The 245,050-nt window shown below is 48.9% G+C and overlaps 5 protein-coding genes and 1 non-coding gene across 16 annotated transcripts; 2 read left to right on the top strand and 4 right to left on the bottom strand.

The window, feature by feature from the left end:
• Positions 1 to 2,055: 2,055 nt before the first annotated feature.
• LOC113192736 (uncharacterized) lies at positions 2,056 to 35,651 on the bottom strand. Of its 6 annotated transcripts, none has more exons than XM_077796082.1 (5): positions 35,019 to 35,173; positions 34,440 to 34,557; positions 22,500 to 22,609; positions 4,566 to 4,631; positions 2,056 to 4,458 (listed from the first exon to the last, which is right to left on the bottom strand). In XM_077796082.1, exon 5 carries the CDS (start codon positions 3,888 to 3,890, stop codon positions 3,105 to 3,107), a length of 786 nt encoding a protein of 261 aa, XP_077652208.1. In that variant the 5' UTR covers positions 3,891 to 4,458; positions 4,566 to 4,631; positions 22,500 to 22,609; positions 34,440 to 34,557; positions 35,019 to 35,173; the 3' UTR covers positions 2,056 to 3,104. The 6 variants fall into 6 exon arrangements, with proteins under 6 accessions (XP_077652208.1, XP_077652206.1, XP_077652210.1 ...); XM_077796080.1 differs by having other exon boundaries at positions 4,566 to 4,732; XM_077796084.1 differs by lacking the exons at positions 34,440 to 34,557; positions 35,019 to 35,173 and adding an exon at positions 35,464 to 35,610 and having other exon boundaries at positions 4,566 to 4,732; positions 22,500 to 22,612.
• Ccdc92 (coiled-coil domain containing 92) lies at positions 35,647 to 63,544 on the top strand. 6 transcript variants are annotated; one of them, XM_026402942.2, is made up of 6 exons: positions 35,678 to 35,749; positions 46,344 to 46,418; positions 47,520 to 47,852; positions 58,255 to 58,401; positions 58,847 to 58,888; positions 62,177 to 63,544. In XM_026402942.2, the coding sequence occupies exons 4-6, from the start codon at positions 58,272 to 58,274 to the stop codon at positions 62,950 to 62,952; spliced, it is 948 nt and encodes a 315-aa protein (XP_026258727.1). In that variant the 5' UTR covers positions 35,678 to 35,749; positions 46,344 to 46,418; positions 47,520 to 47,852; positions 58,255 to 58,271; the 3' UTR covers positions 62,953 to 63,544. The 6 variants fall into 6 exon arrangements, with proteins under 6 accessions (XP_026258729.1, XP_026258727.1, XP_026258731.1 ...); XM_026402941.2 differs by lacking the exon at positions 35,678 to 35,749 and adding an exon at positions 36,154 to 36,230; XM_026402943.2 differs by lacking the exons at positions 35,678 to 35,749; positions 47,520 to 47,852 and adding an exon at positions 36,154 to 36,230.
• Positions 63,545 to 64,421: 877 nt separating this feature from the next.
• Dnah10 (dynein axonemal heavy chain 10) lies at positions 64,422 to 178,450 on the bottom strand. The gene is made up of 79 exons (XM_077796086.1): positions 178,109 to 178,450; positions 175,222 to 175,293; positions 172,555 to 172,637; positions 171,467 to 171,575; positions 170,519 to 170,634; positions 166,621 to 166,831; positions 163,967 to 164,124; positions 163,059 to 163,289; positions 161,499 to 161,689; positions 159,893 to 160,091; positions 157,212 to 157,406; positions 155,375 to 155,545; positions 153,672 to 153,848; positions 152,554 to 152,679; positions 151,594 to 151,766; positions 150,302 to 150,453; positions 148,159 to 148,323; positions 147,392 to 147,599; positions 144,159 to 144,315; positions 139,742 to 140,218; positions 139,467 to 139,625; positions 135,854 to 135,970; positions 135,665 to 135,767; positions 134,537 to 134,715; positions 133,005 to 133,216; positions 130,903 to 131,056; positions 129,809 to 130,042; positions 127,968 to 128,090; positions 125,929 to 126,162; positions 124,072 to 124,295; positions 123,121 to 123,390; positions 122,837 to 123,020; positions 121,456 to 121,590; positions 120,732 to 120,884; positions 118,755 to 118,943; positions 116,804 to 116,950; positions 115,312 to 115,503; positions 113,446 to 113,564; positions 112,038 to 112,196; positions 110,985 to 111,120; positions 108,618 to 108,740; positions 107,390 to 107,524; positions 106,888 to 107,104; positions 105,704 to 105,823; positions 104,592 to 104,737; positions 102,052 to 102,204; positions 100,460 to 100,720; positions 99,346 to 99,518; positions 98,574 to 98,667; positions 98,007 to 98,174; positions 97,492 to 97,680; positions 94,955 to 95,126; positions 92,095 to 92,298; positions 91,412 to 91,492; positions 89,027 to 89,224; positions 88,611 to 88,772; positions 87,430 to 87,604; positions 82,182 to 82,363; positions 81,057 to 81,193; positions 79,946 to 80,163; positions 78,384 to 78,605; positions 78,049 to 78,196; positions 76,860 to 77,139; positions 76,303 to 76,532; positions 75,371 to 75,644; positions 74,271 to 74,375; positions 73,860 to 74,014; positions 72,993 to 73,147; positions 71,374 to 71,557; positions 70,216 to 70,416; positions 69,463 to 69,672; positions 69,242 to 69,337; positions 68,437 to 68,608; positions 67,896 to 68,027; positions 67,508 to 67,719; positions 67,251 to 67,418; positions 66,000 to 66,180; positions 64,906 to 65,051; positions 64,422 to 64,568 (listed from the first exon to the last, which is right to left on the bottom strand). The coding sequence occupies exons 1-79, from the start codon at positions 178,320 to 178,322 to the stop codon at positions 64,422 to 64,424; spliced, it is 13,734 nt and encodes a 4,577-aa protein (XP_077652212.1). The 5' UTR covers positions 178,323 to 178,450.
• Positions 178,451 to 178,817: 367 nt separating this feature from the next.
• Positions 178,818 to 212,460, bottom strand: Atp6v0a2 (ATPase H+ transporting V0 subunit a2). The gene is made up of 20 exons (XM_026402953.2): positions 212,169 to 212,460; positions 208,244 to 208,322; positions 205,568 to 205,665; positions 203,841 to 203,978; positions 203,160 to 203,248; positions 201,492 to 201,618; positions 199,696 to 199,778; positions 197,700 to 197,793; positions 196,786 to 196,998; positions 195,275 to 195,425; positions 194,900 to 195,036; positions 194,465 to 194,652; positions 194,276 to 194,366; positions 191,680 to 191,798; positions 190,480 to 190,690; positions 187,936 to 188,055; positions 186,542 to 186,661; positions 184,667 to 184,784; positions 183,039 to 183,210; positions 178,818 to 182,047 (listed from the first exon to the last, which is right to left on the bottom strand). Exons 1-20 carry the CDS (start codon positions 212,283 to 212,285, stop codon positions 181,942 to 181,944), a joined length of 2,571 nt encoding a protein of 856 aa, XP_026258738.1. The 5' UTR covers positions 212,286 to 212,460; the 3' UTR covers positions 178,818 to 181,941.
• Positions 212,461 to 215,820: 3,360 nt separating this feature from the next.
• Tctn2 (tectonic family member 2) lies at positions 215,821 to 241,416 on the bottom strand. The gene is made up of 18 exons (XM_026402983.2): positions 241,269 to 241,416; positions 241,019 to 241,126; positions 240,620 to 240,696; positions 239,395 to 239,590; positions 235,793 to 235,893; positions 232,923 to 233,119; positions 232,220 to 232,346; positions 230,908 to 231,049; positions 229,805 to 229,870; positions 227,716 to 227,850; positions 227,380 to 227,457; positions 224,314 to 224,394; positions 223,740 to 223,851; positions 221,164 to 221,270; positions 218,111 to 218,267; positions 216,450 to 216,575; positions 216,221 to 216,309; positions 215,821 to 215,976 (listed from the first exon to the last, which is right to left on the bottom strand). Exons 1-18 carry the CDS (start codon positions 241,345 to 241,347, stop codon positions 215,858 to 215,860), a joined length of 2,097 nt encoding a protein of 698 aa, XP_026258768.2. The 5' UTR covers positions 241,348 to 241,416; the 3' UTR covers positions 215,821 to 215,857.
• Positions 222,066 to 222,138, top strand: Trnaa-ggc (transfer RNA alanine (anticodon GGC)). The gene has a single exon. It is a non-coding gene; the product is annotated as a tRNA-Ala (tRNA).
• Positions 241,417 to 245,050: the final 3,634 nt, after the last annotated feature.

Raw genomic sequence — 245,050 nt, forward strand, 5'->3', positions numbered from 1 at the left:
TTTTATGACTGGGCGTTTTTTCCCCTGCTTCGGATACATGCTCTCTATTCATATCTTCTTTGCCCAAATCTCTGAGAGTAACAGCAAATTGCACAATGCTTAATACAGCTTAAAATTCTTTAGAAGAGCACCAAGAGTTAGAAGGTCCCTTAGCTTCATGGCCATGCTGATGTGACACAAAGGAACTCCGGCAATTTCTGCTGCCTATTCCCTGAAGGCAGACCATCTGAAGGTGAGGCTCTTCGATGGATCTCTGCCCACCTTAGATGTGAGAAGCTGCAGAGTCACTCAGGATCCCTCTCCTACCCAAATCTTAGCAGAACCTCTCCTTCCTGCTCCCCTGAGAAGGCTATGACCATGTCAGCTGAGACCAGAACACAGACTTCATTCTGGCAGCTGGTGGCTTCCAGACTATGGTCAGCAAGCATGGTCCACACTTCACCACGAGCGAGTCACAGTCAGAAGGGATAAAAGCAGGGCTCAGGGGGCAAGGCAGGCCCACCTGCACCAGGCAGGTAACAGAAATGACAGGACAGATCAGAGAACGAGTCTGTTGCCAACACTTTAAGCTGGTTGAATTAGATGTGAAATCCAGGGTACAATGTACACACCAACCCACACTCCAGCCCCATGATGACCACTGAGTCCACACAACTACACGTCAAGCACAGAACCCTGTTATAAAGTGATTTTATTAAATTGATTTGGACATACTGTAGGTCAAATAATATTTTCTGAAGATAACAATTATGGACTTTAAAGCTTGACATAAAATTAGTAGCTTCAAAAGTGTTAGTCATATTCCCCAGCAACAGCATGATAAAATAATTCAACTATGTAGAAATATAGAACTCTAGGACTAGCTGGAAACTCGGAAATCATTTAGCCTAATATCCTCATTTTGTGAGAAAACTAGACTCAAAGATCAAGCGATCTGCCCAAGCTCACATACCTAATAGTAATAAAACTAGAAATCAAACCAATTTTTCCTAAAAACTAAAATTCTATCAATGATATTTCAACTGGCTCTCTATCAACTAAAAGTCTAGGCTTTTCTCTAATGCTCCACGCTACTGTGACATGAAGAGTGATAAGACACTACAGTAAACCGCAGTTGTGACTTCAGGCCTGGAAGGGGCTTCAGCAGATAACTAAACCAGCCCTCTTCTTCGCAAAAAGGAGGAAATACCTGTGAAGCAACTCAGCAAACTCTCAACAGAGGCATCCGGACTAAATTTATCTCCAAGTCCCACCTCTCACCTCATGGCCCATCCACTGAATCCTTTGCTCCTTTTAAATCTCCTTTATGCATGGAGGTTTTAGTTATGCAAAAACCCCTTCCAGCCAAACAGAAGAAACGAATTCAAACATGGAGGGAAAACCAAGCTCAGATACAGTATTTCCACGACTATCTTGAATTCATTTTCCAACTTAGACAGTTGACAGACACCACCAACCCATTTCAGAGCTTCAAAGATCCTAGTTTCCCCAAGACTTCCTGAGCAAAAGGCCTGCCTGTGGGAAATCAACGACAGGAATGAGAAATGAGGAAAACATAGGTTGCTTTTTGTTCTTGTCATTGGGGACTTTTGGTCTTCTAAACATTCCTTGAGTTCCTCCACATGAGTTTTTAATATCTAGCAAAACAAACAAAACGTAACAGGCCTACAAAGTCTGGACACTGAGAGCTCAGCATCCCTCCCCCTCCCGCCGCCGCCGCCACCTCCGGCGCCTGCCTTTTGTCCGCCAGGGCAGGCAGCACCCAGCGGCACCTGCGTGGTCCCACTGGTGTGCCACCTCTGTGCCTGCCCAGTCCCAGCTGCCCTCAGCAAGGCTCCCCGACCCTAGCTAATGCCCCCCACCCCCCACCACTCTACATCACCACCCTAGTTTATTTTCTTCATAGCACTTAACCACTACCTCAGACTACATTTTTAATGTTCACTTGCTTATCATCTGTCTCCACCAGAAGTACACTCCACGAGAGCAGGGACCTCGTCTGTCGGATTCAGTGGCATTCCCAGCACCCAGCAGGTGTTCAATAAACTCTTGTCCAATGCACGAAGAATGAAAAGATGATGGACTGACAACAGACATCCATGCCTAGCAAGAGCTGGCACCTGACCCCCAATGGCTCCTACACAGTACTGCCCAAGGTGACAGAAACAGACACACATCCTTAGTGACCTCTCCCACCATCCCTTTCCTAAGGGCTCCCTGGCTTAGAGGGGCTCCCCACAGGGCATAAGGGAGCCTGCGGGTGCCTCTGGAGGGAAGACAAGCTCATACCTTGCTTTGCTTCTTTGTCCCTGCTATTTACATTCAGCTATTAAAACAAAAAATTCAAGTTAAAAAATGTGATGCAGCTACTAAGAAAATAAGTCTAACATATAGACACAGTGATTAGCAGAATCCACAACTAAAGAAAAGTCCCAGGGCATGTGTGTCTGCCAGTGATTTCTCTGAGGCCGAGTGAATGGATATTATGAGTTGCCTAAAATCTAAAATGAAATTTAATGCCACCTAGGAAGGGGTGGAGAATTATGGGTACTGTGAGGATGTGAGGTAAAGTGGGTTCAGAAGTCACGGGATATATGGAAAGCTACGTAGGGCTGTAATGTGGCAAGCTCAGAAATGCCAGAACACGATCTTAGCGGGAGCTGTCCATTTTCAAATGCATTGACCAGAAGGCTTGAGAGGAAGGAAGGAGAAAGAGCTCCTGAGAGGGAGCATCTGGGATCACTTCTAAGCACAGCACAGACACAAGGTGACTTGGAGGCTGGCAATGCTCAGGAGTTCTGAGCAGTACTTCAATTACTGAGGCATCGTGGAGTTCCAGGATACAAAATCCACACCTGGGATGCAAGACAGCCCACCCGTCTTGGGCACATGCTCAGAAGGACTCCATATTCAAAGTCAAGCTGTGGGACACACCTGGGTATGAATCAATGGATCAAAACCTCAACCTCACCTATGCCTCCTCAAAAAGAACATTCTGCTAGGGACTGCCGTGAATACTCCTTGGGTCAATGTAGGTACATACAGGGTTTCCTTCCTAGTGGCACTTACGGGTTTTAAGATTTTTTAATTCTTAGCAAAACATTTTATATAACTGATATTTTGAGATGGTTTCTCTCCTTGGTGTGGACTCTCTGATGGATGCAGAGGCTGGTACTCTGACTAAAGGCCTTCCCACACTCATCACATTTAAAAGGTTTCTCTCCTGTGTGTACCCTCTGGTGGATGCAGAGGCTGGAGCTCTGACTGAAGGCCTTCCCACACCCACAACACCTATAAGGTTTCTCTCCAGTGTGGACTCTCTGGTGGATGCAGAGGCTGGAGCTCTGACTGAAGGCCTTCCCACACTCATAACATTTATAAGGTTTCTCCCCGGTGTGGACTCTTTGATGCATGCAGAGGCTGGAGGTGTGCCTGAAGGCCTTCCCACACTCTTCACATTTGAAGGGCTTCTCTCCGGTGTGGACTCTCTGGTGCATGCAAAGGTTTGAACTGTTACTGAAGCCCCTTCCACACTCACTACAGACATAGGGTTTCTCGCCTGTGTGAACTCTCATATGAATTTGAAGATGGGAGCTCCAATTGAAGGCTTTGCCACACTCATAACATTTATAGGGCTTCTCCACTGTGTGGATTTTCTTATGTCTATTAAGTTTTGTTGTAGTGCTAAAATCCTTACCACAATCATCACATTTATAGACCTTCTCTCCCGTGTGGTCTCGCCAATGAATGTGAAGTTCTGATATGTGAAAGAAACCCTTATCACACTTGTCACATTTGTGGGGCTTCTCGGCCGTGTGGATTTTCTGATGCATAAAGAGATCTGCTCTCTCAGAGAAAAATTCCCTACACATGGGGCACTTGTAGATCATTTTTCCTATTTGGTATCGTGATTTAGAGGAGAAAATTTCCTTACAACTACTACAGTTACAGGACTGCTACTTCATAGAGTCTCTTATTTGGCCATTCTGGCAGCCTATCTCAGGCTTAAGCTGCTGGGCAAGTTTAAGGTCGGCCTAAGCTTTTCCCTGCCTGTCTTTCTAAGGAAGGTTTCTTCCTGCATAGTGTTCCTTACTCAGTGTTATTACCGATTATAAAGTGACATTTACTTCCACATGAATTCCATACTCTAACACAGAATTTCCTTTAGATCCTGAGTCGTCAACATTCCAAGGGGTGGCCAAGGTGCACGTGTCTTTAAGCCCCTGGAGCCTTCCTCTCATAGAGTAATCTTGTACTTCTCACGTCTAGAAAAGGACCGCACAGTGTGCACCCAGTTTTGGAGGGTGAGAGAGCACTGATGGTCATGAGCATCCACAGCCTCCCTTGAGACGGTCAGTACATCCTTCTGCTCCTGCACAGCTGCATAGCCTTTACAGTGAGCTCAGGTGTGGCGAGTCTTGCTCCTGGGAATTCCTACACAGGTAGCACACCAGTCTTCTGCAACAGAAACATAAATAAATACATTGAAAATGCCTCTTCTGTCCAGAAAACTGTTATTGATTCCATAATTATCTTTACATAAATGTGATAGCAATAACACAGACCTTTTTTAATCCTGAGGACGCAGTTCTCTTCTCTTCCAGAGGGATGTGTCTCTTGGATTTGCAGGTCTGAAGAAGAGAATTTGTAGATATCATGCTCCGTTCTAAATCAAGTTCATCATCCGTTACAACTGCTCACTGTAACTATCTGCATAGCACCAAGGGAAATACTACGGAAAGAGAAAATAAAGCAGAAGAAGAACATCTGCCCTGCACAAAGGAACAAGGAGAAATATAACCTCCACTCTAAACTTCAGAAGGATTAATACTGCTGCTTTTGGAGATCAATACCTCATATGTGAGCTGCCTCCTAATCTATGGAAAGAAAAAGTACATATACATCGAATATCCAACATCATCCCCCTGCTTAATTGTCCTTGATGGTTTCCTGATGTATTCAAAATGAAATCCAAATCCTTACCCTAAAAACAAGGCTCTGCAGGACCTGGTCTTTGCTCTTTTCTACCTCAGCCACTGCTTTCTGACACTGATTTCTTCTGATTCTCACATACCCCAAGCTCTTCCTACCCCAGGGAATTTGTGCCTGTCACCAGTGCTGGAACTGCTCTCTCCCATTGTGTGTCAGCTGCCCCACTCCTGGCTTGACTCTGAATCTCATTTGATACTTTCAAAGCACATACAACTAGTAATAGTCTTCTCTGTTCCCTGGTTTTAGATCCATCTTCTGTACAAGGATGTAAGTGCTACAAGGGAAAAGTTGTGTGTGTTGTTCACTATTATGTTCTGGCAGAAGGAGAAATTCAATTAATATGTGCTGAGTTTATCCAGGGTCCTTGAGAACACCCTTGCACCCGATACAACCTGCTCCACTCAGGGAGAGCAGTAAAGATACACTTTCCAGTGCCTTTTTTTAGTCTTTTGATAACCTAAGGGGACAAAATACACAAAATAAAACATAGAGGAGATCAAAGAAGAAAATCAATCCCCAAATCCTCAACCTTAAATCTTCTGAGGGTTAAAATAATGCCAACATCTTTCAATCCCTCGTATTTTACACAGTGATATTTTGATAAACTAAATGAAATCAATAGACCTTCTTAAAATGAATTTCAATGAGGTACTGCACACAGGAAACTGAAGAGACTTCTTTAAAATTAAGATGGCAAAATAAACCAGACTGCTTCTAGATATGTTAGGACTGTGATATTCAACTAGATACTCAGAATTTCCTAAAAACAGGAAATGATGGAGGAGCAGGATTCCTTGGACAGTACCTGTCACAGCAAAACTGCTGGCAACTCAAGGCCCATGCACAGGTGCCTACCTGAATCAATTCCAGCACTTCCTTCCAATGAAATGCTGCTTAGTCATTAAAAACATGGTGTGTGTGCACGCGTGCGAGTGTGTATTGTGTGTGAACCAAGGTAATACCACTATGTGAAAATTGCAAGGCCCAGAAGACCATGTTTCCTTTTGTGCAATAAAAGGAATATGAATGTATCATATCTGTCTAAATGTACAAAAATAAAAAAATGGTAAAGGGTAACCTTTATTTAATGACTACCTACCAGGGAGGAAGAAAGAGAAGTGAGATTTATCTAAATAAACCTTGTTTTGTAGTTTTGTTAACGTTAGAAAACAGAGATGTTTATATATTCAAGAAATAGAAGGAAATAGAAAAATTCCTTAAAACTAAAAAAAAGAGAGACTGACCCTCAACTCTCATGTTGGTGACATATCTACAAATGATGTCTGAACAGTGTACCAGCTACCCCAGAAGAGCATATTCTATTGATAAAGCTGCAAAGAAAAAAACTTAATTCAGCAGCTTAACTGGTGTTTTTGCAGAGCAGGATAATGAAAAGTAATTTATAATATCGTTGTTAGGAACCAATATTCGAAGAAAGAAAAATAAGACAAACACAAAATCTAAGTTAAAAAAGAATCCTGCAACATAAAAGTTAATGTAGTAAATCTAAGTTTAAATTCTTTTTTTCTTTAAAGCTGTCACTAAAATGGTCTGGAAGGAGTTGGAACAGGCAACAAGGAGCACACCCACAGCCCGTTCCCTCTTCCCACCAAGAGGCAAAGGGATCCTGGGCGGAATAGCTGGTTCACCACTATAGGCACCACTTACAAAACAACCTTGGAACATCTTGTCATGACAGAAAGCCTCAGAACATCAAAAGGAGTAAGAAATGCAATAGACAGAAACACATTAAATATGCAAAACGGAACAGGCAGGGAGAAAGAGGAGGCAGAGAGCGGAGGGGAGAACCGGGTGCTGGACAAAATGGAAGCAACAAAGGCACCAAGAGCAAACTCTGGCAATTGAGAGGGAAAGAATACAGCACCTGCTCCTCCATGAACTTTCTCCCAAACCACCAAACAACCTAGCTAGTGAATATGGACCCCAGTAAGCCCCTGATGCAGGCAGGACGGGCACAGGTGAAAACAAGCTGCCAAATCAGGCAGTCATCACCTGAAGCCACAAAGCAATCTCAGCATGACTCAAAAAAAAAAAAAAAAAAATGGAGCAAACAGAACAGGTATCTCCTGTGGAGCTGCTGTGGGGCCAGCTCACTGCCATAGGCTGTGTAGAACCTGAGGGGGCCTCTTGAGGAACTGAGGACAGCACTGCCAGGAAGCCAGCAGAACACCAGCGAGAGGTTAACCACCCTTCAGGTCAGCTGCCCCATTTTGGGAAACAAGGTATGAAGGATGAGAAATCTAGATGAAAGAGGCGGAAACTCTCAGATGTAATAGGAGACCCTTCTTGGGAATCTGCTGTACATAAACCAGCAGCTGAAAGAAGAGGATATGTGACCAGAGACATGGTGTCAGATGTCACAGGGCATGGCTAACTACGGGAGAAGCCACTGCATTATGTAAGCCAAGTCTACAGTCTGGAAGGTATACCCTCAAGTGTCCAGGAGTGAGAGGACGTGATGTCTGAGATGCACCTGAAAACAATTCAGCAAAGAAAGAGACAAAAGGGAAAGCAGCAAAGGGCAGATCCAGCACATGTGGTAAACTCATCCTAATCACTGAATCTATGTGATAAACAGATGAGTACAGTACTCTACCTATGTGTGCTGTCAAAGTTTCTCATTATTTAAAAAAATAATAAAAATAAAAAACACCCAACAGTTAACAACTGAGAAGACCTTATTCTGTTCTTCTTCAACAGCAGTATGCACACCACAGAGGTAAAACTGGGAACTAGACAAATGCACTCCCCAGAGGCCCCATCTCCCCAGTCTTGCCCGAGCACCGGCGAACACACTACAGGGTCTCTGGAGAGCAAGGGAAGGCAGTGGCTTGTGGCAAAGACAGCTGAGGACCAAGGAATGAGGGGTGCTGGGCTCCTCCCTGACAAGCCTTCCCACATGTGCAGGCCTTCATCCAAGGTAGCCTAGGGCAAGCTCCTGCAGAACTCCTATTGAGAAGGAATTGGGCAGTGCCACAAAGCCTCACTGCATGGCAAGGTGGGGGTAGGAGAGATAATCTACACTGTTTAGGAAAAAAGAAATAATAATAAATAAATAAATAAAAATATATTCCAGCAAATGTGTCATGTGACCAAAGACCAGAAAGGCAAACAAATAACAAAAAGGCTCACCCCTGTGGGCCTTCCAGAGAGACACTGCCCAAATGAGCCACACAGGTAAAGGAGATGCAAATCCAGGGGTGGAGACAAGCTACAGAACCCCACAGGTAGCAAATGAACAACTCACTCCATGATTTCTCATTCAAGATTCACCCACATGCCTCATATTCAACATCCTACAAGAAAGGCAGTCAAATGGGTGCACACATGTGACCCCAGAGACTCAGGAAGCTGAGGCAGGAGGACCACAAGTTGTAGGCCAGCCTCAACAACTTAGTGAGACCCTGTCTCAAAATTTAAAATAAATAAATAAATAAGGCTAGGGATATAGCTTAGTGTTAAGAGTGCCCCCTAGGTTCTCAGTATCACTCATACACAAACAAAAAAAAAGTTGGTTCAGGTAACAAGCCCACACAGGCAAGACCATCTCTGTGACCTAAGGAAGAAGGCAGCCCCCCACTGCCGTGGCCTGACTGCTAAGAGAAACATGCAGACTCCACACCTACAACCTCAGGGTATACCCAACCTACACCTCAGGAGGACTACTCCTTAAGTTATTGGGAGCCAAAGTCAACATACAGTCGCATGCCTCATGCTCCACCTCCACAGAAGGTCTTCCCTCTCTCCCTGCCCCTGCCACAGGGAGGCTTGAGTCTGTGATGCCCAAAAAGGTCTGTGCCAGTGCTAACCTCTCAGCATAGGTAAAACCAATGGGCTAGCTAATAAGTAACTGATGCTAAGATACCAGGAGTAAACAACTAGTCTTAAATACCAGAAGAACAACTCTAGGCTGGGGCATGGAAGGGACCACGGGAGCCAGGGATGCAGCACAGCTGGCTGAGAGATGGAACCTGCTCCTCTGGAGGGCTGCTCGGCCACATACTCCTATACTTCTGGAGCCAGAAGTACCAAGCTGTGGTACTCAGGAGGCAGCGCCCAGGCTGAGCGGCAGGCTCTGTACTGGCAAGAGCCTACTGGAGCAGAACCTGTTCCAGTCACACCTCCCAGGGCAAAGATCTCAAACTGCAGCTCAAGTCTGTGGCAGAACTTGAAGGTAACAGCCTCTCTGCCTGGGAAAAGACTCAAGGTACTTGGCTGGGGAGGACTGAATGTGGACTCTGAAGTCATCTGTGTAACACATTTATATCTTACACACCTGGCCAAAAAATAAAATTTTGTTGAGAAAAAAAAAGAGAGAGGTGGGAATCCCTAATTTTTTCTCAATACAATGAATCTGTGGTTGCAGCAGAGGGCACCAGTCTCCATAGGGCAGGTGCTAGTGAGGACAGTGCACAGAAGGGCAATGTCTGGCAGGCCCCTGGCACAGGGCAACTGACCACATCAGAGGAATGCCAACTATCCACAGCATAGAGGTGGAGGCCAGTAAGCTGCAACCCACGTTCTAGAGAGCAGAGGCTGATGCAGACGACACTCAGTACAGGCTGGATACGACTCAAGACAGTATCTGGATTCAGCAGGAGAGGAAAACCCCGTTACAGCCCTAAGCAAACACCAGTCACAGAGCTCACCACACTCACTGCACACACGCGCAGCAGCTCCTGCTGAGTAGACAGGATGACAGCTCACCAGTGCTATTTCACATGAGGCCATGACCTTGACACAGGACCACAGCAGAGTCCTGAAGCTGCTGCCATGGCTAGAGAGGAGGAACTACCTCCTACATTGTATTGAGAAAAAACTACAGCAACTACCATCACCATGCCAGATGGAGGAAGTGAGGCTTGCAGAAGGGCACACTGGGAGAAGAACACTGGCGGGGAGATGCAGGCCAACGACTGGCTGGCACCAGAGGCAGAGCACTGAGGTCTGATGGGGAGACAGATGCTTAGGGCATGGGGAGAGAAGACAGAGGTGCTTTTCCAAAGAATGGGGAACTGAATGATGCTTAGCCCAAAAGGTAGACTAGGGAGAAGGGGATTTAAAAATGATCCTGGCTTAGGCTTAGAACTTCAGGCAAACATATAACCTAACCTTCTTTTTCAATTATAAATTGAGATAATGCAGACATCCTGGCCTGTCACAAAAACATGTTTTAAATAGTATTAATAAGTCAAAATGCTAAGAAGCAAGCTTTGGACACTAAAGAGAGACAAAGAAATGCTGTATTTATTTCCTGTTTGAAAATAGTGATTTCATGTGTGCTATGTTGTGGCCGATGAGACCAATATGTGACCCACAGTCTTTCACAAACCCCAACTTAGGAAATAAATGGCCTCCTCATGTAACAGCAATAAGAATAGCAAAAACCTGAACCCAGCTCTTCAGTCCCTGTGGTGATGGGCCCAAAGGATACATTTGTTATTTTCTCTACTTGAGTTTATTTTTAAATTTCATTAAAAAAAAAAAAACCAGCCTTTGCTCACAAGATTGCTGGAATAAAGGAATCTTAAGCCACAAGAACAATACACAACAGCATTCTAAATTACAGATCTGAATAAACTCTGCCAATGACACCAACAACCCACATCAATCCAATCACATCATAACATAGGACAGCAGTCAGGCTAAAGGGAGGTCTGCTGGCCCTCTGTCCACAACCAGTGGAACTGCGCTTGACCACACCCCACCTCCCCACTGAGGCAGCCACTACCCTGATGGAATAACTATGCTCCAGTCTGACCTCTGTAATCCTGCTTTCCTTCCTTCCTGCTTCCCATTCCAGCTCAGTTTCTGCAGCCTCTCCCTGCTCCCTCCCTGTCCCCTCCACCACCTATGGCTGCACCCTGGCTCTGCCCTCAGCAGTAACTGTGCTGCCTACCAAACCCGTGCTAAGCAACCCATCTGGGGCCAGCTTGTGCTGCCCCAGGGTTCCACTGCCTGGCACTGGCTTCCTGTGCCCAGTCACACTTCTCCAGAGCCCCACAAGGACTCCAACTCTGCCATCACTGTTCACTCTCCACTGTCCCAATTTTACTGAAACCCAACCCTTCACCTGTCTACACGGCACCAGGCAGCTGGACAGCACCAAGAATTACTTCGTGCAAGATCACAATCTCCAGTGGACACTTGAACGCCTGTGCCCCCAATTATCTAGTCTTGAATGTACACACTTTCCCAGTATTTTACACTGCCACTTCATACTGCTGCTTTCTTCTCTGCCTCCCTCACCCTGCAGCTGAAAGGAACTCTAAGATAATTTACTAACACAAAAGTAGGACTGTGCACCTGCTGCACCTCCACCTCCACTCCTGGGGGAACTCCTGGCTCCTCGGAGGGGCTGCCTTCCATGGCAACCAGGTCTGCATTTCCTCAGTCTGTTCAGAATCAAATCCTGCATCTAACTGTTTCCTTTCTGCCATTATCAAGTTCACCCTGTCTTGGATCCACTCTATACTAACACATTCTTGTTTCCCCCTTGAGATAAACTTCTCTGGATCCCTCAGCCCCACCCAGTTATCAGCCAAAACATCCATTCCCCCGTCATAAAAAACTTCCTTGCAGAGCTCTATACCACTACGCTGCCCCGCAGCCCCCCGCCCCCAGACCAGTGAAAACAACCCTCTCCAGCCTGGGAGACCACACGTCTGTTGGAAACACCTTTCCTCACTCACCAAGCAGCCCTCTAGTCTTACTGCCACCCCTCATTTCCTCTTCCGCTGCCTCCGACTCTTCCAGGGGTATCAACCTAGGACCCCTTCTTTTCTGAGTCTATACCTTCTCTCCAGCAATCTCATCCAGTCACGCAGCCCAACATACCATTGTGATGTTGGCTCCAAGTTTTACCTGCAGTCTTTTCTGCCCCACAGATATACCACTTCCAAACCAAACTCCCCTGGGATTGTCCTTCCTCACACTTCCCTATCTCAATAAGTGGCAATGACATCCACCTACATGTCAACTTCAGTTCCTCCTGCCCCCAGGGTATTTCCATGCTCTGACCAATCCTGGCCTTGTCACCTCTCCATTGCTTCCCAAGCCCAGCCTGCCTGAGCACAGCCCCTCCTCCCAGACTCCACCAAGAGCTTGCAAGTCACCACTCTCTGCTTTCAGTCTTGCTCCTCCCAAACTGGCCTCTACTGGCAATCATCCTAATCTTTTTTTTAAGTTGTAGATGGACACAATATTTTTATTTTATTTATTTTTTTAATGGGTGCTAAGGATCAAACCTAGTGTCTCATGCATGCGAATCAGGCGCTCTACCACTGAGCTATAACCCCAGCCTCACCTTAATCTTTTAAAGCATTAATAAGATAACTTCACTCCCCTTGGCTTAAAGCCTCCCGTGGCTCTTTAAGGTACGCTCCTTTTTGCTGCTTACCAACTGGACATGCCTGACCTCTGCCCCTCCCAGCCATACCTCCACACTAGCACACACTGTGCCTCCTTTCCTGTCTTCTCCCTTGGTCCCATTTGCCCTTCCTCTCCCTGTTCCATGACAAGCAGGAAAATGGCACACATGGCATTAGGGGGTTTGTAAAATGCCTTCAACTCTCTCTCCCAGGTAGTTAGTTCAGGCAACAAACATCTACTCAGTGATGAGTCTGTACCGAGCACCACCTGGCTTCCTCCCATGGACATCCAGAGCAAGACGGGGAGACAGAGACCCATCAAAGGGGTCCACACAGAGGGGTGAACCTGAAACTACACAGAGTGCTTCAAAACAGCCTGGACAGTTCTGAGGGCTCACCTAAGATGGAGGCTGACCTGCCTAGAAGACTAGGAGGCCACCAGAAGGAAGGGGAGCTGGGCTCAATCTGGAGGTGGACTTTAAAAGGCGAGGGAGACACGCAGCTTGGTAAAAGGAAATGCAAAGGGCAGTGTCGAGAAGCAATGGTGCACTTGGAAATTAGGAAGAGGTCTATGTGACAGAAAGCCAGAAGATCTCAGCACAATGGGAGGGGAGTGAAGTGCAGGAGAGGCTGCAGGTGGGATTTTTATCCTGGGAGCAGAAGAAAGCACTGATGGCTAGTTGTTGCCCGTTTTAAAGTCTGATAACATCAGGTTTGCATTTTTCATAGAAAACTGTAAAGTACAGAATTGATGGGTGGGAAGCAAGAGTGGGTGAGGGTCCACGAGTTAGGGAATTGGAACTGCCTTAGCAGTCTGGGTTAGAATGATGGTCTAAGTGGTGGTGACAGTGAAAGAAAAGCCCATCAGGCTCAGTGGCATAACCTTCTCCCTTAATCATTCTGCCAAGATCTTCTATTGGAATAGCTGAATGTTCATTAAGAAAGGAAAATGCAGAAGATGAAGGCTTGGTGATTAAGATCATGATCTCAATTTTAGACATGTCCATCAAAAGTAGATGTGAAGGACAGCAACTGGATGAAAGGAACTGTCACTGAGATAAGATGTTCATCAAGTAACATTTACAAAGTACCAGAAGCCAGGAATGAGATGGTCCAGGAAGGAGATCCAAGTGAAGAGAAAGACCCTGGGACTTCACCTACCAAAACCCAACACCTAATGACCAAGTCTGAAGAAGTAGTACTTGCCTGATCCTACTTAATAACATTTCAACATGGGCAAAATGAATGGACACTGTTAGGAAGCGGCAAGAGCAGGGGGAGAGGGGTCCTGGTCATGCTCATATCACAGCTGGGAGAACTTACCTAGCCCCGTGACCTGTGAACTTATATAGTGTACCTCAAGAAGAGTTCAAGAAGGGAAACGATGGGAAGAACTCCATTGAGAGGGAAGACTGAAACTAGGGCAGACAAATCATGGACAGATGAATGGAGACAGGATCCAAAGCCCAAGGCGAGGGATGAGTGTCCTAGCAGAGGCAGGACAGCATAAAAGCAGGGAGCAGCCCCACAGGCTGCAGTGCAGCTGCCAGTGCTGACTGCCCTGAAGCAGGAAGCAAGGTTGTCTGCAGGGAACAAAGTAAGCAAGGACCTGAGGAGCATTAGGTGGCTTAAGATGGCTGTGTACAGAGCAGTGTGACCAGAGACATGGTGACCTGCCAGCAGCACTGAGGGTGGGCACAGGCCTGTCCCAGGGCTTAGTCACCCATGCTGCATGCTGAAATGAGGATGCTGCATGAGGAACAGCTGACTCTCTGAAGGACAGAGATTCTCCAAGAGGCCATCCACCTGGAAGAAACTCCTGCCTACACCAATCCGGTCTTCACATGCTGACAGAAAAAATCATAAGATTGCCATAGTTTTCAAGGTAGTGTCTCCAGCTGGGCTTTCCACACAGCCGAGAATGCTTGTGTGGCCCCAACCCACCCTCTGTACATGCAACCTCTCTCTGACGTGGAGCCAGATCCCTCCATACTACCAGAGAGCAACACTGTGTGATTCCAGTCCTTCTTTCCTCCTTTCAGGAACAGAAGTAGTATCCACAATCCTGTTTCAGGTCCATGCCAACACCACTCCTCTCCAGATCTCGGGACTGAGCTCTCCTTTTTCTATCAGGAATACATTTACCATAAAATCAGAATGCTGGCATAAAAACAAAAAACTAAAGTCCTTTGAACAACTAAACTTTCATAAATATCAAGTGAAAATTGCCTCTGATTATTGAGACAACCAAGCCTGGTAGACTTTCTTCAGTGTTCTGGCTTCAGGATGCCTAGGAAGCACTGGCTGTGGATATTGCCACTCCAGTAGCAGGCTGTGTGACATGTCAGTTGCATCTATTTCAAAAAAGATCACATTAACTTCCTATCCAGAATCAGAACTATCAGAATGTGTGGTATATAAATTTGCCATCCAAAGTGATAAGGGCACTTTCTGGGAACAATAAAAATGAAAATAGGGAAGAAGATGTTTCTGCCTCTACCCTCCACCAAAACCCCACCATTTGCTGTGAGTTGACACAGTGACTCGTCTTCCCACAAGTGAGAGCCAGTGATGATGCCATAGGGGTCAGGTGAGGCTCTCCACAGGCACTAGGCCAGTAACTGGGAAGTACAAAGATTCACACTGACTTCTAGGTCCCTCAACTAACCAGAAGGGTTCTAGAGAAAGTTCCTATAGTCCCAGCTCCCAAGACAAGTTGATGAGCGGCTGATACTGGTGACACCCAGTGAAGCCGGCCCACCAAATTGTGGACCTAGAAGAGAGCTGTTACTGATGCCAGTCATAGGAGCTGACCTCTCAGACACAGGATCACAATTGCATATACTACAAACATGTTGGACAATGGGCACGGCTCCACAGAATCTGATGATCGAAAGATTAGATGTGGCCTGCGCACTTACCATAGTTTACTATGGAGGAGGGGAAAGTGACAGTCCCAACGTTGTGAGTGGGCCTCTGACAGGCTCACCCCTGAGGATACAGCTTGTTATGGTTTGGATACAAGGTGTCCCCCAGTAAGCTCATATGATAGACAATGCAGAATGTTCACAGGTGGGCTGGGATGTAGCTCAGGGGTAGAGTGCTTGCCCTGCACACACAAAGCCCTGAGTTTGAAAGCCAGTTCCAAAAAAGGAAAAACAAGCAGGCCCTGTCTCAGTTGTACAGGAGTGAGCTACGGTCCCTTCTTGGCCAGGCACTGCTATCTAACTGGCCCCAGAGGAAATTACCATGCATGACAAAGCTCAGACTGGCCCACTCTACCTGCTGTCCTCTGACTGCATATCTTGTCTTTTTATTCTATGAAGGAGTCTGTTCCCATCACAAGCAAAGTCATAATTTGATAGAGCTGAGAGCTTCTTTCTTGAAGTTGCCAGGCTTTTCATGCATCCAGGCTACATTTAACCTTGTTCTTGAGAGCTCTAGATTTCCCAAATCATGGCTCTCTATGCACCTCCAGCTCCCTCCACTCCTGTGAAAAGCCACATCACATGCCAGGAAGCGGCAGTTTCTGCCAGCACTTTATACTGCAGCACAAACATCTCAGCATTCAAATTCTAGCCCTCCTGTTACTAATTGTATGACTTCAAGCAAGTTATTTATCCTTAGGACTCAACCTCCTCCAACAAAAAAGGGAAATAATACCCACACCTTCATCTCTTAGGATTCTGTGAAAAGGAAACAAGACAATGAACAAGCCTTTATTATAATGCCTACATACAATAACTAATATATATATATATATATATATATATATTTTTAATTTCTTCAACTTGCTGCCTGGTAAACACAGGGAACACATACCATTAACCAAAAGTGGTTTTAGGAGCCTACAGTGAACAGCTCAGCCTTCAGCTTCTATTTCTTCCCTAACTGTGCTGTTTCCTGTTTAGATATATCTACCTGATATAATCAAAGGGCAAGAACTGATCTCAACCAGTCTTTTTCTTCCGAGTACTATGAACTGGGAGAGAGCATCAAAGTGATATAAAAGAACTCTGTTTCTTTTATATCCAGGTATGAACAATGGTGCACACCTGTAATCCCAGTGGCTCAGAAGGCTGAAGCAGTAGGATTGCAAGTTCAAAGCCAGCCTCTGCAACTTATCAAGGCCCTGTCTCAAAATAAAAAATAAAAGGGGCTGAGGATATGGCTCAGTGGTTGAGTGCCTTGGAGTTCAATCCTCCATACAAAAAAAAAGTCACACATTCTAGCAATGGCCCTAGGACAGATGCCCAAGCAATTCCCACTAGGACAACCCTCCATAGTTACTGTGTTTTTCTACCTTCCTTTCTGTTCTATAATTCCTTGGAGTGACTAAGGTTAACATTCACATTATGTAGCCATAGCACGCAGAAAAGGAAAAGTGGCTCTGGAAATGATTTCAGAAAGAGATCCACAGAACAGCCCTGTCAGCCTCATGATAGTTTATCAGAATTGCAAAACCTATGGCCTGTATCTTCCAAATCAGAAACTGCAACGAACACCAGGGGATTCTTTTTCATTTTTACTTTTTTTCGGGGGGTGGGTCCTGGGGAATAACCTCAGGGGCACTCAACCATTGAGCCACATCCCCAGCCCTTTTTAGTTTTATTTAAAGACAGGGTCTCACCAAGCTGCTTAGTGCCTCGCTATTGCTAAGACTGACTTTGAACTCACGATACTCCTACCTCAGCCTCCTGAGCCATTGGGATTACAGGCATGGCCACGGCGCCCAGACCACCAGGAAATTCTAACCAGTCTACTATACTGTCAAGTCTGGGAAGCATTAACCCAGAGGGTAAATGTGGTTCCCAGCAAGTGTCTAATCGACATCCCATACTTAATGTGAAAAGGTCATTTGTGAACCACTTAAAAAAAGAAAAGAAACTTGTCCTTTGGCTCCACCAGCAAAGGAAGGGACCTGACAGCACAATGCTAAGCACAGTGCCCACTGCTGCCCTCACCTCAGACTACAGGCTTTCTGTCTGTAAGATGGGTCAGGAACACTTTCCTCAAACTGTGGTTCTCACTGCCCCAGCTCTGCCTGGCAAAGCTTTTCCTAACAGAGCTGCTCCTCACTATCCCACCATCCCTTCAGAAAGTCCCAGTCTAAAATATATACAAGGAACGAGCTTGGGGGAGCTCAGGTCACTTGACCCCTGCTCAGCTGTGCATTGAGCTCACTGCAGCAGCCCCGTCCCTCACTCATCAGCACCATGGCTCACTAAGTGTCCTGTGAAGTTGCTGGTAGCCTGGAAGATACCCATCCACTGCCCCAGGCAGGCTCACGTCCCCCCAAAGCCCTGCCCAGTTCCCAACTCTTCCTAGCACTCCATTCCTGAAGATGCCAGGGCTGCTCTTCCTCATGTGAGGTCTTCTGCAAGTGCCCTGGGCCCATCACCAACAAAGTTCACAGTGAGATTCACAGTGAGCTCCACCCTGAGTCCCAGGCCTCTCACCAGGCTCTTGAAGAAACTCTGGAGAAGAGCCTGCCTACTGTTCCAAGTCGACTCCATGGCTGTTAAGGCCTGCAGCTACTGTTCCCCCACCTCACACTCCAGCCTATAGCTCCTGGGAAGGTCTGCTGGCCAGAATGTTTTTCTCAGTGTGCAGTCTTGGCCTCCTTCATCCTCCCTAGGGAAGCTAAAGGCAGTAGGAGAAAGGGGGTGCCAATCATCGTAGCACGGCCCTAGGACACAGTCCAAGCTTCTATCCTCCAAAGGCCTGCACCTCTCAGCTACCTTGGCACTCCACTGTGCACTTCTGAATATGGGAATCGGCCCCTCACCCGGTGCCCATGGAGTGGCTAGCATGCCCAGAGTGTGTCATTAATAATTAATCACTGCCTCCAATCTAACAGGAGAAACTTCCCCAAGTTTTTTTTTTTTTTAACGTTTTTGTGTTTGTAGGTGGACAGAATGCCTTTATTTTATTTGTTTATTTTTATGTGGTGCTGAGGATTGAACCCAATGCCTCACGCATGCTTGGCAAGCGCTCTGCCACTGAGCTACAGCCCCAGCCCTCCCCAAGGTTTTCTAATCAACTTTTTAGATGTGTCAAAAGTAGTTATGACTCCAATCAGGATTTCCCATCTAAAACTTTAAGCTCAATCAGAATCTACTCTTCTCCTTTTTGGAATAAGGTCAGACTTCCTAAAACATTTGCTCGTTTACTGACAGAAGAGGATTTTATTTCACTTTTGCTGCCTCCTTGTCTGTCTCTAGCACCAGTTGACCAGAAAAGACTGTGGGAATCCAGTGTGACTCCTGAGCGCTAGAAGGGAGTCCAACAACAATGGTCCTTCAGCCTCCCTGTAGCCCACTTTCCCCATCCATCTCACGCATGGGCCCCTCACCTGCCCCTCTTTTTTCTCCTCCCTTACTGCTGCTCATGTTTCTTTACACCTTACAAACCTCAAGTCCAAGGGCCTCTGGTTTCTCTCACAGAAGACCCAGAGACCCAGTTCAACTGGGCCCTGAGTTTTAAGAGGTATAGGGAAGAGAAGCTCTCATTTTGTCCTAGGGAAAACTGCTCTTCACATGACTCAGTTCAATGACTCCCAATGGAGAAAAGACAAAGAAGCTGTGTCTGATTTTTCTTTTAACTAGAAATTACCAGAGACTGAAATTCAGTCCACAGAAGAGCAACAAAAATTATCAAGGGAACGATGCCAAGTTTTCTTCTGAGTCTGAGAAGGAAGACACTGGCAGATACCCCATTGCCTCCTTCAGCAAAGTCCTCTCACAGGAATAACCTACAGAATGACCCAGCTGAGTGCAGGTCTTGTCTTGGTGCTGCCACTTGCTGTGTATCTGTGGCTGATCCCAGTCAGATCTGCACCCGTAGGGACAGCCCCATCTCAGTACTTTGCTGGGATGATTAGAAAAGCTAATGCATATGAAAGCACCTACTCACAAGGCCCAGTGCATGGCTGAGCTAAATAAATATTTGTTTCCTGTATTTTAATTAGCACATGACATGTTCTTTCATCTGCCAAGAATGTCATTTCATAGGCAGAGGCTCCTGAGGACGTGATGATTTAATCTGGTGATGAGGGCTCCTCCTTTGCTCAAAGCCAGAAGCTGCGCTGATGCTGCGCGTCTGTCTCCTGCTCCTCCCTACTTCCGCCCACCAGTTTCTCCTTCTTGGCCCTCTATACACAGGTGGTTTTTACAAGTCTGACTTTAGTGAGACTGTGAGGACACAGTTTGCACTCCACTACTTTTTTTCTTGCTCTTCACCACATTCAAACCCCTGAATAATGAGGCAGGATGATTTCCTTCAGGGATGGCCCCCATGGGAGCATTGTGTATGGCCTCAGCTTATCTCATCTACCTAGTAAATGTGTAACATTCATAAGCAGTAAGAATCCCAACATGTGTGGGGAGAATACTGAACTTGCAGGCAAAAGGCCTAAGTTCAAATTCTCGGTCAAATACTCAGTAGCTGTGTGACCACTGGCAGTAATTTATTCCCATCAGTCCCAGCTTAGTCAGCAACAAAACAGGCAAGAAGGCTACTGTCGTCATGCAGGGCAAACTCTTGCCCACCTCTCAAAGGAGATAGTAATCACTTTACCCTCAGGAAGAACAACAAGATGGGGCAAATAAAAAAACTGAATTTTGGGGCTGGGCATATAGCTTAGTGGCAGAGCCTAAATGCTGCAAGGACCCGGGTTCTATCACTAGCACTGAGAAAAAAAAATCTTTTTAGGACACCCTAGGAGATCTAGATGGAGGATCAGTGCACAATAAACAACAGAATGTTAGGAAATGCCCTCTTCTCTGCCACTTCTTAGCCTTTAGTTGAATCGAATCTACTCCATCTTGTCTTCTCAAGGGGTCAGTCTCTCATCCCTAGGCCAGCCAGGAACTAGGAGGGGAGGGAACAGGGAAGACAGTGCAGGAGGCCTAGGCCAGATCAGCTCCTGTGCTCAGGGAAGGACTCCACCTGTCAAACCTAGGTCTTCCTGTCGCTGCTATACCATGAGCCAAAGGGGCAGGTCCAGGAGAAAAAAGAATAAGCTGTAAAGCTCAAGACCCCCAGGTTAGCTAAGTATACAAGAAACCAGACAGACTGACTGGGCCTTGGAGAAGAGACAGAAATGGCAAATGGGTATGTAGAAGGACTATCCTCAGTGACGCTGGGAGCAGGAGTTCCCCATCATAGTAGTGCCTAGATTTAAAGTTAAGGATGTGGCATGCTGGCTGTATTTTACGCATTTTTCTTAATTGTGGTCAGAAACATAAATTTACCATCTTAACTATTTTTAAATATAGTTTATCCTGTAAAAGTGAGAGTCTAACCCCCTTCAAGAACAGCCTCACTTTTCTCCCTCTTCCCAGCTCCTGGCAGCCCCCATTCTTCCTTATCTCTATAAATCTGACTACCCTAGGGACTTCAGAGTCTGGCTCTGAAGTAAGTTGTACCATCTAGTAAATGAACATGAGCATGAACAAGGGTGGTCACCATGCAGACCAGGCTCATTCAGGAGGCATGAGGTGCAAGAGCAGGCGACTTCCTCCAGCCAAGGAGTCATAGAAAGCAAGAATACTGACATTGAATGGGCCTTGGTGATCACAACTCAAGACTGGCATGCACAGATGTGTTGCCACCCTATTCTCCCGAAGGGGTTGGGGGAATGGTTACAACACATTGTACAGAACTTACTTCAACACCCAGGCTTCATGCATAGTACTGAACTAAAATTACAAGACGTGAACACTTTACTAGTAATTAGCTGGGCCCATGAATCCAATTCCCAGTGCAGCACTCCTGTGCTAAGCAAATTCATGTGGAAAACCGTTTTTCCTATGTTAGATGCAACCTTGAGCTTGAGACCAATATATATAACTGGCACGAAGAGGAATTCATAAAATTCTAGACCTGAACCTTCAGTCTTAACACCTGGAATAAAGCCTAGGCCAAGAGTTCCCAAGTCAGGACAGGAAGAGAACAGAGCCAGAAAGTAAAAGAGACAGAGAACATTATGCCAGGCCACACTTGCTCCCATCTTCCAAACAAGGCATCACCTGAAAACCCATCCAGGACACCTGAACAGAGAGGGCAGACCAGACTTTCCCTTCAGGAGCAGACTATGCCTTACCACTCAGCCACGCAAGCCAGGAGAGAGGGAAGACAACACACATCCACATGGATTTAACCTTCCAACTCAGCACCGTTGGTCCCACTAAGACAGAGGCCACAGAAATGTCCTTTACCTCACTGAGTCAATTCTCACTGGTAGTGAGTGAAGTCAGGGAAGGGAGACATCAAGGGCCTAAGAAACCCACCTCTGGCAGTGGGAGAATAGAGGACAAACGGCATGCTCCCACCAAAGGCAGACGGTTTGGGAGAGACAGTTTTCCCTTTCTCATGTTTTCTAGCTGGGCCTGGAAAGAGTATTCAACTATGCATTCTGCATCTCAGCAAGATCAGATGAACAAGCCTGTCCCACATTAGATACAAGTTGTCTTCTTGAGTCAAAGGGGATGAGGATCATTAAAAAAGGATCACAGATCCAGAAGCTCAAAAGAAAACAGGAAAAAAAGATACTTGTGCTGGGTACATGACAGTTCTCAGAATCGAGCTCACATAGGGGCTGATGTACCACCACACTCCTCAGGTGAGATGGTTTTCAGGAACCCATATTTAGAAAAGGCCACTGTTCAAGCTTTGGGAAAAACACCAGAAATTTATGGAGCAATAAACAGCTTTTAAAAAACATTTTGCTATCTCAGAAAAGAGAGAAACAAGGAAATAGGAGATGGCATAAGACCTAGAAAGCAAGGAAAGCCTCCAAGATAACAAAGGAAAATGGGGCAAAGCTTAGTAACTAATGGTTTGTGTGAAAAGAAGAAAATAAAGTTCTGGACAAAGAGGCAGGGCAACAGTACTTCTGCCATCCTTGGAATGAAAGTCAAATGAAGGGAAGTTAAGGAAAAGCATGAGGTCTGGGAGTTTCCTCCTCCCTAACCTGAGAGCACTGCTAAAAATTAAGGAGATGGTGGGGAGGGCTAAGGAGAAAGAAAAAACCCAAGGAAAATCAGCTTCAGTTCAAAACGTGTGAAGGGGATTCTCCATCTCAGACAAATGGTGAAATAAGGGGAAACTTACCACAGTGACAGGAATCAGAACCCTCAAGACATTCCAGAAGAGGAGGCAGAGGCAGGGTCCACAGTGGCTGCAGGGTGCAAGAGCAGGTGACTTCCTCCAGCCTGAGGATCCTGCTGGATGGGAGAGATGCAGAGAAAAAAAAGCAGATTTACATTATGGAGAGTTTGGGATCCCAAGGTGTTTTGAAGAACTGGCCATTATGAACAGTCTATTCACTCACAAGACAGGACAGAACCATTTACATTTGGGGTTTATATAAATGTATAGGATCAAAGGATAGAAAACCAAATAAGGGATGCAAACACTGAGAAATCATGGAAAGGGAAATCCAGGCAGTCTGTGCAACTTTCAAAATATAGGAATCCTAGTATCACAATGAGCCTCCTGATGGGAATTTTATTCAAACCAAGATGTAGGTTGGTGGGTATTGGATGTCTGACTCCGACTGGCTAGAGTCCCAGGGAGCAAAAAGTCAGCAGTGTTTTGTCACTGACTCTACAGGCAAGAGGAGCACTAAAGGAGACAAATGAGACAGAATGGGTTCACAGGCAGGCCTTACCATCCTTGCTGTGTGACTTTCACCTAAAAGGTCAAAATGGAATTAATAGAGATCACAAAGACATCAAATCTTTTAAAGTAGTTGAAGGATTAAATAAGTAATGCATCAGTACTTAAAAAAAAAAACAGTGCTACCAGCACTGGGGTTGTGGCTCAGCAGTGGCATGCTCACCTAGCATGTGCAAGGCCCTGGTTCGATTCTCAGTATCACATAAAAATAAATAAATAAAATAAAGGTATTATGTCCAACTATACCTAAAAAATAAATATTAAAAAAAAAAACACAGTGCTACCAAATTTTAAGGGCTCAACATAGATGAGCTATCATTATCATTACTTTATTTCATCCACTACCTCCTCTTCTGCCACATTCTATGACTCAGAGTTGTTTGGGTACAGATTTCAAAGTCTATTTTTAAAGTTTATAACTCAACTCTTCCTTGGGAGGTACAATATATTAAGGGACGTAGGTATCAAAACTGCTGCCATGTTTACATTTGGATAGGACATTTACTTGTTTCCCTAAATGCTGTAAATCTGGGAATGGTGCTGAATCACTGTATGCTATATATACAGCTCCCTGGAACTTTGGAGGACAGTAATACATAAAAGATCTGAGTCACAAGTTCAAGACTAGCCTAGGGAACTTAATGAGACCCTGATTCAAAATAAAAAGGGCCAGGGATATAGCTCAGTGACAGAGCACTCCTATATTCAATTCCCAGTACCATTAAAAAGAATAATAATAACTCTCCAACTTGCTAAAGACTATCTGAAGTTGCTAAATCCATTTGCAGCAGAAATCACTAATATGAGAGGGTTTCAGACTACACTGAGCAGCACTGCACAGTTAGAGAGTAAAGAGAAAGAAAATGGAAGAGTGAAAATGCTTTAAACATATTTATGGATCAGTGTTTCTTTGTGGGAACAAAGGGTTATCTTAGAATAAAGCTATTAGTAGGATATATTTTAAAAGGGCAGGAATACATGTAGAAGAATTTCAAATGGTTTTGATACTAGGCCAGGGTTTTTTCTCCTTACTGAGAATGCCAATCATGGTGCCTATGGGCATATAAACCCTACTAACGAGAATTGCCTCAGCTTTAAGGTAGACCCAGGCTAGCAGGGGCCATATGACAATTTATGAGACCAAGACCCAAGAGCTTAGCTAAGAACTACTATGTGCTCTGAACAATAATAAAAGCAAAACAAAATCAGACTCTCTCTCTCTCTCTGAGGAATCTAAACAATCCTGAGAGAATGAGATGATCAGCTGTGAGATGAAGCTGAAAGGCTGTGATATACAAAAAGACTGAAGAGGTCACAAGAAATCACAGCACACCAAAGTCAAAAGGAAGGAGAGCCCATCAGGAAAGAGAGGCTAAGGTAGAGAAAAAACATACAGAGTAGGAAAAAATGAGCCCAATGGTAGTAAGAGAAGAAAGACAAAGAAAAGAGATGCCACAGAGACCTACTGTCCCTGAGAGAGCCTGAGGCGGCCTCTGACCTGCCCTCTTTCCCTCTTTCCTGATGGCTTCCTAGTCCATATGCATCCTTACAACATACCCCCCCCTTTTTAAAAAAAAAAAATTAGTTGTTGATGGACTTTTATCTATTTATTAATTTATATGTGGTGTTGAAAATCGAACCCAATGCCTCACCCAGGCTAGGCAAGTACTCTACCACTGAGCCACAACCTCAGCCCCAAATCCCTTTTTCTTAAAGCAGTCTGAATGAATTCATTTCTTTCAACAACAACAAAGATTCTCTAACCACAACTGTTATTTCCACTCCCCCTTGGATGAAGGTTTCCCAGGAGAGACTCTGGCCCCACAAACAAGCAGGTTCCTAGCAAGTCCTCCCCTGCCAGACAAGCCTAGACATAGCCTAAGGTCTGCTTCCCAACAGGACAGGGATGTATTATCCCCAGGCAATAGGCACAGTCCCTAGGGCCTATGAGCATCTTTTTTTTTTTTTTTTTTTTTTTATAAGAGAGAGTGAGAGAGGAGAGAGAGAGAAAGAGAGAGAGAATTTTTTTTAATATTTATTTATTTTTTTTTTAGTTCTCGGCGGACACAACATCTTTGTTGGTATGTGGTGCTGAGGATCGAACCCGAGCCGCACGCATGCCAGGCGAGCGCGGTACCGCTTGAGCCACATCCCCAGCCCCCCTATGAGCATCTTAAGACCTGATGCTGTAAACTTTAAAATGAAATTTACTGGACAGAAAATGCAAACAAAAATTGCAAAATCAAGAGTTAATAAATGTCAAAGTTTAACTCATATAGTTCTACAGAAGCTAACTATATAGGAAACATGGGGGATTTTCTTAAGTTTAATATGATATGGTAAAGGTCTTCATACCAGTCCCAGGGCAGGGGCTAAGCTGGCCCTGTGTGAGAGCACACCTTACACAGCAGGCCTTACCCCTCAACACTGAGCAGACTGGGCTGGGCATGGTGGTGCATGCCTGTACAGCTAGTTGAGAGACAGGGACAGGAAGATCACAAGTTGCAAGCCTAAGCAACTTAGTGAGACCCTGCAACAAAATAAGAGGAGGAAGAGGGCCTGGAGATGTGACTCTGTGGTAATGTGTCCTGGGCTCAATCCCTAGAACCAGAAAACAAACAAACAAAACAAAACCTGAACAGGCTGACTTAGAAACCAACTCCCCAGTTTTTCAACCTGAAAAAAACAGGAGGTAGCAGAAAAGTTACAAAACATAGATCTTATACTCCGAGATAATGGTGTTAGCCATGCAGACTATGCTAAGTATATGCACAGATTCACTCTCCAGTTGTCCTCCACAGCCAGCTCCTGACCCCGGTGGCTTCAGCTGGATGCTCAGCTTCTCCATGAGCACGGTCTATGTGCCTCCCATGCGCCCTATTGATGCACCCCACCAGTCACTTCTACAAAACTGCTCAACATGGCTTTCCCCTTGTCAAATCTCAAGGCCATTCCTCACATCCTTCTGACTCCCAGTTTATATGTCTCTGGCCCAATTCAACACATTCTCCCTTCTTCTCTGGCCTTGCTCAGTGCTTTTATCATTTCTTTTATTCCTATTCCTAAATACAGGTATCCTCTAAAGGTCAGTCTTGAGTCCAGTTCTCAGATCAACAAAGAAGATGCTAGCGCATGATGAGAAGGTCACACCCTCACATGCCAGTCTTGCCTTCTCACCTGCACCTCTGTCTGCCATCAAAAACATTTCCCATTATCCCACAGTGAATAGGAAATCCCTACTCCCCCACTTGTAGAGCCCCTGGGGAAGCAATCTCTTCCCCCACCAAGTCTCCCAGGTGAGGAATGCCTCAGCCAACTCTCTCCTCCCCCACCCCACACCTTTCATCTTGTTTTGTCCCTTCAGCACAATGCAAAACACTACATAAAAACACACTTGATCCTATGCCTTCTTTAGCTGCCATACTCTTCCTCCCCCACTAACCCCAACAGGCCTTTTAAAGACTGACTTTCCTGGTTTCTACTATTTCATTTCCTATTCACCACACCACTGACATTCCTCCCAGTACTGGCTTCCTCTTGACCCATCCAAGGACACTTTCTGTTCTATATCTCACTGGATACTGCTGGCCACACTGTTTGCCTCCTTGTTCTACCCTCACTGCGTTCTCAGTCTGCCTGGCAAGCTCCTGGGCCCCAGCTCTTCTCTGCTTCCATCTCACATGCGAGTCTCAACTTTGGTTTTTACAAAAAACTTGAGTGTTCCCTGTGCCTCCAGAGGGCACTCCAACACTGGCTCAGAAACTAGCTCTGGGGGTTTACACTGAGGTCTTGGAACAGGAAATGAATTTAACAATGGATCACTACCTCTAACTAGCTGCCTCACATCATGGAAATCTGTGCAACCTGGTCTGTGCAGGTTCTCTGTTCTGTGAATCTAAGCCTCATCGCAAGGTCCTAATCCTATCATAATGACACAGTAATAAGTAAATGAATCTCAGTGAACTAAGTAATCTGACATGTTTCCTGGCCAATGCTGAGTCCTCTGAAAAAGTGAAATATTCTTAACTCTAACAAGAGGAATCCTACATGAAAATTTCAAAATCTAAAATGATTCTGACAGCCTGAGGGCCATAAGGACATTTACTCTGCAGAAAAAAAGAGGGTTCCGATTCTTTTTATTAATTGTTTTACTATTAACTTAAAAGGCAGAACTTATCATCTTTGAGACAGGTCTGCTTCCTCACAAACTCTTTCCTAATACCTTGGAACATGCTGCAAAATAAGATATGGATATAAGCCATGACTATTTTATGAACTTGCAGGGCTATGAAAAATAAATGAGCTCTAAAAGAGCTTTACTGAATGTCTATCAGGTGACACAGCAGACATTGCCGCATGCCCCAGAGTTAAAGGTACATTACTGCATTAGTTTTAGAAAGCAATACAAAACATGCCTTCTTAAAATTAAAGTATAAATGGAATGCTCCCATTATATTTCCAAAATTAAATTTCATTTAAAAAAAAAAAAACCTCAATTTTCTGTACAATGAGCCTGCCATCGCCATCAGTTATCTGGTGACTCTCCTGCAAGGACCTGGTGTGGCACCACTTCAAACCTGGGCTAAATGATTTCAATCTGCCAAATCTCATTTCACTCCTGCTCCCTTTTTACATCTCAGGGCCACTTAAAACAATTGCTCCTGACCATCCTTGAAACTTCCTCCTAACTTCCAGGAGACCTCTTCAGCATCTTCCTGTCATTCCCTTCTGGTCAGGTTCATGAACACGAAGGGAAACTGTGTTTCACCCCACAATAGTGAACCCAAGAGCAGGAATGCAGAAGCTAAACTGAGCCATTCAGATTCTCTACCCTGAGAATTCAGAATTAGGAAGTTAAAAGACTTGGTCTATGAAGAAGGCTGGTAGGAGTGACAGACTCGGGATGGCCTTCCAGAGTGGCCACTCTAGGGTCACATGCAGCAGGAGGAGCAAAAGCACAGAGCAGACAGGTAGTGAATAGGAAAAGCGAGAAGACACACAGAGTACAGCCACACCAACCCTGCTGATGTCCAACCCTCACAGGTCCAATCAAGAAGGGATTCCATGCTGGGCTTGGTAGTGCACGCCTATAATCCCAGCAACTCAGAAGGACTGAGGCAGGAGGATCGTGCATTCAAAGCCAGCCTCAGTAACGGCAAGGCACTAAGCAACTCAGTAAGACTCCACACCCAAATAAAATATAAAATAAGACTAGGGATGTGGCTCAGTGGTGAAGTACCCCTGGGTTCAATCCCTAGTACCATTAAAAAAAAAAAATTTTAAAGAATTCCAAGCTGTATTACTCAAAAACCCCTTACATTTACACCATCTCAAATGGGTTTTACTTTTCAACCAAGTACTCTCCAGTCAAGACATCCTTGTTCCTCTCTCATGAACCTCTGTTACCTTTGCAGGCAGGTTCTTCCCTACCTTCTCCTTACTTTGTCCTTTAAGGTAAACATGCCCCAGCGCTGCCTTCAGTATCTCATTCTGCTCTGCAAGCCTACCGTTTCCCAGTCATGTGGCAAGGACAATGAACCACTCCAAAATCTCTATCCATACTTCTAACAGCCATGTGGTCACTTCCACATGGAAGTAAGGCCAGGGCACTAACCACTCTGCCTATTTCCTGGCCACCTTCCAACACCAAGAGAAATCACTCCAATTAGTAGTACTCTGACAACAGGATGAATGACAGGACCACTAATGCCCCCAAAATCTCCACCATCTGTTTACAGAGGCAGCAGCCTCGCCCCGTGCACCACAAAGGCAATCCAAGTATCACCTATAGCCAGAGTCATGCAGTTGTGAAAGACCTCAGATACAGTGCAATCTCTGCTGAACAGACATGCCTCAGTCTTTTACAGTTTACAAATATATAATTATGTTTCAAAAAAAAATTTACCACATAGTAACAATGATTCCAATAATGAGCTATATATTGCTTCCAGTCATTCATATAGCAAAATACATATATGCACAATAAAATCATTCTTTATAAATTACCTTCAGGAAGAACCTACATATCCTGTAAATTCTTTATAAACTCAGTATGTCTAAAACTTAATCTGTCATTTCCTCAAGAAAGCCTACTATAATCTCAACTATAGTAAGTGGGTCCTCTGTCTCTTCAACTGCCCAAGCCAGAAACCTAGAAGTAATCACTAGTAATGCTTAACCTTCCCTCCCTATCGTAAGGTCCCATGACTCTACTTCCTGAAGTCCTTTCTAACCATGCCACTAGCTCCACTTATTTTGTCTCAGTTTTAACTCTTCCTCCCCAAGTCTTACTTCCTAATTCATTATCCATGCTAATGATATTTTTCTACCCTGCTTAAAATTTTTCAATGGATCCCACTTTCAGTGTAATTTACAAATTTATCTATGTGGCTTTTATTTTATTTAGTTGTAGATGGACACAATCCCTTTATTTTATGTGGTACTGAGGATCAAACCCAGCACCTCACACATGCTAGGCAAGTGCTCTGCCACTGAGCTACAACCGCAGCCCCTCTATGTGGCTTTGAAAAAGTGCACACATAAAATTATATATAGGTTCTGTTATAAATGTAATAGTTATGATCTCAACAAATATAAAAAAGCAGATTATTTAAATCACCAACCTTCTACCACCCAAAGCTCACAATTCGTAAGATTCTCATCTACTTTCTTCTAGACATTTTCCATTCACAGGTTTTTTAAAAATATTATTTTAGTTGCAGTTGGACATACTTAACCTCATACTTTATAGAAATATCCCATTCCATAATTTTTCATTAGTTTTCCCTTTGATTTATGTCTACATAAATACATACAAGATATCTTGTACCTATCTTGTATCTGTCAATCCTGTTGAGTACTCTTAATAGTCTAACAAATTTTCTACAAATTGTGTCTCTCTGTGTGTACGTACACGTACACACACACACACACACACACACACACACACACCTTTATTTATTTTCTTGTGGTGCTGAGGATCAAACCCAGCACCTCACACGTACGAGGGAAGAGCCTTCTACTACTGAGTTACAACCCAAGTCCCCCATTCATAGGTTTTACTGGAAGGTTGTTGGGACTTTTGTTTAATACATCACGTATACAGCTATTTATCCTGATTTTCTCCAACTTAACACTGTCACAACTATTTTAATGTATTTTCTTCATGAACATTTTTAGTGGCTAGGGAATCAATTACCTTTAAAAATAATTCTACATCTTTTGAATGTAGCTTTTTTTTTTCCTATTTAAATGCTTGTTCAAAAAAAGCACTAAAACAATGCTAAAGCATATGAAATAAACTGTCCTATGCTTTCCCCTAGAAGTAATCATTAGTAATGCTTTTCCAAGGATTCTTCTAGATCTTTTCCTTTTTATTCAGATATAACATACATAACATTTGTATCTTACAAAAAACAGGATTAAACTTATTTTGTGGGGGCTCTATAGTATATTATAGACATCCATCCAGGTTATGTCAATACATTCAAGACTGCTTCTCTTTTTAAAAAACTATGTAATATTCCAAAGTGTAGCAGCACCAAAATTTATGGTAGTTGGTTTTTATTTTTCCTCATTACAAATGATGCCGCAATAGACTTCCTTCATATTATCTCATATTCTCCTACAAGAATATCATGAATTCCTTGCAAGGGCTGCCCATTTACTCAGGTTAACTTTTAAATCATTTAAATAAGATTTTAATGTTCTGCATAAGGTTTCAGTTCATTCATGCTTTGTTCTTATTATCGTCTAGTCTTGTTGCTATTGAGAATAGAATCTAACTCTTCTGAATAGTAATTACCAATTGTTCGTAAGATAGGACTTTATATATTAAACATCATTTGCTTATTGACACAAGTATTTTCTGATTTTGTGGTAACTTAATTGTAGGGGTTTTTTTTCCTTTTCTTCTGTACTTTAACTTTTTATGTAGTGGAATACATTTTTTTTTGTTATATTTTCTCCACTGTTTCTCACTCTCATGACACTCGTAAGATAAGAGATTTGTTTCCTTATTTAAGTCTCCAGTTGTACAACTAACTACAAAGTCTGTGCTGAGTGTACAGGTCTCCTCCTTTCAGATGTTTGATAGGGACTTCTGTTTTCTTCAGATTTAGGGGGCACTCATGACTTATCATGTGTTAGATTTCCATATAAAATAGTTTATTTCTGGGGTGAGCACAGGTTTCAGTGACCTGTACAGATAATCTGATAAAGTCAGGATGACGCTGATGTGGTGAATATGGCTCTGTGGTGTTTAAATACTCATAAATACCCCCATCTCAGTACACATAATTATTAAGTTCACCCCAAAATGGCCATCTCCATGACATTTAAACATCACTTCCAGGAATGTGGCCTCTCTTTACGTCAAAAACATTCAAGTCATTCAGGATACTTTATGACCACCTCTATGTAGACAGTATTTCCTCAGTAGGATGCATCCACATTACCTACATGCTTCACTGTTTTGTTTTTTTTTTTTTAATTGTTGTTGAAATGTGGCCAGAGTTCATTTTCTGTTTCTTTTGTTTTATTCTCTGCTGGGTTACTTTGGATATTCAACTATGAATTTTATACACAAACTGCAGACTCAGGCATGTTTCCCTAGTCAACAGTGTCTACAAATATTTCTTTTTCATTTTACATCTTCACTTCATTTGTGTTATGGCTTTGTCGAAACTTATTAAACAATGTTTTAATTTTTAACTTGATTTTCTGACAGTTTGTGTTTTAAGTGTAGACAACTGATTTCATGCTTATGTGCACTTTTTCAGTACATTTAAAAAGTATCTGTTTATTCCTACTTTTATTTAGTCCTGTCTTTTTAGAGTAAGAAATGAGGGGGTTTTGTTTTTTTAAACCAAACATCTATTTTGACTAAACCATAGATGGTAGCATGACTTCACTATAAAGTCCAAGAAATAGGACACAACTCCTCTAGATAGCTCTGTGAAGTAGCCTGCGTGTTTTTCCCACTTCCACGATCCACCCACACCCCCGCATTCTGCATGTGGCAACTGGAGTGGTTGTTTAAAAATACAAATCTGATTATGCTTAAAACCAAACTTTCTAATGGTTTCTCATTACGTTCTGGATAAAACACAACATCCCTAACCTGTCCTACAAGACCCTACATGATCTGGCCCCATGCCTAGCCACTCTCCCCCCTTACCCACTAGAATCTATCCACAGTTGTTCCTTCAGTTCCTGGAATGGGCAAAGTTTTTTCCCCCCTTCAGGGCCTTCCCACATGCTGTTCCTCTGCCTGGAAAATTATCCCCTACATCACTTGACACTAACCGCCCACTCGCCCTTCAAACTTCAGTTTAATTTTATTTTTTGCACAAGTCTTTCCTGGGTCCCCCTCCCCAATCTAAGATGCAGTACCCATTTTCATCCTCTCTCACAGCAGGTACTACCCAAGCCTCTCAGGATACCACTTTGTGAGCAGAAGTGCAGTTGTGAGATTCATTTCTGAACAGCCCTAATTTCAAAAGGGCAGGGATGAGTTGATTTTGTTGGCCATACCACAGGTGTGTGTGGGTGTGTGTGTGTGTGTGTGTGTGTGTGTATAATATATGAAAGGAAAATATCTACAAGGCCATTAATTTTGTAGCTATCAAATCATTTCATCAAAATTTAAATTGATGAAATGATGTGATAGTGCTTACAAACTCAGTAAGAAGTCATTTCTTTTTCCCTTGAAGAAGCACTAAAGCTAATCTGAGTCTGCTGCTGCCAGACTCAGATTAGCTTTAGTGTGTTCAATCTACATCATCAGAAAATGTTTTTTAACTATTACAATAGAAGTTTTATCAAGCATTTAATTTGCTAATAACATTGATTCAGTCAACTAACTTACATGCCTCACTTTTTTTTTTTTTTTAAGGCATGTTAAAGCACTAGGGGGCTGGGGTTGTGAGTGCTTTAGCATGTGTGAGGCCCAGGCTCAATTCTCAGCACTGCATATATATAAATAAAATAAAGGTCCATTGACAACTGAAAAAAAAAGCGCTAGGAAAAATGTGATTTGCCAAATATTCTTTAAGAAATCTTTAGCATTACCAGTATTTGACAAAAATTAGTTATAGCAAAACCATAAATTAAAAAATCATTCAAAGTTGCCATCTCTAGTATTCTGATACAAACATCTGACAAAAAAAATCATACTGCAAATTGATAATTTTTGGATTGGAAAGGCTAATAAAACCAATCTTTGCTTATGACCTCGGGTTCTACCAAGCACTTTCCCATGGTATCACTGAACTCTGTGAAGCAGAGAGAGCAGTATTAACACGGGTTTATAGAAAACTGAGGATTGGAGTGAGTAATTGTCCTCTCCCAAGGTCACAGGACCTGTAAGTAGTATAGTCACGACTATCACAGAAGGGCTGGAGGCTCCCACATGTAGATTCTTAACCCAGGAACTTCCACCATAAATGTCTATTTTCTGTAATTAGCACAGAATTTCATCCTTCACTAAAACTGCATCTCACCAGAGAACAACCACCACCAAATAAAGCTATTTTTCAAACGATTGTGATAATCTGGGAAATGGCTGAATAAATTACAGTATACCCAAACTACAGAACGTGATGCAGCAGTTCTTAAAAATTAGTTGAAGCACATAATGCTGAAGTTGAAAGACAGTATGTTAGCTAGCTGATACTTGTTAAAACAATCAAAGATGATTCCAAGTATTTTTAAAAGCCAGAAGGACACACAGCACACATATCCTAGTCCTTATCTGCAGAGGGTGGGGGTGATAGTCAAAGTCTTGCCATCTCTTGAGATACACCCGTGTGTACAAAGAAAATGCACTACTCTACTAATCCAAAATTAATTTTTAAATTTTAAATTAACCGGTAGGTTGAACAAGGTCACACTTCCCTGCTCTGAAAAGCTTTGCGTCTACAAAGGGATTAGGGGTCCCCTCTAAAAGAGAAGACAAAATGCATAAAAACAGTTCGGTCTTGATAAAACAATAAACTGTTTTAAGTATCACAAAACGTTCCTTTAGAAGGCAATAGCCTGGAAATATTTTTTTTCCAATACGGGGACTCCTTTGTTGCGATAAGACAGCCAGTTATCAAACTAGCAGCTCGCCCGTACCGAGCAGACTCTGCTGGAGAGATTCGATTTAGTTGGTAGAGTTGGGCAAGAAAGGTATCACAAAGGAGCTGAGTTTTGCGGGGACGCGGGGTGAGCTGGCAAGGCGACACGGCAGCCTAATCCGGAAGGGAAAACGTCGGGGAGGGGGCACCGCGAGTTAACCAGAGGCAGGGGCAGGCGAGGGCTGCAGCGGGTCCCGCCGGGAGCGGCCGGCCTGCAGGCCGCGCAGGAGGGGTGCCGCCGCGGCCAGCTCACCTGGGCAGGGCCGGCCTGGCGTGGTCAAACAATGGAGGCGTCCGGCGGCGGCTGGCTCCTGCGCCGGGTGCGCGACGCGCTCTTCATCACCTGAGCGCGATGCTCCGCGGCCTGCGCGCTGCAAGCAACAACACCGCACCCTGCAGCGGGCCGCTCCGCAGCCCGGCTCCCGGCCCCGCGCGGTCATGGCCGCTCCCCGGGGACCCCCTGAAGCCGCTCCCCGCGCGACCGCACGGCCTCCGGGCCGCCGCGCTCCGCTGCCCCCGGCCGCTACAACAATGGGCCAGCCCGGGAGTCCGGCGCCCGCGGCCTCCGCCCGCCGAGCCCCGCCGCCCCCTGCGACCCCCGGCCGCCGCCCGAGGCCCCGCGCGGCCTCCCAGCCCGGCCTGCCCGAGCAGCGCCGCGCTGACCTTCCCTCCCGCGCGACCCCCAGGACCGGCGCGGCTCGAGGCCCGTCCCGAGAGATGGGTTGTTTTCCTTTTCTTCAGCCCACTCCGCCGCCCGCCAGCCCCCGGCCCGCTCCCCGCCCCCAGCCGGGAGAGAAAATACGGAGTCCACGGCCCGGCCGCGCCAACTCACTCCAAGTGCAGGCTGCGAGCGCCCCAGGCCGCGGGCTCCGCGCGCCCACCCGCCGTTCCTCCGGGGACACCTCACAGGTGCGCCTCCGAGCCGCGCGCGCGCGCTCCGCACACCCAGACGCCTCCGGGGGACGGCGCGCGTGCGCACGCACGAGGCCCGCGAGGCCCTAGGGAGAAGGGCCGCACGCATGCGCGCCGTACGGCCCGCGCCCCCGCCCCCACCGCGGCGCGAGCGCGCTCCCGCCGGCCTCCCTCTCCGCCCCCTGCCCCGGCCCGCGTTACCCAGGGCAACCGCACTGCGGCCGCACCTGAGCAAGTGCGCCTGCGTCCCACCCGCCGGACCCGCCCTTCCCCTGGGTCCTTGCCCCCGCCCTGCCTCAGCAGCGGGGAGTGGGGCGTTGCCCCCTCCCCGCCGAGTGAGTACCGATCGGCTCCCCCGCCCCTACCCGCACTTGCAGCCAGCCGCCGCGCCGGCGCCGCGCCCGCCCGCCGGGTCAGAGCGGCCAGGCCTCGGCGAGGCCGGCTCCCAGGGTGCATCGCGGCGAGCGCTCGCTGGGACCGGAGAGATGCGACGGACGGGCGGCGCCCGCTGACCTCCCCCGGCGCCGGCCGCAGGGCCCAGCCCCGCCGCCTGCCCCGCCCATGGGCCGCGGGCCCCCTCCGCCGCCGCCTGCCCGGAGGACCGCGCTGAGCCGCGGAGCCGCCTGAAGGACCGCCGCGGCCGCGCCGCAGGTGAGGCGGGGCCCGGGGCGCGCCCAGTCCAGCCCCGCTCACCTGGCGGCGCGGTGGGGCCGAGCTCGCGTGCTCGGCTTTGAACTCAGCCGCCCGCCCCAGGCTCGAGGGAGGAACGCCGGCTCCTCGGGGCAGGGGAGTCCCTGGCAGAGACGGCTCCCGGGAAACCAAGCCGGGCAGAGGCCGGGGGCGGCGCCGCGACCCCGGCGCGCTGGGGAGGGCGCCCTGCGGGCTACGGGGCGAAGCGGGAGGAGAGCCGGCCGGGCCGCGCCGCCAGCCCGGGGCGGGATCGTGGGGCCAGGGCGCCGCATTGCAGGTGCACTGGGAGCGCCCCGGGGCCTGGCCGGGCTGGGTCCAGGATGCTGGAGGGAGGAGCCCGTCCGAATCCTCCAGGCTTGTAGAAGGGAGCTGCTTTCCTGCTGTGGACGTTCGAGACCCTCCCTAGTAAGTTGTGGTGCCTGGCGTCCTGGTAACCCTTTACGTAAGTACTCCACCTTGCAGGCCTTCTCCGAAGCTTCGGGGCGAGCTTGAGTTTTACCCTAAATTAACGGTTTTCTTGTGACTTTTGAAATGGAGCATAATGCACGTATGCAGAGGAGTCAGGCTTGGGTACTGAGCTGTCGTCCGCTACAGTGAATTACTCTAGTTTCTCTAACTTGCGTTTCCACACTGACCTGTGTTGAATGATTTCAAGCTTTGATATTTAGCAGTACGATCTAGTCCACTAATGCAAATGAGGTGGCCTAAGGAAAAATATAACCATGCTCTGTAATGTAGGTGGCTACAGTCGATTTTATAACAGAATATAAACTACCAAGATGAGTGTAATACTTTAGGTTATTAAGCATTTCCAGAAACCTGTAAGAATGTTAAAGATAGAATTGTCGTTTAAAAACTTTCAAGTTTGAAATTTATTATTTTGTTAAACGATTTTTTTTTTTTTTTTTGCACATTCAAGAATTTCCCAGCGTTTTCTCGCCATTGAATTGTAAGGGGAAAGATGTTAACATTTAAAGTGACTTTTCTCTCCAGAGATGTTTTGGAATTTATGTATTTCTTTGGGCTGTTTACTTAAATAGCTGAATGTTCCAAAAAGATTTGAAAGAAGACTTTCTGGCTTGTTATCTTATATATAGTGTGCATACATTTGTATACACACTACTGAAAAACCTTAAAATATTTTTGTTGCTCTTCTGCAGCATATTATCATTACTCAGTAAGATTAAATATATCTAAAATTTAAAAGACAATTATTTGGGTATATCATATTTTTACTGTAACACGTTTGAATATATCAGTTTAACAAATAGTTTTTTTTTAAATTAGATATTTATAGAGTTAACTCTTAAGGAGCAAATGAATTCTTTTACTTACAACAGCTTATTCATTTTGGGTTCTTAACTATGGTCTGTCACAAGTTGGAAAATTGATTTTAACCTTATTACCCTAATTGTCAGAATGCATTAACAGCAATACTGATGTTAATTAGAGTGCTGATGCTTTTAAGAAATACTTATAAAGCATTTTCTTATATTTCTGGCAAGAAACAAACATGGATTTTTTTCCTTTTGTCTGGAACAAGGTCAGATATAAATAGATCCTAATACTAGTGGGCATGCATGTTTATTAACTAAGATGATGTCTACTGAATTGCATGTACTTCAAGGGCAGTGACTTGTGCCTTTATATGTTTCACACCAAGCCTGCAGTAAATGAGTCAGATGGAAGGTCCAGACCAGTTAGATAGGTGCTAGCTCAGACACCAGTTTTCACCTCTCCAGCTTTGATGCTTCATGCTGCAGAAAGGTTTGGGCTGGAAGTAGTTCTAATTGTTTTCAAATATTTGAAGGCCTGACATGCAGTAAAGGGACTTTATTTGTTTAGAGTAATTCCTTGGCACAGAAGAGGACAGGTAGTCCTTTGGGGAGACAGGTGTCCCACTGATAAAAACACAGAAGCTATTTGGGATAGAACTTCCAGCAGTGGAAATAAGAGGCTGCTCCTTCCCAGGGGCAGGTCTTCCAGTAAGCTGGTCCCTCTCTTGGCAGGAAAGGATTCTGGGTGGTATCACACAGCCTTGTGAGAGGGGCTCCCCTGGGTTCCCCTGGCAACTGGACTAGGGATTTCTGCATTTCCCTCCCAGCTCTATGATTCTTTTTTGTTTTTTTACGCTGGCTTCTACACTGTGGGCATAGTGACATCTCCAGACACCTATGTGAACCCCTGGAAGAGTTTTACTGGGTTATCTGCCTGGTGTCCGAGGTGATGCTACCACTTCTTTGCATCGGTTGGGGCCTCCCAGATAAACAAGCACACTCACACTCAACGGTTGTTTTAAAAGACTCTTTAATTAGAAGCGTTTTGTATTTCTTCCTTGGCTTTCATTTTCTACAATAAACATTAATCAAAAGCAAAATTGCCTTTTCTAGGAAGGCAAGCAGAGGAGTCACTGTTTTAAAAGCTCTTTTTAAAAATGAGATGATGTCAGTCATTCTTTTGAGAGTCATCAAGCTGAAAGGGGGCATAAGTTTGTTTATTTTTTCCTTAGTTGAGAGTGTTTGGGTTTTTTTTAAGACATGGATTAAGAGATGATTCTTGTGCTTGCTTTGCATTTTAGTTTCTGTTTATTTCATTACTCAACATGACTCAAGTGTCACAGTAAAAAAAAAAAAAAAAAAGTCCAGTCATATCTACCTACAGTGAATGCACTAAATGTTTTTCTGGCACATCTGCATGGTTATTAAATACGCCAGCAGCTGCGGGTGAGACAAAGCAAGAAGTAGGATCCCAGGGACCTGGAAAGGGTAGGTGGGTAGGAACTTTGTTTAAAGAACAAAAAGATGTACCATTGTCCCCACTGAGCCAACCTTGGGATGAATGTATTCAACAGGAATAATGATTTCACCGTTATAGCAAAGATTAGGCTACAGGATGTCATCTCAGTACAACGTCAAGTGGTCAGTGGGGATAAGGACCTTTGCTGTGGCCGGGAGCCAAGCACAGTCCCCTGTGCGCTTTCGAGTGTCCGTACACCAGGACTAAGGGGAGTAAACCAGTGGAGTGAGAGCATTGCCTGGCCCCTCCAATTTCAGAAATTATAGGGAAAAAGTCTGAATTAATATATACAGGTGCTTAATATTTTTAAACCCCTTTTGAAAATAGTCCCTCTCCTTTGTTCTTTAGCTGGTGAGTTTGTCTCCAGTTTTCCTCGTGTGCTGTTGTCAGCTGAACTTGGTGTGATGAGCTGAATGACAGAGTGCTCCTTGTAGGTCTGACAAGGAGCACATCACTAATTTATACTAGCCATGTGACGGGAAAAGAGATGGACATCAAATTTGTCTGGTCAGCCAAAATTAAAATAAGAAAACTTTAGAGGGTTTTATTCTTTCAGAAAAGAAGAAATCACAGATGCTGCTTTAAATATTATTACCAGGACAAAAAATGATCAAGTAAGGCAACCAGCTAGCAAGCAGCCTCTGAGAGGCCACAGGCCAGGCTTTAAAGCCTCTAGTCACAGCCTCTGAAGGCATCACATGGTTGTCTTAAAAGACTTGTTAATCAGAAAACTATTTACATTTTAATGCAAATCTCCACAGTGAAGAACAGACTGAGAGTGACATTTCATGGTTATTCCCAATTTACCACTGCCAGAAATGACTTCAAGAACCGAGAAATACCTTCTCTCCTGGGGCTGAGGGAAGAGGGAATGTGCTGTCTCCCGAGGCTCGGTTTCTTTATTCTAGCTGCATTCCCAGAACTGAGCAGCAAGCTACCCTTCTTTGGCACTGAAGGAGCAAACCTGGGAAACTCAGTGCTGAGAAAGAAAACTCTAATAAATGGATAACAAGGCATGTGATACATTTTTTTCTACAATTTTTGTCTTTATTGCCTCTTTAGCAACACTTAAGATATTAAATTTAGAGCTGGGTGAGGCCCATTATCCTCGGCTCCTCAGCTTCCTTCCCAGTCTGCTTCTAAGTACATCCTGTAGCCACCTTGTTTGCTGGACAGGTAGGAAAGTGTATGAGGCATTGTTTTAAGCCCACTCTCTCGTGTACCATTGTTGGGTTTCACTGCTACAGAGAAAGTACAATTCCCAATATTATTACAATACTGCTATACTCTGAAATGACCATCTTTGGTGTAACATAGAATATGCATAAGAGCACTAGTTTTCCAAGAACAAGTTCCACCTGTATCATGGCATAATTATCCTGCAATCTCTGATTTTTTTAATGAACTAAATTTAAAAAAGCTACATCCCCAGCGCTTTTTATTGTTTGAGACAGGGTCTTGCTAAGTTGCTGAGGCTGATCTTAAACTTGTGATTCTCCTACCTCAGCTCCTGAGTTGCTGGGGTTACAGGCATGCACCACCACACCCAGCAGTTCCCAACCTAATTTTTCTAATGAACTAATGATGGAGGAGGCTAGGCTCATGCCATACCCTAAATATTGAAGAAGGCTATTTTTAAAAAATATTTTTAGTTGTGGGTGGACACAAAAACTTTGTTTACATTTTTATGTGGTACTGAGGATTGAACCCAGTGTCTCACACTGAGCTACAACCCCAGGCTGAAGGAGGTTATTTTTGAACCTCTCTCTCTCCAACTGTCACATATCACATATCAACCCAGGTAAAAGGAATTGGTTTATTTCTATGGCTAGTGGCACATGAGAGCAGCTCCACTTTTTAGAAATGTTTCTGTCTAGCTGAGATTCAGGAGGCCGAGGCAGGAAGTTCACAATTTCAAGGCCAACCTTAGCAATTTGGCAAGACCCTGTCTCCCAAAAAAAAAAAAAAAAAAAAAATGACTGAAATGTAGCTCAGTGGTAGAGTGCTCTTGGATATAATCCCCTGTACTGAAAAAAAGAGATGTTTACCCCTTGTGCATTTATGAGAAAGATGAAATGCTCTGCTTGCTTAGTTTTCTGTTCTCTAGATAAAAACATGGCACAGGGTAGAAGGTGTGGCCTGTCCTCTGTCTTGGGTGGTCATCTTTGTCTTCTGGTTGAGCCCCTATGACCAGACAGCAGGTTCTACAAACACTGAGCAGCAGCCTCTGCTGTTCGGGCACCTGCTCGCTTGCACCCTGATGCTCTGGGGAGGGAAGGCCAGCCTTCCTGATGGGCAGGAAGGCTGTGTCGCCATCCTCTGCCTCTCTGCTGTGGGATAGTTCTCTAGTGAGGGTCCCTTTCCCATCAAGAAAATGGTCAAGTTCGTTTTTGACAGATTTACCAGCTGAGTAATCCCATGGCAGGGGCCCTAGGGCAGAGAAGACCAAGGGCAGAAGACCTGACGGGCTTTCCAGGGAGAGACAGTAAGTGGGACCAATGCAGGAGACAGGTCGGGAGCTGTCTATTCAGAAGTGTTCTTGGGTCTTGCAGGATGGCATGCAGAGCAGCTCTGGATGACCACTGACTACTTCTAGAAGGTCATTGAGTTCTTCCCATCAGCAGGCTGTGGCTGGAGGGAAGAGCCTTTCTTGGTGGCCTCAGATGCCAGCTAGCCCTTACATGTTGAGTCTCAAACTCAAATGGGAAGCAGATTAGCTTTCTCTGTGCCTCAGGGGAAACGGAGTTTCACTGGAAGTGACTAAGCAGTTGGGGACAATGACCTCCTACAGGAGGAGCACACTAGAAGGGACTATGGAGCTGATCTCACGAATGCTGCAACATTGTCTTGGACAGTTGAATTGAGTGTGCATCTAGCCTCACAGATTTTTGGTCTGGGAATGACATCCATTGACACCCTTCCCAGGTGTCTTCCAATGATGGGCACAGGCTCATCTCGCACAATAATGTTCTGCCATTGGAGCAGTAACCATAAGGCTCACAAGCCTCTCAACCTTTTAGGTGAAAGTTCCAGACTTTGTCAAAATGCTCACTCAACACTCTGTAGGTAGGGGATCCGGCCACTTCAGTCCAGTTTCAGAAATCCCAACCAGAGTATTGTTCACAATTCCCTTTTGAGACTTGCCCACCTCTTCTGCTTCTGGTGAGGCAGTGAAGTTCGGATGGATGCACAGGGCTTTACTGCTTTATTTACAACCTTGTCTCTAAATTATGGACTCTTGCTTTAAATAGATGCACTTAATGTGCCAAATCCAGAAATAAAAAATTTTAGGAGTGTTTTGGAAGTCATGTGTCAGCCTTTGCATGTGAGTACCTTCTACACGCAGGGAAACTACTACAACATTCACGTGAAAACCATGTTTTTTTCTTTGAATGAAGCTAATCTGAACATATTTACAACCCTACTCCATAAGCTGCTCTCTGGGCTTATGGTTTCTTCCTAGAACCTAAGCTAGACAAGCAAGGCTGACCCATGGAAAATAGAGCATACCACCTCTAATGACCCCTCACATCCTTTCCTGTCTGTGTGTCCCCGGCCATGGGACACCCAGCACACACAGCCAGGTGAGGAAACCATATCCCTTGGAGCTACAAAGGGGATATTTGGCAAATGCCAAAGATGTCTGGTTGTAAAGACCCTCTCCAGAGGCCTGTTATCATGTGGGGCTTGATTGAGGACAAGAAAGCACAAGAAGGGGCTGATCAGCCTGAGAAGGACAACTGACCATAGAGCACCTGGGTCATGCTGATCACCAAAGGACGGTTATTTCTAAAAGCCATGACTTAGCGATAAGACAGGCCCTCAAGCACCACAAGTGCCTGCGACTGCAGTGTCTGGTCAGGGTGAGTTGGCAAGAGCGGGGTTGCTCCCTACTCCAGTGAGGGCAGTGGCCAGGAAGAGGAGCTTCTTCCTTGTTGGGGACAGACTTTGTCCCAAAGGCCAGCTTCCTGCTCTGGGAGCCACCAGGGCTTGCTCCTCGGCTTTGCACAGTTTTTGTTGGTTTTAGTTCAGTGACACACACACCATCCACACAGGTAGTCACACCAACAGTTCATTTAAAGGGCAGTCTATTATTTAGAGATTTAAATGTGTAGATTTTAAGTATTATTGATTGATTTTGCCATCTTAATTTGAGCTTAAAAAAACAGACGTTCAAAAGACCCAATAGATGATCCATGGGGACTGTCAAATTGTGAGGTTTGCCTCTTCCACTTGAATTTGAATTTCTTTACAATCTTTAGGTAAATATACATTATTAACTAATTACTGCAGTGCTCTACTAGTCCATAGAGAATAAGAGATTTTCAAAAATATAAAATGTACACTAAAGGATAACACAGTTGTTGCCACTAAGCATTGGCAGAGGAATACAGCCCCTTCAAACATGGCTCAGCTAGCAGAAGCAGAGGAACTTTATAGGTTTCATAATATGTAATATTGTCAGAGATTTTTTTAAGCAATTTATGAAGATACTAATTTCTTAAGGTACCATCCACTTTAGTTGAATCCTCATGCTTAAATTTGCACAGGGATCATTTATGATCTGTAAAGCAAGTGTAAGGAACTTGGGAAATTGTCGCTACTTTAGCCTTTGTGAAAAAATCCTGCTTTTTTGGTGCACGTTGGTATGTGTGGGTCATCTAGAAAGCTGTCTCCGTGAGGCCAAAATGTTTTCATTTGATCATGGGGGTGTTCCAAAGTCCTCACAGAGCCTGGCTCTAAGATACTCCAAACTGCTTGCTTTATTGATAAAATGAGTTGCAAACTTAAATTGCCCCCAGAAAGGGAACCCCAACTTCACAAAGCAATGTATGAAAGGATTTTAGAGTCTGAAGAAAATGTTAATAATTTTAATTCTTTTTGTGTCATTTTTTCATATTACATTGGCATATTCTCGTTCTTATTCTTAGTACAGAAGGTTTTTTTTTTTTAAGACAAGTTGCTTTTTTGATTTGTACCTATATCTTCAAATTTTATTTTTAAACTGGGGTTTTATAACCTGAGCAATAGTTTTTACTTTGGAAGAGACCTTTTCCAAGAAGAAAATGGTTTTAAGATTACTAGCCCAACACTAATTTCTTTCGCTTCTCCATTTTATTTATGCGAATTACAAAGTTTAAATGATGTCTCTTTTTGTAAGCAGGAATCTCTGGTGCCCGTAAAGCGTGCATTTTCATTTCTCCCAGCCTGGAAAGCTGTTCTTAAAATGCTAGTACATGTAAAATATTAGAATTTGGAGCATAATTTCATAATTTTGGGGGGGGGGATTCTGATATTCTGTTTAACAACTAAAGTTCCCTTGCATTTGAGAAATGTCAAAGCTTCATGCAATGTCCTGGAGACTGGTAGCCCTCTGGTCAGAGCACTCCAGGGAAGTGCCCACCCGGGCCGCATGCAGTAGCCTACTCCATTCCGCACACCTGCACATCCTTTGTAATCAGAATGCTGGAGTCCTTATTTGGGATTCCAGAGGTTGCACACACCTCTTCATCTCTCAGTTCATTAGTGTTTATACAGGAAAAACAAAATCTCCATCAAGAGCTGGGGAGGAAGTTCTTACCCCCCAGGCTGTTCAGGTCCATGTGCAGCCCTGTTCCTCCAAGCAAAGGCAACGCCTGTTCTGTGATCCCCACGGTGAAGCAGGCACAGTGGTGTCGTCTGCACACCTGCCTCACCAGGGCTTTCAGATACAGAGGAGAAACTCACATAGGCACCTGCACCTTCTGCCTGGTGGTTGCCTTCTTCTCCAGTATTTCTTTGAGAGGTGGTGGGGGGGCACATAGGAGATCAAACTCAGGGGCACTCGACCACTGAGCACTATCCCCAGCCCTATTTTGTATTTTATTTAGAGATGGGATCTCACTGAGTTGCTTAAGGCCTTGCTTTTTGCTAAGGCTGGCTTTGAGCTTGCAATCCTCCTGCCTCAGCCTCCCGAGCCACTGGGATTACAGGCCTGCACCACTGCGCCTGACCCTTCTCCAGTATTGGTAGCTTTCTGAAACAGGAAGAAAAGCAAACATGGCTCCATCGAGCTCTATGCCCCCACAGTTGACCAGTGGACCCAAGGAAAGCAGAATAAACCTCAAGTTAAAAGGGACAAAAATTTATTTCAAATGAGATTGCCTCTAGCCCAGAGCTTCTCAACTGCAGAAGAGTTGGCATTGGGTCAGGTGGTTCTTGGTCAACGGCCTCCTGCATGCTGGAGGCTGTACAGCAGCACCCTGGCCTCCACCCATTAGGTGCCAACAGCTCCCCTTCCCTAGTTCTGATAACACAAAATATCTCAAACATTGCCAGGGGTCCCCTCGGGCCACAGTCACCCCTGATGAGAGCATGACTCTAACCTGATCATGTGGGGGAGGATGGAATTCCCTGTATTCTGCTTTCTATTGTCTCAAAATAGAAAATGTCCACAGCAATTCCATCTGTTCTTTGGATTAAAAAAAAAGCTATATCTTGCACCGGCTGCAGAACAACCACTGTGGAGACTGAGCAGAATAATAGCGTATGTAGGTGTGTTCTAGGCAGGGCAGCGTCAGTTTGCAGAAGCAAGCCAGCTCCTCACCAAGTCCAAGCGAAGCATGCTCTGCCCAGTGGCACACCACTTACTTGCCCAGTGACATATCTCAGAGGAGTCACCGTCTTCCTCTCTCCCCTCCCCATTTTGTTCAGCTGAGTCTTATTGATTTAAACAGGTAAAGACTCAAGCTCCATTTGAATGAAGAGCTTGTCACTACCTATGTTTGTTCTAATCTGCTGTATGAAGAGGGGAATCCCAAGCCCCTCTTTCAGCTAGCCAAACTTTAGTGCTTGTTATCATCAAGAAAGATATGCATCTTCAGATTGTATTATTAAGACCATAAGTTATCAAGTAAGGCAAACAATTAAAAATACAAACTTTTTTAGAAGTTAAAGGTTACATTTTAAAGGATTTGCAAGAATCACTAAAATCCAGGTGTTTTAAAATACTCATTGGTGATTACATGGAACATGAATGTCCATTTGGATTGTGTTCCTCAGCAGAACTAGACTCCTCATCCAGAGCAGGTCCTGCATTTCTATAGCTGTGGGACAAGAGAAACGTATTCTCTTGCTCTGTGATGTTTTTTCTCAGGCAGCAGCCTCAAGATAATTAATAGAATTCTGTTAGCACAGAACAAAAAAAGACTAGACCTAAGACGCTTTCAGCCTAAAGTAAAATATATAGAAAGAAAAGGATTTTTTTTTTCTTTTTCTTTTTTGTACCAAGGATTGAATCCAAGGGCATTTAGCCACCGAGCCACATGCTCAGTCCTTTTTGTGTTTTATTTTGAGACAGGATCTTGCTAAGTTGCTTAGGGCTTGCTAAGTTTCTGAGTCTGGGGCTTTGAACTTGGATCCTCCTGCCTCAGCCTCCCAAGTCTGGTCTTACAGGCTTGAACTAAAAGAGAACTTCTGAGAAGTGGATGTGGGGAGAACAGCATTCTATGAGTATATTTTAGTAAGCAGTGACATTTTGCTTCTTGTGGGAACAGCAGTGTAGTGTGACCTGGAGCTGGGCTTCCGAGTCAGCATGATTTGGGATGAATCCTAGCTTTGCCACTCACTAGCTAAAGCTTCAACAAAGTTGTTTATCTCCTCCAGATTGCCTGCAGAGGTGTGAAACACAGGTAATACCATGATCTCTTTTTGAGTGTCTGTTAAGTACCCAGCCTGGCATGTAAGTCTTAAGTAAAAGTCACTCTGTACTTTTCCCTAGAACTGAGGGACCGGGGTCCTCTGCACTTCCTTCCTCTGCATCCTGCTCCTTCCCTGCCACATTAAATTCCCTCAGGTAGGAATTTTGTCTCTAATGCATAAAAAGCTTCCCCCCGTTTCCTCTCTCTGACCATCTCAACTTTTCTGAGTAGTTGAGTATGCAACTTCAATCTGACACGGCTGGTCTACCCGTGTCCTGCCACTCTGCATAGTGTTCTTTCTGAGTCCAATAGTTTAATGGTCTCACTGTTACTTCTAAACCCTCATCCACGGCTACCTCACCAGAAGTACTTCCTCCGGTCCAAGCCCTGTCCATCCTTGAAGGCTCAGCTTCATCCCAGCTTCTCCAGTCCTTATCCATTCCACAGTCGTTGGGTTCCTCCAGGGGCCTGGCCACACTGCTCTAGTTGAGACGGGCACTGCTCTCCAGAGTTCACCCTGCGGGTGCAGGAGGCAGGCAAGGGAGTGAGCCCTGGAGGCACTGTGAGGGTCACCCACATGGGCCACCTTCCCCGGCTCTGAGCTGGCATGTGCACCTCAGAGGGCTTAATCGTAGAGTGTTTTCTTTGTCCTTGAGTGACCAAGTCAGGACCTATCCCCAAGTGGTGGTAAGCAGCAAACCGTCCACAAGGGCACTGGAGACGTGGCCTGGCTCCGACCCCTAGGTTCCTTGTTGAAGGGCTGACCGCCCCCGTGTTGTCATGGGACTGTAAACAGCACAGGGTACATTCAAGAACAAGACCAGTGCTGACGTGTAGTTCCTGGCAGTCACCATACCTTCTGGTGACGAGTGTTTCTCAGACTACGGAATTCACAGAATAGCACATTTTTCAACTGGGCAAATCTAAAGTGAAAAGGAAGAATTGTCCTTTGAGTCAAATAAAGTTAGCTTCATGGACAACCAGTCGCATTGCCAGCCTTCTTTCATTCCATCAAAGCTCAGCACAGGCGCCTCCTGAGTCGCCGAGTCCCTATCCACCACTGGAGAGGGCCAGAGCGTAACCGGGTCCTTGTTTACACGAGGCTCAGCACATCTCAAGTTTGGTGCTATGCCACAAGGTCAGCCAGAGTTGGCATGGTCGGCTCAGAACAGAATAACTTTCCACATGCCAGTAAGATATACCCAAAAAGGTACGTCACAAACACCCTGAGCAAGCCCATGCTTTCCTTCCAACAGAAACGTCTTTACTCCTGGAGAGCTTTCCCACCGGCCCCATTTTCCCAGAGACAAAGACTAGCTATCCTTTCCTCCACATTGGCATCATCCTCATGCCAGTCAGAGAACTAGTTGCAAGCTGTCTTACTCTCTTTGCTACAAACTACCCTACATCCTGGGGGCTGCGAGAGAGGTGTGAGCCCAGAGAGTGTGAGATCACCGCTCAGTTCCAACTCCGGAGAGCCCTTGCTGAAAGGCTGGTTCGGATGACTGGGGGCATTCTCTAGGTGATGGGGATCAGCGAAGAACAAGATAGGAAAGCCCTAGTTCTCCTGGAGCTGACCCGCTAGTAAGGTAAGAGAGTGAGAAATGACTTGGCTTTAGATAATGATAATGCTATGAAGATGCAAAATGGCAGAGTGTGATGATCATGGCACTTAGAGTAAAATTGTTCAACAGTGCAGAGCAAAATGAGGACAGGCTCCGGCAGCCTCCATGATGCTGTCTGGGAGCAAGAGAAAGCGCCTGGCTGGCTCCACGTGGGGAGTGGTCACAGTAGCCAGCGATGGTTCTAGAAGGCAGTGCTGCCCACTGCAGTAAATCATAACCCTGTGGGGCTATTTAAGTCCTCGTGAACTTGAATAAAAATAAAGTGAAAAATTCAGTTTGTCAGACATATGAGCCACATTTCAGTTGCTCAATAGCTGCACTAGGCTAGTGGCTACTTTAGCAGAGAGCAAAGAATAGAGTATCTCCTCATGACAGACATTTCACAGCCTCCAGTGAAGCAGGGACTCAGGAAAGTGAGGCCCAGGGATTTGGAGGGAGTTGCCCAAGGCTGTCTAGGTAGCGAATGGCAAGCTAGGATTCGAACCCAGGCAGTCCAGATGCAGAGCTGGCATGAGCCCCACCCACTGTCACCTGAACTCACACACAAGAAAAGCACACAGCCAGTCTATACAGCCCATTCGACTGTGGCTGGCAGACAGTGTCATCCCATTGGTGCCTCCTGGTCATTAATGCTTTGGGATTCAGCTGGAAGATAGTGGAGCAGAGGACCAGCTGTGTTCCAACCAAAAATGTGTGCCTACCGGAGCAGCTTCTTCCCTGGAAAAGGGAGCTGGAACCAAAAAGCACCAGGAAAATACCAAGCTTCTGTGCGCCCCCAAGCATGCTCTGCCCCCATGTCCTCTAACTGAGGGGGAAGTGCTTGGTGCTCTAGCTGCAGGTGACTTGAGTGGCTGTCAGCAGCTGCATTACTATGGCCATGCTCAGGCTGAACGTTCTAGAGTGCACAGGAAACACAACCAGGCACCTCGTTGTCCTCCTCCAGAGCCGCCCGAGAACTTGTGGTGGGAACACCAGCACTGGGCTGGGGGAGTGAGGAGGGCAGGCGGGTGGGCTGGCTGCGCTCTCAGTGTCTGGAAGTGGAGTCAGGTGCTCTGTCTGCTGAGCTCAATTCTCTCGCATGATCATCACAGAAACGAGGTGACTCTGAGCCTGGCACACAGACACTGGTAAGTAGCCATTGTCACTAATTTTTATTAGTTACTTGCAACTTTTTGAGATTTAAAAACTGTCCTTGTGTCATTTCTTGCCCAGATGCCTGAGACCCAGAAGCCATGTTGGGACAGAATTGGTTGTCATGGGACATGGTCACAATTCATGCTACACAGGGCAGTGATCACACCCTTGAAAGGCAGGAAGGGCCAACAAAAGGTGTTACTGGGCATGGGTGTAGCAGCTGCTGCATGGGGTTGACCTGTGGTGATCATCCATCCACCCGTCCTGAATACTGGGAGAAAGCACCTTCATAGCCCCTGACTGACCCCCAGGCGTGGCCAGAGTTGTGCCAACCAGAAGGAGTTCAAATGCCCCCCTACAAATGTTGAACTCAGTGGAAACCCTGGGCGCTCCAGACCAAAATGGCTGAGTTCCAGAGTGCAGACACACAGGGCAGGTAAAAGTACCCTGAAGGAGCATCACCCCTCACGGGTGTGATGAGTCCCATTGTGGAAGCTGAGGTCCAATATGAGAGGAAAACAAGACAAAGGTACTTGTACAAATGGAAAAAGTGACCTTTTACAAGGTTGGGGACCCTCAGGATACGAGAATACTGGCTAGCCTCCCAGTCTTTTTGAAAATTCCCCATGAGTGTGAGCGAAGCTCCCTTTCTTGTTTCTCCTCCTCCCAGCCCTCCCCCACCCCCATTTCCTACTCTTCCCTGAGCAGCACATGGTGCTGCTGGGTTAGCTGGATTCAATTTGGTTGCAAAGACAAGCCCTGAAGTCTCCTGCACAAGCGCCAGCCTTGCCATACCGCACTCGAGCGCTGGTCCCCACCTCTGGTCTTGGATTCCTTGTGTGTTCTAAATGACAGGCCTTCTTCACACACAGCTGTTTTGGGGGAGTTTTCCCTCCTCCCCGGAACTTGATGCACGGATGACAAAGACCTGGAATCCACGAGCCCAGGGTTCCCTTGTTCTCTGACACCACAAAGAGCAATTGTGAGCAGAAGGAACTCTGCGCGAGTCAGTCCGCAATGCCACCAGTGCAGGGGCCTCATTTACTCCCCACAGCACGGGAAGTTCACGGGAAGGAGACTTTTCAAGACCCGAGTCTTCCATGTCGGGGTGTCAGGTCACCAGATGGAAAGCCGAAGGGTCAAGCAGCCGTGAGTGGACGTGCTGAAGCCAACAGAAAAAGCTTTCAGAAATGGAGGTCTAGGGACATGGTAAATGCCTTCTAAAAGAATAAGCTCTCTTTCCTTTAAAGATATTTGTTACAGTTTGGATATGAGGTGTCCCCCAGAAGCTCCTGTTAATGCAGGAGTGTTTCCAGATGAAATGCTTGGATGGTAAGAGCTGTGACCTAATGACTCCATCCTAGTTTGAATGAACCAAACTCTAACTGTAGGCAGGTGGAGTGTGGCTGGAGGAGAGGTCACTGGGGTGTGCCCTGGAAGGGTGGTTCTTCCCAAAGCCCCTTCCCCCCACACCCTGCCCCAGCCTGAGTTGAGAGCTTTCCTCCACTGGGCCATTCCCCACCCGGGGTGTGTGAGCCCAGAGCAATGGAGTCAGCCATCTATGGATGAGACCTCTGAAACTGTGAGCCCCAAGTAAACTTCCCTTTCTCTAAGTTGTTCTTGTCGGGTATTTGGATCACAGCAATGCAAAAGCTAACTAAAACAATATTGGCATTCACTCAAACTGCGTGATTCCAAAGAAATAAATTTCTAATAAAAAATGCCCTCCTGGTGATCACCAGAAGGTGTGTGATCACTACAGTGAAATGCCCGGCCATGGTAACCTTATTGAGTTGGTGGTCACTGTTGAACTATCTTAATAATGTCAAAGATCTCTAATGTCCCTCCATTCCAGCTCTTCTGAGGCCATCTATGAGCCCATTTGCAGAGCGGCGAGTCAGAGGAGCTGCCTGGCTCTACTGGGTGGCATGATTGAAGTCTAACATGGAACACAATGCCAGGGCTGGGTTCAGGCAGAGCTTTTTTGACTGCATCCCAGGACAAATTCTCTTCTCTCTGACAATCATCCTCTTAGATGCCCAGTTTAGCTAAGGACTTTCTACCACAGCTCATGAAACCATTGGTTGTTTCACGTTTTGTAAATAACAAAGGAAAAAGTATGACTAACTTGAAGTGCACAGAGCTTCAGCGAATGAATTCTTTTCTTTTCTCAGAACCTGTGTGATTAGGCAGGCCCACAAAATAACAGAACAGCTCATCAGCTAAGTCAGTTGAACTGGTTCATTCATTCAGCATTATAGTGTTTAAAAGCAATGAACACACCTTCTTGACCCAGGGGCTACAATTTAGATTGTAGTCATCAAACACCAAGATTTGAGAAGTCGTTCCCATTTCATCCTTGTGAAGGGCAGTTGGCACTCAGGATCAGCACAGCTATGGTTATTGACCAGGTTGTCACACCTGGGATGATCACGGTGCATGTGGACAGGGAAGTGCTAATTAGACGTGACCTGGGTCTTTACCCCTCCATGGAAGGAGGTGACATCCTTCAGCTGGTGGCTCAGGCCCCTCCTGGTGCAGCAACAGCTTGTTAACAGTTCACAAATGACTTTTGTATGAAGTAGCAAATGCTTTTGGCTCCAGTTTATAAAACAAGGCGTTTGGGTGCTCCCTGGAGGGTGCTTATCCTGGGAGCTGCCCAGGAAAGGTAGGAGGAGGGTGCAGGAGCAGGAAAGACCTGGACAGCCCCACAGCCCTGCCCACCCCTCGGCTGCCTCCCCCAGACACAGCTTCCCTCTGAGGAATTCTCTTCCAGTGCTGAGATCGGGAGGCAGTGTGCTGGTGTTGCTGCCTCCCAGGGTGGGGCTTCCACAGGGTGCTGGCTCCTGGTAGTGGGTGGCCCTTACTCCATGAGGCCCAGGGAGACCCAGCGGGCACTGTGTGACAGACTGTGGGAGCCCGTATATGAGCCTGTTTGGCCTGTGCAGCCCACTAAGGGGCACCCCAGAGCACCTGCTCTACAAACTCACTTGCTTTGTGAGACATTTTCACACAGAGGGGCCAAGCCCTTAGCTGCACACAGACACTGGACATGGTTTTTAAATAGAAACACAGAAAGTGACCATCAAATGCAGGGGACATGAATAAACCCATCCTGAAGACCTGGTGGGGCAGACTTCGGGCAGGCTGAATCAGTCTGGGTCTGCCTGCCCGTTACAGCCTTAATTCAGGCCGTCCATTCTCCCAGAAGGAAACGGCTACTAGTGCCTAAAAACCGTGGGTAGGACGGGTAATGTCACAGAACTACAGGAATGTGTCATGCAGGGCAGGGGAGGCCCCCAAGTGCTCTCTTGTTGTCATTTTCTGCATATCGTGGGGGATACTAAGTTGTGCTTTTGTAAAAGCTGCTTTCCATTGGTTCTTGCCAATTCTGCCATACCAGTCGGGGTCCTAGCAATCCAAGATTCCTCTGGAACAGCATTATGAAGATGCAGGTCACCCCTTGTAGAGGATGCTTAGTGATTAACTTTTTAAACAGAAACTGCTTTATAACTTCTTCTGACAATAAAGTAATACATATATGTGCACCACAGAAGAAGCTGTAGGTGGTACCAAATCAGATTATTAAGACATGAAAGGGACCCATAACCCACCATCTAAACACTCAGAGCACTCGGGTGTTTTCATTCTAGATCTTGTCACTACTTATATATTATACATACGACTTTTAATATCCTTTCCTTTTTAAACTTATCATAGACCTATTTCCTTGTCAATAAATAAAGATCCACAGTATTTTAATCATTGCACGGTCTGGGTGACCATGCCTCCTCCCTTCCCGACGGACGTTCAGGGCCCTCTGGTGGAATAGCTCGCAAAATATAAGACTTTTTTGATTGGTTGGTTGTTTCTACGGGAGTTTTCCTCTGTCCGTCTTTGGAGACCTGCCTATAAAGATTGCTGTCTAGTCGGAGAGCAGGGGAGCCCAGAACCTCACCCGTGCTGGGTCTGGAGAGCCCAAGGGCAGTTCCTTCCCCCTTCATCACAACAGGCCTGGCATACTGGAAAGTGTGTATTGAAAAATCTGTGTGTGTCCTTCCAGGACTGGGTCATAGTTCTCTGGGTCTCAGGTTTTAAAGAGAAAGATGAGGCCCCCAGAGAGCTCACAGCCTGAAACCCGGCGAAGGCAGGACTAGAACCTGAGACTGAATCTCATGCTAGGCTTGCAGCCACACCTGTTTTTATTAGGTTAAAAAGAGAAAACAACAAAACCCTAATTATTGAAGAACAATTCATAAATGAGATTTTGTCCCTTTAAAAAATAATTGCCCCTTTGTTTTCAACACTTTTATTTCCACTCTCTAGTGGTGTCCACTCTTTTTTTTTAACCAAAATGTTTCTGGGATCATTTTCAAATGCTTACCCGTCTTTGAAGTGGTGTCCTTTGTCTTGTGGGCCTAGCTTTTTGGGACTTTCAATCCTTTGCTTAAATACAAGTGGGGGAGTAGGTCCTGCAACTTACAATGGTTATTTTATGCAGGTTATTGTGAATTTAGAATCCCTCAGTGCAAGTTCCTTTCTGAAGTGGGAGGTTCCTTTCTTAAACCAAGGATGAGAGTCCTGGCCTAATTATCCTTGGGCCACTTTCAGCCCCCTGTGGAGTACTATAGATTATTTCAAAGGAAGAAGTAGGTTTATCTGTCCCCGAGGGCACTTGGCTCAGCCTGACTCTCTATTCCTTCCCTGAATGGCTCCTCTCTAGTGAAACTGGAGGGTAAAGGCCGCCAAAAAATGCATCTATCTGCATTTCCCTCTGTGGAAGTAATGGAGCTTCTTTGCTAGCTCATTTCCATACTGAGATGATGCTCAGGAACCACCCTGGTGGGGCGATAAGAGCAGCCTAGGAGTGTATTTATAGAACTATGGGCTAATATTTAGAGAAGTAATACAGCCAACATTTATTAGGCACCTGCTGTAAGCCAGACACCCTCTCCCCTACCCCCCACTGCACTGAGCCTGGAAGCCTCCTTCTAGCCAGCTGCTTCCACAACTGAGACTCAGCCCTACTCAGCCTTGGCCCCAGGCACGCTGGCCCCTCCCAAGGTTCTCCTGGTTTCCACTGCGATCCATGGGCCTCAGTTTCTTGCTTTGGAGACAGGTTGTTGGAGGGCTGCAGACTTCCTCCACCTGGGCTTTATGAGGCCACATGGAGCACCACCTTCCTGCTAGGAAGACCCTCTCCCCCTCTCGTCTCACCACCACAGCTGCTGCCCCTGTCCCCTGCCAGCCCTGGTGTCCCTGATGGCTGGAGGACACCGAAGCTGTACAGAAAGCCCCCAGAGGTCCTTGAGCTCGCGCTGAGATGCCAGCTCGAGAGCAGGCAGTGCCCAGCAGGACAGGGCCTTGCAGAAAGCACAGAGGGTGCACAGGGCTCAGGTGCCTCCTGTCCGGGTGGGAGAGGCCTGCTGTGAGTGGTTATCACTTATTCATGACTAGCACCCAAAATAGCTTGTTACAACTACCTGACAACTCCCACCTGGTGCTAGGTGCTGTTTTTCCAGATTCTAAAATTATTACCCTGTCTCCATAGACTGTGTTCAGCTGAAAGAGAGGCCTGCTTTTGATAGCCTGAGAACACGCCAGTTCCCCACTCTGAGGGATCACAGTGAGCCCGTGCTCTGGTCAGTGCTGTCATGATGCCTCTTTTTTTTTTTTTAGTAGTAGATGGACATAACTTTATTTATTTATTTTTATGTGGTGCTGAGGCTCGAACCCAGTGCCTCCCGTATTCTAGGCAAACATGATACCTCTGAGCCAGAGCCCAGCCCTGTCAGTGCTTCTTGTTACTGCGGCATGATTCGGGTTCAGCCCTCCTCTCAACACCGACCTGGAGCAGGATGAGGTCCTTGGACTTGCGCATGTCGTGCATGAGTTCAGATGTGAAGCAGGAACCTAGCTGACTGGTGAGAGGGTAGGGGGGTCTGCCCGGGGCGGTCCTGGCAGAGGAAACAGGCTGTGCAGAAGCCCTGTGTTGGAGGGTATGGCAGGTGCCAGGACACAGGACACAGTGCTGGTGGGGCTGAGTGGGGCAGGCGACCAGGTGAGCCTCTGGACCTGTGGGCCTCTGTCCCAGGAGCATGGAGGGATGAAGTGTGAGCAGAGTTGTGCTTGGGACGAAAGCATGGGTGAGGGGGTGCACACGGGGAGGTGCTGAGGAAAGGGTGTAGCTTGAAGAGGGGAGCAGATGGGACTGGCCTGGCTGAGCCAAGAGCCGCCCCTGTTCCTGACAGGACAGCCTTGTCGCTGACTCAGCCTGGCCTTGGAGAGGATGAGGGTGAGCGTGCCCCTGGCCCTGGACAGAGCGAGTGCTGGGGGACACCCCACCCTTTCTTCCTAAGCCAGCCTGCTGCTGTGGGGAGGCACCAACTGGGCCCTGAACGCCCACCTTCACCCGCTGCCTGGGAAGCCGACAGGAGGGGCAGGACCCCGTGTCTCTAGAGATGGTCAGCAGGTCCTTTTGGATTTTGTGATTCCTGACCTGGGTGCAGAGGGACCGGCTTCTCAGGGGGTGTGCAGTGCTGCAGGTGGCCCTACGGCGGGGCGGCTGCACAGCTCCGGTGCACGCGGGGTAGGGGGTGTCCACGGGGCCTTCTCTTCTCCCTCGGAGGAGGACTGTGAAATGCATGACCTCAGTGTGGAGCAGCACTTCATGTCCTCATAGGAGAGATGGTCCATTATGAAAATCATTAGGTCATCATTTATACATGAGTGTCCTGAAGAGAGGAAGGAACATTGCCTGGATCGGGGAGAATTAACTCGCTGTGGATGGGCCATCTGTCCCCATGCTGACAGAGAGCAGTCAGTGACGCAGGCCCTGCATCTCTGAGGCCTTCCATTAAGGGCACGTTGTCACTAGGAATGATGGCAGAAGTCTCCCCAGAGACAGTCAGCCAGGGCTTCAGAGCCATCTCCACAAAATGTGGCCTGGAACCTTCTCAAGACTTAATTTTCTGGACATGGAGAATGAACTGTAGGTGAGGAGAAGGTTCGGACCCATGAATTTACCTCAGAGAAAGCCGCAGATGAGGCTCTTCCAGCCATGGTCGGGTAGCCCGGTCCTGAGGGCCTCTTCCCTGGCTGCCGCTGGAGTCCTGGGGGGAGACGGCAGAGCTGGGTGTCGCACCCCGTGGGGCCGGTTACCTGCTGCAGAGACAGGACCTCATGAGCAGAGGAGGCCGGTGTCCAGGACACACTGCCTCTGGGGAGCAAAGGACTGTGAACTGTTGTGGCCCCAACGGCACAGAGAGACCAAGCTGGGCGCTCGAGGTAGAAACTGCTACGTGTGCTCTTCTGACCCAAGACGCGCTCTGTGACCTTGTCGCTGCAGCCACAGGAGGCCACCTTCGTCTGCGGTGGGCACCCTGAATCTATCTGGGCCTTCATCCACCACGCCGACCCTCTGGGGCTCCGTGGTGAATGCTCCACCATGTCTCAACCCCCAACGTCTCAGGTACTGAGGGGGCATGGCAATGAGGTAATGAGGCCACCTGCTAAGCAGGCAGCATGAGGGTCTTGGGACCTGTGGGGTTCCACTCGGAAATTAGCGCCTGGGCAGGCGGCCCTGCACTCCGGGAGCTTATTGCCACGGCACAGAAGCCTTGCTGCACTGCCAAGAGACTGCCCCAGCTCTGCCCAGCAGCGTCCTGTGTGCTTCAAACACCGCCATCATGAGCCACCAGGCAGCTCCGTGGGGTCAAGGCCTGAAACTCAACTGGAAGTTGCCTCGCAGGCTCCCTGAGGTCGGAGTCTGGTTCCTCTCCACTCCTCTGAACTGCGCTGACGTGAGCCTCCTCACACCTGCCTCTTCTACACAACAGTGGAGACTTCTCTTTGGAAAATCCTAGAAGCACAGCAGGTGACATGCCCTCAGAGCTCGACTGGCCTCTCCCATTTGTCTCTGCTGTCCCTCGTCATCTTTCCCTAACTCTGATGTCCTCCTGTTTGTGTTTATCGTGGTTCTTTTGAGGGTGTGTCGTTTCCACTCCTCCAGCTCTGGTGACCGTGTGAATTGTGTGCTCCGTGTTTTCCAGCTTGCCCCCCGGGGAGGGGCACATGGCCCCTGTGCCGAGTGGCCTGTGTGAATGGAGTGCATACCTGAGGTTCCAGTGATGAACCCCTCTTGGCTCCAGAGCCAGAACGGGAATATATTGCTGGCCTTACAATTAACAAAGAGCAGTCGGTGTCATCCAAAGTGGTGATAGCCTGGGTGTGCTGTCATCTCCTAAACCAAATGCTGAGCTGTCATGACGGGATGGTGCCCCTCACACCACCCCACAGATGTTACACCCTGGAAGCATTTGAGAAATGGCAGGTCCTGTAGGGAGGGTTCTCTGGCAGAGCAAACCAGGAAAGACGCCCTTGCAGACCTGCTTTGCAGAACCATCCGTGTCTGCAGGGCTCGCTCCCAGGCTCCCAGCCCACATTCTGTCCTTAGCACTCTCAGTGCTTTGCAAGGCGTCTTGAATTACTTTGCTAGGTTTTCCAGAAAGATTGACTTCACCGCATTTCTCAAGTTACAGTAAGGCAGAAAATCAGGCCCTGAGTGAGCCTGGGGTGGGGAGCGGGCAGGGACTGGGGACAGACCCCAGACTCCTGAAGCCACCATGTGGCCCACAAGATATTCCCAGGAAGGGCCGGGCTGCTCTCAGCTTTGCCCACTGCAGGGGTGTCCCTCAGAGTTCTGCCCACTGTTGCCCCGACACCTGGCCAGCTCCGGGTGCCACCTGAAGGAACCAGCAGCCCAGTCCCTGCACCATGTGCTTTGGAAGGCCGAGTTGTTGCCTCCCTCTCAGGAGCTCTCCCAGCAGCACTTTGGGTCAGTCCCTACCCACTGAGGCCAGGTGTGGAGAGCATGGAACTTGGAATCGGGACCCTGGATTTTAGTCTCTACTCGTCCCACACTGGCTGTGGGACCCAGGCTTGCTCATCCACTCCCCACAGCCTGTTTCCTTCCTAGGATTGTGAAGTGGCCTGGACCCCCAGGGTGACTCTGTTCACCAAGCCTAGTGTCACTGTGCACATGGCGAGGCCTGGCACAAGGCAGGTGTCCTGAGAGTGGAGCTCCAGCCCTGCACAGGGGTCACAAGACAGAACAGCCCTGAGGGCCAGAGGCCCCCCCCCCCCCGCAGGCTCTGCCTTCCAGCCCCTCCTCCTGCCACTGCCCCAGGACCCTCATTATGGAGACAGTGACCAAGGTCTGTGTTTCCTGCAGGTCACCTGGATGTCAGCATGGCAGCCACAAACCTGGAGAACCAGTTGCAAAGTGCCCAGAAGAACCTCCTGTTCCTGCAGCGGGAGCACGCGGGCACGCTGAGGGGGCTGCACGCGGAGATCAGGCGGCTGCAGCAGCACTGCACGGGTACACCTGGGCACGCAGGCGGGACGCGCCCTGGGGCACAGAGCCCCACAGAGCAGCCTCAACATAGGGGCCCCGCTGCAGCCAGCCGCCCTTTGCTGTAGCGCTCAGCACCTGTCACAGAGCCCCCTGGAATGCTTCCCTCAGCACAAAGAGCAGGAAGCCTGAGGCCTGCCTTGGGATCCTGGGGACTGGCAGGACTGGCTGTGGCTCACACCGTAATCCGAACAGCCTGCGGGACACGTGGAGCGAGCTGCTCCCAATTTTGCACTGTTGGGGTGTGGCTGGGGCAGATGGGAAGGAGGCTTTTGGGGAAAGCAGTGTCCCTGAAGCCCAGCAGGCTCAGCACTACTGCTGTCACCCGTGGCTCCTAGAGCCCTGCTTGCTCCGCAGAGCTGAGGAAGGTGGGGAATGGCGAGGAAGCTGATGTATGAACTTTCCTTTTCAGATCTGACATATGAGTTGACACTGAAGAGTTCTGAGCCGACAGGTAAGGGCCTCCCTAAAAGCCGGTGGGTATCATTGCCTCTGCTGCACGTGGGTGCCTAGAGCAAAACACAGCTCTGTGAAGGGCTGCATGTGTCGCCAGAGCTCTCAGTTGTCTGTGGGGGGGGACAAGTGAATGGATTACCTTTTCATTGACACATCTATTTAGATCTATTATATGCTTTTCTGGATTTTCTGATTTTTCCACAGTGAATATACAATCTTCTATAATCAGGAAATAAACCTGAAGTGATTTCTCCAGAAAGAAAGGAGACCAGGAGGAACGTGGGGCAGAGCAGTCCCAGACCCTGTGCCAGGGCTGTCTTCATCCTGGCTGGGCTCAGCCCCTAGACCACCTTTCTCTGGACTACAGTCCCAGAAGTACTTCCCCAACCAGAACCCTTGGGGACACCCACGGTGTCAGCCCAGTGGCAGCAGGCAGAAGAGGCAGGAGCCAGGGTCCTCCCAGGGCCTCCTGCATAGCAAACAGCTGCTCCCAGCACAGGGCAGGACTGGGAAGGTGCAGACCCACTCCAAGGGACACTGCCTAACCAGGCTTCAGGGTGCAGTTGGCCTTGGTTGGAGTCAGATCCTCACCAATTTTTCCACTTTGATCCTTGTGTTCCTGTCTCCTGAGTGCTCCTCTCACCATTTTGAGTATGGTGAAGAGGCCTTGGGACAGGAGCCTGCCTTCCAGATGAAAGGTCCCAGGACCACCCCTGCAGCCTCCAGGCCAGAAGCTGGCCCAGAAATTCAGAACAGGATTTCTGCATGACTTACTTCAACCTGCCATAATGGAAGCCTCTGGAAAAGCGCCACCCATGTCCTGGAAGCTTGGATGTCCTTGCCCCTCCCGGCTCTGCCCAAACTAATCTGCAGCAACACAGGGCTGGTCTAGTGGTTCTCAAGCCTGCCCCAAGGGCACCCACCCACCCAAGGCCACATGACTGGCAGTGCTGGCTCTCAGCCATGTGTGTGAGGTGCGGTGGGGAGGGCTTGCAGCAGCCTCCTGGTGCCTCTGGTAGGCATCTCCCTCCCCAGAGATGCAGCTCACTTCAGTGCATCCCAAACTTGCCTAGCCCTAGGCAGTTCAAGATGCAGGTCATAAATGAGCCTGCCCTGCAGGCAATTCCCAAGGTCTGGCAGGAGCTGCAGACCTGTGTGTTTAAGAGGTGCCTCTGTCACGAGTGTTCAGGAAGGCCTGGAAATGCTGCTTTGGGTGACAAAGCAATTACCACCGCAGGAAATGAAAGTTCTAGAAAGGGTGGTGTGGAGGGTCAGTCGCACCAGCTCCTCCCCTGGTAGCAACCAGGTGGCCCAGGAAACATCACCGAGTGCCAAGCCAGCCCCCAGAACAGCATAGCGTGGCTGGTCTCAAGAACGGTAAGGACAAAGTGCAGAACAGCCAGAGGTGGGTGGCCACAGAGCACACCTTACCAGGACCCTGGATTGGGGCAGGCTGTCACAGAGGGGTTGTGTGCCTTTGGCAAGGTCTCTAACATTTCTGGGCTTGTGTCTCCATCCATAGGCCCCAAAGTTAGGTTTCTGGCTGACTCCCAAGGGCCTGCCGTCCAGGGCTGCCCCTCAGCTGCCCTGTACGTACAGAGCCCAGGGCGGGCTGTGGTGTCGGACAGGCCTCTGCAGTGTGGCCTGGGGGAAGACAAATCCTGGGATGTTCATGTCCAGCTGGAGAGGTTACACCCGCCTGGGAGGGAGGCAAAGGCCAGCAGTCCATGTGGGGGCTGAGAGTGAGGGCCCCACGTGGGACACGGGTGGGCACTGAGTCTGAACGCTGTGGTCGAGGTCAGCATTTCAGTAGCAGGGGCTCAGCCCAGGCAGCCAGGCGCCCAGGTCTTACAGGAGGCTTTATGTGTCGGTCACTCTCTTTACCTCTAAAACTGCACTTCAGAATGCATTGTTTTTCTTGTCGGCCAAAAAAACCCAAAACACCTTATGGGAGGTAGTATTGCCTCCGCCCTGCCCGGGGGAGGCCATTTGTGACCATGCACAAGCACAGGCACACCTGTGTTCCGCAGCGGTGAGCTCACAGCACACAAGTGCTGGGCACAGAGCAGGTGTGGCTGCCTCACCTCACATGGTTCAGAGCCCAACTGGCAGAACGTCCTGCAGAAGTGGTGGCTAGGCAGGGGGCGCCAGGACACAGACCTGCCCTGGGAAGCAGCCGAGGCTCCAGGGAGACATGCAGCCTGCCTCTGGCGCCAGGCAGGCCCTGGGGGCATATGAGAAGATGGGCCTGTGGGTCAGGAGTTAGATCGATGATGGCGGTCACGATAAAGACAGCCCAAGGAGGGGAGTCCTGAGGGAGCAGACGACACGGACAGGAGGAACTAGCAGGCCAGCCGGCAGTGTGCATTCTGCTAGGCAGGGAGGAGCAGGCTTTAATGGGGGGTAGAAGGGTGGGGAGCAAGCATCCCCGCACAGGGTGGGTTGGAGGAGATCAGAGAGGAGGCAGCACCCAGCCAGGAAGCAGCAGTGGCAGGGGGCAGAGAAGAGACATGTCCACTGGCCACCTGACAGAGGCTGTCGGTGAGCCAGGAGGGGAGGAAAAGCAAGGAGGCTGTCCATAGCCTGTGGACAGGTGAGGGAGAGCTGGGGATGTGCAGACCCAGCAGAGACAGGCTGTGCACGTGTCTGTCAGGCCTTCACAGAGGCCATGCTCTACCCAAGGTGAGTTTCTCAGCATCTAGAAAGAACCAGAGAGCTCTCACCTGCTTCCTAGGGGCCAGATGCATGGGAGTGGGGTGAGGACACTGTTGTGACACTGAGTCAGCATGTATGAAGCAAAGCTTGAGGGTGGAGGGCAGGTCCCTAGGGGCAGGCTGTAGCCGCAAGACAGTGCTAGGGTAGGGCTCCACAGGGGCGTCTAAGCCTGAGAGACCCCTGGCCAGGGAGATGCAACAGCCCGACTTCCCTTCTCTTCAGATCAGACCTTACTGAGTTAGACTGGACAGTGCTCTTGACATTTCAGTTTCAAAACAACACTTTGCAGCAGGCACTTGACAAGTGGCTCCTGAGTGACAGGCAGGGGGACCTGGTAACAGCTGAATCTCTAGCCCCTGGTGAGGCCAGTGCTCTGAAGTGGCCCACTTTAACATCGGTGTTTTCAAGATCTGAGACAGGCTTCTTGCAGCGAGCCCAGTGACTAGGAGCCCCGAGGGCCCCAGGGAGCCCCCATCGGTGAGGGCAGGGCCTCCCGCCGCCCGGCCCTGGCGCTCGCCCGCCTCCGTCCAGCTCGCAGGGTTCTCACTCTGGCCCCCTGACTCCCTCGCAGGAGACGGCTCTTCCAGAAGCGCTGAGCTGAAGAGACGATGTGAGGACCTGGAGGCCCAGCTGAAGGCCAAGGAGGACGAGAACAGGCAGCTGCTGGAGGAGCTGGGGCAGAAGAGCGCCCTGATGGCAGTGCTGGAGAACACCCTCAAGGAGCGGGAGAAGAAGTACCTGGAGGAGCTGAAGGTGAAGAGCCACAAGCTGAGCCTGCTGTCGGCCGAGCTGGAGCAGCGTGCCAGCACCGTGGCATACCTGACCGCGCAGCTGCACGCTGCCAAGAAGAGGCTCCTGAGCTCCAGTGGCACCTCGGACGCCAGCCCAGCTGGAGGCACCCCGCTGGCCAGCTACAAGCCCGCGCCCCCCAAAGACAAGCTGCCTGAGACACCGCGCCGCCGCATGAAGAAGAGCCTCTCCACCCCGCTGCACCCCGAGTTCGAGGAGGTCTACAGATTGGGGGCCGAGAGCCGCAAACTCCTCCTGCGCGAGCCTGTGGACGCCATGCCCGACCCCACCCCATTCCTGCTGGCCCGGGAGGCGGCCGAGGTCCAGCTCATCAAGGAGCGGCCGCTGGTCATCCCACCCATTGCCTCGGACCGCGCAGCAGGCGGGCAGCACAGCCCAGCCCGCGAGAAGCCACACAAGGCCCACGTCGGGGTGGCCCATCGCATCCACCATGCCAGCCCCCCACAGCCCCAGCCCGAGGTGGAGACGCTGGCCGTGGACCAGGTGAACGGAGGCAAGGCAGTGCGGAAGCACTCAGGGACGGACAGAACTGTGTGACTGTGGCCCGCACTGTCCACGCACCATGAGCACCACAGGGAACCCCACCGCACCTTTTTCTTTACCTCCCACGCATGCCAAATTATTTTCAGACCTGTCCACCAACTCTCCTGCTCCTCCTGCCCCACGCTGCAGACGCCACAATACGACCGTGTCCCTGCTGCAGAATGCATAATCTACTAATGCTGTGGCCACCACCCACGTGCCCAGCCGCTTGCTTCCAAGCCCAATCCGTGTCGTCCAGGCGCACTCGTGGACAGGCACCGGCCACAGGATGCACACTGCGCCATGTCCTCGGAGCAGACGGGCACGCGCCTGAGTGTACAGCCAGCCACGCACAGCAACCTCGACCACCCTCCAGGGCAGCCTGTGGAGCAGCTGCTCCCTCTAGAGACCCCGCACCTCCCTCCTCCCCCGGGCGGCACTCATCACCGAGCAGCTGTATGTAGATGTCCAAAGGAACTAAATAAGATGACGTTGCTCTTCATGTCACCACAACCTGAATGTGTGTTCATATTTTTTGTTAGTCTTACCCAAAATGTTCCAGATCCCAACAAACTTTATTTTCTAAACCTGCCTTCCTTCTGTTCTGTGTCTTTTATTAAACCACCTGGGGGAGGGCCGGGAGGGAGCCCGGGTGGGAGAGCGAGCGCCCATGGTTAAGGACAGCCATCCTGCTGCCTGGTGCCAGTCCCTAGAGTTCTGGAGAAGCTACTTTTGTCTTTCGTCCAACTAGCTGTCAGCCACCCCTCCCCTGGTGAAAAAGCAAAGCTTCTCCAGCTGGGCCTGGAGCCAGCCTCTTGGGCCCAGAAGGAAGGGGCACCAATGGCTGCTGGTCCTGGAGGTGCTAAGTCTGCACCCAGCCGTGCACAGACCCAGTGGGTTGGGCAAGGAGCTCAACAGCCCCACAGACCCAGCAGGCAAGAGGGCGCTGGAGGGGGGAGATGGCCGCAGGTGACTGGCCGTCACACACTGGGTGTCATGTGCATCAGCTCACGGGGGCACTGCCTGACCCTCAATAGCTTCAGCCCTCTGGGCTGACACCTCTGAGAGGAGCCCCTGCTTGGACAGAAGCCCCTGTGGGAGTCTGGCTCTTAGGGTGGACTTTCTCAATACAGAGAATCCTTTAAAAAGCAATTTGGGGCTGGGGCAGGGGCTCGGGGGTGGAGCATTTGCCTAGCCCATGAGGCCCTGGGCTCAATCCGTAGCACTGCATATAAATAAATAAAGGTCCATTGGCAACTAAAAACAAATATGTATATATTTTTTAAAAGCAATTTAAAAAATACAACCATTGAGTTAATTTAATGGAAAAAGATTCAAATACTGATTTTAAATGAAAGGAAAATCAGAGTCATCCTCCCTGCCCCCAAGGCCCCCCAAGGAACGACAGGACTGAGGGCTCTTCAGGGAGCAGCAGCACTCAAGACTAGAACTCACGCATTGCCCTGGTTTCCTTCACCCCAGGGTTAGTCGCTATTCAGGGTGAGGCAGACCCCCTGCAGCACCCAGTGAGAAATGTGCCTGGTGGTAAAGAGGTCGGCCTCGAAGACCAGGCCGACCCCCATGGCGTTCCTTCTCATGGAGGTGGTGTAGACGGGCGTCCGGAAGGTGTTCTGCAAGGGAAGGGCAGGTGAGCAGTCATGGTGGAGGAAGCTCAGGGCTGGAGAGAGGTTCAAAGCTGGGACCTGGCCCAGGCCACATGGGGCTCTTGCAGCCCAACCAGATGCAACTACTTCCTGCCTCAGTGTCTGCAGAATTTCACAGGAAGGGAGGAAGGTGTCCCCACACCTCAGGTCTGAACTGCAGCCTGACTCCTATGCCCCCGTGGCTGTTATCAGGTCCCCAAGGCTTCCCCAACCCCACAGAGGTTTCCAAAGGCCTGACTGTGGAAAGCACCTCATCTACTCCCAGGTCAGAAGGGAAGGTGCTGGAGAAGTAGGAAGGCTTCACCTGCAGCTTCAGGCGGTGCACCTCAATGGGGATGATCTTCAGGATGGGCAGGTCCACAACCAGCACCTTGGGTTTGCTCTTGATTAGACATCCCCTTTCTATGTCCCAGTCAGCACCTTCTAGGTATAGTCCCGAGACAAAGCACCCTGGAGACAGTAGGGACAGGCCCAGATAATCAAGGAGGCCTCCGCCACCCTGCCAGTGGCCACTCCAGTGGTCACACAGGTGGAACAGGCACACAACCTCTGCCCCGCCTCCTTGCACATGCCTGGAACACAGCCAGGCCTTTCTCCATCACCTCTGCCCTGCCTGCCTGCCTTTGTAAGAGGAACAGTGGGCCACAAAGGAGTGGGCACAGGGTGGGCACGCAGCCTCAGACCACCATGGGTGCTCAGGCTGCAGAGTTGAGTAGCACCTCGTCAGAGCTGGCAACCCAGCTCCTGGTGAGCCACAGCGGCCAGGGAGCCGCAGAGAAAGTGCTCTCTGGGGTGGCAGGCACATGAAAAAGACAATCCTTTGGCCCCAGAGAGTGGCAGCCAGATACGTGCCTTGCCTCTGAGCCCTGGCTGGGCTTCTGCCGCTGCCACCTAGGAGCTGCACCTTAAACCCCTCTCATGAAGCAGCAAGCGGGGTTCACTCCTTGCAGTTAAATGGCCTCTGGCCAAGGCCCCAGGGAAATGTGATCTCAGCTATTATTTTCATAGCAGTACTCAATGTCTTAGGGATCTGAAATCATGGTATAATATAATGGTTCCAACAGTTAGCCCATGCTGCCCTCTGGCTCCCCCATCCCTGGCCCCCTGGAGGTTTACAGGGAAGCCACCCAGTGACCTTTGCAAGAACTAATTCTGATCTAGGAGCTCATTTCCCACAGGCTAGCATCGCATCCAGGCCTCCCCTGACATTAGCTCCACGGCTCTCAGGGACACAGGTACTGGCCCTCCTGGGCGGCAGGAAAGGGCACACGGACACAGCGATTTTTAAACATGGCCAGCCTATCGTGCCCCACACTGCAACTGCCCTTTGAATTCTGGGTGGCTCTTGGGGAGAAACCCCAAATAAGAGGCCAAGACTCCCTAGCAAGCCAACCGTACCTTGTCCTGCCCTCTCATTCACCTCTTCTGCATCTTGGAACTTGGTCACTTGTGTGAACAGGGTGGACCGGTCCAGTGGCCAGCCATTCTTCCGGCAGGTGGCCTGCACCAGGGCTGTGAGGTAGGACTCTGGGATTTGCAGCCCTGACAGCCACATCACAGGGGGCTCACCCTCATTGACCTGGAGAGAAATAGGCAAGTGGTAGGAGCCAGGGCTACTGTCAGACGCCAGTGTCAGAGCTGGTCATGGAGGGTCAGCACAAGATAAAAGATGTATTCCACCTTGGCAGCAAATTGGTGGTGCTGGCTTTGGTGGCCCACTGGGGAAAGGAGCTGGACCGTCACGTTCCAGGTGGGTTCAAACAGAGCCACAGAAGGACCCAATCAATTTCCAGTAAGGTTCTCATCATCTTCAGGTGGGGAGCCCCAAGCCCAGGCACCATTACAGGCCACTGAGGTTTGACCACATGAAAACCTAAAACTCTTCTGAGGAAAGGGTGCCACAGTCAAAGTCAAAAGGCTCTGGACGAGCTGGAGGAGCACGTACAACCTGGCGCCCAGAGGCCAACTCCTCTGATCCACAAGGAGCCCTTCAACACCAGCGGAAAAGATGGAGTCCTCGGGAACAGCACAACTGAGAACCAAAACACAGCCCAAGAAAAATAAACGCAGACTGTGCAGAAACTTGTAAGATACATTCAGCCCACCACAGCTAGAGAAATGCAGAACAAGACAATCCACTGCAGTTTTCACCTGTCAGGGAGGCAGCGACCCAAAATATAGGTGGCTTCCCCTCCTCTAGAAAACCTCCTGACCACCAAAACCTGAAGGCACAGTCCTCAACCCTTCCCCCGCTGGAATGGACTCGTGAATACACTGGTGTGAGTATTCACAGACGTGCGCGCCAGCATGTTGCACAAACACACCACCAGAAACACACGGGAAGTGACCACCTTGACGCCCATCGGAAGGAGAGCGGATGCCAAATATCCGTGAGGCGTGATGCCTCAGTTCCCAAAAAGAGCCAGTGGGATTAGGGTGTGCTGGGCCAGAACGAGGCTCGAGGCTCACCCAAGACAGGGTGCCCAAGCGAGCAAGGGATGCTTCAGAGTCAAAGACGACGCAGGAAAAGAGCCCCACGTGCTTGTGGGACCCAAGGACATTCCTGTGGCAATATTAACTCCTGCAGAGGTTGCTTCTGGGGACAAGGGTGGGGAGGCGGCTGAGGGAGGCAGGGTGGCTCCCACTTACCCACAGCGTGTACTGGCTGAACCGCCGCAGGAAATAGATCATCCAGTTCCCCAAGGACTTCAAGGTGTCCGGGGCCAGCTTCCTCCAGATATTAGGGATATGCCCAATAAAAAGAGACCTGGCGACATCATCTAGCTCATTGCTCATTCCGACCTCTCCAGCCAGGGCCTGTTGCGGAATCGAGAGCAACAGGCAGACTGCAGCAGAGATGCAGGAGCTGCAGGCCAACATCTGGGCACACGGGGAGCAGAGCTCACCCTCTGAAGCTCCGCCAGAGACTTGCTCATCCTCGTCACGAGCTTGTTGAAGCGCCCCAGCTCCTGCAAGAGCACCACCGCAGTGGGCGTGATCCCTACACCCAGGTACTTCCGGATCTGGTCCAAGTCAAACACCTTGGGCATCTTGTTTTGGATGTCCTTGGCCACCTGGCTGATGTAATCGTCGCGGCTGATGCCACTGCTGGATTCCCCTAAAAACCAGGATACGTTTAGGAAAGCGAGCCATCTGGGTGGAGGAAGGCATGTCCCAAGTCCCCTAGTTCTTGGGAAGGCATCAGCCATGTGGGGAAGCTAAAAAAACCAACCAGGAGCCCCGAGCAGATGCCCAGGCCCTGACCAAGTTTAGGAACCCCCAGAGCTCACTTACCTGTCTGTGGCTGCAGCTCCAGCAGGTGGGCCCACATGTCCCGAGCTGCCTGTGTGTAATACCCAATCTCGGCATTGGAATGAAGGCCAAACACCTCAGGTGTGTTGGCAAGCGGGAGCGCCTCGATGGCTTCTGGAACCCCAGAGAACGGAGGTGTACTGTCATCTGCCCTTGGTTCCCAAGGGCCCACAGCACCCAAGTTCCCAGACGAGCAAGACTAATTTCCACGACTGAGTGGGCCATGTGTTTTTAAGTAAAAATTCCAAACCAGCGGGCACAGAAGTTCTCTGTTACAGAAATGAGCTGTGAGCTTCCCAGGGTCGCTCTGTCCTTCTGGGTGGAATCAGTGACTGCCTCTGCAGGCTAGGAAAGGCCCTCTGGGCTCCTAACAGGCTGAACAGACCCCACCTGACTAGCCAGGATGCCTCACCCCTGTAATGGTCGGAAAAGCCACCAAGACGACCTTAGCAAAGACAACTGTTGGAATTTAGGGTCTCCCCAAAAAGCTTTAAAAATAGCTTTCATATCTGAGAAATCTCACCAACAAATTTATCCTTCACATCACCAACAGGGATTTTGTAGTCCACCTCCTTGTTCTGGAAGAAGTGGAAGGGCTGGAAAGTGTCAAAAATGAAGTCTCCCAGGTACTCGTCCATGTAGGTGGTCAGAATGCGGCGGTCGAAGCTGTCGATGGCGCGTCCTCCATACATGACCTGCGGCCAGAGCCCGTGAGCTTGGGGGATGCACACCCCACTGCTGCACCTGGGCTCCTGGCTCCAGGGGCCACTGGCTTGCCACAGTGAAGACCCACTCGGCCCCGTGAGTCTCCTGCCATCCTGGCCCCTGTGCAGCTCCAGCCCATGGGTGCAGAGGGTTTGTCTGCAAGACGTGCAGTACCCCCTAACTTCCCAAGGGGGGGGAGCATCCTCGGAAGGGCTGGACCAGTATGTCCCTGACAGAGTCCCCAACGCACATCAAACAGGGAAAAAAAGAAAGCAGCCACTGTGTCTTCAGCATTGGGGCCACTGTCTGAACCAAGTACAGGCCACCAAGACAGCGTCCCAGCCACTCCTGGAGGGCCATGGTTTCCAGAGCCCAGGGCCCAGGACGAAGGTGCCCGTGCCGTGCCCAGGTATGGCTAGCAGAGCACTGCTGACTCCTTGAGGAAGCCTGGCATGAGCCCCGGGCCATGAATCTAGCTCAGGAAACCCCCACGTGACTGGAGGTCACGGAAGACAGAACAGCTTGGTGGCGAGTGGGGGTATTTCACCAGGACCTTAGGGGAGGGGAGCAGAAGCAGGAAGGGATTATCCAGGGCTCCCAGCTGCTTCCCCAGGAGCTCCTACCTCCCCGATCAGGTACTTGAGGCTGCCCCAAGGGATCCGAGGGTCCTGCTGCTGGAAGGCTTTTGTTAAGTATGTGTTCAGAATTTCCATGCAGACCTTGAGAGAAAAGGAACAGGCGGTCACAGTAAACCAACAAGGCCTTGAGCGGAGCCCAGACGGCTGAACAGCCCGCGTGGGCCAGCCCGGGAGCAGAGGCAGGAGCCGCAGCCCCGCACGCTTGCCTGGAAGTCAGACTCGTTGAAGTCGTAGGACACGTTCCAGCCGATCTTCCCGAACTTCCTCCTCTCCTGCACCACAGCATGGAAGAAGGCCAGCACGTAGACCAGGGGCTTGAAGGCCGTGTGCGGGCACTGCTCCAGCATCTCGGGCGAGATCTTGAAGTACGTTGCCCGCATGTTCAGTTTGAGCCCATTGGGTGGCTCCGTGACAACCTGCAGAAAGGACAAGGAGGCAGACCTAGACGGAAGTCATGGACCCGTGGACGCAGCTCTGAAGAGGGGGCAAGCCAGAGGTCATGGCTTGTCCTCCTCCCCTCACAGCAAGTCCCTCCTCCAGGGCCCAGGAGGAGAAGGTGCAGGACAGAAGCTGGTGGAGAAGCCCACCCCACTCCCCCCGAACCCCAGATCCTCAGCTGTCAGAATGAAAGTTAGGTCTTCCCTCCACCTGCCCCAGAGAGGGAGATGACGAGACCTCCCTGAGAATAAATCCACCAGGTGCATAAACCACCGAGACCTCCCGCCACTGCCGGGCCCTGCAGGCTTCAGTGGTCTGTCCTCAGAGATATAGGGGAGCTTCAGGACACATGAGGCTCATGACAGCCACCAGACACCACCAGAGCATTTGCAGGGTGGGTCAGGGAGGCTGGTCACAAGCCCCACCTCCAGCACGTCCTCTGGAGAGGCAGAGATGGGGCCAGAGATGGGGCACCCGAGCACCCCCCAGCAGACAGGCAGCCCTCTGCCTGTCCTGCAGACCTTTAAGGACTTCTGCAGGATCCCAATGGGGAAGTCCCTGGTGGGGTCAGTGGTGAGCCACAAGCGGAAGTCTGGGTGGGGCTTGGTGATCCTCTCCAGGGACTTCTCCAGCTCTTTCAGCCACTTGACCAGAAGGTGGCAGTTCTGCAGCATCAGCCACTGCCCACGAGCCACCGCTGTCTCCAGCAGCTGCAGGGCCACCTGCACAGAGGGAGCGGGAGGGGAGGGTGGGCATCCCAGAGCCACAGGCAAGGGGTGCCCACTCCACAGAGGCCAGCGGAGCCAGCGATACCAGAGCAGCTGTTGGAGACTCTATCTCCTTGGGGTTTCCTGCAGCCACAGCCTACGGGTCAGTGAGCGCCCACCTAGCCCTCATGGCCTCCCCAGCCACAGAGCGCCAGCTTCCCACACAGCTGCACCTGGAACTCCCTGAGCAGGCGCCAAGCTCCACCACCCGCCAAGATGGGCATGGCCCTGGGTAGAGAACAACCCCAGAGCTTCCCAGGAGGAGTTCAGAGGGAAAGCAAGCCCCCCACTCAATAAAATCTTGGTTTTTGAAATGACTTCAAACTGACGTGAGGGCTGACCTTAAAATCGCTTCCATTGGTGGGTGGCGCCCACGGCTCCTGACACTGTCACCTCACAAGGGCGGCCAGCAGCAGAAACGTTTGCCAGAGCCTCGCAGACAGACCACAGCAGAGCTGGGACCTCATGTGTGACCACCATGCTCACCCTCCAGCTCCGTCCCATGCTGCACTGCACTTACGGGGCAAGTTCTAACTGGGTGTGATGTGGTACAGGACCCAGCAAAGACTGAAGCAAAGCAAACTCAAGGCCCAGTGCGGTCCTGGGCGCGGCACCCCTCACCCACTTCCTTAGCCAGGCATCACAACAATCCTGAACCCCAGGGGTCATGGCAGGGATCCAGGGAGAGAATGAGCGTGAGAAGGCTCTGACAACAGCAGAGGGCAGGGTCTCTTAAGGAGGCGGGATTGCAGCTATTCATGTGGTCACCTTCCAGCACTCCATCTCTGCCCTGTGGTGGGAAACCATCAACCCAGGTGCGGAGGGGGCTCTCAGCTTACATCTCAGCTTACATCCCTAAAGGAGGCCAGGATCTCACCTAAACTGCCCTTGTCCCTTCCAACCACACATTACCTTTTCTTGACCTTGACCCATTGCGAGAAATTTGAGGCGGTTTCCTCCAAAACCAGTCCTCTCGGCTAGTTTCATGAGGTCGCTGGCAGGGTCGGAACCAGGACTCAGGATAAACACAATGGGAGACATGGGCGTGCTCTGCTCAAAAATGCTTTCAAAGCTGATCATCGGGGGCTGCACATACCTGGGGAAAGAAACGAAATTGAAAAACTCTCCCGGAGGGCAGCCCAGGGCCAGGGTTCACCCATCTGATCAGTGCCATCTCTCCCAGAGTCCAGAACCTTCTGACTATTGCATGGTCCTGGTTTGAGAATCTAGTTTTTACAAGCGTCTCCATGGTGGATGGTAAACTCCTGGGGACAGGGGCTTCCCCGGCTCCCGTTAGCACAGGGTATGTGCATGTCTGGGTGCCCTGCCCTGCCTTCCAGGTACACATGCTCCTGGCAAAAAACCCGAGACTGCGGTCAACAGTTCCACAGGCAGGCCCACATCTGGATGGCTTATTTTTCTTTTTTTAATTAGTTGCTGCTAGAAGCTTGGCCCCCAGTGTGATGTTATTTTTGAGGCTGTGGATGCTCAAGAGGTGGGAGCTCCTTCCAGGAGGTCAGGTCACGGGCACCACCTCTGGAGGGGGTGAACATAGTTCTCCTTGCAGGAACCGGGCACTTCTCACAAGAGGGCCTGTTGTAAAGTGAGGTCCCCCATATGCTTGGGTCCATTACCATGTGGCTGGGTCCCCTCCTGCCTGTCTCTCGTCATGACACAGTCAAAGGGGCTGCTGCAAGATGCGGATGCGGTGCCATTTGGACTTTCCAGACCCCAGAGCCAAATCAATCTCTGTTCTTTGTACATTACCCAGCATCTAGTATTTTGTTACAACAATTCAAAATAGTGAGTTGCCAACACAGAAAGAAGGGGAGATTCATGTTTTAAAAAAATCTGAATTTCTAGCTCCTTTCAGAGATTTAAAGTTTCAAATCACTCAGCCCCATTGCCACCTGCTATGGACAGGAGCTCAGGGCAGCTGCCCCTGTGGCCCAGACTTGACTCCAGTTTGCCCCAGTGCCCCCAACCCCACCTCATCCCTCATTCCCACAGCCCGTGGGACACAAGGGCACAGCTACACCTGCAACCTGGAGGGATCTGTCTGGCGCCACGCTCAGCTTGGAGCTGTTTGTCTAGTTTGGTGCCACCAGACGCGTTGGCCACTGAGCACCTAGAAGGTAGCTGTCCCCTGACATGTGCTGTGGCGAGTTCACCCAGGATTTTGAAGACTAAATGCCTCCCCAAAGCCTATAAAAATCTCAATGAGGTTTATATTGATTACATGAAAAGTTAATGCTTTAATATATTCAGTTATGCGTACTACTCATGTGTCGTTAGTCATTAATTTAAAATAAAATATCAAAATTTCATCTGTTTCTGTCCAAGTGTGGCTACTGGAAAATCAGAAGTGAAGAGTACAGCGGTATTTGTCTGGAGCAGCCCTGTCCTGGCAAGACCCTCAGCTACTGCGCACAGACCAGGCTCACAGTTCTCTGCTTCCTGGGAGTCCAGGTGGAGGCGATACCAGACATCCCAGCCACAGGAAGGACCACAGAAACAGAAGACATACTTACTTCTCCCCCATGATTATGGTCACATAGTCTGTCACCGCCCGATACACCCGGTCCACACGGAAACAGCGCAGAATAAGCAACTTCTGGAAAGGAGTGATGCGTTTATCGTAATTCAAGGGAAATGGGAACTGCTCTAGCGAGTCCAAGTCGTACCACTGGGAAAAGCAAGAAAAAAAAATCATTATGACATCAACTCAGAAATGACGTAGGCCACCATTTCCATGAGAGGGCCACATCTTTTTTTTTTTTTTTTAATTTTTTTAGTTGTAGTTGGACGCAATACCTTTATTTTATTTATTTTTATGTGGTGCTGAGGATCGAACCCAGGGCCTTGCATGTGGCTAGGTGAGTGCTCTACCACTGAGCCACAACCCAGGCCACCACATCCCATCTTGAGCTTTAATTTTCTAAATCAGAACTGTGAACATCAGAAAGGGAGGAACCAGGTTTCCTTCCCTGTGGTTTTCCTGGTGCCCAACTAGGGATGCGGTACCTGGAAGATGCTCAGTAAGTGTCTCCTGGATGGACAAATGGATGGATGGAGAGAGGGATGGGTGGGTGGATGGAAAAATGGATGAATGGAGGAATGGGTGGATGGACAGCAGAATGGATGGATGGAGGGATGGGTGGATGGACAGATGGACAAATGGATGGACGGATGAATGGACAGACAGATGGACAGCAGATGGATGGATGGTCCTTCTACCCAGCTAACTGAATTGAACAGAGGAGTTTCACCTTGGAGTGAGTGGGCATGGATTACACTCTGAATGGGGTTTTCAAAGGAAATTCTCACTCCCAAGGGGCAGGTATGGTCAGCTGGAGGTTGCTGGCAGGTGGAAAAGGGGAGAGAAGATGTGGGCTCACCTCCTGCCAGAGGGTGATATTATCCTCCACGTCACCAGGAAGCTGCCCAAACTTATTGGAAAACATTTCTGATAGAAGAATGACGTCCTCCCACCCCTGGTCGGACAGCCACGGGCAGGGCTTCTTCCTCTGGCTCTTCTCCAGGGAGATGTTTCCTGAGATGGGAAGAGAAGAGAATGCCCTGGTGCTGCCCATGCCCAGCAGGCGGCTCAGCAGCTGGGCTCCTCTGGCTTAGGGGGAAAGTCTGCTTCCCAAGGAGGCAGGGTGGGCGTCCCTGTCACCAACAGCACAACAGCATTGCTGCGCCCCCAGCCCCCAGGCAGGGCGGATGCTGTGAATGGAGCCAAAGGAGCCCTGCGAGCCATGCTGCCAAGGAGAGACTGGGAAAAATGAAGACAGGTGAATCATTACCTTTTAAAAAGAAATCCAATTCTTCCTGGGGGATTTTTCCCTCGGCTTGCTCTATCTTGATGGTCATGTTGAAGGAAAAGAGTAACTTGTGCTTCTCGAACAGCCCTGCAGAGAGACGCCACAAAGGGGGCTTCTAAACCCCCTGGGCAAATGCGGGAGTCTGGGCGGACCCTGGGCCTGCAGGGCCTGAGGGGCGACTCTCTGGCCCTTCACAGAGAACATCTGCCGACCTGTCCCAGAGACACAGACTGAAATACTCACAGATCGATGGTCCCAGTAGGAAGCTGAGGGTCAAAACAGCCCTGGCTGGAGGGGTTGTGGGAGGACCCTTAAATGATTCTACTTTTTAGATTCAAAATTTTCCATGACAAAAAGTTTTTAAAAATTACGAGGTGAAAATCAAGAATGCCACTTTGGAAAAGAGTTTAGCAGTTCCTTAAAAAGCTAAGCAGAGCTACCACTTGACCCAGTACTCCCACTCCTAGGTATACACAAAATCTAGAGAATTCAACACATGTTCAGGCTGGGAGTGCAGCTCAGGGTAGAACACGGGACACTCATAACACACAAACACACAGACACACAGGTTCACACAGAAATGTGAATGTGAATTCCACAGCAGCATTATCCTAAGAGCTAAAAACCACGAATAGCCCATATGTCCATCTACCAACGAACGGACACAAAATGTACCCTACCCAGACAAGAGGACAAGCATTCAGCCACAGGAAGGGTGGATCCCGGTACGGACTTCCAAGTGGACACACCCTGAAACTGTGTTCCATGAAGAAAGGAGAGCCACCTGGTGTGTTCTGTTGATGTGAAATGCCCACCAGAAGCAAATCCACGGGCTCAGAAGGTAGGTCAGGGGCAGCAGGGTTAGGGGAGAAGTGGGTGGCGAGGGGCAGGGGTCTCATTTCTGGGCTGATAGAGTAGATAGTGGCCATGGCCACACAACTGTGAATCCAAAACAGACTGTGGACTCCTCCTAGGGCATGAATCACGGTCTCTAAAGGGCTGTTCCAGACACTGGCCTCGGTAGGTCTCAGTAGGTGAAGTGTCCGCACACCTGCCCCGGGCAGTGGGAGAACCTTGCTCACCTGTGCAGCCGTAGTTGTAGATGTTGAAGGTCAAGGTGTCCATGATGTTCTTGAGCCGCTTCATGAGGATAGAATCTGGCAGCGATTTCTTCAGGGACAACCCAAAGACCTCCAGGAAGGCGCTCAGCGAGTACTGGTACATGGAGTTCACCAGCGCCATCTCGGACAGCACGAAGAACAGGATGGCTCCCCTCCTGGCGGCCGGCCGGTAGCCATCCCGAAGCCTGTCGATGTCCAGGGCTGTCTTCTCCGCCAGCTTGAGCTTGTCTGACACCTGAGAAAAAGCCCGAGTTATCCTGGACACAGCCAGGAAGACCCAGAGGACAGGGCAGGGCAGGGCAGGGGACGGCAGAGAGGACCATGCAGTGCTCGTGGAGCCCACAGGGGCCCAGGGTGTCCGCTCTCCTGGGAGACCTGGTGGGCGTTCGTAATTGAGTGGCCGACTAGAGCCCCCGGTTACAGCTGCCCCCTTCATTCCTCTGGAGGGCTCCAACCCCAACTCCACCCCAGGGTTGTTTTGGGTGCTTTGGTGACTCTCAGGACATTCAGGACAGGAACAGGAAAAGATCCCACTTATGCCCCTGGACTTAAACCTGGGCGGACATGAGGCCACACTCATGTGAGGCCAAAGCTGGCAGAGAGAGGAGATCAGTTCAGGGGTGAAGAAGAAGGGACGGTGGCTCTGCCCTGTCGACTCTTCTGCTTCCTGAGCTGATGACCCTGCTCTTGACGCAGGCCAGGTGGAGCAGGTTTCTCCCACTCTCCACTGGAGGGTCCCTGGGGCACCTTCATGATCCCCCTCCCTGCAGCACACCCTGATAGCGGAGCCCCTCCTCATCAGCCAAATCCTCAGAAGAGTCAGAGCCAGAACCTGCTGAGTGCTCAGAGCCCGCCCAGCTTGGACCCGCCCCTCCACGGCCAGTGGCACGCACCTCTGTGGCCTTGGACTTGGTGTCCTCCAGGGTCTGCACCAGCTCCACGTTATCCAGCATGTTCCCAGTGGAGGTGGCCAGCTCCCGGAGGAGGGAATCCTCCAGGTCCTTCAGCAGGTTCTTGTTCTCACTCGTCTCCTGGATGAGATGCTCCCGCTGCTCCTCCAGCTCGCGCCTCTCAAAGGCCACCAGCACGCTCAGCAGCTGGTCCTCCAGGCCCTTCAGTGTGACTGTGGGGACAGGGAGTGGCCCTCACATCTGCAGCCAGCTCCAGGCCTGCAGCACCTCTCCCATGAGAGCCCAGGGCAGGTCTGAGACACAAGGACGCAATGGCTCCCCGCCCAGCACAGAGGCCACCTCTCCTCCTCCAGGTGAGAACACCTGACTCCCAAAGGCCTGGGGCCTTCCAGGTGTCGCCCACCCGAGAGCTAACCCTGAAGATGTGCTTATGAAGGAACTGTCCAGGAACTGTCCAGCGAAGGGCAGCCCAGGAAGGCCTAGAGGGGACTGGTCTCAGCGGGAACCCCCTAACCTCACCAGGCTCCGTCTGCTCTTACCGGTGTAGTTGATGACCATGGCCTTTCCAAACACCGATGGGCTGTACCTGGGGTTGGCCAGCTTGGTGTTCAGGTAGAGCCTGAAGTTGGAGTCGTAGTCCACCTCCTTGTCCCCCAGGATGATGAACTGCCGCCCCTGCGTGTACTTGATGTTTTTTTCTAGGACATTGTCAATCACAGGGTCGATGTACTCGTCCACATCATGGAAAAGAAAAGGGGTCCCGTACTTGATGGACATCTCCAGCTGTTTCAGGAAGTCGGAGTCGTTGAAGGAGGCCACCTAGAAGACAGGGGCAGGAGCTGAGAGCCGCACGCCTGCCCTTGCCAACTGTGAGGCCAAGCGCTGCGCAGGGGGTGGCTACACCCAGAAATGGAGGAGCCAGGGGCGGCAGGAAGAATCAGGAGGGAGCAAAGACCAGAAAGATAAGGACACAGGAAAGCCGAAAGCCATTAACTTGATCGTGAGTTCAGCAGGACATGTCGGGCCCAGGGACCCTAGTCCTGGGTGCACACCCAGGGAACCCAGGATACTCGTCCCTGGGCACAAACGTGTACAGCGGCCTTGCTCAGAAGCCTCAAAGCAGAACAGCCCAGGGCTTTTCAGTGGATGGATGATAAACCAACACAGCATGTCCACACTGTGGAGGGACTCAGCCGTGGGACAGGCAAAGCACTGTCATAGGGGCAACATGGAGGAACCTCCAGGACACCAGGAGGCCAGTACTGCAGGAGCCCCTCACACGACAGGGGCATGAGAGGCGAATCCACAGAGGGAGACACCATCATGGTCACCAGGGCCTGGTGGGGCCAGGGCAGCGGAGGGCTCAGCGGGGCCATCACCAGGGGATGCAGCATTTTCTCTCATGGTGACAAGTCTTCCAAGGCTGACCGGAAACTGTCATGCAACTCTGTCAATGCACCAAGCCCACCGGGCTGCACCCTTTACGTGGGTGAATGGTGAGGTGCGTGGGTCCCACCTCAGTCAAGCTGCTGCTCCCACTCCACCTGCTATCACGACCCCACCCAGGCTCCAAAAAGCAGAGAGGGAGTGAGTGTTGAGGGCCCATCCCAGGAACGCACAGGTGGGCAGTGGAGGGCAGCCACACCAGGCCAGGGGGGCAGCGTCTCACTTGGCCTGGGTCGGGGGTGGGGCGGGGCGGGGCAGGGCGGGCCGAGGGACCAGGCCTACCCGCAGGTTGTTCCTCTCCTCCTTCCTCTTGATCCAGTTGAGCGCCTGCTGCTGGGGGTCGATGCAGAGGGGGAAGCGGCTGGCCCGGGTGGTGAGGATACCATTCTGCACGGAGAGCTCATCGGGGGGCAGGCCCTGGGAGCCCCACCTGAGAGGGACGGCAGAGGAAGACTGACCTCTCCCACCACACTGTGACCCGATGGCTAATGGAGATGGGATGAACCTTCCAGAACCCATCTACTGACCCTCAGGCTGCTCAAGCTTCCTCAGAAAGCTGCCGTCCCCACCCAGGCAGACCCTAGCCTGATCCCCTCCAGCCCAGGGGCACCCCACACCTGCTGATCTCAACGTCATCTGTGAGCAGATTCTCTAGTCGGAAAGGCTGGCTCAGGGGGATCTCCCGCCTCAGGATGTCGCTCTGCCACACCTGATTGACCATCTCGTCCCGGAACTCCCAGGTGAAGGCGCCCTCATAGCTCAGGAAGGCCGCGCACAGCAGACAGTCCCCCAGCAGCTTCACCCGCCGGTGCTTGAGCTCCTCCAGGTCTTTCAGCCACCTGGTGGGAGAGGAGGCTGCTCTGAGGGCTCCCCTCCCGCCACCATCCCAAGAACAGTCTGCAGACTCCTCTAGATATTCCAGAGTGCGTGATAAGTCATTCTAGACTATGGTTTCCCTGAGGTTAAGGTTTAGGAGAGGAAGATGCTCATTACCTGATGTGACGCACTGAGCTATGCTACCACACTCCACAAAGACATACAAACCTGTGTGTCAACTTCAACAAACAGGTTGGCTAGAACAGGAGGAGGAGGAGGAGATTGTTTAAAATCAGAATAATAAACAGATGCATTTTTCGACTGTCATCTCATGCAAGAAGATTCCAAAGAGGAGCAGATAAATGAAGAGTGACCCTCAGTTCTCCACAACTAAAGAGGCACTAAGAACAACTACAAGAAGAACATTCCAGAAGGACCCGCTCAACAGGGCCAGCCAGAGGGAAAGATTTTTAGGGAGATTCTTTTCTCCTATCAAGGGAGCTTGCCAGCGTTTCCCTGCTCAGCCCACCGGCATTTTGAAAGGCAGGTTCAATTCCAGGACCCTGCACAGCTCGAGCTCCAGCAGGGGCTCAGTAAACCTTAGTGGGACTCTTTAATCTTAACCTGTTTACCAGGTGGTAATCCCACTGCTTCAAACCCCTTAATCCAAAACAGTACTAAGGCCAGCACAGTCAAGAGCTCAGGTCCTACCTGGCAAGAGAGTTCTACCCAGGACCCAAGAGAGCGAACACTCCACTTGGCCTCTTACAGTCAGTACCCAGAGTCTTACAGGTTTTAGGGATACTGGAAATTGTTTCCCACAAGCAGAAAATAGTTTCCAGTGCTTTCTACGTCACACTTATGGATGCCAGATTAGAAACAATCATTCTGTCTCATGGAAAAGCATGGCCAGTCTCACCCACAAATATCAAACAGCCCCACCCACTTCAGATTGCGCCTAGGACAGACAACAGCTGTACCCTTAAAAATTACCTCTGCAGTGACAGAGGTGGGCCCCTCTTCTCATGTCCTTTAGAGGCACTCAGGGGTTAAAGGTCACCAAGAAGTCCACATACCCTAAACCTCGGACAGCTGCTGGATGCAATAGTTTTCTCCAGATCTCTGCCCTGCACTGGCTCCTCCAACCCTTAGTGGTGACTCCATAAACGGCCCTCGGTACCCAGTGAGAGCTGTCTACAAAACGGCCCTCGGCCACCTCAACCATGACAACCACAAAACAACTCATCACGTGGTTTTTCTGATGGAAACACAAGGTGAAAGGGAGACTCCACAGGGAAGGGGATGGTGCCCACCAAGTCCCATGGGGCCCTGCTCGTCGGGTGGGACACATGCGTAGGCTGACCTGACGTTTTCTGATCCTAGACCCGAGATGAGTTTGTCCGCGGCAATCAGCCGCCTCTCCATGATCTCGGCTTCCTCCTGGAGCTTCTGCTTCTCGAGGATGGCGGCCTCGTACTTGGCCCCCAGCGCTTCCAGTTCTCTCTGGATTGCAGCCAATTCATTCTGGATCTTTTCCAGTTCCCGTTTAGTGAGGTAGAAATTCCGCTCCAGCCGGGCCACCTAAATGAAGACAAACTGCAGGTCATCTCAAGGGACCATGGGGGGCAGTGGTCAGAGGGTTGCGGACCTGGGCGGTGTCCACACTGCACTCCTTAGTAGTTCCAACCTATGACTATGTCACGTTCAGACGCGAGGCTTCTTTTCTGAGTTACCCCCTCAAATGCCGTCTGCAAAAGCTCTACATCCCTTGGCAAAATGACATCCTGTACCCAGGACAGCAGATGGCTGGATCTTCATGGGTACTGAGGTCATAGTGAGAGGACACTGTGGTTCTGAGTCAAAAACTCAAAAGAATACACTGGGAACCAGACTGGGCTTACTAGTGGTCCTAAATTTTCTGAGTAAAAAAAATTCTGCGTTAGAAAGCACTGTCAAACTAGGACTCAAAATGAAGAGCTCGGCCTGATCTCGTTGTTTCTAGGGTTCTACATGTTAGTTCACCCCAGTTGTTCTCAACTGGGCTGATATTATCCCCCAAAACACGGCAACATCCAGAGACATTTCTGGATGTCATAGCCTGGGGGCAAGGCCAGGGACACCACTACACATATATGAAGCACAAGGTGGCCCCTAAAGAGCAAGCTGGCCCTCCCCCAAAGCCCAGAGCCCAGGCTGAGGAGCTCTGCTCCACCCAGAACAGTGACACGGACACCTTCCTCCAACACTTTTGGCAGGAAATTGGAAGACCTTCCAGAGCCGGCCGTGTCCACTCCTGCGACGTCTAAGCAAGCTGGATTTCAGGGTCACCATGTACTGGGGGAAATGTTCACAGGTTTCCGAATCTGCCAGAACTCTCCCAGCAAAGCTGCAGCCACGTCAATCCTGACTCTAAGACGTTGTCGACGGTGGTGACTGGTCTCACACTGGTCTCACACTGGCGGAGGGGCGGTTACCTTTTCTCTCTTGGGCTTGATCTCCCTGAAGACATCACAGTAGCCCATGACGGCCTCCACGAACTTGAGCATCCCGAGACCAGCTTTGCTCACGGCCTCCATTTCCTCAATCGTGGTATTGAGGGTCTTCAAGAGGCCTAAAGTCAAAGACCCCAACCCCACGGGCTTAGTGTTGGGGAAAACAAAACCGGAAATGAGCCTATTGACAAAGGAAGGGCAACTGGCTCCTTATTCCTTGGTGACACTGGAGCTGAACCCAGGCAGCTCCATGGGACATGTGGGGGACCGGCAAAAATGAGTCTCACACACATGGCGTTTAAGATGTGTGTGGGGGCTCAGCCACTGCTATTGGGATGTCCCTGGACCCAGGGGCCTCCGGGTGACACCCAGGAGCCTGGGAACCAGCGTGTCAAGGGGTCTCATGACTGAGCACACGGTGGCCAGGCACAGGCAGCTGACTGGGACTTGGGGGCCACTCTGGCCTCCGCCTGCACCTCACCCCAGGTCCTCTCCCCGAATGGAAGCCACTCACTCGGGATCAGGCAGAGGGTACACTTGGGATTGGGCACTCACTGCTCTTGTCTGTGTCTGGTTGCTTTTGCTTCTAAGGGGGTGAAAAGGAGCCCTTGGCGTTGGGTCTGAGGGGACCGTGACAGTATGAACCTACACTGCTTTTTGCACAGCTGTCCTTCCGCCTAACCGAGCACGAGAGCCGAGCGCCCGGCAGGGGCAGGAGTCAGCCCAAGGGAACTCAGTGTCTGGGAACCAAGGCACAGTGCTGGCTCTGGGAGACGTTGTCCCCTCCCTCCTGCCTATTCTGAGGGGTCCATGGAGACTTTACTGGGGGGAGTCAAGGTTAGACCGTGTGCACTGATGGGACACAGAGGACAGGCTGGGCCAGTCCCAGCAAGATTGTTTCCTGCTGCTCAGCCAGACAGGCAGGGGCCATCAGCTTCCTCTCTCCCTGCCGTTTTCCTCTGGGGACAGTCAGTAGGCTGTCCACCTGAAGGACAGTGGTGACCCTCTGATCTCAGGGAAGGCCTGCCCCTGGTAAGCCCCCTGCCCCGCTGCCCATCCTCTGTAGGGTGGGGGCAGACCTAGCTGGCCGCACGTCCCCACACTCACCCTTGATGCTTTTAACCTGGCTCTGGGAAATGGAGTCGAAGTCGAGCTCCATCAGAGACCGCAGGAAGTTGGGGTCGGACATCATGCCTTTGGCAGTCTTCCAGTTGAGCTCCTTGTAGCCCTTTATGATGAGGATGCACTCGCACACAGTCTGCACCTGCCTCGGGGGCTTGGCAAAGGACCTGGTGGGGACGGGAGTGTGTGTGGGTCTCGTGGGGGTGTGGCTGGGTCTGGCCGGTGCTCACTCCAGGAATGAGTCTGAGAAGCCAAGGACACCAGGTCCCCCACACACACACATGGGGTCCTGGGTGGGAGCTCTAAGGGCAGGGACAGGCCCCCTGTCAGGTTGGATCAGGCCCCTGGAACCCAACTGAGCCTCAGAATCATGGGGGTGGGGACAGGCATTAAAACACCAACCCAGGCCACCCTGTGCAGCCAGGTCCACAGGTTAGAGCAGAGTCTGGGAACCTGCCTTTTAATTACAACCCCCATGACTACTTAGATTAAGTGGTGGCTGCATCACTACTGTCTTTATCACCATCAACACCATCATCTTCCCGTTTACTAGGTAAGAAACAGGCTGTGGGCACTGGACCATCCAGTGTTCACACAGCTGGGCTGGAGCTGGGCCCACGCTTTGGCTCCTCCAGGATTTGGCCCTCATTGACGTCTATGGCCTCAATAGACTACCTGCTTCTCCAACACCAGGCGCCTGAGTCCCCCAGAGAACCAGAGCCCAAAGAAACAAGAGACAGAACAGCATTGGTGCAAAGCTCCAGCAGGGCCCAGCAGGCCACAGGGTAACTTGCTGGTGCCAGGGCCACCAGGCAGCTGCAGAAAGTGCTGATCTCCAGACAAAGCTGTGAGGAGACAGCGAGAGGAGTGGGACGAAGGAGCCCAGGAGGGGAGAGGGAAGAGCAGGAGCCCAGGAGGAGAGAGGGAGGAGCAGGAGCCCAGGAGGGGAGAGGGAGGAGCAGGAGCCCAGGAGGGGAGAGGGAGGAGCAGGAGCCCAGGAGGGGAGAGGGAGGAGCAGGAGCCCAGGAGGGGAGAGGGAGGAGCAGGAGCCCAGGAGGGGAGAGGGAAGAGCAGGAGCCCGGGAGGGGAGAGGGAGAAGCAGGAGCCCAGGAGGGGAGAGGGAGGAGCAGGAGGGGCATGGGCCTCAGGAGGGCCTGGAAACAAGGTGTGGCCTGGCAGGTGCCCAGACTCCAGTGTGGTGCTCCAGGAGGCAACCCCAAGTAGATGGGGGACAGAGAGAGAGCTGGAGGGGGGCCAAGCTGACCAGAGAGCAGGCTGGAGACCCCATCCTGGCAAAGCCTCCTCCCAGACCTTGCAGATAGGCTGGGACAGAGGGGCACAGGCTCAAGGACAAGCCAGGGCAAGTGTGGGGCAGAGGAGGGGCAAACTAAAGTCCAGCTCTCAGCCTGTGATTACAGTGATGGCCCTGAGTCACCAGAGAAGGGGTTGATTCTGCTAGCGTTTGCTGCTTACAAAAGCTGGGGACACTGCCAGCTGGCTTTGAGAGGTCTCCTCCAGGCCTGGTGAGAGCCAACCCTGGGCCACTGCTCCCAGTAACCAGGGAGGCAAGGACCAGCAAGATGTTTCCAGACATAAGATGGAAAGAGCCGTGGCCCAAGTGGCCAGGTCCTGAGCCTGTGGGCGAGTCAGGGCCCAGCCAGAGGCCTCAGCGTGCCAGCCAACACAGTGGGGACATGGAACCAGGCCCTTCCAGCTCTGGACTCTGAGTCGGTGAGGTGCCGGGTGGCTGAGATGTCTGAAAGGCTAAGGCTGCAGATCAGAGTAGGATTCCCTTCTTCCTCCAAAACAAACTTGGGGGTGGGGGAGATAAGACTATTGCTGCCCTCCTGAAGAAAGAACCATCGCAAACCCCACTCCCCATATCCCCCTACACTACCCCAGGCTCGCCAGCCACCTGCTTTTCCCCGAGCCAAGCTCTCACCACCTTGGAGGGCGCCCCCTGAAGCCAGGAGCACAGACTGCAGGCTCCTGTGGCCGGGCAGGACTGCCTGGCCCAATGCCACCAGCCCCAGGGCATGTTCAGGATGGCAGGAATTGGATCCAATGACTACGGAATAAATGGAAGGAAGAAAAGCACAATCATAAGCCAGCGACAAAGGGCACCTTTATACTCCAACAGCAGAGAAACATCCGCTTCCAATCTCCATTGCTCTTCATCTTCCTGGCTTAACGTTTAATTATTTCTACAAAGGGGATTGAGCATTATGGACAGGAAGTGCCCTCCAAGGAATTAAGGTTATGAAATTGTCAAGATGTAAGTGCTGGCCCATCAGGCTTGCCATCCCAAAGACCTAACAAAGGCCAGACTGCAGTCGTGGGGGATGGATGGCTGGATTCAAACTCACACAGGACCCCGGCAAACAAACAAACAAAAAACCCAAATAGATCAAAAAATTTTAAGTGAAAAAAACTGAACCATAAAGGTACAGAAAGAAACTGTGCTTTGTGTCACCATCTGACAAGAACAAGGCATTTTAACTGACAGGATATTAAAAGGAACAATATAGAATACTGCCACATACACAGCAAAAACAAACACACACACAAACCTTGTTAATAAAATCAAACAGCCAAGACAAACTAGAAGATATCTGCACTCACTGTATGAGTGGATAGCTAATCCCTGTCATACAAAATGCCATTTGGGGGCTGAGGGCTAGCCCAGGGGCAGAGCAGGTGCCTAGCTTTCAAGGCCCTGGACTCCATCTCCAGCTCTGCAAAAAAGAGAAAGAAAAGCCCCTGGAAATGATTAAGAAGACAAAAGCAACAGTAATAACAACAACTTCACAGATAAACAGAACACGAGACAGCATTTTCCACAATGAAAAAAAAAAAAAGGCCACCTCACGCTAGTTAGAACTACACAGATGCCACTCTCCACCTATAAAAGCAGCAGCAGAGATCCAACGTCAACAGCGCCCTCTGCTGGTGAGGGAAACAGGCCTCAGGCGGGCTGGGGAGGAGCAGGTCCCCCAGGGCCAGGCATTATGAACCACACCCTTGGACCCAGCACCACGGCCAGAAACACACCCCGTGGGGGGCTTGCCCAGCACACGGCAAAGCAGCCAGGTTTGCTCTGCGTGAAGGCAAGGGACTGGAGGACAGCTAAAGCCACAGCCACAGGGCCTGGCTGAGCAGACTGCCTGGCCCGACACAGGATGGGACGGTTTAAAATAACAGGGTGTTCCCACATGCGCGCCTATAGCAGATCTCCAAAATGCAAGCAGAAGAACATAAATGGTGTGCTTTCATTTGTCCACCCTCACTCTCAAACCCTCGGACTCCAGCAAAGGGCTGAAGAGAGCCTCAAATATCAGGTAGCCTGGGAAGCTGCTGGGCTGGGCTGCAGCACGCCGATGTGACATTGGAACAGGACAATGGCTAAAGCTGTGCTGGCACTGCTTAGGTGCCCAGCCCGGTCTGAGGATTCTTCACACACTAGGGCCTTTTATCCTCACAACCGCCCTGACTCATCGGGGATGACTGTCATCGTCCACATTTTACAAGTGAGGAAGCAAGCACAGAGAGGTTAGATGACAAGCTGAAGGTCACAGAGCCTTAGACAACAAGCTGAAGGTCATGAAGCTGGTAAAAGGCAGAGCCATGCAGGACTGTATTCCCTGCTCTAATGGCTCTTTTTTTTTTTTTTTTTTTTTGTAATTTTTACCATGACAGGGACAGAACCCAGTGCCTCACACATGCCAGGCAAATGCTCTACCACTCAGCCCCAGCCCCAGCCCTCCACAATAGCACTTCAAACCATCACTCCCTTTAGGTCTTTAGGCCATCGGCCACTTTTAGCTCTCTCAGGCATGAGGCCTGTCTAACTCAGGGATGCATCAAGTTCTCCACGTGACCCCAGGGACCCCCCCTCCCCTCCCTCAATCAGGGGGACACTGCCTTCCCTGCCCCTCCTCTCTAGATGCCCTTCAGCATCCTTCCCAGCTCTCTAAGCTGCTGCTGGGAGCCGCCCATACCGTGTAGCCAGAGGTGGGGTGTTTTCCTTGAAAATGCAGTTGACTGTCCCTCCTATCACCTGGCCCACACACAGCCCCACCTTGTCCTGGCACCTCCATCTGCCACCCAGCAGGGACATTTATAGCACCCGCCCTAAAGCTCCCATCAGCACCACACTCTGCAGAACATTGGAGGGATGACTTGTTGGTCACATGGCAGCAACTCTGGTGTCACTCAGGTCCCCTGTGCAGCAGGGACTGAGTTCCTGTTCAAGTTCCCATACAGGAGAAGGGCCCAACCTTTTGTGAGATCCGCATGAGACACACAGGGCACAGGGACACAGGAGCGGCACAGGAGTAGGAACAAGGTGAGACCGACTATCGACCTGGAAGCAGGAGCCTCTCTGGGTGGGCAAAGCGGGCAGCCAGGCCTGATCCTCCTGGGGCTTTCAACTTATCAACCAAGTCCACACACGGCCCTGCAGAGACCAGGCTACACAGGGGAAGCTCACCTGCCCACCCCCACTGGCCACTCCTCCTGATAGCAGGTGACAGGAGTGGTTTACAGAATGTCTGGGGACCATGACAGTGACCCACTCCCCACACTGCTTTTTTTTTTAGTTGTTGGGCTTGGGCTTGGGCTAGAGCACTCGCCTAGCATGTGTGAAGCCCTGGGTTCGATCCTCAGTGCCACATAAAAATAAATAAATAAAATAAAGGTATTATGTTTGCCTACAACTAAAAATTTTTTTTAATAAAAAAGCATTTTTTAGTTGTTGATGGACCTTTATTTTATTCATTTATGTGTATGCGGTGCTAAGACTCACACCCAGGGCCTCACACATGCTAGGCGAGTGCTGTACCACTGAGCCCCAGCCCCAGCCCTCCCAGTGCTTCTCTATAGAAATGGATGGGGGCTGAGGCAAGGCCTCCTGCTGTTTCCGCAGGGTGCTGGCACCCTGGCCTGTTAGAGCACACACTGGCTTTTGCAGAGGACAGAGGAGCACCGTTCTACCCCTGCCTCCTCGCAGCCCTGCTGATCCCAGCCTCCCTGGTGAGCTGACCTGGGTTCAAGGCCGGCAGGCATGGCTTCCTGGGCTGGGGGCCAGGGTGGCCACCTCACCTCCAGGCCTCCCTTCTGTCTGTAAATGTGGGCAGTAACGGTCCCTGTGTACAGTGCTCAGCACTGCGGCTGGCACCTGTGGGCACCAGCAGAAGCAAAGGGGCGGCCGCAGCACACCTGGGGCCCCCGTTACCTGATCTCCGTCACGTCCGACTTATCCAGCTTCTGCAGCTCCAGCTTGGCGGCCTCCAGGATGGGCATGACCTCGGCAAGGGCTGTCTCGGCCTCCGCCTTCTCCACTGCAATGATCTTATTCTGCTCCTCTATCTCGATGGCCTTCTCCTCCGCCAGCTTCTTCTTCTCCTCCGCTGCAGGGCAGCGAGGCCGTGAGCAGCTGAGCCTCAAGTTCTGGGCCACACGGGGCTCAAGGGAACTCTGGCCAGCGTGACAGCCTCCGGCCTTGCCGGTGGGACAGAGTCCTCAACATGCGGGGTCTGGACACCTAGTGGCTTCTCCAACTCTGCCTCCCTCCACTGGCCCACCCAAGTCCACCCACTCTGTACCATGGCAGGTCACACACCTACCCCTGCCTGGGCAGTGTCGGCTAAGGACCCAGTGCTGCCTGAGATCTCTCTCTCTCTCTCTCTCATGTCTCATATTTACTCAGAGCCAGGCCAGCAGCCATCCCCTCTAGGAGGGCTGCCCTCTGTCATCTCACGCTGACTGCTGGCCTCCCAACACTGACCACGGTCAGAACCTTCGTCCAATCCCAGAGCATTTACTGTCTGCTGCCTCCAGGATGCACACACCTTCCCGGGCCTGGAACCCAGTCCCCATGGGCCTGGCCCACAGGAGGTATAGTGGGGTGAACAGTGTTCCCCCAAAAGTCAGGTCCATGGGGACCCCAGGAAAGGACCTTATTTGGAAATAATGTAATTAGTTAAGATGAGGTTACCCTGGGCTAGGGAAGCTCAGGTGACAGGTGTCCTTCAAGAAGTTTAGGCCTCACATTTGACACATGTATTGAATTATCTCCACGTTGCCATAAGTCTGTACAATTTTATATGTCAAATTTTTTCTTTTAAATTAAAGCCACGGGGGGGGGTTGTGGCTCAGTGGCAGAGCGCTTGCCTAGCATGCACGAGGCACCCAGCACCACATAAACAAACTATAATAAACAAAATAAAGGTACTGTGTCCATTCACAACTAAAAATTTTTTTAAATTAATTAAAGCCACGTGCAGACCCACCAAGAGGAAGGTCACAGGGTGAAGGAGGCAGCCTGGGCTGGTGATCTCCAGGCTGCGGCCTGCTGAGGACCACCTACAAGCAAGCAGTGGGAACAGGCCGGTCCCCAGGTGGCCCCGGACTTGCCTACGGCGGTGTTGGTGGAGATCTCCTCCAGCAGGGCCTCACAGGCAGCTGACTTCTCAGCCAGCACGACCCTCTGCTCAGCCAGCTTCTGGTTCAGCTCGTCCAGCTGGATGGTGGCCTCCTTCAGCTTGTCCAGCCCGCCCTCCAGGCGCTTGCACTGAGCTGGGGACAGACGGCACCCGTTCACTGTCCCCACGCCTGCTCCCTGTGCCCCAGGCTCGCCTTCTGTGGCCTCCCTGAGGTTCATCCAACTTGGGTTCATCAGGGGGAACCATTCACTTGTCACATAGTGTCACTATGTTCCAGTCCCTCCTGCACGGGCACGGCATGGGCCCAAATGAACTCGGGAAGAGGAGACCTGGATCCCTACACCTGAGCATTGCGACATCAGGCGACCAGCCATCCCCAAGCCTTACCTATGTTAAACTGAGTCTTCTCATCCAGCAACTTCGAGTACGTATTAATAAAATCCAGGTAATTCTTAGGCGTCACATAGTTGCTGCGCCTCAGTTTCTGGAGAAATTGTTTGCTGAATTCACCAACGGACTCATGGACCAAGACCACGTGTTCCACCAGGTCTTCTATATTTTCTCCTGGGATCATGGGATTAGCCCCTGGAGAGGGAGGACAGGCAATGCTGCCTCTCAGTGAGAGGATGGCTCCCAGTGAGCCCAGCCTGGAATCACCCGGCCCAGAGGCCCGCTGTGGCCCAGGCGTGAGCCCCAACGCAGGGCTCTGCAGGTCCACCAAGGCTCACGGCAATGCTGGGGCAGGCAGCACATAGCCACAACAGGCTGACGGCACCACAACAGGGTGAGCCTCAGAGAACGAGAAAGAAGGCCACCCTGAAAGGAAGGACATGGACACGGCGGGATTCCATCATCCACAAAGGCAGGCGGCTGTGCTGATGGGAGGAGGGAGGGAGTCTGCATTTAGAGCAGTTAGGAGGGTGACTAGTTCTAGAAATGGGTCCTGTGATGGATGTGTAGCCCTATGACTGTTACAAATGCCATAAGTGCACTTAAAAGTTGGCAAAATGGAAAAGCTTATGTTAGATATATTTTCCAAAATAAAAAAAATGATTTAAAAATGTAATTTAAAAAAAAATAGAAAGAAAAGAGCAATTATAATGAGTGGGTGGCTCTTCTGGATCACTGAGCCAGGCTCCAGCAACATGCCTCAAACAGAGAGCCACCCCTCTTCCCTGGGCACCGTGGCAGCACGCAGCGGGGAGCACGCCACACCTGTCCTGCTCGATGCTCCCCAGGGAGCAACCTCTTCCAGCCAGGTGAGCTACTCAGCCCTTCTCTGCTGGATACCCAGCATGCGGACCTACTGGGCAAAAGGCAGCCTTCCTGTCAACCTGCTAGCAGAATCACTGCAAGAAGCATCCTCTTGAAGACAGAATACACCTCTCATTCAAGCAAAGGGAGGAGAGTGGACAAAAACATCAGCTGTCGAAGTTCTGCAGACCCAACCTTGGGTTATACCAGGGGTACTGCCTGCAGGAAAGACGCAGCCTGACAAATATCCACTTTGGGGCATAGTCATCTCAATACCAGGAAACACATTCTAAGGAAAACAATTCTAAGCAAATTCGAGGCAGCATTATTAAAGACACTGAATGCTGAAAGCAAGCCCAAGTGATAACACTTGAGAATGACTAACACACTTAAGAAAACCAGGGTGCACTACATCAGGGTGCTCATCTACAGCCCAGAAGGGAAATCTGGCCCACTTCCCGCTTTTTAAATAAAGTTTCATTGGAACACAGCCATGGCCATTCATTTGCATATTGTCTATAATGGCATCCACCATATAATTGTAGATTTGAGTAGTTGCAACAGAGGTAAATATTTTCCATCTGGACCTCTGCCAAAGTAGCTTGCTGGCTCCTGAGTCATATCTTAAGACTCATGCTCTTGGCCCCTTCCCAGAAAAAAAAAAAAAAGACCTGCATTATGACTGAAGCTATGATCTCTGCTTGCATAGAATGACTATTTATTTATTTATTGGATACCTATTTATAAGGCTGAAACTATTTTGAGGTCACTCGGTGGAATTTGTCATAAATCTGTTCAAGGTGGGTCTAGAGAAAAAGATTTTCCCGTGAAGTTCCACTGACATGCCTTCTTATTCAAGGAGTACAATTGCTGTCCAGGGCACAGGTGCTGGAGGGAGTCGAGGCTCACCCACAGCTTGCCCCACGGCCCTTGGGCAACCTCTGGGTTGGAGGTCAGCACACTTTCTCCATCAAGAGCCAAACAGGGACACCTGGTCTCAGTTGCAATTCCTGGCCCTTGCAATTGTGGCATCAAAACAGCCATAGAGGGCTGGGCTGTGGCTCAGTGGTAGAGCGCTTGCCTAGCATGTGTGAGGCCCTGGATTCGATCCTCAGCACCACATGTAAATGAATAAATAAATAAATAAAATAAAGGTATATATATATATATATATAAAACAGCCATAGACAACATGTGGATTAATGCGTGAGTCCGTGTGCTCACCAAGCTGCACCCATACAGCAGTAGGCCACACTGGCCACAGGCCATGGCTTGTCAACTCCCAAGCTAGATGCTACTTAATCAATTCCCAATCCAAACTCTTCTGTAAGTCTCCTGAAATCCCTTGGGACTGAAACACAAGGGCAATCTAACAATAAAAAAAGCATGTGTTCTTCATAAACTTTTCATAGAGTTTACAGCCAAGGAATCCATGGGGCTAAAGGTCAAGGTCGGAAGGGTGAGGTAGAATGGCTTTGTGAGACTCATGACACAGTCCCCACAGTAGCTGGGACTTACCTAAAAATGATTTGGCGACTGCGTGCAGGGCTTGGGGAGGCCAGGGCATGAACCAGTCGATCCCAGTGTTATTCACCAGACCTTGGAGAGAGAGGGCGACCACCGCTCTGCACCCGAGACACTCACAACTTCAGCTCGGTCTTCAGTTGCCACCAATGCACTGAACAAGCTGGGCGCGTCCCAGCTGGGCTCATCCATAGCAGAGTGTCTTATTCTGACACTGGGCACTGCTGACCCTGGGGCCAGATAACCCTGACACAGGCACTGACTGGGCACTGTGCATGCTTAGAGCATCCCTGGCTGCCACCCACTGGGTGCCAGCAGCATGCCACCTCCCCCTCGGTTCTGACAACTAGACATGTCTCCTGATCTTAATATCCCCGGGGAGCAGCACCTGCCCTCATTAGGAACCTATGGCTGGGCAGGAACCCTTCCACAAGGCTGGTAAGACTGTCCCATGTGGGAGGGGACAAGGAGCCATCCTCCATGCACTGCTACATTGTTCCTGGGAGTGGGAGCACATCCTCAGGCCAGAAGAACATCACCCACTGCTGGTGGCCACTGCAAGGGGCCAGCCAGGCACATCCCACAGTGTAGGCCCTCGTTTCCACTGGAGGCCATGTCTTGTTGACTTGTTGGTGGAAGCTTGGGAGCAAATAGGCAACACACATAGCCCCAGGTACCTGGGAAATTCCTACAGCGGGTCCTCAGTGTGTCCCCCACAGGGGACATGCCCAGGACGATGTGCAGATTATTTGCACTCTTGTTCACGAAGTACTGCCACACAGACTCCTTGGCCGGCCCCATGCCCTGCTTTAGGGCTTCCTGTCCAAGCTGGCTGAAAATGATGTCCTTTTCCTCATCTGTGAACAGCGCAGGGACGATCCCTGCAGAACAGATTCGTGGGAGCTGGTTTTAAAGTCCCAGGGTCACTGCCTCTCTGTGCACCAGCTAAGATGGCAGAAGAACAGCATGACGGAGAGAGCAGTGGGTCCCGACACGGGGCACTAGGGCACTGGGGCACTGGGGCATTGGACTCAGACCCCTGGCCCACTTGCCTGTGGGCAAAGCCCCTGAGCCTCCATCTACCCATCTGTGAAATGGGGGCGATGACACCTCCTGCTCACCCCAGAGGACTGCAGGGAGCTCTGGAGGCCACTGAGTGTGGAAGCCTTGTGTTCTCCAGAGCGGGAACGCTCACCTGGGGCATCTGGCCATCTGGAGACCCTTTCCCATGACTTGGGAAGAGGAGAGCCACCTGCTGCTAATAGGCAGGGGCCAGGGGTGCCAAAAAACACCCCAGGGTGGTCCCACAGTAGAGCTTCCCGGCCCCAAATACCAACAGGGCTGTGCTGGGAGCCCAGAGGGTGGGACATCACCATTGGCACATTTCAAATGACACGACACACTGTTAATAAGCAGGTGATGTTAACAAAGGGCCAAGGCCACTCACCTTTAAAGCCCCCGCCTCCCTCATCCCCTCCGACCTAGTCCCTAAGGGAAGCTAGAGGGACTCCTGCAGATCACAGATCTAGACCACATCAGGGCACCAGCCCATGAGGCCCCACACTGGGGGACCATCACTGTGCTCCTGCCACGGTGGCCCTTTCCCATCTGACTGTGGCACACAGACCCTTCTGCCAGCCCATAGCTGGTCACTACTCCCGTGGCAGGAGCGTGGATGTCGTCCCCTGGTGATGCCCATCCTAATCTCTGGGACCAGTGGTGAGGTTTCCCCACTTCCTGCAATGCAGCCTCAAAGAGGTGTCTGGATAAGGGTCCTGGGAGGGGGCAGGTCTCTGGATCAGCCAGGTGGTCCGACACGTCACAGGGTCCTTATGAGAGAGACCAGCAGTTAGAATTGAGGAGACAGAGTGGAGCCTAGGCTGGTGTGATCAGGGACCGAGGCCAGCGGCAGCCTCCAGAATCCAGAAGAGAAGGAGACGGATTCTCAGGAACCCCTAGAAAGGCCCCGTCCTTGCTGTGGCCCCACAAGACCCATCCCCAGCTCTGACTCCAGCCCTACGGCAGGAGAATCTGCATTGTTTGAAGCCACAGCGGGGACTGGGGCTAAGGTGCTAGAGCAGCACGGGAAACAGACACACCAAGCTCAGGTCCCACGTCTCTGCACACTGGAGCCACCAGGGGAAGGGGCTGGACCCCTCCTCATGGCACCTATTGTGACTTTAGTGGTGGCGCCATCTCTGTGTGCTTCTGTTGCTGATGTTAACCAGCCCCACCCCCCCCACTGGACCCCAAACTTCAAGGAGGCCAGAGGCATGACTGCCCAGCGTCTAATCCTGCAGGGTAAATCCAAGTGGAGGATGGTCCCTGTCCCTGTAGAGCTGACCCCCATGACTTAAAACTCAACTACCAAAGCCCAGCAAGCACACATTCAAAATGGGCACATTTCTTTGTATGTCAAGTTTACATCCAAAGAAAAACCTACCCAAAACTGGCCTCTGGATAAGAGCAGACCTACTGAAGCTTCTTGAGGGGCGGAGGGGGCGGTCTAAGGTTTCACTTGGAAACCCACCAAAACAGAAGGTGGGAGGAGAGGGGGCAAGGCGAGCACAGAGGGGCACTCCCCAGGGAACCTGGCCAGCACGCTGCCATGTCCCTAAAGCCTTCCTTCAGCCTCGTGCTGTGTGTGACATGTTTTATGGGACGGGTGGAGAAGACCTGCTAACACCGCAGGACAATGATGCCTAGAGTCAAGTGCCAACCTGACCCACAGTAAAGGCAGATCCTCCCTGGGAGCCATTTGGTCACACATCTGCGTGAACCTCAGCAGGCTAAGAGGTGGCCAGGATCGTGACTCAGGGTAGCAGTCTCCACCGTGGCCATGAGGCTGAAGCCCAAGCCCCTCCTCGGCCCCTTCTTAGCGGGGCACCTTTGGGTGAGTTGTCAGCAGTTTCCTGGTGACCAGCTCCTACAACTGATTACCACAAATTGCACACTTAAAACGATGAAGAAATTTACTCTCACATTTCTGGAGGCCTGAGAGCAGAGATCAAGGTGTCAGCAGGGCTGTGCTCCCACGGAAGGTTTTGGGGACCCTCCCTTGCCAGATTCTGGCATCCCATGGCATGCGGCTGTCTCCATCCTAACAAGGCCTTTTCCTCTATATCCCAGTGATTCCTCTCCTTTCTCTTGTAAAAACAGCTGTCACTGAATTCAGGGCCCATCCCAAATCCAGCATATCATCTCAAGACTCTTCACTAATCACATCTGCAAAGACGGCTTTTCCTGACAAGGCCCATTTACAGGTTCTGGGGTCTGGAGTCGGGATGACTTTTGAGGGGTCACTGCTCCACCTCTGGTGGCATCTCTGTGCCTCTGTTTCCCCTTAATGAAGCCAGCCAGGTGTCTCCCTCCTGGGGACCCCGCAGTGCTGGGTAAGAAAGTACTTCCAACGGCCCCCAAGCACAGCAGACGCGCACCAGCTGGTCAGGGCAGGGCCACTGGGCAGCCAGACCCACCCCCAGGGGCTGTGGTGAGGAGCAGCCTGATGTGCCCGTGAGGCCACCGGCCACGGGGTACCTGAAGTAAGCATGTTGTTGATGAGCTCCAGGAAGCCCTCCTCAGCCACGTGCGCGTCTGTGAACAGGAAGATCATCGTCTTGTTCTCCAGCCCCAGCTTCATGTAAAGGCTCTTCAGATCCTCCCGGAAGCTGTTCTCGGAGTAGCCTCGGCTCAGCAGGATCTCAAACACCTGGGGACACAGGGCAAAGTCACCTGGGCTGGTAGCCTCCCTCCCCAGCCTCCTAAAGGAGGCCAGCACACAGGGAGAGCCTCTGAGTTTGCACGATGTCACTGCTGGGCTGTTGGCTAAGGGGGACGGAGGCAATGAGGACAGGTGACTTGGCCAGTCTCACAAAATGACCCAGAGCCAGAAGCGCAGGAGGCAGAAAGCCAAAGTACCCTGCTTTTTTTCTGGGGGGAGGTTCAGGGATTGAACCCAGAGGTGCTTAACCACTGTGCCACATCCCCATCCCTTTTTTGAGACAGGGTCTAGCTAAGATGCCCAGGTGGCCCAGAACTTTCGATCCTTCTGCCTCTCCTGCCTCAGCCTCCAAAGTTGCTGAATCACAGGCACACGCCACCACATCTGGCCACAGCACCCTGCCTTTGTCAAAGCACCATAAGTGTTCTGTGTACACACAGGAGCATGCGAAGGCACCACCATGCAGAGAACATGCCTACGTCCAGGAGGCAGCGTGGAAAGGAGAAAGGCACAGAAAGGTCCCCAGAGTCACAGAGCAGTGGACAGCCAGACACAGGCAGGTGGGAAGGGTAGGCAGGGAGGCCAGCAAGAAAGGGCAGGAAAGGGGCACAGCCGGGGCGGCCCAAGCAGCAAGTGTGGACGCTGTCTGAACTCTGCAACCAGAAGGTCCTCCGCACACCTGAGGCGGCTGGCACTAAGGCCCAGGCAGAAGCAGGACTTGTATGTGAGCAGTGGCAGCTACTTGGAACCCTCTCATGCACACAGGTTCACACACGCACTTTCACACCCACACACACTGTCCCAGACATGTGCCACACACAGGCACACTTCCACACTGGCACACGCACAGTCACACACCAGTCACACAAACTCAAGTAGCAAGCGTGACTTCCAGCTGACCAACACTTACTCCGCAGTTCTGTCCAGCGCCTGCCCTCCACCTGCCAGCTCCTTGCTCACTGGGGTGAGTGCCCACCCACTGGAACCCATGGCCATCAGCCTCGGCCTCCAGGGCCCCAGCCCACTCTACATACCCTCGTCTTCTCCTGAGTCCCGTCCCTCAATATCCCTTCTGCGGTCCTTCCCAGGCGGCCTCAGAGGAAGACCTCAGAGTTGCCAGACAATCCCCTGTGGGAGTCTGGAAGATTCTGAATGGTGGGGAGAAGCAGGAGCCCTGGGACCCTGCTGGTGGGAATGCAAATCAGCCCAGCCACTGCAGAACAGTGTGGCAGCTCCTGCAAGGGTGAGCCCCAGAGCCATCATGTGACCCAGCAGTGCCACCCCATCCTCCTTAAGAAGCCCCGAGAGCAAGGGAAACAGGTCCACCCAGAGATTCCCACGTGGACATTTATAGCATTATCCACAGCGGCCAAGAGGCAGAGCAGCCCAGAGGTCTACGGTGAGGGGACACGTGGACAAATGCAGTGTGTCCACACAGGGACCAGGATTTGGCCCAAACAAGAACGTCACCCAGATGCAGGCCACACCTGGTAAGCCCTGCAGCTGCCACAGCCGCCACGTACTGTGCTATGCTACGCATGTGACAGTCCAGACAGGGTCATCCGCAGAGACTTGGGGGAGGGTGGGGTGATGGCAGCTGCGGGCACAGGGCTTTCTTAGAAGTGGTGGGAATGCTCTAAAGGAGTCCAGGGTGATGGCTGTTCACATCTGAATGACAAGAAGCACCGATCTGCACACATAGCGCGTGGATAACACGGCCCTGAGTTGTACTACAATAAAGCTGTTTTTAAAGAGAGAGCTTCTAAGATTGATGTAAAACTGCATGTGTTGCTGTGCGGCTGTGGTTGCCCAGCAAACGGCTGGAGCCTAACAGCAGCCCACGAAGGTCTGCCCAGGCCGGCCTCCCTGTGGCGGATGCACATTGGGATCTGCAGCAACTGCCTGCGTTTGGCTTTTAACCTTGACCCGACATCTTCTCCAATCTAAGAACAATACAATAGTTAGACGCTTTGGATATTCCGTTAAAATATGCCCAAAACAGGCAAGCAAGCAAAAACAAACCAACCCAACTCCCTACTCTGTGACAACGTTATGCTATACCAGGTGCAGGGCCCAGACCTGTAACCCTAGCAAATCGAGAGGCTGTGGCAGGAGGATCACAAGTTCCAGGCCAACCTGGACAACATAACAAGACTCAATCTCCAAATAAATAAACAAATAAATAAAAAGGGCTGGGGCTGGGGCTCAGAGATTAAGCACCCCCAGACTCAATCCCCAGGACTAACAAAAAATCACTTAGGATCTGCTGTAGATGGTTCCAGTATCTGCAGGAACTCCCTCCCGGCTGCAGGGACTGGCTGGACCGGCCTTCCTGGAAGGGAGGTGGCCTCACCTCGTAGCCAGCCGTGAAGGCGGCCAGCCTTGCGAGTGACTGCTTCCCCGAGCCACCTTCGCCCACCAGCAGCGCGTGGCCGCGGTCCATGCGGATGATGCGGTGTACGCGGGTCAAGTGCTCCAGTGCGTCATCGAAGAGCACCAAGTTCATCCTGGTGTTGATCTCATTGTACTCCTCAAGAATTTCCTGAATTAAAAAAAAATTTTTTTAAGGATCACTGTTTTTTAAGAGGTGAACTTTCTCCTTTTGTACAGGACAGATTAAGGACGGAGGAAAGATTTTTTTCTTTCCTGAAAAATCATTGTACTAATTGAATCAGTTGGGCTCCCAGGACTGGATCCAGCTCTCAAATCCAGACTCCACCTTACCGGCGCTGGTCAGCCAGCGGTGAGCCAGGGCAGACCACAGGTGTGGGAGCCTCAGGGTCAGGCACCAGGCCCCTGGGGATGGAGCCACTGTCACACCAGTGCTCCAGGAGGAAGCAGACATGGGCGAGAAGGAGCCCACCACACCTGGAACAGCGCTTTGGCCGCCTCGTAGTCCTGGATGTCCTCGTAGATACGTGTCTCCTCCTCATGCAGAGCCATTCGGAAGTCCCCGAACAGGATGGGATCCCTCATCACTACCTCCTCATCCTCCTCAAAGTGCTCCAAAACCAAGTTTCCTATGTGATCTTGCACCTTAAAACGTAAGCAGGTTAAGGACCCACACTCAAGGACAGCAGTCCCGCACTGACTCATGTCAGGACAAGCTCCCACGCTGTCACCATCTGAGTGACCTGCCTTCCATTTTCTCCCTCGACAGCTACAGAGTACTTATGAGCCATCCCCCCACCCATTAGCTTTGACTGTTAGTGTCTGCCTTTTTGCCATTCTATAAATTTTTTAAACGCATTGTTTTCTCTTTGCGCACGTGGGCATGTGTGTGCGTGTGTGTGTGTTTGCATGTGTGTGTGTGTGTTTGCATGTGTGTGTGTGTGTGTGTGTGTGTGTGTGTGTGTGAGACAAGGGCTTGGTCCTCCTCAGAGAGCAGTTCTGTGGCTGGCCTTTGCATCTGCTGGCACATCCCCATGCACTAACCAGCTGCTTGTCTGTTTCGTTGATCAGCCGGTCATGGAAGACCCTCAGACACTCATTCCTCCAGACTCTCACCATCTGGGCCACCGTCTGGAACCTATGGAACATGGCGGAAGGGGCAAGTCAGCCTTGAGGGCCCCTGGAGAGGAGTGGACCACCTGCTGCCCTTCCCAGAAGGATGCATGAGAGGCGGCTCTGGAGCTGCACCCTGGAGTGCCCTCTCTAGCCTCCCATTAGTGAAGTCTAACCAGGAGCTAACGGATGAAGTGCAAAGATTCCAGGTCACCATCCATAACTTGCCCTCTCTGAGGGAAGAAAGGGCCCTCTCTCTACGCAGCATGTGTGGTGGAAAACTCCTAACACTACCCTGTTGCTGGAATCTCTGAATTTGGAATCAGCATAACGGCCCCTGACAGCTCCTGTATCTCAACTGGAAACAACTGGTCACACGAGCAAAAGGATTCGGGTGAATTCCAACTTCAGAGCTGAAAGCGGGTGGCAAAGCCATCCCACACAAGGGGTCAGAGATACTTGTCCACCTGTCCAATCTCTGCTGTTGGTCCCACTGGTTTTCTGCCCAGGGGTTTGCAAAGAGCCCAGCTTTGACTCAAGCATTTGTCTCTATTCTTCACTTAACTCAGCAAAGACGTTGGGAATTAACTGACACACTGGTTCTTCGAGTTCACTGACAAGCCCCCCCCCACCCTCATCTTAAGAGAATAAAAGAAACCATCAAATTGGCAGGATATATCTTGTTAAGATCCAACAAACTAACCGCTGGGGGTTGGTGAGCACAAGGCCATTGAACACCCGGGAGAGATCACGGAGGTTGAAGATGTAATGGAACTTTGAAGGGGTGGGCGGCAGGTCCTGGACGATGTTCTTGTAGAGCGTCAGCGTGCAGGAGGTCAGCAGGCCAGTCACTGCCACGATACTCTCATGAAAGTCCTGAGACAGGAAAAGCCCCCACCCCGGGGTGTCCATGAATGGGAGAGTGGACAAAGGAAAGAGCGTCACCCAGAGGGAATATTTAGCCATGAGAAGGAAGGGAGCCTTGAACACACGGGGAGCCATGAACACACACAGCTAACCAAGTGCAAGAAGCCAGATGACTCGATCCATGTGAAACCCCCAGGACGGGCAAACTCACAGAGATGGGAGGTCGGTGGGTTTCCAGGGGTTGGCGGGTGGGGAAGGGTGGGCAGCTGCTGCAGTGTGAGATCAGGGTTCCCCTGGGGGAGAAGAGGCTGTGAAATCAGACACTGGGGTGGGGACTCCTACGTGCCACACACGAGTGTACAGAGTACCTCGGAATTCTGTGCTTTAAAGTAGCCACGGCAACGAATTTTACATAATGTGAATTTTGTCACATTTTTTAATGAGGGAAGAGGTGAACAGACCAGAGAAGCTCATCATCTGACCTGCTTTTATGGCCTTGGGTTTCCATGTCCACCAGGAAGTCTATGAACTGTGAAACCAAAGACCCATGCCAGCCACCCTGGGAGTTATCTGCGGGGCACACCTTTGGGAAAGGTATGAACTTGACAGGTACTCAGGGTGGCCATGATATCTGCTGCTGCACAGCCTCACCTTACCCACCTGGCCCCAGGGCACAGGCCTAAAGTCAGTAGGCAGGACTCCAGGTGGGTCCAAGGCACTTCAGCCTCTGCGGCCCCCCTTCTTGTACATTAAAATCACATTTTGTGACTGCATGGGTATAAAGGTGAATGTTTTTCTTCTGATTTTGAAACACAGTAAAACATCTTCCTGGTCCCCTGAATGCACTGCAGGCCCTTGGCTTGGGCCTGGTGTGTCTGATGTGTCAATCAGTCTGCGTACATTTCTGCCCAACTGTGTACCCCATTTGTACTTCTGATTTAAAGAGTTACCGCAGTGTGGCCTTTCAGGATGGAGAAGTAAATCAGGTGCAAGGACTCCTCTGAAGGGAACGGCACGTTGAAGGTGCTGAACAGTGAAAGGAACCTGGGGTCCACCTCGTTGCGGCCTCCTCCAGCTTTCCCCATGGCAGCGATGAAGCCGAGGTCCCGGATGTTCTTACAGTTCAGCTCCTTCCCGCGGTCGTACAAGTAGCCTTTTTCCAGCAGCAGCTTCAGCAGGGCAATTGGCTGCTGGGTGCCATATTCATCCACCTTGATTTTTTTTTTTTTAAGAGAAAAAAGAGAATAGCAGTATTTCAAGGTAGAGCTCTGAGAAGCCTGAGTGTCTGGACCAAAGCTTGGCCCTCCTCTCATCCCAGAGCATCCTGGGCTTAATTTCGTTTGGCTTCTCAAAGTTTGCAATTAGATACTCATTGGTGATTTTTAAAGTCTCTCTCTCTCACTAGACTGTAAGCTCCATAGGTCTCACACACTGCACAGCGCTGACCATCAAAGATGTCACTTCATCCTCCCACTCACTGGATGGATGAATGAATGGATGGAAGAACAGATGGATGGACAGAAAGAAGGATGGAAGATGGATGGGTGGATGGAGGGATAAATGGATGGATGGACGGAAGAATGGATGGATGGACGGAAGAATGGATGGACAGATGGTAGGAAGGATGCATGGAAGGATGGAAGGATGGATGGAAAGATGGATGGGTGGATGATGAGATGGAGGGATGGATAGATGGAAGGGAGGAGAATGGGTGGATGGGTGGGTGGATGGATGGATGGATGAACGGAAGGATGGATGGACAGATGGTAGGAAGGATGGATGGATGGAAGGATGGAAGGATGAAAGGATGGATGGATGGAGGGAAGGATGGATGGACAGATGGTAGGAAGGATGGATGGATGGAAGGATGGAAGGATAAAGGATGGATGGATGGAGGGAAGGATGAGAGGATGAATGGAAGTATGGAAGGATGGATGGACAGATGGAAGGATGAATGGGGGTAGATGGATGGATGGAAGGATGGATGGATGGACAGATGATGGATGGGTAGATGAATAAAGTTATAGATGAACAGACAAATGGATGAATAAATAGATAATAAAGATAACAGATGACGGATAAATGGATGAAATGAGTAATGGATGATTAAGTAACTGAATACATGGGTGGATGGGTGGGTGAAATATCAGATTTACGGGTAGGTAAGTGGATCCTAGTTTTGCATCATCCTTCTGGGAGACAACTCTTCAAGGAAAAGATGGTTCTGTAAAATGATACAAATTTAACTTCCGGTATGCCTAGAGAACTTTGCATGTCTCAGCCTCGGTCCCCAGAAACACACTCGTGATGCAGCTGAAGTTCCCCTTCCTCGGCTAATCCCCAGGGGTCCTGCCTTCAGCTTCTCCAGCACAGAGGGCCACCTAAGAGCTCTTGTGGAACACCTCCTCCGACAGAGCTGAGGCTGGGAGGAGGGAGTGGGGAGGAGCGGCGGGATGCTGCGTCCTGGCTGCCCGCCACGGCCTGCACTACACACACTGAGCAGGACTGCACTCGGACACCCTCCGCCCCCCTCCTGCCTCACCTTGGGCATATTCATGTCATCCATGAACACCAGGAGGCATTTGCCCATGGGGGGGCCATAGGTGTCTCTGGTCCGCTTTTCCACGTTGGCTTCCAAGTTTCTCTGGATATCCATGGATGTGGTGCGGGACGAGAAACTGACCATGAGCACAATCTGAAACAGGGAGAAGGCAGGATGCATTGGCCTCCTCTGCGTGGCACCCGCAGCAAACGTCTGACCGCAAGCTCCTCTATGCTGAAGACCCACTGCCTCTGAGCTAATGCTATTGTCACCCAATGTGGGTCTGTGCTTTGTTATTTTTAAGTGCCAAAGTAAGAATTCCTCTTCCTCCTGGCAGGTTGCATGAGCTGATAACGAGCTGCCACACGTAGGCCTCAGCACACGGTGGCGGTGGCGCAGCAGAAGGGGACTGGGAGCTGTTAGAGGACCCCAAAGTCACTTAACCCTTTCAGACCCTCTTTCCTTCTCGCCTGAAAGGTGATCTGAATACCACCTTCTGGAACCACTTACTTCCTAGAGTGGTTCCTAGAAGGCATTTTCAATGAGGCAACATTAAAATATAAACTGCTTATGATGGCAGCTGTATCTTAATAAATCAGCACAATCTTGGGTTTGGTCTTTGGAATGAGTTGCTGGGAAAGAAGGTCTACCTGCTGTACCCTCATGCCTGTGTGCTCGGGCCTCTCCCTGTGCTCAGAGGTGCTGGGGAGCCCCTCACCGGGATGTTCACACTCCTTGATGTGCCAGCCATACCCAGAGGGCTGTGCCATGTAGCCGGCTGCTCTGTACCCAGAGCTTCCGGTTCTGTAGTTCATGGGTGTCTTGAACAAGCTTTCAGGTAAAGCTAGCTCTGTTGGCCTGGGACCACACATTGGGAACTGTGGCCTTTTAAAGGCCCTCCACCTAGAGTGCCTGTGAGCACAGGTGCACAGAAGCAGACTGTGCTGGCAGCCAGGCTGGGCTGTTATGCTCCAGCTGCGGAGTCCTCGGGGAGGGGTATCTGAACGTGACGTGGCTTCTGAACGTGGCTTCCCTTTGCCCCACTCTGTAAATCTGCAGCTCCCCCGCTCTGTGCCCTCCACAGGGACATCCCTAAAGCCAACTAGGCCATGTTGTCAGTGTCAGTCTAGGTGAGCTTGGCTACTCAGACAGATCAGCCCCATTCTGCCCACGCCTCTTACGATGTCCAACACAAAGGTCCCCCCTGCCCAGAGGCCGGTGAGGCTTGCAGGAGCCCTTGATGCCAGAGCTGCTGGAAACAGAAAAGACACAAACTAAGAGACGTGGAAAAGTGAGTGGGGGGAGCTCCTCTCCCCTCCGAGGTTCCAGAAGGCCAAGACAGGAACTAGACTTAAATGGTGACGTGACCAGGCAGTAACGAAAACAGAACTGAGTCAGCACCTGGACCGCCTGAAAACCACAGGAGGTTCCTTGGGGGCAAGAGAGTCTTCACTCAGTGATCCAATAGCTAGAAAAATGGCTTGCAGCTTGGGGAATGGACGGTGAGCAGCAGCCAGCCCAGGGAGCAGGTCTGTGTGGACAGGGGCCAGCACCTTCCTCTGGCTGTCTCAGTGTGCCTGGGGCACAGCACCCTTCTGCTCCAAAGTGATCCGAGTGGCCTGTTCCACTGGGCTTGTCCTGTGGTGCCAGCTGGCACGGGCCCCGTGCATAGCAGACCCTCATGCATCTGACCAGTGTCGAGGGATACCACAGAGGGATGATGGGAAGACATGACAGCCAGTCTCCACCATGGAGCCCAGCGCTGTCTCCAGGTGTCCACCCCTGGAGGGTGCTCAGTCTGACGCACACAATAGGGCAGAGGCGAGGTCTGTAACCCCCAAGAAGGCGCAGCCTCCCTTTGCTGCCCGTCCTGGGCTTTCACTGGAGCCCTAGCTGCAGTCACAGCACTGCTCAGGTTTCAATGTGCCCCAGGTTTCAATCCCCAAATTCATATGTCAATGAGACTTCAGGGTGGGTCCTTGGAAGGTGCAGGGATCCCAAAGGCAAAACCCTTGGGGATTAATGGATTCATCCACTATTAAGGAAGCACCTTTTTTTTTTTTTTTTTTTAAATCTAAGTGACTTTCTCTGGCAAACCTACTCTGTCTCACCATGTGACACCCTCTGCCACACTATCAGGTAGGTAGAAGGTCCTCATCATGCTGGCCCAGGCTCCTGGATTTCCCACCATCCAGAACTATTAGTCAAATAAACTTCTCTTCTTTATAAATTACCTGGTCTTGGGTACTTTGATAAAGCAACAGTTTACAAAAAGCGCACTCAAAGCAGCCCTGGGAGGGAACTAAGGCCTCCAGTCTCTATCCATATGAAATGCCATCTGAAAGAGGATAATCCAGCCCCTGTCCAGCCAATAGCCTGACTGCAACCTCATGAGAGGACCTGAACTAGGGCCACCCAGCTGAGCCACTGCCAGCCCCTCCACCCACAGACACCAGGAGGTGGTGCTTGTTGTCTTAAGTGACTCTGTGCTGGGCAGTTTGTTACACGGCAATGGGTAACTGATATCAACCACGGCTTACATTAGTGTCTTCACTGAGGTGTCTTAGGAAGTTCTGGGTAGTGGCTGTCTTAGAAGTGCCAGATTCACCAACAAAAATAACAGGCTGCTTAATTTTGACCATTTGTTCCAATATCCAGGTGGTGCGGGTTGTATCCACCGTGTGAACTACAAAAAGAATGGAAGAAACATCAGAAGAGCTCCACATGGGGGTGGGTGGTGGGTGACAACACAGAACTGTCACAGAATCCCGTAAATCCCATAAAAAGCATCAGCAGAAGCCAAGCCGTGTCCTCAGGAACATGCGTGGCAGGTAGAGCTGCTCTGCAGGAGAACCTAGTCACCCCAGCCATTATTCTCCTTGGCTTTACTGAGGCACAACTTACAAAGGCATCACCCAATGTAGGTGTAGAATTCGATGAGTCCAACACGTTTCTACATACGTTGTGCGAGCACGACGCTGTCCAGGATGACAGCACCCAAACTGCCCCAGCATCCAAGTGAGATTTATGCTCGGGTGCTAAAAAAACGATCTCCCTGCTGCTGAGTCACCCACATGCCTGCAGGATCTGGTCTCCTGACCCACAGCTCCCTCTGCAGAGACTTCAGCCACCAAGTCAGGTCCAGCCTGCCCCCTCCCATGTGGGCAGATTTTAATCCCCATGGGTTCTGGAGGACCGGGGTGCCTCGCTCTACAGGTACAATGGACCAAAGCCAGGTGCACATGTTGTGGAGCTATCCAGCCCACATTGTGTCTAACCAGCCAGAGGAGTAGACTTAAAATACAGTCTCAGGGCACAGAGGAGTAGACTTAAAATACACACCAGGGGCACACGCCTTCTCCAGGAAGCACTGTTCACGGGAATGTACCGGTCACTACCCATGCCCAGCCAGCTCCATGGGCTGGAGAGAGCAGAGGAAATGCCAGGGGAAGCCCGAACCCTCTCCGTGGGCACTGAGGATGCACAGAGCCAGCATCTAAGGGCCTCTCAGGAGGGCCCCTGCCTCCCCACTCTTCTCAGCTCCCTGGGTGGGACTCAGGTGGCCAGCCAGGCCACAGGATGCTTCTCATTTCCTCCCAGGACCAGGGTCACACACCCTCACACCAGGGACAGAGGCTTGCCTCTCACTTACCCAGGATGTCGATGAACTTCCTCTGATGGTCATGCACATACTCTGGAACCAGCTTACTCCAGGGGATCCAATGGTTCCGTTTCGAATCAAAATGAAACTCGTACAAAGTTGGAAGCTGGCCTGCGGTGGACAATCAAAGCCCATGTCACTGTGATCGTGGATGTGGGAACATAGGAATCAGTTCTGGTAGGTGCCTCAAATGAGCTAATCCTGCTGGTTCCCTGGATGGCTACCACAGTATCACCTACGTGCCACTTCTTCCCCAGACAGACACTTAGCAAGTGCTTTGAATTAGAGCGACTCGCTCACCAGTCAGATGCTGAGTGCTTTGACCTAAGGCTACCTGTTCACTGGACAGAAACCTTCCAAGTCCTTTCCAGGGGAACACATAGTGGGGCACAGAACCCTGGTCCCCACCCCTCCGGTGGTGGCGTGTCAGGCAGGTGTAGAGAGAGATAAGAAAAAACACTTTCACTGCAGACATACTAATTTCTGCAAAAGGGGAGGACGGCTGCCCATGAAGGCATCTGATCAAGATGGTGCAGGGAAGGGACAGGAGAAGCACCAGGTGCCGCAGGTAGCCTGGGAGTCCCAGCCCCAGCTGTCACCATCATCTCCCTCTCCACACCATTCTTCACCATGATGGTCATTCACAGGGGTGCTATCCAAGCCCACCTCAAAAAGTAGTCCCCTCACAGACCCCTTCCCCATGGGCCCTGCCAATTCAACCTTTTGTACATCCTGGAGGGTGCGTGTTCTTGGTGAAAAAACTGAAACCCTTAATACACCGTGATTTCCCATGAGTACCCTGCAAAACCCACAGGTGACGGCCTACCATGCAAATGTCAGCAGCACCAGATTAGTTAAGTCATGGTGCTTCAGACAGATGAGGGGCCCAAAGGAAAAGAGGAGCAAAGTCACGTGGAACACGGGGAGTTAGAGCACCCAGCCAGAGCCAAGGGGCACGTGCCATAGCTCCAGGGAGAAGAGTTGAGACTCCTCAAGAAAGGGCACTCGCAGGGACAGCAGCCAGTGCACCTGACCTCCTCCTGAGGGCACCACCAGTGCTCTGACCATGGCACCAGAAAACCCGCCCAGGCGGGAACACAGGGAACGAGCTCACGGTGTCTGAAAGCCCAACTTGAAGCACTCGGAGAGGGTGAGCAGTAGCGCTCGGTTCCCACCTGGCAGTTCCCCAGGTTTGGCCCAAACCTCCTCTGTGTCAGCAGTGGGCAAAGAAGCAATGCGTTTGACGCTTTCATCAAATTTAATCCTTCCATCCTCGAGCAGGGAGGCACCCAGGGAGAAGTACAGGGCCTCCAAGAAGAAGCACTCCAACAGGTCGGGGTCCTCGATTTCTCCCTCCAGTAAGGCGTCCAACATCTTGGCTAACTGGGTCACCTGGCTCGTGGAAAACACCTGGTTCAGCCCATACATCCTACCCCCACAGAGTCACTTCAGTCCTAAATCTTGGGATTTCCAGATCCCAGAGCAATGGGAACATATGACCCACCATGTTGGTCCAGACAGATGGAGCCCACTGTCGTGGCATGCTCAGGGTCACCCAAACAAAAGGACCCCCACTGACATGTTAGGGTTGACCCCGCTGGCTTCTCTGTCCCCCTTAGAAGTCCACTGGGGTCTGTCCTATGGGAAGCCTCTGCTGGCAGCAGGTACGGATCCTACCATGTTTAGGTCCGTCTGGGGCACTATGGTCTTCAGCTTCTCCCCTTGTCTTCCGTCCACTATACCCTCCACGATCACGTCCATGAGGTAGGGCACATATTTCTCAAAGAGACTATCCAGGTATTTTTGCTCCTCCTGTGAAGGAGCAGAATTCCAAAACATTTGCAAACCTTCACTTATTTAAGTGGATGTTCACAGAAAGTCTTCCTGTCTGAAGACGGAGCAGCACAGCTAATGAAGGGTGAGGCCACAGGGGACGAAGCCCTGGCAGCAGAGCCTGCGCTGTGGGCAGAACGTCCTTTACATTGCCCTTCCACTTCCTTTGGCTGCCACAGGGGCCACTCCGCCCCTGGGAGTGACAGAGACACAAGTTCCCATTCGACAGGAAAGGGGCCTGCCTCTCAGACTTCCAGCGGCCTGACCAGGCATCCAGCAAGGAGTAGAAAGGAGCAGAGACACTGTCTCTACCCAGCACTGGTGGCCATAGGGACTGAGTGGATCCTCAGGAACTCCATCCCAGATGACAGTCCCTCAAATGGTTCCCTGGTCTTCCCTTCTCTCGGGAATCATGTCCTAACAGCCCTTCTAGAGACCCACCCAGGCCACCTGTTTCCACTTGAGACCATGGTCCAGGTGTCCTGGGCGTGGTCAAGCCACACCCTGTACATGATGGTCACATCCTTCCCTATGTCCATCAGTGAAGCCCACGGTTTAGACAAAACACCTTCTGAGCAGCCATAGGACACGTCACATGGCTTGAGGTCCACTGGAACCTTCAGATCCCAATTACATGACAAGCAGGTCCCTCACGCCTCCCACTGAGCAGAAGCACAGAATCAGGGAGCTCCCGTCCCTCAGGAACTGGGCATGTCTGCCAAAGAGCCCATAAACCCAATCTGGCCTGGCCCCTGTTTCTGTAAATGAACCTCTCAGTGTCCACAGCCGTGTCCTTTCCCATACGCACTGTGTCTGGCTGTATCTGTGCCACAAGACAGAACTGAGTAGGTACAAAAGAACAAGTGCAGTCCCCAAAGCCTAGAACATTTATTATCTACCCCTCTGTAAGAAATGCTTTTCAACCCCTTGAACTACATGAAGTCGAATGAGTGTGTCACCGTGTCTTCATCTGATTTGTGCTCAAGGACACAAGCAGGTCAAGGACCAGGCCTTCAACTACGGCTGGCCACCAATACTGATAACTATAAGTTTATTTCAGAAATAATTTCACCTTATTTTGTATTTGATGAACCCACTTTTTCCAGTATGGTTGGTATTTCAAGTTTTTAGGATCTACATACACCATTCCACATCGAGACACAGTTGCAGGGGAGGCGTACTGTAAATCTCCAACCTGGAGGGAGAGAAAATCACCCATGTCTATACTAGAAACAAGTGCATGTAGGTTTGGGGGTTTTCTTGGTATTGGGGATTGAACTCAGGGGCACTTGACCACTAAGCCACATCCCCAGCCCTTTTTTGTATTTTATTTAGAGACAGGGTCTCGCTAAGTTGCCTAGGGCCTCACCAAATTGCTGAGGCTGGCTTTGAACTCATGATCCTCCTTCCTCAGCCTCCCAAGCCAGCTGGGATTACAGGCATGTGTCCACACCAAGCTTGGATAGATGTTTAAGGGTGTTTTTTTGTGCAAAGTTTTTACAACTCTATAAAATCCACACCACACCCAAATTAATACAGCTTTCCTGAGGGTTTTAATTGAATACTTAGGTTTCTGATGAGGTTATACATCTCTGATGTAACACCTTTTTAAGTTTTCCCTTACTATAAAATAATATAAAAATAAATATGCAATAGAGTTCTGATAGAAAATTATAAAGAAGAAAATAAGTTATCCCAATCCCACCACCTAGAAATTAATACTGTTTTGAAGTGTTTTCTTTTTAATTTTTTTTTAACCATTGTTGAGATATAGCTAAACTGGCAATTTAAAAAATCTCTCTTCTCCCCCCTGCCCTCTCTCTCTGTATCTTGAGGATAAAACCCACCTCATACCCAAATTAATACAGCTTTCCTTAGGGTTTTAATTGAATACCTAAGTTTCTGATGAGGTTATACATCTCTGATGTAACACCTTTTTAGATAGAGTTTTAGTAGAGTTCTGATAGGAAATTATAAAGAAGAAAATAAATTGCCTAGGGCCTCACTAAATTGCTGAGGCTGGCCTTGAACTTGCAATTTTCCTGCCTCAGCTTCCTAAACTGCTGGGATTGCAGGCATGCACCACTATGCTCAGCTAAACTTGTCTCTATTAAAAAAATAGCTGGATCAGCCAATTAGATGCTGATACCCATAAATACTAATGCATTGTCAAGTTTCAAAGGCCAAGATGAATGAAAGCAAATCCCAGGGCCACAACTGAAAAACTGCTTGTACTTTAAGCAAGAAATGGAGGGCCGGGCTGGGGATGTGGCTAGCTCGTCTGGCATGCGTGCGGCCTGGGTTCGATCCTCAGCACCACATATAAATAAAGATGTTGTGTCCACCGAAAACTAAAAAAGAAATATTAAAAAAATTCTCTCTCTCTCTCTCTCTCTCTCTCTCTCTCTCTCTCTTAAAAAAAAAGTCAAATACTTAAAAAAAAAAAAAAAAGAAATGGAGGGCCTTGGAAGGTATCCTCCAGGGGAAAAGGGAGCTCAACAGAATACTTGAAATGAGAGAAAGTAAAAAAAAAAAAAAAAAAAAACCAAGGATAAGATAGAGACAGATGACATGAGAGAAAAAGGAAGGCAATTACAAACACCACACAACACAAATGGCTCTAAAAATAGTAAATGGGGCTGTGGATATAGCTCAGCGGTAGAGCACTTGCCTAGCAGGTACAAGTTCCTGGGTTCAATCCCCAGCACAGAAAAAAAAAAAAAAAAGACCAAAAGAAGAAGAAGGAAGAGGAGGAGGAGGAAAGGAGGGAAGGGAGGGAGGGAGGGAGGGAGGAAGGAAGGAAGGAAGGAAGGAAGGAAGGAAGGAAGGAAGGAAGGGTAAATAAATGGCCAGGCAGGCATGGTGGCACACTCAGGAAGCTGGAGGCAGGGGGAATCACAAGTTCGAGGCCAGCCTGGACCACTCAGTGAAACCCTGTCTCAAAATAAAATATACAAGAAAATGGGCTGGGGATAAAGTATCCCTGGGTTCAATCCTCAATAGTTTCCAAACCAACAACAACAACAAAAATACAGTAAATGTAACTACAGTATACTAGTTGACTCTATAGTAAATATTTCCATATTCCCAATAATTTAAATACTGTTTGCTATCAATCAAGCAATATACTGTTCCGAGGAGAGAAGTTTGGCTAGTGGTATGAGGTAAACCCTGACTGTGAGGGTGCTCAACCAATAGCTAATGTGTAAAAGAAACAGCACGCTGACCCTGTTGCTTATTGACACTCAGGAAAAACAAGTAAAAGCCATCACCCCAGGAACGAAGAGGGGGCGCAGGGAGCAGACAGGGACAGAGCAGTACGAGTCACAAATTCTGCATATTTTAAATAATCATCCACATGCATCAACACTTTATCACACATATGAATTCTGATTGAAGGAAAGGCCGGCCATCACGGTGACGTCCCACCTTCACTTGCCTCAAACAGCAGGGCGCAGTGTGCCTGGAGCCGGATGCGCTCGCCGTTGGCCAGCGTCAGCAGCTTGTTGTCGTCCATCACGGAGTTCATGTTCTCCACCCACAGAGCGTCCACGTCTCCATCGAACAAGATATACCTGCGGCAACCCAGGACCCACCATGCCTGAGGGATCACGGAGCAGCAGAAGCACGGCTCCCGCGGCATGGAAGGCACCCGACCTGACGACCCCAAACTGAGACTCTGCTATGGAAGAGCTGTCCCAGAACCTTCCAGAACATTGAGATCCTGAGAGGAACTCTAAAGGTGCCAGAGACAAGAGAGCTGATCGCCGTGTGACATGCCGGCTGGGTCCAGAGCCCAGCAAGAAGTGCTAAGCAGAGATCTGAAAAGTCACCGGCCGGGGCTCCCCTCCCTTCTTATTGTGAGGGCCTTAAGAAATTATTCATGGGGTTTGACGGGAATATCAAGTCAGAGCCATTCCCGAGGCTCCCTAAGAAGTCTCACAGGGCAGCTCAGGGCCCGAAGCTCCCTCAGAGCTCTCCACACTGGGCCTCATGTGTCCCTCACAGCGGGTGGAGAGGTGACCAGGACACTGCCTGGTGTGTCCCTCACAGCAGGAAAGCAGCAGCTCACGGGGGCTTCCCAGAACTGCCCCTGACACTCTGATGCCGTCCTTCCTGGACTCACCTGGCCAGACAAAGGGGGACCCTGCAGCCTGCCCTGGTGGTTGCCTTGGAGACTCAGTCACATACACAGCCCAGATTCAAACCTGCGACCCTGGGGACATTTCTTGCCTTCTCTCAGCCTCGGTTTTATCCATGCTACACTGGGACAAAGCCAGTACCTACCACACGGCGTTGCTGAGACCAGCTGGGGCCACACAGAAAAAGCCCCAAGATGGCACCCATGCCCAATAAACAGAGCCACCGGATTTGTCCTCGGTCTGTTGAGTGCAAGTGTGAAGCCACAGTGTGTGCTAGTCTGCCACCACCATCTGTGCTGTCCCATGGTCACCACCACCCCAGGCTCCCGCCCACTCCTGGGGACACGCACTTCCGCTCCTTCTTATCCGTCGGCTTGTTGATCTCCCTGAAGATGTTGGACAGCACCCCGTCCGTCCAGTCTCGGGTGTTGGGGTCCAGAATGCCGTAGAGCTCTATGACACTCATGGCCTTGGGGTTCAGGATGTACAACTTTGTCACCAGCCCAAGCCTAAAGTAAGGGAGAGGCTTCAGCTGTGGCTCAGCCCACAAAACACAGCAGGAAAACTATCTGCGGTGCCCACAAGGAACCAGATGCTTTGAATCCAATTCAAAATGGAGAATGCGAGCCCTATACGTGCTCCACCAGACGGCTTCTCATCCCTGTTAATGGTCTTCACTAAATGGAAAGGTTCACCCCAAACACAGCCCCAGCACCAATGAGGCCCCAAGAGGAAACGCTGGGCCTCGGCGCAGCAGGAAGCTGACTTTCAGGCACAAGACACATGTGTAGGTGTGATGAGCTTTTCAAAATGAATGGTGCATAGGAGATAACGCTCAGTATCCAGGATTATGTCCTCCTTATCCACAGGATGTCCGCTGTGCCGATGACGTTATAGAGCTGCTGACAGGGCACTTCCTTGTCTAAAGAGATCCCCACCAGGCTACGTGGTCCATTCATCTCAAGAAAAACTAAACTTCACACAATCCATGGTTCAAATGAACAGATAACTTAAAAAAAAAAAAAAAAAAAACACCATACAACATCACCCATACACATAGTATGTGACAGCTCCATAAATTAGCTAACGTTTGATTATTTGAGGAATGAAATACAGAATGACTACAGCACAGACCACTCATCATCAGTAGGCCCCGACCCTGGTTTCCTTGTGTGAAACATAAGAAGAAATGACAGACTCCTTATAGGCTATCTATCCATCTGAGAAGTCACAAACGTCACATGGCTTGATTTAGATTGCTTGCTGGAGTGAAGCATCCGATTCAGACGTCAGGACATCCACTTTCCGTGGAAGGCTCTGACTCCCTGCCCGCCCTGAGGACGTTCTATCCAGGAGGGACAGATGGCTTCCTCAAGCGGTGGCTCCTGCAGGCCTGACAGACACAGGGCATCTCTGTTCCCTCGGATACCACAGCAGCATCACCTAATCGTGGGTCCAGACTCACCTGAAAGGAGCAATCTGAACACCAAGGCAACATGTCTTAAGTTAATTCACAAAATATCCTTATAGGATGGTTTGTGAGATTCTGTACAAAGGGCCCCTAGTTTGCATCCTGAAATATGGGAGCTAAGTCAGCCATGAGACAAGTAAAGACGGTGAGATTGAAGGGACATTAAGACAAATTTCCCACAAACAGGAAGCTGGAGAGCAAAGTGGGTCTAGGTAACATGGTCACCAAATATTTCCCATGAAACCGCCCTGGCAGACAGGCGCAGGCCCGGGGGAGGGCGTACTCACTTGGTCTGGGCCTGACACAGAGCATTGATGACCACAGACTTGCCCCCTCCGGTGGGCCCCACTATCATGGTGGTGTGGCGGGTGAGCATGGTCTCGTACATCTGAACCACTTTATCCACCTGCAGGACGAACATCGGCACAGGGTTAAACATACACGTGTGCAAGAGTTTTCCTGAGATCTTTCATGAGTGCAATTTACCCACTTAAAGTACGCGTTTCTGGTCTATCTGCAGAGCTGTGCAGCCATCAAAGATGACCATCAGTTTCAGAACATCCCACCCATCCCGTAACCACTTCTCACCATTGCTTGCCCCCTCCTCCAGCCCCTGGCAAACACCACTCTGCTTTCTGTGTCAATGGATTTGCCGACTCTGGACTTTCCACACCAATGGAATCACACAACAGGTGGTCTCTATGCCTGGCTTTGCCGCTTAGCATCATGTCAAGGTCTGCGTACTTCATAGCATATTGCATTAGTCAGCTCTTCATTGCTGTGACAAACTACCTGACAAAAACAACTTAAAGGAGGAAAGTGTCATTTTTTCCTCATGGTTTTACAGGTCTCAGCCCATGGTTGTCTGGCACCACTGGTTCTGGCCTGTGGTGAGGCAGAAGGTCTCAGTGGCACAGAGGAGCAAACCTGCCCGATGGTGGCAGCCGGGAAGCAAAGAGAGAGGGAGGAAGGTGCTAAGGACCCGATGCAACCTTGCAAAGCACGGGACCAAGCCTTCAACGCGGGAGCTTTGGGGACACTCCAGACCCAAGCCATCACACAGTGTCAGTGTTTCACTCCTGTTCCTGCCTGAGTACTCCATGGTATGGACAGGTCACACCCTATCCATCTACCCACAGACAGTGGACTCCACATGGTTTCTGCTTTCTGGCTCTGTGGGTTATGCTGCCTGGAGCATTCGTGTCCAGGTTTCTCTGGAGATGTGTGTCCATGTTTCTTGTGGGTCTATACCAGGCAGCAGAATTGCCGAGGCCTGATGGTGGCCGTGTTTGGTTGAAGAACTGCCAATCAATCTTTTTAAACAACCACTTGCACAGAGAATCGGAATCAGACAGGCACAAAGAGCGTCCATCCATGGCAGTGCCCGCCGCCTGGGCCTGAGAGCTCTGGGGAGCCTGGTGCCCAAGGGGCAGCCACCCTGGTCCAACAGCCTCATCAGAACACTCCAACCACAAGCTTTTGGCTTAATGACGACACATACAACCTCACAGGTTTCAGATGCTCCAAGTCCTGCCCTTCTACCCCAGAAGCACCTAATTTAATCATTTGTAAGTGCAACTCTGATGGGAGGGGAGCACATTAGAGAGTTGAGCCCCCGAACAAAACACTTCAGTGATCTTATTACGCTAGGCCAGAACCCTCTGTAGGGGGTGCGTACACTCCGTGGAATGCCACTCGGTCTCACAGAGGAGTGACACAAGCCACGCCAGGACGGACCTGGGAGCATCACACCAAGGAAAGAAGCCAGACACAGAAGGTCAGAGCTCCACAGTGTCACACATGTGCAGTCGTTAGAGTCGTCAAGTTCATGCAGACAGAGTGGAACGGCAGGTTCCTGGGGCTGCGGGGAGGGCAGGGGCGTCTGAAGGACGTGGAGTTTCCGTTGTGCAAGATGGAGAGTTCTGGGGATGGTGATGATCCCACCATCAAGTGACCGCCACAGAAATATGCGCTTAAAAATGGTGACAAGAGTAAATTCTACATTGTGTTTTAGCAGCATTTTTAAATGATTAGGACGGCAAGCCTTGTATTATGAATATTTTACCTTTTTTTTTTTTTTAAAGAATTTCAGAAAACACAGAGAAAGCCAGTCAAAGGCCGCGGCAGCCCCTGGGAGCCAGCTCCGCACTCACCTGCACCGGCAGGAGCTCGTAGCCGCTCTCGGACAGCACCTGCTCCACCGCATCGTTGAAGTCGGGGTAGCGGACGCGAGGGCAGTCCAGCCCCGGGAACAGGTCAGAAATCAGGCCCAGGAAAAGAGGGACGTCCTCGAACACAAACTTGGGCAGGTTCATGTCCCGCAGGGCCCTCATGAGCACCACGTCCTGAGTGAGAGAACACAGGTCCCCAGGAGGCTGGAGCCGGCCTGGAACCCGCTCCAAGTGGGCACCTGAATGCCCTCGCAAAGGCCACATGAGCTTTCAGAGATTTCTATGCCAGGCGCGGGGGCACATGCCTGTAATCCCTATGGCTCAGGAGGCTGAGGCAGGAGGATCGAAAGTTCAAAACCAGCCTCAGCAATTTAGTGAGGCCCTAAACAACTCAGTGAGACCCTGTCTCTAAATAAAATATAAAAAGGGCTGGGATGTGGCTCAAGGATTAAGCACCCCTGGGTTCAATACCCAGTATTAAATTTTTTTTCTATATATTTACATGCTATACATTTTTACATGTTTAATATGTAAACATATAATAAAATATATACCATATACATCTATATGATTTTTCAAAACTTTTAGGCATTTTTATATAAAATTGTACAATCACATGCAATTTCATATAAGGCACAAAAGTTTTTGAGTAAAATTTTGGAGATGAAACAGAACATTTTATATAGAATACATGGTATATTTTTTAAGTGTGTGCTTCATATTTTTCAAATTTTTCTTTTTTTTCTTTTTTTCTTTTAGAGAGAGAGAATTTTAATATTTATTTTTTAGTTTTTGGCAGACACAACATCTTTGTTTGTATGTGGTGCTGAGGATCGAACCCGGGCCGCACACCTGCCAGGGGAGCACCCTACCACTTGAGCCACATCCCCAGCCCATTTTTCAAAAATTTCTATGAAAATTAAAATCCGCAAGTGAAATTTATAAAAATGGAATATAAAATATCAAACTGTACATAAAATGAAAACTCAACATAGCCAGGCCAGGTGGCCGCTGGAGAAGCACGGAGACTGGTGCCCACCGAACGGCCGCGGCAAGGGCTTTGGGGACCCCACAAGAAACACACAAAGGAAACTTCTCCTGCTTCCTTTGCAAAGAGAAAACGGGGTGGGAGGGTGTGGCCCGCTGACAGTGCTGTGTATATGAGTGTGTGGATGCCACGCTGACCCCCAATACACACCATGAAGGCCTCCAGGGGTCAGGGTCTGCCCCGCCGTCACCCTGAGACCACAGACCCACTGTCACTACCCAAGGATCATGATTCAGGCACTGGCCAGAGGACACTGAACTTGACCCTAAGATACCAAGTCCCAGCAGAAGGTGATGCCGTGGGTGGGAGGCCACAACGAGGCCCCACAGGAAAGGAAGGGCCCCCCAAGACCTGGAGCTCACATAGGGTTCCGGCCCTCCTCCCCGCCTCTGCCAGGGCGCCCGAGCCCGCGGAGCCGCAGCCCACCTCCTGCAGCTCCGAGGAGCCCCTCTTCAGCTCGCCGGCCATCACCAGCACGGACTTCAGCGCTCGGAGCCCGAAGTCATAGTGGTGCTGCTTGGACAGCTGCTCCTGGGCCAGCTTGTACAGGACGGTCATCTTCTTGGCCAGCGTCTTTGTGCAGAAGACGGGGAAGAAAGCAAGAGACGGACGAGATGAGGGGAAAGCAAAAGAGCACCGCCGTCCCCACGTGGCTGGAGCCAGGGAGGCCCCTCTAGACAAGCACCGCTGGCCTCCAGCCTTCGAAGTCCAAGGGCAGAGGGTGAAAGGGAGCTGCCTTTCCAGAGAGGATTGTCCCTCCAGGCTGGGGACATCATCACCACCTGGATCCAAAGCTCGGTCCCAGCAACGCGTTACACTTGGAAGGATGCTTCCTGTTGATCCTACCTAAGCAACCACCCAGGTTTCTTCTGTGCCCGTTTAGAGGACAATTCAGTCACCTGGACCACACCAAGGCATGAAGCCCGCGGGTCCAAGGCCAGTGCAGGGGCTGGGGTCATGGACGCAAACTAGAGGTCTCTTCATGCCAGCTCAGAATCCTGACGGCCTAATGAGCAGCAAGAGCCTTTAAAAAACATTGCAGGAAAGCAACATAACAATGCTCACTGTTAAAAGTATTCTCTATTCTGTACCTTTTCCAGAACCTTCTGGAAATATATATGTCATACTCTGATAGAGATATTTTGAAAGAGAATATTATAAAAGACAGAGAGGTGTATATATTCTACATAAAATATATACGAGTGGGCATCATGGCACACACCTGTGATCCCAGGGACTTCGGAGGCTGAGGTAGGAGGATGGCCAGCCTCAGAAATTCAGTGAGGCCCTAAGCAACTCACTGAGACCCTGTCTCAAAATAAATAAATAAATATAAATAAAGGGCTGGGGATGCGGCTCAGTGGTAAAGCACCCTGGGTTCAATCCCTGACATTAAAAAAAAAAAAAAAAAAAAGGCATCTACACACACATATCATGTCTTTGAAAAAAGATAAGTGCCAGATCTACATATAAGAGGTGTGTGTGTGTGTGTGTGTACCTTTCTGTGTGTATATATATGAGAATACCATAAAAGATAAGTATGTATATATCTTATCTATGTATATTGCTCTGCTTTTTTTCCCTTTATATGTAATTTTTGGGGGAGTTACCAGGGATTGAATCAGGGGCACACTACCACTGAGCACATCCCCAGCCCTATTTTTTTAAACATTTTTTAGTTGTAGGTGGACACAATACCTTTATTTTATTTTTATGTGGTGCTGAGGATCAAACCCAGTGCCTCACGCATGCTAGGCAAGCGCTCTACCACTGAGCCACAGTCACAGCCCCCCCCAGTCCCATTTTATATTTTATTTATTTAGAGACAGGGTCTCTTGTTTTTGCTGAGGCTGGCTTTGAACTCGCAATCCTCCTATCTCAACCTTTCCAGCTGCTGGGATTACTGGAATGCGCCACCGCACCCAGCTTTACGTGTACTTTTAAACCAGGTATCTCGGGGGCATTATGCTGAGTGAGAAGCCCATCTCAAAGGGCCACATGTTGTTTTTTCCAGATATAGAACATTCTTAAAGTGACTAGATCACAGTGCTGGAGGAGTCCAGGCGGGGAGGGGCAGGAGGGAGTGCCCAGTGGAGCTGTGATGCCTCCACATCCCGAGTGTGGTGACGGTGACTCCTGTCCACACGTGTGACCAGAGGGGCAGTCCATCCAGGCTGTCCTGAGTTACTAGCTCCGTTCCTGGGTCTGTTTGCTGGTTCCAGCAGTGCATTGTGGATGTGTGTGGGGACCCAGAGACCCCGAGTTACTCCTGTCACCCTCTTTTCGGTTGTAAATAAGTCCAAGTGTGCAAGTTAGGATGTTGGAGAGGAGGGAGGAGGAGACCCACAAGGTCAAGCTGCCCATGGCCCCGGCCCACCTTGGCCAACAGGAAGCCCTCAGAGAACAGCATGATCTCGCAGATCTGCTGCAGGTCGGGGACGATGACCACTACGGGCCGGAACAGGGCCTTCACGGACTCAGGCAGCTCCGTGCGCCCCGCGTAGCCGGGATTCATGGTGATGAAGATGCCCATCCGCGGGTCCAGGGTGATCTCCTGTCCTTCAAACTGGGGGAGACAGGAGAGGAAGGAGGGGGTTACGCGGCTAGCTCACTCACCCAGGGAGGGGAGGCTCGGGCCAGCCACGGGGCTATTTATCTTCACATCACGAGGAGCGGACCCCATTTGTCTCCTTGAGCCTTGGCAGACCGCTAAACTCTCTGAACCAAGGAGCCCAGGCTGGGAAAGCACGCAGGCCAAGGCCACTGGGGGTGCTGTGTGATGCCCAGTAGGTCACCTCACTTCTCTGTTTCCCTTTCCCCCAAACCAGGGATACAACCTGCCCAAAAGCATAGTTGTAGCAATAAATGGGATAACGTGCAGGAAAGCAGCCAGCATGACCCGTCACCCGAGGCCCATTTCCACTCCTCCCTCCTCTGCCTGTCCCTGTTTCCATCTCCACCCAGGCTGGGCACGGGCCTAGTGAGAAGCTCAACCCTTCCTGAGAATCCCCTCGACAGGTCCCAGTGAGTTGCAGACATCTCCCTCGTCTGAGGCTGAGTCCCAGTGGTCTCTTTCGGTGAATTTCCTCTCCACCGAAATTTTGATATTTCCTTTCTTTCAAATGTCCACCAGGTAGAAACAGAAATGTTTATTTTTAGGAAGTGCAGGCTGCATGGACAGAACGTCAGCCCTGCAGACAGCAGACTCCCCCAAAAGTGAGCCCACCGTCTTGTGCCCCTGATCCACACTGAATCCTGTCCTCCAGATTCCCCAGGATCCCACCTGAAGCCCAGGTGACCCTTTGGAAAAGATTGGCAGGCCTGCCCTTAAAAACCCAGTTTCTAGGGCTGGGGTTGTGGCTCAGCGGTAGAGCGCTCGCTTAGCATGCACAAGGCCCTGGATTCGATCCTCAGCACCACATAAAAAGAAATAAGTAAAATAAAGATATATATATTAAAAAAAAAAAAAAACAGTTTCTACATGTGCCACAGGTGGAACTTCCCTCCCACAGCAGGGAGCGCAGCCTGAAGCATTTCAGAGCATATTTTAAAGCAGCCTATCCAGAACCTTCACTGGAGTCCTGGAAGCAGGTACCCAGTGCTCGTGCTCTCTCCAGAGTGAGCCCCACCAAGGTCTGGGGGCGGCAGGCCGGATGGAAGGCCACTGTTCATGCTGAGCCTCCCAAGGGGCTCCGGAGGGCCTCGGAGGGTGTGTAGGAGTAAAGGGGAAGAGAGGGACATTCGAGGTGTCACTGCAGGGTGGGTGGGTGAGTCTGCAGAGCAGGGGGCATGAGGTGACAGGAACCAGAGAGCTGCCCCCGGGCTACCTAAATTCTACAAGATGCTGCTTGTCCCCACTCACCGGCGTGCTGCAGCTGAAGGGGACTCTTCGAACTTGAGTCTGCAAACATCTTGGGCAGGGAGAGTTGGTGAATTCTCAAAATTTGTTTTGTTTTTAATTTTGCCTCTCACTTGGAGAGCAGCCTTCTCAGCCCTGTTTGTAACAACGCCAGGAATTTGCAAGCACCCAGGCAGCACTCGCCGTGTGCAGGGACAAGACGGAAGGACACAGCAACTTCTGAAGTCAGGTTTCCTCAGACTGGGGGACGCACCAGGGATACTCCCTTTCCTTTAAGGGGTCTGCATGTGGCTGACCCGAGAACCCCATGCTACCTGACTGACAGTGTGTCCACAAGTCTTTCCAAGCCCCTGGGATGTGTCCACCCAGAACCAGAGAAGATGGTGCCATCGCAATCAGAACGCAGAAGTCGGTGAAGGCTGGTCTCCACCCACGATCTGGTTCTGCAGCAGGTTTCCCTCCAGGGTCAGACCCAGGCGCCCCTGCCGTGCCCACCTGGAACGTGGCCAGCTGGTGGATGAGGGCGTTCCGGATGGTCTGGATCTGGGACGAGATGACCGACAGCACCGAGGCGTCGATGCGGTTGAACTCATCGAAGCAGCCCCACGCCCCACACTGGGCGAGGCCCGAGAAGATCTTCCCCACCGCCTGGAACACAAGAGACACCACACAAGGGCACTTTCTCCCTTGAAGCTGTGAGTGACACGTGAATGGATACATTTTCCAAATTCAACAAGATTGGCAGAGAAGCAGCCCACCAGCCATTCCGCCAACTGATCTTCCTGGCAAGATGTCTAGGGCCTCTCATGGGCCAGCTCACACTTGGGATTTTACACATCGAGATTATTTTGTCTACAAAACTCCAGATTTCTCACTTCTCTAGAAATGCTGTAAAATCTAGCAACTGTGGGCTCGATTTTCCAAGTGGAGATAATGAACCACAGCGGAACGGGCACCCTCTAGACACCTGGAGGGCTGTCCTCCGTTGGCCTCAGTCCCTCCCCATCGCCTCTGCCAGGTCCCTCATTCGCTGCAGGCATGGAAGTCTGGGACTCCAGCTGTGCTGTTGCTAACAAGGCAGGCATGTTTTAGCTCTGAGACTGCTGGTGAGAGGTTTTCTAGTATGTTCTTCCAGCAGTCACTGGTCATCTCATGGATGACCCGGAGGTGACGCTCTCTGCAGAACATGACAGCACCCAATGCAACAGCAAGGCCTTACTTTGTAATCCATGCCTTCTCCACAGTTGGTCACGACACAGAGCAGGCCCAGAGCTTTGGCGAGGTCCTTGGTGGTCTCGGTTTTGCCGGTACCTGCAGGGCCAGCAGGGGCCCCTCCCAGGTACATGGACAGGGCCTGTTCAAGCCAAAAGAAAAGTGTCATTTCCAGACTGATCGCTGTGACAACGTGTGGGACATATACACAGATGGATGGTTAACGCCAGGACAACAGGGGAGAGCATCTGGGCAGCTGGAGAAGCATCCTTTCTGGCATCTCCGAGGGAGCTGTGACTGGGCCCAGCAGATCCCCCAGGAGTGTGGGTGTCCTCTAGTCCATTGAGGACGGGAGGGGACGAAGGGCAGCTGCAGGACCCAGCCATGAGCCACAGCTGGGTGGCACCTCCCACCCGTGGTGCTACTGGGCCTCGGGCCTCAGACCCAGGACAGAGCGTCCAGCTGCCGGGCCTCTGAGCCACACGCCGCCCTCCTGGATCTCCAGCTCTCAGGCAGAGACCAAGGGACCAAGCAGTGTCCAGAGCTCAGGAGCCAATGTCTCACACGAGTCTCCTCCTGTGAGTGAGGGTGAGTGAGGGTGTACACGTGTGTGAGTGTTCAAGGGTGTGCACGTCTGAGAGTGAGTGTGTGAGTGTGAGTGTGAGGAACAGAATGAGTGTGGAGTGAGTCTGAGTGTTAGTGTGAGGGTATGTGAGTGTGTGTGTACGAGAGCGTTTAAGTGCGTGTGAGTGTGAGGGAGAGACGCTGCAACCCGTCGCCTGTGTGTCTGGAGATCTCCAATTCCCATAAGGTCAGGGGGCTATTTTCTGGGAGATAAAGGACTGTCTCAGCACGGTGACCAGCGCGGGTGTCATCCTCGCCTACGTCCCCCACGCCCCATGTGGTGATGTGGAGGCAGCCCCGGGCTCTGGTGCCCACACGGTGGGTGTGAGACACTGCTGAGGAGCCGTAGCTCCTGCTGGCCTGTGCAGGCCTGCCCTGGACAGGGCCTCTCCTCTTTTCAGGGAGACACCGTCCATTCCCAAGGCTGTTTGCTTGAGCAGATCACCCGCACAACAGCTGTCATGTAAAGTGCGCATCCCCACTCGCTTGTCCTTCCAGATGTCCCCACATTTAACATCTCTGCACCTTTCCTTGCACCTCTCCTGTCCACCCCCCACTGCACTGGGACCAGTGTCCCCAGGACTAAGCAGCCAGCTGGAAACTGGTTCCTGAGGACGTCCCAATGGCTCCCAAAGAGGACACCCCCAGGCATCCCACCTCCCCACGTGTCAACATGCTTCTGAGATGTCAAAGCAAGGCCCTCCTTGACTACATTGGCCACCACCACACAGAAGCCACCATCACCCACCCAGGCTGGCAGTCACCTGCGTGAGCGTCAGGTAGATCCGGTCTGTGAGGGGCGTGATGACCAGCCTCCCATTGAGGCCCATGTATTCGTAGCCGTAGCTGAAGGTGCCTGTGCACTGGCGGATGTGCAGCTGATCTGGCTCCCGGTCCCAGTAGAAGCGCAGCTGACTCTCCCACTCGAACTCCCGGGCCTCGAGAATGCTGGACGGCAGGTCAAGGAGTGAGAAGGAGGCCGGTTAGAGGAGGCCAGGGAGGGACAGAGGGAGCTCCACAGTGCGCCACATCCTTGGAAGGGACCCACCTGCCTCGGATGAAGGAGTCAACAATGTCCCGGGCATGCACGTCGATGATGAGAACCGTGTTGTATTTCTTGCGGTCATTTTTGCTCAGGGACTTGGTGATCCGCGTCACCAGCTCATCGATTTGCCTGTGCATCTTCTTGCCGTAGTTCTTCATGGCCTGCTTCTCGCCAGCCTGCACCTTGTGGAAGACGTCTTCCACCTCCCAGGTCCACCACACCTGGCTGGCGGCCAGCACCACCATGCCCTGGTACAGCAGCATCCAGTCCACTCTGTGGACACAGGACGCCTGTGAGCCTTGCACCCACCCAGGCCGAAAGCAGCCCCGAAGGGCACGTCTTCCTCTGATCTCGAGCAGGAGAGACTGGCAAAGCCCCAGGAGAGAAAATGGAACTAGGACCCCTGGCCAGAGGGCAAAGCAAAGACCAGGCCAAAAACTACCCTCCAGAGAAATCCTGTAGGCTCCCGACAGCAAGGTAAGTCCCGGAGCACTTTAAAAATGTTTCCTCGTGGGTTTTCAAAATCACTTACATTACGGGTGTATTGCAGGAGATTTTTTAAAATTCCAACAAGGAATTTAACAAAAACTCTGCCCAAGCCTGTGGCAGCTTCCTGGGTTGTAGCATCCTGTCCTCCTTCCTCCGGCAGAGTTACCCTGAACTGGGGAGAAGGATGCTGGCCTTGCTTCTCCAAAAATGGCTCCAGGGACACAAGTCACTGTGCCCCTGGCTGTCATTGGCTAGCTCTCACGGACCTGCCTCGGGTCAGTGGCTATGCACAGAGATGCGCTGGAGGGCCATCTGTGGGGCCCTGGGGGTTATGCAAGCTGGCCCCTGAACCACCTCCCACCATCTGGTCCAGGAGGATGCCCTGGGCAGCACTGCTGTGGTGACAGTCCAGACGGCTTTGTGCAGGCCCCGCTGCCCATACCAGGTCCACCTCGAGGAGCTCACCTGCTCCTGTCCTCGCAGTATCTGAAAATCGCCTCCTTGGTAATCAGCCTGTTGGTCCGTCTCATTTCGTTCAGCACGGCCGTCATCCAGTCCTCCACGCGGCCCTCGGCCCGGATGATCTTGCGGAACTCCATCACCTCGCCCTCCGCCGAGATCATGGCCGACACCAGCTTCTCCCCGCTGTCCCCGTCGTGGAACCGCAGCTGGGCTATGTTGTCGTACATCTGCAACACAGCGAGAGGGCGACCATGATGCTGCTGCCTTCTGCTCTGGGATCGAGGGCAGCTCCCGGACACCTGGTGCCCACAAGAGGGGAGCAGCCCTGGGAGCGGGAACCTTCAGGTCCCCCACGCTGGGTGAAGATCCTGGGGGGTCTTCAGAAGAGGGAGAAGGAGAGGAGACTCTCCCCCTAGCACACAGGGCTCCAGGGCACCTGGGGAACAGGGAGGTCCAGACACTGTGGGACAGGGAGCTCAATGTGGAGGAGGTGGCTGGAGAGGGACCACAGGAGCTGGAGACCTGAGGAGAACCAGGACCCTCTGTGCAGCGGGGTCATTCTGGGCAGCTGGCTCCTCCTCCCTCAGCCTGAATAAACCCTGGGCCAGCTTCTCCAAGGTGACTCGAACCCTAGGCATCTGCTGACTATTGTCACTGCTACTCTTCAGAGGAAAATGAGTCCTGTAGGGCTCAAGAGAATATGCAAGTCACTCTGCAAACCAGGAGGAGAGGACAGAGAGGCCGCGGGCTTTACAGAACAAAATCCGGGGTGTGCAGGAGCGGCTAGGGGAAAGGCAGGGCTTCTGGCTCCCTTCTGCCTCACTAGAGCAGTCAGAGGCCTGTTGAGGGAAGTGGAAACAGAGCGTGCCCCACCCCCACCCCAAACCTCACCTGACAAAGGCGATTACCTGGAGGGAAAGTGGGGAAGGAAGTTTAGGAGTGCTCTGTTAATTTGGAATGAAGGAATCTACTGGTTCTCAAACCTTGCCCCCAGGGGACACTGGTTTTGTCTAGAGACTTCTGGGTTGTCCCAGCTGCAAAGAGGGCCTGGGGATGCTACTGGACAGCCTGCTACACACAGGAACAGGACACCTGCCTGCCCAACACCTGTCACCCAGCCCAACATGGAGCTGAGGATCCCACCCTGCTGACACCAGATACAGACTTCAGAGGAGCTAGCCCCAGGGGCAGGGATGGTTTTCTCTGACCTTCCACCATGGTGGTTCTTGGATATTCATATTTGTAAAAGGGTAACAAGTTGTGAGGTGGAAGGAATCACAACAAACTCAGCACCTCTAGGAACCAGAGAGCATGAGATTGCTCTCCGTTCATTTCACAAGGGACACGGTGTATGGCTATAGGGGGTTACGAGGGCCTTGGGCAAGTCTATTCAGACAACCGTGTTAGGCAGGCGCTGTTCTGAGTAGTAACTTGCTTCACCTTCAGAACAACCCCACGAAAACAGGTAACTATTACAGAGGAAAAAACCAGTGCTCAGAGAGGTCGCATTACTTGCCAAAGTTCACACACCTCTTAGGGAAGAGCCAGGATTTGAGCTCAAGAAAACTGGTCCCAGAGTGCGTGTGCTAAACCACTGCTCTCCAGTGTTATTACATTAGCCTTTGTGATATGGGTGGCTGTTGTTTTGTCTTAGTCTCTCAAAAAAAAAGGGGGGGGGGTTGAACTGCGGGGAAAGAGCAAGAAACAACTGAGTTTGGGTGAAGCTTCAGACTTAAGCAAATGTTGCCAGGTTCATACTTCAAGTCAAAACCTCAGCAGTGTTCACAGTCCCAACCCTCTGGGGGACCTCGCTGCACAGGATGCCCAGGTGGACACCCCCGTGGATCCGGGTGCGCCCACCTTGATCATGTGCTCCTGGACGCAGAGCGGGTCGCTGTTGCCCAGGATGCTGAGCAGCTCGTCGTCAGAGATGAAGAAGAACCTGGGGAAGGCGTTCCTCTTGGAGTCCAGGTAGTCGTTCAGGCTCTTCTGACACTTCTCCAGCCCCTCGCTGATGTGCTGCAGGTCGCTCAGGCGGTTGGGGGCCTCGCAGCACCTCTTGATCACTGGGTCCTTCAGGGTCTCGCCCATGATCTGGACGGGACAGGAGAGAGCCGTCACCCCACACCCCGTGGGCAGGGGCACTTCCCCAGGTTCCCACACAGGCACAACCCTGTGGGAGGCCAGCAGTCAGCACCTCCAGGTCACCCTCCCTCCCGGAGGCCAGCCGCACGGCAGGTGCCTGGCTCCTCCAGCAGGGTGCGCTGTACACACAAGAGCATTCGCTAGGGCACCTTGCACAGCAAAAGGAGGGTGGGGGGGCATGGTGGACATGCCCTGTCAAAAGTCTGACCACACAGAAACGGGACAACTAGATATTCACTGATTGAAATATGTCAAAGATGCAAAATGAAAAAAACTCGGTTATATTGGTAAGAATGATCCTGTTGTCGCAGGCTGCTTAGTTAGTTATCTACACTGATTTGCAGGCGTACACAGGATAAGCCTCCTGCAAAGGTGTTCAGGTGTTAAAACAATTATCTTGGGGCTGGGGATGTGGCTCCGTGGCCTGGCATGCTCGAGGCCTTGGGTTTGAGCCCCAGCACTGTACGAAATAAAACAAAAAGTATTTTAACTTGGGTAAAAGGATTGTTGGTATTTTTTTATTTTGTTCTTTTTTGCTTTACTTGTAAATCCTCCTATAATGAATTTGGATGTTATCTGTTTTGGTTTTTTCCTTCAAGTTTTAAAACAGAGCTTGGGCCAATAAGTAAGAAAAACATCATGAACTCTAGGGGATGAAGGAGAGAAAACACCAACCAGCCACCTGTCCCTGCAGCTGGGAACACAGGGGTGAAGCTAAGTGGGATTTGAGGGCGGGTAGTCCTCATCTAGATCGCCAGCCCTGTTTACCAGCAGGGGAGCCCAAGGCAGCCTGGAAAGGACCCAGGCAGAGTGACACTTTGGGGTCCATTTGCTTCCTAACAATCTAGTGCCAAATAGGCAAACAGCATTAGACCTGCTCTTTACAAAAGAGATTCTGCTCTAACAAGAGGTGCAGTCAAGAGAGACCAATCAATGAAAGCAATGTCAGGCCTCGCACACCGGACTATCACACAGAGCTGTTAAAATATTTCTTCGGTACTTTCATAATATGAAATGTTTTATATAATATTAAACGAGAATTTTAAGATATAAAATTGCATGTGATACCATTGGAACTGCTGTTTGAACCTGTACACACAGGGAGGATTTCCAAGCGCTGGGCAGGCTGAGAGCCTCCTATCAGAGGTGCTCCGGGTCTCAGGTTTTGCTCAGAGTTGGAGCATCTGTAGGTACGTGCTGAGAACCCCTCGGGATGGGACCCAGGTCCAAGCAAGAAGCTCACACGTGTTTCAGGGTGTGAAACACGTGTGAGGTATCTGAGGTGCTCTGTCCCTCCATCCAGACTATGCCCAGGGCTTGAAGGTAATTACATATTTTAAGACAATTTCTTGCAAAGTTTCATAGTGTGGAATTTTCCATCTTGGCATCATCTGGGTGCTCAAAAAGTTTCAGGTTGTGGAGCATTTGGGGTTTTCAGGTTAGGGGTGCTCAACCTGTATTGAAGGTTAGAGCTGCCCCCTGAGGGTGAAGGGACCATAGGCAATGCATTTTCTGCATTTCCAAACATTTTTTAAGTAAGAAAACATTGCTTTTATGATTAAAAAAATAAAAATAAAAATTCGGCGTCATATGCCAGCAGCCAAGAATCAAACAGGATTTTTTACTAAACAGATTAAGGTCATGACTGAAAAAATTCAGAGACCACCAATGGAGAAAGTGCATGCAAATTAGAAGCAAAGGCATCTCCTGTGTCCATCCCTCCATCCAGACTACACCAGGCGCCCGTCACTTGCCCTTTTAAACACTCGGTCAATGTTGTCAAACTTTTTCGCCTCATCAGGAAGCTGAGATCTGATGTCTCCACCAATGAAGATGCTCTCGAGATACATCCATTTTCTCTGGACCAACATCCAGATCTGAAAATGTATGATGGTGATGTCAACAGGGGGGACCAGGCACCATGAGGAAGGGATGGTAAGATCCCACCCATCCCGGGACCGTGCGGATCTGCTCAGTCCAGGACTCCGCAGGCCAGGGAGCACTGAGCACACGCAGGGCTGTGTCCCCTCTTATCCGCAGCATCCCTTCCATGGTTTCTGTTACCCATGGTTAACTGCGATTCAAAAGGACAGCGAGTTGTTCTGAGAAAGAGACCACATCCCAGTGGCCTTCATTAGGGCAGCTTGCCAGGGCTGCGCTATTTTGTGAGTAGTTGCTGCTGTTGATCTCTTGCTGCTCGTGACGTGTAAGTTAACCTTTATCAGAGCTGTGTGTGTAACGGAAAAAACAGATCACACAAGGTGGGTACCATCTGGTTTAGGGCATCCTGGGAACATGTGGGACGTATTCCCTGGAGGATAAGGGGGGTGGGACTACTGAATGGGAATTCTGGAAAAGGCCTAACAAACTATTTTAAAATAAACAGCCCACATTCAAAAGCCAAAGAAAATACTCCATGCCCATGCAGGAAGGGGAGGAAACTTCCAGCCACAAGCAGAGTCTGGAACACAAGACCCACAACAAACAAGGGTCCCTACCCGTGCAAAAGGCTGCTCTGCCTCTAGGTGCAGACCCAGAGAGCCAAAAACAGAGATTCTAAGAAGTAACTACACAGGTGGCTCTTGGAAGCTGGTCATCATACCAAAGAGGGAAGTGACATAAATGTCCATCAGCCTGAATGGACAGACAAAATGTGGTCTCTTCATACAATGGAGTACTACTCTGCTATAAAAAGGACTGAGGGACTGGGCTGAAACTCAGCAGCAGAGTGCCTACCCAGTTTGTGCAAGGCCCTGGGTTCCATCCCCAGCACCTCAAAAAAAAAAAGGACATAAAAATTAATATGTTTGCCAGCTGGCACTGTAGCTCAGTGGCAGAGTGTCAGGGACTAGAAGGAAATTCTCCTTCAAAGGTTAGCCTGACAGCCCCCTGGGAGACATCCTGCCTGGGAGGCATCCTGCAGCTACCTATCTCCCTGGAACATCCTGCGGTTATCAGGATCATCAGACATCTTGCAGCTGGCAGTTTTACCACCCACATCCAGCAATTGCTGATTAGAGAGCTTCCCCATCCCCAGCATATAAATACCCCTGTATGAACAATAAAAGTTTGCAACTTGATCAGACTCCTGTCTTGCTGTCACCTTTCGTGTCTCTTGTCCCTTCATTCCTCCCCATCTAGGTTCGCTGCCCACGTTGATGTGTCCTGCCGGACGCGACAGCAGAGCACTTGCCTAGCATGTGTGAGGCAATAGGTTCGATCCTCAGCACACATTAAAAATAAACAAATAAAATAATGATATTCTGTCTATCTACAACTACAAAAAAATGTTTTAATTAATGCTTGCCAATGTCAGTATTAAAGAAGAGCAAGACAATATTAAAGAAGGACAGGACTGCATTGAGAAAAATTAGGAATCTTAGAAATTAAAAATACATTCATCACAAATTAAAACTCAGATAAACTCCTCCTTGGAGAAGTTGGGAATGCCTAGAAGTGCACTCCTCCCCCAAAGAAATCAAGACCAAAAAATGTATAAAAAAGGATCATCCATTTCTAAGCACAAAATATTCTCATATAAAGGCCTTTTCCTGCTATGAACTGGCTTTGCTCCATCTTTTGTCTTTGTGCTCACCTCAATGACTTCCCCTATGAGAGAAAGCGTTTTTTCCCATTTGTGAACAGTTTGCAGAAACGGGCCCACGAATCTGCTTCCCGAGATGCTCTGCAGGTTGACAGTGTTGTCATCAAGACTCTGAATGATTTCGTCCACAGACCCCAATATGTAGCCTCGCTCCTGGGTGCCTTTGTAATACTTGAGCACATTGAATTTCATATTTTCCCATGTGTCCAGAATATCCTTCACAGCCTGGTCAGAAAATTTTTTAAAAAGATTCATAAGTTGGGAAAACGGAACCCCAACCCAACAACCACCTCCTCAGCTTCCTTTGATCAGCACCTCAACTGGGGTCCTGGAGCAATCGTGTGAAAAGTCAAATGATACCATGGTAGCATCGGTCACCACGTATCAAGAATGTGCTATGTACCAGGTAAGCATGTTACAGGTATGACCTTGCTGGTCCTCAAAGCAACCTCCTGGCAGGGGTGATCATCAGAGGGACTCGGGCTCAGACAGGCAAGGCAGCTTGCCAAGATTGTGCCCAGTTCTCCCAGAACCAGGCTTGACTTCCACAGTCGGCCTCAGGAGCCTGCAAGGTTATGGGGTCCTGCCCCTGGGCTGACTCTATTGCCCAGCCAAAAATCAAATTACTCAACAGTGTGCCCATGAGCATTCCATTTGCCAAAAACTCTGGTGTGTATGTACGTGTATGCATATGTATTTATAATATGTATAAATGTATGTGGATATGTTATGGTAGGTGTGCATATCTTTATGTGTGCACATGCTGTGTGTGTGTGAACATGTATGTAAATGCAGTTTAGAGGCAGGAAGAGCATTCACCCAAAGGGTAGTGATAGCTGCTTGGGCGGCAAGATCATGAGGGATTTGGTTTCTTTTCTGAACGTGCCACTGCGAACATCCATTGCTTCTATCATGAGTGGGAAGAGGAACAACAGGGGGGACAAGGGAGCGCTCACCGAGGCAGAGAGTCTATTTCTAGAATAGTTCCTTGTGACTCAAACGCAGCAGACACTGGAAGGAACGCACTCTCTGCTGGAGAACAGGCAGCCTCCCCGCTGCCCCCTCTGCTCTGGCTGCAGTCCTACCTTCTCGATGGCCACCTCCTTGACGGCCGCTGTGACGATCTCATTGAGGATATCCGTGTGCTTGTCCAGCTCCATAGCAAACATGTTTTCCAAGGTGAACGTTTCAGTCATTTCGAAAAAGACGCCTGTTTTTTCCATGAGCTCCTTCCAGTGCCTGCAAGTGCATCGACACTGAGACCTCATGCTTGTCGATGTCAGTGACGGATCCACGCGTCCCCACTAAAGCCACAGGACAAGTCCCTCCAAGAAAACTTCTCCTGATGAAATTCCACAACATGAGGAGTTCACCAGAACTATATCCCCACCCGTTTTCCCAAACCCCGAAGTCTGTAAGCCCAGGGACTTTTGTTGTAAAAAAAAAAAAAAAACAGAGCAGGCCAGAAAGAAGGTCACCGTCTGCATCCCTATATCCCCAGCTTTGCCTGGGAACTGACAGGACGTGGGGCGCCGTGACCAGGTAGCGGGTTAGGGGGTCCGAAGACTCAACATCACATGACACCAAGTCACCCAGGTACAAGGTGACCCTGTCAGTCCCCGTCCTTCTAATTATGTCAAAGGGCAAGTCTCAGTTGGCATGGCTGAGTCTGTAATGCCTCGTCACTGTCACCCACCATCCTTGTTGCCCTAAGCAGGACGGGCAACAGGTCTGAGCTAAATTTTTTTTTTGTACCAGGGATTGAACTCAGGGGGACTGGACCCCTGAGCCACGTCCCCAGCCCTATTAGCACCTTGCCTTTGCTGAGGCTGGCCTTGAACTCTTGATCCTCCTGCCTCAGCCTCCTGAGCCACTGGTATTCCAGGTGTGTGCTGCTGTACCCGGCTGAGCTAAATTTTTAAAAATCATTTTAATTAAAAAAACTCCTTTTAGTTTCTGGTAGGTGCTGTTAGCTGTCCATTCACAGTGGTGACCTAAGTTTCTTTTTAGGATATGTTCATTTAAGTAAAAAAGAAAGAAAATGATGGGAAAAAAAAAAACCCAGAGCAGGTCAGTGATGCTCAGTGACACAGGGTGGGGAGCCAAGGGCTGCGGCCGTGAGCTAGAAAACGCTGGCGCCAGTCTCACGTGGGAGAATGCCCCCATGTGCAAAGGTGGGCAGAGAGCCCGTGTCACTGGGCCTCGGTGACTACCTTCAAGGGATAAGCGGTGAAGCGGGTGTTGGGGCTTGCAAGCATCTGAGGGAGAGGTACAGATGTAAGCAGGGGCACCGGGAGGATGTGGAGACAGGAGTGATTTTCCCAGTACACAAAGGAAGTCACCCACTGTTACCCCACGACCACATGACCACATGTTAGGTGCTGTGATGGGAAGAACACAATCCACAAGGCTGCTCCTGATCCCCGGCTGTTGGAGACACTGAGGTCGCCCTCCTCCCCCGCGGGACTGGCTACTCCATCAAGCCCAACAGACCTGCGCTGTCCAGTGTGGTGGCTACTGAGCCCTGGGATTGTGCAAGCTCAAACACAAATGCTGTGAGTATAGAATGAATGCCAGGTTTCAATGATTTGGTTTTGTTGTTGTTGTTTGAACTGGGGATTGAACACAGGGTGCTCGACCACTGAGCCACTTTTTTTTTTTTTTTTTTTTTTTGAGACAGGGTCTCACTAAGTTGCTGAGGCTGGCCTTGACCTCACTGTCTTCCTGCCTCAGCCTCCCGAGTTGCTTCAATGTATTTTTTTCTTTTAAGATGAAATATCTCAGGAATGTTTTATGCGGGCTAAATGTTGAAATGATGTTTTGGATATCTTAATTAAAATGTATCATTAAAATTAATTCCCTTTATTTCCTTTCATTCATTCATTTAAGGTAGCTGCCTAGAACACTGGAAATTACATTCGTGAGTCCTGTTGTGTTTAGGCAGGATGGAGCTGACCAAGTCTCCTTGTTTTTTTTCTTTTAAGCATTTGAATGAAGCCATCACAAGCCACTTTACACTGGATGTTGATGATTTTTATCAAAGCCATGTCACAGACCTACCACTTGCGCATTTACAGCCTGCGTCACCGCTGAAACCTTTCTCTGCCATCAGATTTAAGTAGGGACACATTTTGCACTAAAAGCCCCTTCCATGCATCCACTTGGGCAAACAGAGGACAGAACAAACCTGTCCCTTAGTGCCTCGTGTTTCAGGTCCAGAAGTAAAGGAACTGACTCTTTGAAGGCCTTCATCTTTGCTTCCAAGTGGAAGGCCACTGTCAAGGTTCGGATGTGCCGTGGCAGCTTTCTGAGGCCCCTGAAGAACCCGTCGATGCCTTCCTGGAGGACCTGCACGTTCAGGTTCACCCACAGGGTCTGGGACCATTCTTCTTTGGCGACCTGGAAATGCACAGCAATCAGCCTTCAGAGAGACCCTTCAGAAAAGCAAAGGTAACCTGCGGGGGAGAGGGTGGCCCTAGCTCGGAGTCCCTGTCTAAAGCAGGGACACCCACAGGCCCAGACCAACCTCACACACCAAGGACCTGCAACAAACACAGAAGGGTTCCACTTGTTCTAAGCCCTCCCCCAAATTACGGCTGTGTCTGAGTTCATGGGCCATCCAGGGACATGCCTCCCCGTCTCGAGGACAGGCGGGAAGACATGGGTCAGGGGTGGCCTGGGGGTAGAGCACGGCCCAGCACACTAGCACCAGAAAGAAAGGACAAAAGAGAGAACAGAGTCCACGTGTCTGTCCAAGAGCCACCTGACTGAGGCCAAGGCATAGACTAGAACACATTGTCCCTGGTTGTCATAAAGAGGAGACTCTCTGTGCTGTTTTCCAGAGATTTAATGGAAGAAGCACTTTCTCATATCAAATCCACCACTGTGGGCTCTGTGCATCTGCAGCCCTCCATCAAGGGTCATGAAACGCGTTCGACGGGAAACTGAGTTCATGGGTGATGTGGATATATGGGGCTCTACCATCCCAGCAGGTCATCTTGCTGCGCATGTCACTGGGGAAACTGAAGCCACTGAACTTCCCTCCAGAAGGACCTCTGCCTTCCCAGCATGACCACAGGTGGATCTGTCTGTCCCCAGTTTGAGGCTACCTCTTGGGCAGACGCCAAGTACACTCAAGCCATCCTCCTCCCGCCCCTCTCCTCTCACCAGCCTTTTCCTATCTCCTACAAACTCATGCCATAATTTCTCCCACCTGAAGCAAAAAAAAAAAAATCATCCTGACCCCACAGCCCCTGCACCCTGCTCCTCAGCCTCCTCTGATACAAAACTCCCTGCAACACCCGTCTGTGCTGGGCTCCTAACTCCTGCCTTCCTGTTCTCTCTGTTTTTTCTTTCAACAGCTTTATTCAGAATTAATGGCTTCATGAGCTGTTTGTGCCTGATCCAGAGATACCCAGTCCTGGTGACTGAGAGCCAGCCTTGGGGTGCAGAGAGCCCAGGAAAGAGGCAGGCGTATTCAGGTTGCACAGAGAGCGGTTCACTGGGGACTTCGTGACGGAAGCACCCTTCTGGGAAGCAACAAGACCATTCCTCTCGCCCAGTGATGGCCAGGACAAAAGTGACATCATCCCAGCCCAAATGCACCTGGCTCACCCCAAGCTCTACCCAAGATGTCAGGTACGTTCCAGCACCGCGGTCCGCAGGGCCTCGTGAACTCTAACCTCCCTCCAGCGAGGCTGAGCCCCTGGTGGACCCTACCTTCAGGCCCTCGTAGAGGTCATAGATCATCCTAAGGCCGTTCATCTCCTTCTGCACCTTGAGTAGCTCTGGGTACAACGTGATGGGAAGGTCAAAGAGCTTCTCGGCGTTGGCCAGCTCCTGGCGGTTCTTCTCGTGCTTTGCGAGCTCCTTTTCAAAAACACCTAGGAGTTCTACACCTAGGAAATGAACACGTGGGTCAGCCAGTGGGCGACGCGCAGACGAAACAGAATGAGAAGTCCCAGATAAGGCACATAGACTGTCGCTCTGTCCACACGGGCCACAGGGGAAGCTGAACCCAGAACGATGAGACTGTCATCACAGCACCCTCCTCCCTGAAGCCACAAGGCCCTTCCATCTGCAAGCCCCTTGCTGAGAAGACTCTAGTCCTGGCACCCGGAGCAGGCAAGGGACGAGGTGGCCACAGGCGAGTCTGAGCTGTCCCCACCACAGTCCTTTGCTGCCCTCCTCAAGAACTTCCTCATCTCCCAGCGAGGTCATGGCCCTACACTTCTCCCCCATCCCAATGGCCTTCAGCCCTCCACATCACTAACCCCCACCCAGATACTACCTGTCCAGAGGCCTTTCCAAGTACCCCAGGAGAACTGTCTCCTTTGAATCCCTGGTGGTCTGTGGCCTGTGCCAGTCTCGTGGGATTCATCAAATTCCACCTAGACTAAGAACACTATCTCCATCTTATTGCCCTTTGGGTCAATGTACTTGAAGGGCGGGATCAAGCACAGTGTGGTCAAGGGTCTCAGGCCAAACAATGAATGCCAGGGGAGGAGAGCAGCAAGGTCCCTGGAAGGAAGTGAGGTGACATCCCCAAAGGCAGAGGCTGGTGCTCACCATGCAGGTGCTACAGCAAGAATCTCTGCTTGCTGTAGCAAGAATGCTCCCTCTGGGAGCAGGCCCTACTCCCAGCTGTCTTCTCAAAGCCTCACATGGTAGGCTCTTGAGAGTCAATGCATTGAATTAGCCCAGCTTTTCACATATGAAAAGCCATCAAGGAGAAAATCATCTGAGGGACAACTAGATATTTAAATGGTGACACAAGTACCACCCACCACAAACTTCCTAAGCAAAACAGACCCAGCTAGCTCAGTGCACCCAAGGAGGGTGACCTACCTCTGTCAAGGTCTTCACCAACAGAACCAGGGCCTTCACTGTAAAAGCGCTTTGCAAAGTTCTCTATCTGTAATTTGTAGTTCATTATTTCACCCCGAGTGATCTGAGAAAGGCAAGGTCACATTAACTCAGCGCAGTGCAAACACATTTCCCCCAGTGTCTTGACGTGGAGTGAGACGTGAAGGGTACCTCGGTGAACGTTCTCTTTATGCCTAAGAGAGCGTGATCGACGTTCAGCGCCTCGTTGAAGAGACCGACCCACATGTTCTCTATGTTGTTAACCTGTTCTTGCTCTGCTTCAGGAGGCTGATCAACAAACAGACAGTAAGTTACCCGCTATTTGGGACTGAAGTGTCCCAAGTACTTCCCAGGATTTCTGGGTCTCCCAACAGCAGCCTGAGTCATTTGAACCAACTGAAAAAGCTGGTTGGTATATTAAAGTTATGCTTTTATAAGTAAAATGAAACCAGGACAAAATCATTTCAAAATATAGATAGCTGGGTGCAGTGTGTAATCTCGGCTACTCTGGAGGCTGAGGCAGGAGGATCGGAAGTTTGAGGCCAGCTGGGGCAATTCAGCAAGACACTGTCTCAAAATAAAAATAAAAGAAAAATAAAAATGACTTAGGAGCTCCCTATATAGCCCAGTTGGTAGAGTGCTTGACTCCCATGCCCAAGGCCCTGGGTTCAATCCCCAGCACACCACAAAAAATGGCTGGGGATGTAGCTCTGTGGTAGAGTGTCCCTTGGCTTAGTCCCTAGTACCAAAAAAAAAAAAAAGATAAATAGAGAGATGGAGGTAACCAAGAGAGTTAATCCTTTGTAAAAATAAAGCCCAGTTTCAAAAAAACCTAGTCTCTTATTAGAATAGGTTATTTTGGGTTGCAATGCACCTAGATATCCTGTCCTTCAGAAGTAAAAACAAATCTCCTCTGATGAAATACAACTTTGTCTAGAGCCTCCAATTCTTTCCACAATTCACCACACACACTGTCCAGAACTCAAACAGAAATACCAAGCTTATGAAGACACAAGGGGGCTTAAATGAAACAAAGAGACTCACAGACCACATAAACTGACCCTGCTCAGACACAGAATTGAAAATGATTTTGCTTAAAAGAGAAAAGGAAACAGAAGGCAAAGTTGAGAATTTGGGCATAGAAGAGGAATTTTTTTTAATGGAAATTCTAGAACTGATCATGATAATGCCTGAAGTGGAGAGCTCGAGGGAAGGGCTAATGAACCGTCACCACACACCAGTCTCAACCAAGTAGAAAGTGCTTGAACCCAAGGGTGAGGTCGAAATATTCAGAATGAGCCACAGGAAGAAAAGGGAGTGGTGAGGGCCCTGGGGAGCCAGCCTAATGCCTGTGGCCTGGAGAAAAGAGTACAGAAGAAAAGACCCCAGAGAAAGGTGTCCATTTTCCAAAACTAGACAAAGGCATCAATCTGCAAAGTTTAAAGGTTCTACAAACCCCAATTGGGATTTTAAAAACAAAGAACCTAGTTACATCATGTTACAATTTCTGGAAACCAAACACAGAAAAAGATCTTTAAAGCAGACAAGAAGATGAGTTGGAGTAGACGATCTTCAAATGCAGCACCAAGGTGGACCACTGGCTTCTCAGGCAGAACCCTGGAAGCCAGAGGAGGATGGAATGATCTCCACCCAGAGAGAGGATAAAGGAAACCAAACATTGTTTTAAAACGACTTATCAACTGTTTGCTGAGAGCCATAGCCAAGTAGGAATGACACATGGCAATTTCCTTGTCAGCCTACCCCATGTTGCTTAGAGGGAGGACTCTCCATTGTAGAAATGGGCTTGCCTTGGATCCAGGTCATTTGCAGTGACATTGCATGAATGTTTGAGAAAAGTGACCCTGCTCAAGGACCAGGGCAGATCCGGGTTTAGGGCGATCTGGGTTTAGGACGGTTCCAGGTTTAAGGGGTATCCTGCTGGGAATAGGGTGTATCCTGCTGCCTCCAGGCTCCCGCTCCTTGAGTTCCCGTTGAGTTCTCGCGGGATTCAGAGAGTTTTGGGGATGCAGAGCCCGGTGGAGAAGTGGATTCTCCCAGAACGTGCCTGTAGAGTGCCGGTGAGAGTTCGGGAATAAAGAATTGCTGTTTGAATCTACAAGACTGTGAGTGGCTCATGATTTTGTGCCCAGCCAGACTGCGGCAGGGTGGAGCAACTGATATCTGTGGTGTGAATGTAAATCAGTACCACCCCTTTGGAAAGCTAGCAGAAAACAGTAAAGCTGAACATGTACATTCCCTATAACCCAGCAATACGCTGTCCAGGCTCACAGCCAACAGAATTCATGCATGCAGAAGTGCAGCAAAAGTATATGCAAACATGGTCACATCAGCAATGCTCATAACATCCCAACACCCTCTAGTGGCACAGTTGTGCAGCGGAATATTACACAGCAAAGACAGGAAATCTCAGAAATGTAAAAGTGAGTGAAAAAACATACCAAAGAGTATATACTTTATCATTCAATCTATGCAGACTTCAAAAACAGGCAAATATAATCTCTAGTGTTAAAGATCTGGTAGAAGCTTCCTTTGCCAGGGAGTACTGCCTAAAAGGAAGGCTAGGAGGGGCTCGTGGGGTGTTGACAACATTGCATTCTTTAATCTCAGTTCTGACTACAGGGATGCTCACTGTGAAGATTCATCAAGTTGTACACCTGTGGTTTCTACAATTCTCCACAGGTGTGTTACATGTTGATAAAAAAAAATTAAAAACTCAAACTGATAAGCATCTGATGTATCTGATGATCAAGACAAGTTGGAAGAAAATAAAAACAGCCAATACCAGAACAGACATGAAGCATCACTACAGCCTGCTGCCACTGAAGAGGGAATGAGACAGTATGAACATGTTCATGAAATAAATTTGAAAATTTAGATGAAACAGTACAATTCTTTAAAAATATAAACTTCCAGCAAAAGAACAAGAAGAAAAACAAAACAGAATCAGTAATCAGGCATCTTCATGGACACAGACGTGGATGCACTTGCACGGCCTCAGGTCCGGGAGTCAGAGCTCCAGCCTGATGTTTCTGTAGCAGATGGGCTGAAAGCCTGCAGCCCTCACCAGAAGAATGCTCAGAGCACCAATGTCCTGCAAAATTTCAGGAAGAGCCCAGAACCCCCTGAACTCATCCATGGGCTTCAAAAGCTACCCACACTGGACCACCCTAACAAAGACTAATTGAATTATCATGTACCAGTTTCATCTCCCTCATCTCTCATTTTTATAAGAGCCTTTTATTAAAGAAACTGAACACCCAGAAAAAAAAAAGAAAGAAAAGAAAATGAAAGAAAAGATAAAGGAGAAAGGGTGTGCAGTTACAGACTGGTATACAAAACAAGCACATAAGCTGTGCAAGGTCAAGAAATAACCTCTAGCCGAGCGCAGTGGCACATACCTGTAATTACAACAGCTTAGGAAGCTGAGGCAGGATCATGAGTTCAAAGCCAACCTCAGCAACTTAGTGGGGCCCTAAGCAACTCAGTGAGACCCTGTCTTAAATAAAATATAACAAGAACTAGGGACATGACTTAGTGGTTAAGCACCTCTGGATTCAATCCCTGGTACCAAAAAGAAAAGAAATAACCTCTAAGTTTAAGTTGTTCTAAATATCTACAGGTTGCCTTGCATTGGTGATGTATTACTTAAAGTCGCCTACTTGGACGCAAACCAATGGGAGTATACCTGAGAAGGATTTCCGAAAAGGGTCCCAGGAGCCAACCCCAAAATGCAAAATATGTAAGAAAATAGTGGTTGACTTACAAAGATTTTATACATGGCCAGGGTCCGGTAGCGCTCCTGGACGTCCTTGTATCTTAGTTCCATGACCAAAGATTTACTTTTAATTTCTGCAATTGTTGCAAGAATGAACTTGAGCTCTTCAAGGGTGCTGGGACTCTTCTTAAGATTTTTGGACAGGGACTACGAGAGAAAGAAAGTTCCAAGGACAGTGAACAACTGAAGAGCAGAACAGTGCCAGGACAAGACCCACCTCCACCAAGTGGGGTTTCAGAGGAAGGCAGCAGCAGGGAGGGCACCTCAATCTCTTCTTGGAGACTTTCCAGCTCCTCCTTAGCAGACTCATTGAGGAGCCTCCCCAGTGACAGCACCCAGGACTTGGCATTTTCCTGTACAGTACTGGCCAGTGGCCCCAGCTGCAGTCTAATGCAGTGCTCATCCTTGACCAGCGGGTGGCGCATCACATCACCAGCGATCTTGGAATAGAACTGCAGCTTTTCATCGTAGGCCACACAAGGAGGTCTCTTGGCAGCAAATTTCTCCATCACAATAGCTTTGTCCAGTTTCCAGAGGGGTCGATAGCGCTTCCACCTCTGCAGGTACTTCATGAGATTGACCAGCAGCCTGTGGACATTTTGGGGGATCATGACAGCTTGCTCAATTATCTGAGGGTTCACGCAGATGTCATTGTGGAAGCTTATTATAACAATTTCTTCTTCCTCCCCCTTCTGGGGTGGGCATTGTATGCAGCTGCCATTCATCCATCGCACAAAATGCTGGCAAAATCAGAACCAGGGGAAAGACAGGATTTTAGTATCTGCTCCTTCTCCCATAGACATGTTGGTATTCAGCAAGAAGTCTTGCTACTAATGGAAAATCACTTTATTATTAATAAGTTTTCCAGATTGCAAAAATCCCCACCATCAAAAAAGTCTGCTTCCCCAGCATGACTCAGCTCTTGCAACTCCACTTGACCAGCAGCAAGGGGCAGAAGGGGGCCTTATACAAGACCCAGGCAGGGACTCAAGCCCTACAGCCCATGCTTTTCTGCTCTGCAAACCTTGGGACCAGCAGCAGGCCAAGTTGAGCCAAGCCAGATACAAGAGAACCAAGATGCCCAGTCCATAGCCCACCAGTCATCACAGCTGTGAGTGGCCCCCAACTGGCAAACAAAGCCAAGAGTCTATGAGTGAGCACAACCAAGACCCCAAGGTGCACTAAGCAGAACCCAGCCCAGGAACCTCGAGCTACATACATAGTTACCATTTTTCACCTCTAAGGGCTGGAGTGGCTTGTAGGCAGTAAAAGCTAACTGTGGCTTGTAGGTTATAAAAGCTAAGTGGATAACAGATAAACAAGACAACCTTTGCTTCCATATTTACATATGAAGAAACACAAATCAGTCACACAAATGGACCACCCAGCATCCCAGAACAGATCTGCTGATGCAACATCTCCCTGCTGTTGTTTTGTTCCTCTATTTCAAGACAAGGAAGGTCTTTCTATGTGTTGCCCAGGCTGGCCTCAAATTCAGAGAGCCCCCTGCACCCACGCTGGGACTGCAGGTAGGTAAGATTTCCCTTTTCTTTTAATCAAGTATGATTCATAACAGCAAGCCAGGAGTGCGTTTCACCGAACACAGTCATCTAATCAGCAAAATAGGATCCCGGCAGCCACCACTTCTACTGCCATCATGACTAGCAGCAACACCAGCTCCAGTGGCAGCAGCTGATGTGCTCCTGCATGCCAAGGTCAGGCCATGCTTCCTGTGTGATCCCCGGACCCTCCCAACAGCCCTTCAGGTTTTGAATTCCAGGTAACACATGAGGCTAGTGAGGAGAAAAGGTGAGCTGGCAGGAAACGCAGTGATTAAGAGCTGTAATGTTTGAGAGAACATCACTGGGATTTACTTACACCTTGGAAATAGATCTCTTCCCCTAAAGGCTCAGTGATGTAACACCAAAAAACTAGAAGAATTTACTCTAAATTATTAGCACAGATTATAAAATATGTGCAATTTATTCATTCATTTCCAAGCACAGTAAAATGAAATGATCCGTTTATTGTATGTAGAGTTATCTTCATTCTTAAAAATGCCTAAAACACACTTCATGGGAGAAATATGATCAGTCTGTTAATATATAAAAAAATGTTCGACATCTCCAGCAATTAGAGAAATGTAAATTAAAACTGCACTGAGATTTCATGTCACTCCAGTCAGAATGGCAGTTATCAAGAATAGAAGTAACAACAAATATTGGTGAGGATGTGGGGGGAAAAGGTACACTCATACATTGCTGGTGGGACTGCAAAGTAGTGCAGCCACTCTGGAAAGTAGTATAAAGATTTTTCAGAAAATCTGGAATGGAACCACCATTTAACCCAGTTATCCCACTCCTCTGCATATGCCCAAAGGACTTAAAATCAACATACTACAGTGATGCAGCCACATCAATGTTTATAGCAGCTCAATTCACAATAGCCAGGCTATGGAACCAACCTAGATGCCATTTCAATAGATAAATGAATAAAGAAAATGTGGTATATGTACACAATAGAATATTGCTCAGCCATACAGAAAAATGAGGGAAGGTAAGGGAGGATGTAGGAAAGACGATGGAATGAGATGGACATCATTACCCCAAGTACATTATGGCATTTTCCAGTAAATGGATGAAAGTGGAGACTACCATGCTAAGTGAAATAAGTCAATCCCCAAAAACCAAAGGTTGAATATTCTCTCTGATAATCGGATGCTAACCTACAATAAGTGTGGGGGAATAGAAATTCACTGGATTAGACAAAGGGGAATGAAGGAAAGGGAGGGGGATGGGAATAGGAAAGACAGTAGAATGAACTGGACATAACATTCCTATGTTCACATATGAATACAAAACCAGTGTATCATGTACGACCACAAGAATGGAAAGTACGTATGTATAATAATAGGTGAAAATACACTTAACTGTAATGCATATCCAAAAAGAATTTTTAAAATAGTTACCTAAAAAATAAACAAACAAAAAAACCACCTGATGGGAGCAAATTTTTACCACACACACATCAGATAGAGCATTATTCTCCAGGATATATAAAGAACTCAAAAATCTTAACATCAAAAAAACAAATAACCCAATCAATAAACAGGCCAAGGAACTGAACAGACAGACATTTCTCAGAAGATGATATACAATTAATCAACAAATACATTAAAAAAATGTTCGACATCTCTAGCAATTAGAGAAATGCAAATCAAAACTACTCTAAGATCTCATCTCACTGAAGTCAGAATGGCAGCTATTAAGAATACAAACAACATTAAGTGTTGGTGAGGATGTGGGGAAAAGGCACATTCATACATTGCTGGTGGGACTGCAAATTGGCTCAGCTAATCTGGAAAGCAGTATGGAGATTCCTTGAAAAACTGGTAATGGAACTACCATTTGACCCAGCTATCCTACACCTTGGTCTATACCCAAAGGACTTAAAAACAGCATTCTACAGGGACACAGCCACATCAATGTTTACAGCAGCTCAATTCACAATAGCTAAACTGTGGAGCCAACCTAGATTCCCTTCAGTAGATGAATGGATAAAGAATATGTGGTATACATACACAATGGAATATTACTCAGCATTAAAAGAGAATAAAATCACGGCATTTGTAGGTAAATGGATAGAGTTGGAGAATATAATGCTAAATGAGATAAGTCAATCCCCCAAAAAACAAATGCTGAATGTTTTCTCTGATATGAGGATGCAGATCCATAATGGGGATGGTGGGGGAAGCATGAGAGGAATGGAGGAACTTCAGACAGGGAAAAGGGGAGGGAGGGGAAGGGAGTGGGTAGAAAAGACGGTGAAATGAGATGGACATCATTACCCCAAGTACATGCATGAAGACATGAATGGTGTGACTCTACTTGTGTACAACCAGAGACGTGACAAATTGTGCTCTATATGTGTACTATGAATTGAAATGCATTCTGCAGTCATATATAACAAATTAGAATAAATAAAATTAAATTTAAAAATAAAGGAAACATTAGAAGAAGAACAAAAAAAGCCTGAAACACCCCTGCACGGCTAAGCAAACCAGGTGAAGAGTCAGCCCCGGCCCCCAGCCCACAGAGACAGCCCCTCCTCCAGCTGTTGGAAACACAGGCCTTCACCAAGAGCCAACTGCGACCCAGATGCCCTTCTCAGTGTAGGGGATCCAAGGTGAAGGAGACCCTTGGGCCGCGTTCGCCCGGCCTTCTCCAGGCCGGTGGTCTATAGACTAATCAGCTGAGAACGAGGGAGGCAAGGGGGTGTCCAGTGGGAGGAAGGGCAGGCAGCAAGGCAGAGGCGAGATGGAGCTGCGTGGGGTCAGGCAGGACCGAGGGAGACAGCTCAGCGGCGCCACTGTTGGACGAAGTGGAGGATGACCCAGACAGGACCTGAGATCAGAAGGGTGGCAGGTGCCAACAGCGAGGGCCATGAGGCATGAGGAGTGTGTTCTAAGTGAAATCAAAAGCCACTGGGAGGCGTCTCCACCAGGGATGAGGGGAAATGGTGTGTGTCTTACAGGGCAGATGGGATAGAGTTCATCCAGGGCCTGCAGAGGAGGAGCTGGGAAGAGACAGGAGAGAGGCAGAGCCCTCGTCCTCTGCCTCCCAGGGGACCTGCCTTCCACAGCGGAGCCTCCTGCAGGGCAACACGGCCTCCGGCCCTTACCTTGGTGATCTCCACGCAGTTTCGGACGCAGTTGACACACAGCTTGTCGATCTCGTTTGTATTGGGGTGAAGGATGATCTCAGGAGCCGTCAGAATGGTCTCCGCTTGGAACAGAGGGACGTTCCCCAGGACTAGAGAATTAAAAGACTGCAGATTCCTAAGAGGGCGAAGGGAGAAAACTCAGGGACCATTCGATGAGACGCCCGGCAACTGAGCCAACAGAAGCACCACCACCCAGCAGGAGCACACAGACTGGGGCCTGTGACCCTGTGCATCCTTTTTATCCTGAATTTATGTGAATTGTGCATTTCTAATGTTGGAAAGTCGACTACCTCTTGGTGGGAAATGACAGTGATGACCTCTAAACACTGCCCGGCTCAGGTTCAGGTAAAAGGAACACTCCCTCCCTCGCCCCATCTGCCATCCTGTGTTGTCCTTTCTGGGGTCACACAACCAGGGACATGCCAGGATGGGACTCTTCTTCAGCCTTCAAATCTGCTTCCCCTCTCCCCCCCACACAACCCAGTAACCTCATGGCAGCTGCAGAGAGTTTTAAAAACACCTTCTCTGTCTCTCCCCAGATTAAAACACTCCAGAACCCCCGCTGCTTTCAGAACCCCGCAGCCCCTGGTTAGGGTTTCTAGATTGTGACTGATCCAGCCCCACCTGCCTCTCAGCTTCGCCCTCCCTCTTGACCCTTCAGCTGGTCTCTGGGTGTCTACACAGAGGGCTCCTCTCCTTCCAGCCTGGGCTGACACGTGGCTTCCCATGGCCATTCTGGACCACCACAGTACAGCAGCCCTCAGACGTAAGTTATTCAGCTGTGTGTCTTCCTCAGAAAGCACCTCACACACGTTCCCTGGGTCTTGCCTTGCTCCCCTGAGGGGATGGAGAAGCTCCCCGAGGACAGGGCCTCATCTGTGACTAAGACACAGTCCAGAGCCTGGCTCACATCAGGCTCTAAGAAGCCTTCAACAAATGAATGAGTGAATGGTAGACCAATGATGGATAGATGGGTGGATGGATGGATGGATGGTGAATGGGTGAATGGATGGATGGATAGGTGGATAGATGAGTGGATGAATGGATAAATGAATGGATGGATAGATGGGTGAATGGATAGATAGATGGATGTATGGGTGGGTGGATGAATAGACGGGTGGATGGATGGATAGATGGGTGAATATGTGGATGGATGGATGGATAGATAGATGGATATATGGATGGGTGGAGGGATGGATAGATGGGTGGATGGATAGATGGGTGGATGGATAGATGGGTGGATGATAGATGGGTGGATGACTGGATGGATAGATAGATGGATGTATGGATGGGTGCATGGATAGATGGGTGGAAGAGTACATGGATTGATGGATGGATAGATGGATGGATAGATGGATGGATGGATGGATGGATCTGGGTGGATGGGTGTATGGATGGATAGATGGGTAGATGGATGGATAGATGAGTGGATGGGTGGATGGATGGATAGATAAATATATGTATGTATGCATGTATGCATGCATGTATGAATGGATGGTGGATGGATAGATGATAGATGGATGGATAAATAAATAAAAGGATGGATATATGGATAGATAGATAAATATATTTATATATGTATGTATGGATAAACAAAAGGATGGAAGAATGGATAGACATGATAAATTGATGGACAGATGGATGGATAAATAGGTGGATGCAGAGATGAATGAAAGGATGGATAGATGGATAGATGAATGGATGGATGGATGGATGGAAAATAGCATAGTAGAAATGCAGACACTGCAGAAGGCAGCTCTATATACGGGGCTATTTTAGGAGTCTAAAAAGCAACAATAAAACATAAATGAAATATATAGAAAACAGATTTACTTAAAGAATCAACTTGTTTGTCAAATGGGGTCCAGAACACAAGGCCAAAGGTCTTTATTGTATTTATTAATGCGTTATCTCAAAGTGGATTTAGTAGCTCACAGAGACACTTAACTACAGGAGGAGACCCTAAAATCAGTGGAGTAGACCAAAAAAAGGAAGAAGATGTTAATCAGAGACACTTGTGGTGTGGCACTATACTGTCCAGTTTCAAATCCCAGCCCTCTCTCTCCCTCACTGCATGGCCCCAGATGAGTCCCTTAACCTTCCAATACTTTGTGTCCTCTTCTGTAAAATGGGGATGAGAACTATAAAGAGCATGGCACAGAGCAAAGTATAGGTGAGCGCTCCTGTCTGTGAACTTTAAAAATAAATACAACCAGAGTCAAGAATGAGACTAAGGGGCTGGGGTTATAGCACAGTAGTAGAGCACTTGCCTAGCATGCGTGAGGCACTGGGTTCGATCCTCAGCACCATGGAAAAATAAATAACATAAAGTAAAGGTATTGTGTCCAACTACAAAAAAAAAATTTTTTTAAAAAGAATGAGACTAAGAATGCAAATCATAAATACTTGTACACTAGCTACATTAGGCTACAAATGTGGTCCTAAGCTTCCCATCAGCCAAGGAGGAAAAGGAAAGTCAACAATTCATCACGACCATGCCATTTAAAAACAAAACAAAAATGAAAGAGAAAAAAAGAAAAACACCTTTTCAGGAAGCAAAGGTCAAATAGCAAACTAGGGTTCTTCCCAAAGAACACTGTGTGGAGAGAACAACACCCTGTGATGTGGCTGTGACAGGCACTACTGAAGGTCATAGGCCAGTTTCTAGAGTAGCCCTAAGTGGCCAGCATGCACACCAGGGCAGTGTGAGGGCCGCTACTGTGATGATGTCCAGGCACTCAGCACTCGCTGGCCGTAGCCAACCTGCAGGGCATGAGGAGGAGAAGGGGCAGTGGCTGCCAGGGGCAGCGGCAGGTGCAGGAGGCAACCCACCCCCCTGACAACAGTTCCAGAGGCCAGTTACTAGGCCAGCAAGAAGGGGAGTGGGCCAGGGGTCTTTCTGATCGGTTTCTCTTGGAGACCCTCTGCTGCCAGCTGTGCCGCACTCGGACCTCGGAGAGTCAGGGCAGACAGAGGTATAATCCGGCACATTGTGAATGTCAAGGGACCTAACAAGAACATGAGCCCAAACGAAGGTCACCCTCCTTCCTCGGGGCCCTTTTGGCCAGAAGGTAGCCTCCCAGTCCAACTAAAGCCCATCCTGCCCCTGCCAGGCCCTTCAACAGTCAGACAAACAAACATTTAACCCGGGAGTGCTGTCTGCAACACACACACACAGAGACAGGACTTACTTCAGGATGAGCCTCACTAGCACCTCGTAGATCCTGTTCTCCCAGTACTCGTAGTAGGCAGACAGCTTAGGGGCCCTGCCGGTGTTTGTGTGGATGACCAGACCCTCAACCTTGGTCAGCAGCGGCCCGATGGCCAGGTACCACCGGACCATGTGGTCGATGTCTCTGGCCCTCTCTCGCTCAATGTACTCAAAGAATTCCTTCACTCCTGCAGAGGAAGACCCCGTCACAGCCGTCCATGACACAGGGAAGGACGTCCAAATCCCAAGCTGCGTGTCCAGCTCACACAGCCTCCAACCTTGACCCCAAAGTGGAAATTGAGTCAATCCCCAAGTCAAGATACACCCGGAGCCAAAGATCAGCGATGACCCCCGAATGTGAGTCATGTGTGCACAGGTGTGCCCGGGACAGCAGGTGGCTTTGGGTGTCCTCAGGTGACCTTCCTTTTCTTGAATTCCTTGTTAACTAGTCCAGGACCACTCAAAACAATCCATAAACAAGCAAACGTGAGTCCACAAGAGCACGGGCCACCTCACTGTCACCAAGTTACTGACAAGAGCACTACTGATTTCCAGACCTGAGATTCTGCAGAACTATTTGTCTATACAGTGGGACAAGACTGGGATCCTTCCAGGTAAGTGTGTGGGACCTCTAGGCATGCTTTTTTATCCCAGGGGCAGAACAGACATGCACGATACATACAAAACCCTGGCCAACGGGACTGCCCATCCCTCCCGAGGACGGAAAAACCAAGAAGCCAGTCCCACCTGGGAGCTCCTCCTCACTTTTAGGCACCGGATATTTAAATAGGTTTACGGACTCTATGAACGTGAGCCTGGAGGAAATGTCGTCGGAATTCTTGTGAATCTGGTGGACAAGAGACTCGAACTTCCCAATGGCCTGTTTGCACCGACTTATATAGTCAGCAATACCTTTGGAGAAAAAAAGAAAGATGTGTGGCTTCCAGCCCTGCCGTTCACATCCCTCCCACCAAAGACATTAACGTGACACCTGTCACAAGAAAGTGCTTGTGCCAGCTGCTCGGGCCTGGGAGGGGCATAGAGCCACTCAGCCCCCTGAGGGACCAGGAGAAGGCCTGTGCCCAGAGTCAACTGAGATCACCAGAAATGGCTTTACTCTGTTTATTTTATATTTAGACATAAATTAATTTCACTTCTATTTATATATGAATACATTTAACATTTATATGTATATCACCACCACGTTTCTTGTGCTCTTAGCATACTCATGTTTGAGAGCCGTGGAGAGAAAGCCCCATGGGGCCTGGTATCTTCTCACTGCCCCCTTCCTGGGCCCTCCACTGCCTGCTGCCTGCCCACAACACCCCAGCCTGAGCTCACGAAGCTCAGCAGGACAGTGAGCAGCAAGTACTTAGGATCAGTCCCACGCTTCATAACAACAACAACAAAAAACTCAAAAATGGTTGCAGACTGCTCGGTTACCCATGAAACTGGTTACGCATGAAACTGTAACAACTTTAGGGGGAAAAAAATGAGAGAAAAATTTTAAGATCTAAGGCGAGTCGACATTTTACCAAAAACAACATCTTGGACTTCATCAAAATTTTAAACTTTGGCTCAACAAAAGACCCCACTGAGAGGATGAAAAGACGGGCCAGAGTGGGGGGAAATACATGTGAACCACACATGCAGCCGGGAGCAGGAGCAGCAGCGGGAATGTGCACTTGGCTCTCGGGGCTCAACTGCACGTGCTGCGGCGAGATGGGCACCCGGCTTGCACCCAGGACAGTGTAACGAACAGGAGGACAAGCAGAGACCAAGAGACACAAGAAGACACTTCACAAAAGACACGAGACAGCAGACAGGCATGTGGCCAGCTGCTCAACCCCACAGCCATTGCAGAAATGCAAACTCCAACCACAGGAGACCCTGTGACCCAGGGGCCCAGTGGCCAGGATGGGAGCATGAGGGAAGGGGCCCCTCCTGCGCTGCTGCTGCAAGCATAGAGCCCCCTGGGAGAACAAAGAGCGGCGGTAGGAAAACCAAGCCAACCACCCCTCTGCGCAGGACTCAGCCATCAACGCCGAGCATTCACCCTGGAAAACCACCCAGAAAAGGCTCAAAACATCCCATAAACAAGCAAACATGAGTCCACAAGAGCATGGGCCACCTCACTGTCACCAAGTTACTGACAAGAGCACTACTGTATTGCTGCATTTTTATCACACTCTTGAAAAAAACCAAATGACAGCTGTGTGGGAGGGATAATTGGTCAGCAGCAGGGATCGCTGGTCAGCAGGGTGTAAGGAGAGGGCGGGGACAGAAAGACACAGGTTCCACTCCAGCCACTGGGCGTGGAAATGTCCAGGATCTCCAACGTGTCCAAGTCGACGTATTGGGTGTGATATTTTGATTCTGCAAAAAACTACCTCTTGGGAGGCACCAGGTAAAGGATCCGTGGGACCTCCCTATATTTAATTCTTACAATGCAAGAGAGCCAAGTATTCTCTCCCAGTTCCATTTTTAATTTTAAAAAGTAAAGGTCACTTTATGTTCAGAGGTGAGAGGTCAGTGGAGTGTCAAAGTAGCACACTTTTTAAATTTTGTTCCCAGAGAAAGCCTGGGGATTCATTCCAAGTTCCACAAAGAATTTTTTTTTTTTTTATTAACCCTCAAAAGCTATTTAACTCGGGCTGGGGCTGGGGCTCAGTGATAGAGCACTTGCCTAGCACGTGTAAGGCACTCGGCTCAATTCTCAGCATTGAATAAATGAATAAAATAAAGGTCCATCAACAACTTAAAAACTTTTTAAAGCTATTTAACTACATCTATGAACGTGAAAAAAATTGCAATTCAACTCAAACAATCTAAAAGAATTATTTTTGGCGTCCCAAAGTCAAAAGAGCAGTCAACAGCAGGGCCCTGTTACCTAGCGAGTTCCAGTTCAGCCTCTTGTAGCCAGATCTGAACACGCGGATCAGCTCCTGCGAGTGATCATCAAGGAGGAGAGTCTCCGCCTCATTCAGGGTTCCAATGAGCATGTGGTAGTGGTCCAGCATACGCTGCATCCCGTCTGTGTACCTGCATGTTCCAGGACAGAAACGGTGACGCCCGGGAGAAGCTTAATAGCCCAACCACAAACCACCAAAGATCAGGAACCAGCACGTTTAATTAAGAGGCCTGCAGAGGGGAAGGGCTGTAGCTCAGCATCGGAGCTCTGGCCTAGCAAGGATAAGGCCCTGGGTACATCCTAGCACTGGGGCGGGGGGGGGGAGATTCACAGAAACTTCAAACAATTCCACTATTCTGACTAACTTTGTTTTAATATTGGTTGTTATTTGCATTAACATGTAATAGTTTATTCTTGTTCTTTTTAGATTGGTGAGTAAACTCATACTTTAAACACTTCCTAGTTTTGAGTGTGGTTGCTATGGTCTGGATCTAAGAATTGCCACCCACCCCTGCAAGCCCATGTGTGAGGCAATGCAGGAATGTTCAGAGGCGAAATGATGAGTTTATCAGAGCTGGAACCCCGTCATTGAGTGGACTACTGGGTGGAAATTATAGGCAGACAGGGCATCGCTGGAGGAAGTAGGTCACTGGAGGTGTCCTTGGGGACTATATCCTGTCCCTGGCTCCTAAGCTCTCGCTCTGCTTCCTGGCTGCCTGGAGCTGAGCAGCTCTCCTCCACCACACCCTCCCACCATGATATTCTGCCTCACTCAGGCCCAGAGCAATGGAGCCAGAGACCATGGGCTGAGCCTCTGAAACCAGGAGCCCCGAAGAAAATTTCTCTCCTCTAAATTGTTCTTGTCATGTATTTTGGTCACAGCAAGAAAAAACTAACACACACAGTGGTCGATGTTGATAGTTATAAGACCCAAATGAAAGCTCTGAGGGGCTGGGGTTCGATCCTCAGCACCACATAAAAATAAAATAAAGGTATCATGTCCACCTAGGGCTAAAAAATATTTTTTAAAAAATTAAGGCTTTGGGCTGGGATTGTGGCTCAGCGGTGGAGTGCTCGCCTAGCACGGGCAGGACCCGGGTTTGATTCTCAGCACCACATAAAATAAAGGCATTGTGTTGTCCATCTACAACTAGAAAATAAAGATTTAAAAAAATGAAGGCTTTGAAGGGAGAGGGTCCTAAGTAGTTTTTAAGAGTATAAGGGGCTGAGACCAAAGAGTTTACTGACAGTTTAAGAGAAGATCTGTTTACCTAAGAAATTTGTCCTCTTGGAGAGCAATGTTTCTTGCGAGTTCAGGGACAGGGAATCCCAGCTGTTCCAAGTACTTGGTTTCATGAATAATCTCTTTGAGAGCTGGAGAAAAATTGATTACAAAAATAGCCCCCTTTTCCAGAGTCGACGCCTCCTCATTGTTGGCAGATGTCTGTGGAAGAGAGGTCTCATCAGCCTGGGAAAGACGGGTGGTCCGAGGGGTCAGCACATTCCAAGTTAAATGTGAATTTGAAAAAAGATCAACGTGGGCCCCTTCTCCCTGGAACTAGCTGGAGTGTGCATTTTCTTTGGTGAACAGAGTTTTTAAAGAATCTAATTTCGTCACCAACATTTAAAAATTGGGAAATCCCATAAAAATCCAGAATTGTGGCTTCCTTTGAAAGCCAGGGAAATCCAATCACATCAGCAGGGATAGGCTGGCAGTGGGCTGCAGCTGCCCCTTTGGATAGGACGTAAGCAATCCAAGCTCCTGGGGGTCCCACCCGGCCCTCTTCCTTCATGTCGGTAGAACTTGACAATTTGGTAGAATTTCAGGAACTAACAATCTACAGCTGCCGGGTTCCTCCTAATGGCTGCATTTTTTTCCACTGAGCACTCGACACACCAGGCCCAGTGGTTAAGATAAGGATGAATGGCATGAGAGGGCGTTTTTCTGAGGTTTAAAAAACAACCCACTGTCAGCTGTTCCATGCAGGGTTCAAATGACACTTTGCACGTCTCTGTCATCTTGTCCCATTTTCCATGCGGAGTCCGAGGTTAAACCTCGAGCCCAGAGTCACCAGGGCTGCTGACCAGCCCATTCATACCCTGACCGCAACATGCACCGTCTCCCTTCTCCTTCCCACCCACCTCATGGGGGACAGCAAATCACACCTCGGGGGGGAAAAAGGGCAATGCGCCCCCACCCGGTCCGGCCCCTGCAGGTGTTCGCTGCGCACCTTAGTGAGCAGGCTCTTCTTCATGAGGTTGGGCAGGACCTGCTCCGTGGTCTCCTTCCACTGCTCATACTTGTGGTCCTCGTAGTCCTTCATCGTCCGACCCACCTCCAGATATTTTTGTTTGACCTATTGAAGAATCCAAGCAATTTTGTCCTCAGAAGTAACATTTTCTCAACTCTCTCTCTGCCTACCTATATTCATTACTTATAACACCTTGGTTCGAGTAGGTGTGACTTGAAGTCCAGGCTTGCTCTAGCATAGATCATTAAACTACACCCCAGTGGCATGTGGTACGGCCCGTGCACTCAGAATTGTTCCTTATGTTTTTAAATGATGAGAAGAAAAGCCGTGCTCTGTGATACAGGAATTATCTGAAATTCACACAGCATCGTCCATAAATAAAGTACAGTGGGTTTTGGGGTTTTCTTTTTTTTTTTTTCCGGTATTGAGGAGGGAACCCAGAGGTGCTCCTACCCCTGAGCTACATCCCTAGGGCTTTTTATTTGATTTTGAGACAGGGTCTCACCAAGTTGCCCAGGCTGGCCTCAAACGTGCAATCCTCCTACCTCAGCCTCCCAAGTTGCTAGGATCACAGGTGTGCACCACCATGCCCCATCCCATAAGTAAAGCTTTATTGAAACAGCTTGTTGGCCTGTCTACTCCTCATCTGAGAATACTCTCGCAACAGTATCAGACTGACTGGTTGCAACACAAATCATGTGAGCTTCAAATACCCCAAATATTTAATGCTTGGATCTTTAAGAAAAAGGTGGCCAACCTCTGCTCTGTAATGAACAAAAAGCCATGGCTCGCTGGGAGGACCGGTCCCAAAAGGCAGCGGTCATAGGTCAATAGAAGCCCTCAGGACCCTGGAACGTGTCCTGTGTTTAAAGATGCCATAAAGAAAGGGCACATAAGGCCATTTTAAATATAAGCCCTAAACTCAGGACCACAGGAAAGACCCCCTAATCTGCAGATGTGAGTTTGAGGTCAATGCGTTTCTCACATGGCCTGCTGCCGGTGGTGGCCACCCAGGCAATGATCCCCCTGTACTCGGGAGACCTGCCGCTAGGAGGGAGCAGTGGGCAGATGGCAACAGCTTCAGAAAAGCCACCCACCTCCTGGCCCCGCTCGCTGTCCAGGATCTCCTCCACTTCCTGGAACCTGAGGATGGTGTGCTTGATGCGGAAGAACAGAGACCGCTCCCAGTAGATGGAGCCTGCCACCGGAGGGTGGTTCTTGTACAGAGGAGGGTTTTCAAGGTTCTTGACAAAGATCTTATTCACGATGTCGATCTGAAAAGCAACCAAACGTACTGTTGGTGCTGGACGTCACCATGTGAGCGGAGAAAGAGGTGATGCGTGGATGCAAACTAGAAGCTGGAGGGGTGTCCTAGGACACAGAGCTTTCACCATGTGTGCTCCCCACGGCTTTCCCTCGTGCTCCCTGGTCATCCTCCCCTTGGCTCGGCACTGCTCCAAGTGGCCTTAGGGATGCAGGCCCTGTTCGCTGCACACGCTGGATTATCAGACATCTGGAAATCTCTTCTAGACATAACCAGGGTCAAGCCAAAATAATAATTAAGCGGCAGCATTTCTGGGCATGGGGCATAGCTCTGTGGCAGAGGACTTGCCAGGCAAGCGCGAGGCCTGGGCTCGACCCCAGCATCTCTGTGTTCCTGAGCATTGCATTTGAATGATTAGAGATGGTCCACCCCCAACCCCAGAACCTAAGGGTGTGACACGGGCCAGCAGAGTTGCAGACAGACTTGAGGCTGCAGGTCTGCGGACCTTAGAATGGGAGCTCTCCTAGACAGGCATCGCACTCGCAAAGCCCCTGAAAACAGGCGGGGCCAGGGAAAGTCCAGAGTAGAAGGGGCAGGAACTGCCAGAACCGGGACAGAACAAAGCGGTGGACCCTCCCTGGAGGCTCCAGGAGGGAATGCAGCCCCGCTGGCCCCTGGATGCAACCCAGGGCAATGGTGACAGATTTTGCCCTCCGGTTCTGCAAGGGCATAAACTTGTGCTGAGGTCACTGCAGGAAGATCTGCCAAAGCAGCAGCAGGACTAACACCCGAGGGGTCCGCTGGGCCTTTCCTTCCACGACCCTCATTGGCCTAACCATTTCCCGTGTTCTCAGCTTATCTTGTGATTATTCACTTGTGTGCGCATGTGTGTTTCTCCCACTAGAAACTGATTTCTTTTTGTTGTTGTTCTTTTTTGTGGGGGTGGGTACCAGGGGTTGAATTCAGAGGCACTCAACCACTGAGCCACGTCCCCAGGCCTATTTTTATTTAGAGACAGGGTCTCAATGAATTGCTTAGGGCCTTGCCATTGCTGATGCTGGCTTTGAACTCACAATCCTAGTGCCTCAGCCTCCCAGGCCACCGGGATTACAGGCATGCACCACCCCGCCCCGCTAGAAACTGATTTCTTTAATGGCAGTTTCTGAGTTTCACTCATCCATCTCTGTGCTAATGTCATCACTTGGAACACCGAGCACTGGATGACTTTTTCTGAATTAACTGTCAGTATGTGGACAGTCCCTGGACGAGGTTAGCCACCACCACTATCATCATTACGATTATTTCTGACTCCTCAGGCCTGCCCTAATGTGAGGGAGACGATATTGTACTTGATAAATGCTTATTTAATTTCTTCACCAAGTAAACAAAACCGTGCTGTTGGGGGTCACCCCCATCATGTGACATGCTCCTGGGGAAAACGCTGCGGTTCCCTGGCATTTACATAGGAAAGGGCGATTCAGTCCATTTGGCCACGTGGATTTTTATTGCCACAAGAGCTATGGATTTTCCAGTTACCTCTTTACAATATTGGGCGAGAATGTCATTAAATTTCATCATCATCTGCCGATTCACAGCCTCCCGAGAACGAATATGCTTAAATTTTAAGAGCATGTCAAAGGCCGCTTCGGCGGATCGAAGTGTCTTAAAAGATTCATCAATGAAATTTTTTGCTTCTTTCTCAATAATCTGGAATTAAAAAAAAATCATAAAGCAGCCCTCATGCCCCTGTAACTATTCTGCAAAAACAAAATGGCAAGAAACGAGAAAAAAAAAAATCCATAACGGGGGACAGATTTCTACTGCACTTCCATGGGAGCTGGCACAGCTAGAAACAGCAGCTAGTTGCAGGGATTTTCTGCTCTCTCTCACCAGCCAATTCAAAACAAGGGGGGAGAGAAGATTTACAAGAAATAAATCATATTTTTAAAACACATGGGAAAGAGCCAGGTGTGATGGCACACACCTATAATTCCAGTGGCTTGGGAGGCTGAGGCAGGAGGATAGTGAGTTCAAAGCCAGCCTCAGCAACTTAGTGAGGCTCTGAGCAACTCAGGGAGACCCTGTCTCTAAATAAAATATAAAAAGGGCTGGAGGCGTGGCTCAGTGGTTAAACACCCCTGGTACCAAAATCCCCAGTACAAAACAAAACAAAACCAAAATAAACAAACAAAAAACCATGGGAGGGGACAAGAATGGGAGAGAATTGGTGGATTTTTTTGCTGCACAGGAACTTTAGGAAGGCCAAGAGTTATAACCTCATGTATCCACGGGGGAGCAGGTGAGCACTGGTTTGCTCCAGAAAGAAAAAGAAACCTCTAGGAGGCTGAGCATTTGGAGACACCAGGCTGGGGGTTGGGGTGAAGGTCCCGGGGCAAATGCAGCTCCCTCCTGCCTCTGCACAGCCAGGCTGGTATGAGCTGCCACCCTCCCATCCGCACCCCCTTCGATAAGAGTGGAGGTTAGTTCTAAAAAATTTCAAGCAGAATGATGCCGGAAGCCAGAAATCAGTGACAGATGTCTTCAAATTTCCGAAGTGATTTTCCACTTTGAATTCCGTACCTCTCACCTCGGAGTTCACTCGTACCAGACTCAAAAATATATACGTCCCGTGAGACCTGTCTGAAGAAGCTACTCAGAAATGGGCTCCAGAAAAACAAAGGAGTCAACAAGGGGAGACATGAGATCCAGCAATCTGAGGACCCTGAGGAGAGTCCCCATGTGGGGGGCGGTGACACCTGTCCCACCTCGATTCCCAGGCCGGGGGGGTCTGTGCCGTATGGAGCAAGCCCTGATCACATCCAGCTGCATGTGAACTTGGTCTGCCTGGGGAGTGGTGCGGGGACAGCTGAGGAATGTCCACCTCGCCTCACATCTTACTCTGTATGGTTTCTGGGTTTTACTAATAAGCAGGTATTATTTTTCGTGGTTTAAACACAAAGCAAAGGCCTGGGGATGTGGCTCAAGCAGTATCTCGCTCGCCTGGCATGCGTGCGGCCGGGGTTCGATCCTCAGCACCACATACAAACAAAGATGTTGTGTCCGCCGAAAACTAAAAAATAAATATTAAAAAAAAATTCTCTCTCTCTCTCCCTTTAAAAAAAAAATAAAGGTATTGTGTCCACCCACAACTGAAAAATAAATATTAAAAAAAAAAAGCAAAGAGGGGCTGGGGCCCTGGGTTTGATCCCCGGCACCACATAAAAATAAACAACATAAAGGTATCGTGTCCACCTACAACTAAAAATATCTAAAGAAAAAAAAAAACTAAGTGTCACTAAACAACCCAACAAATTTAACATGGGGACAGCACAGTGACTGCTTCCCAGGTCACATAGACAGGTGTGTGACTTGCCAGGACTTCGATCTTGAAGTCGTCCATCACGAATTTCCAGTACTGGGCGGACTTGTTGCTGAAGGGGTCGAAGGTGAGGTTTTCCATGGGGGTGACCAGGCTGTCCACTCTGCACAGGACGTCATCGATACGCTTGGGGTCCCCTGTCACAGCCTTCAGTTCTGGACCAAATATATTGTAGAATTCCTCCATAACCTGCCAGACAACAGAAAAGGAGGCTCTGCGTTTTTGTTTTCTCATGAATATTCCAACTACAAACGGAGAACACATATACATTTACCTGAGCACAAGCACTGGTCACACAGGCGACCACCACCCACTGAGACCTTTGGAACTATGCCACTGCACTAGGACCACACCTGGACACCGACCCCTGCTCACGTGTCTGCACATTCTCCCCTGCCACCCCCCACCCTTCCCGGGCTGCTCCTGCTTGCAGCCAGATGCCCATTGTCATTTTCCCTTCCTTCCTGCCTCAGGGACTTTGTACTCACCACTCAAAGAGCCTCATAGTTCCTGCTTAGCCCTGAATGTCTCTTTCTTGTGTCCATCACTCACAGACCCGCTCAGATCCTAGCCATGCTTCCAGAGCACCCTCCACTGCTTCTTGTGGCCTTTCAGTTGTAGCTGTGTGTATGTGATTGTCACACCTGCTGTCCTTTTCTTCCACTAGTCGGACACTCCATGAAGCTAAGGACTAGGGAAGTGTTCCAGGGCTGGCGTCCCAGGCCCTCGCCCTGGATAGGTGCACAGGCCCTCCCTCAGGTGTGGCCTGGGCCGGGTTGAAGGCTCTGCTGTCATCATCACAAAATTAATGACTTTTTCTGTGAACTTGTTTATGTCAACACAGTCCGTGGTGCACAGGTGAACAGAACCTGCCTGTCTGTTGTCCTTGCCACCACCTGCCCCAACCCTATGCACCACACAGAGCACTTCGATGCCCCCATGAGCAGGGGCTTCCAGTGGATTCCTGAGACTCAAAGCCAGCCGAGGCAAGTGCGTGGCATCTACAGTGAGTGAGCAGGGGCAGAGTAAGCAAGGGCATCTGCCGTCCAAACCAGGGCTTGCAGCCAGGCACCATGGTGCACACCTATAATCCCAGAGACTCGGAGGCTGAGGCAGGAGGATCAGGAGTTCAAAGCCAGCCTCAGCAATGGTGAGGCGCTAAGCAACTCAGTGAGACCCTGTCTCTAAATAAAACATAAAATAGGGCTGGGGATATGGTTAAGTGTCCCTGAATTCAATCCCTGGTAGCCACCCCCCTCACCCCCCCCCCAAAAAAAAAAAAAACAGAGCTTGCTTCAGATGCAGTAAGGAGGCAAAGAAATGCTCGATGCCAAGGCACCCTGCCACCTCCTTCCCTGCTCCTGCTGCCTCCTGCTCCAGCAGGAGGGACAATGATATCCATAAGGCAAAGGCAGGATGACCCTGAGTTCCTGTTCCCTCCCAGCTCCTCAGTGAGCCCGAGGGACAGGGTCTTGGGAAGAGGTGTGACTCTCCCCTAGTGAGACCGAAGCTGCGAGCTGGCTACATGGAGAGCTGCCACTGTCCCAGAGCAACAGAACAGGTCTGCGACACACCAATAGGAGCAGCCGGGGGCTGCCTTTGAAGCTGCTCTTGAACCACTGAGATGCCAGCAGCATCAAGGCCTGGTCTGTCTTCACTTTTTTTTTTTTTGTACCAGGGATTGAACTCAGGGGCACTCCACCACTAAGCCCCATCCCCAGCCCTATTCTGTAGTTTATTTAGAGACGGGGTCTCACTGAGTTGCTTAGCCCCTCACTGTTGCTGAGGCTGGCTTTGAACTTGAGATCCTCCTGCCTCGGCCTCCCTAGCCGCTGGGATTACAGGTGTGCACCACTGCACCGGCCCTTCACTCTGTTTTTTTTATTTTTATTTATGTATTTTTTTGACCCTCCTACTATCTTGGCAAACTTCAAATCCATGGCCAGGATAGAGGCACGGGAAGAAAAAAAGCTTCCTGACATCTTCATTCTTTTTAAGGCCTTATTTCCTGCTTTTTTAAAAGTTCACTTGTTTACATGCGGTGCTGAGAGTCCAACCCAGGGCCTCGCACATGCTAGGTGAGCGCTCTGCCCCTGAGCCCAGCCCCGGCCCCTTATTTCCTGCTTTTTGAACAAGAGGCCTTGCACTTCCTTTCTGCCCTGGCCTCTGCCACGGTGGGGTCCACCCTGGTGTTTGCTCGCTCCTGCACCGTGCTTGCCCACGCGGCGCTCTCCCTATATGTTTAGGATGAGGGTCGGCAGGCCTTCCCTGTGCCCACTCACCCATCAGACACTAAGCACTCCCTCCATCCCCCCAACAGCTCCCACGGACAGGCAGACCCCATCCCTGGCAGGCAGAGGCAGTCGCAGCAGGATGAGGCATCAAGACAGAGAAGAGGGCAGCCCAGGAGCTCCAGCATTAAGAGAGGAGAGGGGAGGACCCTGCAGAAAACGAGCAGCCGAGGGGACCGTGGGAGAACAAAGAGCAAGGACAGAGGGATGTCACCGAAGACCACCAGCATGCAATGGCACCTTGTGGCACCTTCTAGAACATTCTATGTGTTCTCCTCTCAGGCCTTTCAGACCCCCAGCTTCTACGCACTGCCGGAAGAACAAACTGCTTTCCCTCCAGCGGGTTCTCTGGTCACATTTGGTTCTCACGTCACCCCCACACACCTGCAAAACGTCATAGAGGTCCTGGCAGATGGAGGCCATGTAATCCGTCCTCTCAAACAGCCGCTTCCGGTCAAACTCCCACCGGGCCTCTCTGCCGGAGGCCTCGATCTTGGCACGGGTGTCAAAGTAGGCCTTCTTCCACATCTTGAGGGTGTTCTTGGCCTCCAGGGTTTTGTGTTGGGCGCTGGTTCGGTTCTCCCTGTAGAGTGAGGGAACAAGGGGGCCCGTAAGGGGCCTGGGCCAGCTCTGAGGCCCCTGACCCGCTGCCGCAGCCTCTCCAAGTACCACAGGGAAGAAGTCCAGGCAAAGAAACAGGCACCGCCTGCATCCAGGGGCCAGGCATCTCCCACAGAGAGCCCCAGAGAGCCAGGGACTCCCAGAGTCCCCGCTGTGACCTGAAGTGTTGCCCTCTATCCCCGCCCCCTCCCTCCAGCTGCGCTGCAGTTCCCCATGGTGGGGAGGGAACCCCAGTCAGGGCCCAGCCAGCCTCACAGCCACAGCCACTGTGCCACACTGCCCGGCGGATCTGCCTGGGCTAGCAGAGGAGTGGGGAGCCTCCGTTGCCAGGACAGCGGTCAGTAGTGGGGTCTGCAACGCCAGACTAAGATAGCACTGCCACAATTTGGGGACCCATTTCATCCACACAGATCTTTCTTTAAGAAAGCAAAATAAGGGCTAGATGTGGTGGCGCACGCCTATAATCTCAGGAGCTCAGGAGGCTGAAGCAGGAGGATCACAAGTTCAAAGCCAGCCTCAGCAACTTGGGCCCCAAGTAACTCAGCAAGACCCTGTCTCAAAGTAAAAAATAGATATTAAAAGCTGGTGGGGGGGGGGGACTTTGGATGTGGCCCTATGCTTAAGTGCCCCTGGATCAATCCCTGGTACAAAAAAAAAAAAAAAAAAGGAAAGAAAGTAAAACAAGGGGGCCTGGCAGTGTGGTCAGTGCCAGAGCGTGGGCTTGGCACACACGAGCCCCTGGGCTCCATCCCCAGCACCAAAAATAATGAAAGAAAAGGAAAAATCGTCTCCATTTCCTTCAACATCCTCCGTCATCCCTCAACATCCTAAAAGCTGCCCACCTGAGGGGGCTGGGGTCCAGGACCCTCTGCCTCAGTCTCTCCAAGTAGAACCAGGGAAGAAAGCCCCAGCCAAGACAAAAGTTTATGTATAGATAAGATTATATAATTAAATATCAAAATATAATTATGACATGTGCAATCATATAGAACATTCCATCAAGTGAATGATATGTGTGTATGTGTATGTATATATGTATGTATGTATGTATTTATTTATTTATTTTAGGCAACGGAACATGATCCATAAAAAGGCATGAAGCACTGACGTATCTGCAGCCCAGAAGAGCCTTGAGAGCGTACTACTAAGTGAAAGAAGTCTGACCCAAAAGGACATGTACTGCTCCAAGCAAAGGGCATCTGGGTCAGCTGTGACTGCTCCAAGTTCCCAGATTTCTCTGGGGAATAAGAAGGCAAATATTCCGACACGACCATGACCACCGTCACGCAGTCCTGTGGATACACCAGGAGCTGCAGCCCCACGAGGCCCTCTTAAGTTCCCAGCACAACGCCGCAGGGCCACCTCTTACTTGAACAGGGTGCGAAGGTTGACCACCCGGCACACCCTGTCAGCGATTTCCCACGCCACGCGCTCCATGAGCAGGATCATCCTCTCGTCCTTGTTGTAGTGCCGGGAGATGATCCACACCATACGCAGAGCGCTCATCATGGAGGGGATGGTGTCCAGCACCACCTGGAAGCTGGCCCCGTGTGTGATGTTCTGTCAAGGGGACATGCAGGAGAGAGAGAAGGGCGCGAGATGAGCCTGGTGGCTCCAGAGGCTGTGTGTGCAAGAAGCGTCCTCTCCTAATGCAAACTGGACGCGCTCTGATGCAGAAAGCTCAATGAGGTTCGTGAATGAAGTAAGTAAAGCAGATGCCAGAGGTGTAAGGAAGCGTGCGCCTAATCATCCTTCCCCTAAACCTGTGGCTGCTCAAGTCCCTTCACACACAGCTTGGCGTATGCACATCCCTGCTCACCTCCTCCCGAGGGCTGAAGTCTCCTCCAGATCCCAGGCAATGCCTAACATGTGGAAATGCTATGAACAGTTGCTCTGTGTGTGTGTGTGTGTGTGTGTGTGTGTGTGTGTGTGTGTGTTGTTCCAGGAATAATGACAAGGAAAAAGCCTGCCCACGTTCAGAACAGATGCAGCTTTTCCCCAGACACCTTCCACCCACAGTCAGCTGACTCCGCAGGCGCAGAGTCCCGGACAGGTAGATACACGTGCAGTAAGCATGGGGCACGCCATCTGGCACTACATGCTGTTTTTTCCAGAGACAGCAGGGTGGCCCCTCAGTCCTGCCCCGCCTGCCCTCGGCCTGCTCCATCCAGGGGACATGCACTCCTCTCCACCCCTGGACCTGGGAAGGCTCTGCATGTGGAATACAGGCTGCAGAATGCTCAGGGGGCCTGCTCCCTGCCCCTTGGAAGCTGGGTACCACGGAGAAGCGTGGACACTCTATTCCCCTGAAGCATAAGCGTAAGCACCCACGCAAAGAGAGAGAAGCCAAGGGGCACCAAGACCCAGACAAGGAGGCAGAGAGGAGGCAGAGAGGCCATCCCGCCTGCCACAGGGGCCAAGATGAATCCCCAGCAGAGGTCTCCCAGGACTGCCAGGCCACAGCACAGGGAGACAGCCCAGTGGCTGTTAAGAAAGTTAGCAGGGGTTGTGGCTCAAGCAGTAGCGTGCTCGCCTGGAATGAGTGTGGCCCGGGTTCAATCCTTAGCACCACATACAAACAAAGATATTGTGTCTGCCGAAAAAAAAAACCAAAAACTAAAAAATAAATATTAAAATTCTCTCTCTCTCTCTCTCTCTCTCTCTTTAAGAAAGAAAGAAAGAAAGAAAGAAAGAAAGAAAGAAAGAAAGAAAGAAAGAAAGAAAGAAAGAAAGAAAGAAAGAAAGAAAGAAAGTCTGAGTTAGTGATTGACAGACACGGGTTTCAGTTCACAGACCACAGCTGGGTACCCAGCGCCGTTTGGATTTAACACCTATGGACATCCCCTTGGAAGTTCATGTTCCATAAGGAATTTTACATGTGACAACCTCCTCCCAGAGCCGACTGGGCGAGGCGCAGCACAGGACGGACCTTGAAGTGACGCTCCACGGTGGAGAGAAAGCGCACGTTGTCCGAGGCCTCAATGTGGTACTTGAACAGCTCCGCCAAGACTGGCTGCAGGTTGGCCACCAGCAGGGAGTCCGACTCCCTGATCACGTCCAAGACTTTTCTGACTGTCGGAAGCTTTGTCTGCTCATAGAGGGCACTTAAGGTGGCGTTTCTTTCCCGCCAGAACTCAATTTCAGCCAGAGGGCCATTACCCTGCGAGGGGACAGGGACATCAACACACACTCTCATTGTTAACCCAGGGTGTTTATCAGCTTCTCCAGTGTCCATCCTCTCATCCCAACTGCTCAGCACAGGCAGACCCCGTGCAGGGTCTCAGGGGCGGGCTCAGGAGCTAGGATAATCCAATCAGAATATCAGGACTCCAGGTGGGAATGCCAGGCAGAGGCTTCCTCTGGGCGAGGCCATCTGCCAGACACGGCTGAAAGCTGCACTATGGAGAAGCCTCACCCCCAGGAAGGAGGTTGGAACCAAGAGATTCTCAGTTGAGTTGGGGTTCCTGTTTTGGGCAGCCCAAATAATACCGGCTGCTACACAGAATTATCTTTCCAGTCTAGGAATTACGAGGTAGCTCACTAACAACAAAAAGCCCAGGAATGATATCTTGGGTGTGTTTGCTTTGATCTTTTATTTATTATTAGTGTGTGTGTGTGTGTGTGTGTGTGTATATGTTTTTTTGGACAGTGTTAGGGATGGAGCCCAGGGTCTCACACATTCTAGGCATACTTTGACCTTTTAAGGAAGTTACAAAACAGTAAAAAAAAAAAAAAAAAAAAAATAGGCAAACTCACGAAGATCCCAGACTTCCGGCTCCTTCTTGGGGCAGAAAGCCTCACTTGTTATCAAGGATCTTTGAAAGCCCTGCCAATCACCTGGGGTGTCTTCTTCAGCTGGCCCTCGACAGCTGCAGATATCTGATTCAACCAGTTTATCACACACTGCTCCAAGGTTTCTACGGTGTCTGGGTCAGCCGCCAGGTTAGACACCTCGCCCTCTAAACTGATGCTTGGCATTTCCAACTTGATCTCACCTAGAAAAATGAAAGTGTTTAGTTGGTCACTAGTTTAGGAAAATTGGTTCCAAACAATAACATTGAGTTAGTCAGCTGGTTCTTCTCTCCATATAGCAGTACAAGGTCTAACATCTTAGCTCTGTTCCAAATCTGTCTCTATCTCATTTTCCTTTATTAGAATGTTAATTAAAACACTTTAGATGTCTGTTCCAGGGGTTAAGTTCAAGCAGAATGACTTAGCTATCAAAGATATTTCTGAATTTACAATTTAATGAATTCAGTTTTTAAAAATGAGTCATAAAATCAGAGTTCAGTAGATATTTAAGAAAACCCCTATAATAATACAAAGATAAACCAGAAAAAATGACCTCACAGGAAATTGAGATGGAGCACATGCCTGTAATCCCAGAAACTTGGGAGGCTGAAGCAAGAGGATTAAAAGTTGGAGGCCAGCCTGGGCAACTTAGTGAGACCCAGTCTCAAAGTAAAATGAAAAGGGCTGGAGATGGTTCATGGTAAAAATGCCCTGGGTTCAATCCCAAGTACTCAAAAGAAAAAAAAAAAGAGAAAGGAAAAGAAAATGAAGATAAGGTGAAGAAAAGAAGAAAAAAATTAATCCCAACTATTTGTCTCAGAGATTTGAGATATTTTGGCATCCTTCAAACAAGAAGAGAATGCTATGAAAAAGGTACAATCACTACTTAAGGATGTACTCCTGTACACTGAGACAGCAAAACCCAACTAAGAAAAAAGGCCTAGGATTCTACAAGCAATATAAAAAAGACAGCTATGAAACATGCTGAGATAGCAAGGAGCCCACATTACATCAAGACCCTGGAAAGGAATACATTCAGTGAAAAGAGGGCCTTCTCACATGCAGGGAATTTTGTAAAAACAAAGAGGCCTTTGTACAACATTTTAAGAAAAGCAAGGTAAATGGGAACAGAAAAGGTGTACAAGAGAAGTAAAACTATCAAAATACACTACTCTGTTCTACAGTATACAACATTCCTATAGCTGTAATAATGTACATGCTGTTTACCAATCAATAATAAAAAGGAATGCAACTATAACAGAAGGAAGACAGTAAACTAGCAATATGGAATGAGGGAACAAATGGCAAGAAATTATACATAATGTCTACAATTAAAAAAAAAACAGCAGAGCCAGGAGTGGTGGCACACTCCTGGAATCCCAGAGAGGCAGGAGGCTGAGGCGGGAGGATCATAAACTAAGGCCAGCCTAACAACTTAGTGAGATCCTGACTCAAAATAAAAACTAAAAAGGGCTAGGGATGTGGCTCAGTGGTAAAGTGCCCCTGGGTGTCCTGGAGCGGTGATTTGAATCACGGTCTTTGACTCCTCCAGCAGGAGCTATGCCTGTGCTGGGGGACTTCCTGTGCAAAGGTGCAGGTCAAGACTGCCCAGTTGCCATGGTGACACCCTGCTTAAAGGAGGTTCTGTGCATGGCACAAGACTATCAGTCTTAACCCTGAGTTCAGACACCACTGCCAGGGGTAGAGAATCAGGAGCATAAGTTGATAATTATAATTGTCTGCATGCTCTGAAGAAAATTTCCCATGGAATACCCTTTTTATCATCATGCCTATGTGATACACGTCGGAGCTGGCTCTGGGCCACCAGTCTCTGTTGGGGAATGGCGTCCCACCTGCTCTCAGTTTTTCCTCTGCGTGCATCTGTTTGCCTTTTCTAATCCCCCCTTGCCCCTCACCAGCTTCTAACGGCCGTGCAGGTGGTGGCACCTGGGGTTCAATCCCCGCCACTATAGAAATTTTTAAAAGTCTGGATCTCTCCACAAGGGTCTCTCCTTTTTCCGTTTCCAACAGGAGAAATTCCCATGGGGTAGGGATGTTAAATTTTACTTTAAAGGAAGAAAAGAGTTTATTTCCTGAGAATAACCACCCCCTTTACAGGCCTTCCTAACCTGAGAACTCCCATGTGCTGTGTGGCATTATGTCTAACTTCGGGCCGTTTCTCCCTCATTGCCCACTGCCAGCTTGCTCGCCTCCTTCCTAGCCCTGCTGGTAAACATTCTGTTATCTATTCATGGTTGGACCCTAAAACTACAGCCACCAAGAGAGACCTCACTAAGGCAGTCTCCCAGCCTCCCAACTCTGTCCTCCCCACACACGTCACCACCTCCCCTGCCCTGGCTGACCCAGGCCGAGGCACTCTTGGGGACCACCTGCCCCCTCCAATGGAGTGCAGAGCCACTCAGTGCAGCAGTGGTGCCACCTTCAGATGAGGTGAAGCGCCACTTCCTCAGGTGGCCCCTGCTGCTCCCCTCGCTAAACCCAAAAGTTCTTAATATTTTCTGAAGCTCCTTGTTCTGGACTCAAAGATCCCTAAGGACAAGGATCGGGTCATTCCTTTCTGCATCTCATGGTGACAGGCTTGGTGTTTGCACAGCGGTGTGCATGTAAGCCACAGTCATCGTCAATGAGAACAGAACAGCTCCATCCTTCTCCGCAAAAGAGCAGGAAACTCATCCTACCTTCCAGCTGCTGCATTGTTCTCTGAATGCTGTTTGCAAATTTCTGAAGGTTCATTAAGAATTCGTCCCGTATGAGCTGGACGCTGTGGTACTCCACTGGCTCCCCGGGCAGGTCTATGTCATATAAGAAAGAATCAGAAGGCTTCGCAGATGAGACTCCCAGGGTCATGTCCGTCTTGTGCTGGTTGAAGGACAACGCTGGCAAAAACACCTGAGAAGCCAAGTTTGTGAACAGGTCACTGGGCGCCATTTCCAAAAACTCAGGCCTCGCGTGGACCCTGGCCTCAAAGGCTCCGCTCTATTTCAGTACAAATAGGCCAAGAGGAAAGGATCCAAACCCAGAGCGCAGCCACAAGGAGGGAGAAACTGCCCCACACTTAAGATGATCCAAGGGTAAGAACTGTCACCAGCCTGATGTGGCCACCCAGAAAACAGTCCTGTTTGTTCAGCAGCCACCAGGAAACAGAAGTCAGAGACGGAGCCCGGGGACACTGCCAATGCACCCCCTCAGCACCATGCCAATGTGGGCCAAGGAAACGGAGTGAGAGGACCCAGAACTGGGTCTTTGCAAAGTTTCATGGGCACTTATAATGGAATATAGTGACAAAACCATCCACCCACCCCGTAAAAAGCAACGTGCCAATTGCATGTGGCTTGGTGTGGTTGGCTGGTTGGTTGGGTTTGGGGTTTGGTTTTTAGTTTCCCTTTTTTAAATTTACAAACATTTCTGAGGATATATGGAAGCATCCAGAATGCTTGACGTGGAAGCTTCCAGCCCATTAAGCTGACTGCATGCTCAGTGGGGCATGTGAGCAGGCCCCTCTGTGTCATTTCCTGCATGTTGGCAGCTGGACCTGTGGCCTTGATCAGAGGCCTTCATCCCCAAGCACTCAGTGGCTCAGTGCTTGACCAGCATGCGTGAGAACCTCCGTTTCCCCCCCAGCCCCACAAAAGCAAGAACACCTGCACCTAGACTATGGGTGTCTTTTCTGTTAGGAGAAAAATAAATGGTCCCCTCCAACCCATTGATGCTCAAAGCCCAGGTCCATTAATCCACTAGAATAGACTTACATTCTAAATATTCTAAAATTTAAAATATTCATCTTAGATTACAAACTAGTATTGTAGTATGGTACACAATAATATATATTAAAATTCATACTCTAATAGTCTAAAATTCTCTCTCCTCGCTGAAACACTTACAGAGACCTCCCTCCTCTGCCTGCCATGTAAGGAAGGCTATGTAAATGCTGGGCTTCTCTCTATGTGCCTATTTTAAAATAGTATCCTGGTTCTCTGAGGTCCTCCAAAAGTGACCCATCAGGATTTTTAATATCATATGGACTCAAGGGTTTTCGCTTCAACCTGGTGCAATCGTCACCCTGTTGAGGATGATGGTTGTCCTGTCTTTGCCCAGCATGAGGCTCTCGGGAGGCCCCGATGTCCTTCGCACACATCTCTGGAGTCAGAGTGGTGGACGGGACACAAGAGCACTGGACAAACAGACGCCAGGATACTCATGCACAGTACGTGGCCGGCCGGGTGGACTCAGTAGTGGTCATCCCTGGTGGCCAAAGCCCTGGGGACGCACTTTATCTCTGTACCTCTGGTTTGCTTGGGCTTTCATAATGAGTGTGTATGTCTTATGTAATTTTTCAAAAAAGAATTGCATACAACAAACATCAGGGAACATGACAGAAAGCAGAGGAACCTCGCACTTGGTTGGCCACTCAACCTGCCACCTGTTGGCATTAATTGTGTCATATGTTGATCTATTCGATAATGAGAAGTTTGATTCAGAAGATGGCCAGGGGTCTTGACGTCCCGAAATCCACACTAGGAAAAACGGGAGACAGGCAAGCACCCACCAGTGGAAATGCGGCCACGCAGTGGGGAGCATCCAGCTGGCCCAATCCACAGGGCAAGGTAGACATGGAGAGGCCATTCTGGTCAGTCCTCTGTGGCCATCTTCTGTGGGACCCATCCATGTGGAAGTCACCAGTGACAAGCCCACCAGCCCTCCTCACTTCAACCACACACAGTGCGGAGCACTCCTTCTCCAGGCTTCCGGTCACGCCTCTGGGTGTCCCTCCTCCCTCCATCCCTTCACCTATGTTCCCTCCCTTGGTTATTTCTTCTAGTCCCTGGGCTTCATGTGTCTCCATGACAACAATGCCTATATTTTTTTGATATTTTTTAGATGGTGATGAACCTTTATTTATTTATTTATATGTGATGCTGAGAATCGAACTCAGTGCCTCACACATACCAGGCAAGCGCTCTGCCACTGAGCCCCAGCCCCAGCCCAGTAACACCTATATTTTAAAGGATCATTCTGGTTGGTTTGCTGGGAACGCAGCACACAGGGCAAGGACAGAGCAAGGAGAACTTTCAGGAGGCTACTGCAAAGTCCTAGCAAAACAGGATGTTTGTACCAACTATCCTCTTAGACCAAACCTTCTCAGTGAGGTCTTCCAGGCCACCCTATCCAAAATGGCCAAAACCTACCTTTACCACCTACAAACTTCCTGTCCCCCCCTTGTTCCCTAGCCCCTTTTTTTTCCTATCTTACTTCATTTTTTCCTCCCTAGCTCTTGTTGCTGTCTAGCACAGCATATATTTCCCATTGATCTTATTTAATATGAATCTTCCTGCTCAACCATATGCTCCTGATGCAGAGGCCATGTATGAGCTGTTCACTGCCGCTGAATACAGTAGGTGCTCAGCACATATTGGCCAGATGGCTGCCCTGCATTCTCCAGGAAACTTCTGACTTGGACACCTGCTCACACTTCTACTCATATGCCTAAGATGCCTCTCGAGTGCAGTGTGTGCAAAAGAGAATTCTGGGGTTCCCCTCCAGATCTGTCACCCTCCCCATCTCCGCAGTGACCCCGCCAGGCCCTGGTTGCTCATGCACATCCTCGCAGTCATCCTCAATACCTCTTCCTTCAACTCCAGCTCCCTGTCATCTCCAAGTCCACTGACTGCATCCCCAACGTGCCCTCGATGCATCTCCCTCTCTCTCCTAATGGAGCTCTGGAACCCACCCAGCCATCACCTTCCCCTGGACTCTCCCGTGGCCTCTGGGGGTGGGGGCAGTCCTCCTGTCCCTTACACTCTTGCCCTGGCCCCCTGATATGTTCCCACGGTGGCCAGGGAAAACTACAAATCCAACCGTGCCATCCCCCTCCTTCCCCTCTCTGTGGCCACGATGGCTGTCCTTCTGTCCTGACTGTGACCGTGGTGCTGGCTGCTTCCTCTGCCCAGGAGGCTCCCACACCAGACCCTCACGTGCCTGCCTCCTTCACCTGGCCCAGGTCTCAAGTCAGAGCCACCTCGTCCCCAGAACTCCCCGACACCTCCCCGGCCTTCCCCAAGAATGCCTCTCTGCTGGAACTGGCCTGTCGGTGAGCTTTCTCTTTTTTTGTGTTTGATACCAGGGATTGAACTCAGGGCACTCAACCACTGAGCCGTGTCCCCAGCCCTATTTTTACATTTTATTTAGAGACAGGGTCTCGCTGAGGTGCTTAGGGCCTCGACATTGCTGAGGCTGGCTTTGAACTCCTGATCCTCCTGCCTCAGCCTCCCAAGTCACTGGGATTACAGGGTGCACCTCCGTGCCCAGTTGCAGTGAGCTTCCTGATGCTTAAAGCAGCTCCCAACGCTGCTCTCGTCAAGGTTGCCCCCCACACCACACGACCTGTTCCATCACAGGTCCAAGATGCCCTGCCTCGGTGGCTGTCACCATCAGTTGTTTCCCATTGTGTGTGTTCCACATTTGTTCCCTGAGAGTGCGGGGACGTGTCCCTCGCCTCCCACAGGGGACCGCCCCTGCCTATCTGTGGGGTAACAGAGGCACAATGGGGCCTTCGTCTTAGAAACGCCAGTGGCTCACCTGGCAAATGATGCCCCTCAGGAGGTGAAGGACGTGGGCGTTGATGACGCCGTACTCCAGCGTTTCAGGCATGATCTCCATCGCCTCCTTCATGTCGCTGGCCTCAGGGATTGACTCTAAACGGAACAGAGCCAGAGGTCAGATGGCAGGAGGCAGCCGCAGCTACCGTCCCCAGGTGTTCAGGAAACTCCTCCTGCTTCCCAAGGGACGCTTTAGTCACCGACTCCGACACACGTTGCTTCTCTCTGTGCTGAAGCAGATTCTGGGGCCCAGGTGGATCTGTCACATGCGCCAACCTGGCTGAGACACTGCTCTGCCCACCTCCCCTCTGCCCAGCTATGCTTCCTCAGTCCCTGGCCAAAGTGGCTTCGGGCATATGTGGTCACTGTCCCCCTTCTGATGAGGCTTTATTAGGCAAATATTGGCTTTGCCCACCAAAGCCTGGTCCCTGCAGTGAACAACATGAAGCTAAAGTGGCCTCTCCTTGAGGCTAGCTGAGGATGATGACTCACAGGACATAACCCTCTGTCCCGGGCTGCAGTGTCCACCCTTCGCCAGCCACTGTGTGCCCAATGTTCTTCGCCTGGACAGGGCATTTTTAGGGGGACATCATGAAGGCCCTGCACATGCTGCTTTTGGGGTGACCAACAGATTTTAGTGTGAAGGCAAACTTGCAGGGAGGAGTCCATGGATCACAAGACTCAACTGTACCAGTAAAGAGTGACATTCTCGTGAAAGGTCAGAAGAGGGCTGGGGAGGCCCGCGTGCCTGAGGCCCCAGGTTCCTTCCCCAGCATGGAGGAACAGAGAGAGGAGTAACGTGTAAACAGACCCTCGCGCACGTGCGTGCACCACCACACGCGCGCACACACACGGGTGCTCACGTGCACACACGTGCACACAGGCTTACACACACACACATACATGCGCATACATACACGAAACGTACCTTGTGTGTTTCTGAGAAAAAACAACACAGTCTGGTTCAGAAACTCCTCAGGAACCGGGGTGCAGAGCACCTGGAGATAGGTTTTCTCCACGACACGCTTCACCATCCTCTGAAACCAGGGACCAACAGTTGTCATGGCTGAGGACCACCTGCCCACCACAGAACCCCCTGCCCAGGCCGCCCGAGTGCTGCCCGGCCACACAGTTGGCAGGCGGCTGGCACTTTTGCTAACCAGCCGTCGCAGGAACACCTGGGGTTGCTGCCCTAAAAAGGGTCCGACAGAGCCGTGCTCTGTCTGGCACAAGCCAGGCTGGACTTCCCTCTGAGGAAGTGCGGGCCAGGCTGAACACTCAGTCCTAGACTAAGCTCCACCCTTGGGACTTGTGCCGTGCAGGCCTCACTTACCAGGCCTGCACTGCCCAGACCCTACCCACTCTGAGGAAAGACAGTGTCCCTCTGAGGAAGGACAGGCCCTGACTGGCTCCCAGGAGATGAGCTCTGAGCCCCTGGAACATCCTGCCTAGTGGAAGGGTCTCTGTGGACTTGGGCCCAGGGCCAGGCCAGCGAGTCCAGCCATCACGGGGTTTGTGGTGGACGCCTGTGGCTGTCCGCCTGGGCCCTGGGCCACATGTTGCAGTCTGGCCTCTGGAGTGGGGGTGGGGCTGGAGGCTGAGCGGGGCTGAGTGACCAAGGCCAGCCATATGGACACCCTGTGGCTATGTGACTGACCCCCAGTGATATCCTGGGCACCAGGGTACCGGTGGGCCCATTGGCTTCAGGACATCTGGTGTGAGAAATGAGCACCGTCCACAGACTCCACAGGGCGAGGACAGCTGGGAGCAGGTGCCTGGCTTCTCCTGGACCCACCTTTTCCCCTCTGCTTGGCTGACTCCAGGGCCACCCCTTCTCTGTGATGAGCCATAACTATGAGTAAAACAGCTTTACCGCCACTGTGAGTCCTTCCAGCCATTGAGTCTAGGCGGGGTCTTGGGGACCCCCACGCAGGACTCTATAACCCCATCCTACAATCTGCGTCCCAGGGCACTCCCGCCTCACTGCCCTACCACGAGAACAGGAGCCATGCCTACTTTGGTGGGGACATTTTCCAAATCTTCATCCTCTGTGCCGAGTGGAGTAGCCAAGGACTCGCCACTCATCAACAAATTCTTAACTGCAAAACACAATCCAACTCGTGAGATCAGTTAGTCAGAAAACTAGGTTTCCTACCACGAGACCAGCCGGCGTTTTTGTTCACAGCAGATTTCATTCAGTGGACATGTTATCAAAAAGCCACATGTGTGTGTGTGTTTGTGTGTGTGTGTGTGTGTGTGTGTTTTAAATATTTTTGACGTTGATGGACCTTTATTTTATTTATTTATCTTTATGTGGTGCTGAGGATGAAACCCAGCACCTCACACATGCTGGGCAAGTGCTCTACCATTGAGCCACAACCCCATGTGTTTTTTATATATATATATATATATATATATATATATATATATATATATATATATATATATATAATTAGTTGTTGATGGATCTTTATTTTATTTACTTATTTATATGCAGTACTGAGAATTGAACCCAGTGCCTCCCACATGCTAGGCAAGAGTGCTACCACTGAGCCACAATCTTAGCCCCAATGTGTGTGTTTTTTGAAACCAATGAATCCTCTTACAAGTTCGACTTACAAAACAACTGAGAGGTGTACTTCATCAGAAATCAATATGTACACGCACATGGACCCAGCTATAGGGTCCAAGGTGTGATTCCCTTAGGCTTATACTTAAGAGAACTTTAGCCAACAGGTCAGTGGTATGCCTTTTTCTCATAATGAGACTAAAATTCAATGGGGGGGGGGGTGAAAAGAAAGTAGTCTAAATAAAAATAAGACCACTCTCCTGGGTCCACAGTGACCAAGGTCAGCTCAGAAACCTGGGAGTCTCAGTTTTGAGAGTTTCCAACGAGGCAGGGCCTTGCAGAGCAGGAAAGATTCTCTTGATAACTCTGATCCCGCTGTGAAAGGCCCAGGATAGGGCCTGTGTGGCTTTGGAGTCACCTCAACTTCAGGCCTCTGAATCTTGGTCCATAAAATGGAACCCTAACCTCTACTGGCCAGATTCTGGAGGCTCAGACGATAGCACAGTCCAGTGCCCAGCATGCACTACACAGGCTGGCAGAGGAAACTGTCTATAAGACAGCAACGCCAACCTTATCAGGGCACTAGGAATGACCTACAATCAAAAATACAATGACTCACACCTGTAATCTCAGGGACTCAGGAGGCTGAGGCAGGAGGATCACAAGTTTGAAACCAGCCTCAGCAACTTAAGACTGTATCTCAAAATTTAAAAAAAAAAAAAAAAATTATTTAAGGGCTGGGATGGTGGCTCAATGGTAGAGCGTCCCTGGGTTCAATTCCCAGTACTTAAAATAATAATAATTAAATATTTATACACACACAGATACTCAATACATCTTAGAAAAAGTTAAAATGATGTTTCAAGTTCTATATATTTTACCACAATAAAAATAAAAGGGGGCAATAAATTTAAATGCTGAGTGGGAAATGCTGGTGATTCACAGACGGAAATGGGCTTCGCCTCCTCAGCAGCCCCGGCCCGGGTCCACTAGGACTGAAGACTCTGCGCTGCCCCCGGCCCCGGGCCCTGCGTGGCCTCGGTGGTGACTGCATCCTGGGGAAGCCCACCTTGCCGCACGCGTCTTATTAAGGCCCCGGGTTTCTGAGCGAGGCCCCCTCCTCGTCTTTGGAGGAGATCACATTTTAACAATAAATTCTCCTGAAAAAGTCAAGATGACTAAAGGAGACACCACGGAGGGCCCAAGTCCTCTCAGGCTTGTCTTCCCACGCCCAGGAGGCAGAGTGGCGGCGCGCCCGCTTTCCTTGGGCAAGCAAAGGTGATTGACAGCCCCGCCCCGGCCACGTGGCCTGCATCCGGGTTCTCAGCCTTTGCACCCGGGCGCCGGCAGGCTTCGTTGTGCAGCTGTCCTGTGCGTTTTAGGGGGTAAGGTAGCAACTCTGGCCTCTACCCGCCAGAGGCCAGGAACACTCACTCGCTACACCACACTCCTGACATTGCCCCACGTCCCCTAGGGGACAAAAATACCTCCCAGTCAATAACCACAGCTGTAGAGAACTGGGTCAGAGTGTGTTGCTCAAGTCACAATGTCACTGCAGCAGAAACCTCCGGAAGCCTGCCCGGGGTATAGAATGTCCTGCTGCCCCTGCCCCCACCCGGCCCCAGGCATCCTGGGTGCACACGCGTGCGCCTGGTTGATTCTCTGAAAAGGAGGGCTGCTGTCCTTTGCACGAGGGGACGCCTCCCCTGTGCCCTTCGTGATGCTGACAGAGACACTGCCAGTGTGAGAATAGTGCTTTTAAGTCTGAGCTGTGCTGGGTTGAACACTGTCCTCCAAAACTCCTGTCCACAGAGCTTGATCTTATTTGGAAAGAGGGTCTTGCTAATGGATGAGTTAAGCCGAGGGCGGGGGCGGGGGGAGGGGGCGGGGGGAGGAAGGGCGGGCTGAATCCAGCACCTAGTAGTGCCTGTGTAAGAAGGGGGAGCCAGACACACCAGGAGGAGGTCCCAGGAGCAGAGACAGACCTCCCCCAGGGCCCAAGGGGAGCCTGGCCCTGCCCACACCTTGATTTTTCACTTCAGCCTGCTGAACTGAGCAGGATGCATTTCTACTGTTTTCAACAGCCAAGGCCCCCTCCCTGCCCAACACCGCACCTGGCCCTCTATCCATGGACCCACTCTCTTCTTCCTTCTCCTCATCTTCGGACAGGGCAGGCATCTCGTTGTCTTTAAAGCCACAGACATGGAAAAGGAAATACAAAACATAATTTTTTACTGCATGAAACACCTGACACCTTTGCCCTCTGTGGAGCGGAGGGACTGGGATGTGCCCACCAGGAGCCTTGTGCACATTTCAGTGCAGCAAAAAAAGTCCTGCAACTGGGGCCAGATTGGGGTTAAGGGAGGAAAGTTTGTGCTAACTCTGCCAAGAGATGAGGGATTTTTTACTTGGTTATTTTTTACTTAGGAATGTCTCAGAGTTACCACCAGCCCCAAAGAAACACAAAACATAGAAGAGGCTCATGGTTGTACAATATTATGAACATTTTTAGCAACTCTGAACTATATGCTTAAAAATGGTCACAAGGGCTGGGCACAGTGGTGAACACCTGTAACCCCAGAGGCTTGGGAGGCTGAGGCAGGAGGATCAAAGCCAGCCCCAGCAACTTAGCAAGACCGTATCTCTAATAAAATACAAAAAGGGGCTGGGGATGTGTCTCAGTGGTTAAATGCCCCTGGGTTCAATTCCTGGTACCAAAAAAGAAAAAAAAAAAAGGTCACTAGAACCCAGGAAATGCATCTGCTTTTCACATATTGCAGAAAAAAAGATTAAATTGACACAACCCAGTGTCAGTGAGACTGTTAGGAGATGGGAACCATGTCCACAGAAGCTGGGGTGGGACAGGCAAGGCTTCTGTGCAGGGTGGTTTGGCAGGACCCATCCAAATTGCAAATGCAATTCCATTCTTGGAAATCTATGCTGCAAAAATACCCAAGGCATGCAGAGGGGGTTGTTGCTGCTGCATTCTGGGTGGAATGGAACACTCTGTAAAGCCCAATGTCCTCTAATCAGGGAATGGGTAATGAAATGTCCTTCAAATCTTTAACTCTAATGGCCCCTGCGGGAGTGGAAGCAGGGTGGGGCTTAGGGAACAGGAAGTTTGGTTTTCTCACTCTTCACTTTCTACACTTCTGCTGTGTGAATTTTTAAGAGACCAGGATTCTGGTGATACTGGTGTGGCTGTTTTTAGAGGTGAGCAGGTTGCCGACTGGTATGTGCAGTACAGCTGCTGACACTTACTCTCCCCCACCCTCTGCCCTCCGGAATCCATCTGTCTCCATTCGTGTCATCTTTAACTGGGAGCAGAGCAAAGCCCTGACCAGAGAGATGCAGGACGAGAGAGAAAAAGGAAGGGGTTTTGCACACTGGTCCTGCTGCAAAGTCCTCTGGACACACCAGACACCCCTGGGAAGGATCCAATAAAATGGTTCAAGTCTCCTTGTGAATGAAGGCTTAATAAACAGAGGGTAAAGGGCAATATGGCCACTGCGTTGGAGAAGAGGTCCCTCTCCCACCTCTGGCCAGAAACCAACACATGAGGCAACTCTGGAACCTCAGAGATCAGCAGCCTTGAGAGTCACCAGGGACAGTATTCTCACAATACCTAGCAGGGAGGACAGGGGGCAGAGGGACCCAGAAACAGGTCACAGCTGAGAGGATTTTTGAGTGCCCTTTGGAGGGGCCAGAAATTAACAAGGGGTACCCTGTGAAGTGAGACTCAAAGCCCCTTCCACAGAGGACGGCACCTCCAGCCAGGAGTCAGCAGGTCTAAACATGCTCTAGTAGATACGGCAGAAAACAGCCATTCTACCATTAACCCTCCCGGGTTGCAAGAAGCCAATGTCACACTCATTTTTCAGGGTCTTGGTGTAAATTTTTTGAAGTATCAAAGTCCCTGACATTGAGGTACATGTTTAATAGTTCCTCCTGTGAAGTGTGTCCTTGTAGCTATGGTTTCACTTGGAAATAATAAGAGCCTAAATTGGAAACCAGGTAAAACATAGTGGTCCGTTGCAAAATTCTGCCTTGGAGGAAAAAAAGACTGGACGGTTAGATGCCAAAATGTTATCAAGTGGTCATCTCTCTGAGGGCTACAAGCAACTTGTTATTGTTGTTTAGTTGTGGATTTCTCCATAATAAAAACATGTATTATTTTGTGCAAAGAATGAATATTTAAAATAAATGAATGCCCGGTACCTTTATTTAAAAAAATAATACAAATAAAAAAGTAGTTCTGCCTGGAACTGCACCTGTAAGAGGACTTGTGTGGGATCAGGAAGTCCTGTGGAGATGACTAGCACAGGAGGCGGATCACTCAGGCTCACAACTGTGTTCTGCGGTCCTGTCCGAGTGTCCCCGGCACTCTGTCCTGTATCCCATCTAACTCTGCACCAGCCTCCCTGCTCCCTGATGTCCCTGGACCTATCACAGAGTGGGCTGGACCGGCTATGGGATGGGTGGTCGACTGCCATGGAGGTTCTGGATCATTGTTTCGACCTGAACACTGAACCATTAGTGTCATTTTAAAATCCCGATTTGGAAGCATTACTTCTTAGCACTTCAGGTTCATGGAGAAGTAGAAAGGAGAGCTCATCTCACCCTGGTGAGACAGGGTCAGGATGCTCTCAGGCCCTCCCGCCTGTCCACAACCTCCTACTGGACAGCAGCTCTTCGCCAGCTCTGTGCCTGCGGGCGAGGTGCTTAGCCCTCTGAGTGCCAGTCCTCCCATCTGTCGAGCGAGGGGCAGGGATGGCAGGACCCCCACCCGACAGGATTAATGAGTTGATAGGAGCGTTTGGAGCTATGCCGGAACACAGCAAGGGCTAAATAAGGGCTCGCTGCGGTTTCTCAAGCCAGGTCCGCCTTTCCCAGCGGGCTGTAAACCCGCGCGCGCGGGGGCGGCGGTGCCCGTCCGGGTCGCCGTGCGCAGGCGCACGGCGGGGCCGCCGGTGTGACGCGCTGCGCAGGCGGGCGGCTCACCGATCTCCACCTCTACCTCCTCCGGCACCCCTGTGCGGTAGAAGAAGAGCGTGGCGGCGCCCTCCTCGTCGCTCATCTGGTTGAGGAAGTGCAGGATGACGTCCTCGGCCTCGCCATCGTCGCGGTTCAGCAGCTCCTCGAAGAGCTGGGGGTCTGTAATGCTGAAGGCCGAGTACACAAGGTCGCGCATCCACAGCACCCGCAGGTCGTCCATGGCGCTGTGCGGTGCACCCGCAGCCCAGCAAGACAGACCGAGTCCGAAGCCAGACGGGCGTCCGTGGCAACGGCGCCCCTAGCAACAGGCGCCCGGCAACGGCCGGCGCGAGGGCCGCACGGCCCCACCCCAGCGCCCGGCCCGGCCCGGCCCGCGCTGCGATGGTGCGCCCGCCCCTCGGTGCACCGAGTGCACGCCTCCTGGCCGAGCTTGAACAGTCCTGGTGGCGGGGTGCCTGCAAGTCGAATGCCCGTTTTGTAGGTAAGAAAGCTGAGGCAAGAGACGTGTCAGGCGAGCAAAGGGGACATCTCGGAGGTGGCAGGACTCGACTCTAGGCCACCTCCACGGTGGAACCCTGGCACCAAAGGGAAAAATACACGGCGCAGAGCCCCCAGACCCGCCAGATTCATTTGGGCATTCAGGGTTAGGGAAAAGGGGCAGAGCTTTTTGGCTTTGTAGCCAACTAGGGCATAAGTAAAGCAAGAGACTTACATCTTAAAAATATATATGAATTTATTTGTCATTAGCAAAAGGAAGGTCAATACTGATAGGAAGATGCAGATTTGCCCTTTCATGCATTTGTGGAGCAAAATACTAACTTGTTCATTGTCATTTCCCCTGGCAGGGAGCTAAGCCCCTACATCACAGGGCTGACCGCAGGAACCTAACCTTCTTGTTGATTTTTCCATCAAGGAACAGGTGGAATGTTCAAGGATTTCCTAAAATTCTAAACCAAAGCTCAGCCTCGATGATCTGACTAGAAAAACTACTACACCAAACTGCCTTATGCCCAGCATCTAAATAAGATTTCTTAATATCCTCCCTAGAGATACACCACGTGGTGTACAAGCAAACATGCCTTTAAAACTTTAATCCAGGAATTTATTATTTTTAAGTGCAGACTGCAGAACTGCTGTTGGAATTATTTTTTTGGTTTTGTTTTCCAAAATGGGTCAAACTCTAAAAAAGTGTGACTACTTAACTGATCAACATTGGTTACCTATGCTACACAGAGTCTATGCCTTATTAAGCTATGGCAGATTGACCACTGAGGCCAGAATCTTGTAAAATAACCATCCCAAGTCCAGCTCAGAGGTATGTACCTGTAATCCCAGCTACATGGGAGACTGAGGCAGGAGATCACAAGTTTGAGGCCAGCCTGGATAACATAAGTGAGACCTTTTATGGAAAAAAAAAAAAAAAAAAAAAAAAAAAAAAAAAAAAAAACGTACTCCAGCAATGAGGACAGCAGATAGAAGGTTTTTTCAGAGTCCTTCTCCAGATGGAAAGTCCACAGGGTTCAACCCCCTTTGCACTCCTTAAGTGACCATGAGCACTTCCCACCATTCAGGGTGAAATCATATTAAAGAAGTCCCTTGGGTTTTTTATTTAGGACTCTTGTCAACACACTGCAGTAAACATCTGAATGGAAGTGGAATGATGTGGCTGTTGTGACATTTTTCTCCAGAAAGATAAAACATATTTAGCATCAATCAGACAACTGACCATTTTTCCTCTGGACAATTTGCATCAAGGGAATAAAATATCTCTTAAAAATATACTCACAATTCTAGCACAGCTTTTTTAAACAGAACAAACAGCAGCCATTCTGGTAACATGATATGGAAACCAAGCAACTTATAAAGAAATAAAAGTTCTCCCGGTGTCTAAATTTACCATTGTTAACTATATTTCCAAAGAGTTCTTTCACAAAAGTTAGGTTATTAATTTGTTTTTATATATATATAATTACATTCTACATAAAAAGTACTACATAGACTATCTTTGAAAAGCGACTCTCCACTCTTCATCCCATACCCTGAAAAGAGGTACTCATTGGAATTAAAAAGTGGCCCCATGACAGTTACTAGCTAGGGTAGTAAAAATTCCAGCAGATACTACATCCCTGGCTGACAGGTGCCCTGAAGTCTTGGGATGAATTAGTTACCTCAGTTATTACCACAGATCCTCGGGGTACAGTAACAAACGGTTAAAGGACAAGGTACAAGGGAATGCAGCTCCAAGGGAAAAGCAACGGAACAGCAGTGTTAGGGTTTCAGTTTCACCCAAAACAAGTGCCCAACACTACACTTTCCAGAGAAACAACTTAAGAGCAGGGTCATGTTCAGGAGTCTCATTAGCACTGTTTTATACTTGATAATTACCATATGAAGGACAAGCTGGCTTTGGATAACACTTATCAAGCAGCTGCACAGAGTCTTTAATTTTTTAAAGGTTTAAACTTAGAGTAATGGCTATGTCACATAATGTTCAGTTCATGACTCTCAGCAAACAGGCCATTAAATTACCTGAAAGATCCGCTTAAATTCAGTGCTCCCCTAATCCTGGCTTGTAATGAAAGGGCCATACCCTCTACCCTAAACAGGCTAGAGGAACACCAGGACAAACAAGCCTCTTAATGTGTCACTCAGTTTTAAGAATGTGAAAATATGTCAGATTTCTTTTTCAAAATAATTATCTAAAATCAGCTGAGGTAAAATATGAAAAATCAGCATAATTTACAAGGATATGGAATAGATCAAAATGTTCAACAGGAATGACTTGAATTCAGGCAAAATTAAATGTCAAGTGAATAGATGAATTTCAATTCAAGACTATAAATTAATGGCTTAATAATTGGTTTACAACTGATCTAAATAGTGTTTGAAAGTTTATATTTACCCTTATCAGAACTTTATTTAAGAATTAGTCTGAAAGTAAAAATTTATACTATTCTCAAGGATAAGTGCAATCTCTTCATGGTAAAATATCTTAATTTATCTTTTTCTATAAAAATATACAACTATTACTTTTAACTCTCTTTCACTTGGTACAAACTCCTCTGGTTCAGTAACATCAGCCAGGCTGGTCGCTGAGCTCAAACTGTACCCACATGCTGTCCTCCACAGCCACAGTGGGTTTAAGGCTCAATATTTAGTTGATCTTTCCAAACATACAATTACCATAATTGGTTTCCTGTAAGGATGGATAACAAGAGTCTTTTAAAAATATACAAATGGGATAACCATTTGTCGTGTGTTATTTTATCCCATTTCCCCATTATTAAAACAAGATGAAATAGTAGAAATGATCCTCTACTGTTAATTCCAGGTAGCAAACAATAAAAAATGTTTGCATATTTTTGATCAAGCAGAATAAGGTGAATCTTTTGATTATCCATCATTAAATTGTTTAAAAAACTATGTTTTAACTTCAGCTATTGGAAAATATTATCTGACAACTTCAGGTGACAGAATAAACTCTGTATTTTTTAATAAGGTTTAAAAGGAATCAAGTATCTAAGACCATTTTCAATTAGCCATCCAAAATTGGCTTCTCTCCCCCATCCTGTATTTTAAAAAATAACTTTAACATAACATTTGGCATGAACTTACACTTGCTCATAATAAAAACCAAAAAAAAATTATGTTTCTGAAATTGATAAACATTACAAAATATTTAACATATGAGGAAGAGGTATATCTTACAGAATTATTTGGCTACGTCATAAGGCAATCAATGAAGACAGAATTTTTCCTATCATAAATTTGACATATGTGAAATTCTATAACATGATATTCTCCATAAATCTGAAAGCTCATTGGTTATAGCAATATGATCATGCCACGTTGTCACCATCACTGAACTTCGATGAAAGTAGACTGAATGAGAAAGGAACAAATTTGGTGCCTGCACCAACGTAGAATTTGTTCTGAAATTCTACCCTACAATAAAAAAAATATATATTAGTGGAAGATTGTGAAACAACATTTCTGTGTTCCTGAAAATAACATGTGTAAGTTAAAAAAAAATGTTCCTGTGTTAAAATCACTTCATTCCATACACGTTCTTGGCATATAGACATTTTTACTTGGAAGACACCCCTCCCTATGGTGCTGGCTTTCTAAGAGCAACTCTGACACACCCCACCACTTCCCAAGCTGCCAGATACACAGGGTCAGGCCAGACAACGGGAATCTCCTGTCCACTTAGGTCATGGATGCAGAGAAACAGTCGAACATACATACTATAAAACATTAAGAAATCATAAGAGGATCTTTTTTTTTGGTAGCAGTGGTTAAACTTGGGGGCACTTGGCCAATGAGCCACATCCCCAGCCCTATTTTGTATTTTATTTAGAGACAGAGTCTCATTGAGTTGTTTAGCACCTTGCTTTTGCTGAGGCTGACTTTGAACTCTTGATCCTCCTGCCTCAGCCTCCCAAGTGGCTGGAATGACTAGTGGGCACCATTGCACCTGACCATAAGACGCTTTTTTTTTTTTTTTTAATATTTTTAGTTGTAGATAGACATGATACTTTTATTATTATTATTATTTATGTGGTATTGAGGATCAAACCCAGTGCCCCACATACGCTAGGCAGGCGCTCTACCATTGAGCTACAACCCCTGCCCCATAAGAGGCTTTTATAATAAAGCAATCTGCTAGACTCCGAGGAGAATTAGAAGCCTGAATTATATATGATTAGTCTACAGGCATAATTTGCTTTCACTTGCCAATAACAACATTTCAGAACCTACCAATAACATTTCAGAAAGAACTAAAATTTTAACTCTTAGGACCTCAGCCCAGATGCCAAACACAGGAAGAAAAGACCAGCCTGTGTTAGGTTTGAGATGGGTGGGTGGGAGGGACTTCCCTCACTGGAAAATCAGGATTCTAAACAACAACTCCTCAGCCACATCTCCAACTCACCAGTGGAGGCGTATGGCATGAAGAAATGCAGAAAGCCCTTCCATGATCAAGAGGATGAAAATCGTCAAAACTGCAAAAAGAGCAATCACTGGGAGCAGCAGCAAGACGCCGTAGGTGGTGTCCACTCGCAGGCCTACTCGCATCAGCATGGCCCACAGGACATCAGAGAGCTCTGAAAAGGAATCATTTGGCAGAGTTCACTTTTTGTCAAAACAATAAAATTCTCTTACTTTTGGTTGCAAATGAAAATGAAAAGTAAATTCACTTTAAAAAGATTAGAAACGTTGAGTATTAAAGTGTTTTCTTTTTTTTGAAGCACACACACACACCAGCCCCCCAAAGTCCGTGGGTGCAGTGCTGGCGCTTCCCATGTGTAACTTGGCCAACTGAACAATCAACTGGGGGGGGGGTGGGGGTGGAAAGTGCCTTTTCTGATACTTGGCAAATTACCTTCTTTCCTAGGTTTTGATCGGCTTCCGATGCTGGGTTCTGTGCCTTCACTGTCTTGCAATATCTGCAGCCTCACTTCTAGGCCACCAGATCCTCATCACTTATTTTTTTCCCCAGTGCTGGGGATTGATCCCAGGGCCTCACTTTGTCATTTTTTTTTCCTTTGCTTCCCTCTCCTCTTGGTTTGCCAATTCTTTGTGATGACCCACTATTTAAAATTTTCCTGTGGAATTACCACTGGACAATGAGGCAGTGTGACTATGTGCATGGACTGAATGCAGATGCAGTGACCAGCCACCCACAGGCTTCGGAAGAAGTGATGTGACCGGCCTCTGATCACAAAGCCCAGGTGTGTCATCTGTGTGATCTGTGGACTAGAACTAGTGAAGCACATATCACATACATCCTCACAGTGAACCGCGGAAACTAAAAATTGAACTGTGTTGCTGGGGAATAGGTGTTACTTAACTAAACTGCAGAAACTGAAACTCACGAAACATCAGAACCATGGGACTGCCTATGATCAAAACTATCACTCAAGCTAGGCGTGGGGGTGCACACCTATAATCCCAGAGACTCAGGAGGCTGAGACAAGAAGATTACAAATCCAAAGCCAGCCTCAGCAACAGCAAGGTGATAAGCGACTTAGTGAGACCCTGTCTCAAAATAAAGTGCTGGGGAGGTGGCTCAGTGGTAGAATACAGCTGGGCTCAACCCCCAGAACCAAAAAATAAAGTAAAGCAAAACAAACCCTGGGACTCTGCACTGTGTTAGGACCTACTTTAAATGAGTCACTGTGTTCCTAAGGCAGGAATAAACAAAGCAATGGCAAGGAAAAAATAGAAACAGTAGCAGCAGAGTAAAAGTGTTTAGAGGTCCTCAAGCCTTCTCATTTCCCAAAGCCCCCGCGTCTCCAAGATGGTCTTCATGCACACCTCAGCCAAGAGAGCCAATGGATCTTCCTATTAAGTGGTGGAGTCCATATAACTCGACAGTCCTAGCTCACACACTAACCCAGAGACAGTGCTGGTCTCCCTTGAAAACTTAAAATATCCCTCAATGCCTGAGTTGTTAAAAATTGAAACGCCCCCATGCCCGCAGCACTGCAGTGGCCTGCTCTGCTATTACTGTTTCTGCTCAGCAGGGGCTGGGGACTGCGGGTCTAAACCACAACTCACGTGCATGAGCCAAGCTGAGCGCCCAGAGCCGCAGGTAGGACGCAGTGTTGGAGATGCAGCCCAGACAATACTCAATGGAGTGGATCACTTGCGTCATCAGTATTTCTCCAAAATTAAACTGGGAGAGAGGACACAGAAGGTTAGACTCTGCCTCCAGTGCCCGCTTCTACTGTGGAGAGTGTCCCTGCAGGACCACAAGGAAAGCACTGGCTTCTGGGATGGCAGTGAGAACAGGAGAACAGGAGAATAGGCTGGGGGGGTAAGGACAGTGAGTCTGACCAGCCCCATGACCAGAACTCACCATCCCCTTCCCCACTCTACCACTCCCCTACCCAAGCCTCAGTTTCCCTATGTAAACAAAGAGTGCAGAACTAGATGGTGATTGCCATGACCACATCCTCAGAGAGGGCCACAGGATTCCAGGCTAGCCTCAGAAACCACCCAACACCACATGACAGGAGTCACAGGCTAAGGGGACGCTAATCCGAAGGCATGTTTCCTGGGTCCGAGAGCTGTGGAGAGAAGGCCCCAGAACACCAAAAGAGGGTCCTGAGGGCAGAAAGGCTGCAGGACACTGGGTAAGATGCCTCTTAAGATGCCCCAGCTCTACCTTCTTTTGTTCTATGATTCTATGAAATTATTAATAATCTCAAAATAAAACACTAAATTACATAATATTGACAAAAATGTGGAGAGTTTAAGATTTTTTTTGTCCTTAATAAGAAGCCCAATAAGGTTTCCAAGAAAATGAGGCAGATAGGGGAGTACACATGCTCTATCCTGCCTACCCAGGGCTGCCCTTTCCCTGACCAGTCTTGCTCCCCAGCCACAGCCATTGTGGACTGACCTGTGGCCTCCTAAATGCATGCTGAACTTCTGTCCCAAAGTGACAGTGTGATAATTATCTTTACACAGATAATTAAAGTCAAATAGGATCCTAAGGGTGGGGCCCTAGTCCAAAAGGACTGGGTGCTCCCACAGGGAGAGGAAGAGACTCCAGGAAAGGCCACGCCATGTGCGGCAGGAGGCAGCCCTCTGCAAGCTGAGGGGGAGACCTCAGCAGAAGCAGCTAGCCACAGAAATCCTGCTAGAACTGTGAGAAACAAATCCCTATCATTTAAGCCAAACTCTGCTGCCTTTAGGTATGGCCATGCCAACAAGGACAGCAGCCACTGGTCAGGATGGCACATGATGCCAGGAGGCGTGTCGGGGCCCTTCCTTGGGATTTCTCCTACTGCAGTATTTAGATAAGAGTGTCTCCCCTCCCACTGAAAGACTGAAAATAAAGGGTTGAGGGTGCAGCTCAGAGGTAGAGCACGTGCCTAGCAAGCACAGGTTCATGTACATACAAAAGAGAATGGCTAGAGAAAATAAGCCCAAAGCTACCTGTGGCCACGGCTCATCATCATGGGACCAACCAGCTTCAGAACATACAGCAAACTTAGAAAGAAAAAGCCCAGGGAAGGCCTCTCAGAATCAGAGAACAGGATCTGCAACCAACTTCCTGAAAGTAACTCTGTTCTCTCTGATGTGAGTTGGTACATTTCCCTTTGAAATCAGTGCAAACCAGGTCTCTAGTTCTCACAGCTATGGAAGGGTTCTGACTGTGTCAGCAATGCTCATGACAACCCAAGTCCCTTTAAGCACAACAAGCAATGTTCCCACAGCAGATCCCAGGGTAAAGGAAAAACGACAGAGTGATGTCCCAGACCCCTCCATTCTGTCACCATCAGTGTGACCCAAAGAGCACTGGGAAGTTAAAAGTGACCATTGCCTTGTTTTCTGAAATGATAATTATCACTTTTGTTATGATGGTTATCTCTATAGAAGCTTCATTGCTTATCTAAGTTTATCAATAGCAAATGAAAAGATTACCTCTTCACACGTCATTTCTCTGCATCCATCTTCCATTTGGTTATTCCCCTCTTCTATGTCCTGGTTTCCCAGCAAAGAAACTTCTTCCTCGCTATCTTTCCTTATGAGCGTGTAACCACTCTACCAAGCAAAAGAGCAGAGTCAGAAGCTCTAACATTACAAGGTTGCAAGAAAACCCAAGTTTCTCGTTTCTCTTAACAATTCAGCTCTCTGAGAACAAAAAAGTTCTCTGAAAGAAAATAAGTACTTCATACTCAATAGGATGGCTTTTATTAGAAAGAGAGCAGACAATGTTGGCAAGGCAGTGGGAAATGGTGAAATGGTGTGGCAATTCCTCAAAAATCAAACGTGCGGTTTAACCCAGCACTTCACTACTGGGAATGTACCCAAAAGAATGGAAGGAAGAGACTCAAAGAGATGGTCACATACCCATGTTCACAGCACCACTATTCACAATAGACAAAAGGGGGAACAGTCCAAGATCCACCACAAATGCATGATAAACACAGCATGGTACATCCAGGAAATTTTAGCATGCTAAAACATGGATAAAACTTGAATACGTTGTGCTAAGTGAACGAAGTCAGAGACAAAAGGACAAGTACATGATTCCACTTCTATGAGGTACTAAGATTGGTCAGATTCAAAGAAATAGACATCAGAGTTCTGCCAGGGTTTAAGGAGAGAGGAGAAGAGGAATTGGTACGGTTTCAGTTCTGCAAGAGGAAGGCGTTCTAGGAATGGGCAGTAGTGCAGGACACTATGACTGTACTGTACTTGATGATTAAAGAGTGAAAACTAGACATATGGGAGAATAGTCAGTCTGAAAAAAGTTCAACATACATGATAACTGCTTATAACTAGGTGGGAGAACTAAGGACTTTCTCTTTTTTTTTTTTGGTGCTAGGGATTGTACCACTGAGCTACATCCCCAACCCTTTTTGTTTTTCATTTTGAGAAAGGGTCTCACTAAGTTGTCAAGGCTGGCCTTGAACTTGCAATCCTGCCTCAGCTTCCCAAGTTATTGGAATTACAGGCATGCGCTACTGTGCCTAGCCAGGATACCATTTTCTACATTTTAAATAATTTAGTTGTATTATTTATTTTTTAAAAAAAAATTGAAAGAAAAAGTTAAGAGGTAAAAATCTGGAAAAAGCTTTATAATTACAATAAGCTGTAAAGAAGGGCTGAGCTCATGAGCCCACCACACCAGGCTCATGGGCAGTCTGGGTCCACACGTTCAGGACTCACAAGCTCTTCAGGCTCTTGTAGAGCAGGCGACACCAAAGTGCTAAATAAAGGAAGCTTGGCTTTGCACCAGCACCCATACCAGTCCTGGCATGACTGAAAGACGTGCTCACAACTTGGTGACACACACCTGGAGTCACACTTACCCGGCTCACACCAAAGCAACTCCGCCCATTGTGTAGCCACAACAAGAAAAGTGGTTTTCCCAAGAAGAGAACTGGAACAGACAGTGCTGTGACGACCAGCAGCACTTTCTGGACGTGCTCCTGTTGGTGCACAAGGGAGAAGATCAATTAAAATATAGATACAAAAACACAGTCCCTAGGAGATGAGATGGGATTAGAGAAGAGCAACCACAGCGTCCCTGGGCAAGGAACACCCAAGAGCTGTAAGCCACATGCTACCTGCCAGCAGATCCTTCTACTCATGGCCGGAAACTTGGCCCAACACCAGAGCCAAGGAACACAGTGGTGAAGTATCATTTTGTCTTAGGTCAATAAAAATTTTGGAAAATTCTAAATGGAGTCAAACTCTAGCTATAATTTTCTAAAAACATCTTTAATGAGAAAACAAAATGCCCTTTTACACTCAATTGTCTTGGGTTTTTAAAATTATTATTATAAAAACTATTTGAGGGCTGGGCTGTGGTTCAGTGGCAGAGCGCTTGCCTAGCATGCACGAGGTACTGGGTTTGATCCTCTCAGCATCACATAAAATAAATAAAAGAAAGGTATTAAAAAAAAAACTATTTGAGGAATGTGAGTGTATAGTAAGTTAGATTTATTTCTACACATGGAAGATATTGGAACAGCATTCAGAACAAAAGCAAAAACATTGTCTTAAAAAACAAATAGCCAGGCACAGTGGCACACGCTTGTAATCCAGAGTATTACAGGAGGCTCAAGAGGCTGAGGCAGGAAGGTGTCAAGTTCAAAGCCAGCCTCAGCAACTTAGCAAAGCCCTAAGTGGCTCAGTGGTTGAGTGCCCCTGAGTTTTCAATACCCAGTAAAAACAAAAACAAAAACCAGGAGGTCTGGGTGCAGTGGCACAGGCCTGTAATCCCAGATATCTAGAGGCTGAGATGAGAGTGGCAAGTCTGAGGCCAGCCTCAGCACCTTAGCAATACCCTCTCTCAAATAAAAAATAATAAGGCTAGGGATGTAATTGGTGATAAAGCACCCCTGGGTTCCATCCCAGTACCAGAAACAAAAAACAAAAAACAAGCAGAGCTCTGTAGTTGCTTAGAATTAGCTCAAGAGCAAAGCAGAGGTGAGGTGCAGCTCTACAGTAGAGTGCAGACTTGGAATGCACAAGCTCTCAGCTCTGTCCCCAACACCAAAACCAGACCAGCTTGCTCCCTCATTTACTGCAGTTGGTGTGGCCATGAGGATGCCGAGGAGAATGTGAAAATAAACTGGCAGCGTGCTATCCTGTGCCTGTCACCCTGAGTAGCTGTTCCCATGTTAAAAATAGGTTCCTGGGGCACGTGTATGGCTGGGCATAGGTTGCACTGTCCTTGCACCATCAACACAATGCATTTCTCAAGACACCCAGAGAGGTGGCAGCCACAGGCAAAACCACCTCAGAAGTACTGGGCTGAGGAGTTGCATAGACCTGGGTTCAAGCCCTAGCCCTAGCAGCTATGGAGTTACTGGGTCCACCCTGAGCTATAGGTTGTCATCAGCACAATGGATGACACCACCTGCCTATGGAGCTGTTGTGAGAATTGAGAAGGAACCAACTATCAAGGGACACACACACACTCAAGTGTGCAGCAGTTGCTGGATTCAGGTAGCTTCTCCTCACTGATCTCGCCACAGGGCCTCTGCCCACTGAATGACCTTACTCATTTACACGTACCTATGTTACTCTACATTTCTATAAGATAATGATGAAATACAATTTTTTAAAACCACAAAGAAGAGAAACAGAAATAAAAGTAGTAACTCAAAGGGGCCAGAGAAATAGCTCAGTTGATAGAGTGCTTGCCTTGCACGCAGAAAGCCCTGGGTTCAATCCCCAGCACCATACGCGCACACACACACAAAAAGTAAGAACTCAAAAAGCTCAAAGATTGGGCTGGGGATGTGGCCCAAGCAGTAGCGCACTTGGCATGCGTGCGGCCCAGGTTCGATCCTCAGCACCACATACAAACAAAGATGTAATGTCTGCTGATAACTAAAAAACAAATATTAAAACTAACACACACACACTCTCTCTCTCTCTCTCTAAAAAAAAAAAAAAAAAAAAAAAGAGCTCAAAGATTGCAAATGCACAGCTTGCCAGCAAAGCCCAGAGCTGTGTGTGGAGCTTCAAACCTGCTTAAAACTCTCTCCATGGAACACGGAAAACTGGAAATGCTCCTTCAGGGAGTGCACAGGACAAAGATAGCTCAGGAGAGCCAAGGTCCCCAGGCTGGCACCTCTTTGAACACCCGCAGTCTCTGCACAGCATGCCGAATGGCACCCGCCTTGCCGTCCTTGGGGAGGACACTGGGCACTTACAGAAAGTGCCTGAGCAGCACCTTAGCATAGCAAGACTGGCCTGCTCTGGTGACAGCATAGGGACACCGAAGCTTCCCAGGTCCCCCAGAAGGCTATGACCAGCACCTCCACAAGCTGTGCGGATGGAACAAATGGGAGAAGGGAGACTTCTGGGGGAGCCCTAGGGGGGAACGGGACATCACTCACCTGCCCTGGGTAGAGGCCACTTGTTCCACTTGCTGGGAATATGAACATGTTGATGAACTCAATCAGAATGCTGGGAGCTTCCCTGGAATTTTCTGCTGAAAACACGAGCCACTTATAGACAATCATGAAGATGAGATATCCGAAAATGCAGAGCATGAAGAGGAGCTCCGGGATGGAAACCAGGAAGATGTTGAACTTCTTCCTGAAGTGCCTGGAAGACAAGCACCCATTACCCAGGGATAAGTGCAGACAAGGCCAAGAGCAAGAGCAGCTGAAATTCTGACTCAAACAAGAAGAGCCACACTAGGGTGACACCCTGGTCTTATGATGACTCACACAGGGCTGCAGATCTCCCCATGGAGGAAAGAGAGAACAGTAGAAATGACCAAGACTGTGGTGCCAGACTCCACCAAACCTCCTGCTTTATTCCTTTCTTCAGATTCATTTCTTTCCTTAAAGTGAGGCCACAAATTACTAGTGAATCTGGTATCAAAGTGCTCTATCTCAAAGAGGCTGTTGTAAGAGTTTTCCAAGTTCTCAATCGTGTTAAGATTTAAGGTTACAATGTGAAAAAATACCAATTATGTTCAGAGATGAGAATGAACAGGAATAAAAGGATACAACCTCTTATTTTTATTCTACTAGCTCTAAATAACAAAATAGAAACAAAGAGGTTTCCAATTTATAAATAAAAAAAGGAATATGACAAAATTCATCCCTGACTTGAATTTACATGGCAAATGACTTCACTTGAGCAGAAGCTCCATCAGGGCAAGGGCTTTTTCTCCTGTGCTCTCCTGTGCGGAGTCCCCTGTGCCTAGAACAGTGCCGGGCACGGGCATGCACTCAACAAACATGTGCTGGATAAACCAACCCATGCCCACAAAATCTAAGTGATCAGAACAGACTTGGGCAGGCCAGGGCTGGAGCTCAGAGGTACGGGGCTTGCCTTGCATGCATGAGGTGCTGATTTTGAACCTAAGCATCACACAAAAACAAATAAAACAAAATAAAGGTATTGTGTCCATCACAACTAAAAAACATATTTAAAAAATTTTTTAAAAACATACTCATGTAATATCTAATACAGAGCACACTGGCTGCCCTTTACTCAATTCAAAGAGCCTACTAGAAGAAGCAAGGTTAAGAGGGCTTATAAACTTGGCATATAAACATAGCTTTAAAACGATCTATACTTACAAGTGGTTAAATATTCCCAGAGTGACACCAAAAGTCATGTGAATAATTCCTAAAATCACAGACATTTTCATTTTGAAAGAATTTAGGAAAGTGAGGCGATTGGTTGCCAAGTTCCAAATCTGAAGACCAAACAAAAAAAAAAGAAACCTTTAACTTCCTTCAAAAGGTAATGTTTGAAAGTTCCTCTCTTAAATGGAGAGGCAGCTCTCAATTTACATAGAACAGCATTCCGACTTTTCTCTTGATGCTTTCTACCTGGGAGCCACTGATTTTCTCAAGCCAGGGCCACAGACTGTCAGAAAATAATCCAATCAAAATAAAACACAAGCCATGTGTGGCGGCACAGGTCTGTAATCCCAGCAACTCAGGAGACTGAGGCAGGAAGACGGCAAATTCAAGATCAGTCTCAGCAAGTTAGCGAGACCCTGTCTCAAAATAAAAAATAAAAAGGCTCAGTAGTTAAGACCCCCTGGGTTCCATTCCCAGTACCAAAAAATGAAAAAACATACAATTAAAAAATCACCAAGTACAATGACACAGGTTCAGGAAGTAATCAGAAAGAAAAGCAAAGGACCACCCCGAGTGCAGAAGCACAGCTCCCTCTGGCAGGATTTGTCACAGGCCTGGGGCACAGGCCACTCTCACCCAGGCAGGGGATGCACACGCATGCGTTACAACGCATTCACCGACATGTTTTCACTGACATGTTTTACAAGTCCCCTACCTGTGCATTTTGTAATAATATAACTTCAAAAAATAAAATAAAAGCAGAAATACAGCAAGTGGCCGGCCTGTGCCTAGGCCGAGGGGCCAGGGCAGACTCCAGGTGGTGACTAAGCTTCCCGGGCTGAGTGCTGAGATCAGAGCACCAGGACTGAGCTCCCTGGCAGCCATGACCCAAGCCCCCACTCAGTGACTACTTCTCCTCCTCTCTGAAAATTAATTCCCACAGTATCCCTTCAAGAGGATTGGGAAATTAAGATGAAAACACAATCATTCTATTTAAGTTAAAATAATAGTTTAGAAGGAAAAGGGTACTATAACCAGGGGACCAGTCAATCTTACTGATTTAAATACATCCATCCCATTGGGGAGGGCAGGAGACAAAGCAAAGCCAGCAGCCCAGGGAACGACACAGGGGTGTCACAACCAGGCCAAAAGCACAGTCTTTTTTTTCCTCACCTGCAGTGCTCGGGATAGAACCCAAGACCTCACACATCAGGCAAGTGCTCTGCCACTGAGCCACGCTCCAGCCCCAGGTCAGCCTTTGTATGTTAGCTAACACAAAGCTGGTGAGAACCACCTCCTGGGTTGAGGCTGGGAATTAGAACACATGTGCTTCTTCACATCTTCCTGGAAAAGCCATGATGAGGCCCTAGGTGGATAGCAAGGACTCACAGGCAGGCGTTATGGGAGCCACCCACATGTTTACAGGAACTGGGAAGGTCATGCCTGATTTTAAAATTAAAATAATGACAACAAAACCATGCCCCAATCTTTCCCTCTGGCCCAAACACCCAAATTGTATTCCTTGGTTCCTTTATGCAGAAACATTTCTTTCCTGAAAGGAAGGCCGCAGAGTACTAGTGAATCTGGCTGCAAATGGCTCTATCTTAAACTGCCATAAAAGTGTTTCGTGTTTCCAATTACATAGATTTAAGACATGGCATTAAATCATATGAATGTTTAGAGATAAGAATAAAGGAGCTGGGTGAGGTGGCATACATCTGTAATCCCAGCAGCTCAGGAGGCTGAGACAGGAGGACTGTAATTTCAAAGACAGCCTCAGAAACTTAGTGAGGCTCTAAACAACCTAGCAAGACTCTGTCTCTAAATAAAATATAAAAAGGGCTGGGGATGTTACTCAGTGGCTAAGTATCCCTGGGTTCAATACCCAGTACCAAAAAAAAGGAGGAGACAAGATACTAGGAACTTTAGAGAGTGTAGATGACAGCACACCCGAATTTTCCATTCTATTTGGCTGGCTCACTATTGTCCACAGTCACACCTGCCCCTCTGAACCAACCCCAGGATGGTTCCTAAGACTTCTCTGGAAGATGAAGTGAGGTAGGGGACCTGCCTTGTATACACTGTGATCCTAAGCCAGCCAGGCCCCCTTGTGGGGTTGGGGTAAGGGAGCCCTGGCATCTGGGACAACTTCTTCACTCCCCTTTACAAACACTTCTCCCACTTCAAATAGCCACTCCAACAGGTACCACATGGCCTTAAGCTCCTTCTAGCCACTTGACTGCATTTTATTTCAATATCAAAGGGTAAATGATAATTCATATAAACAAAGAAGGGATTCAAGAAGCAGCCTACATTCCTGGCTCCTCAAGTGTCACTTTCTCTAGAACAGGAGAGGCTGGACCACATGGCCCTCTTCCACACTGATGAGGCCTCCCAGGTGGAGTACCACCACTCCCACTGCATTAATGGCAAGTGCTGCACGAGGGGCCACCAATGGCCAGGTTGCTGACACCCACAGTACCTCCCTCACTTACGAGTCTGAGAACTGGACCAAACAGTCTGGAAAAGGCTGTGCCAGTTACAAGGAGGGGGAAACAGAGCAATGGAGACAACGGGGCACACTCACTGGGTCAATCCCAAAAGGATAAGGGCCTCGGAACACTCCAGGAATGGCTGGGTCCAACTGCAACACCCTGCTGTGCCTCACGACGCTGTCGCTGTAACACAAGCAAAGGAAGCAGAGGAGCAGAGGGAGCAGGTCGGAGCAGGTGTCGGAGGGCCTGTGAGCTCCCGCCCACCCTGGCCCTGCACTCACTTCCACAGCACCAGCTTCTCGTGCTCCTGCTGAGTGTGACTGGAGCTGTACATGGCAGACACGTTCCACCGAGAGCCAAAGATGTTAAGTGACTTAGAGAAGCAGTCATTGTAAATGAGGCCTGTGTACACTGAGAACAGCCCCATGAGCAGGAGGATGTATCGGCCATTGAAAAACATCCTCAAGATCTGTGAAGGCAAAGCGCCCATCAAAACAGAACCCGCAGGAAAACGTGTTCACAGGACAAACACACATGCTGGCAGGTTCCTGTCACTTCTCCCAGGGCTTCTCAGAAAACCACCTAGCATAACAGACATCCCTGTCACTCAGAGGTGACACAGATACCACCCAAGCTAACGCTCTGGAGAAAGCCCAAGTCAGACAAAATACAAGGCGGGAGCTCCCCTGCAAAAGGAGCTGGTGACATGGAATTACCTCCTGTGACTGGTTCAGTCCGGGACGATTTTCATTTATCACCAATAAGAGGGCAAATAAGAACATCACAAAGCCGTGGCCAAGGTCTCCAAACATCACAGCAAACAAAAACGGGAATGTAATGATGGTGAAGAGAGCTGCGGAGGAGGAGACCATGAGAGGTTTCGTCAGAGCAAACACACGGCTGCGGAGCCCAGCAGGTAGCGAGGCAGCCTGCCCAGGTGCCCCAGGCAGGGACAGAGAGGCTACGCACAAAACCTTACACCAGGGGGACCACAGAGCAGCAATGGGATCCTCCCAACACCATTACATCCTGCTACCTCCAGACGCAGAAGTGACCTGAGACACGAGGACTGACATATGCCAACATCCTACCTGGATTCACTTCCCTGTAGCTCCCGACGCCATAAGCATCCACGATGTTCTGAAATCCCTCGGTGAATCTGTTGGTCCGGATTAGGGTTGGGGGTGTTTCTTTTGTGGGGATCGTGTTCATAAATGAGAGTATGGTAGCACCACTCTCTCTCTTTTGTGCAAAAAGAGAAAAAGAAAGACATCACTATCCAAGAAAAAATTACTGATATTCAACACATTTTGGATTGCCCTCTGGGAAAACTCCCTGCGTGGTTAGGGTGAAGTAAGAATCTCCCCATTCAAGAGGTACAAGGACAGCAGGACCAGGGGCTGGAAGAAGCCTCTGGGGCTGGGGTCTTCCAGGAGAAAGAGCGGGCGCAGAGAGGAAGCAGGTGAACAAGGAGCTGGGTGAGACATACAAAAGGAGGAGGCCACCCAGAGCTACCAGTGCAAAACTGAAATTCAGGGCTCTGTCTCTTAGAAATGGTCAAGAAAGAGAAAGTAAAAAATGGACAAGAATCAACCAAAATGCCAACATTATGATAAAATCATATATGAAGTATTTTCCTTCAGTGTTTACAATTCTTCTGAAACACTTACTGATTTGTAATGAAAAAATGGAGCCAACAGGGCCCGGGTTGTGGCTCAGTGGTAGAACATTTGCTTAGCATTCACCTAACATGTGTGAGGCACTGGTTCATTCCCTGGCACCACATAAAAAAATAAACAAATAAAATAAAGGTATTGTGTCCATCTACAACTAAAAAAAAAATATATTAGAAAAAAAAAAAAAAGGAGCCAACAGAAAACAGTAAGAAAAACACCAGCAGGGCAAAGGATATGGATAGTTCACACACAAAAAGAAAAAAAAAGTCAAAGTCTCCTGAGCTCAGAAGGTACTGGCCCAACTGGTGGGACAAGAAGTGCAGCAGCTGGCACCACCACCCAGTCGACCAGCCAAGACACCATGAAGTCCACCCCACTGGAAGATTGGCACATGTGTAAATTCCAGGTCAAGTGTTAGTCACTGCCAAGGTATTTATAACTTGGCAACTACCTAAATATACCATGGTGCACACATACAATCAAATATTTGTTATTAAAAAAAAAAAAAAAAACAGGTCAGTCTTATTGAGTGAAAAGAACAGTATGAATAGCACAACTTTTGCAAAAAAGGAAAGAAAAAGTGTACCATCCATATCTGCTTATCTATGATTAAGTAACTCGAGACAGGGCAGAAGTCAAACCAAAGCTATCTCAAGGGCCATACTGGGCCAGCATGGCCGCAGATAGGAGGAAGCCACTTCCCTGGCTCTTTTCTTTTTAATGTATTTCTCTTTACTTGTAAACTATGTGAATATATGATTTGTTCAAAAGAGCGACTTCGAATGCGCGGACACACATGTGTCCTGGAATGGCCAGCTCTCCACAGCTGCAGCTGAAGAGCAGAGTCCAGTCAGGGCCTTCCCAGCTTCATAAGCATCTCCTCCCCACAACAGCCTCCAGTGGTCCCAGCGGGTAGGCAGCCTTACCGAGCCCTCCTCTAGTGCCCGGCGCAGGTCACGCAGATCAGCCTCAGGACACCAGACCTCAGCAATGAGGCACTTGTTGGTCACGTCGAAGCTGCACATGTTCAGCATGTGGTAAATGGCTTTCATCTTCTTCACCTGGATGACGCGGCTGTACACCGACTCCGCGGCTTTACACAGCACTTGCCTCAAATAATCCTCAGTTTTGTGAAGCACCTGGGAAAGAGCAGACATGGGCTTTCGACAAGGTGAGCACTGTCCAGTCCTTGTCACCAGCCCCAATGTCCCTGGGGGAGTTCTTGTCCTGACAGTGGAGCCACCAGGCACTCATCTCCTCATGGCAGCAGTCCCAGGCACAGGGCAGCATCCACCAGCTCATGGTGAGCCTGGGAGGCTGACTGCCTCCTGGGAAAGGACCCCAAGGGCCCAGGAAAGGGAAGGTGGTGTCCTCACTGTGGCAGTGTGACAGCTGGCTGGGCCCAGATGGCCTCCTGGACTCCCACCCAGCCTCCCAGTACTGGAAGCCCCCAGTTCCCAGCCCTCCCTTCTGCCAAGAAATTCCCTTTTGCTTAAGCGAGTCTGACTCTGCTTCTTGCCACCTGCTCAGGGCGCTTGCTGACATCGGAAGAAGCTCGACCTTAAACAGTGCAGGTAAAATGACACCCAGACCTCAATGAAGCTTGCCTGTCATTTGTGGTCAAGGATGCCCATTCAATGTATCAAAGATGACCACAGAATCTTTTTTGAAAGTCCCAAAATTACTCTGTAGGTTTCTAACAGGCTGCTAGAAAGGAACATCCCTGAGCAAAGGGACATTCCCATCCCCTAATCTGCCTTCATTTTTGCATGTTAAAAGAAAGCAAAGACTGCTGAATGTTCCACCCCCTAGATAAGGAGGCAGGTGCAGGTCTACTCACAGTGTAGAGATCCTGGATCCGAGTATTCAGCCCCTCCTGAATCTCCTTTCGCTCCTCAACAGTGTTTGGATAGGGGTAAATGTGGCAGTGGTAACTAGGGGACAGAATTAAACACGGCTTCATGTCAGCAGGACTAGAAGAGCTACTTCCAACACAAGAACCTGGGTCAATCTCCACCAGGCACATCCCCTTCCAGGGTGGAAGGAAGAGCAGCCCTCGGGGAAAATGATGTGGGCATAGCCTGCCAGGGCAAGATCTCACGCAGACACGCAACAGCACTGCTGAATTGAACAGGCTTGGCAAGCTCGCTCTGGATCCAAATTCTACTCCTGTCCCAGAGATTTGGGAAGCATGTTTCCAATCCCAACTTTCTGAGACTCACCAACACTGAGGCTGGAAACATAGAGCCAAGGAGTGCACACACACCAGACAAAAGGTGGGGTGAGGTCTGGCTCAGAAGCAATGGCCTTGGTATCTGTGCCTCCCTGACCTTAGGAGCCAGTGTTCTCCCAGGGGCCCCTGACACCCAGACCACACTAGGGAATGCTGGCTGTCCCCAAACTGCAATTGCTCCCACAACACCTTCATATATTTTTTGTTATTATATTGACTCTTTGGGTACCAAGGATTAAACCCAAGCATGCTCTACTGCTGAGCCACATTTCCAATCTATTTTATTCTGAGATAGCATCTTGCTAAGTTGCCCTACCTGGCCTTGAACTTGAGATCCTCCTGCCTCAGTCTCAGAGTCACTGGGATCACAGGTGTGGCCACCACACCAACCACACCAACACATCACCCTAACATGCTAATCCACACTGAGCATTCTGCCTTTGGAAACTTAAATCCCCACTCCAGCCTTCTCCTAAGCAATGATACCTGTGATATCAGGGTCTGCTGAGCTGCAAGTAGCTTTTCTAATCAATGTGACAATATATACCTATTAAAACAACAAAAAGCTTATCCAGCTGACACCCCAAAATTACTAGCTATATGATTAGTGAGAACCAAACTGGTAAATAGGAAATACCCAAGCCTTACCCCCTCCCTCAGGAAACAAAGATGCCCACTGGAAAGACACAAGGGGGTCCTGTGGGGTTTTGTCTGGCTTTTGCTAAGTGTCCCCTTGGTGACAGGGAGAAGCCACAGACTGCTTCTCATGCGGCACAACTCCATGTCCTGGAGGCTGGTGCCACCTGGATGCTTTTCACCTGCACTACCTCAGTGAGTCCTGTTAGCCTTAACAGAAAAGAATTACTGCTGCCTTTTATGGATGAGAAAACCAAGGCTGTCACCTTGTCCAACTCAGCCCAGTGAGACAGGGGCCAGGTGAGGTGAGCCAGGCAGCCCACTCTGAGCCCACACTTGCCTTTCCACCACAAGCCCCAATGAGGCAGAGGAGAAACTGCCCCAGGGATACTGTGTGCTCAGCTGTGACAGGGAGCCTGACCTCCAGCTAAATGCAACAGGAAGGCACAAAGTATGAAAATTTAAGAGCTGTGTGCAGTGGTGTCAGCAACCCTGGGCAACTTAGCAAGACCCTGTCTCAAAGCCAAATAAAAAGGGTTATGAATGCAACACAGAAGTAAAGTGACTGTGAGTTTAATCCTCAACACACAAAAAAAAAGTTAATTTGATTCATTCCTCAACTGATCTGAAGCCTTGAGACCCTCAGGGGCAAGGGGGGGAGGTGCGTAGGAATCAACTCTGGGATCATACTTAACCTGGTCTCTACTTTCAATTATCTTAAGTAATGCCCTGGCAAGATAGAAGACCAAGTGTCCTCTGTAGTCTATTCTCTGCCTCATTTTCCCCACTGCTGTGCTTTCTATTGATCTTGCTGTTCAGGTGCTGAAGAGCTGGGCCTCACAACAATAGAGTCACGGAGCAGAGCCAGCAGCCTGCACGCTCAGGGTACTGCTCTGAACTACAGAGGGAGAGTGAAGGGAAGGTGCTGTACCTCAAGAAATTAATGGCATAAAGGGCTTCCTCTTACCAGTCACATATCTTCTTGACCTTATGGCCAATCTGCTCTCCCCAGAAGGATATTAAGAACACGTACCATTTTATGACTTCTCCCTACAAAGAGCAACAAACGCGTCAGTTCTGTGCACGTAGCTGGGAATCTTGGCAGCTCCCGCTGTCAGAGTCCATTCACTCACTCAGCGACATCATGCCTCACGGTTTGCAGACTCCAGAAATGCCAATTCACCCACTCACTACAACATGCCCAAGTGACACACGCAGCGCCTTCATTTATCTGCAGAGCAGCAAAAAAAATTGTAGGACCTGATGCCTACATGACCAAGGAGCTCCAGCAGGTGACATGTGCCTTCTCGGCTCAGCTCAAACCATAACCAAGTGTCCTCTGCAATCTATTCTCTGCCTCATTTTCCCCACTGCTGTGCTTTCTATTAATCTTGCTGTTCAAGATGCTCACTCAAGCTCCCAAGCACAAGAAGGCTGTGACGTGTCTTGCTAGAAACACGCGAGAGAAGCTTCGAGAGATGGGCTCTGGGACACAGGCCAAATGCGAATGAATCAGGAACACATATTAAAAAAGGAGAAACAAACAAAATCAAGTCACAGGCTGACCAGCCGAGGAAGTGCTGGGCTCAGAGGCTCACAGAACTTCAACTTGAATTTTCCTAGGAACAATAATTCCAAATTTGGTAGTTTGGTGTTTTGCTAAACATAATTAGTGCAAATAATGAGAATAAATCATATTTACATATTTTCAATAAAACAGGATTCTAATAACTGCTTCAGGAGGGCTGGGGATATAGCTCTGTGCAAGAGTGCTTCTCGAGTGCATAAAGTGCCATCCCCAACCCAGAAAAAAAACCTGATAGGCATTTTACCTATTAGCCGAGCAGCTCAACAGGCACTAAGGCCTGAGCAGTGAGTTCGACACAAAAACCCAACCAGGAAAGCAGGAGCTGAGGCTCAGGCCACGGCTAGGGGCTCGATGAGGAAACGCTGCATGTGCCGGGGGGAGGTGAGCGCTGAGGAGGAGACAGGGAGGAGTGTGGTGCACAACCCTAAACAGGGTGGGCAAGGGGCACCCCAGGGCGTGCCACCAGAGTGTACAAAAATGAGACAGATGAGGGAGTGAACTGTGGGGACTGGGGGGGAGGGGGGGGGACTCTGGAAACAGAGGGAAGAGCATAAGCACACGCACATTCAGGAGAAGGGGCCTGGACAGGTGAGAGCAGGAACAGGGCAGTAAGGGATGTGACAAGGCCCACACACCCTGCTGCAGGAAGCCACTGGAGGGTCCCACATAGGGAGTGAAATGAGCTGAGCTGACAGAGACCATTCTGGAAACTGGAGGAGGACAGTGAGAGGATGGAGCAGTGAAGGGAGGAAGCTGCTCCAACACAGAGGTGAGAAAGGTGTGGCAGGTGACCCAACCAGAATGGTGGCAGGGCAGGGGAAGAAGTAGCCAGACTCCCCTGTATCTAAAAGGCAGGGTCACGAGATCGGTGGATGGTTTTGAGTGAGAGATGAGAAGAGTCAGAATGGCCCCAAGGTTTCTGGCTGCTCAGACTGAGAAAATAGAGCTGTCGTTTACTGAAAAGGGGGTCTATGAGGTGTCAGGAGGAAGAGTAGGACTCCAGTTTGAGACACAAGGACAACACAGGGCAGACAGATCTAAGCCTGAAGCTCTGCAAGGGGGATTCACACGCCTAAAACACGGGATCTCCATGAAGAGTGTCCCGCACTTTGTTCTGCACCTCCAGCTCTCTGTGGGTCTGCCACTGCTAGAAGGTGGTCATGACATTTACTCACTGTTTCGGGGTCTTCCAGGGACTCATCCAGTTCTGCATAGGTCACGATGGTATACCCTTTGCAGACCCTCCACAGCATTTTTTCAAATGCATCAACTTTTCCTTGATGAATTAGGCCAGACACAAACCTGAGACAATGAAGATGACCCATGGTCAACTAGAAGCAATAAATGTTCTCAAACTGCCTTCAAAGGATGAAGACCTCTGTCTCTGGCAAAAAGGCAGAGCCATCTGAAAACCCTCCAACTGCAAAACATCTCAAATGCCAACAAAATATTTCTGAAACACCCTTTTAAAAGGATAGCTCAGCCTACAATAAAGGGAAACACTTGGAATCCAAAACTTAAGACAGGATATTCTACTTGTCAAGATGCATTCTACTGGGCTGGGGTCGTGGCTCAGTGAGCACTTGCCTAACATGCATGAGGCACTGGGTTCAATCCTCAGTACCACATAAAAATAAAATAAAGGTATTGTGTCCACCTACAACTAAAAATATATATATGAAAAAAAAAGAAATGTATGATACTGACGCAGGATCTTATGGCCTCACATTTAATGCCAGCACAAGAAACAGGGACAGGCACTGGGTCCAGATGAGGCAAGGAGATGGCCCTGATCCCCACTAGAGCTGGGACTTCTTGCCCAAAGGGCTACACTTCAGTGAATGTGGACTAGAAAATAATCCATCTCATAAAGGAGCCTACAAATAAATTTATTTTTTCAGCTTTGGTTCTAAACGGAGAAAGGTTTTCCCTGAGAATTTGTACCTAAAAGTTAGAATTCAGTCAGGTTTATGGCTTAAGTTCACATTATTTCCAAATTCAAAAAAACAAATCAACCAGTCCAACAGTGGTGCACCACTGTAATCCAGTGACCCGGGAGGCCAAGGCAGGAAGATCCCAAGTGTGAAGCCAGCCTCAGCAACTCAGCAAGACCCTCAGCAACTTTGTGAGACCCTGTATCAAATAAAACCTCAACTAAGGACTGGGGAGGTAGCTCAGTATTAAATGGCCCTGGGTTCAATCCCCAGTACCAAAAATAAATAAATAATCCATTTTTAAAAACCCATGCTAAAAAAACCAACATATATGATTCCAGGTTGGTAGAGCACTTCAAGACACCCAACAACTGGAAAAACAAACTCTCTCTGGAGGAATGGATTCTCAGACTAAACCTCACTGAACAACTTCAGATAAGGAACTGAGGAATCTAATTCATTAAAAAAAAAAATAAAACTACAAACAACACAAGGAAACAAGGTGCTGTTACTTTAAGTAGGCAGAAAGAACAAACAGCAGAAAGAGACCCTGAAAGCAGGATTAATAAAAAAAATTAACCAGCTCAGTTTAGCTCCTACATTTCCCCCAATAGTACTCGATGCTTCAGTGGCCAATTACTTCCTGCTTACAGGAGGAACACTGAGCAACATAACTTAATCATCTCCAACCTGTTACACCAAAGGAAGAAATTTCCATCATATTAAGTTACAAGCCATAACAGCTGAGTCGCTCAGCTCGACAAGGACAGGGGCACTGTGTCTTCTTAAATAGACCTTCACCTTCACTCAGCCACAGGTTTGAGAACAAATGGTCCCAATCATCCATTCTGTGGCTCAGTGGTAGAGCCTTCTACAAGAAGGGCTTGACACACAGTCGCCATCACCTACCCCAGCTTTGCCCCCAGCCTCTGCATGCTGCTGTAGTCCAGCAAAGAGTCGTTCTCCAGAGATGGGAATTCCTCATAGGTGGGTTCAAACTGGAAAGACACAGAGCCAAGTGCGTCTCAGCAGAAGGACACAGGTTAGGCTTCCAGGTAAGTTTTCATGACACACCCCAAGATAACTCAGATGCATAACTCAGCTCTGACAAGTGAAAAGGTAATTTCCCACCCTCTATTTGTAAGCCACTTGAAGACATGTACATTAAACAATTCTTCCTTTATTCTTAATAATTTAGAAAAACTAAATTGTAGAGTCCAACTTCTGCTCCACCTTTTCTCAAGATTATAAAGATTTTCTTTAAAACTGAAAACTCAAGCATTTGATAAATAAGAAGCGCTATTATTGTTAAAACCAACCAAGACAGGAAAAGGCCTATAAAGCTTTGTTTGAGGTCATATAATCCAAATGAAAAATATAGCTAAGGAGGCTAGGGCCATAGCTCAGTGGTAGAGCACTTGCCTAGCATGTTCCAACCCCAGTACTGCAAAATCCAAAGCAAGCAAGCTGAGATTAAAGTTCATCACTTAATAAGAAGTAACACATCTAGATGAAGTGATGACAAAGCCCACAACCTCACGGAGAACTGATTTTCACAAACAAAGTATACTTCCACCCCCCTCTCCCTACCTCGACATTTCGCTTGACGAAGGTTTTAGTCACTCGCAGCATGTGAGTATACTCGATCAGTTCAAGCAGGTTCTTCCTCAGTTTCTCCTTGTTCTTGGTGACTTCTCTTAGTTCGACCTCAAGCTTCTGCAACTGCTCCTATGAGAACACAGCGGTCACTCAGGTGTATGTGTGAGCTTAAGAGCCACCATTCAGCAGTACAGTCCCCGCTCCCATGCAGCCCAACCCTCCCAAGCATACCAAAGCCAGGGGGGGTTAAAAGCCAGAGTTTACCTACATGTGACAGGGACATGAAAACAATGACTTTAAAGGCGCCTTGTTTACTCTCTCCTATTAGTTGAAGTACTTCCTATGAAGTTCATGCCACACTTGACATGAAACACCTGGAGACACTAATGACTCAATAGGTAAGGCTGTCAGCATCTCCGAGACCTCAGGCCCAGACACTTCTTCTGCTTTTTCTCCATCTGCTTATCCACTACCAGACATCAAGTCTATGTTTCCTTTTATATGCAACACAGGACAATTTTGGATCAACCTTCCTAAACATACAGTCTCCTAGTCTTCAGCTTAAAAGTTTCCATGCATCTATACTTAGCACAATTAAGTGGACATAAGAATTCTTGAGAATGACTCTTTAATAATTATTTATATACAAAGCATCCTTATCAACACATACTTATTGAAATAATCTATAAAAAGAGTCAATGAAGGGCTGGGTTGTGGCTCAGTGGTAGAGTGTTTGCCTTGCACGTGTGAGGAACTGGGTTTGATCCTCAGACCACACAAAAATAAAAGGTATTGTGTCCATCTACAACTAAAAATATATATTTTTTAAAAAGTCAATGAAAACTTGTATTCAAACAATTAATTAACATACTACACTCATTATTTGAACTCTACCTTATAAAAACTATAAATAGTGACTGATATGTTTGTAATCATATCATCACCAACCTACCCAACAGGCCAAACCAGATGACTGCTCTCTGCCCACCAGACTGCGTCACTCTCTCTGAAGTCCATTAGTGCCAAGGGATAAACGACTTCCTCCCAGACAGATAGACCCAGCAGCTGCCGATGCAATGGCTTCAGCTGCACCACGCTCACTGCTCTGAGAGCAAGGACGAGCCGGCCTATTTCTCAGCTCAAAAAATGACAGACGGAAACCTCAGTAGGTAATTCACAGCAGGGGACAGTTTAATCCCCCAGCCCAAGCCACTCATCTAGGTGAGGGCATTCGGTCTCCTGCCCACCTGCAGTGATCAACCACCTCTGAACACCAGGGCAGGGAGCCCAGACGTGAGGGCACAGGCCCAGAGCACCAGCCACTGGTGGGAGGAGGGGCATGCCAGGCATGGATAATCCCCCATGAACTTCCTGAAACACCACGTGGCAGAGCGGATGGCCTAATTCTCCCTAGCCTCTGTTCACCAGCACTGAAAATTCATGAAACAAAACTGAACTTCAGTTAAAACTTATCACAGACAGGGCTGGGGTTGTGGCTCAGGGGCAGAGAGCTTGCCTATCATTTGAGAGGCACTGGTCCTCAGCACCACATAAAAATAAATAAAAGTATTGTGTCCATCTACAACTAAAAATATAAAAAATAAAAATAAATGTATCACAACGTACTAGTTTTGAGGAAAAAAGGCAGAAAACATAAGACAGTAGGAGTGACAGGCAGCGGGAGCGCTACACCTCCACAGCATCTTCAGGAGCCTTACCTGCATTTCCAGAACCTGTTTTGGAGGGGGTGCAGGAGGACTGACCTCTCCCTCAGGCAGGGGAATATTAGCTCTAGTAATTTCCTGCACCAGATACACTGTGAAAATAATGGTTAAACCAATTAGATACAAACGCTTACTAAAATACGCTTCAGTCAGAACACTGCAAATTCCAAACTTCCGAATGTACAAATATCTTGACTGTTCCAACTGATCTATGAGTCATTCTTTGCAACTTTGTCCAAAGATCTGCAAAATAATGCTGCCTAGAGAGACCGGCAAAATAAACAATAATCTGGATAAACATTTGCTAAAGTTCCCCCAATTATTTTCATTTCCCAAACCAAAATAAGGAGCCTCTGAGGCCCTGAACTTATAGAATGCAGTGACAGGCCTGTGTTAGTCCCCCCAGAGCCAGCAGCGTGGCTCTCTGCAGAGGTGCTTGGGAGGAGAGTCATGACCTCTGGCAGCAGATCCACCCAGGAGATGGGCAGAGCCAGGCTCTCCGCACCTCCCCGCAAGCCTGGCTGCCATGGGTTGAGGCCCTCGGTCTACCTCACTGCTGAGTTAAAAATTAGATTTGTGGAACTAAACACCAGCCAAAATTCACTGGCTTTCTTTAGTTCATATTTTCAACTCCATGAAGAGGCCTTTTCCTTAGGATAGAAGTCACAATACCCGCCAAAGTCATCAGCAGGTGCGGTATTTTTGGAAAGGAAGGAAATGAAGAGGGGAGGAAGGAAGGGAGAAAGGAAGAAAAAAAGCAAATATATGTTACCAGAAAGACAGTAAAAAAAGTTTTGGGTTTAAGAGGTTTCTAAAGATAGATGCAAACTGTTTAAACCAACTTATTACTCAATTAACTTGAGCATTCATTTTTTTATTGTTTCAAGCCTGCGATATTTTTTAAACAGTTTAGCTACAGGAAGTCCTAGACATGTCTAATGCATCATGACCTTTGCCCTGCCTTTAAAAACCTCATTCCCAAATTACAACCTGTCCAGTGACTCATGTGGTCTCACTCTAATGTACAGGATCAACACAGGTCACCAGGACCTCAAGCAAGATACGAAGGAACAGATTTCAGGTAACTAAAAGTTTTTCTTAAAGCTAAAATCCCCAATTGAAAAAAATCCACAATAATAATCAGCTACTACAAATTATTCCAAAAGTCATGTTCTCCCAGGCCCCATGTTTTTTGTTCATCCTGTTAAAATTGAGTTTTGTACTTTAGTCAACTGTCACTTTTCCCCTCTCAGTTTGACTCAATGACTATTTCAGGCCAACTTTTTGTTGCTGTTTGTTTGGTACTAGGAATTGAACCCAGGGGTGCTTAACCACTGAGCCACATCCCCATCCATTTTTTATATTTTATTTAGAGAGAGGGTCTCACTGAGTTACTCAGGCCCTCACTAAGTTGCTGAGAGGCTGGCTTTGAACTCAAGATCCTCTTGCCTCAGCCTCCCAAACTGCTGAGATTATAGGCAAGTGCCACCATGCCCAGCTATCTGGCTAAAATCTTAAAGATAAAAACAGCAGCCTTGGGCTACTGAAATGTGACAGTTAAAAGCACTAATTTAGCCAGGTATGGTGGCACATGACTATTATCCCAGAGACTCTGGAGGTTAAAGCAGGAGGATCAAAAGTTTGAGACCAGCCTCAGCAACTTGGTGAGGCCCTAAGCAACTTAATAAGATCCTGTCTCAAAATAAAAAATATTTTTAAAAAGGGGAGTTGCGGCCAGTCGTGGTGGTGCATACCTGTAACCCAGCAGCTCAGGAGGTTGGGAAGGAGGATCGAGAGTTCAATGCCAGCCTCAATAAAAATAAGGTGCTAAGCTATTCAGTGAGACCCTATCTCTAAATAAAATACAAAATAGGGTGGGGGATATAACTCAGTGGTAGTGTACCTGAGTTCAAACCCTGTGCCCCCCAAAAAAAGGGGGGAGGGGGGAGTTGAGTGGGGCTGGGGATGTGGCTCAGTGGTTAAGCACCCCTGGGTTCAATCACTGGTAGAAAAGAACAGAGGCAAGGGAGGCCTAATCTAACCTCTTCCCAAAGGAAGCCCAGAGAAAATGAAAGGGATTATCAAACAAGCTACCTGTCACTTCTTTGTGTCCCTGTATCTCAACATGGTTTTAAATTAATATATTAACATATATGCAGCATTAGGTTATAAAAAAACTATGAAGTGCTGGTTAAATAAATCATGGCACGTTAATACAGAGAAATTCTATGTAGTCATAAAAAATGATAGGTCACTCAATGTTTGTAGACATCAAGATGTTACAGAGAGTGCTATTAAGCAGAAGACAAGGCTGAAAAAAAATAACCTGCCCATTATCATGTAAGTCCTTACTTTTATAGACATATAATAAAAAGAATGGAAAAATAACATACCTACATAATAGTGATTACCTCTGACTTATAAAATATGAAAAATTTCATTCTTCCTTTCTGCTTGTCTATATTTTCTAACTTTTCTAAAATGAACAAGGTTTACTTACATAAAAATAATTATGTGGGCTGGGCTGTATCTCAGTCACATTGCGAGTGTGAGGCACTGGGTTTGATCCTCAGCACCACTTAAATAAATAAAATAAAGGCATCCTGTCCATCTACAACTACAATAATACTTATTATCACATAAGTTATTAAAAATGGAAAATACACTTACCCAATATTCGTTCTAGTTCTTCACATCTCTTCACCTCACCAACAAATTTTCTTTGAAAAGAACTTACATTCTGGTTGAGCTGAGGAAAAGATAAAAATTTTGCTTTGAATTTCTAAAATTTAAGGGTGAATTTTTTTTTTCTTTTACTTATTCATCTTTACTTGGGAGGGGGGTTTAGGGACTCAAGCATGCTAAGCACGTACTCTATCATGGAGCCAGCCCCTAAATTTTTAGAATAAAATATTACTGGCAAGGTTTTGGGGGAAAATACACTCACAAATATTACTGAACCAGAATATAAGCTGCCCTGACTTTTTTGGACAGTGATTTGGCAACTGTTGATCAAGAAATGCCTGAAATATCCCTTGGCTTAGAATTATCCCGCAAAGAAATTTAACTTCAGGGGAAAAAAAATTGATAAACAAAATTTTTTAAAAACATCAACCTTAAGGATAGAGAAAACACACTAACCTAAAAATCCAACAATAAAAAATTGAAAAAGAAATAGGTGATCTCTAAACCATGGAAAATGACTCAGCAATAAAAGGGAACAATCCCAATACACGACAACACGGATGACTTGAGAAACAGTGGAAGTAGCCAGGCACAGCAAGACACTCGCTGCAGGATCCCCTTTATGTGACACATCCAGAATGGGCATGTCCAAATGGGGACCTGGACTGGGGGCAGGAGTAAGGATTGACTGTGTGTGGATATGAGGGGTCTTTTGGGGAAAGAGTGTTCTGAAACCGGACTGTGACAATGGCTGCATGAGTTGCTTTCTAAAAAATCAATGCATAGTATTCATGAAACAGGTGCATTTTGTAATAGGCCTCAATAAAGCTGCACACAAATCACAGCTCAGCCACACAACTGGTAACTATGTACTTATTAAAACTGTTGTATTAAATGACCAGGTATTTGATATTAAGAAATTATTACTAAAGTATTCAGGCATGATAATGGTCTCAGGGCTGGGATTTTTAAGAATCCTTATCTTTTGAGGTATTGACTGAAATCATATGGCCTGAATGTGCTTATAGGGATCTGGTCCAGCAGGGATGAAGGTGGGAGGCTAAAGTAAGCGGCCACTAGTCCACATTGTGGGTACACAGGGGTCCCAGTGCTCTTCATTCTGCTCTTCATTCTGCTGAGCTTCTTATAACACAAAGCTTAAAACAATAAAAAAATTGTAAAAATTATTTAATAAAATTAGTAAATTAAGTCTGATTTGTATATGTAAAAAGCATATTAAAGATATTTCCCCAGGCCAGTTGTGGTTGTACACGCCTATAATCCCAGCAGTTCAGGAGGCTGAGACAGGAGGATTGTAATTTCAAAGCCAGCCTCCTCAATTTAGCAAGGCCTTAAGCAACCCAGTGAGACCCTATCTCTAAATAAAACATAAAAATAGGCTGGGGATGTGGCTCAGCAGTTAAGCGCCCCTGGGTTCAATCCCCAGTATCAAAAATAAGAATCACCCAGAAGAAAGATAAAATTCCATTTCACTTCTGTTTATCAATTCTCATTCACTTCTGGAGGTCATACTAACCTAAAGTAACCATGTCCAAGTTCCTCATGAATCAGATGTCAACCTGTTTCTACAGGTCTGAGAACTGGAGTAGGAAGCCATGTATCAAGCTGGCTAGATGGACACTACTTCTCAGGTTCATTTTTCTTTCTTAACTTTAAATGAACTTTACAATTCTACAAAGAGCAGAATCTGTGTGACCAGGCACACTTCTGTGGCAATGGTACAAACACAACTGGATTTGGCACACCACTGCAGCTACTTGCATAGACTTCTATCCTGTTGCGTGGGTCATGTTACAAAATCTGGAAGGCTTTTTCTTTTAGGATGGCAGTTACTCTTGATTCAAAGCTAATGGGATGAAGTACATTTTCCTTTCTTCTTTATACTGGGGGCTGAACCCAGGGCTGCTTTACCACAGAACTAGATCCCCAGTTCTTTTTGTTATGTTGAGGCACAATTATGCTAAGTTATTGAGGCTAGCTTCAAACTTGGAATTCTCCTGCCTCCGCCTCCCAAGTCTCTAGGCATAAAGTACATTTTAACACAGATTCCTTCCAAGACCGCATTTAACCTAGAAAGCCAGGCAGAAAAGACCTGTGCTGTGTGTACTCGTACCTCCACTGTGGACCTTGGGCTCCAGCAGCTACAGGACTGAACAGGAACACTACTCTTAGCAAGGACCCTTACAACAGGGAGCCACCTCAGCTCCCAGACCCCTACCCTAGTTGCACAACATTTTTTCCTCCAGGTCTACACCTGGTTGTTGCTACTGATGTCCCTGACCTGCTGGCTTCCCTTCATGAGAATTACTGAAAAAAAGCCTAAGTGAACCAGAAAGCACTGGTATCAGTGACTCCACACAGTGAATGCAAAGTTGGTCAGAAACACCAAAAAGACGTGAGAAGAGCTGGAATGGGCTGTCGGCACCCACAAAGCACACGGAAAACCTAGCACCACACAGGTCTCAGCACAGAATCTTAGTTTTATTTTCCTTCTGAAAAAAATGGAACAGACTTTCTTTTTCTTTCACTGACTAAGTATACAGTCTATGACCTCATGTAACACTGAGTGAAACCTGAATCTCTATGGCGATTAGAGCATTTGTTCAAAGCCCTACGAATGAATTATGGTAAGTGCTCTGCTTTGAGTCCTAAGAGGGCAGAACAAATCTACCTGAAAAGCAATCTGTTACCCTTGCAGCAGCTGCCCAGCCCTTTAGGGCACACCTTATGGCACTGTGCCTGCCAGGTGAGCAGGTACCATGTGCTGACGCCCAAGTGGCTCCAGGAATGAGGATGAGCACTGCACTTTGCCTTCAGCCTCATCTGTCACTCACCTGTCACTGCTGTTGCAACCACATTATGGGTCCAACCCAGGGATCCCTGATATCAGATCCTGGGTCGGGGGATTCCCTTGTGAAATTAAGAAAACAAAAACAAAAACAAAAAACACAAGATGAAAATGATAGCTCAACAATGGTGTTTGCCTGAGTGAATTTCAGTTCCACCAGAATAAGGTCCTGCTTAACAGTCTCACTTCCACCCTCTGTTCATTTCCTCCATAGAGAAGTGCTCATAAGAAGAGTGTATTTTATTCTGTCTCCTCCCCGGACTGTGAGCTCCAAGAACACGGGATTTTGGCTGCCTTGCTCACACTGGATCAGCACCAAAAACTGCCTGCACATAGCAGGCACTCAATAAAAGCTTGTTCATTCATTCAACAAACGCCTATTAGTGCCAACAAATGCCAAGGGCTGTGCTAAGGCTTGGGGAATGAGAACAAGTCAGGCAAGGTCCTCACCCTCCGAGGCTGGCAGTCCATGGTGGAGACAAACAATAAACAAATAAGTGGACGCACAAACAAGTGTTTCTTATTACTGGTCGCAGAGACGGTGTCCAGATGCTGACTGGGTCCAAGTCCTCAAACAGCCACGGTGTGTGCATTCCCACACCAGGCAACCAAGGAGGCGAAACCCTCTCCTCCAGGAACAGGTACCCTGGAGGGTTGGCGCCCTTCCTGTTCCCCGCACTGAACATCCCTTTCCCCAGCTCCTTCCGTTCGGGTTCAATCCAAAGGCTACCCCCTCAGAAAGGCCTTCCTTGCCCATCCCTTCAAAATCGCCTCCCACCGAGTCTCACTGCACCGTCCCTCACTCTGCTGCAGAAGGTGTTCTGACTTCGTGTCCCCCAACCCGTAAGTTCCCAAAGGGCTCCCCGAGCGTCGGCCAGACTGCTCCGCCCCGCCGGGGCACCGGGCAGCGAGTCCCCAGGCGCGGAGGGCTGCGGGAGACCTCAACTGGCCACGCAGAGCCGCCGCGCGGAGCTCCGGCGGCCGGTGGGCCTGGGCGGCCCGGCGCGGGGCTGCGGGCGGAAGCCGGGCGGCGACACTCACGTCTCGGAACTGGACCAGGCCCTTCTCACCCAGCGCGCTGAGGCACTCGTAGGCCGTGCCCGACTGCAGGAAGAGCTGCGCCAGGCACATGGGCTCGCTCCGGAACAGAGACCCCATGGCGGGCGGCCCGCGCCCGGAGGGGCCCGGCGGGGCCCGGCGGAGGCGGCGGCTCCGGCCCCGCGGGCGCGCACGATCAGCCGGGGCAGCCCGGGCCTCCAGCTTCTCTTGCGGCCTGGCCGCGGCCCGGCACCATGGGCTCAGTTGCAGCGGCCGCCCGCGTCCTGCCACCGCGGCCGCCGCTCCAGCTGCCGCCGGCGCGCAGCGAGGCCCCGCCCCTGCGCCGTAGCCGGTTCCGGTTCCGCCCCCGCGGTCTGGCCAATGGACGACCAGGGCTGCGGCCACTGGCCGACCAATGGAATCCCGGAGTTGTGGCCGCCCGCCCCCGCCAGCTGGCCAATGGGGAGCCGGAGTTCGGCCGTCCTGCGCTTCCGCAGGGCGCACCGGCTCGACCTCGGAGAGGGCTACCAGCGCTTGGCCGCTCTCCTTAGGCGTTTTGTTGGCGAGTCTTGTCCTTAGTGTGGCTTAAAGCTCGCCCGCCTCAGGGACTCATTCTGTGGTCCTGAGTAAAGTAACGGGGGTGGGGGGCGGCCGTTGTCACATCCTTAGAACAGCCCCACGAACCCAGACAGCTTCCTCCGGCTCGGGCGCCGGCAGTCCCCTTCCCACGCGCCCCGCCGGGTCACCGCCGCACGGCCTGGTCCGGGAGGAGGCGCCAGCCCTGGACGTGTGCTGTTCATGGATTTGGGCGGCGTGCGGTGCTGGAGTGCTGCCCCTGCGATCCCGCCCGCCCCTCTCGAGCCTGCACGCAGCAGCGACGTGGTGGCTGGGACACAAGGCGAACGTCTGATGCCACTCTGCTTGGACCTGTGGCTCTCTCACTGCATTGGGAATGAAATCCAAACTTCGTACCCAGGCCAGCGAGAGCCCGCCAGAGATGGCTCAGCCGCCCCTAATCCTGTTCTCCCACCGTCTGCTCTGGACGCCGTTAGCTCAGCCACAGCCGCCTTCTTGCTCTTCCCAGGTCGAAACCCATGAACTCGGCGGTCCCTTCGATCCCTCCGCCTGGAACACCCGAGCTCCGGACCTCCTTGACGCTGGCTCGTTCCGGGCCAGTTCAAATGGACCCTGCTCTGAGAAGCTGTCCCTAGCCCCAAAGATAGCCCGCTCCCCTCCCCATTACATCCCTGTTTATCCAACACCTCGAATTATCATCCTGCCCGCATGTTTACTCCACTAAAGTGGAAGCACTACAGACCAGACCATTGTCCCAGTCACTTGGTGTCCCCAGGATGCAGCACACAGTAGCCATATTCAATTTAAAAAAAAAAAAAAATTCTTTTAATGCTGCGGACCGATCCCAGAGCCTAAGCACTAGCTCTACCACTAGCTACACCGCAGCATTTATGAACGCATAAACTTAGAAAAGTAAACACCACGTAGAGGCATCCCAGGTCCCCCTTATACCAAAGTACGTTTTCCCTAACAAAGCCCACAAAATAAACTAAGTTATTTGTCATTTGGAAATCAATTATTCATAAATATCTTAAGTCCTGGGCTGGGGTTTTGGCTCAGCAGTAGAGCACTCACCTAGAATGTACGAGGCGCTGGGTTCAATCCTCAGCACCACATAAAAATAAATAAAACTATTGTGTCCAACTATAAAAATTAAAAAATATTTTTAAAAATAAATATCTTAAATCCTAAGTTGGCTATACTAACACCATGGAAAGACTCACCCCTACTAAGTATTTCCTTCATCTGCCCCAGACCGCTATCACTTCATCCTCCAGAGATCAAATCAGAAAAAGAGAGAGAGAGGAACCCTGTGTCCCTACAACCTAAAACAAATAGTGTGCCTGGGGAAAACAATCCTTCATTAGTTATATTACTATGGATTAGGAATACAACTGTAACATCAAACCCAAAGTTTCACAAGTATTAAGTTGGTAATTCTATTTAAGGAAACATTAAAACAGTACAGGTGATACTCTGGTAAGGGTCTTGAACTCAAACAGCTGAAGTGACAGGCCATACTCCAGTCCCATGGTCCAGTAGTGACCAGACTCCTAGGTCAGCTCCACCTTAGGGCTGAGTGAAAGCCCAGCAGCACCACCCAGTAGAATCTTCCATCTTGCTTAAAAATTGCAACCTGTGCCTTTGGTGGGCTTATCTTCCCATTTGAAAGCTTTGGATTGGAAGTTTTGAAAATTCCTAGGCAGGAAGTCTGCAGGGACCATGCAAAGGCACATTTCTCCTGGTGCAGGAAGGTCAAGAAGCATTAGGAGCTCAATAAAGAAGTGTAAAAGGGAAGACACTTTCAAAATTAGAATTTTTCAAGTGTGCAAAATCCATCTGAAACACTACTGAGGGGATTACCTGCACACACAAAAAAACTCAAGTGACATACCATGTGGCTATTGCAGGGAACTGGGTAGATGCCCATCCCTCCACTGTATCAAGCTGAATGTCCCCTTTTGAACTAGGAAGAACTGTCTTTCATCAAAAACTATATTTATTTGGTGCTGGGGATTGAACCCAGGGGTGCTTAACCTCTGAGTCCCAGCCCACCCACTTTTTTTTTTTTTTTTGAGACAATCTTACTAAGATGCTTAGGGCCTTGCAAAGTTGCTAAGAAAAACCATTTTATTTTTTATGTAAAAATAAACCCCATGACTCCCATAGCCAATCGTATTTGAATTTTTAAAATTTTTTTTAGGGGCTGGGGTTGTGGCTCAAGCGGTAGCGCGCTCGCCTCGCATGCGTGCGGCCTGGGTTCAATCCTCAGCACCACATACCAACAAAGATGTTGTGTCCGCCGAGAACTAAATAAATATTAAAAATTCTCTCTCTCCCCTCTCACTCTCTCTTTAAAAAAATAAAATAAATTTTTTTTAGTTGTAGATGGATACAATATCTTTATCTATTTATTTTATGTGGTGCTGAGGATCAAAATCAGGGCCTCATGTGCGAGGCAAGCGCTCTACCACTGAACTACAACCCCCAGCCCCATATTTGAATTCTTATAAACGTTAAAGTAGGGGTCTGCCTTAACAAAATATGAAGTCTTTGGCATATATTCCCATGGAATTATATCCACCCCTGATTTTTGTTTTCTTCCCTATATTATCCGTCCCCCCACACCTTTACTCAATGATTTGTGTTTTTGTATTACATGTGGATACTAGGGATCAGAACCCAGGGCCTCACACATGCTAGGAAAGCACTGTTCCACAGAGCTCCACCCCAGCCCCAGTATTACATGCATTTTTAAGGTTTCATGCATTTCCTAATCCTTTCTCTGAAATATGGGAAAGTAATCAAGACAAGCATATAAAAACTAAAGATTGACCCTGATACAAATAAATGCCCTACAACCTTGGTAATCATGATAAGCTAAATTCCTAACATTTATTCACAATCATGTACTATACTCAGGCCATGCCAGCAATGGGAATGTTCATCCTGCATTGCTCTGAACACCTGGACAGCCACAGGAATGGATGAAATTCATAGAACACTTCACAAGAATTTTTTACAAAAATAAAAAACATTTATTAAAATGTTTGGGAGAGGGATACAGGACTGTCACAGTCACTGGAGCCCGGGCTACGGTTTTTAAAGGGACTTAGTCATGGTGGTCGAGTGCCCAGCTTTGCTGTTCTGATCCAGGGGTGGCTGAGGAACACAGCCAACAGGAGGAGGGACACCAACAGTAAGCCCTTGGCAATACACTGAGCATAAGGTTCCCCTGGAGGACAATGGAAAAAAAAAAAAGAAGTAATGTTAATTCTTAACTTTTTTGTAAATATTTAGGTAGAAGTAAGCTAAACCACTAATAGTGATATAATTTCTAAGCATATCAATAGCAATACATTGTTTCTTTTTAAACCTTCCTATATGTCTTAAGTTTTCTGTGACATTTACATGTTATTTTTAAATTTTAATTTATGTAACATAACTGATAATCATCGCAGAAATCTGTTTTACCTTACCTTGATAATGCTGGGTCAATGGATATAGAAGTTGTGGCCAACACACCGCATTTCTATTACAGTCGTACTCTGTAAAATTGATCTGAAATCTACAGAACATTTTAGACAGTTACAACAACAAATGCAAAGCATCAAAACTTGATTAAAGGAATAAAATTCCTATTTTCAAATATAAACTTCTCTGCCTCCTAATAATATTTAATATTAACTAGGTCAGCAAATGGATTACCTTGTCAGGGGTCGGGGTAACTGTGCAGGTATTTTAATAAACTGGACTGATGCACTGATAGGGAAAAAGTCAGCCTTATCTTCACAAGTAAGTCCACACTGGTACTGCCAGCTCACTGTGGAGAGCCTACGGGGAAAGACGTGCAGGGAACACAGCCATCATTCATCCAGGGCACTCAGAACACAGGGCATCGTGGTATTACATAAAATTTAAAATGCAGACACAAGACTGAGAAGAACACAGGGCCCTCACACACCTGCACCAGCTACAATCACCCACTGTGGCCAGGCTCTCCCTCGGGCCATCTCATACAGATGCTTTTAAAGGTAACTTGTTTCATCACCTGTTTCTCTCAATTAATGAGATAATAATCATCAGCAGCAGCTACCCATTCAGGGAGTGTGTTCCAGGCTCAAGCCCAGAGCTAAAGTGCTTAGACACAGCAGCTCATGGAACCCTCGACTCACTGTTACTGCACTGGCTTGGTGGTTATGGTGGTTAGCCTCTGTTACTTCTGCCTACGAAGCATTGCTTCTCCTTTCTTCTGGTAACTGTGCCCCCATTTTGCCTTGAAGAACCACCATTGCCACACTCTCAAGTCTAGAGGACCAGAGGGCACCAGCCAGAACCTAGATCTGGACCACCACCTGAGCCCACAGGTATCTATTGTCCCCGCCATAAGTGATTGGTCCAGAAAGGAGCAATGACTCAAAAGGAGCCAGCGAAAGTCTGCCCAGACCTTTCTAGAGAGCATCCTCTCCACTGGAGTTGCTAAACCGATGCGAGGAGGAACACCAGTGTTCCTCTTCGCCATCTGTGTTCCCTTTTTGTTTCTTTGCGGTACTAAGGATGGAACCCAGGGCCTTACATGTGCTAGGCGAGGGCTCTACCATTGAGCGGCACTCTAGCTCTATCTTTTCATCACTTGAGGATGGCTTCCTTGAGAATGAAGCCAACCAGAGGGGAAGGGATCCATGAGACGAAGATCCTGGACCACACGGGAGGCATGAACCACAAACTAGCTGTGTGCAGACTTTTCCAATACGCACCCTATTTTGCTTAATGAGACCATGTCATTTAAAACTGAGAGGGACCTAGTACTCAAAGGTAGTATCACCATGTTATAGATGAGAAAAATATAGGTCAGGAGACACAAAGTAGTTGCCCAAGGTCACACACACAGAGCTCATAAGTGTCTATGGCCTAAGTCCCCACCGAGCAGTGTTCTCCATTAGCATGCCAGTCACACTCATGGACTGTAGAATGTTATGAGCACTAAGGAGCCCCGGTTCACCTTGAACTCCCTGAACAACCTTGCAGAACCTCTCATACCCAGCTCTATAAATTCTTGTGAGGACAAGTTTCCATTATAAACACAGTTCATACACATTCCATCTCTACATACAATCATATTGCTAATAACTGCAATTTATAAATAAGTGGACTCTTTTTTTTTAATAGTTGTCAATGGACTTCTATTTTATGTATTTATATGAGGTGCTGAGATCCAACCAGTGCCTCACACATGCTAGGCAAGCTCTCCACCACTGAGCTGCAGCCCCAGCCCACAAGTGGATTCTAACTTAGCATTTCCCTACTCCTTGGCATGCCCTCCACCAGACCAACTCTCTAAAGTACACTTATCCAAGATGGGGTCGGACCTCGTCTGGATGCCGAGTATCTGCTGCTGAGCCACCCCTTCCACTGAGCCAGCGTCAGAGATGAGGATGCGGATGTGGAGCTGAGCAGGAACATCCGGGCAGGTGCCCAACGCGCTGCTAAAAAACGGGCCCATGTGGGCATCAGGAGCATCTACACCTACAGAAACAGTGAGCTAGGCATTTTTGAAGGAATTTAATATCAGGTTTCTGGCAATATACCAAAAAATCGGAAATAATATTAGGAATCACACTTATGAGGCTTTAATGTCTATAGGCTCAGGTTGTGGCTCCACAAAATACTCAGGCCCTTAAATCTACAAACAGATGCTAATTAACCAGAGTTGTGTTGAAAATGTCTGGTAAACCAGTCACGGACCCACAGAGCAAAGCCCTTCATCATTCTGTTCCCAGCTCCCCACGGAAATCAACCCCATCTTGTAATAGAAACATATAAAACTGCAGTTAAAGGCCACAGAGTTGTTTCAGGGACCCACATTCCTAGTAAAAGCTACATATGACATTTAAAATCCATTCTAACAACTGTAGCCAGATGAAAACCAAATTTCCTGGGCTGTTGCCAGTAAGGCAGTTTAACTAGAAGAGAATTAAATTGAATGAGAAATTAATTTTCCTTCATCTTGAAGACCAGCACTGGGAAAACCAGCAATGAGGAGGGTGGGGGTCTCCTGGCAACCTGGAGGGGCTTCTTTGCTCCTTCAGAGATCCTGAAGGTCGCTCACACTGTTTGAATGTCAGATTTCCTCCTCCTTGACACACGTGTCCCCATCACTTCTCTTCTGCTTATTAACCAGGATTAGAGTTGCTTTGGGCTTAGATACGAAACAGAAGATAACCCTTCCTCCCTGAAGGAAACTAAATGTCATCACCTCTCTGATGCAGCACCCAACCAATCTGGCTGCCCGGACCTTTTACTCCCCGGGTGCTGGGACTGACTGCTGCCCGCCATCCCTCAGGGTCATTCCCCAGCCCATCTTACTGGCCTGAATCCCGAGCCCAGGCTTGGAAAAGCCCAATCTCTGGGCCTAGTGCATCAGACACAGACTGGATGAGCAGGTGGGAGTATGAGACCCCACAGGACCCCTCCCCCCAGTTGTAAAACAGGCACTTCAAGCTAACAAAGATATTATATGATCCCAGGCATCCAGAGGGGACCAAGGAAGGATATAAACATGACCTTCATATCAGCGAGGGGTGGGGACAGCGCAGGGACCACACACTGGATGGCCTCTGGTGTGAATTCCAGTCTGCTGGGCCAAAGTGACTTTGGAGGGTGCACGGAAAGTGAAAGAGCAGTATCCAGAGAGCTGCCCCCACTGGCAGAAGGGGAGGGACCGTGGAGGCAGGCGCTATAGCTTCAATGAGCTCTCTGCAGCCCAAAAGTCAATGCCCAGCGGGAGCAGAAGCTGCTTCCTGTTCAGTTCACATCCAAGGCTCCCCTAAAAACTGGTCAGATGTTGCCTAGGGTGCCACTGAGACCAGCGGGGACCCCGGACTTTGTTCTAACTCTGCCGAGGCTCACTTGTCAGAGGGCTTAGGGTTCATCACAGGAAACCCCATGAGCTAGACCCCAATGACTCAATGGATATGTGGGGTTTGGAGGTGGACTCAGGCCTGTGGGGACCAGCTAAGTTCACTTCACCTCCACTCCCCTGCACACAGCACCTCCCCTTCGTGTTCCACTCCCACCCCCAATCCAACCCGCAGATGCCTCTGGCCAAGATGCTGGGCTTTCAAACCTCACCTGGCCTCCAGGAGCCCTGTCACCCCCATCACACCTCCACTTCCTGCCCTGCTTTTTCACAGCGCTGTTATCATCACACACCACATGATGCACCCACGCCCAGGAAAGGCGTGCACTCCAGGGTCACTCACAGGTCATTCGAATCACCACTACATTCAGGACACTTCTGATCTGTCTTGTCTGGGACAGGGTGGGTTTGGGTGGTGGGATTGAACCCCAGTCTCATTCATGTTATTCTACTACTGAGCTATTCTACCACTGAGCTATAGCCCACTCCCCAGATGCAGTTTTAGAATATACCCCACAAAGAATCCTATTCCCATGACAACTGCTCCACCTTTCCTCCCAAGTCCTGGCTCCCACCAATACATTTTCTGTTTTACACACTTGCCTATTCTGAATATCACGCATGATGAACTCACACAGGATGTGGTCTTTCTTTTTTGGAAGGAGGGTACTGGGGATTGAAGCCAGGGGTTCTTAACCACTGAGATACATCCCCAGCCCTTTTTATATTTTTTATTTTGAGACAGATGTTACTAAGTTGCTTAGGGCCTTGCTAAGTTGCTGAGCTGGCCTCAAACTTGCAATCCTCCTATCTCAGCCTCCTGAGCCACTGGGATTATGGCATGCACCACCACACCTGGAAGATGCAGTCTTTTGTGGCTGGGCTTATTTCACTTAGCACAATGTTTTCAATCACTTTATTTTAATTTAGAAAGTTGTTTTTATAAACTACAAATGCAATTTTCAAATGCCCGTATTCCTGGCAACTAAAAGTGGAAATGCAAACCAAAGTGCTCTGAGAATCTTCCAGCTTAGTTCAGGCTTTCGTTTACAAAGATCACGAGTTCATAAAATCATGGAGCAGCCGGCCACAGTGGCGCACACCTATAATCCCAGCAGATTGGGAGGCTGAGGCAGGAGGATCACAAGTTCAAAGAGAGCCTCAGTAAAAGTAAGGTGCTAAGCAACTCAGTGAGACCCTGTCTCTAAATAAGATACAAAATAGGGCTGGGATATGGCTCAGTGGTTGAGTGCCCTGGAGTTCAATCCCTGGTACCAAAAAGAGGAAAAAAAAAATAGTGGAGCAATTGGAACTTCATATGAATTTCCTCTTTAAAAAAAAAAAAAAAGAATCATGAATAAGAGGTGAAAAACGTGAAGAGCTCCCTGCCTGGAGAGTAACTAGTTAAGCTAGCAAAGAAAAGTGACCTACCACATCAGACTCTAATGCTACAACTGCTTAGCAACCAAATTACACATCTATCTGTATGTGGCTCCGACTTACGTATTATTTCCAGCCAGCCGTCACTCAGATTGCCGTAATTAGAGTTGCCTCTCATGGCCACATGAGTCGCCTGTATTAACGAATCAAATCTTTCAACAACATTCTGCCTGCAAAAGAGTAAGACATTTCTCAGCCACAGCACGGCCTGTCCTGAGGTCCTTCCCAGAATAGTCTAGGCACACTTGTCGGTGCCCAGAAAAAAATCTGCTGAGGAAATGATATTAAAATCTGATTAGGATACAGAGCAGCACACTGTATTAAATATGTAAGGTCTAGTCTATGTGGGTTTGATTATAGAAACTAGTAAAAGTACTAAGAAAAAAAAAAAATCTGGGAGTCCCCATTCCTCCTTAATGGCCTCCCCAGGATGGACGGTGCAGAGAGGAAACACATACAAAAGCAATTTCTTACTTTGGGCTTAAAATGTTAGTATCTTATGTTATAAAACATGGTTTGCAGCTGGGTGCAGTGGTACATGCCTGTAATCCCAGTGGCTCAGGAGGTTGAGGCAGGAGGATCACACATTCAAAGCCAGCCTCAGCAACTTTGTGAGGCTATAAGCAACTCAGTGAGACCCTGTCTCAAAATAAAACAAAAAAAGAGCTAGGGATGTGGGCCAGTGGTTAAGAGTCCTTGGGTTCAATCCCTGATGGGGTGGCGGGGGGAAGAAGGCATTCAGACAAAGCCATCATGAAACACCACCTCAAATGCACTAGGATTTTTTGTTTTGTTTGGGGTTTTGTGGTGCTGGGGATTGAACCCAGGGATGCATGCACACCCTCTACCACTGAGCTCTACCCCAGCTCCTGAAAAACTGCTTTCCTTATTTTCCTTATTTATTTTACAATACATGCAGTTGCATGTATGCTAAGCAAGCACTCAAAAACTGAGCTGCAGGGGCTGGGGATATAGCTCAGTTGGTAGAGTGCTTGCCTGGCATGCACAAGGCCCTGGGTTCAATCCCCAGCATCACCAAAAAAAAAAAAAAAATGAAGCTAGAGTTGTGGCTCAGTGGCAGAGCGCTTGTCTGGCCCGTGTGAGCACTGGGTTTAATCCTCAGACCACATAAAATTCATAAATACATACATAAATAAATGCATTTTTAAAAAACCGAGCTGAATCCCAGCCAGGACAGTTATTTTTTTGAACAGGGAAAACAGGATGTGTTGCTGAGGAGGTGGGAAAACTCAAAGTCTCTTACACTGCTGGTAGGAATGTCAAACTGTGCGGCCACTATAGAAAACAGCTTGGCAGTTCCTCAAAAAACTCAAAAGAGACTCACCATACAACTCAGCACTTCTACTCTGGGGTATGTACTCAGAGAACTGAAAGCATGTTCCAACAGAACTTGTACATGACTGTGCACAGCAACGATACTCACCAGCGCCAATCAATTCACCAGCAGAACAACCATCAGTGGATAAATGGACCAACAAGCTGTGGTCCCCACACACAGTGGGATGTGACTCAGCCATGAAGGCAGTGAGATTCTGACACATGCCTCTCATGGTGAACTGAAAACATTATGCCACGTGGGACAAGCCAGGCACTGAGAGTCACGGATTGTATGTTTCCACTGATATGAAAGGTCCAGGGTACAGAGCAGAACACTATTGCTGGTGGCTGGGGTGAGCAGGAGATGAGGTGGACGATGTCACCAGCACAGGGTTCCCTTCTTGGTGATGAAAATGTTTTGGGACTAGACAGAGGTGTTGACTGCATACCCACAGGAATGCACAAATGCCATCAAACTGTTTACTTGACAATGATTAGAGAATGTTATCTCAATTTTTTAAAAAGGAATGCTGGGCAAGGTGGTACATACCTGTAATCCCATTTACTTCAGGGAATGAGGCAGGAGGATCCTAAGTTCCAGCCTGGACAACTTAATGAGACCCATCTCAAAATAAAATGTTTTTTAAATAGGGCCAGGGGTGGGGCTGGGGTTGTGGCTCAGTGGGAGGGCGCTTGCCTAACCTGCCTGAGGCACTGGGTTCGATTCTCAGCACCATATACAAATAAATAAAATAAAGGTCCATCAACAACTAAAAAATATTAAAAAAAAAAAAAAGGGGCCAGAGGTGTGGCTCAGTGGTAGAGTGCTGCCTGGCATGCACGAGGCCCTGGGTTCAACCCCACAATGTATATTCAGATGCATAAATACACTTTCCAGATGCTACCTGCACATTGGAGTTCCAGGTACCAGGGCTTAGCCATTCTTCAATCACACCAATTACACCTGTTCCTGGCCTCCTTAGATGTCTCAGAGTATAAAGTTCAAACAACCTAAACAAACTTCAGCAGAGAACTTGGGGTTCATTGCTTAAACATGGAAGAAGTGGCTTTCATCCAGAGAAAGAAGAGAAAGATCTATTTTCCTTTATGAGGTTGTGTGAACCAACTCTAGCACAAGTGAGTAATCATTCATTTTCTCCCTATCACCTTTACCCAAGTTTCAATTCATTCTAATTTTTCATATCTGCTTTTAGTGGTAGTGAATTATTTGTTTATGTAGTAAATTAATTTTATTAAGCAAATCATTCAAAACTGTGGATAAACTTGTCAGTAAAACTCACCTGAACTGAGTACAGTTTTCATTAATTCCAACTTCCAAGAGACACCCAGAGAGTACATTTTCTCCAAATAAAATGGGTTTGAAAGTTGCTGATGTGCACAAACCCCTTCCAGCTATAAAAGAAAAAGAGTATCTCCTTACTGTTTTTGCCAAATAAAAGTATAGATCTACTTCAAAGTTTTTCCTGAAGAACAGTAAATAGAAATAAAGTTTCCAGTTTTACAAACTGAGATTATTGTTACTTTAATCCCTTCAAAGACAAACAAAGGTGCCTTTCTGTATCAGAATTCCTAGTCAGGGCAGGGTTCCCTCTGAACATGAGCCAGGTGCCTGGGCAGGCAGGTGTGGGCAATCAGCAGGGAGCAGAGACCAGCCAGGGTGCCGGGAGGCTGTTCTCAGCTCTCCAGGCAGCACCTCCCGGGCTTCCAGAGACAGCGGTGGACAAAGTTAAAAACAGCCTCCCCCTCTTCCCCACTACAGAAGGCAATTTGGCCTGACTAGATTCAAAATATGGAAATGGACATCATCGAGCTCTAGTTTACCAGGAAGCTAATCATAATGGCCATGCAGGTTACCTGGCTGCCAAAGGTGTAAAGTGGTAACGTTGTTCATCCTGTCGGCATGAAGGGCTCGGACAGGCTTGCCAAGTTGGTAACCTAGACAAACACATGCATGGGACTGAGCACCTTTCCTCCTGAAGTTATTTTCAGCAGATAATGGAGGAGAGAATCACAGTGAAAGAAAATATGGAGGGAGAGCTTTCTTAAAAATACCCTGAGGGGCGGCTGGGGCTGGGGCTCAGTGGCAGAGCCCTGGCCCTGCACGCCTGCAGTACTGGGTTCCATCCTCAGCACCACGTAAAAATAAATTAATTAATTAAATTTGGTTTAAAAACAAAATACCCTGAGAGAAGGCAATCCACTTCATTGGGGTTTTGGGGTTTGGTTTTTTTTAACAGACATAGACATTCATGTGGTATCTAAAAATACATTTTAGGAATAAAATCTGAAAAGTCAAAAGTAGGCCTGAGTCAGTCCTGCCTCCTTCACACAGCAACTGAGCAGGCATCAATGACCACATGCCATGGGGAGCACCCATCACAGCAGCTGGTGACAGAAACCCAAACCAAAGCATCTACCATTCAGCCCCAAGGTCTGGCTCAGCCCCTCTTCCATCCACCTCCTGGCAAACCTGACTTCAGACTCCCACTTTTACTATGAAAATGCTCCCCCGCATAGAAACATTGACCCACAAACTTGTGTGTGTGTGTGTGTCTGTGGTACTGGGGATTGAACCGGGGGCTCTCTACCACTGGGCTCCATCCCCAACTCTTTTTTCCCACACTTGTTTAACTGAGGCATTACAGTTGTACATCATGGTAGGATTTATTGTTACATCTCCATACATGCACACAATAGAACAATATAATTTGGCCAATATCATTTCCCATCCCTAGCACTTTTTATTTTTTTTATTTTGAGACAGGGCCTTGCTAAATTGCTGAAGCTGGCCTCAAACTTGAGATCCTCCTGCCTTAGCTCTCTAGTTGGTGGGATTATAGGAGAGAGCTATCACACCGGGCAGAACCACAAACTTATCATAATAGCATGAACACTAATGTAACAACCACCTAAAATCAACAACTTAGTATTTAGCCATAAATATAAATATCAGATAAGCATATAAATATATATATATATACATATATATGTATGTCTACACACACACACTTTTCAGGACCATTTGAAAATAAGCTATAGACATCACAACACTTCATTTTTTTTTTTAATTTTTCCTTGTAGACAGACACAATATCTTTATTTATTTATGTGGTGCTGAGGATCGAATCCAATGCTCATACATGTGAGGCAAGTACTCTATCACTGAGCCACAACCCCAGCCCCCTCAATTGTTTTTTTTTTTTAATATTTTTAGTTGTAGATGGACATCATTTTTTTTTTTTTTAATGTGGTGCTAGGGATCAAACCCAGTGCCTTACACATACTAGGCATCCACTCTACCACTGAGCCCCAGCCCCGGCCCACAATACTTCATTTCTACTCCTTTTTTTTTTTTTTTTTTTTGTGGTAATGCTGGGGATGGAACCCAGGGCCTTGTGCTTACAAGGCAAGCACTCTACCAGTTGAGCTGTGTCCCCAGCCCACAATACTCCATTTCTAACCTCTGTCGTATCTCCTAAAATTAAGGATATTCCCCTATATCATGACAGCACAAATATTTCTTCTAAGAAAATAATAACTCTTCAAGGTAATATATCTCATTTATATTTGAATAATAGTTGAATAATATATTTAAATAATAATATATTTGAATAGTAATAATAATTAGGAATAAAATCTGAAAAGTCAAAAGGGACATATTTCCTTGTATGTCCCTCTCTAATCAGATCTGACTGAGACCCAGCCATTGCTCCTGTTTCCCACTTTCTTTCCCTGTCCCTGAACCCTATCTGCCCATTGGCTGCTGATCAGCCCCCACTGTGTGCACTTACACTCCTTTCTGCCACCACAGCTTCTGCCTAGGTTATTTCTCTTCCCAATACAAACAACCTGCTTTTCTTTTTTTTTTTTTCTTCTGCACTAGGGATTGAACCCAGGGACACTTCACCACTGAACAACGTCCCCAGGACTTTTTATCTTTTATTTTGAGTCAAGTCTTGCTGAGTTGCCCCTGCCTCAGCCTCCCCAGCTGGGAGTACTGGCATGCCCACAGCGCCTGGCTCTCACTGCCTGCTTTTAGGGGCCAGGGGGTTATGTCTCCTCTGCAGGCCCCAGGAGGGAAACCCACCAAGGGTAGTGGCTCCAACAGGCTCACTGCCTGACCGCCAGCATGTGACAGAGCTCCTCAGTGAGGGGCTGTGTGGCTCAGTGGGCAGCTCCCTACTTGGTGACAGTTCCAGGGCACTTGTCCCTAAGCACGGCACTTGTCTGTCAGTCACCTCAGTGTTTTCATTGTCTTTTCTCATAATGTGATGCTGTCTTTCCAAGTAAGATGGTAAGTCCTTGGAGACATGGCTCACAGTATGCAGTGCTCCAAAGCCCAAGTCCAACTCACAGCGGTCCCCTGGGCTGCTGAGATCCCCTCTCCCCAGCTCACCCTTATGACCAGACCTTCAATATGTTCCACATAGTCTGACAGCATTTCTCAGAAATCCTATGAAAACACTTAAATTCCAGAAGGCAGCTTTCAAAGTCAACAATAAACCCCCAAACTCCACAATAATAGGTTTTTAAAAAAATAACATCCAGGGCTGGGGATGTGGCTCAAGTGGTAGCACGCTTGCCTGGCATGCGTGCGGCCCGGGTTCAATCCTCAGCACCACATACAAAGATGTTGTGTCCGCCGAAAACTGAAAAATAAATATTAAAAAAAAAATAGATCAGTAACTAAAGAGAAAGAATTTGTACTTTCATTACTTGTCACTAAGTAGGACATTTCGTGTAAAAAAAAAAAAAAAAGATGCTATCAGAAAAAAGTATACAATGTCACAAAAATGAATAAAGAAGCAGGTCAGCAAAGCAAAGTGGGGAGTGCCCATGACCTTGGGTTGGGCTGGTGTGGCTGAGCTGCAGACTGCTCGTAGGACAGTGACGGACAGACGGCACAGGCGGTCACCTCACCTGGGTTTCCAGACATCTCCTCTTCATTACCACTGCTGTGGCTTAAAAACTTCACAGTAAACCTCTGAGTTATTACTCCTAGAAATAAACCCAAACAAAGACATATTGTGCATCACTCACTGGGAAAAAAGCTGTCCCCATGTGTTATTTTCTTTAAAAATTGCAGTTTGGTGTGCAGATGAATACTGTCTCTGTGACTAACTCACAGACACAGATAAGAAAAAAAATCCGACTTCATTTTATGGTTATAAATATAAGGATCAGAAAGGAGGGAGGGAAAGAAGGAAGGAAGGAAATTGGACTTTAAATTTAAAGCATTCTCACTACCTCAGTTACCTTTCTGGAGGGCACTGACTTCTGCCCTGATAATCTTGACATTTATCTCACTGATTGTGTTATTATTCCATCTGAAAATATAATGCTCTTCCACATTCACATATCTGGAGGCTGATCCGTGGCCTAAAAGTACTTCTGCAAATACAAGAACACTCCATGACTAAGGACCCGCCACTGGTGTCTCTCTGCCTGGGTGACTGTTCCCAGAGTATCCCACCCTGCCGCCGCCTCCAGCTCCAGGGAACCTGCCCTGGTCCCTGAGTCGGTGCCAGCAGCCCCCTCTTGTTCACATTACCCTGAAGGACATCGTCACTTCCCTTTTATTCCTGAGTTCCCAGTGTAGTAGGGACAAACGAGGCAAGGCACCGAAGATAGCAGGAAACAGTTATATTTGGCTACAGCCAGGCTCAGAGGGAACAGCTTTTGCTGTAATCAATCAATCCCCTGAACCCCAAGTTCAGGGAGTTTCAGAGTGTGTAAGGGGAGGGGCTCAGAAGTTCACAGTCTGCAGAAGTTCACATAAAAGCAGCTTTTTCTTTCACTGTTCTGGGCAAGTTAACTCTTCAAGGATAACACCTGAGAAGGGGAGAGCTTCTTCTCCCCTTTCCTCCCTCCCCCTTTACCATGGGCCCATTTGTAACTTATCTTAAAAATGCAGACATCTCTGTGAAGTCCAGCTCAAGGCCAGAGGCCTTGTTTGCACATTTTTTCAAAGTACTATACTGGATATGTTTGTGATAACTAGTAAGGGGATGTCTAGCACCTGGAGTGCTGGTATCTTCTCGGCCAGTGCCCAAGTAAACAGGGCAACACGAAAATAGGAAGTTTATCTATACTGGACTCTTTCTCAGAGACTCTTTTGCTGACAATCCTAAAATCAGCCAAGGTGAAGAGGGCTTTTCTGTGGAGAAAGGGGGTGCCCACTTCACCAGCACTTGTCTCAACATGACATAGAGCAGGCATTTGGTGAAATATTTGTAAAGTGAAAGATTCATAAGTGGGGCCTGCCACCTAGCTGCCTACTACATTGAAGGAACTTGATGAAGTAATGAATGAACTGGAGAAGTACAACGCACCATAAAGGAACACAAATACTATCTCTCATTAGGAACAAAGTCCTGTCAGCCACAGTGGTGTGCACCTGTAATCCCAGTGAGCCAGGAGGCTAAGGCTGAAGGATCGCAAGTTTGAGGCCAGCATCAGCAACTTAGCAAGACTCTGTCTCAAAGTAAAATTTCAAAGAGTGCTCTTGGGTTAAATTTCCAATATCCCCCCTGCTACACACACACACACACACACACACACACACACGAAATGTCCTGATAATATCAGCCATACTTTATATAATTTACTTGGCTGCATCACAATTAAAAGCAAAACATGAGGGTCTGGGGTTGTGGCTCAGCGGTAGAGCACTCGCCTAGCACATGCAGGGCGCTGGGTTCAAGCCTCAGCACCACATTAAAAAAACAAAAAGGTATTATGTCCAACTACAACTAAAAAACAAAAAATATTTTAAAAATCGAAACATGAAAATATGGTATCCGAAAGAATTTTGTTTGTTTGGTTTTAGTTTTTGGGGGGATACTGGGATTGAACTCAGGGGCACTCAACCACTGAGCCACATCCCCAGCCCTATTTTGTATTTTATTTAGAGACAGGGTCTCACTAAGTTACTTAGCACCTCACTTTTGCTGAGGCTGGCTTTGAACTTTGATCCTCCTGCCTCAGCCTCCTCAGCCACTGGAATTACAGGCGTGCACTACCACACCTGGCTTCTAAAGAGTTTTTTAATGACCTGACAAACATCTAAGAAAAGTCTCTAGGAACCTGAGAACTAGAAGGGACCCCAAAACTCATCCAATCCAGGCCTGGCAAGGTGGGGGTTGAGGGTGCTGCCTTGTGGTCACAAGAGAGTACACAGCAAGGTGGAACAAGGAACAAACAAACTACTCTTGGGATGTCTTCCTGACTCCAGTAAGCCCCCCAAAATTCTTAATAAAAATGTATTTTACTCTGGAGCTATATAACACTCATAAAAATAACATATTTCTGCAGAAATGACATAAAAGTCTAACAGTGAGAATACCTGTATTGGTGATGAATTTGTCGAGGTCACCTGCTTCCTCATAGGTCACCGTTGGTGTAACTATGCCTGAAAAAATACATAAATCAGCTTCCCCAAGACTGCACTGTCCAGGTGATCTCATTTACTCACCCCAAGGAAAGGTGGCCAGGCAAACACGGAAGCTATGCCTGCCCTGGGAGCCGGCCACAGCCACCCTCCAGCATCAGCAGACACAGGTCACCTCAGCAAGCAGCAAGGACCAAGAGGATCCCAGAAGCCAGAGAGAGTACCAGGTGCCACTCCCATCAGGGCCAAGGCGGTGGGCTACCAGTGGGGTGTGAGAGACTGCAGCACTTGGGAGAGCAGTTGGTGGTCCCACAGCGTCACAGTCCCACGTGATGTGGCGGTCCCACTCCTAGGCATGTGCCCAAGGAAAATGAGAACGCTCGTGCAAAAACCTGCGCACAGGTGTTCACACCAGCACTGTTCACAGTACCCAACAGGTGGCCCGGTCGGACCATCCATCAGCCAACGAATGGAGAAGCAGAACACGGTACATCTAAGCAACAGATGCGACCCAGCCACCAACAGGAAGGAAGCTGACATGTGAAAACGCACTCAGTGAACGAGCCAGACGCGGAAACCACACACTGCAGGGTTCCACTTGTACTTAATGTACAGGTAAATCCACAGACAGAGAGAATAGGTGGGGCTGCAGGGGCCCGAGGGAGGGGGCAGGGAGCAAGCACGAATGGGCACAGGAGTTCTGGCAGGTGATGCGAAAGTTTAGAAATACACAGAGGTGGGAATGCACTAAATGACACTGAATTACATTATGTCATGGAAAATTTCCTTCAATTAAAAAAGAAGGAACCGGGGCTGGGTTGTGACTCATTGGTAGAGCACTTGCCTGGCATGAGGCCCTGGATTCAATCCCCAGCAAAATAAATAAATAAATAAATAACGTGTGCTAGGCTGACCTACAGAACTGAACTTTTTCCAAAGAAAACACCATCCTCAATTGCCAGTTGAAATTTTAAGTTGATCTGGTAGAAGTGACTTATAATTTCACAAGGTTATACTTTAACACTGGGGTCTCTTCTTTCTCCAGACACATGACATACCTCCCATGGTGCTGCTCTTTATCTTCGAGTTGATAATGCCATCTCGTTCTTGGTACACTTCCAAATTAGTAGTGCATTTATCATCAAAATTCCGAAGGAATGCTACAGGGGCATCCCGAAGACACTGCCCAGCCAGGGACACCTGAGGGTAAGGACATACCCAGCAGATTTGTGATCCTTCTTCTAATCATAAAAACCAGATCAGCATCTCTTAAAATTAGTCCTTCTGTCAACTGCCCCTGTCCATGGTCTGGTTTCAACAGTGGCTAGTCTGCTGAACTGACCAGTTTTTGCACAACCTGGAATAACAGGTCAAGGAGTCACACCAGCATTATTTAATAAAATTGAGTGAGATCCTTTGCCCCACTCTGTTGACTTTTTGTAAATTTAAAAAATATTTTTAGTTGTTGATGGACACAATACCTTTATTTTGTTTTTGTTTATTTTTATGTGTTGCTGAGGATCAAACCCAGGGCCTCACATGTGCTAGGCAAGTGCTCTGCCACTGAGCCCCAGCCCAGCCCTGCTCTTGACTTATGCAAAAACATAATATTCAACTTCATTTCCCTTCCTCTTCATAACTACATGGCGGGGGTCGGGGGTGCTCCACACATGCTATGCACCAGCTCTACACTGAGCTCCAGCCCCCAGATTTTCTTAATGTCTAAAAACGGACTCATATGGAGAGTAAAGAGAAATGGTTTTACATCCCATGTTTTCTTCTCACAGATGTATTTTCCTAATAATGTTAAACTCAAAAAAATAAAGATTCCATTTAAAACTTTGTAAACCCTAAAATATTTCTCAAAATTCTACATGATACATTAGCCAGGCACACACCTACAATGGGGGCTGAGGAAGGAGGACTGCAAGTTCAAGGCCAGCCTCAGCAACTTAGAAAGACCCTAAGCAACTTAGTGAGACCCTGTCTCAAAAAAAAGGGGGGGAGTTGGCTAGGGATGTGGCTCATTGGTAAAGTGCCCCTGGATTCAATCCCTGGTACAAAAAAAAGTAAAATGACATATTTATGGCTTACTAGAAATTGGCTATCAAACTAACAAAAGTAAACAATAATCATTATTTCCAAGGAAATTTATCAAAAATATTTTTTACTTGATAGTTCATTCTGAGATTTAGCAAAGCTAGTGATTAATAGTGAGTTTTTTAAAAGTCCATAGACCATCCATAGTAAAATCCCTGGTAAATCCACAGGAGAAGAGTAATGTGGGGAGAGATTTTCAAGAGCAATGAGTTCAATCAACAGTAGGACAGGGAAAACAAGCGCCTGGCATGTCCAAGCTCAAGTCGTTACCTGCGGAACAGTAAAATACCCCTTGTTGACGGTCAGGACGGGATCTCCTTGTTTGTAGCCGAAGTCTGGAAAGCCCTGTGGCTCAGCATGCAGATGCGCTTCAAAGGCAGGGTGGTGCCCAGGGGAACTGCAAGCCACAGCAGAGACTATCAGTGACATGTCAGCTGTCACCCACTGAAACACAAGTCTTCCTTCAAGTTTTCCTTTACTTTTTAATTATAAAAATCAGAGTTGTAAATTGTCAACAATACAGATCTATAAAACACAGAGGGTAGAGGGCCCCTGTAGGGCCGGGCATGGCAGTACACACCTCCAATCCCAGATTCTCAGGAGGCTGAGGAAGAAGGATCAGATTCAAGGCCTGCCTGGGTAACTTAGCAAGATCCTGTCTCTAAAAATATAAAGAGGGCTGGGATGTGGCTCAGGGGTGGAGCACCCCAGGTTCAGTCCCCAACACTGCAAAGAAAAACTCCCCCGTGGGCCTGCTGGCCCTTCTACCTAGAAAGTCACCCACTGTACGCTGGGTCAGCTGGCTTATGCTCAGTCTTCCAAACACTTAACAAAAGCAACTTCACTAACTGACCTCTAGAATTAAATCACTTCGGGTGCTAAGAAAAGTGTGATCCCAGCTACAAGGCCTGCTGGAGGTGGCTCTGTGGCCCTGGGAGATGAAGCCTCTCCCAGGCACAGCTCTGGTACTTACATGGCACCATGATAGAAGTGACCGAGGAAGGGTGAGTTGGCCAGAGGTGACTGCACGCACAGGAAGGGGAACCAGTCGGGGACCTGGCCAGGCTTCCCAACAGCACACAGCTGATCAAATGGAGGATTGACGTCTCCTCCAAAAACACCAGTGAAGCAGGACAGTCTGAACAGGTCTCTGGCCTCTGCCGAGCACTCCTTGAAAGCAAGAGGGCCTGCCAGTCACGGTCCTCAGCAAGCAGATGACACTAACTCAGGCCAGCAAGATACAACCAAATAGGTGAGAAGCAAACACAGTGCCATCTCCTCTAACAGTGCTTGGTGCCCATAAGAAGTAAAATTTCCAGAATTTCCTTAGTCAACTCCCTCACGAACTTCAAGCCTTCAGGGGAACTGCAGCTCTACTAGGGACGTAAGAAGTGGCCACCGAAAGCAAGAAGAGACAGCAGAGGACAGATGGGGATATGACAGAGCAAACCCCTCTTCTAACCTTTGTCACTGTTCAAACCCTGACATTCAGAGGTAGGGCATGCGGTCCACACCCACAAGCCTCAAGTGCTGCCCACTGTGTCCTCATACGACCCCATCAGTGACATCGAGAATCACTTATCCACAGGCTCATTCTGCAGCTATGTCCTTCCTGTCTTACAAAGCATGGAGGGAGCTGCAGGTTAAGCTCTGTCCTGAAGACCGAGCTGCTGCAGTAGTCATTTTTCTTTACTTTTTAATTATAAAAACTTAGGCTGTGGCTGGGGCTCAGTGGGAGAGCCCCTGCCTCGCTCGCGTGAGGAGGGGTTCAACCCCCAGCACCCTCCCCTGCCAAGGAAAAATGTAACTGAGCTACTGTTTCAAACATGAATAGTTCAAATCAAAAACTGCGTAGAAAACATGGTAGGTTGTGGTCCAGAACAGACAGCACACCACGTTGGTGCCATGGTGTGTGACTGCAAACATGGCATCTAGGGGACATGAACTCCGGTCACCTGCCACTCTAGAAGCTTCTGTCAGAGACACCCTCATGCACCACGGGGTCCTGGACATTGCCCACTCATTTTGTAGCCATCTTAGTTTGGGTAAGTACTCTTTGACATTGGCACTACACAGGGCCTAACAGTGATGATGCGGAGTCGTCCCTGGGGCTAGGTGACATGTGGCTATATGCACTCTACAGACTGACTACGTAGGCTAAAGACACCCGAAAAACAGCAGGAGCAGAAAGTTCCTTCTGACCTGGGTGCAAAAGATGAAATTCCCTCAGAAATGCTCCTTTCTCTTCCTCTTTTTTGGTGGAGGGCAGCTCAGGCCCGCCAGGCCCCCTCTCTTGGCTGAGGTGCCTGCCACAGGCAACATCTCGTCCTCAAGGTGACAGCGCTGAGGCTGAAGGGTTCTCACACATAAGCCCTGCGACACTAACCCCCTTCCTCCTCACCCCCCTCCAGCTGACCACACAGCAAAAGCAACGCCTGCACCACTTCCTTACCTCCTCGTTCCCTACAGGGCACCCACACCAGGAGACACCTGCACTCAGTAAGTGTGCATGCTCCTCCAGGCCACCCACCCGTCAGCTCACTCCTCAGACCAGGGGCCGCTGACAAAATGGAGATGGAGCTTTGCCCCTGGAGATAGAAATAGGGAATAGTAGCAGGAGAAGAGGGAAAGAATATCACCCTGACATTTTTAGCGATACCGGAACCAGATTTATGATGTGCTTTTATCTTTTAATATAATGGTTGTCATAGGTCTAATTACAAGAATTATAACATCACTAGGTGCAGTGGCGCACTCCTGAAATCCCAGCTACCCAGGAGACTGAGGGAGGAGGATTCAAGTTCAAGGCCAGCCTTAAAAAAGGATGGGGACGTGGCTCACAGTAAGAGCATCCCTGGGTTCAATCTCCAAAAGTAAAGAACTTTTTGTGGGGAACTAGTGAATCTGAACAAACTCCCCCAAAGAAGACACAAATATATCAAATAAGCACAAAAAATCTGACCATCATCACCTGTCAGTAGAGAAACACAAATCAAAATCAGAAAAGCCGCTCCATACATACTAGGAGGGCTACCATCAAAAGAGAGATAATAACAAATGCTGGTGACAATACAGAAAAACTGCAGCCCACACACTTTGCACCAGGAATGCAAAATAGTGCGATTGCTTTGGCAGAGTCTGAAAACAGCTTCTCAAAATCACTCCTGATGACCCGGCAATTCTAAACCCAAAAGGATGGAAACACCCCTGGGCCGACACCTCACACACGCTGCTCACAGCGGCCATCCATCACGGCCAAAGAATGAAAGGAACAACATGTCCTGCCACTGACATGCCCTGCCACTGATGAAGGGGTGCAAGACACGTGGTGCGCCTGCGCAATGGAGGTGATTCAGCGTGACAATGAGGCTCCAGCACAGGCCACACAGGACAGTCTAGAAAACCACACTAAGTGAGAGGCAGGGCTCAGCACGCCGCAGCATGGGATTCCGCTTACAGGTAACACACAGAACAGGCAGATGCACAGTGTCCTGGGATGAGGACTGGGATCATAAATAGACCCAGGTCTCTTGAGGTGACAGAGGTGTTCACAAGTCAGATGTGGTGATGGTCGTACAACTCTGAACATTTACTGACAATCACTACACCAACGTGCTTTCTTTTTTTGTATTTTCTTAAAGGATCCTAAAACCACCCTCTCACTCGCTGCAACCACGACTTCCTCCAGGGATACATTTTTTTCCTCCATAAACTCAACTGACAAAACTAGATAAGAAAACACACAATTTGAAAGCAATTTGCAAATGAGATGTCATCTCAACTCTGAAAGACTGTCTATTAAAAAATGGGACCTGCCGCTCTCAGGCAGCAGAGAGAACATACCTGGTCACAGCAGCAGCGAACATCACAGGCACCAGCCATTAAATTGCAAGGACAAGGACCAAGGGGCTGATACACCTGGTTAGGAATAACAGTCATGTTCTCTGAAAAGCACAGACAACAGAAAGATCAGCTGTAATACAATCTGACAAAGCTCTGTCACATTTGTGACACTCAAAAAAAAAAAAAAGCAGAATCGTTATTTTCTAAACCACCATCACCTGACATTGCCCCATAAGGACCCTTGAAACGGGCAATGTAACAAACATATCTGAAGCTGTGTCTGCTGCACCAGCAAAAGCCACATAGAGAACACACCAATTACAGTGAACCAAAGAAGTACAGTTGATCTCGAAGGAATCACATCAGTTAAAAATTATTAATTAAGATAAATGTAAAAAAAAAAGACTGTAGAAGAAATACATAAGTTGTAAACAGAAATTATTGCCTAATGGTAGAATTAAGGGCAATTTTAAAATTTTTCCTCTAATTTTGCAGGTTCTAAAATTTAAAATATACATTGTTTTTATATTTAAAAGAGAAGCATTGGGCTGGAGTTGTGGCTCAGTGGTAGAGCACTTGCCTAGCACATGTGAGGCCCTGGGTTCAATCCTCAGCATCACATAAAAATAAATGAATAAAATAAAGTTATAAAAAAATAATAAAAGAGAAGTATTGTGTTTAAAATCCCTATGGACTTAATGGTCAATTTTTGACAAATATGTTAAAAAGCAAAAATAAAAGTTGATATAATAATCTGATATATAGATATAAAATAACTGTTACCCTAAGACTAATGAATAAAATATGTTACAAAAATTTTTAAAAAATGAACATAATCACAGGTTTTATTTTTCAATATGCTGAACAATTCTATTCAAAATACAGCTGATATTAAGCACAAACACAGTGACATTCAGGCAGCTTATCTGGAATGCATCTAGATCATGTTTAATAGGCTACACGCTCAGCCTCGAGTGACTAGCACATCTGAGTCAGATCTGCACATCTCGGCTCTGGTTCAGCATGGGGGAAGAACCCAGAGGCAATTATGGCTTGTGACAAACTCCTGCTGCCCATTCTAAGTACCTGCCCCCACATGGCTAGGACATCCCCTTAATAGACCTCTCCTGTCCATTCTCCACCCAGTTGTAGAGATATTTTTTTAAAAAATGTAAGTGAAAGCTGGGCCCAGTAGTGCACGCTTGCAATCCCAGTGGCTGGGGAAGCTAAAACAGGAGGATCCTGAGTTCAAAGCCAGCCTCAGGGGGCTGGGGTTGTGACTCAGCGGTAGAGCGCTCGCCTAGCATGGGCAAGGCCCTGGTTCAATCCCCAGCACCACATAAAAATAAATAAAGATATTGTGTCCAACTACAACTAAAAAAAATATATTAAAAAAAAAAAGCCAGCCTCAGCAACATAGCAAGACGCTAAGCAACTCAGTGAGACCCTGTCTCTAAATAATATACAAAAAAGGGCTGGGGATGTGGCTCAGTGGTTGACTGGCCCTGGGTTTAATCTTTGGTATAAAACAAAATATGTAAGTTAAGCCACACTTAACTTACATATTGTGCTAAAGCCCCCAACAACCTCACCCTACCTGCAGTGCCCAGGATCTGCCCAGCCTCCTGGCCTCTGCAGACTGCCTCTCTCCCCTGGAAGCCCCTCCTGAGGTCCCTGTTGTACAGTTGAAAGGGTACACCACCACCCCCAGAGGCCTGGCAGAGCCTCCCAGGGTCTCCCTTCGCCCCAGCAGGGGTCCCATTCTCAGCGAGGGTCCCTCATGTCCATTGTCCACTTATCTGTCAGGCTGGTAGAGCCGAGAAGGAGATACGCTGCCCCCTCCTGTCTACTGAGCAACCCCAGCCCAAGCAAGCTGCTACCCAGGGGCAACAGTTTTACTGAGGTGGAGTTGACACTTCAGGGGTCTGGGTGTGTTCACAGTCACATTAGGACACGTCCACTAACTCAGGAGGAAGCCTGCACCCTTCCATCCCCTCCCACCCTCTGCACCCACCGCTAGCCGACCAGGCACCGGGCTCCCCTGCACACTTCCCCATAGATGGCCTCTTCACTTACCATAAGGTTTGGGAGGGGGGTTTCTTTATAGCTATATTTTATTTATCTTTATGTGGTGCCGACGATCGAACCCAGGGCCTCACACGTGCTAGGCAAGCGCTCGACCCCTGAGCCACAGCCCAGCCCCTGGCATGAGGTTTCAAGGATCATGAGTTAACAGGGCTTTTAAATTGATGACCAGGATGAATTTCAGCAGGGGCTCAGGTTCATTTCCTCCATGCTGACACCAGTCCAGGCTCACTGGGCAGTGACCAGCAGTCAGGGAGCACCAGCAGTGCCTGGGAGGCAAGCGGAAGTGACCTCAGCTGGAACAAAAATCTCTTCACAACAGCCCAAAGGTGGGAAATGCCAAATGCCTACCAACAGGTCAGTGGACAGGAAGACCGGAACACACTCACACAGTGGACACCACTTGGCCAAGGGAGGCAGTGAAGCACTGACAGATGCTACATCATGGACCAACCTTAAAATAAGGGCCAGACATAGGTCACAAGCCGCTGTGCAGCTCCTTTATATGAAATGTCCCAAACAGGCATCTCCAGAGAGAGAAGGCAACAGCCTGTGGCTGATGGGTGGGGCCAGGGAAGGAACAGGAGAAGCTGCAGACAGGTAAGGGGTCTCACTCTGGAGTGACAAGAATGTTCTGGAACTAGGAGCCATGGGTTGCACACCACCACTAATCCACTAATGCCACCAAACCCTTCCTTTAAATGGTTATTTTGTGCCTTGTGAACTCCACCTCAATCCTTCTTTTTAAGTAGAAGAGTGCTGGCCAAACTCAGCACATAAGAAACAAAATGCTCAGTAACTCCTGCTATGAGGAAAGATCCTACCATGTTCCTGCACTCGGCCCCACCACCCCACCCCACCCACCGCCCCAGCAGGTGTTTAACCCAGGACTAAAAACCACAGGAAAACAAGGCTGTACTCCTGCTCCTTCACCCTTCACAGGAATCCATTCTAAAAATCTCCATTTTCAGGATATAATATTAGAAGAATTAAAGTTGGAGAAGTCAATCATATAACATGTGTTCTGCTTGGTGAGTGGGGCCAGCCCACGCCAGCACCACAATACCACATCGGCCTACTGAACTTTGGGTCTTATGTGTGGTAAAGATGACATTTTTGGATATCAGTACACGGAAACATGTTTCACTTTCTCTCAAGAAGGATTTGAAGTGTTTTACAAAAGATACAAACAGTAAATCAAGGAAAACCTTAAATAAAACAGTACAAAGCAAAAACTTTTAAAACAAGAAAACAACGACAAAAAAGAATACATTTAGGATGACAAGACAGACTCAAGAATAAAGTCAAGGGGGCTGGGGCTGGGGCTCAGTGGCAGAGCACTTGCCTAGCACATGTGAAGCACCATGTAAAAATAAACAAATAAAATAAAGGTATCATGTCCATCTACAACTAAAAAAAGAATAAAGTCAAGCCCACTTTTAAATTGCATGTCATAAACTTATAACCAAACAAGTAATATCTGACATAAATGTTTGGACATCAAAGACTGTACTTGCCTGATGCACCCTGGGTCAGAGAAGAGTTGGCATAAATTTCCACCTGAATGAGGAGATGTGCTAAGCAGGATGAATTGTGAGATGCTGAAACCAGAAGAGTCTGGACAATACAAGGGGACTCAGAGAAGGACTCTGTCTCATTGGAGGAACACTGCTCCAGGCCCCTCTTCAGCCTCACTGTCACCTCCAACACGTTCTGAAAGGAAAACACTGCTATACTTAGTGAACTCAAAACAACATCTGTGATCCTAAGAACACAGAATGGAAAGCACATTAAAGCATACATTAGCCTCAGTGCATTTTGCAAAAGAAGAACCATATTCAAAGATGACAGAATTCTCAATTTCACCCCTAAACCTGTCTAAACCAATCGAAATATGTAAGCTCTGATTCTGAATTTTTAGCAAACAACATTTGAATACTTACAGAAAGCTAAACAGAGGTCTGATAAGTTAGTTCAATTTATCTAGACCCTTCTTAAATGTATTTATTCTCTCACTATTGAAAGATGAAATACCAAAAAGTCAATGAAAATGATCCCCAGTTTCTCTCAGAATGGCTCTGGACACGCAAACATCTATTCCTAAGGTATAAGCAGTCTTTCTTTCTTGTCCATTTATCTCAGAGTTGATACTAGACACTCAGTGGACACTTATTCTATGAAATACATGTCACCTCTCCAGTCTTCACAGTCCTGACACGGAAGCTCAGATCCAGTGGTTATGAAGTTCTTTTGAGTTCCAGAACCATTTGATAATTTGACATAAGCTGGCAGACTTCTCATCAGAAAAATGCACACAGGCCAGGCACATGGCCCACGCCTGTAATCCCAGCAACTAGAGAGGCTGAGGCAGGAGGATGGCAAGTTCAAAGTCAGCCTCTCAGCAGATTAGCAAGGTACTTAGCAACTCATCGACACCCTTTCTCTAAATAAAATATAAAAAAGGGCTGGGGATGTGGCTCAGTGGTTAAGCACCCTGGGTTCAATCCCTGGTACCAAAGAAAAGAAAAAAAAAAAAATGCACACAGAATTCAACAGACTTCACCAAGCCCTTGAAATCAGCCAAGGCTCCCTAGCCCAAGGGTTGGAACACTGGGCTGGATGGGTGTCTGCACTGACAGCGCACACTTCCACAGCGGTTCTGACCTGGAAAACGCTACAAGTATTAATTCAAGAGCACACTGCAGAAACCAACCCGGGGGGGTGGTTCTGCTGCAGCCTTACCACACTTGGGGTCACAGTCACACTCCAGTCTCCCGTCTCATTGCTCAGCACATCACAAGTTGGAACTGGCAACACTCCTAAAGGAGAGAAGATTGCAAGGCAGCAGGGTCCAGGGGGTTCCGACTGCCTAGGACGGAACCCCTATACAAGGGTGACATTAGGGAGGGAGGTGGCAACCTCTCTGAACTTCAGTTTTTTTCATTGGTCCAATGGGAGGGAAAGATGCTACTATTCTCATCAGGGACGTGAGGCAGGGCAGACAAGCACAAAGATTAGCCATTAGTTCAAGCTCTCTTACGGAACCAGTCGCCCGTCCTCTTTGCTCCACCCTGCTTGCTGAGGGCAGAGGCAAGGCCCGCAGGTCGCCCCCAACCCCCACCAGAAGGGCCCACTCCTCACCAGCCTCGACCTGCAGCGGGGCCAGGGACACGGTCACCTCCTCGGGGCCTCCGACCAGGGCCGCGCTGACCGCACTACCGGACATTCGAATGAAAGGCGGGATGAAAACTAGGAGAAAGGTAAGGGGTAGGCGAGATTAACGGCCACACGACCCCTGCCCGCGGCGTGCGTGTCGGCGGCTCCCGCGTCGTGGCTTCCGGGCCCGGGGAGTCCCCTCCTGGTCCCGCAGGTCCCTGCCCCGCGTACACACCCGGGTCCGCCCGCAGCGGCCTCAGGACGCCCTGCAGGAGGAGCCCCAGCAGGAGCGGGATCGCCGTCGCAGCGCCCATGCCTGGAGCCCGGCCAGCCCTAGAAGCCGGGAAGGGCCCAGCGTGGAAGGCCCGGCAGCCGCCGCCCCGTCGCCGCCATCTTGTCAAGCGAACTCGCGCAGCTATGGCAACCGCCAATGGGCCGCGGCCCGGCGAGAGGCGTGCTGTGATTGGCTCACTGGCAAGAAGGCCCGCCCCGGCCCTGGGGCGCACCCCGGCCCCGCCCGTCAGGCCTGGCGCTTTTTCTGCGGCTCTGTTCTGTGCGTAGAAGGGAAACGGAGGCCACGGTGGCCAAAGAGCTGAGTAGAAACACCTACTAATTACGGTGCTTCTCCAGCAGAACTATGTCAAGTGGCAAAGGTGGCTTGACTCAAGTGGCGGATGAAGGCAGTCGTAGTTGTTAACTGTATTTTGTTGCAGAGGCAGAGTTTGTGTAATGACATTTGTTTTGTTGATTATTTTTGCTATATGTCCATTCACGTTGTGAATACTTGTAGATTGAGATTTTTATGAGACAAGAAATTTTATATTGTTCTATATTTGTTGAAAAAATTTTTTAATTTTTTTTGGGGGGGACTGGGGATTGAACTCCGGGGCACTCGACCACTGAGCCACATCCCGAGCCCTACTTTGTATTTTATTTAGAGACAGGGTCTCACTGAGTTGCTTAGTGATTTTGGTTGATTTTGCTGAGGCTGGTTTTGAACCTACAATCCTCCTGCCTCAGCCTCCCCAGCCGCTGGGATCACAGGCATGTGTCACCAGGCCTGCTTTTTAAATCTTAAATATTTTGGAGTTTCCAGGCCTCTGTTTTGAATTTATCATTTTATTCCAATGTGGTCTAACAATATACCTTCTATAACTTTTTTTTCTCAAATTGAGTTTTATTTTTATAGTCTTAAAACCAAGACATTGTCATAGAGCTTCTGTTGTGTAAACGTGTTAAAATTCTCTTTTGTGGCACAGATTGTTCTCTTTTGGAGGCTGCTCTGGGTGAATGTATTAAGAATGTTTTTCTTTGCTCCTTCTTCTTGGATGAAGCAGTCTACAATCTCAAATATACTTAGTTGATAGATGCTGCTGTTCAATTCAATCATGTTCTTACCGATTATCTGCCTCCCGAATCTACACATTTCCAGTAGAGGGGTCTTGAAGTCTCCACCTTGAACCAGAGATTCATCTACTTCTCCTCTGCAGTTGTGGGAGTTTTCCTTATGCATTTTGACTCTTATTCTGTGTACATGCGTTTTATTATTTTGCCAAGCTTTATCCCTGATAATAGGGGGATCATGGAAACCTCTAATTTTTTATCCACACAAATGAAACCATGGGGCACCTGGGACCTGATGGCTATGACTGGCATGAGGAGTAAGGTGTGCTGTAGGACTCCATACTGCCATCTGTGAATGTGCTGCTAGCACCAGGCAGTTTGTGTGAGAACTGAATTGTGCTGTAGGACATTGCATTGGTGATAGAGACACACAGGGATGCTGGAAAAAGGACTGCACACTTGGTGTCAATACAAATGCCTTCCCATTTGTTTGCTGGTTGGTTTCCAGTTAGAATGAAGTTGGTTGTGTCCATGTCCAGTTGAAAACCTGGGAGTTCCCCTTCGCCCTGCAGTTAATGCCAACTCCACTGCAAGAGTGAGCCTACAGGCCCTGGCTTCTAAACAAAGAGGGGAGGTTTGCACCTTAATAAACTCAATTTTATGGGGATTTGGGGGAAATGGACCTAAAAGGGGATAAGGCTGCAGTACTGTAATTGCAGAGAATTGTTATTATTGTTCTCCCTGTTGTGTTTTGGTACTGAGTATGGAACCTCAGGGCACTTGAAGCCACATCCCCAGCCCTGTGGTTTTTGAAACAGGGTCTCTTGCTATGTTCTTGAAGCTGCCTTTGAACTTGCAATCCTCCTGAGTCACTAGCCACCACTCCTGGACTTTCTCCAAGTTCTTGGAAGTTTTTTTCCCACCACACAATTCTCAGCACTCCCGAAGGAAATAAAAAAAAAAAAAAAAAACCACATGTAAATAAGGTGTGGCCCAGGAGTGGAGCAAGTACAGAAGCGTTGTAGCATTGGCATAAAAATTTCCCCTGTATCTTGGTTCCTCTCTGGGAAACTGCAAAGTGTTTACATCTCTTGGTGTTTACATCTCTCAGTATCTTGGAAGAAAGCCCAGGGGAAAATTACTAAGAAGAAAGCTGTCAAAGACAAACATTTGCTTTTTTTCATCATCTGTCTTTGGGAAACGAATCTACAAATTAAGTAGGCATGGCCACACCTGAAAGTCTGGGTGGTAAAGCCTCCACCTGAAAGAAGACATTCCTGTAAGCAACTGTGCTCTGTCCTGTCCTCCTCTCCATGTGATATGTTCACTATAAAGAATACAGAGGGCTGAGGCTGGGGCTGAGCGGTAGAGCACTTGCCTAGCACATGTGAGGTGCTGGGTTCGATCCTTAGCACCACATAAAAACAAATAGATAAAATAAAGGTGCTGTGTCCAACTACAAATGAAAAAAAAAAAAAAAGAATACACCGAAAACAGACTGTGGTGGAACATGCCTGTATCCCGGCTGCTTGGGAGGCTGAGGCAGGAAAATCTGTTGCAGGGCCCGACTATGGACCTGCATGGAAGAATGCTTACCTTGCTCACTGTGCAGCAGGAAAGCCCTAACATAGAACACAGGAAGGGCTGGGGATGTGGCTCAAGCGGTAGCGCGCTCGCCTGGCATGCGTGCGGCCCGGGTTCGATCCTCAGCACCACATACCAACAAGGATGTTGTGTCCGCCGAGAACTAAAATAAATAAATAAATAAATTCTCTCTCTCTCTCCCCCTCTCCTCTCTCTTAAAAAAAAAAAAAAAAAAAAAAGAACACAGGAAGTTTTGGAACAGACTGCTGTCAGAACACTGGCAAGTGCCATTTCCTTGCTCCTTTGACAAGAAGTTATTCCCCTGTTGGCACAAGGTCAGCATACGTGGCAGTTTCTAGACTCTTGGTGTCTGGACACCTGTAACATGATATGTTGTGTATCACCTCTGGCCTATCATGACTGTTATATGTAAATTGACACATACCCACTATAAAAGCTATTTTTGCTGTGCAATAAAGCAGACCCTATTCTCTGAAACCATCTCCGAAGGGGTTTTTCCACACCTTCAAGCTCCCCACAATTGATGCTGGAAGGGCAGGCCCCTCAGTAAGGATCACTTGAGCCCAGGAGTTGAAGTTCAGCCTGGACAATGTAGTGAGACCCTGTCTCAAAAAAAGGAGGGTAGGGGAGAAGGAAGAAAAGAATATATACAAAAATAAAAAGGCTGATGGCTCTAGGTTTATGAACCAGTCTCTCAGCTTCTCAAGGGCTGTCAATGTTTGACTCATGGGAAACTGACCCTAGCCTAGCAGGTTGCTCTTGGACCTGGTAAGTGTTCATATCAGAGCAGGGGCTTTGCTCAGACATCCTGACTTAAGGCTGTATGGGAGGTGCTCCAGCAACTTGGCTCCAAAGGAGACCCACCCAGGGACAAAAAAAACAAACCCAAAGTACTGACCCATGCCCCAGTGTGGATGAACCCTGAGAGCATACAAGTGAAAGCCAGATGCGAAAAGCCACGCAGTGCAGGACTCCATCCATATGGGAGTGTCCAGAACAGGAAATCCACAGAGACAGGAAGTACATTAGTGGCTGCCAGGAACTAGAATCAGGATTTCTTCTTGGGGT

This window comes from Urocitellus parryii, chromosome 3, assembly GCF_045843805.1.
Source record: "Urocitellus parryii isolate mUroPar1 chromosome 3, mUroPar1.hap1, whole genome shotgun sequence".
NCBI classification, from domain to species: Eukaryota; Metazoa; Chordata; class Mammalia; order Rodentia; family Sciuridae; genus Urocitellus; species Urocitellus parryii.

Coding starts and splice junctions, on each gene's coding strand:
- LOC113192736 (XM_077796084.1), bottom strand. CDS start 3,890: ATGATCTACAAGTGCCCCATGTGTAGGGAATTTTTCTCTGAGAGAGCA.
- Ccdc92 (XM_026402944.2), top strand. CDS start 58,272: ATGGCAGCCACAAACCTGGAGAACCAGTTGCAAAGTGCCCAGAAGAAC. Junction 58,402..58,846: donor GCTGCAGCAGCACTGCACGG/GTACACCTGGGC, acceptor TTTCCTTTTCAG/ATCTGACATATGAGTTGACA. Junction 58,889..62,176: donor GAAGAGTTCTGAGCCGACAG/GTAAGGGCCTCC, acceptor ACTCCCTCGCAG/GAGACGGCTCTTCCAGAAGC.
- Dnah10 (XM_077796086.1), bottom strand. CDS start 178,322: ATGGACGACCTGCGGGTGCTGTGGATGCGCGACCTTGTGTACTCGGCC. Junction 71,558..72,992: donor ACCATAATCATGGGGGAGAA/GTAAGTATGTCT, acceptor TTCTTTCCCCAG/GTATGTGCAGCCCCCGATGA. Junction 67,419..67,507: donor CTCTGGCGGAGCTTCAGAGG/GTGAGCTCTGCT, acceptor ATTCCGCAACAG/GCCCTGGCTGGAGAGGTCGG.
- Atp6v0a2 (XM_026402953.2), bottom strand. CDS start 212,285: ATGGGGTCTCTGTTCCGGAGCGAGCCCATGTGCCTGGCGCAGCTCTTC. Junction 194,367..194,464: donor GAGAAGCTGGTGCTGTGGAA/GTGAGTGCAGGG, acceptor CTTGTGTTACAG/CGACAGCGTCGTGAGGCACA. Junction 186,662..187,935: donor GTTGCTTTGGTGTGAGCCGG/GTAAGTGTGACT, acceptor TTTGCTTGGTAG/AGTGGTTACACGCTCATAAG.
- Tctn2 (XM_026402983.2), bottom strand. CDS start 241,347: ATGGGCGCTGCGACGGCGATCCCGCTCCTGCTGGGGCTCCTCCTGCAG. Junction 240,697..241,018: donor CCCGCTGCAGGTCGAGGCTG/GTGAGGAGTGGG, acceptor TCTCTCCTTTAG/GAGTGTTGCCAGTTCCAACT. Junction 235,894..239,394: donor TCTGACCCAGGGTGCATCAG/GCAAGTACAGTC, acceptor TGTGCTTTTCAG/AGAACATGACTGTTATTCCT.